Source organism: Pongo abelii, chromosome 9 (genome assembly GCF_028885655.2).
Source record: "Pongo abelii isolate AG06213 chromosome 9, NHGRI_mPonAbe1-v2.0_pri, whole genome shotgun sequence".
NCBI classification, from domain to species: domain Eukaryota; kingdom Metazoa; phylum Chordata; class Mammalia; order Primates; family Hominidae; genus Pongo; species Pongo abelii.
In genome coordinates this window covers 105582780-105837130 of record NC_071994.2, presented here as the reverse complement: position 1 = coordinate 105837130, position 254351 = coordinate 105582780, and the positions used below count along the sequence as shown (strand labels likewise).

Sequence of the window (254351 nt, the reverse complement as noted above, 5' to 3'; positions counted from 1 at the left end):
CTGAACAACATAGCAAGACCCTGTCTCTACAAAAATAATAATAATAACAATTATCTGGGTGTGGTGGCATATACCTGTAGTCCCCCAGTTGCTGTACGAGAGCTATAGTCCCAGCTACTTGAGAGGCTGATGTGGGAGGATCACTTGAGCCCAGGAGGTGGAAGCTACAATGAGCCATGGTTATGCCACTGCATTCCAGCCTGGGCAACAGAGCAAGACTCTGCCTTGAAAAGTATAATAATAAAAAAAAAAGAAAGAATTATGGCTGAGGCATAAGTAGTTAAGAGTAATTAAAAAGAACTGGGTAGCAGGCTTACAGAACATTTCATTTTGTGAAAACCAGAAAAATTCTGCAACAATGGAATATAGTTTGAATTCTGAATCATGGACTAAAAGCACTGCAGGCCACACACGTGTGTATGTCACAGACTCCAAACAAGCAAGTCATAGTCTGAGCACATGATCAAAATCTCACAGGACGCTTCCTCACATATTTCAAATCCATCTCAAATTCATATTCACAGACGTAAGAGCTGAGAAAGGATGGTTTTGACAGGGCTGAACTGAACTATGGTATGAGTGACACTCATCCCCAGAAAGGCTCTTGATTTGAATTTCCTTTAAAAGGAACTATAGCTGCAAAAATCTGTTTCACAAATGTGCTAACTATAAGCGTTTTACACAGTGTTTAATAAACTATGCAGATAAGAAAATATTATTGACAAACAAATTAATAAAATGCTCAAAATAATCTGATACTAAATGCTTGTAGCATGGCATGCAAATCACCAAAAATAAATGTGCTATGCTTCATATAAAATCTCCAGTAAGGCTGGGTGTGGTGGCTCACGCCTATAATCTCAACACTCTGGGAGGCCAAGGTGAGAGAACTACTTGAGACCAGGAATTTGAGACTAGCCTGGCCAACATAGTGAGACTTCATCTCTACAAACAATTTTAAAAATTGGTGGGACATGGTGGTGCACATCTGTAGTTCTAGCTACTTGGGAGTCTGAGGCAGGAGGATTGCTTAAGCCCAGGAGTTTGAGGTCCCTACACTCCAGCCTAAGCCACACAGGGAGACCTTGTCTCTAAATAAATAAATTAGTTAATTGAATGTCCAGTCACTTGACATATCCAAATTCTTCCCATGGTAATTTTAAAAACTTTAGTCTTACGAGGGTAAAAGTCATGGGCATAAGACTTCTTATAAACAACTCAGCCTAATGAGAACTAGACCCTTTATTTAAGTGTCATTTAAGTATCTATTTCTTCATTGATCTATTCATTCATTAACTCATGTAACAATCATTTGCAGACACCTACTATGTTGAGGTAGTATAAACTACAAATTCAACAAGTTTGATAAGGGAAATAAGAGAGATTGAGTGACAGCTTGAAGGGGAAGATTCTTTCAGGCCTGTGGGACCGGGTGGTGGCATGAAGACATTATTGTGGACTTGAGGGAGTTAATGTGACAGTCCTCGTGTCTCCAGACACTTTCTCTCTGTTAGGAAAGCAAGATTTCTATCCCCAGAGTATGTATGTGTCGTGTCTGCACTGCAGTGGCACAGAGCTGTGTTCAACGAGTGACTACCACTCTGCTGTGTGCCCTGGGACTTGGGGTTAATTGATCAATCATTTCTACCCAGAAGGTAACCATGAGGACTGATGGAACCAGTGTGTACCAAGTGTCTGTTAAGTGTCTGGTCAATGGTTTTCCATAAAGCTACTGCATGGCCATATGTAGGAAGAATATAGACGGTGGGGCAAATTTTTCCCACGTGTAACGCTTACAACAAAATAGCATTAAATACTTAATGTTTCTGGCTAAAGACTATTTCAAAACTTGCAGGACAAAAAAATAGAAAAAATATCTGACACTGAAATGGAGTTACAAAATTAAGGAGGCTGAATTCCCCAGCATAAAAAAATATGAAGCAAGATTGAAATTTCAAGACTAAGTTTAATATGGAAAAATACAAATATGTTTGAGGCCTTTCACAGAGCAGCCAGCATGAAGCAACCAAGAAAACCATGGAAATAATTTGCCTGCCTGGAAATAGTCTGGAGTCAGCTGACACAGCCACAGGAGAGCCCTCTTACGCTTGTCATAAGGGGTAGAGGAATAATTTCAGAAAATTACATTTAAAAGAGAATTATGGGGGAAGAAGATGCTCCCAGAGGAAACAAATAATATGGATGTGAAGAGCAAATACAAATTTAACATGTTTTGAGCTTCTTGGAAACTATGCTAAGTCTAGACATTGCTAGGATTTGGTACGATTTAATCCCCAGCTTTCTGTTCTAAATTTTTGTTTTCTTTTTCACTCTCCAATAAATCATATGCTAGCACCAGCTGCAAAGTTACATATGTTGTATTAGAAGATCTTCCATGAATACCTAACTGGAAATTCCAAGATTCAGGGCCATGTGAATCTAGGCTGGCTGCTTAACCAAAACTTAATTTAATTTTTTTTTGTTTATTTTAGGAAAAAAAAAATTAACGAAAAGCTGTTTCAAGCAACCAGTTTCCAATCCACGTCAGCAACTATGACATTTAATGAAGCACCGTGAGCATTTAGCATGAGAGCTCTGGACTCAGATGCAGGGAGCTTTGCTAGAGAAGGGAGGACAAAGCAGGCGTGTTGTGGCAGGTTGTGGGGGACTCCAAGGCTCTATTTCCAACTTCCATCAGAGAACTTCTGTTTTCACCTGGTTTTCAAATTTGCTTTCCAAAAGGGATTTTGTTTAAGTAAAGGATACAGAAGTTTATAAAAGTTTGAAAACCTCTACATTGCAGGATGTGCAGGCTCTTGCCAGATGGGACAGTGTATGAGACTCTTCCAGGGTGACATCTTAGGCAATTTCCTGTCCAATCACAGATGGTCACGATGCTGCTTTCCTGAGTTAACCTATTAACTGACCCTTGTTTCCCAGGCCTCAGTGGAGCTAGGGTTGTCACGTCTTCACACTGACTAGATTCCCTCACAATCGAGTATATCTGCCACTCCTTGGCTTTTAAAACATAGTCTATGTTCACCCTCTAATATGAAGAGCCCCTTTCACTATTTTCTTTGTCTGTGCTGGAGTCACTTCAGTGGCAAGTGCTCTTTGGTCTCTGCCCCACCCTCCCTCTCATGCCTCTGAGAAGAGGATTTCATTTTCGTGAGAACGTCTTCCCATTCTTCTTACCCTCTTGAACTCACATGTTACGCCACTTAGATGAGGAAGTTGTAGTTAAATAATTAGAGAGGATATGACTTATTTCAAATCAATCCAAGATATACTGAAGTATTGTTTATGAGTAAGATATCAGTCTTGGTGCAGAAAGGAAACAGGAATCCATAAGGTGAGGAAAGTCTTGAAAAGCAAACCTGATACAGTGGGAAAGGTGGGAGACACCATAAGGTGCTGAAGTGATAAAACAGGCCAGTGTTTCTCCACTGCATGTTTTCAATAAATGCTTCCAAGGAAGGAGAGTGGGGCATGAGTAGGGGAGCTACAGAGATAGACCAACTTTTCTTACCAGGAATGCTACAGATAGCACTGGTGACAGCAGTCACCAGTACCCAAGACAATTTAATGTGGAACATAAGTACAGGAATACACATCTTTCATTACAGAGCCATGTACTTATTTTAATGGGCAGGAGATGCTAAATAAGATCTTTTGAATGGAGGAATGCATAAATATATGAATGAATGCATTCATGAAAGAATAAATAAATGCTGCCTAGCACCAAGGAGCAAAGATAGACTCATATCAAGGGAAGCAAATATGATTAAAAATAAGACCCCAGAGTCACACTCAGTCTCTTTCCAGCCTTTTCATCGTCTGGTACATTCAGACAAGTTTCAGGGAAGGATCCTATTTGTCCCATGATAATGATGGGCAAGGCCTACAGAGGGTGGCGAGTTATCTCATACTCCACCTGTGGATGAGGGGTCTTCTCAGGTAAGGCTCTTAAATCCTAGGCCTGAGTAAATTTTTTCAAATTTTATTTTAGACACGGTCTCTCTCTGTTGCCTAGACTGGAGTACAGTGGCACGATCACAGCTCAATGCAGCCTCAGAGGGCCTCAACCTCCCAGGCCCAAGTGATCCTCCCACCTCAGCCTCTTCAGTGACTAGGACTACAGGTTCATGCCTCCATGCTTGGCTAACTTTAAAAAATGTTTGTTTGCTCGTTTGTTTTTTGTAGAGATGGGGATTCACCATGTTGCCCAGGCTGATCTTGAACTCCTGGGCTCAAGTGATTCCCTTGCCTCGTCCTCCCAAAATTCTGGGATTATAGGCTTGAGCCACCATGCCTGGCTCTGAGTAAAGATTAAGGGAAGCCATGGTGCTATCGCAATAGGGTACCAGGCAGCTTAACAAAGGCAGAAGGGAACCTCAGAGAACCCCGAAGAGCCACCATAAAGTGAGTGCTGGAGGAGCTGAACTTCAGTCAGTACAGGTGCTGAACAGCCAGCCATAAGGTGTGCAGTGTTAGTAATTCCACCCTCTGCCCTGGGAGCAAGGTGTGTGGAGAAACCTGTAGCACTTTATGACCATCAGAATCAAGACTTTTTCAAAAAGACCGTGGAGTACTCTTTGACCTGTGCATATAACAAGAGCCTTTCTCAAATAAGAAAGAAATGAATTGGAGAAAACCACTGTTTACATGGCAGAGTGTGTCTCCTTCACACACCTCTTGTTTGAAGTTAATCATGACATTGCAACACCAAGTGATTCCAAATAATCTGCTAGGAGTCATCATTTCTAATGATTGCCTAGTCTATTCATAGCTAATCAAGAGGATGTTATAAAACATGAGTCAGACAGCCTCCGGCTTTCTGGAAGGGCAAGGACTCTATATATACAGAGGGAGCTTCCTAGCTGGGATATTGGAGCAGCAGGAAGCTGGGAAGCCATCACTTACCTTGCACTGAGGAAGAAGACAAAGGCCAGTATGCACAGCTTTCCTCCACTGCTGCTGCTGCTGTTCTGGGGTGTGGTGTCTCACAGCTTCCCAGCGACTCTAGAAACACAAGAGCAAGATGTGGACTTAGTCCAGGTAAATGCTGCATTGCATGTGACAATAATGCAAATTTTTAGTTTGTATTTTTCCGTAGTAATGTAATAGAGTTTTTTAAGGATAGGTTTCCTACAAAGAGATTTTTTTTTTTTTGCTAGAAACAGCACCCTCCACCCAAAATGTATCTAGCCATGCATAGGCTCTCTTTTTCCAGTTGGAGGTGAGAATGAACTAAAGGAACAGCATCCAAATCTCTCTCCACAAATTGTAGACTTGTAACAGTATGCAAATCTTTCTCTACAAAAATTGCTCTACTATGAAGTTCTTACTTCACAATAACTAATAGTAGGGACATTTCTACTCTGAAATTTCATTTCTCACCAAAAATAAGGATAAAAGCAATTGCGAAATCTAAACACAAGCTTTAAAAGCAGTTCTCTGTTTTGGCTAAAACTTAATGCCATCAATTCTTAGAATAATGAGAAATATTTCCTATGCAGTGTTTCAATAATTTTCTTTTGTCAGAAATACCTGGAAAAATACTACAACCTGAAGAATGATGGGAGGCAAGTTGAAAAGCGGAGAAACAGTGGCCCAGTGGTTGAAAAATTGAAGCAAATGCAGGAATTCTTTGGGCTGAAAGTGACTGGGAAACCAGATGCCGAAACCCTGAAGGTGATGAAGCAGCCCAGATGTGGAGTACCTGATGTGGCTCAGTTTGTCCTCACTGAGGGGAACCCTCGCTGGGAGCAAACACATCTGACCTACAGGTAGTCAGACTGAGGGCCAGAGTGAGAGAGCTATTTCCCATGACAGTAGTAAGAAGTCAAGTCCAATATGTCTCTATTTTGTTTCATTCTAAGGATTGAAAATTACACGCCAGATTTGCCAAGAGCAGATGTGGACCATGCCATTGAGAAAGCCTTTCAACTCTGGAGTAATGTCACACCTCTGACATTCACCAAGGTCTCTGAGGGTCAAGCAGACATCATGATATCTTTTGTCAGGGGAGGTAAGTTCTTCTTATAGCACCTTAACCTCACCTTGCCCCTAAATCTCGTAGCTTTGCAACTGGAATTTCTTGTTTAAGAGGAATGTTGATTTTATGGGCTCAAAAAGGGAAACTGCATCACATTTGATGGATGTCTATTGGCCTCTTAACAAAGCTAATGCTTGCCCTTCTGGCTTAGCTTACATAAGAACCACAAGGAATCTTTGCTGAATTGTTTCTTTCAGATCATCGGGACAATTCTCCCTTTGATGGACCTGGAGGAAATCTTGCTCATGCTTTTCAACCAGGCCCAGGTATTGGAGGGGATGCTCATTTTGATGAAGATGAAAGGTGGACCAACAATTTCAGAGGTAAGCCAATCAAACTTGCCTCTCTCAATTCTTCCACTGCTTCATGTTTCATTGTAATATTGGTTGATTTAGTTGAAAGGATGCATTCGTAGAAGTATGTATTTTTCTATTACCACCCAGAAAATTAGTGATACACTTAGAAAAGTGAAAGAGAGGTCTTTTCTGCTAGCTAACAACATCTTAGCAGTGACAACTAGGCCACTCTAAAATTTTTATTAAGAAAATGTTGAAAACTTTGATGTTTTAATTGTGGGCATCAACATTGAAACTTTTTCATTAGAAGAAAACAGTGAAATTTAACAGTGGTCATAAACTTATGTGGAAATTAAAGAAAAGGAAGGCTTTTTGTGTTTTCCAAAATTTCCAGCAGTCAACATTTATCAGTTTTGTAAATAAGAAAAGTATTAAATATTAGGCTGGGCGCAGTGGCTCATGCCTGTAATCCCAGCACTTTGGGAGGCCGAGGCAGGCAGATCACAAGGTCAGGAGTTCGAGACCAGCCTGACCAATATGGTGAAACCCTGTCTCTTCTAAAAATACAAAAATTAGACAGGCATGGTGGCACACGTCTGTAATCTCAGCTACTCAGGAGGCTGAGGAAGGAGAATCGCTTGAACCCAGGAGGCGGAGGTTGCAGTGAGCCGAGATCATGCCACTGCACTCCAGCCTGGGTGACAGAGCAAGACTCTGTCTCAAGAAAGAAAAAAAGAAAAAGAAAAATATTAAATGTTAATAGAACATTTTGCTTCTCTGTGAAATAATACATGTCATTTAATCATTGATAATATTGATTAATCTGTGGTGTGCTTTCAGTCAGCTGAGTTTGTCTTTTAATTGTATCAGTGTAATCATAGAGTTTAGGTTTCAACATGTCTCTTCGTTATTAATAAATGCATGCCATCTGCCTTCGGAAAAAAGATATACATGCATATATTTCAAAAGTCACTGATAAAATAGTAACATTAGTCCTTGTAGTTGTGAATTATTTATTAGTTAAATGCCTCAAAACTGAATACCTTTCAAATAATTACAAATTGATTTATTGGCCTTTTTAGAGTACAATTTATATCGTGTTGCGGCTCATGAACTCGGCCATTCTCTTGGACTCTCCCATTCTACTGATATCGGGGCTTTGATGTACCCTAGCTACACCTTCAGTGGTGATGTTCAGCTAGCTCAGGATGACATTGATGGCATCCAAGCCATATATGGTGAGTATGGAGAAAAACATTACGGACAAGGGCCTGGTGGTCTTTATACGTATTTCAAATAAAACAGCCATTAGCGATATCCTTGAAGAAGCTGTCTTCATTGTTTATGTAGTTTTCTAATACTAGGAAAAACTAACTCCAGGTATTTTATTTTCCTTAGGACCTTCCCAAAATCCTGTCCAGCCCATCGGCCCACAAACCCCAAAAGTGTGTGACAGTAAGCTTACCTTTGATGCAATAACTACGATTCGGGGAGAAGTGATGTTCTTTAAAGACAGGTAAGATGTCAGTTCTTCTTTGTGATCTGCATTTGTAATAATAACAACATTTACCACTATGGTTAACTATTATGCTTCACATGTTACTTATTTCACGCTGATTTACATCTATAATCATATGGTAGCAACCGCATGCATTTATACAACATAATGTACTTGTAACAACTTTGTTTTTCTACATGTATTAGGTCATCTGATTCTCAGAAAATATAGTTGATTTAGAAAATCAGTATGTAGATCTTTTTTTACAGATTAGCAAAGCAAGTCAGAGAGAAGAAAAGAGATCTTTTGGGGGCATAGAGCTCATTGGTAGCAGAGCAGTTATTGGTCTTCTGTCCCCTACTTCAGGTCTCTTTTCATTATGCCACTCTTTATGGTGATAAGTATCATAGGACTTTCTTAGGAGAAAGTGGTCCTTTCCATAGCAACATCTCACTGATGAGGGTTGCATAGCCATCCTTTATTATCTCCCCTGCCATCCTGGAAAAATGGCCTTCCCAAAGCCTATTATCTTGAAGGGTCTCTGTTGCCCCCTGGAGGCCCAGAGAAGAAGAGAAGGGAGGGAGCCAATGCTGGGAAAGTCCCCAAGAACTGATGAAATCCCTCCTGGGACAGATAGGGGCAGCCACAACGTGGTGCTTCCCTCTTCAGAGAAGAATCCTAGAACTCCCTCTGCAGCATGTGGACTCAAAAAGTTGGGGTCATCTCACATGCAAGGAGGAGGCCTGCTCTCTGTACCATAGTGATTCCTAAAGGATCAGGCAAAATAATAGCACACTGTTTTGGTGTGTTATTGCACGCTGCATTTGGTGAATGACGCAGTCCACAGAAAGATCAACGCATAGAAATTCAGGGTGGTCTGAAAGGCTCGTTCTCTGCAGCCTCTCAAGTGCTGTGGCACTGTTTTACTACCCTGTAGTCGCATCTCTCCTAGAATTCAGGGCACTGGCTCGTAATTCTTTCTGCCTTCTCTTTACTTTTTAAGTGTAAAAGATAAGGCTGAAGGTAAACTATACAGGATGTGGTTCAATAATCACAATGCTGGGACAAGTTAAGAAAACACATGGTTTTAAAGGAAACCTCTCAGTACAGCAGGACACACCTATCAAACCAAATATTACTAGATGGAACAGGACCAATTTGAGGATTTGCCAGAATTGAAAGGACACAGAGATCATTTAAATGTCGCCACGTCAAGGAGACATGAAAGGCTAGAGATAGAGATAGTAACTGATTTGCCTAAGGCATCACAACCAGGCAGAGGCAGAACTGGACCTAGAAGTCAGGTTTCTGACAGCCAAGGCCATAGGCTTCCCTGTGGCCTGGAATCTGGAGCTCTTCTGTGTCAGCCCACATGACAGTCTAGGCTGTGCTGTTACCCTAGTCCCTATAAACTCTATAATCCACTTTGTGTAAGTACTACTAACCAAGGGACAACAAAGGGAGTGGCTGCCAGAGCTGAGTTTAAAAATCAACCTTAGCCTCTTACCAGCTGGATGGCCTTAAACACCTCCCTTAGTCTCCCTGACCTCAATTTCTCATCCACAAACACTCTCTTGTAGCGTCCTTGTGATAAGGTCTGATGTAAGGAATGGGCCTGGTGTGTTGTAAGTAATCGCTAAATAGGATATTAGAGTCATGGTCCAGCTGGTAATGTGCACAGCTGATCCCTAATGGCTCACCAAAGCTGACTGTTAAATTTTGAAGAATTTTGCAAGCTAGCTGTGAACCATAGCTATCATTAAAAATTAAATTATGGGCCAGGTGCAGTGGCTCACACTTGTAATCGCAGCACTTTGGGAGGCTGAGGCGGGGGAATCATTTGAGATCAGGAGTTCAAGACCAGCCTGGCCAACATGGTGAAACCCTGTCTCTACTAAAAGTACAAAAATTAGCTGGGCGTGTTGGCCTGCACCTGTAATCCCAGCTACTCAGGAGGCTGAGGCAGGAGAATCCTTGAACCTGGGAGGCAGAGGTTGCAGTGAGCCAAGATTGCACCACTACACTCCAGCCTGGGTGACAGAGTGAGACTCTGTCTCAAAAAAGTAAATAAATAAAAAATAAATAGATAAAACTTAAATTATATGAACAAAATTAAATTACATTAAAATAAAAGGTAATAAAAATAATCAAAATTCATCCATTTGTCATAATTTTTACTGCATTTTTCTACTTATTTATGCTTTTAAAGTTACTTATGCCTATTTTATTTGTATGCTATACAATGGTGCTCCACTGAGACTCTTGAAATTCATCATAATGAGAGTATTTCAAGCTAGTGAAATCAGCAAATGCTATAAACCAACCCTCCTTTGCAGAGCTGAATGTTATACATTTACCAGCACACCACTAGTGCCAGCAACAAGAAGGAGCTACAGCTGGATGTCTGCCAGAGATTACCAGAAATTAGATGGAAACTTTTCTTGCTTTTTTTATAATCAGATTCTACATGCGCACAAATCCCTTCTACCCGGAAGTTGAGCTCAATTTCATTTCTGTTTTCTGGCCACAACTGCCAAATGGGCTTGAAGCTGCTTACGAATTTGCCGACAGAGATGAAGTCCGGTTTTTCAAAGGTAATCCTTCTAATTATTTTTCACTGTTTTAATAAATCAATTTTTCATTCCCTTTGGGGCTGAGATACAAGGGTACTAGCTACATTCTCTCCAGGGACTTTTGAAAATCTCAGTCTCACCAATGAAATCAATGAAAGTCCATCAACTTAACTAAACAGTGCGTAGAGCATTTTGGAGTCATTTTAAACAAAGGCAAATAACTGGAGACAGAATGTTGTGGCCTTTTTAATGAATCTAGATTTACAAAAATGTTTTCTGCACAAACTATGTATTTAAAACCCCCTCCATATTCCTGGGAATACTCAAAGTAAAACTCGAGACTTGGGCCAATCCTACAGAGGATGGAACAGAAAGATTTTGTTTGTATAATTTCCTAGACTCTATTTCAATACAAACTACCCTCTTGAGAATGGGAAAGGCTCCAGTAGGCAGCTAAGACAGAGGATGCCACAGCCAGACAGGGGATGCCGCTGCCCTCCTGTAAGAGTGTGGTCCTCAGACCAGCAGCATTGGCATCATCTGACAGTCTGTTACAAATTCGGAATCTCAGGTCCTGCTTCAGATCTTCTTTGATAGAATCTGAATTTTAACAAGTTTCCTGGGCAATTCATATGCAGATCAAATTATGAGAAGTTCTGAATACTGTGAATTGAATGGGAGAAACTTCTTCAATTCTGTCAGAGTGAAACACAATCCAATGATCAGCTCCTGGACTTTGAAGGCACTATGCCACACACCAGTATTTTTGCAAACATGTGTTTAGCATGGTACAATGAGTAAGACATTTGACTCAGCCATACACCCAAGGCAAAGAATTAAATGCAGTTCAGATGGGCCAAATGCTTTGAAACAGGATTTCTAGCCTTTAAATTATGGAATTAAATGGAAGTTAGAGACAGAAAGTTTCAAATTCTTTTTTTATGAGGGGTAAATAGCACGTGTGTACAATAAGAGAAATCTTGGCTTTAGTATATGAGACCAGCTTTATGTGATGAGGGGCTTACTGAGTATAAACACAGAATCTGGACACAGCATTAATTCAAGTATTTGGAACTATCTTCTAGTCAAATGCAGTGATTTGAATCCAGGATTGCAAATCCTTACAGGTTGTGAGTCACTACATCACTTCACCCTTTATGATACAAATGGTTTGAACTTCCACAGTCCATGAGCAAACCTGGAGAACCGAAGTTTATATCACCAAGGTGACATAACTAACTCTTTAGTCATTTGAACATCTGACTTTGGAAAGAAGCCCCCAACCCCATAAGCGAGTCATTCTCAAAGCTTGCTGCAGATTAGAAACAACTAAGAAGCTTCCAAAGATAGACACATTTAATTGGTCTGGGATAGGGTCCTGGCATCAGTATTTTCAAAAATCTCCCTAGATGATTCTAATCTGCAGCCAGGGCACTGCACTAGCATGTGAAACTAAGAACTTAGCTGGGAATTCACTTACTGCCTATTGAAGTCTTAGGCAAGTGTTTTCATCACTCTTTCTTGATTGGCAGGGAATAAGTACTGGGCTGTTCAGGGACAGAATGTGCTACATGGATACCCCAAGGACATCTACAGCTCCTTTGGCTTCCCTAGAACTGTGAAGCATATCGATGCTGCTCTTTCTGAGGAAAACACTGGAAAAACCTACTTCTTTGTTGCTAACAAATACTGGAGGTAAGTTTAAGTGCAGAGAATGTTAGGGCCTCAGTTCTTTATACATAAAAAATTCTAGAACAGCCCATTTCAAAGTGAGTCTCAAACTGCCTTGGCCAGCATCCTTTTCTTCAGATGGATGGTGCCAATCTATCATCTATTTAGTCTGTTGACCAATAATCATCACATAATGCCTGCACTGGGAATCCAGAGAATGTAGGGGGATGAATTTTAAAAGGATGTAGAATTGAGGACATTCATCTTAACAGAGCTACTTCGGCCAAAAGTTACTTATCTTCCATAGTGTGTTACCTCAATAGGACATAGCGTAGAACCTACTGGAGAATTCAATGTTGGATTTCAGAGGGGCCTTAAAGTCCTTTTAGTTCACCCGACATTCCACCTTACCCCATCCACTCCCCATTTCACAAATGATATATAAAATGAAATATTCTGGTTAAATTCCTCATTGTGTATTTTCTGTAATGATTTTCAGAGTGCACATGTTTAGCAAAAGGTCTGACACCGTTAACTCTTTTCTGACCAGGTATGATGAATATAAACGATCTATGGATCCAGGTTATCCCAAAATGATAGCACATGACTTTCCTGGAATTGGCCACAAAGTTGATGCAGTTTTCACGAAAGATGGTAAGTGAATATACATGTATTTCCTCCATTTCATTGCCATAGCAATAACATCATTATTGTTAGTTGGAACAGCAAATGCCAAAAATATCTGTGCTCACAGGTGAATTGGTTTCTCAAGAATTCAAGTTCAACCTAGAAACTACTTGTATAATGTAATAAGTCTCTTTTGTTTTGTTTCTAGGATTTTTCTATTTCTTTCATGGAACAAGGCAATACAAATTTGATCCTGAAACAAAGAGAATTTTGACTCTCCAGAAAGCTAATAGCTGGTTCAACTGCAGGAAAAATTGAACATTACTAATTTGAATGGAAAACACATTGTGTGAGTCCAAAGAAGGTGTTTTCCTGAAGAACTGTCTATTTTCTCAGTCATTTTTAAGCCCTAGAATCACTGACACACAGAATGTAATCTTATTTATACCTAATTTTGCATATTTTTTTACTATTTAGAATGTAGCCCTTTTTGTACTGATATAACTTAGTCCCACAAATGGTGGGTACGAAACGTCAAGTTCGTGGCTTATGGATTCATATAGGCTAGAGTTGCAAAGATCTTTTCAGAGTATGCAACTCTGACATTGATCCCAGAAAGCAGCTTCAGTGACAAACATATCCTTTCAAGACAGAAAGAGACAGGAGACATGAGTCTTTGCCAGAGGAAAAGCAGCTCCAGAACACATGTGCAGTCACTGGTGTCACCCAGGATAGGCAAGGGGTAACTCTTCTAACACAAAATAAGTGTTTTATGTTTGGAATAAAGTCAACCTTGTTTCTACTGTTTTATACACTTTCTATGATATTTATTATTGTTACTTTCTGATGACAAAGCCACACTTACAGAGACTGCTTTTCAAATTTGAAATGGGAAGTAGACAATATAAAAAATATTCATGTGGGAAATGAGGATATACAAAAAACTCAAATATTCTCTATTCACATGGAATTTATACTATATAAACTGGGGTGGGGGAGGGGAATGCATTTCCCTTGCCCCATTTATGAATTCCAAAGGTGGTTTTAGGTAAAATCAGTGACATCATGGTAGAGCGTTCTAGGTGTATGTCATTTTCTCTCTTCTGAACATATGGGAGGGTTCCATTTTCCCACAGTCCAACTCCTTGCAGAGTTGGGTGGTGGACGGTGGGGCATCTGAATACTTCTAGCCAGAGGGTTGAGTGAAGTGACAAATATCATTTTCAGACTGGAACATTTAACTGCTGGTGGAAATTTCTCTAGTAGTCTACTCCTTCTGTCCTGTGGTAGAAGTACATCATGAGAGAGTTGCCACAAGACAGAACAAGCTGAATTGCTGGAGGTAACTGCTCCAAATAGTTACACAAACCTCAGTAGACTTTGCTTAAGCAGGAAATCAAATTTCAGGCTGGCCATGGTGGCTCACACCTATAATACTAGCATTTTGGGTGGCTGAGACAGGAGGATTGCTTGAGACTAGGAGTTCGAGACCAGCCTGGGCAACATAGTAAGGCTCCACCTCTACAAAAAAAAATTTTAAAAATAGCTGAGTATAGTGGTACACACCTGTAGTCCCAGCTACTCAGAGGGCTGAGATGGGAGGATCACTTGAGCCCAGGAGTTGGAGGATGCAGTGAGTCATAATCGCACCACTTTATTAGTCCGTTCTCACATTGCTATAAAGAATTACCTCAGACTGGATAATTTATAAAGAAAAAAGGTTTAATTGGCTCACGGTTTCACCAGCTGTACAGGGAGCATGGCTGGGAAGACCTCAGGAAACTTATAATCATGACAGAAGGTGAAAGAGAAGCCGGCATGTCCTACATGGCTGGAGCAAGAGGAAGACAGAGAGCAGGGGGAAGTGCTACACACTTTTAAACAACCAGATCTTGTGAGAACTCACTCACTATCACAAGAACAGCAAAGGGGAAATCCACTCACATGATTCACCTACCTCCCACCAGATCCCTCCTCCAACGCTGAGGAATTACAATTCCACACAAGATTTGTGTAGGGACACAGAGCCAAACCATATCACCACTGCACTCCAGCCTGGGCTACAGAATGAGATTCTTGTCTCTAAACATATATACAACTTTTATTTCCTAAGCCACTAAGATTTTCTATTTGGTTAATGCTGCATAATATAGTTTGTCAAGATAATCACTAGTTTATCATGACTAATTTGGGAGGAAAGTTTATGTAGGCAGGAGTCTTGCAAGTAGCTTTATACAGGCAGAAGCAAGCTCTACACAGGCAGAAGTAGTACCTCCCTCTTGCCAGAGGAGCACAAACTACGCTTGCATGGAGAATTGATAAAGACCTCATTTGAGACAAAAACCTCACAAGATAGTGTTTGCCCTCGCCCCAAATTGCCCTTCCCTCTGCTCATTATTTTCAGGCAAATGACTAAGATCAGGTCTCAGTATAGTTCAGATCCTAGCTATGGTAGGAAATAGGTTACTAACCAAAAGAATTATAGGACCTGGGCATTAAGTATCATCAGAAATCAAGGAAACACATATGGGAGTAAATCTGAAAGGCATCGGATTAAGTTGGGGGATGTAAGGTTGGAGAGGGAAGAATTTATTGACATCGATACACACATTCTTGACTTGGGAATCAATTTTCTAGAAAGGAAACCAGCAGCTTGTCTAATACTCTGCTGACATGGATTCTCAAATCTTGGACACAATGATGTCCTGTGGTATATGAGGTGGAGATGCCAGAATTTCTGTGGCATGATTTTGAGGAAGAAGTCAGAAGGCGCAGAGAGATTTGAACCTTAAAATGAATCTATTACATGAGATTGAAGAACCCACCATCATACTCTGTTGCCTGGGAAGGCCCAGAGGGCACTCTTTTCATTGGCTTTCATTGAAGCCATAAGGACCATACTGGTGAGGGTGCACACTGGTGTCTCAGAGATACCTGGTGGTAGTTGTTCTCTGTAAGGTGGGTTAAGAATATGAGGTGTTTCTGGGGAATTGGCCTCTCTAGTATCATTAAAGATGATGGGATAGCAGAATGGCAAAAGTGCATACATACAGATGTATATGTATATACATGTATATACATACACATCCATATACATATATACATATGTATGTACACATGCATACATATATCTCTCCATTTATATACACACATATACTATACTATATATACATATACATACGTATATACAAATCATACTTATCATATGTATGTACAAATAATACAAAACATGAATAATATGTATACGTTATAATATGTATACACAAATCATACAAAACATGCATATACGTATGTGTGTGTGTATATATATACATATGTATGTGTATATATGGAGACAGAAATCCTCCTTCAAGGGGACCCAGTCTCTCTCTCTCCCTCTCTCTCTGTCTCTCTCTCTCACACACACACACACACACACACACACACACACATCTTAGTAACTGTGATGCCACTATATACCAAGGATTACACATATGTCTTTTAAATTATCCTCATAAAGGTACCTATGGCCATCCGCCAGGTTAACTGTGCACTGGGGAAGAAGAGTACTCAGATTTTGCAAGGACAGTTGGATGCCAGATCTGAACTGACCTGGTATCAGAGGTCCCAAAATGGCATTATGGCCTTCCAGTTTAGAAAGGGGGTATATGAGGGAAAATGATAAATAGGGTTCTGACTCAAGGTCATCTCACCATGGGCCCCGTGGGCCCACAGACCATCTTGTGGTTGTTCCCTGACTTCTGGAATAAGATCTTTATGGTAGGAAGGGCCAACTAGTAGCCCCTGAAACTGCTCCTCCTAAACTCTGGTCAAAATAGTAAACCAAAAGCAGCAAAAAACCAATGTCACATCCTGGGAGGATTGCACAGACTGGTTACACTATCAGAGATTTAAAAGCAACAAGGAGGGTAATCCTCTCACAACCTCACTCAATTAATCCTTGGAGCCCTTGCATAAACCAAATACATCATGATGGTGGACTTACCTAGTGGGTAACTACCTAGCAGGTAACTTACCTAGTGGGTAATTACCATTACAGCTACTATTTCAGATATGATTTCTTTACTAGAGCAAATTAACACAGCCTCAGAAACATGATACAGGGTGATTCAAGAGGAGTGTTTAGAGATTTCCACTATTGTCTTTGAGCCCAGAAATGCACTAGAAAGTAGCAGTTTTGCTTGTTTGGGTTTTGTTTGGGTTTTAAATGAGGCTCTAGCCTTCCAGTTTGAATCCTTTTGGAGAATTTAACCCCAAACACCACTCTAAGGGGAAGTAGTAGCTTTTTTCCAGACCTATCCCATATGTCTTAAAGGGGCAGTGTTCTGGCCAATAAATTGCAGTGCAAAGCTGCAAGATCTGCTCTGCCATTCAACTCTTTGTGATCTTGACCATTCTGAGTCTTCGATTCCTTTCTGTGGTAAAGGGAAAATAACACTAACTTCCAGGATTGTCGTAAAGATAGAAGAGGTTAGATCACCTAGCACAGTGCCTGTCATGTTGAAAATATTCAACAAATGATAATTGCTCTTTTCTTTTGCATATTCCCCTAAAGCCAGAATTTTTCTTCAGTGCTTCTTTCCTCCCCAATGAGGGTCTTCCCACCAGAAAAGCCCACTGCACCAAGGAATCAACAGAGCAACTAACCTAACACATTGTTACTGTATTTCCTACACATTGGAAATACAGTAACTACATTCATAGACCATTATTTTATGTGTTTAGGTATTGTTAAAATAATAATGGCCTATAATGTCCTATAATGGACACAACATAAAATTATGCTTTCTAATATTCACAACACTGAAGTCATGATACTGAGGTCTGTCTAACCCCTACTTTGATACTTTGCCTCCTTCCATTGATAGTATTTTCTATAGCAAGCATAAGTGACCTGCAGTATTTGACTAAACTACCAGAATAGAGAAAAAAATGAATATAAATCTGACAATAAACTGTGTTCCCATTGTGAAGCAGTCAAATTGTAACTAAAAGCATGGGAAAGAGGTGAACTTTTCACTTGTTATGAGTCTGTGTAAAAACCAGTAATTTCCAACGAAAGAAGTTGCAAAATACTGAAGTCAGTGTCATGCCATGGTTGACGCAGGATTATATGTATACGTGTACAACCTTAAAATCAGAGGTCTTTGGGTATTGAAAATTAATAGCTAACCAGTTTTCCCAAGAATTGGATAAAATGGAAGTGAAAAACCGTTATGCATTTCTCTGTCTTAGTCACTGAAATTGCACTGGATTGTAGACCTGCCTTCTGTCTGGATCACATCAGTGCAGCACAGGCCAAGAGGAGCTGCAAGTGACAGAACAGATAAACATAGATCAAATGAAGTAACTGTGTTAGCAGGATGATCAGAGAGTTGGGAGAAAAGAACAGAAGCTAAGGAGATAAATTGAAGGCATGTTCAGGGGTGAGTTCAAGAATGAGAAATAGGCTGAGTGCGCTGGCTCACGCCTGTAATCCCACCACTTTGGGAGGCTGAGGTGGGCGGATCATGAGATCAGGAGACTGAGACCATCCTGGATAACACGGTGAAACCCCGTCTCTACTAAAAATACAAAAAATTAGCCGAGCGTGGTGGTGGGCACCTGTAGTCCCAGCTACTCGGGAGGCTGAGGCAGGAGAATGGTGTGAACCCAGGAGGCGGAGCTTGCAGTGAGCTGAAATCGCACCAGTGCACTCCAGCCTGGGTGACAGAGCGAGACTCAGTCTCAAAAAAAAAAAAGAATGAGAGATAAAGAACAGTGTCAAGACATAAAAGAAAAAAAGTTGGGGAAGAACCAAGGTCCAAGCCAAGAGGTTGTTTTAAAACTTTTGTCATTACTATTATTTTAAATATATTTGGGGGGTACAAGTGCAGGTTTGTTACATGGATATATTGCATAGTGTTGAAGTCCGAGCTTTTAGTGTAACTCTCACTGGAATAGAAGACATTGTGCCCCCATTAGATAATTTCTCATCCCTCTTTTCCCTCCCACCCTCCCACCCTCCCGAGTGTCCAGTGTCTATTATTCCACACAGTATATCCATGTGTACACATTATTCAGCTCCCACTTGTAAATCAGAACATGCAGTATTTGACTTTCTGTTTCTAAATTATTTCACATAACATAATGGCCTCCACTTCCATCCATGTTACTGCTAAAGACATTATGTCATTCTTTTTTATGGCTGCATAGTATTCCAAACAGTATGGAGATTTCTCAAAGACCAAAAAAATAGAACTACCATTCAACCCAGCAATCCCACTACTGGATATCTACCCAAAGGAAAAGAAATCATTATGTCAAAAAGATACCTGTACTCGTATGTTTATTGCAGCACTATTCACAATAGCAAAGATATGGATAATGAAGCCAAGAAGTTTTTGATAAACATCCAAGTTGTAGTCATGGAGGTTTCTTCTGGCAGTTCTGAATAATCTCTTCCCACTTGTTAGCTTTTGATCGTGAGCTTATTATTCAATTTTTCTAATCTCAACTTTGTTGGGTTGTTCTGAAGTTTAAAAATAACTCACATTTAAGAACTGGCTACAGTGGAAGCTCAATACCAGGGGTTTCACCTTTCTTTAAGTATGAGCTCTGTATGCTTCCTTGCCTGACCCTATACATACTTCAGTAGGTTTAACAAGTAATGAATTATTTAAAGACAAATATAAGACTCACCTGCTCCAGGTCATTAATTTCTTCCAGGTGTCATGGTTTAATGCAGGACAAGTTTAAACACTAACATCATTTCTGTGAGACATGTGCTATCCTACAGGTTCCCAATTATAGTCATAGCTATTACTACAATGTAAACTTTCATTGTATCATTACCACATAATAAAATCCATTAACAGGATGTGTCAACACTAATAAAGTTATGACTCAAGCAAAAATGGGCATCTCACAGCTTGTCAAATCAGGGCCTGGGGCATTGTCATAGATTTGTCAGGCCAACAAGCTTTGTCTGTTAAAGGTGTTGGAGTGAAATAAGAAGAGATTTGTTCCCCAGTATAAAGCATACAAAATAATCTTGTGAGTGTGGTTATATCCACCCCATTTTATAGATGACCAAATAATGGCCTGAATTAATTATACACAGTCATGTGTGACTTAACAATGGGGACACATTCTAAGAAACATGTCCTTAGGCAATTTCTCCATTGTGCAAATACCATGGATTAAACTTACAAAAACTTCTATGGTACAGCCTACTACATGCCTAGACTATGTGGTACAGCCTTTAAAAAATTTTCTGGGGAAAGTGATCCTCCCATCTCAGCCTTCCAAGTAACTGAGAGTAGAGGTGTCAGCCACCACGCCCAGCAAGCCTATTACTCCTAGGCTACAAACCTATACAGCATGAAGTTCTACTGACTACTGGAGGCAATTGTAACATAATAATAAGTATTACTGTATCTACACATATTTTAACATAAAAAATACTATAAAAAGATGGTATTAAAGATAAAAAATGGTACAACTATACAGGGCACTAACTGTGAATGAAGCTTGCCAGACTGGAAGTTACTCTGAGTCAGTGAGTGAGTGGTGAGTGAATCTGTACACTATGTAGACTTTATGAACATTGTATACCTAGACTACACTAAATTTATAAAAGCATTTTTCTTTCTTCAATATAAATTAACCTTAGCTTACTGTAGTAACTTTTTTACTTTATAAACTTTTTAATTTAAAAAATTTTTTGACTCTTTTGTAATAACACTTAGGTTAAACACAAACATTTCACAGAGGTACAAAAATATTTTTTTCTTGATATCCTTATCCTATAAGCTTTCTGCTATCTTTAATTTTTTTTTACTTTTTAAACTTTTTGTTGAGAATGAAGACACAAAACACAGATTAGCCCAGGCCTACACAGGATCAGGATCATCAATATCACTGTTTTCTACCTTCACATCGTGTTCCACTAGAAGGTCTTTCAGGGCAATAACACTGATGCAGCTGTCATTTCCTATGATAATAATGCCTGTATAGGGCAGTAACCATGGAATACCTTCTGAAGGACCTGCCTGAAGCAGTTTTACAGTTAACTTTAAAAAAAAAGTACACTCTAAAATAAATGATAAAATGTATGGTAACTGCATAAACAGCCATTTATTACTATTATCAAGAATTAGGTACTGTACACAATTGCATGTGCTAGACTTTTATATGGCAGCACAGTAGGTTTGTTTACACCAGCATCATCACAAACACATGGATAATGCATTGTACTATGACATTATGATGGCTACGATGACAACAGCTGATGGGTGCTTATCAGCTCTGTATTAGTTTGTTCTCGCATTGCTATCAAAAATACGTGAGACTGGGTAACTTATAAAGAAAAGAGATTTAATTGGCTCACGGTTCTGCAGGCTATATAGGAACCATGGTGGCACCTTCTTCTGGGGAGGCCTCAGGAAACTTGCAATCAGGGCAGTAGGCAAAAGAGGAGCCTGCACTTTACATGGCCAGAGCAGGAGGAAGAAAGAGGGGGGAGGTGCTACACACTTTTAAACATCCAGATCTCATGATAACTCATTCACTCACTGTGACAAGAACATCACCGATGGAATGGTGCTAAATGGGCATGAGAAATTCGCCCCTGTGATCCAATCACCTCCCACCACGCTTCACCTCCAACACTGGGAATGACAATTTGACATGAGATTTGGGCAGGGACACAGATCCAAACCATATCAAGCTCCATTATAATCATATGGGACCACCATCATATATGTCGTCCATCGTTGACTGAAACATTATACAGTGCCTGACTGTACTTGCTCAATGTCCAGCTGACTTTATTTGAGTCTAGTTGTCACCACACTGTAGAGCAAACTCTTTGGCAACAGTAAGTCACAAGCTGACTTGGCTGGCTCAGTGTATATCCCAGTTTCTCTCCAACTCTGGCTTGGAAGTCTCAGAGCCTCTTGGTTCCTGGAAGTCTCACCTCTCCAGGCTACCTAAGTAGGGTGGGAATGGTGGGTGATACTGAAAAGATCATTCCTACACACTTATTATTTTAATCTCTCATCACTTTGAAATTATATACTTCAGACATGGTAGAGTTAATTTATGTTTAGTGAGAGAAAAATATAGTTCTTTACTAAAAGAATTTCGGGGTTCTTTATATTAACAGGTTAATTTGACAAAACAGTTACTGCAGACTTACTGTGTTACTGTGTAAAAAGCACTTTATTTGGCTGAGAAAACAAGAAAGAAAATACTATTCATGGGCAGGGATGGATCGTTAGACATGTGAAAGAAAGGGAGGATTTGAAATCATTTCCCATTACAGATCTCAGTTCATCTCCTCCTTTGTACCTTAAGAGGAGAAAGAAAGGATGAAAAGAATTTTTAAAAGCAAAGAAGAGGAAGAGGGTAGGAGGACCATTTCAGTCTAACATGCAATTTAATTTTTTCTATTTAACAAGTTTTATGGAGCAGTTACTTTGAACATAATTATACACTGGGAAATGGAGAATGAGTGAACACCAAAGCTTCTCTCTTTGGATTCTTTTCTCTACATGCTCCATGTCCTTCTCACAATACCCCTACTCCATGGGCAGTAAATCCGTCTGAAAATCAGTAATAGCTGTTGTAAACAAGGACTCAAGAAGTGAAATATTTGTTTTAATATCTTTGTAGATAGCAACTCCCACATTTAGACCACAACTATATTTGGAATTTATTTCCATTGACCTACTTGATTCTTACCTGTTTATATTTAAGTTTAAAACATAGCCTTCTTAAAAGAAAATTGCACTGATTTTAAAATGTCTACACATTTGGCATTTTACCAAGCTTGTCAGCTCTCTTTAAGTAAATACAGAGACATGAATTATCTAGCCAATTCTTTTTCATCTTTACAAACACAGAAATCACTTCCTGGGGATTAATCATTCTTTCAAGTTTAGAAAGTTGAAGGAAAATACTGATGTAGGCTGTATCACCATTACATTAAATGTTTGTGAACATTCAGACTTAAAAAACACATGCATGAATCATACTGTTGGTGATCTCAGCATTGTCTCTGTATAAAAGAAAGGCCACTAGGGGGTAGAGCTAGAAGCCCAGTAGACAAAGAAGGTAAGGGCAGTGAGAATGATGCACCTTGCATTCCTTGTGCTGTTGTGTCTGCCAGTCTGCTCTGCCTATCCTCTGAGTGGGGCAGCAAAAGAGGAGGACTCCAACAGGGATCTTGCCCAGGTAATTAATGGTGGCATCTATTGCAGCTACTGGCCAGCTCAAGTGTGTCTACTTGGTCTTCCAACACAAAGCAGAATGATTAGACTAGAGATCACTTTGTCAGAAAACTGTAGCATCAGAGAATAATTAACAGGCTGGAGGTGGAAATTATTTTTATGTTAACAGAGAAGAAAAGAAAGATTCAGAAAGGGAATATAAATGCTCAAGGTTACAATAAAATAGTAGCAGTATATTTGTGGTTAAGTGAAAAGAACATATGGAGAATATATGAAACTCCTCTGGCTTTAGAATTTCTTTAGTTAAAATTATTGGGGAGGGGAGCATGCTAAGTTTGATCTTTAAATCGTATCAGGTAATAGTTTTTATATTTTTACTTGTCGTATTTGGACAAAAGAGTTTACCACACTTCAGTCTTAAACCAGGTCTATAATAACAATGTAAGTAAAAAAGGTTAGTATTCTAACTTTTCACAAAACTATGTTAAAAGAGGTTTCTTTGAAAACTAACAAAAATAACGCTAGACCTGAATTTTCAACCCCAAATTCCTTACTTGACTAGCAAACTAACACTGCAATAAAATTTAAAAATTTGTATGAAATGGGGAGTCTTAATGAAAAATCAAGTTAAATGTGATAACCTCTTTTGTTTTAAGAAACTAGAGGAAAATTACGATGGATTATAAAAGTTGGATAAATGATGGAAAATCAAAAAAATGACCTAAAAATTCTATTTTCCATTAGCAATACCTAGAAAAGTACTACAACCTTGAAAAGGATGTGAAACAGTTTAGAAGAAAGGACGGTAATCTCATTGTTAAAAAAATCCAAGGAATGCAGAAGTTCCTTGGGTTGGAGGTGACAGGGAAGCTAGACACTGACACTCTGGAGGTGATGCGCAAGCCAAGGTGTGGAGTTCCTGACGTTGGCCACTTCAGCACCTTTCCCAGCATGCCAAAGTGGAGGAAAACCTACCTTACATACAGGTAATGGTTCAGAGTAGTTTTCACATAATATTGAAACGTTATAAGTTACTCGTCATATTTGGATAAGTAACATAAAGTTTTCTTTAACAATTTTTCATAATGGCAGGAGAAAACAATATCCTCTTCAATTTTTCTCCTCCAGGATTGTGAATTATACACCAGATTTGCCAAGAGATGCTGTTGATTCTGCCATTGAGAAAGCTCTGAAAGTCTGGGAAGAGGTGACTCCACTCACATTCTCCAGGCTGTATGAAGGAGAGGCTGATATAATGATCTCTTTTGCAGTTAAAGGTAATCAAATAAAGCATCCATTTATCTGGTGTATCAGTCTGTTCAGACTGCTATAGCAAGATACCTCAGACTGGGTAATTTATAAAAAACAGAAATTTATTGCTCACAATTCTGGAGGCTGGGAAGTCCAAGATTAAGGTGCCAGCAGATTTAGTGTCTGATGAGAGCCTATTCCTCATAGATGGTACCTTCTGTGTCCTCACACGATAGAAAGGGCCAGGAGGTTCCCTCAAGCCTCTTTCATAAAAGCACTAATCTCATTCATGAGGGCAGAGCACTTATGACCTAATCACTTCCTAAAGACCTAACCTCTTAATACTATATCTCATTGGGTATTGAGTTTCAACATATGAATTTGCAGCAGACACCAACATTCAGACTATAGAATCTACTGTTGTTTTATTGGAACAGGGTAAAAAAGAAATTCTGAACACTTATATTTCCATTAATTTGTTCCCTATCAGAACATGGAGACTTTTACTCTTTTGATGGCCCAGGACACAGTTTGGCTCATGCCTATCCACCTGGACCTGGGCTTTATGGAGATATTCACTTTGATGATGATGAAAAATGGACAGAAGATGCATCAGGTGGGTCGTAAATCTCTCAGGAACATTTCAGGAATAATGTCTAATCCTACCCAAAAATAATTGGATTATCTAGAATGAGCAATAAATGGAATATACTAGCAACTGAATTTTTTTATTACCTGAGTTTTAAACAGAAGTACTGTTTGTTTCAATCATTATTGAAGAATTTTATTAAATGTCTGTATTTTCATGTTTGCCCCCACCAAGTACAATATTGTAAAAACCATTCAATCTTATCTCCACAACTCAGGATCTTGTGGGGGTTTGAGGATCAGCATAATTAATAATGTTTTTCATCACTTTAATGATAGATGATTAGGGTAGAATGAATTCCATTAAATCAGTTCCAATCCTAACATTTGCCCTCAGGTTTACTTTCTCTCTTTTTTCTCATTGGCCTCCTTTTTACTTAAAAGTAGGGATCAGGAGAAAATGCCAGGACCTGAAAAAAAATTGTTAGGTCATCTTTCTAAATAAACATCTCACTGTCTGTAGCTTAGATGGGTTTTTTTTTTTCACCCTAAATTGGCTTTGAAACACTTTACATCTAAACATAGTGACTAAAATTAACTGTATGCTATTTAATTTTTAAAATGGCTTCTGAAGTTTAGAAACACACTGTTGAAATAATCACTATTTCTGACAGTGCCTGGGGTTTTTAATGTAAATGCAAAGAACATCTTTCCTGAGTACAAGACTCAGGAGGCTGAGGCACGAGAATCACTTGAACCCAGGAGGTGGAGGCTGCAGTGAGCCGAGATTGCACCACTGTACTCCAGCCTGGGCAACAGAGTGAGACTCTGTCTCACAAGACTGAAGTTTGTGTTGCATGAAATGATTGCCTTTTATTTGAACAACTGTTCTTTTCTGCACAATTCTTGGAGCCTTGGTTAAAGAATATCTACTACTAAATTCAATAAAACTCTTTTTATAATATTTTTAAAAAGCTGAATCTAGCTGTGTTTGTGCTGCAGAAAACAGTTATTGGGCACGTTTCTGTTTTAAACTAAAGATTGTACACATCCAGTGGCACCTATTACTGGGAAGATTTTTGACAATCAAAAATTATTTTATTATGGCCAGGCAACGGTGGCTAATGCCTGTAATCCCAGCATTTTGGGAGGCCAAGGTGGGTGAATCACTTGAGGCCAGGAGTTTGAGACCAGCCTAGCCAACATGGTGAAACCCTATCTCAACAAAAATACAAAAATTAGTCAGGCATGGTGGCACGTGCCTGTAATCCCAGCTACTCAGGAGGCTGAGGCACGAGAATCGCTTGAACCCATACTCCAGCCTGGGCAACAGAGCGAGACTCTGTCTCAAAAAAAAAATTACTTGAGTATGATGAAGAGGAGGAAGAGAAATTCAGACTAAACCCCACAAGAAATAACCACAGTCTTCTGGCTTGAAAGTTTGAACGTAAATGTTATATGATTAATTTTAACTGAGGTTGCAACTGGCAAGTGTTCCTAAATTTGAACAATGACTTTTTATTTTTAGACAACGAAGAGTTATATTTATTGACATGCTATTAGTCTTGTCCTTTCAAAAAAAAATCTTTTGAAAATAATGCTTCTTATTTGTCAATATAGGAAAAGTGTCCTAGTTTTCCTGACCAAGGAGGGATCTAGGGAGGGATAAGGTGAAAAACTGTCTTATATATTGACTTAAAGTCAACCTTGAAAAACACATTAATTTCTATAAAGTATGGAATGTGCCAATCAATGAACCAATCCACAAATACTGAAAAGACATTGTGGTTTCAAGGATGGCCTGTACAGCTGGCATATGTTCTGTATGTGTATTTACGGAAGAAAGAGTTGGTGGATTCTGAATATTTATGATTTTCATACAGGCACCAATTTATTCCTCGTTGCTGCTCATGAACTTGGCCACTCCCTGGGGCTCTTTCACTCAGCCAACACTGAAGCTTTGATGTACCCACTCTACAACTCATTCACAGAGCTCTCCCGGTTCCGCCTTTCACAAGATGATGTGAATGGCATTCAGTCTCTCTATGGTGAGTGATGCTGGAAAAATTAGACATTGCAGATCTACAATGACAGTCCTCAAGAAAGCTTTCTAGTGCTACCTAAAGTATTTCTGATTTAGCTTGAAGCACTTTGAGAATGTTTGAAAGGCACACAAATTGACAGACGCATCACATTTTTTTTAATGTTTGCATCCCCAAATCTGTTTCCTTTAGGACCTCCCCCTGCCTCTACTGAGGAACCCCTGGTGCCCACAAAATCTGTTCCTTCAGGATCTGGGACGCCAGCCAAGTGTGATCCTGCTTTGTCCTTCGATGCCATCAGCACTCTGAGGGGAGAATATCTGTTCTTTAAAGACAGGTCAGACCAGAAAATTGTATTTTTCTATCTATTCTTTTGATGTACAGTGCTTAGAAAGAAAAACAGAAACTTGACAGAGCTTTTTTTTTTAACTTTTATTTTAGGTTCAGGGGTACATGTGCAGGTTTGTTATATAGATAAACTCGTGTCACAGGGGTTTGTTGTACAGTTAGTTTTGTCACCTCAGTACTAATCCTAGTACCCAGTAGTTACTTTTTCTGCTTGACAGAGGTTTTTTTAAACACAAAATTTCCTCTACATTTTAAAATCATTCAGATCTAGCTCTTGTTGGATTTTTTACATCTTCTTAGAATTGTCCAGGACATTTTTTACAGACTTATAAGGGATGATTCTTGGTCCCTAGACTGTAAGCTTGATTAAGGCAGGGAGTTATATCTGTTTTGTTCATTTTTTTAAAATATCATAAATCATGGAACTTCTTCAGAAAGCACTGGTGGATCCTTAGAAGCAGGGTGGTATCCTTCCATTTGCTAACAAATGCTACTATTCAAATTAATTACTTTTGGAAAAAAGTGATATGTGCTTGTGCACAATATTTAAACACTACCAAAAGATACAGGGTTAAAAAATCTCTCTCCAGTCTTTGGCCTACAGTCCTCCAGCTCCCTTCATATGTGCAACCACTGCTACCAATTTCCTTTGACTCTTTACAAAAATGTCCTATTCATATACAAGCATCAATATACACATAATATTTTTTAAAATATTAGGACATAATATGCACACTGTTTATGGACTTTTAGAATGGAACCAAGCTACATAATTTTACTGGAACCAGTCACAGGCCTGCCATCGATTTCATTACCCTGGAATCACATGCAGGAGGATGGTTTAATACAGACTTCTATGAATGGGTGAATTAGCATGGATTTAAAAAAAAAGAATATGTTTTTTTTTCACATATCTAAAGGAGAAAGACAATTGCAGGTAATTTTATGTATTACAGATATTTTTGGCGAAGATCCCACTGGAACCCTGAAGCTGAATTTCATTTGATTTCTGCATTTTGGCCCTCTCTCCCGTCATATCTGGATGCTGCATATGAAGTTAATAGCAGGGACACCGTTTTTATTTTTAAAGGTGAGTACTATATAAGAATTTTCAACTTGTTGGAATAAATCCTATTGCAAAAATTTTATCGACATGAGTTTTCTCCATTATATTAAAGTTTAGATTACTGCAAGACCTTGTACTAACACTTAAATAAAATTTGTACAAAGAACATTATAAACTTTATTTTAGAGACCTCTTAAGAAAATAGGTGGTATTCCATATTCATGGATAAAAAATGCAACATAGTACAAATGTCAATTTATCTATAGATACAAGACATTTTCATTTCAAATGCCAAATGCCAAAAGATTTTTCATGGAACTTGACAAATTAGTTTTCCAATTTATAAGGCAGAGGAAAGGCCAAGAATAGCCAGGAAGCTCCTGGTGAACCCATCTTATTAGATGAGGAGAAAAGCCCTGTGTTATAAAACTTTAATCGGTAAGATGTAGTATCACTGCAGGGAGAGATAAATTAACTAATGGAGATATTCAGGTATGGCGGCTTCTTTATCAGAATTTTAAACTACTGTTTCAATTTGTTTTATTGGTAATATGCTATTTGAGTTTCTATTACTTCTTGGGTCAGTTTTGTTAACATGTTTTTCTAAAAATTTGCCAATTTTGTCTGTTTTCACATCCATCAGTAAAAAGTTTTTGGAAAATTATTTTGTTGTAATTTGTATTATTGCTGAAGTTTTGTTCTCTTTTTCATTCCTAATACTGAATCCTTTTGCCTTTCTCTTTTTTCTTCAACTGTCATAACATATGTAATAATTTTACTGATCTTTTCAAAGGACTGACTTTTGGCTTTATTTACTCTCTATATTATATTTTGATTTCCCATTTAATTAGTTTCTGTTCATATCTTTATTGTTGCCTTAATTTTTGTTTACTTTGAATTGATCCTGTTATTATTGTTATAGCTTAAGTTTGATACTTAACTTATTAACTTGTAACTTTTTCTTTTCTAATACTAGCATTTATTCCTATAAATAACAATTTCTTCTGTTTCATCCAGCAAATTTTGATATGGAGTATTTTCATTTTGTTCAATTTTAATTCTTTAATTTCTCATTTTTATTTTTTCCCTAGACTCATAGGTGATAATGGAATACTTTTAAATGTCAAGCTTTATGGAGATTTTAAAAGTATTTATTTCTGGCCATCTCACTTTTGTGAATATCAAATGAATGTGAAATTGCAATAGAAATTGTAAAGGATTACATAACTCTAATGTATTGTTATCCAGTAATGTATCTCACATTTACATATCACTTGCACTGTGTCAGACACCATGCTCATTAGTGGAGGTCAGGACTGAAAAGGGCTCATATTCTAGAAGAAGCAGCAGAGATGAAGCCTTTGGCAGCCTACATATGACAAGTGCTGGGACTGAGAGAAGGAAGGGTGCCATGGGAGCACCTGACTCATACCCAGGGCTCAGCAAAGATCACTTAGAGGAGGTGATGTTAGGATGGGTCTTGAAGTTCTCTTTTGTTGTGCAGAGATGGGCTGGGTGTACAGAAAGTAGAAAGGTCTTTAAGAAAGAAGAAATTGTTTTTACCAAGTAAGAGCATATCTGGAACTGCTCAGACAGATACAAGTCATTCAGTTCAGACGAAGCCAGAGAGATAAACAACAGATGGACATTTTAGGTTAGTGAATCTGGCAGTAAGTGTGAAGAAGGAATTCAGGCTTGGGGTCTAGGAGAGTGATGTAACAAAATAAATGCAGAGAGATTGATGGGATTTTATTCTCCTAACTCACTAGAATTTGAATGAATTCTGACAGTGTTCAGAAGCAACACAGATTGGAATTGCTGACTGTGAAATATCTCGAAGGAAGTGTCCAATAAGCAACTGATCTATTGGTATGAAACTTAAGAGAGAGAGGTCTAGGTGAGAAATTCAGGGTAAAAAGTCACCAACAATTATAAGAAATAACTAAAACTGATCTATAAATAAACTATAACGTATAGATACAAATATATAAGCCAGAGAAAGGGCAGTGAATCCGAGTTATCTACTCATTTATTCATTCGTTCATTCACTCACTCATTCAGGGAGTATTTATTAAAGACTGGCTGTGAACTGGGCATTATTAGGTTGGAATTAAAACCAAGACTTCCTCTTTACCACAACAATGCACTATAATTATTTTTAAAATCAATGGCTTCATGTAAAATGTCTTGGATTTATTTTTTCAACAGGAAATGAGTTCTGGGCCATCAGAGGAAATGAGGTACAAGCGGGTTATCCAAGAGGCATCCATACCCTGGGTTTTCCTCCAACCATAAGGAAAATTGATGCAGCTGTTTCTGACAAGGAAAAGAAGAAAACATACTTCTTTGTAGAAGACAAATACTGGAGGTGAGATGCAAGAGAAATGACTTTCTATGAAGCCTGATTAAGAAAATTATTTTCTTTCTTTAAGGATATTTCCCTACCCTACACCCACCCTCTAACTTTCTCTAACTTCAAAATTTATGATTATGAGGAAGACAGCTTATTGTTCTACCTTCCGGATACAAAGGGCTCTCAGAACGGTGATCACTGGGCCATATACTCAGACACTAAAAGACATCAGCAGAGGCCAGCTGAGGTCCAAAGGCATTCACCTCTTATTCCATTTCCAGTCACCATGTGGCTGCCATAGAAAGCCCAGGTGTGGCAGGCTTTGGAGACAAGATCTACAGGGTCCCAGTGTGACTGAGAACCAGAGGTTTATTTTTAGCTAAGTGATTTAATTCATTTTGCATATTATGTCTACACAGTCTTTATGTATTTATAGTAGACACAGGGAAATTTGGTTTCTGTGTGTCCAGGCTTAGAAAATTTACCTCAGACATATGTATGGAACCTTTGTAAAATGGCATAATATTCCTGTTTCTGGGAAAATATTGTTTTATGTCTTAAACTTGTAAGCCCAGGAAAGTAACCTATTCTTGTAGCTCTAAAAATGTTTAACATTTTTTATACAACTTAAAAAGTTTGTCTAGGATTCCACGCTGGAAAATTAACATCACATTATACTATTGTGTGTAATGGAACTACTGCACATCATTGAACTGTATTTCTTTCATTTGGTTTAGATTTGATGAAAATAGCCAGTCCATGGAGCTAGGCTTCCCTAGACTAATAGCTGATGACTTTCCAGGAGTTGAGCCTAAGGTTGATGCTGTATTACAGGCATTTGGTAAGAAGACCCTTATTTCATTGTCAACGCAGGCATCTCCAGGCATTTTTATGATTTCAAAATAAAGTGCAGAGTCAAAACAGTTTTTAAATCATTCAGTCTGATATCTTTTTTACTCCAAATTCCTGAAAATCTTAACTTTCCAATTTATGCAAAGTGGGTTTAAATTTGTGTGTGTGTGTGTGTGTGTGTGTGTGTTTTCCTGAATAACTTCCAAGTCTCTGTTTCATACCTGCACATAAAATCAAAGGATACTTACACAGAAGCCATTATCTTTCAGGTCACTATGTTGGTATAAAAATACAATCTGTGTGAGCCAGGCTTACTAATGGCTGGTTGTCATTCTATTCTATCCCATCTTGTTGTCCCTTTTCTTCTATCCCACCCCAGGGGAGCCTTGTCTGGGCTTCTGTTGCAGTCTGAGATTGCCTGCATTAGTCATTTGTAAATAAAATAGTAGTCCTCCCATATGCTCAAAATAGGTAAAGTATGATTCCTGGTAATGGGCAAATAGGAAAGCAAAACTTGTTCTTGATTACTCTGAAGGAATTTTGGAGGGAGCTGCCAGTGCTTGACAATCCAATGCTCATGAGGCTGATGATCTTGTTACTAAAATGACTTAACCAGGATGGATTCAAAGCAGGAAATGGACCTCTGGCTCATTTATCATTTGTCTGATTCTCCTGGGTCTAGTTGTCTCCCAAACTGTAATTTAGGACCCAGCAGAAGAGGAGAGGTTGGAAAGAAAGGAAAACAAGGTTTTAAAATATTATAGAATTTTATCTGTTTAGAACCAGTATGACATAATGTTTTAGAGCACTTCCTTTGGAGTCAGATGAGATGGAGTCCTCCCTCCATCCTTCCTTACAGATGCTACCTTGTTAAAATTACAAAACCGTCCTAATTTTTAGTTTTGTTCTCATTAATAACACATCACAGTTTTTTGTAAGGGTAATCAAGATAAAGCATGTAAAGCACTTAGCTCAGTGCTTGGCATAGAGTAATCACTTAATAAATGCCCTCCATTATTAACTTGTACTCAATCTAAGTTATATGTGTTGCAAATGACATATTTGAAGATGTCTCATTTTCTTTATCTATATTTACAGGATTTTTCTACTTCTTCAGTGGATCATCACAGTTTGAGTTTGACCCCAATGCCAGGATGGTGACACACATATTAAAGAGTAACAGCTGGTTACATTGCTAAGCGAGATAGGGGGAAGACAGATATGGGTGTTTTTAATAAATCTAATAATTATTCATCTAATGTATTATGAGCCAAAATGATTAATTTTTCCTGCATGTTCTGTGGCTGAAGAAGATGAGCCTTGCAGACATCTGCATGTGTCATGAACAATGTTTCTGGAATGCTTCACTTGCTTTTGAAATGCACTGAATAGAATTAAGAAATACTCATGTGCAATAGGTGAGAGAATGTATTTTCGTAGATGTTTTATTACTTCCTCAATAAAAAGTTTTATTTTGGGCCTGTTCCTTACTTTCTAGAACAATTCATGTTCAATACCCTGATCATACTGGGGACTGATTATTTGACAGATAGTCTGCCAGTAGGTGTGGTAGGATCACACACTCTATAAATGAGTCATATGGCTGTCACATACCCTCTCCTAGTCTCTGCACCAACAGGATCTTTCTTTTCATCTCACAAATATTGTAAGTGTTCCTTACACACCTAACAAAGAGAGGTAAATCAGCAGTTGTCCTGTATCTAGGCAGGATCAAAGCAAAATGGAGAAATGGAACTCTAGAATGTTAGAGCCTGGGAACCCGCATATTATTTAATAGACTTTCCAATTTTACAGGTGGGGAAATAAAACTAGTTTGGAGTCCACTCACCTCTTGTTTTAACCCAAATCTTTCTTCAGTGGGATTCCTTTCCTGCTCTAGAGACTAAATTTCTCATCTCCCCCTCACCCTCACCCTCCTGTTAGAATACACTCTTGCTACCATTTTGTACATGGAAGCCCCTGGGTGATAAGAGTGCATGTGCACATGCCAATTTTGTGACAGATTTACCATCACGAAGTTACATGCTTATACCATAACGACAACACTATAGAAACTTGTTCCTTCTTTTATTGACTAATTTAAATGCCAGACATTTTCATAGTTGCGAAGTATGAAACAGTGAAGGAAATACATTTAACTCAATTTCATTGAGTTTTGTCTGGTGAGAGAAAGAAATCAAATGAAAGAACACAAATTAATGTATAACTACAAATTATAAAGCTGTTATTAGAGAAACGACAAAGCTGTAAAGAGTACTGTTGGAGGAAGGGTTATCTGCTAAAGTTTGGTTATTAGAGAAAGTCTCTCTGGGAAAATAATGTTAAAAACAAAGCATCTAAATCCAAATGGCCAGGTGGGTGAATGGGTAGGAGGATTTAAACTACTCTAAGGAAAGAAAATGCAAATTAGTGTTGAGGCCCAGTGGGTTAAAAAAAAAAAGTCCTTGGCAAGTTCAAGGAACTGAAAGATGAGTGCCTTATTGGCATGTTGGAGAGTAGGGGTGGAATAAGATATTAGACAGGTAGACACAATCAAATCATCCAATGTCTTTACAGTATACTAAAGAGTTGTATTTCACTTTTAGTGCATTGTAGATTCATCGAGTGAGTCTTAAACAGATACATTATGCCAGCCATTATATTTTTGAATGATTACTTTAGCTGGAGAGAGTTGGAAGAAGTGATGATAAAAGTTGGAACAGGTTAAAAATGACAAGGAAGGGTGGTAGGGACAGGGGACCTCTGGGTAGATTGAGAGACACGACTGGATTTTTTTTTTTTTTTTTTTTTGGCCCTGTCACCCAGGCTGGAGTGCAGTGGTGCAACCACAGCTCACTGAAGCCTTGACCTCCCAGGCTTAGGAAATCCTCCCACCTCAGCCTCCTGAGTATCTGGGACTGCAGGTGTGCGCCTCCACTCCCAACTGATTTTTGTATTTTTGGTAGAGACAGGCTTTTGCCATGTTGCCCAGGCTGGTTGGGAACTCCAGGGCTCAAGCAATCCACCTATCTCAACCTCCCAATGTGCTGGGACTACAGGTTGAGCCACCATACCCAGCCCTGATATATATTTCAACATCATTCAGATTTCATGATAAACTAGATAGAGTTCTGAGAAAAAGGAAGGTATTAAGAATAATTCCTAGATTACTGGCTTGAACAAATTCTTGGATCACAGCCGCTTCAACAGAGTCAGGGGAAGGCTGAAAGAGAAGCAGTTTTGTGGGAGAAAGTTAAGATTCAGTAGGAATCACCTCACCTTTAAATATAGAAATTCTTGTAAGTTAACCAACTAAAGGCATTAGTAGGCCATTAGATGGAGGAATCTGGAGCTCAAAACAAAGTAGATAAAACTGTGGGTGTTTGGCGGCATCAGTCAAGTTATGGGAATAGATAAGTTTATATGGGAAGATTGTAGAGATAAAAGAAGATGGTTCAGGACTGAACCTTGTAAAATGCAGTATCACTCAGACCAGGCCAGGATATGCCGTGGTAATGAGCACAGTGGCTTAGATTTTCAGTGGCTTAGAACTAAAAGTGCATCATAGTATTCCACTGGGGTCTCTACTCCAAGTTGTCCTCACTTCAAGACCCAGGCTGATGAAACAGGCACCACGTTGAACGCCAGCCTTCACTGTGGCGGAGGGAAAGAGTTATTGGTAGATTTCGCGCTGACTCCTAGAAGTCTGTGTGGATACAATAAACATCATTCTGCCCATATTTCATTGGCCAAAGAAAATTACATTGCCTCATCTGACACTAAAGATGGGAAAATACTATACTGTCACACGCCTGGGAGGAGAATCAGAAATATTTAGTAGAGGACACTAATCATAAACACAAAGGGCTTTCTCACAAAAACAAAAAAAAGTAACATGTGTACCCGGGCTGCCGCCGAGGCTCGCGCCTGCGCAGTGAGCATCCCGCCCTCCGGCTGCTGGGAGCCTCCCAGAGCCGAGGGGCGGCAGGGACCAGACGCTGGCTTTGGGGCTGCACACCAGCCCCGCGGCTAACGACACCCGCGACGGGGGACAGGTTGATTTGGTTACACAACTCCACTACCCGTTGATTTTCTCAAAGACATTTTGCGAAGACATCCAGGAGGACAAATTCTTAAGGCCTTCTTAATGGACATTTGGAACATGGAGAAGCAGACACTGCCTTCTAAATGCGGTTTTAAAGCAGTTATGGTGAATGATGGGGGCAGATCTCCGCGTGTACAACACGGTTTTCAGCCCGGACGACTGGCACGGCATTCAAAAATGGCAAGAAGTAAGACAAAGTATGAGCCTTTGAAGGTTGGAAGATTTGGAATTGAGTTTAAGTCTGGCTACCATAGAAATGTTCCTTGTACCTTTAGTGGTGACTGGATTGGGATGTTCGAGCCTCATCAAACACTTTTTGGCCCACATGAGTGAGGCCAGTGTTGGAATGTCAAAGATGACAGCATTTAAATTCTTGAACTTTTGGACCAATTTCTGTCATTTGTCAGCATTTTTGGAAGCACCAAGGAAACATTCATAAATGTCAATTTTCCAGAAACATTTTTTCCTTTTCCTTTTCGCCTGCATCCTCGACAGCTTAGTAGTAACCTCTACAGTAAGCAGAAGGTTCTCCAGCTGTTCGTCTTTTAGGGCAGATGTAGACACACTGCTGCTCTTTCTAAAAAGTGTGGAGGACGTCTCCTTATAATGTCCGAGAGGCTGGTGGAATGGAGAAACCGGTATTTAGAGTGACTTCAAGGGCACTCTATTTAGACGGCACTGAAACGTGAACGTCTGAATTCTATAAAGATCCTGGGAACTGCTCTAAGTAACAATTGTGAAAGGACTCCAAGCAATGGCATCAACTGTGTAACATACCATGCCAGTATTAGAGCCTCTCTTCAGCGAGTTGTCCCAGATTGCAGGGATTTATGCAGTTAGCCATGATTGGGTCAGTTTTAGAAGACAAGTGTACTGAGGATGTACAAAAGGCATCTTGGTTGGTGTGTAACAGTGTGGGTGGCCAAGGGTTTGCAGTAATCTTCAGTCTTTAGTGGATGAATTGAAATCTGTCCCAGTCATTGGAATAGCCATGTCTTTGTCAAGCAGAGATGGTGAAGCAAAAGGAGTAGTGTCAGATGTCTCAGGAATAGCATTTTGTTTTCTTTACTGCAGGGTGGGGAAAGCAGAACGGGCCTCCCAGTTCACATCAGTGGGTTCTTTGGCCTCACCGACAACATCAGGAACATAAAATGAAGAGATGTGGGCAAGTGGAGAGACCTGGCAGCTTTCTGGAGTGAATTTGTTTTCATGACTGTTGTCCCTAAAGTTCATGCTACTTTGATCTTAGATTCAACAAAACTTCTGGAGACAGAAAAAAAAGTAACATTCCTATATTTTCAGTATTTTACATTAGATTTTTGACAGAGAAATATGTACAAATGACCCAAAATCCAAAGGGAAGGAAATACCACTTTCATTAGTAAAAAGTTTTTCTCCCTCTCATCTCATCTCAGCCAACCAGAGTCTTTTCCAGAGGTAAACAATGCTACTAACTTCTTATGAATCCTTTAATCTACTTTATGTATTAATAAGCATGTCTATTAAGCCTTTACTTTCTAACCCAAAGGGTGGCATACTTTATATCCTATTCCACAATTCATTTTTTCTCACTTAATATATCTTAGAGACTGCTCTGTATCAGTGACAAAGAGCTGCATTATTCTAATTAATAGCTACATAGTAACCCAATATACGAATTCATCATTTATTTAACAATCCCTTATTAGGGAAAATTTGGGTTTGTTTTCGATATTTTGCTTTTTAAAAGAAATAATGTAATTAACCTTTTACATATGTTACTTCACAAAAAAATACCGTAATTAATAACCTTTTACATATGTTACTTCACAAATGTGAGTGAATCTGTTAAAAAACTATCTTGCTTAAGGGCTAGGTAGAGGAAGAACTTGAAAAGCAATTCATTGATTCCACACTGCTATTGTTGGGATCATCCATGACTGGCTTAAACTCCCGGAGGTGGGGGTGTGCTTAATCTCACCCTAATCATGTTGATCAGTGGGTGAAGAAAGAATTGGCAGCAATATTTTCCACCAAGAACTGTGAGATGAGAAAGTAGAAACAGTATGCCGAGGCAATCTAGGTAAAATGTTGGCAAAGAAAGTACTTATAGGAAATATTTTCTCTTGTGTTTACAGATTTGATTAATGGTTCCAGTGAATGCCTTTATTTGGGGGAGGGTAAGGAAAAAAAGGAACTTCAATTTATAGACACTGTAAAAGGTGCTAGATGTGTGCAATTCTTTTGGTCCTCATGTTAACCATGGCAAACAGTAATGTCTTTAGATTATAGACTTTTAGGCTTAGTAGGATGAATTTTCTGATGATGAGCATCTAGTAAGCAGCAGCACCGAAATTCCACTCCAGAACAGACTTAGAATCTGTATAGGAAACTCACTGTTTTCTTCTCTGAACTCAAAACACTTCTGACACCAGATATGTGGGGGTTTTTTCACTCCAACCAATTCTTTAACTTTCCCAACACTGGGTGTCGTGTAATTCAATTATCACACTAAATACCTGAAGTTAGTGCAGACCCCACAGATTAAGGACACAATCCCATAAGACCGCTCTGCTTACTTCCAACGCTAATCACATGTCTGGGCATCCTGAACGTCCCACAGACCAGCTATAAATGAGAGCTTTCTACAAACCACTCCTTATGGTCAATAATTTGCTAGAAAAGGTCGTAAAACTCAGGCAAACATTTACTTAAATTTATTGGGCTGAAAGCTCCAAGCTTCTAATCATGGCTTGGTCTTTCTGATGACCAGCCTCTGTCCAAGAGCCCACCAAGAGTCCTCTCATTAGAACAAAAGATGTTCTCATCACCCAGGAAATTCTAAAGGATGAGGGGCTCTGTGTCAAGAACCAGGGTCAAAGACCAAATATTGGAACAAAAGATATGCCTACCACCCCTATCTATAAGGGTATTAGGAGCTCTGTCTCAGAAACCAGGGCAGAGACCAAACATTAGAACAAAAGTTTCTCCTAGAACTCCTCTTACTCAGAAAATTCCAAAGGGTTAGGAGTTCTGTGTCAGGAACTAGAGCAGAAACCAACATATGTATTTCTTATTATTTCAAAGACCCCTACGTTCAGACAAGACCAGCACTAATGGCAAATTCATTAGGATTCCCAGAAAGAGATAAGGTGAATGTTTCAATGCTTCCTACTTCTGAACAGTTTTTGTTCAGAAAATTGGGAGTATACCTGCACCTTCAGGAAGGGAACAAGAGACTTCAGCTTTGCAGAGATTGAGAGGGATGCTGAGAACAGGCTGGGAGTTACCAATAAGTAGCCGCAGAATGGTGGTAACCAGGCAGAAAAGAAAGTGAGTGAATATAACCTGAATGAGCTTGGAAGCACATTTTTTCCCCAATCAATCCTCCAGATGATAATGCAACCTAGCCAATAACTCAAGAACCTATGAAGAGGACCCAGCTAAGCTATACCCAGACTCATGACCCACAGAAACTGAAATAATAAGTGTGTGTTGTTTTAAGCTGCCCAGACTCATGACCCACAGAAACTGAAATAATAAATGTGTGTTGTTTTAAAATTAGTGGTTATTTTCTACTCAGCAATAGATATCTAATATGTTGAGTGATTGCCTTATTTGGAGCCACAGCTACATAGCAATTATCCAGATGATTCAGGCCAAAATCCATTTCTGCTACAGAAAGTCTGGAGGCAGAAATATCCCACCCCCTTTTGGAGCTCATAATCGGCAATGATACCCCTGACATAGAGAGACAAATGACGGTGTCTAGGGTGGGCTTTAAGGCAAAATTTTAAAGTGGAAATAAATAGCCATTAATGCTCTCACTTTATTTGGGGTATCTTTCTCTTATCTTTCTGTATTTTACTCACATCTTTTTCCAGGCACCAAGCAGCACTAGAACACACAATTTGCAGTCATTAATAAAATAATGCATGACGACAAGTTTAGAGTGTGTGAGTTATAAATGTTCCTTTCTTTCTATTGACTAGCATTAGGACATATGGTAAATATGCATGTTTTAAGAGACAGAGAAGTAGTAGAGTTAGAGCAAAATACACACACAGAAAGACAGACAGGCAGACAAACAAAGAGAGACAGAGAGGAAGGAAAGGGTGACACGATGGTGATAAGGCAAGTGTAGGGAGGAATACATGAACTGTATTTGAATTGCAGGAAGATGATTCAGGTATGAGAATGCTGAGAAGCAAAAATCTGTGAATCAGTGGAGGGAGGAGGAGCAAAGGGAGTAAAGAAGGAAAGGGTTAAGGTGATATAATGTAGGACTGCATTAGGAAATTCCACTGGGACCAGCCACCTAAGGGGCAGTCTTGAGATCAGGGAGGGGAGAGTAACCTGGAGAGCAGTTTCATGCTAAGCCCTGGGGTGTAGCAAACAACCTTGCAGGTGGGCCTTCATGCCTCAAGGACCAGGAGCAGAGAGAGTTCAAGCTGGTCCACCTAACCGCTCTCTATCTAAGTGGGGAAGGGAGTGCTTGCATGAAGTGGGTTTTGGGAGGTTGAATTGCAGTTCTACCTCCTCCACTCCATCATTCATTGATTAATTCACTCATTTAACAGATACCCACTGAATGTCCACTGTATAGTGGGCAACATATGGGGCACAGAGTTTCACAAACGTGGCCACACTCTTACAGAGCATATATTCTCCAGAGGGAGATGGAGAAGTGAGCAGTCTATGTGATACACTACCAAGCGTGATGGCCATAATGGGGAAAGCACACAGAGCTGTGGGATCACCAAGGAGGGGCTCTGCCCCCAGTGCTGAGAGATTAGGGAGGCTTCCAAGAGGAGTAGGCATCTATATGGAGAGCCAAAGGGCAAGAACTTAAGAGGTAAGAAGAAGGGAGGTGGTCCAGGCAGAGAGAGAGAAGAGTACTGGAGAGTGTCGATTACTTCTCTGGCTCAAAGCATTGCTTCTCAAGCCATCCGTAGTGAAGGACCAGTTCCTTACATTTCCAGTTCATCGTGGGTAATTTTCTAAAATACAGGGAAAGGGAATTACTATGAAAATGAGATGACAAAGACATTTTTAAATGTTCAGTTTTTAAATTATTAGAATAGATCCAGTAGACATAAAATTACTTTATCAAATTGTTGTAAAAGTATGTTCGACTGCTGAGCTTATCACACACCAATTACAGTTCAGGAATCATCCCTGATTTACAGACCGCACTTTAAGGAGCGCTTGCCTATAGCATACAGGAAAAAGAGAAAAATTACAGTCTAGAGGATTCTGGATGAAACAGACAAGGAAAAGAAGACTCAGTGAGCTGTTACCAGAAGCTCTTTCTGGGTGTAGGTAGCATTCAGACTGCAGAAACCTGTGGCCAGAGAGTCATCATGCATCCGTCTGAACTGCAACCATTGAATTCTCACCACACCCAGTGTCTAACACTAGTTAATTAGGTGGAAAGTGGGACACAATCAGTGAAACAGAGGGTTTTAGAGGAAGCTGAAGAAGGAATTAGGGATAATCAACTTCCCCTTCCCACTCCAGCTTCAAAGCTTTTGTTGGTTTATAAGAATCCTCTGACTCTGTAAAATAAACACCCTTCAAATTCAATGGTTTCTGGTTAAAAGGGGGGCAGGGGGAGAAACAACAACAACAAAAAATAATAATAATAAAAAACAAGCAACCAAGCAAATAAACAACAACAAAAACTTCCACAACAGCAAAAGCTTTCCCACACATCCCTCTGCGTCTGCTTGCCTGGCTACTGCCTTGTTTCTCAGGACTGGCTGCAGAAGTTTTCTTTGCTGAGATGCATTCTCTGCCCCTCCTGAGCTGTGTTGCGTGTACCTCCTGTACATTCCCAAGATACACTCCAGTCACAGCACTTACCACTCTTTATTTAACTGTCCCCTCAAATTCATCCTACATTGGACTGCGACTTCCTTCCGTTATATTCCACTGTAATTCAGACATTGGTACATGGTAGCTACTCTGTAAATCACTGTTTGTTAAATGAAAGCATGCATAACTCCCTTGAACTAGGAAGAAAGTAATGTCAATTTTAGAATGTGAAGAACGAGTTGTAGTTGACAGGCATCTGGAGATGTCTGGAAAGGAAGGGCATTCCAAGGGAAGCAAGCTGCATGCACAATGGCATGGAGATATTAAAGGAAATGTTTGAGGAATCTCAAGGGAACATCTGAGAGAGTCAAAAAAAGGGAGTCGCATTAATTTATGTTTTAGAGAAAATATATGAAGCATCAGCTTTCTAACATGTTTTTGAGTATAAAATTAATGAAATATTTCAGTAAATGAAACAGTAGAGTAAAATTTCTTCCCAAAGCTTGTAAGTCATTGTTTTTCATTTAGTCACTCATTTAGCACATTTGCTCATTTAACAATCATTCCATTGCATCCATCAAATCTGTTTTTGAAGTAGGAAACATAAATAAGAAATAAATTGCCCACTCACTTAGCTAAGTAACACACGTTACCACTACATGTGTAGTATATTTTCTCAGCAGCAATAAAATAGGAAAGAAAAATTACTTCATCAATTAAACAAGCATGCACTAAAGAAATGCCCTGGTTTCCGTCTCTCACTGTCTCTTTTTTTTTTTTTTTTTTTTTGAGACTGAGTCTCACTCTGTAACCCAGGCTGGAATGCAGTGGCACGATCTCAGCTCACTGCAACCTCCGCCTCCCTGGTTCAAGCAATTCTCATGCCTCAGCTTTCCGAATAGCTGGCCCACCACCATGCCCAGCTAATATTTTTTAATTTTTTTTTTAGTAGAGACGGGGTTTCACCATGTTGGCCAGGCTGGTCTTGAACTCCTGGCCTCAAGCGATCCTCCCACCTAGGCCACCCAAAGTGCTGGGATTACAGGCGAGAGCCACTGCTCCCAGCCTGCTTGGTTTCTTAAGGATTAAATCAAAGGAGGTTGTTGAAGATATATACAATCTTCTTAATCCCTGCAAAGTCAGTAGGAAATCCAACCCTTTAACTTCTTCACTAGAACAAGGACATGGTGAATCATAGACCTACTATATTTAGAAGCAGATTTATAATTATACATACTAGTAAGACCTTCCCAATCAAATTAATGGAATTTCACTGCATCACCATTAGCTACAACTAAAAGGTGACAAAAGCATGATAAGTGAATTTAGAGCATAAGTTATCTAGCTTGGAAATTTGCCACCTCCACAGTTGTTCTTAAAATCATATTTGGCTCACAGATATGATGATGGTGATGATAACAACGATGATTATACAATGATGCAATACCTAGTAACACAGCTGCTTCTTGAGCAATGCTCCCAAATCTCTAAAGCAGATGATTCAACTTGGTTTATTGTGGAGATTCAGCAGATAGTATTTGTTTTTTCCTTGCTTTATTTAACTGCACAGCAACAATTTCCTCAAGAGTCATTCCCTGTGGTAAGTTTAAATCCCCTTAAAATGAACTAACCCTGTCCCTTGAATCATAGTCACATTGTTTTGCTTTCTAAGAAATAAAACAACTGAGAATTTCAAGATCTCAGTTTCCTCATTTGCAATGTGAGGGGGTTTAATTAGGTTTTGAGGTTTGTTTGTTTGTTTTACTGTTACAGAACAGTGGTCCGTATTTTGGGGGTATATGTGATATTTTGACACATGGATACAATGTGTAATGTTTATACCAGGGCAATTGGGATATTCATCACTCCAAACATTCACCCCTTCTTTATGTTGTGAACATTCTAATTCTTCTCTTCCAGCTACTTTGAACTATATTATTGTTAATCATAGTCATCCTACTGTACTATCAAAAACTAGATCTTATTCCTTCTATCTAACTGTATCTTTACAACAATTATAATTAGATTTTTTTTTTTTTTTTTTTTTTTTTTTTGAGACAGAGTCTCGCTCTGTCGCCCAGGCTGGAGTGCAGTGGCGCTATCTTGGCTTGCTGCAAGCTCCGCCTCCTGGTTCACACCGTTCTCCTACCTCAGCCTCCCGAGTAGCTGGGACTACAGGCGCCCGCCACCACGCCTGGCTAATTTTTTATTGTATTTTTTAGTAGAGACAGGGTTTCACCATATTAGCCAGGATGGTCTCAATCTCCTGACCTTGTGATCCACCCTCCTCGGCCTCCCAAACTGCTGGGATTACAGGCATGAGCCACCATGTCTGGCCATAATTAGAGATTTTTAAAGGTATCTTTTAACTCTAAGAAAAAAATAGCAATGATGAAATACTCTGTAACAAATACCAAAGTAGATATATGTTATATATATAATTTTGTTTAATTCTTCTGAAAACCATTTTGGGATTGGGGGGAATTTTATTACTATTATTATAATTTTCTAGTCAAGAGAACAGAACTAACTTGAGTCTTCATACCCAGTTAGAAGTAGGGTTGGATTTCCAGTCTCTGCCTGCTATATCTCTATCTACCTCATACCCAAAATCATACCTTCAAGTTCTGTCTCCCATTCAACATTCCATAAGCCCATGATTATACAGTTTTTCAGAATTTTCAGGGTAGCAATTTAGAATGCCAGCCATTTGGAGTTTGTATCACGCTGTCTTATATTTTTAAGAGCTTTCTTTATATTCCTTCTTTTAGAGCAAGAAGTCTCTGTTCTCCAACCAGTGACCCGAACATTATCTTGTGTACAATAGCGATGCGTGTGTAGACCTCCAACACATGATGGATAAGAACACATTCTCCCCTCTCACACACCAAGGACATGGGCTGCATTTCTCTGAGTATCTCTGTTTACCTTTTATTCCATATAATACCTGATCACAGTGTAAGTTTTTGATGTCAGGGAAATAATGATTACTGTTGTATTAGAGCAATTTATAAAACACATGTCTATAATAGTATATCTCTATCTTGTAAAAAAAAATTTCATACATAAAGGAAGACAAATAGTCAAGCATAAGGTGAAATATGAGAAGTTCTTTAAGAAAGCTACAAAATACCACAGAATTCCAATCAGTTAAACAATATGATGTTTGACAGAAAACAAAATCTAATCCATGTTAGATTCATTGACGTGAAATGAAATTCTTAGTGTAGTAGGCTTAGACTTGGAAATAGAAAGCAACAGCTCTAATTCTAGTGCTCTTCACTAGATGCATGATCTGGAACAAGTGATGGAAGGCCCATGTCTCTAAGTTTTCTCATTTGACAAGTGAGAGGTTTCTATTAGATTGGTGATTTTTAAACTTGCTCCATTCTTCCACAGTATTTGGGGGTTATGTTAGAGGGGACAAAGAGAGAGGTAGTAGGATGAAAGTGAGTCTCTAGAATTCAGTGCTTCTACTTTAAGCACTACTATTGTGCTTTGCTTTTTTATCTGTTTGCAAATTTGATCTGTTTGCTAGACATACACACAGATTGCTGGTTCAGTAAAGCATTCAGTATTATGACATAATTGTTGTCAAGCACTATACTGAATAACCACCAGATTTCTTATTGTATGAGTCTTCATGAAGATGACATCATGTGTAATTTCTTGCTCAATCCCAGGTATCATCACAATGGTGGTTTCCTCAGTTTTTCAGGAGTTCCCCTTTCCTGTTTCTGAGGCTACTGAGTGAACTAGAGGATTCCTGGCAGGAAGCACCAGGAGCACTGAGGTGATGGCTTCTCCACAGCTAGTGCATGCACCCTATGGTGGTCGGGGAGTTCCAGCCTCATTTTGGCTGGGAAAAGATGACCTATATTCCATTTGTCCTAGAAAATGCCTCCTTTTCTGATTTCCCTTGCCTCTGCAGGCATCAGAAGTCCTGCGGGAAAGAGAGAATTTGGGTTTTCCTGAGAAATTCATTCACTTCCCCTTTTCTGTTTGCATTCATGTGATACTCCATTTAGATGGGGAAGTTGTGGTTAAACATTAAATTGAGAGAGGAGAATGTGTTCTTATCCATCATGTGTTGGAAGTTCGTACACACATCTCTATTGTACATAAGGTCACTGTCTTCTGTGTAATTGCAGCACTTTGTATGAATCTCTTACATCACAAACTAAAGGTACCATGCATGAGTAATTTACTGGCCTGTTTTTCCTTTCTCCACCCTAAGTGACTGGAAATATTAAGAAAATATTTGTTGAATGGAGGAAGACATATGTGAATGGATAAATGCAGCCTAGCCCCCTGGATTAAATGTGTTCAAGCATTCATGGAGAAAGTATTACTAAATGTAGTAAAGAAAAAAATCTGGTTACTCTACTGAAGAGGAGGAAGCTCTGAGACTTCATAAAGAGAGAGAGAGAGGGAGACCCTGGCATCCCTGCTGATCCCAACCTTCCAATCTTCTCCACCAAAGCACCAGACCTGTGATGAAGCCAGAACATCTAGGGTGTTCTAGCCCCAGTCACGATCTGACTGCCACCAAAAAAGAGATTCCAAACAACCAAACTGTTCAGTTGAGATCCAGTCATAGAATCCTGACAAATAGTTAATTGTTACTGTTTTGAGACACTAAATCTGCAGTGGTTTGTTATAAGCTAAATATATACAGGAGAGGCAACCAAGTAAGCAAAGAACAAATAATATCCCACAAGGTAGAAGGCTAAGCAGGATCGATACCATGCCTAGAATCTACGTGGAAGACCTTTCCCACCGCTTCCGGGAAAATGAAATGAAGCTCATCCTTAACGGAAAGAACGGCAGAGAGCTTTGTTATGGCATTCACACACACACACAGAAAAAACATAATGGAAAAAAAACCAATTGGGTCACTTAGGGCAACAGAATTCATTTTTCCTGCAGATATATTAGTATCAGTTACCACTTGCAGATAGTCAAAAAGAGGGAAAATCCTGGCCAATGTGGTCAAACCCCATCTCTACTAAAAGTACAAAAATTAGCTGGGCATGGTGGTGCACGGCTGTAGTCCCAGCTACTCAGGAGGCTGAGGCAGGAGAATCGCTTGAACCCAGGAGGTGGAGGTTGCAATGAGCCAAGATCACACCACTGCACTCCAGCCTGACCACAGAGCGAGACTCTGCCTCAAAAAAAAAAAAAAAAAAAAAAAAAGGGAAAAGAAAACTTAGAGTAATATCAAAAGGAAGTCTCTTGGGGGCACCAGAACAAAGATTCATCTCCACACCTTCTTCTTTGAGATATCTGCTGCTAAATTACTGGATGCATATGTTTCATCTTCCACATAGATGATGTCATGATGACAGCAGAGGCCATGTTCTTGTGTGGGGCATAGTTGCTTTAATCACTCACAATGCCTAGTACAGTGTTCTGTAATTAGTAGGCCCTAAGTAATCAATAACTGATGAAATGTCTGGCTAACTGACCCATCTTTTAATCACGTAAATCATTAGGTCAACACTGTCCAATAGAAATATAATAAAAAGACTGAGTGCAATGGCTCACGCCTGTAATCCCAACTCTTTGGGAGGCCGAGGCTGGAGGATCACTTGAGCCCAGGGGTTCAAGACTAGCCTGGGCAACATAGTAAGACTCCATCTCCACCAAAAAAAAAGTTAGCTGGGCTTGGTGGTGTGCACCTATAGTCCTAACTACTTGGGAGACAGAGGCAGAAGGATCACTTGTGCTCAGGAGTTCAAGGCAGCAGTGAGCTGTGATCATGCCATTAATTCCAGGCTGGGTGGCAGAGGGAGACAGAAAGGAGAGGAGAGGGGAGGAGAGAAGAGGAGACGAGAGGAGGAAAGAGCCTCACGTAGAAGTTTAAATTTTCTAGTTGCCACATTTTTAAAAGTAAAAAGAAAACAAGACAGACTAATTTTAATAATATATTTTATGCAACCTAATATATTTAAAATATCATTTTAGCATGGGCTACCAATATTTAAAAATCACAAATGAGATATTTTTCATTTTTAAAAAATAGTTTTCAAAATTTGGTGCATATTTTACACTTGTGGCACACCTCATACAGATTAGCCACATTTCAAAGGGTTCAGTGGTCACAAAGATGAGTAGGTACTGACCCAGCTTCATAACAGAACAACTAATTGCTGTCAATGTCCTCTCAGAAATATGCTTCTCAGGTAGAACTTTCACAGTCATTAACTTTCACTGAAAAATGATTCAGCTAATAAGTTTGTTTCATTTTATTTAGCTTTATGATGCACACTAGCAAAAGCCAAGATTATCATGACAAAGAAAATGTGGTAGTATTGTAGTGTATTGTGTGTTTTAGCAGACCCAAACAGTGCAGTGCAGGAAATAACATCCTATATAGAGGAGACCCAGGTTCCTTTGACTAGCAATGGGCTTTGGGAAGCACATTTTACTTGTTCCCTTTTTCTCTCTCTTGTGTTGCCATAGGACCCTATCTAAGTGGCAGTCCTGGAAGGTAGTAGTCCTAACAAGAAGCAAGAGACCAGGGGACATCAGGACAATAACTCTCTATATCACTCCTAGCAAAAACTAGAATCCCTGCAATGCTCTACAAGCTCTCCCTCTCATCTGCCTCTGTCTTTGCAATCACTCACCTTGTCCGCTACTATGCTTCCCTTTGCCCACTCTGCTGCAGCCACATTGGTCTTGGTGTGCTATTTCTTGAATGTGTGCTCGTTTACTCCTCAACAGTTTGCACAAGTCGTTTCCTTGGACAGGAGCACTTTTCCCCCAGATATTTTTATGGCTGACTTAGCCATGCTTTACAGCTTTGCTTAACTGTGTAGGATGGGGTGTGTTTCATTGTTGATGGCATTATTGATGGTAATCATGAGTTTGCAAAAGCAACTGGTTGACTTCCATTATGTCACAATTTCTGATGAATATTGAGACTGCACATTGCAAATGAAGAGGATGTCACCCTAGGTGAATCACATAGCATTTTGTTGTTTTCTGGGAGTGCCAGGACCCTACATAAAGAGGGAGCCTGCGGGCTGAGACACTGGAACAGCAGTCAGGTAGGGAGCCATCACTTGCCTTGCACTGAGAAGGAAGACAAAGGCCAGCATGTCCAGGCTTTTTTTTTTTTTTTTTTTTTGCTGCTGGTGCTGCTCTGGGGTGTGGGGTTGCACAGCTTCCCAGCGGCTCCAGAAACACAAGAACAAGCAGCAGAGATAGTCCAGGTAAATGCTGCATTGCACCTGCCAGTAATGCAAGAGCAGTGCGTTCCCATTTTTCAAAGGTCAAGAGGTAGGAATTCAAGCAAATTTGGGATTCATTTAGGAAACAAGTAGTTTGTCAGGAACAGGTCCCCTCATTTAAAAAAAAAAAAACAAAAATATATCGCCGGGTGCAGCGGCTTATGCCAGTAATCACAGCACTTTGGAAGGCTGAAGTGGATCGCTTGAGTCCAGAGTTTGAGGTTGCAGTGAGCTATGATTGCACCAACTGCACACCAGCCTGGGCAACTGAGCAAGACACTATCAGAAAAAAAAAAAAAAAGCAAAAAAGAAGGTAAAACTAGAGGGAACCAAAGGAGCAAGCAACACATAGACCAGCTGTACTAACTGTGATTCTGACCTCAAGAGTAAATCTAGACTTAACAATGGCATGGGTTCTTCTACCACAGTAACATTGCTGCACCACTGCTAAACACAATAAGAGCTATGAGATCATTACAGAAGTAGACAGATTTTATTTCTCTTCTCATTCAATTATTAAGGAAAAGGGCTATATTGTTACAATAGTGAAATGTTGCAATTTTTCAGAAAACTGAGAAAGACTTTACTTCTACTATTTTAGTATTCTTTTCTTTAACAGAAATACCTAGAAAACTGCTACTACAACTTGAAGAGTGGAAACAATCAATTTGGAAGGCAGAGAGACAGTAGCCCAGTGCTTGAGAAGCTGAAGCAAATGCAGAATTTCTTCAGGCTGAAGGTAACTGGGAAGCCAGATCGAATTTGATGAAGCAGCCCAGATGTGGGGTGCCTGATGTGGCCTCCCTCATCCTCACTCAAGAGAGCCCTTGTTGGGAGCATACAAATCTGACCCACAGATAACAAGACTGCGCAGCAGAGTGAGACAGCTGTTTCCCACCACAGTGGGAAGAAATGAGGTTCCCTGTGTCTCTGTTCTCTCCTTTATCATTTTAAGGATCAAAACTACACGCCAAGCCTGCCTCAAGAGGATGTGGACCGTGCCACTGGGAAAGCCTTTGAACTCTGGAGTAATGCCTCGGCCCTGATCTTCACCAGGGACTTTGAGAGTGAAGGGGACATAATGTTATTCTTTGTGTGAGGAGGTAAGCTCTTCTCTCCCAAAACCATTCTGAACATTCCCTCCTGCTACCCTGTGATCTGCTCCATCAAAACTGCTGATGGAGGAAAGCCTCACAGATGAAGAGTATCTTTTGGCTCCTTGCTATAGCTCTTTTGTCTCGCCTGGGTAAGGCTGAATAAAACAAGGATATATCTTTGTTGAATTATTTTTCTTGCAGATCTCCATGACTATTCTCCCTTTTATGGACATGATGGTTATCTTGCTCATGCATTCCCACCTGGACCAGGTATCGGAGGAGATGTTCATTTTGATAATGATGAAACAAGGACCAAGGATTTCAGAAGTGAGTCAGCTAATTCCTTCACTGCCTCTTTAATTTTTCCTTCCCATAGCTTATAGAATTTTTTTTGTTTTATCTAAAAGAATGCTTTCAGTAAAATGAACCAATTTTACCTTTATTAGTATAAATACTTCAATAAATATAAACTGTTGATACTATAAATTACTTTTGTCTCATTTCATAAAAATGTAAGAGAATATTATTTCTTCAAGCTGTGTAATTTTACTGACAAAAATATATTACTCTAAAATTTTTACTAGGATGTTTAATATCATATCATTATGTACATTTGTCAAATATTCAGTTCTTTGAAAATATTCAGGTTTTTGGATTTTGTATGCATAAAATGTAAGGACACTTGACCCTATCACAATGCAAAATGAGTAATTTAAAGGAGTTTATTTGAGAGGCCGAGGTGGGTGGATCACTTTTAGGCCAGGAGTTCAAGACCAGCCTGGCCAACATGGTGAAACCCTGTCTCTACTAAAAATACAAAATTAGCTGGGCATGGTGGCATGTGCCTGTGGTCCCAGCTACTCAACTTGGGAGGCTGAGGCACGAAAATCACTTGAACCAGGAGGCAGAGGTTGCAGTGAGCCAGGATCGCACTACTGCACTCCAGCCCAGGGGACAGAGTGAGACTCTGTCTCAAGAAAATTTAAAAAAAAATTAAAAACCAGTTTAAATAAGCAAAGAATCTTGAAACATACTAGCATAAGGTATATATCTTGCCAATAAGGAGGATTTTTAAATATATGAAGTTTCAAACTGCTTTTCTATGAGGCGGTAACTTCTATTTGTGCAGAGACACTCTGGCTTCATGATGTAGGATGAATTGACATTCTGGAGTAACCAAATGAACAAATACGAAATCCTTTGTCTGCAGTCAGCCTGGTCAAAAGCTCAGATGCGTCTTCGTAGAAGGTGTCCATCCACCTCCCACCCCTGCAGTCCTGCCCGGTGCCCACCACACACACACACCTGTGCAGCTTGAGAAGTGACCCAATTATACTAAGAAGAAAGGTCTTCTCAAGTGCAACTTACATTGGAATAAAACTCTCCACCCACTTCTTGTGAAGTAAATGTCTGGAGGAAATTCTGTCTAATATCTACTAGACTCCAGGCAAATCTTTTCATGGCCGATTTTTTGTTGACAGGCAGTAAGTACCGGGTCATTCAGGAAGATCAACTGCCGAGTGGCTACCCCAGGAACATCTACAGCTCCTTTGTCTTCCCTGAAAGGGTGAAGAAAATTGATGCTGCCATTTATGAGGATGACACTGGAAAGACACAGTTCTTTGTTGCCAATGAGTATTGGAAGCAAAGACCTACCCTCAGAAATCTTGGGAAATCAGATCACTCTGGTGGAAGGAGGGTTGCCTTTTAAAATTTTTCTCAAATTTCACTGAAACTTTCCTTTTTTCTGGGAATGAATGCAGCCAGGCCCAGAGCCATTCAGTCCCCTACGTGTTATCACACTGTTGCCTAGCAAGGCAAGGAACTTGTTGGCTTGCATTTGAAAAGGAGATAAAGAGCAGAACACACAAAGGGAACTAGAGGCATCCAAAAAGGAGAAAATGAAGCATTTCTCCTTGATAGGACAGAACATGGAGCCCAAGGGAAAATTTGAATCAGATTTTTATGGTTGAGAATATCTTAGAGTTTGTCTAGTTTGCCCCATTCTCCCTTCCAGTTAAAATTTCTTAATAGTTTCATGCCAACAATGTACCCACCCATAATTTTTAAAAGCAGCCATTGGGGTTTTGCAAAATTGAGGCACAGATAGTACCTACCTCTCAGATTTGTTACGAGAATTAAATGAATCTTCATATAAAAAGCACTTAGGACAGTGATTAGTACATGGAAAGTTCTACATGAAAGTTAAGTGTTTTTTATTGTTTTTATATTAACCACAATGTGATATTTTTAGTTATTTTTTGTTACCAGATATGATGAAAATATGCAGTCCATGGATGCAGGTTATCCCAAAATCATTGATGACTTCCCCAGAATTAGTAAAAAAAATTGACCTGTTTTGAAAAATATAGGTAAAGACCATTCAATTTCCTCATTTCACTATCATAAAATTACATATTTAGTGTTACATAGATAAGACAGTAAACTGTGTACACAAAAATATGATATTTTGAAGAGTTCATGTGAAAAATCATTATCTAGTTTCTTTTATTTCTAGGTTTTTTCTATTTCTTTTGTAGAAGAAGGCAGTATGAATGTAATCCTAAAATGAAGCGAATTTTGACTCTCCTGAAAACTAACATCTGGTTCAAGTGCAGAAATAACTGATGGTTGACTGTCACCAAACAGAAAAGAAAAAGTATTTTTAATGAGCCCAAAATATGTTCTTTTCTAAGAAACCAGGTATTTCAGTATTTTATTTTAGTCTCTTGGTAATACAAGGCAGAGACATAGAAATACAATCTTATTTAACTTCAATCCGAACGTATTCTATGTTAGCTAGAATGTATTGCTTCATGAACTTATACAATTTAGCTTTAAGTAAGTACTAAGGGATGTCAATCAAGGTCATCCTTAGGTTTTTACAGAAAAAAGCTTTTTAGTAGAGTCCAAGACTCTGACTTTAACCTGAGCAGCTGCACATATGGGATGCATATCTCAATTTACCCAAGACAATAACAGCCCTCAGTTTCAACAACAAAAAAACAGCATAAAACAGTATCATCCTTACATGTACATGGCAACACTGTCACATATTAAAGAAAACAGATACTTAAACTTAGTATAAAAAATAAAGTGGCTGGGCACAGTGCCTCACACCTGTAATTCCAGCACTTTGGGAAGCTGAGGCAGGTAGATCACTTGAGGTCTGGAGTTCAAGACCAGCCTGGCCAACATGATGAAACCCCATCTCTACTAACAAAAAATACACAAATTAGCCAGGTGTGGAGGCAGGCACCTGTAATCCCAGCTACTTTGGAGGCTGAGTCACAAGAATCACTTGAACCCAGGAGGCGGAGGTTGTAGTGAACAAAGATCATGCCACTGCACTCCAGCCTGGGCAATAGAGTGAGATTTAGTATATATATTTTAAAAAGGTAACTTTTATCAACATATAATATGAATACAGAAAAGCCATATATCATAAGTATATAGCTGATGACTCTTCACAACACAACCAAGTAACCAGCACACAAAAGAAAATTGCCAGTATCCCCAAATCCCTTCTCCAGGTACTAACCTTTCTGAGGGTAACCACTATCCTAACTTCTAATACCATAGATTAGCTTTATCTCTTTCAGCACTTAAAATAAATGGAATTATACATTATATACCTTTGTATCTGACTTCTGTCACTTAACATTATATTTATGAGATTCATCAATATATTTTTATGTAATTTTTGATCATTTATTCTCTTTGCTGTAGAGTTTCCATTGAGTGAATAATTTCCCACAATTTATCTCTCCAGTCTATGTTGAAGGACATATAAGTAGTTTCCAATTTGGGGCTATTAAAAATAGTGCTTTCAGGGGAAGCAGAGCAAGATAGTTGAATAGAAGCTTCCAATAGTTGTCCTCCCACCCCCGCAAGAACACCAAATTGAACAACTATTCACACAAAAAAGCACCTCCATAAGAACCCAAAATCGGGTGAGCAATCACACTGCCTGGTTTTAACATCAAATTAAGGAAAGAGGCACTGAAAAGGGTAGGAAAGACAGTCTTGAATGACCTACACCAGCCCTCTCCTATCCCCCTGCAGCGACCATATGGCATGAAGAGAGAATCTGCACTAGGGGAAAGCGAGTGTGCAGAGATTCTGAGACTTTGCATTGGAAGTTACTGTTGCCCTGTCACAGTGGAAAGTAACACCAGGCAGAATTCAGTCAGCTGTCATGGAGGAAGACAGAGAGAGAGAGGGAGAGAGAGAGAGAGAGAGACTCAATTTGGTGGGTTGGGGGGTTGGGGGGAAGTAAGGAAAGAGAAGAAGAGTCTCCGCCTGGTAATCCAGGGAATTCTGGATCTTACCTAAGACTACAAAGCTGTACCTCTGTAAGTCTACAAGAGCTACAGCATTACTGGGCTTGAGGTGCCCCCTAAAGCACATATGGCAGCTGTGACCCAAGACTTAGATCACAACAACCAAGTTGCTTGGAATACCTGGAAGGCCTTCCCAAAAAGGACAGGTACAAACAAGTCCAGACTAAAAAGACTATAATAAATACCTAACTCTTCAATGCCCAGACACTGATGAACATCTGTAAGAATCAGGATCACCGAGGAAAATACTACTTCACAAAACAAACTAAATGAGGCACCACAAACCAATCCTGGAGAGACAGAGATATGTGACCTTTCAGACAAAGAATTTAGAATAGCTGTTTTGAGGAAGCTCATTAAAATCCAGGATAACATGGAGAAGGAATTCAGAATCCTATCAAATAAATTTAACAAAGAGATTGAAATAATTACGTGGAATCAAGCAAACATTCTGGAACTAAAAAATGCAACTGACATACTGAAGAATGCATCAGAGTCTCTTAACAGCACAATTGATCAAGCTGAAGAAATAGTGAGTTTGAAGACAAGCTATTTGAAAATACATAGTCAGAGGAGACAAAAGAGAAAAGCATACATACAAGACCTGGAAAAGAACCTCAAAAGGGTGAATGTAAGAGTTATTGACTGTAAAGAGAAGGTAGAGAGAGAGAGATTAGAGTAGAAAGTTTATTCAAAGGGATAGTAACAGAGAACTTCCCAAACCTAGAGAAAGATATCAAGTACAAGAAGGTTATAAAACACCAAGCAGATTTAACCCAAATAAGACCACCTCAAGGCATTTAGTAATCAATATCTGAAAGGACAAGGATAAAGACAGGATCCTAAAAGCAACAGGAAAAAAGAAACAATATACAAAGGAGCTCCAATGTGTCTGGCAGCACACTTCTCAGTGGAAATCTTAAAGACCAGGAGAGAGTGGCGTGACATATTTAAAGTGCTGAAGGAAAAAAAATTATCCTAGAAGAGTATATCTAGTGAAAATACCCTTCAAACATGGAGAAATAAAGACTTTCCCAGACAAACAAAAACTGTGGGATTACATAAGCACCAAACCTGTCCTATAATAAATGCTAAATGGATTTCTTCAATCTTAAAAAGAAGGATGTTAATGAGCAATAAGAAATAATCTGAAGGTACAAAATTCACGGGTAATAGTAAGTACACAAACAAAAACACAGAATATTATAATACTATAACTGTAGTGTGTAAACTCATATGTAAACTGTGGTATGTAAACTTTCTATGCAAGGCATAGAAAGACTAAAAGATGAACCTTTGAAAAATGATAAATACAACAACTTTTCAAGACAGTATAATAAGATATAAATAGAAACAACAAAAGGTTAAAAAGTGGAGGGATGAGGTTAAAATATACAGTTTTTATTAGTTTTATTTTTGCTGGTTTATGCAATTAGTGTTAAGTTGTCATCAGTTTAAAATACTGAATTATAAGATATTATTTGCAAGCCTCATGATAACCTCAAATCAAAAACCATACAACAGATATACAAAAAAATCAAAAGCAAAAATTTAAAACAAACAACTTGAGAAAATTATCTTTACTAAAAGGAAGACAGGAAAGAACAAAAGAAGGAAGAGGAGACCAGAAAACAAATGACAAAATGGCAAGAGTAAGTCCTTACTTATCAATAATAACACTAAATGTAAATGGGCTAAAGTCTCCAGTCCAAAGATTCAGAATGGATTAAAAAATAAGACCCAGTGATCTATTGCTTACAAGAAACACACTTCACCTCTAAAGACACACATAGAATGAAAATAAAGAGATGGAAAAAGATACTCTATACAAATGAAAGCCAAAAGAGAGTAAGAGTAGCTATACTTACATCAGACAAAATAAATATCAAGACAAAAAGTATAAAAAGAGACAAAGAAAGTCATTATATGGTAATAAAGTGGTCAATTCAGCAAGAGGGCATAACAATTGTAAATATATATGCACAAAACACTGGAGCACCCATATATCTAAAGCAAATATTATTAGAGCTAAAAAGATAGATAGACCCTAACACATTAATAGCTGGAGACTTCTATATGCTATTGGACAGATCTTCCAGACAGAAAATTAACAAAGAAACATTGGACTTAATGCAGTATAGGCCAAATGGATCTAATAGATATTTACAGAACATTTCATCCAACAGGTACAGAATTCACACTCTTCTCCTCAGCACATGGATCATTCCCAAGGATAGATCATATGTTACACCATAAAACAAGTCTATAAAATTCAAAAAAAATTGAAATAATATCAAGTGTCTTTTCTGATCACAATGGAATAAAACTAGAAATCAATAACAAGGAATTTTGGAAACTATACAAACACATGGAAATTAAACAATATCCTCCTGAATGACCAGTGAGTCAATAAAGAAATTAAGAAAGAAATGAAAACATTTCTTGTAACAAATCAAAGTGGAAACACAAAATAGCAAAACCTATGGGATACAGTGAAGTAGTACTAAGAGAAAAGATTATAGCAGTAAGTGCTTACATCAAAAAGGTATAAAAACTTCAAATAAATAACATAATAATGCCTCTTAAAAAACTAGAAAAGCAGGAGCAAATCAGACCCAAAATTAATAGAAGAAAAGAAATAATAAACATCAGAGCAGAAACAAATGAAATTAAAACAAAAAAATACAAAAGATCAACAAAACAAAAGTTGCCTTTTTGAAAACATACACAAAAGCAACAAATCTTTTGCCCAGTTAACTAAGAAAAAAAGGGAGGAGACCCAAGTAAGTAAAATTAGATATGAAAAAGGAGATACTAAAACCAATACTGCAGAAAAAGATCATTAAAGGCTACTATGAGCAACTAGATGCCAACACATTGGAAAACCTAGAAGAAATGGATAAATTTCTAGACACATACAACCTACCAAGATTGAACCATGAAGAAATCCAAAATCTGAATATACCAATAACAAGTAATGAGGTTGAAACTTAATAAATGTCCCCCAGCAAAGAAAAGCTCAGGACCCAATGCCTTCACTGCTGAATTCTACCAAACATTTAAAGAAGAACTAATACAAATTCTACTCGCACTATTCCAAAAATAAAGGAAGAGGGAATACTATCAAACTCATTCCATGAAGACAATATTACCTTGATACCACAACCAGACAAAGACACGTCAAAAAAAGAAAACTACAGGCCAGTATTCCTGATGAACATTGATGCAAAAATCCTCAACAAAATGCTAGCAAAGTGGATTCAACAACACAGTGAAAAGATAATTCATCCTGACCAAATGGGGTTTATCTTAGGTATGCAAGAATGGGTCAGCATACACAAATTGATCACTGTGATACATCATACCAACAGAATGAAGGATAAAAATCCTATGGTCTTTTCAATTAATGCTGAAAAAGCATTTGATAAAATTCAACATCACTTCATGTTAACAATTCTCAAACAACTGGGTACAGAATGAACATACCCAAACCCAATAAAAGTCCTGTATGACATACTCACAGCTAGTGGGTGACATTACTGAATGGGGAAAAACTGAAAGCCTTTCCACTAAGATCTGGAAAAAGACAAGGATGACCACTTTCATCACTGTTACTCAACATAGTACTGGAAGTCCTTAGAAACTATACAAACACATGGAAATTAAACAATATCCTCCTGAATGACCAGTGAGTCAATGAAGAAATTAAGAAGGAAGCTACAGCAGCAAGACAAGAGAAAGATATAAAAGGCATCCAAATTTGAAAGGAAAAAGTAAAATTATCCTTGTTTGCAGATTATAAAATTTTATATTTGGAAAAACCTAAAAACGCCACTAGAAAACTTATTAGAACTGATAAACAAATGCAGCAAAGTTGCAGGATAAAAAATCAACATACAAATATCAATAGCATTTCTATATGTGAACTGCAAATAATCTAAAAAAGAAATCAAGAAAGCAATCCCATTTACAACAGCTACAAATAAAATATCTAGAAATAAACTTAATCGAATAAGTGAAAAATCTCTACAATGAAAACTATGAAACATTTATGCAAGAAATTGAAAAGGACACCAAATAATGGAAAGATATTTCATGTTCATGGATTGAAAGAATCCATATCATTAAAATATCCTTACTATCCAAAGCAATCTACAGATTTAATGTAATTCCTGTCAAAATGACAATGACATTCTTCACAGAAATAGAAAAAAACAATATTAAATTTATACAAAACCATAAAATACCCAGAATAGCCAAAGCTATCCTGAGCAAAAAGAACAAAACTGGAAGAATCACATCACCTGACTTCAAATTATACTACAGAGCTATGGTAACCAAAACAGCATGGTACTGGCATAAAAATAGACACAGACTAATGGAACGAAATAAAGAATCCAGAAGTAAATCCGTAAATCTACAGTAAATTTGCTTTTGACAAAGGTGCCAAGAACATACATTGGGGAAAGATAGGGGTCTAGTTTCATTCCTCTGCATATGGATATTCAGTTTTTTCAGCAACATTTATTGAAGAGACTATCTTTTCCCCTATGTATGTTCTTAGCATATTTGTTGAAAATGGTTCATTGTAGATGTGTGGGTTTATTTCTATTTCTGGGCTGTCTATTTTATTCCACTGGTCTATGTGTCTGTTTTTATGCCAGTATCATGCTGTTTTGGTTACTATAGTTCTGTAGTATAATTTGAAGTCGGGTAATGTGATTCCTCCAGTTTTGTTCTTTTTGCTTAGGATACCTTTGGCTATTCTGGGTTTTGTGTGTGTGGTTCCAAATAAATTCTAGGATTTTTTTTTCTATTTCTGTGAAGAATGTCATTGGTGTGTTTATAGGGACTGTAGATTGCTTTAGGTAGTATGGACATTTTAACAATATTGACTATTCCCATCAATGAACATGGAATATCTTTCCATTTCTTGGTGTCTTCTTCAATTTCTTTCATCAGTGTTTTATAGTTTTCACTACAGAGATCTTTCACTTCTTTGGTTAATTCCTAGGTATTTAGTTTTGTGACTACTGTACATGGGACTGCTTTTTCGTTTCTTTTTCAGTTGTTCACTGTCATCCCACAGAAATGGTACTGAATTATGTATGTTGATTTTGCATCCTGCAACTTTACTGAATTTATTAGTTCTAATAGTTTTTTGGTGGAGTCCTTAGATTTTTCCAAATATAAGATTAGATCATCTGCAAACAAGGATAATTCAACTTCTTCCTTTGCAACTCAGATACTCTATATCTTTTTCTTGTCTGATTGCACTAGCTAAGAATTCTGGTACCATGTTGAATAACAGTGGTGAAAGTGGGTATCCTTGTCATGTTCCAGATCTTAGAGAAAAGGCTTTCAGTTTTGCCCCATTCAGTATGATACTAGCTGTGGGCCTGTCATTTTACTATTTATTGCCTGTCTTCCCCTGCTACAGTGGAAGCTCCATCAGGATGTGTGGCAGGGGAAGGGGTGGGGGATTGCTATGTATTATTGTTTTGTTTTGTTTGTTTGTTTTACTAATATAATGCAAGATCCAAGCAAGTACTTAATACAAGTTTTTAAATAAATTAATATGGAATTGATGCTGGATTCCAGAAAAGATGAAAAGTTAATAAAAAGGTATATAGTCAGTTTGGACAGCTCCTGAAAAATTTCTTGGCTTCGTCTTCCTTAGTGCAGAAGCTAGAATATTACAGACACTGCAGCACCCCCTAGAAATGCTCAGAGCCTAAGACCAAGTTTCTGATGGGTTCCTGGGGAGAAAATCCACCAATGAAGAAGAGAAATCAGAGTGGTTGTGTTTAGACTTTACCAATAAGCGCCCTGCTTTGAGGTACCTCAATTCTAGCCCAGACCCTAAGCTTATCAAGGGCACAAGCCAAGATCAACCCTTCACCTATTCAAAGATTCCAGGGCAACTGATAGTTCCATGGAAATATGAGATCAGGGGAAGTATGCATTTGTAATAACTATATCTGTCAAAAGACTTGTTTCATCCTGCTGAACTCATGACTGGAGTTGCCCCAAAAGTGGCAGCAAGGGAATTCCTGCAAGGAAGTGCCCCAGACTGTCTCCAGATGGGGCCAGTTGAGATTCCAAAGAAGGAAGCACTAAATGCCAGGGTGAGAAGGACAACACATTTATTAGGGGTATTTACTTACAGAGTTCTTCGGTGTATCCTCTCAAAGAACAATCAGGGTAGAGGGGTGTCCTACATAGATATGTCTTCATCGAGGGGGTAATATGTCTATATGAGGATTTAAAGAATTTGGCTCAGGGCCAGGGCCAGTTCCTTTCTCGTAAACCTAGATATCTTTTTCACTACCAGGGAATTTTCAAGTTCCTGGTTTGGTTTCAAGACTGCTGGGAAAATCTTACAGCTGGCAAGGTCACAGGGTGGTCAAGGCACTCTGATTTTTGGTCAGGACACAGAAAAAAAAAGTGAGGGGAACTGGGGAACCCTACAGGATTTTTATTCAGAATATATAAGAAATCTAACATATTAATAATAAAATGACACATTCAATTAAAAATGCATGGGAGTTTTAATCAGACTCTTCACAAAGAAAGACATATATATGGCCAATAAACACATTTGAAAAGTACTTAACATTATTAGTTATCAAGAAAATAAAATTCTTATAAGACACCACAAAAAAAAATCCACTAAAATCATTAATGTTAATAAGACTGACAACATCAAACATTGATGAGGAGCTAGACAATCTGGAAGGCTCATACAATATCAAATTGCTCACAGTTCAATATTTATCCACCCTATGACTTCTTCTACATATTTGCCCAAGATAAACGAAAACATAAATACCCCAAGAAAAGCTTGCTCAAGAATTCATAACAGCTTTATTCATGATAGTCCAAATCTGAAAATAGTGGAATATTCATACAATAGAATAGTACCACTAGTACTATATACAACAACATGGATTAACCTGAAAACAATTAAAATGTCTGTCTTATCCTAAGAGACGTCATTCCAGGCAAAAGAAGCCAGGCACAGAAGCTAATATATACTTTTGATTCCATTATATGAACTTTAAGATTATAAAAAGTAATATATAGGAAACGAAATCAGAACAGTGATTGACACTGAGGAGGGACTGCGTTTGACCGAGAAAGAACTCAGAGAACTCAGATGATGGAAATGTTCTCTTCCTTCATGAGGTATGGGATATATGGGCTTATATATTTGTCAAAACTCACCGAACAGTGTACTTAAGACTTGTGTACTTCACTATATGTCAATAGTATCTCAAAAATATATAAAGAAAAAAGAAACTAACAGCAAAAGGAAGTCTTCATCATTCTATAACTATAAAATAATGTTTAATGGTTTAAATATCTTCCCACAAAGAAAACATTAAGCCTAGATGGTTTTATTGGTTTGTTTTGCCAAAAGATCCATGTCAAGGAATAGATCATTCCAATCTTACACAAATTCTATCAGAGAAAACAGAGTACATATTCCACCACCACCATATAGCACATAGGGAGCAACTTTAGGTACTTTCTTATTAATACTGGGAATAAAAGAAGGATGCCTGCTATCACTGATATTCGTTTAATATAGACCTGGATGTCTTGTCAAAAACTGAGATGAGGCCATGAACAGTGAATCACGCCTGTAATCCCAGCCCTTTGGGAGACTGAGGCAGGAGGATTGCTTGAGCCCAGGATTACAAGACCAGCCTGGGCAACATCAGTAAGGCCTCATTACTACAAAAAAAATTAAGATGAGGAAAATATCAACAGGTATAAAGATCAAAAGGGAAGAGTCCAAATTATAATTATTTGTAGATAATTTGATAATTTACGTAGAAAACCCCAAAAGAATCAAAACTCTTAAGATGAGAAAAATTGCAATGTTTCCAAGTGCATCAACACATCAAAATCATTTACATGTCTATATATGCACAATAAACAAGTAGGTCAAACATAGAAAATAAAATACTAATAGCTACAGCAAAATCAATTACCTCTTTAGGAAATAACATAGCAAAAACAGAACAACCCCTTAAAAATGAGAATTTAAGACTCTATTACAGACATATAAGAAAAATAGAATATGATCTTCATGTATGGAATGACCTAATACTCTAAAGATGACAATTTTTCCAAAATTAATTTGTAAATGGGGTGCAATTTTAACTAAATTCCAATGGCAGTATTTGGGAAAGGAAAACTGATTTCAAGGCTTTTATTTATAAAAAAAAAAATACACACTAGGAGTTAAGAATTTTGACAAAGAACAAAGAAGAAGAGAGTCCCACCAAACATTAAGACATTTTACAAAACCTCTGTGACACCAGTGGTGCAAAACTTAAGCAGGAGCAGAGATATAAGCTAATGGAACTAAATACAAGTCCAGAAACATGCTTTTGGTATGATCAGGGTGGTACTACAAATTGGAAGAAAAAAAAGAATGAATCCTCAAATAATTGTTTGGAGGCACTACATGGAAAAAATAAAGATGAATTCTGTATCCCATCAAGTGCAAGTGACAGATACTCTTCACTGTGGAGTTCCAGCTACCGGGCACGTGGAAGGATTATACTCCTTAGCCTCCTTGCAGAGGGATAGGACCACATGACTAGTTCTGGACTATGACTTGTGCTTGGTTCTGGGCTGGAACATTTCATTGTTTGTGCAAAACCCTTTAGAAATCTTTTTTCAACCAACATGACAGAGAGAATTCAAGATCACAGCTTCTCTGGAGGTCTGTGAAACTGGGTCATTGCCATGCACAGAGGTCCTCTGTCAAACCATAATTGACATGTAGCACAAGCAAGCAATAAATTTGAGCTGTCTTATAAGACTAAAGGATGCAGGGCCTATTATCAAAGTGTAATTTTGCTTATTCTTTCTGATGCAGACCATGCACGAAAGTATACTTTGAATTGGTTAAAGACTTCAATACGAAAGGTAAAACCAATTGAACAAAATACATAGGAGAATATTTTGACCATCATAATGGGGGGAAGAATATCTCAAATAACACCAAAAAAGCATAAATCATAATGGGCAAAGTTGATAGGTTTGATTACATTGAAATTAAAGAATTATATTAAATGAGAAACAGAGAAAGTGTCTGTGACATATGAAACTAAGGAAAGATTAATAGGTGGTTCAGAGAAGAAACTCTTTTAAATCAACATGAAAAAGATAAGAAATCCGGTAGAAATGCAGGCATGGAAATAAGTTGGCTATTAATAGAAGAGGAAATCTGGGTAGCCGACAGCATATAAAGAGATATCCAATCTTACTAGTAATCAACGAAATACCAATGTAAAAAAGATACCTACTTATACCTACCAAAAATGGCAGAAATTAGAGGTTCTGGATATATTAAGTGCTGATAAAAACATGGGGAATATGAACCCTTACTTACAGCGGGCAGAACTGTTAATTGGTGCAACCATTGTGAAGCAAAAGCTGGCTGTATCATAAGAATACCTGTATTCTAACCCCAATAGTCCCACTTATAAGTATTCATTCTGACTGTGATCCCCAGGAGACTTGTAGGACAGCCATTACGGAACTATTTGTGAGAGCGGGAAGCTAGCCACCACCTGGATGGCCATTGTTGGTGAACTGACACTTAGAATGTGATAGCCCTATCAAGTAAGCTAAAACTGCCACCCACAACCTGGCATTAAGATCTCTTAATAGAGGACAAAATCACGTGCTTAGGAACATTGCGACCACTGTGGAGTTTCTCATTCTGTATTCTCACCTAAAGCAAATTATTCATTTTAATGAGCTTTGGCCAAGTCTCTAATGTCCAGTTCTCCCACTAACCTACCTAGTTCAAACCCTGGGCTCATCCTTACTAAATGAGATAAATGGGATCTATTTGTTTTACATTCTTGTTTCAAAGAAGACTGTTGATCTGACCAAAGGGTTCATCCTCCGAATACCCCAGTGGACTTTGGCGCCCTCTGCTGGTTTTATAGGGGCATGATGACCACTAGCATGGCTAAGAGTGACAGGTTTCAGCCATCCGTGACTTCATTGAAGGCCACTGGTTTGCGTCTGCTCTACACCAGCTTACTCTGGGAGCATTAAGCCATAGAAAAATATCTGGATGGAGACATTTCAAAATGTTAACATTGGTTACCTCTAGAAGAGGGGAGTGAATTAGGGGGAAAGGGAGTTAGAAAGCTTCACATTTACTTTCCGTACTTCTGATAGTTTGAAATTTTTTTTTTAATGAGCACGTATTTTTGTATTACTAGACTATTTAAAAATAAGTGATTTTTAAAATAAAATAAATCATTTGAACAACACTTTCTATATTGCTTTTCGTGCATTACCTCCTTAAAGCCCATGGCTTTGAAATAAGAACGTAAAACAATATAGCAATATAGAAAGTTCTCCTATCCTGTGAGGCTTTTTTTTTATATCTAATTGCCAGAGAACTGTAATTTTTATCTGTTATTTTGCACTCTGTGCCAGGCTGTGTGTTAAACATTTTCTATACATTCATATTTAATCTTCACAATATTCCTATGATGTCGGGGCTATTGTTACCACCATTTTACACACAAGGAATTGAAACTTAGGGATGTGAAGTGAATTGTGTCTAGGGTCCCACAGCAATAAGTGGCCAATTAGAGATGTGCAATTAAGACAGAGAGATGAAGGAAATTGTGCAAGGTCAAGCAAATGATAGAGTGGGGTCAAACCCAGGTCTTCGGATTTCCATTCCCCATGCTAAAGAGAATCTGTGAGTACTTCGGGCTTGTCACTTCAGGTTCCTCTGATGTTTGGTCCTCAGGTATGAGCCAACCACATCTGTAGAATTTGGAGGAAGAAAGAGTCAGAATGTTCCTATAATGACCTTAATGTGACATTTAAACTAAAGAAGCTACTCAGGCAGTAGGTCAACTCCAGTAGAAGACTTTGTGGAGATTGAACAGAAAGAGCCTTGGAATTAAACCAAACTTGGATTCCCAAATTCTGCCACACATTACACATCTGCTAGTGTGTGATCTCAGGAAATTCACTTAACCTTTCTGATCCTCAGTTTCTGTATTGCTTTTAAAAGACGTAATACCTAAGAAATTTACATAAAAGTGACTTTGCAAAAGCCTTTATGACAGTACCTCACTTATAATGAGTATTCAGTAAATACTCACATGATATATTCTTGGCATGGAAAGTCAAAATGGAGACCAGGGTGGGTGCAGGTTATCCTGGAGTTATAGCGCATGATCTCCTAAAGGGCTTTTCAAACCACATGCAGACCACAGATTCTGAAGTGCCCTTCCCCGTGCAGTCAGTCTACACATTTACTGACTACCCCCATCACTTCTCATTGAGAATTATTGCCTGTAATAGAAAGATTAATGGTCCCCAAAATGCCCACATCCTGAACTGTGAACATGTTAGCTTACATGGCAAAAGAGGTTTTACAGGTGTGATTTGGGTTAAGGACCTTGCAATGGGAGATTAGCATTATCTCAGTGGGTCCAATCAAATCACCTGAGTCCTTAAAAGTGGAGACCCTCCCCCAGCTGTGATCAGGGAGAGACAAGAAGATGGAAGAAGGGTTAGAGAGAAGTGATATTGCTGGTTTTGAAGATGGCAGAGGTGGAAATACAGGCCAAGGGATGCAATAGCCTCTAGAAGCTGGAAACAACACAGAAACTGATTCTCCTCTATAGCTCCCAGGAAGGAACACAGCACTGCTAACATATTGATTTTAGCCCAGTGAGACCCATACCAGACTTCTGACATGCAGAATTGTAAGGCAATGAATTTGTCTTGTTTTGAGCCATTGGACTTGTGGTAAGATGTTACAGTAGCTGCGGACAACTAATCCACTGCCCCTGACAAGCCAATGTCACCAAAGGGCATATGTGGTGTCTTTCTGATATTTTAGGTTAAAAAATAAAATCAGGTTGAGAACCATTGATCAAGAAGAGTGAGAACAGAATCTAGTGGGGACAATATAGATGTGAGACAGAGTTTATTCAGATGAATTCTCACAGACTCCAACGGGCCTATGTGGGTGACAGCTGGCTGAGCTCCAAGGGGGATGGGAGCCAGGTGTGTGGTGTGAGGAGCAGGTGTGTGGTGTGAGGAGTGGGTGTGTGGTGTGAGGAGTGGGTGTGTGGTATGAGGTGCAAGTGTGTGGTGTGAGGAGTGGGTGTGTGGTGTGAGGAGGAGTGGGTGTGTGGTGTGAAGAAGAGGTGTGTGGTGTGAGGAGTGAGTGGTGTGAGGAGTGGGTGTGTGGTGCAAGGAGTGGGTGTGTGGTTTGAAGAAGAGCAGGTATGTGGTGTGAGGAGCGGGTGTGTGGTGTCAGGAGTGGGTGTATGTTGTGAAGAAGAGCGGGTGTGTGGTGTGAAGAGTGAGTATGTGGTGTGAAGAGTGAGTATGTGGTGTGAGGAGTGGGTGTGTAGTGTGAGGAGGAGCAGGTGTGTGGTGTGAGGAGTGTAGTGTGAGGAGGAGCAGGTGTGTGGTGTGAGGAGTGGGTGTGTAGTGTGAGGAGGAGCAGGTGTGTGGTGTGAGGAGTGAGTGTGTGCTGTGAGAAGGAGCAGGTGTGTGGTGTGAGGATTGGGTGTGTAGTGTGAGGAGCAGATTTGTGGTACGAGGAGTGGGTGTGTGGTGTGAAGAGGAACAGTGTGTGGTGTGAGGATTGGGTGTGTAGTGTGAACAAGAGCAGGTGTGTGGTGTAAGTAGTAGGTGTGTGGTGTGAGGAGGAGCGGGTGTGTGGTGTGAGGACTGGGTGTGTAGTGTGAGCAGGAGCAGGTGTGTGGTGTGAGGAGGAGCAGGTGTGTGGTGTGAGGAGTGTAGTGTGAGGAGAAGCAGGTGTGTGGTGTGAGGAGTGGGTGTGTAGTGTGAGGAGAAGCAGGTGTGTGGTGTGAGGAGTGAGTGTGTGCTGTGAGAAGGAGCAGGTGTGTGGTGTGAGGATTGGGTGTGTAGTGTGAGGAGCAGGTTTGTGGTACGAGGAGTGGGTGTGTGGTGTGAAGAGGAACAGTGTGTGGTGTGAGGATTGGGTGTGTAGTGTGAAGAAGAGCAGGTGTGTGGTGTAAGTAGTAGGTGTGTGGTGTGAGGAGGAGCGGGTGTGTGGTGTGAGGACTGGGTGTGTAGTGTGAGCAGGAGCAGGTGTGTGGTGTGAGGAGTGGGTGTGTGGTGTGAGGAGCAGGTGTACGGTGTGAGGAGTGGGTGTGTGTTGTGAGGAGTGGGTGTGTGATGTGAGGAGGAGCAGCTGTGTTGTGTGAGGAGTGGGTGTGTGGTGTTAGGAGCAGGGTATGTGATGCGAGGAGTGGGTATGTGGTGTGAGTAGCTGGAGTGTGGTGTCAGGAGCAGGTTTGTGGTGTGAAGAGCAGGTGGGTGGTGTGAGGGGGAATGGTTGTGTGATGTGAGGAGGAGCGGGTGTGTGGTTTGAAGGAGTAGAGGCACTTGACTGGGCTTCCAAGAAGTTTGACAGTGAGGAAAAGGAAACAGGACGGTAACTCAAGTGGTTAGCAGGGTAGAAAGAAGTCTGTTGCTTGGTTTTATTTTGTTTTACTAGAGAAACCATGCAGGCAAACAGGAAGTAGCCAGTGAGGGAAAGGAAATAGCGGGGAATGTGTAAGGAGAATGGTTCTGGTGTGGAGATACAGACAGAGCCCCATGGACACACTAAGAAATTGAATATTTTGGTGGTAAAAATGAGAGAAAGTGAGGGCATTTACTTAAATGGGAAGTAATACCTTGCTATAGCTAGACGTTGTTAGAAAATCAAGAATGGAAAAGATTTAGAATAGACAGTACCTCAGGAAAAATGAAAAATGAGGCATTCCAGCCACACAACTGGATTGATTTAGTAGAAAAGAGAGTTTTGGCAAAATCCGCTTAGTAGTTTCCTGCCTCTAGATACACAGAGCGGCCTGGAATGGAAATGTTTACTTTTCTTCCATCTGTTCTCGTGGGTCTCTGTCAAACTGGTTTCTGAACAGTCGTTGACTCTCAATGGGTCATTTTCTCCATTCTCTCTTATCCTCAACACCCTCTAGTTGGGAGGACAATAGATATAGGGGCAGAAATGGAAATGTTTGGGGCTAATCAACACCATAAGGATAAGATCCTCCATACTCACTCTAGCTACTCTCTCACTCGTCTGGACCATCGCGGCTGCTCAGCAGGCCTTTTAATCAGCCTCATCTGTGGGTTGAATCCACTACCACGGCTTCTCTAAGTCTCCACTTCCTTCAGCTCCAGCCTTAGCCTTGATTCCATCTGTCGTCCTCAAGAGAACTCTGACTCTCAAGACAACTTTTTTTTTTTTTTTTTGAGACAGAGTTTCGCTCTTGTCGCCCAGGCTGGGGTGCAATGGCATGATCTCGGCTCACCACAACCTCCGCCTCCCAGGTTCCAGCAATTCTCCTGACTCAGCCTCCCAAGTAGCTGGGATTACAGGCATGTGCCACCACGCCCGGCTTATTTTGTATTTTTAGTAGAGACGAGGTTTCACCATGTTGGTCAGGCTGGGCTCGAACTCCCAGCCTAGGGTGATCCGCCTGCCTCAGCCTCCCAAAGTGCTGGGATTGCAGGCATGAGCCGCCACACCCGGCCTCAAGGCAACTTTTATTTTATCCGTGTGTATCTGTGATGTGAATTGCTGCTCCTTGGAGATGTGTGGTGTGATGACCCAGGTTCCCTCCTGTCTTCCTCAACCTCATTTCTTCACCATCCATCCCCACACCAAGAGTAAGACCCATGACCACCCGCTAGGGCCAGATCCTCATGATCTTTCACTTAAACTCCTTTTAATTAAAAGGTGTTTCACTTAAACACCTTTTAATTGCTCTTCTTATTTATAACCTCTCTTAAGTCCAGTCTGTCCTAGATACTGTGCCCCGGTTAGTTTTATTAAGTCAGCATAGATTGTTACATGGCTCAGAAACTAACAATGTCTGCTCATTGCTGGCCTTTTGATGTTTAATTCCTGCCCCTCCACTATCTGGTTCTAGCCTACCATTCCAATCTGCTTCTCTTTATATACTCTATGCTGATTCCCCCAGACCCTTGTTATTTTTCACTTACAATCCAAGATTTCTTATCACAGTACCTTTGCTTTTTACTTCTAATCCCACCCTCATTTAACTTAATTTCAATGCCAAAATTCAATCCACCTTTCAAAGTTTATCTCAGTGGCCACTTCCCCTATGAAGACTTTGTGGGTCTCCCCAATAGAATATGATTTTTCCTTTTTTAAAATCCTAAAACGTGACTCTTTACTTCTCTTATTGTATATTCTCCATCCTCTCTTACAATAGAGATTCTCAACTCCTCCTCCTTGTTACCTGGGATGCTTTCTAAACTTGTGTATGCCTGGGCCCTACCCCAGAGATTCTGATTGAGTAGCTGCAGTGGAGCTGTCTCAGTCCATTCTGGCTGCCAAATAAGATATCATAGACTGAGTGGCTTATAAACAACAGAAATATATTTGTTTCTCACAGTTCTGGAGGACGGAAGTCAGATCAACCTGCTAACATGGTTAGGTTCTGGTGAGGGCCCTCTTCTGGGCTGCAGACTGCCGATTTTTCCTTGGATCCTCACTTGGTGGAAAGACAGAAAGAGTTCTCTGGGGTCTCTTTTATAAGGGCACTAATCCCATTCATGAGGCCTCACCTCCTTAAGGCCCCACCTCCTAATACCGTCACACTGGGAGTTAGGATTTCAACATGTAAATTTGGGGCTGGGGGACACAACATTTAGTCCATAAAAGGAGACTACTTGTATTTTTAATTTTTAATATAGATTCTGATGTAGTGCCAAGACTGAGAATAATCACTTTTTAAAAATTTTTTCCTCATTGAGAGAACAAAGGAGATTCTAGGAAGAGTCAATGAAAAGGTAAATTTGAATCACATCTCTGAATCTGTTTTCTTCTTTAAAATGGGGATAATAACTCCCACTTCTCTGGGTTGTTATGAAGTTTAAGGAAGGTAATAGATGCTGAATATCTAAGACTTAGCACAGTGATTAATCCATAATGACTTGTGAGATCTGAGTGTATACATTTATACTCTGTGCAAAGGATGTGAGTCACACACCTATGTTCCCTGGGTGAACTTGAACACTGGCTACTAAAGGAAGCTCCATGGAAGTTACTTCACTTGGTGGCTTAACTTAGAAGCACTTCTCTTTCTGGAAAAGAAGAAATTTTCAGCATTGCTAACTCATTCACAGAACAGACACATGAACTAATGTGGCTATAATTTCACCACATTCATAATACAAACAGGGCACCACAGTGAAGGGTTTACACAGACTTTTTCCATGTATGATCTCATCTAATACCCTTGATGCCCTATGAGGGAGATGTTAATGCACTAGTTTTACAGGTGTGGAAATTGAACCTCAGAAGAACTTAGATTTGCCAAAAGTTGCATAAGTGGGAAGTGGCAGGACTGTAATTTGAACCCAGTAAGTTTAATTTCAACCCAAATGCTCTTTACCTTTCACCACAACTGGCCCCAACAATTATTCTCTTAACTTGATCAGGGTATATGGACATCCATTCTGATCATGAGAGTTCAGAAAGGCATGAAGCTGAGGACATTTTGCCTTGGCTTATGTGAATCAAATGAGCCACGGCTTCACTGGGTATACTTCTGTGCTTAGTGGATGCTGTTCCTTCTACTGGATCACATTCCCCATTGGCAACTCCTACACATCATTCAAGATTCAGGTACATATGCTCACCCCAGCTGGTTCAACTCATCCTTTATTTCATAACTAAAAAACAAATAGACTGTATCTATGCAATCAGTGTCATCTCTTTGGGCCTAGAAAGCAAAACTGAGCTATAAAAATACACCTGCTATGTTGCTGTAGAACACACATCTATATCCTTATCCTTATAAGAATATCCTTATCCTTACGAGAATAGGCTGCTGCTGAAGGGGCAGGAGGGAGACTAGTATTAGAGAGGCAGAAAGATCCTACACTGCCTTGTGTGTTTTCTGGGCAAACTAAATTTCTTTCATCTTCTTAACTTGCCCTGAAACTCATGTTATAATGAGCAATACCTTCATTTTTAAAAATTTGTTTGCTTGTTTGTTTGTTTTTTCTAGCCAGATATCTACTCAACAGGCAAATAACTCATGTTCACATTGAAGTGTAAATGACTGATTTGATTTTTAGCGGCGAGAGCCTGAGAGAACTCTCAGTCCCAGGGACCAGAAGCAGGTGAGGCACAGACACCATGGAGGTAGACAATGGTCAGGTGTGGAGAAAGGATTCAGAAGGCACAAGCTGGAGCCCTGAAAGCAAATGCAGTATAGCCTTCTCCACCACTGCACCAGGGCCGGGCCTGTTGGGGGGATCCAGACCCAACTGTTCAATTTTTTAACATAGCATTTACCCAAACACCAAAAACTAAGTTTACCAAAGTTTTAGATTCTCAACTGAATCACTTGCTGTTATGTTCAGAAGAAAGTACATTTATAAACCTTGTAAGCAAGCCATTGCATCAAAATAACTCAACATAGAGTTAGACCAACGTTAAGGCATTTTCGTGGAGGAAAAAGCGTTTTTTCACTAAAGACCTAATGCAAAGAAAGCCACATTAAGCCATGAACTCAAGGAGGATGAACATGACCGTGATCTTTGAACAATTTGACAGGAAGCTGTCACATTTATATTAATACAAAGAATTGGTTGCTACATCTCTGCACGTCTACATTCTACCTCTTCACGATCCGGTTGAAATTCCACCTCCCTCATGAAGCCTTCCTTGATTTCACTCCCTCCACACCACTGCTCTTTCCTCCAAACACCCACAGCATTTTATCCAAACCTCTATTAATTTATCTCCAATACTCTAGCACCCATCACAGCATGTGGCATGTAGTAGATGACAGGAAATGTTTACTGAATGAATGTAGGAATATACATCATTAACATGAATCTGCTGTCCAGATACGTTCTAACCCAAGACACCTTTCTTTGGATCATTTTCAAAGTTCCTAAGTGACCTCAGGAAAGATCTGAACTCCTTATCATAGCATCTCAAATACACTCTACATATTAATACATGCTATGTATCATACATGTAGACATACGCATTTATACACAAGAATACCTGCCTTTACCAAATATGTATGCATATATGTAAGTGAATATTCACAAGGACTGTGTATGATAACAAACTACATGCATGTGGACTCAGAATAAGTGGGACCAGGTTACGTGATTTGAAAAGCATGCCCAGGGGCCTCTGACCAACAGTCTCCTATGTAGCCATATTGTCTGGAAATCTCTCAGTGTCTTACCCCTTGAAGATGTACAACATCTAGTTCTCCCTCTCCCTTGTCTTCTCCCTGTGAATATAAGCCAAAGTATCCAGCTGTTGCAGGCCTAGAGCTGCTGCTCCACTATGGGCCAGCCAGAGACTCAAGTGGGAGACTACCACGCAGAGCCTATAGTAGCTCCCAGCTCTGTCTCTCTAAACATACCCTATGGGGTTGAATCCTGGCCCCTCCACAAACTAAACATGTGACTTAAACAGGTCATCTAAATGTCTCTGGATTTGATTTCATCTGTAAAATGGAGATAGTAATAGCATCTCCCTCCCAAGGCTATGTGAAGATGGATTGGGGTAATACATGGAACACAGTACAAATGTCTGGGCAATCATAATTTTTTAGCAAATGTTCATTATTATCATCATCAGTATTGTTCTCTTTATCTTTTCCATGGAAAGTCTAGCTTATAGACTAGGGATTTTCTAATACATTGATGCCAAACCACATCCTCCAGAAGCAGCTCTCTAGGCCCCATACGAAGCCTGCTTTGTAATAACAGTCACTCATTCTCTCCACATACAGTGAGGGAGGATAAATACAGAGATTCTCTAGCTGGGCTCCTTGGTCCCAAAATATCTACCACAAACCTCAAAATATTCCCCTGCATAAGTTAATTCAACCTCAACATCTCACATAGTCAGAAAATGTATCCACATAACTTCAGGATTATTCCCTTGTTCCTTTTCCTCGACCAATTTTGTAAAAGGAAATAACTAAAACATCCAAAAGCAAAGAGTAGAAAGTTGGAGTTTTGAAAGACTGTTGAAAGACTCCCCCATTTGGGGGTACTAAATCACATTATAAAATTGCAAAACTGTCAGGGTGTAATTAACCTATGTTGCTTCATATTCCTGATGCAGCAATTGTTTAAGGCATGGCTTTAAAGAGGACTACAAGAGAGCTGTGAGTGGCACATGATGCTGTGAACCTCAGGGTGCTCGCCAGGGAAGGGCCCTACCCAGAAGGACAGAAAGCAAGCCAGGAGGGGTAGAGTTTGAAGAGAAGATCATGTTCTCCCTGAAGACGCTTCCATTTCTGCTCTTACTCCATGTGCAGATTTCCAAGGCCTTTCCTGTATCTTCTAAAGAGAAAAATACAAAAATTGTTCAGGTAAATGAACTATCAGTTAAGTGATGGTTGATCTGCTGATTATTAGGAAATAGTGTGCATTGTTTTCTCTTGTTAATTAAAACAGCCTGAAAGAAATTATTTGGGTGATTAGTTTGAGGTTGAACACCTCCTTTTAGTGATTTGGAGGTTTCCCAGCTGGTAAGCACGAAGCCTTTTAAAAGCTGGACATGAAAACAAGCTGAATTCTTTAAAGGCTTGGAAAATACTGCTGTAGAGTTACCCCTGGTTGGGAAACTTTTGTAGAAGAAATGGTTTTATTTATAAAATGATATCATTTTCTTTCTCATTTACCTAAGGTTTTTCCTTGCAGGATATCTGCAGTCAAGTTACTATATGTCTGGTGCTTCCATACAGGCATTTTCTTTGCTGCCAAGTATTCTAGATATAGAAAATAATGTGAGGATGGTAGATTACAATGAACTAGAAATCAGTACATAGTAAAATCATATTTCCCAGCATCAGATTGTGGACTGTTTATAAACTCTTGGAAGCATTATAAAAGCAGAACCAATAGTTTTTTTCCATTGTTTCACAGTCTGAAAGTGAAGCCAAATTTTTAAGAAACACAAGGGAATTCTGTCACAAATCTCTCATGCACAGTTTTCTTAGCATTATAGTTTGGAGAAAGCATTGTTATTATTAAGAGGTCATCTCTTAATTGTAACCCCCGGGTTAATGTAAGGTCCATTGAGTGCTTATTCTATGCAAGGCAGCTGCTACACATTTCACAAATATCTCATTTAATCCTCACAAGAACCTTATTGGAGCATTATTGTTTTCATTTCAGAGACAAAAATATCTTAAATCAGATAAATAATGTGTCCAAGTGCTCACAGTTAATTCATGGCAGAGTTAAGATTTGAACCCAAGCCTGTCTGATTCCAAAGCGTGTGATCTGGTCAGTGTCACCTACTGCTGTGGTTAGAGTGTGTCCCTTGAATTTATGTGTTAAAGATTTAGTAGCCCATGTGACAGTGGGTCCTTTAAGAGGTACTTAGGTCATTAAGAAAGATTAATGACACTGTTGTGTGACTGGGTTAATTTTTGCTGGAGTGGGTTCTGGCTCTTGCAGAACTGGATGAGTAATGAATAGAATGGGTATTATAAAGAGGGGCTGCCCTTTGTGTTTTGCCCCTTTTCACACATGCTTGCTCCCCTTTCGTTTCTCTGCCATGTTATGACACAGCACAAGGCCATCTCAGAAGCCAACCAGATGCAGCCACCTGATCTTGGACTTCCCAGCCTCCAAAATTGTGAGAGAAAATAAGCCCCTTTTATGTATAAGTTACCCAGCTTCAGATATTCCGTTATAGCAACAGAAAATGGACTAAGACACTGACAAGGTGCCAGGTGTTCACAGGCAGCATGGGGTCTAGTTAGGTTACATTTCACTATGTATGAAGAAACTTTTAAGCCAAACTTAAAATAGGTAATTTTTAGGCTAAACTCTTTGGATTTTGACTAAACTTAATTTAACACTTCCAAAGAGTTACTTTGGTGAATAAAATGCTAATATCGATGATATTGCTGTTCCTCTAAAAGCTATTTGGAATTATTTTGAAATTATCAGTTCTCATTTGACAGGTAACATGGTGAGTTAAAATCTGAATCATCACTTGGAAAATTCCTTAATTCTCTGTGCTTCCATTTGTTCATGAGAATAATTAAGCCTTTTCTACAGTAGTGAAGAGGATAAAAAAGAGGAACTGCATTGATGCAACAAATACCTCAAGAGAAGTCAATTAATGTTAGTTCTAATTTTTTTATAAAAACAAGAAGACAGTCTCCTGACTGTAGAGTAGCACTTTGCCTGTGTGATGTGACCCTCATCCCTTATGAGACACCTTTTTTTATGCATAACCATTAACTTGAGCACTGAGTGGAGGAACTGTTCTTTCTAAAAAGCCTTGTTCTCTCAAAGCCAACCTACAAATTAATTTGTGTTATCGTTCCTGTGGCTCTCAAGTTATCAGACCTCTGTAGTAACTTAGAAAGGGTTGCAAAATGACCAGAGAACTGGAGGTCCTTTCACAGCAAGACCCCTATGTGCTTGTCTTTGTCCAGGACTACCTGGAAAAGTTCTACCAATTACCAAGCAACCAGTATCAGTCTACAAGGAAAAATGGCACTAATGTGATTGTTGAAAAGCTTAAAGAAATGCAGCGATTTTTTGGGTTGAATGTGACGGGGAAGCCAAATGAGGAAACTCTGGACATGATGAAAAAGCCTCGCTGTGGAGTGCCTGACAGTGGTGAATTTATGTTAACCCCAGGAAACCCCAAGTGGGAACGCACTAACTTGACCTACAGGTGATATCTCTAAGGTTTCAGGATACACTCATTCATCCAGTATGGACTGGGCTCTTATATGACAGACACTGTTCTTGGGACACACTAGGAACAAGTAGATAAATATCCCTGCTTTTGTAGAGTGTGAGTAGTGAATGAATATGAGAATGAAAATGTTGAGATACCTTGGGTTCTTTCCACTCCAAGGCTTCCCATTTTAGCCTTCCTTCTCCAACAATCTAAAGAGGACTACGGCAATGTTAGGCTGTCTCTCTAAGCACTTACTTTAGGACCCAACAAAGGCTTAATCATTGCTGGAGAGAGTCAAGTCCCTCCTTTCATACATCTTAATAATAATAATAATATCTAATATTTGTGGAATATTATTACTATTTGACAAGTAATGAACTAAATGCTTTATATGTATTTCATCCCCACAGCAACCCTATGAGAGGGATACTATATTAGTATCCTCATTTTACTAATAGGAAACTGAGGTTTAAAGACATGTATTAACTTGTTCAGAACCCATATCTGTCCTCCACCCTGAGACCTGCACTCCCTCCTTATCCTCTCCAGTGGTAGCACACCGTGATGCAACTCACTTCAAAACAGAAAATTCATCCGTTGATGGACTACAGTTCTAAATAATATTTAACTCTTCATACATCCTCTCATTTCGAAGGATTCGAAACTATACCCCACAGCTGTCAGAGGATGATGTAAAAACAGCTATTGAGAAAGCCTTTGAAGTCTGGAGTAAGGCATCACCTCTTACCTTCACCAGGATCTCACAGGGAGAGGCAGATATCAACATTGCTTTTTACCAAAGAGGTAGGTGCAAAGCAGTCATGCTCAGTTTTGCTTTCTTTGGCTAACCTGAAACTTGGCAAGGATCTAATACAAATGTTCTTATTTCAGATCACGGTGACAATTCTCCATTTGATGGACCCAATGGAATCCTTGCTCATGCCTTTCAGCCAGGCCAAGGTATTGGAGGAGATGTTCATTTTGATGCCGAAGAAACATGGACCAAAACCTCCGCAAGTAAGTTAATCAAGATTATGTCCACACACAGCTTCTGAATTAACTTTTTACAGATTAGAATACACACACACACATACACACACAGTAAAGGTAACATAATATTTCAAACTCACGAAAAGTGATCATTTGAAATTTTTGCTACCTCACAATACTAAGTCAATTTGGGTTTAAAAAAATAAAAAAAGAAAGAAAAAGACACGCTGAATCCAATTACTGACCTTACTTTTTAGATCAGAGATCAGAAAACTACAGACTGTGGGCAAATCCCGCCTGACCCCTGTCTGTATAAATAAAGTTTTATTGAAACAGGGCCACATTTATTTGTTTCTATATCATAAATGGCTGCTTTCAGTCTACAATGGCAAGCTGAGTAATTGCGACGTAGATCATTTGGCTCACAAAGCCTAAAATATTTACTATCTGGTTCTTTACAGATACTGCTTTAGGATATATTTTTATTTTAATATTCCCAAATTTAGTGATGTTTGAAAAGAGCCTATTTTTCCATTTTTTGGAAATTCATTTATAAATTAGTCTATTCAGAAAAGAGCAGCCACCTTCCCTCTCGTCTAGTTAGCTCATCTTCTTGGAGCTCTTTGTCAGTGGTATGCTTCTGTGCAGCAAGCCACTCCTTTCAGGAGAAGGCTCCTATTAAGAAGGACTGGGCTGCTTGAAGGGAAGAAATGAGGCTGAGGACAGATATACCTAGACCATGTGGTACTTCACAAAATATGGGGTAACAATATGCCAGAGAGCACTTTTAGAAAATAATCAGAAAGGCACCTTTTACCTTTGCTTGGCACCTGTTTCTCCTGCCATTTTCTCAACATGGGTATGTTACGAGGGTTTATTCTACCTAAGTCCATATGCTAGGAGCTGTGTGTAGCCAAAGATAGGTAATAACCCTCAGCTCCTCTCCATTCCCTATTGCCCTCCTCACCAGTTCAGATAATCATTACATCTTACCTGAACGAATGATCTAGATTCCTAACTGGACTCTCCATCTCCAGTCTGTGCTCCCTCTAATTTTTCCTACCATTGCAGCAGGGTTTGTTTTTGGAAGCCCATCTTGGATCACATCACTCTCATGCTTAAAAGTTTCAATGTTTACATATTCTGCACCAAATAAGGTCCAAATACCTCCACTTGGTATTGAAGGCTCTTGGTGCTTGTTCATCCTTGTCTTTCTTGGCTTGTCTTCCTATTTCACGTATACCATTCACATTGGGCTAACACCCACATTGTACATTCACTGTTTCTAGGTCACACCCTATGCTTTTCATCTTCCTCACATTTGCTTGAATTGCTTCCTCTCCCTGAAATACTCTTCCCATGCCCCAAGCACCACCTTTTAAAATCTCTCTCATCTTGCCATGCTATGTATGTCAAAGGCCACCTTCTGTCTTGCCTTGTGCTGGAAATGAGAACTTCCTCTGCAGAATTCTGACAGCTTTTGTGTCTCCTTCTCTGTCATCACTCACTGTGTGCTTTCAAGTTGTTTGCACACATCTCTCCTCTTCCAGACTATGTACTCCCTATAGAGCAGAGAACCACAACAAATTGCCCACAGTTCCTTTCACGGTATTCTAAGCATTCAAAGATATTTTTCTGAAATGCACTCATGAATGCATAATTAAAAGGATGTGATGATAAGAAACAATTTTTAGAGCATGGGTGGAATTTTAGCAGGCTAATTATCAACAGGAAGTTGAACATTGCAGTAAGAGCATGGATCTTGCCATTATACCTGGGTTTGACCCCAATCTGTCACGTACTAGTTGCAGGATCAAGTACCAGCTATTCAAAATCTATGGGCATCAGTCACTTTACTATAAAAATATTGTTAATAAAACTTCAGAAAAATCTTATGAGGATTACATAACATTAGATTGCCTAGTATGTTGTAGGTATTCTACAGTTATGGCTTTTTTTAAAAGTAGGCATGTACAAAAATGCATCAGTGTGTTTGTGAGGCAGCATGTAGACTGGCTGGACTGAAGGATTCACGTTAAAAGGCAAGCACTCAAATATCTGCTGGAGCCAAGTGGAGGAGGTCTTGAAGGCCAGGCAAAAGAGGTTGGGCTTTATTTGATAGGAAGTGAGATCCTGGGAAGGTTTTAAGTTTCCAGTTGTGAACGGCACTATGCTCATGGAAGTTAAAACACGGAGAAACAGAGCAATAAGGGTAGGATTTGTCTCTCTCCAGTAGAGAATTCCTAGAGCATCTTAGAAAGCTCAGAAACAGAGAAGAGCTGGTTCTAAGCTGTGGGTGATGAGGGAGCCAACATGAGCCAGCCCTCCATCTCAGGCTGCTCCACTGCTGGACTGGCTTCTTCTAATTACTTGTTCACAGGGACTCTACTCATGAGGCTGAGGGTCTGGGACACTGGAGATGGTGAATGTGGGAACGCAAGAGAAGAAGGGTTCCCAAAGTCATGATGGCTCTGCCATCACTTCTCCAAGTCTCAGATGCACATTTGTAAGATGTGAGAATTGGAATAAATGCAGCTTTTCTGGGTTCTAAGAGTTTATAAGAAGTTCATACTCACCTAGTCCCCATCTATGATTACTATCTTGATGCTTCTTAATGTCCATTTTCTCAGGTATCTGAAAGAAAGATGGAAAAGACAGCCATGGGAAGGGCTATTTCCCTGATCAGTTTTGACTTGGAGATTGCATTCCTTGAGATCATGTTTCTGCCACCCTAGGATCCACACTGAGCTGTTTACCACCCATGTTTGCATTTCAGATTACAACTTGTTTATTGTTGCTGCTCATGAATTTGGCCATTCTTTGGGGCTTGCTCACTCCTCTGACCCTGGTGCCTTGATGTATCCCAACTATGCTTTCACGGAAACCAGCAACTACTCACTCCCTCAAGATGACATCGATGGCATTCAGGCCATCTATGGTAAGGTCTTCTAAAGAGAGTCGTAGTACATGGTGGGACCTGGGAATAGGTGAACACTCCCAGGATCTGAATATCTCTTCCTTTGCACTTCTGCAGTTTCCATAAAACTGAACTCTGAATTTCCCCAGTAATATAGCATTAACAAAGAAGGTGTGAGGGGCTGAGCCTCTATTGCTGCCCTAAAAGAAAAAAAGTTTAAGAAGAAATGCACTACAGTGCTTCCCAGTTATTGTCTTTGGATGGTGGGGATTTTTTTCTTCTTTTTTTAGGCTTTCCAAATTTCCAATTTTAATTTTTGTTTTTTGAGATGGAGTCTCACTCTGTTGCCCAGGCTGGAGTGCAGTGACGTGATCTTGGCTCACTGCAACCTGTCTCCCAAGTTCAAGTGATTCTCCTGCCTCAGCCTCTCAAGTAGCTGGGATTACAGATGCCCACCACCACACTTGGCTAATTTTTGTATTTTCAGTAGAGAGGCGATTTCACCACAATGACCAGTCTGGTCTTGAACTCCTGACCTGGAGTGATCTGCCCACCTCAGCCTCCCAAAATGCTGGGATTACAGGTGTGAGCCATTGCACCTGGCCCCAATTTTACATATTCTAAAAAGACATGACTATTCTTTTTCCTACAGCAGTCCTGCTCCTAGATGTATCTATCAAAGAAATTCTCATATAGATCCATAAGGGGAATTGTACAAATCATGCCAAAGATGTTCACTGCAGTCTTGTTTGTGGTGGTGGAAGTTGGAAGGCTCCTGGGGGTCTATCAGGAGAAGACTATACAGATAAAATGTGGTAGCTGCACACCATGAAGTGATGTGCGGCAGTGAGAAGCATGGTACTAGATGCACATATGGCAACAATACAGATGGGTCTTTAAAACTTCGTACTTTGTGAAAAAGAAACAGAATGAGGTATATTGCACAATGAATTAATTAAATTACACAATATATAAGTCTATGTAAACTTAAAATGTATATAAACAAAGCAAGGCATTTTTCAAAAAGAAGAAGGGGAATGGTAGTGGAGTATGGAGAGAAAACAGAAACTTTTTTAAGGCATCACTGATACATTTCAAGGATAAGTATAGGGGCCTTTTGCCATATTGCCTGAATAAGACCATTACATCTCTCTTCATGCTTGCCCTTCTGTTCCCTAGTTGGCTGTGAATAAAAACAAGAAACCAACAAGGGATTTACTGCTCTCTAAAAAAGTGTGGAATGGAATGGAATGGAATGGAATGGAATAGTGGATTGGAGTGAAATATAATTGAATGGAGTGGAACAGAGTGGAGTGGAATTGGGGAAAGCCCTTTTCCATCTCTGGTGGGACAGCACTATAAAATCAAGCAAGCATGCCAGGGTGCCACAACCAGGGAACTTTTTTGTGATTGTAGATATTTCAGAAATGTTGAGCCTATCCTAACTGCCTCTATTCCCCAATTTCTTCCTCCTGCCCACCCCAACAACACCCCCTTATTTTGTTCACCAATGTTTTTATCTTAACTATTATTATAGCCTTTCATTCCGCAGTGAGAAAACACATGAAAATTCAAATACTTATAGAAAAAATATTGCTAAAATTTGACTTAGATGTATGCTATAGGGTAAAAGACTAATATCATTCTTTCCTGAAAGTGGATTTCGGTGAGGAGAGAGGCAATAGATACTGAATGACCAAAAAAAGCAGAAAGAGGAACTGAGAAGTCTGAGAAGAATTAGTTTAGAATTTAAAAGGTAAGGAAGGAGCATAGAATTCAAATTTCTTTACTTCACAGCTTGACCTGGAACTTACCCTGAAAACCATCATTACTCTTATTAAAGAAACAAAAACTTTAAAAGGATGAAACATACAGTTACTTTAATACTTTATGGTATAGTCTGGTAGCACTTACCTTCACATGAAGACCCTTCACCTTTCTCAGAAGTCTCTGACATACCCAAGAGTCACACTGGACTTATTCTCATAAAAAAGACTTTTTTTTCTTTTTTTTTTTCAGGACCTTCAAGCAACCCTGTCCAACCTACTGGACCAAGCACACCCAAACCCTGTGACCCCAGTTTGACATTTGATGCTATCACCACACTCCGTGGAGAAATACTTTTCTTTAAAGACAAGTATAAAATTGAAATATTTCTTCCATTGATTCCTCTTACTGACATGTCTTAAAACTGGATTCAAATTAGGTCACACGTTAGTCACCTTTTCCTTGAATTCTATACTTGTGCTTCTCATTGGAATTTTTTATAGGTTCTGGGGCACCACTAGGATTATCATAGCCCCCTGAGCTTAACTTTATCATCTTCATCTTTTAAAGACTATTTGTACCATTTTTATGTCTATACCGAATTTATGCAATCAAGTATTTTCTGAGTAACTCAAAACATGAAGGAAAAAAAAAAAACATGAAAACATTCACAAACATTCAGATGCCTTTGGTGATGTAAACAGACATGGGCTACAGCTGCTTGGGAACCCCATAGCTGAAACACCAAAGCACCATTCAGTTCCATCCAAAATCAGTCAAGTAAATGGAACCTGCGCTTAGCTAGCTGTGCAGCAAATCATCAAACTGAGCGTAATTTTTATTTGTCCATTGGCTATTTTGTGAGTGTGCAATCACAGGCTGAGGGTACGTGCTGTTGCTTTTATCAATATGTTCACAGCATTTAGTGGGAGCAATAATGAAAGATACTACAAAGTAAGATTTTTCAATGTCCAAGGCAGGACAATGCCAAATGTAATCAAATAAGATCACTCCCATAACCTCCTCTGAAAGCTGTGAAGTACTCGCCAGATGGACAATATCACTATAAAGCTTAGCCATATGTTGGTCACCATGCTAGGAACTTTGCATTCATTCAATTGTTATATTCTCCTAGCAATCCTACAAGGACCATCACTAGCCTAAAAGTCACAGGAACTGCCTACTTAGACTGTTATGTATAAGTGTGTGCGTGTGTGTTTCCTTATGTTCCGTTAGGTACTTCTGGAGAAGGCATCCTCAGCTACAAAGAATCGAAATGAATTTTATTTCTCTATTCTGGCCATCCCTTCCAACTGGTATGCAGGCTGCTTATGAAGATTTTGACAGAGACCTCATTTTCCTATTTAAAGGTAACTTCCTAAAGTTTTCATCTTATGTTAGTTCTGCCTGAAGGGAGGGGGCAGGACTTCTTTGTGGTCCCTTCCAGGTTCATGGTGAGCTAATGACAGCATTAAGCTGGCCAGGCTTTTGCCAGAAGACTAGGGTTGGCCCCATCAGGACCACTAACTACTGTGTGAACCTGAGTGGGTTATTTGCTCTTCAGCCCTCAGTTTTCTCACCAACAAAATGAGATCACACTAGACTGTCGTTAGCATTCTTTCATCCTCATTCCAGATACAATTCTCTAAGACTCCTCAAGGCTGTAACTTGGTTTCTGTATAAAAGTCACACAAACTAAGGCATCCGATTGTGGGGACTTGAATATCTTGCTCAGAAGTTTTAATTTTTTATAGGCTCTGGGGAACCATTAAGGCTCTCACAGCCCCCCTGAACTTAACTTTATCATCTTCATCTTTTAAAGACTATTTGTTCCATTTTCATATCTATGTGCAAGACCAAGAAGTGGTATATATATACATATTATTTTGTAAAAATAGAAAAGTCTTATTTAACATTTAACCTGAATCATTGACAGGCAACCAATACTGGGCTCTGAGTGGCTATGACATTCTGCAAGGTTATCCCAAGAATATATCAAACTATGGCTTCCCCAGCAGTGTCCAAGCAATTGACGCAGCTGTTTTCTACAGAAGTAAAACATACTTCTTTGTAAATGACCAATTCTGGAGGTAACGTAAACTATTTTTTCAATTATAGGTTGAAATCTGTGTTTCTCTACCCTGCTTACAAACCTTCAAGCATTTGAAAGTTTAAAACAATCTAGGTAGTCTCTAATAGGTTTTACTGAGAATATATTCTTTTTTACAGGATGATTGATGTTACCATGGCTTTTGAAATTTTTCATTTTTATAAAATTAAAATGTCTATGCAATAGTATTGAGGATTCTGCATCATGAAACAAAGAAAACCTTAACAAAGCCCTAGGGTGAGATACAAAGAAAGATTTAGGCTAATTCTCACTTATAAGTTCAATTCAGACATATGCAAGCAAATGTTATCCAGATAGCCTGCAGAATTTGGTTCCCAAGTGGAACCTAGTATGTACATTTATATATCTATATATACACACAAGGGAGTTATACTATATACCAATTAAGTAAAAGTCTTGAAAATATAAGCTTACTTTGGGTAATAACAGTGTGTCAGCCATCAAGCCTGTTTTAGAATTAATGATACCCATATGTTTTATAAATGTGTACCCTTGGGTAGAGAAATTAACCATTCTTAATCCTAGTAAACAGGGCATTGTGAGAACTGAATGAAAAAATACATGTGAGGAGACTTTGTAAATTATATACAATTAAAAAAATTATTTTTGTTATATTCTGTATTGGTGTTAAATCGGATGACATTTTGTTTTTACCAGATATGATAACCAAAGACAATTCATGGAACCAGGTTATCCCAAAAGCATATCAGATACCTTTCCAGGAATAGAGAGTAAAGTTGATGCAGTTTTCCAGCAAGAACGTAAGTAGGAAAAAAAAAAACTAATAAGTGTGTTGTTTGTTTGTTTATTATAGAGGAGACAGGGTCTTATTATGCTGACCAGGTTAGTGTCAAACTCCTGGCCTCAAGCAATCCTCCCACCTCAGCTTCCCAGAGTTCTGGGATTACAGGCATTAGCCACTGCACCTGGTGTTTAAATTTTTTAAATAGCATGTTTGCATTTGAATGTTATGTTGGAACAGGGGCAGGGTTTTCTAACTAAAGACATCTGAGATATTCTATAAGCTAATTCAATAAATTATCTCTCTTTTTTAATAGACTTCTTCCTTTTCTTCAGTGGACCAAGATATTACGCATTTGATCTTATTGCTCAGAGAGTTACCAGAGTTGCGAGAGGCAATAAATGGCTTAACTGTAGATAACGGCTGAACCAAAATCAAATGTGGCTGTATCCATTTTCAGAACGCAGAAGGGAAGTTCAGCATGCATTTTCATTACATTGTGTCCCGCTTATACTTTTCTCAATATTAAGTCATTGTTTCCCATCAATGTATCCATTCTGCCTGTCCTCAGTGAAAATATGTTTGGAATATTCCACTGTTTGCAGAGGCTTATTCAGTTCTTACACATTCCGTCTTAAATTAGTGATTCCATCAAAGAGAAGGAAAGTAAGCCTTTTTGTCACCTCAATATTTACCATTTCAATACTTACATATCTGACTTCTAGAATTTATTGTTATATTACTTGCTTATCTGACTTCATACATCCCTCCGTCTCTTAAAATGTCCTATGTATATCTTCTACATGCAATTTAGAACTAGATTTTGGTTAGAAGTAAGGGTTATAAACAACCTAGACAGTACCCTTTGCCTTTACAGAAAATATGGTGCTGTTTTCTACCCTTGGAAAGAAATGTGGATGATATATTTTGTGGGTTGAATTGTGTCCCCCATAAAAGATATGCTGAAGTTCTAACCCCAGATACCTATGAATGTGAGCTTACCAGGGTCTTTGCAGATGTAATTAGTTAAGTTAAGGTGAGATCACACTGAATTAGGGTGGGCCCTAAATCCATTACGACTGTCGTTCTTATAAGAAGAAGAGAGACATAGCTACCTAGGGGAGGAGGACATGTGAAGACAGAGGCAGAGATTGGAGTAACACATCTCCAAGCCAAGGAATTCCAAGGACTGTAAGCCACCAGTAGAAGCTTGGAAGAGGCAAGGAAGGATTCCCTCCAATAGCCTTCAAGTGTGACCCTGCTGACGACTGCAGAATTCGGACTTCTATCCTCCAAAACTGTGAGGGAATAAATTTCCTTTGTTGTAAGCCACCAAGTTCGCAGTACTTTGTTACAGCAACCCTAGACATGAGGTACTAAACACAGTACATCTACACATATGAAAATGAATCAACACAGACTGCAGAAGTGGAACCCTTGCTAAGGACTACTGGGCATCTTCCCAGGATAGCAGCCAAAAGAGAACCACCACTTCCTCTCCTGCCTCCTCCTTGCTCTCTCCTAGAGTCCAAACCCAAATGGGCCAGTTGGATGTGATGTTCCTCAGTTCTTTACTTCTATTTCCTGGGGTACTCAGGAGGGCACACATTATAGATAACTTGGGTTTGCTGCATAAAATTCAATGTCTCATTAAGTTGCATTAAACTGAGCTTAGATGCGTAAGTTTGCTAATGGATGGGTTTTTTTGTTAAGAACTATAGGATTTGTGGGACCATGTCTAGCGAGTCCAGATGTCAAAATCATTATAATGTTATATTTGCTGTTATTAGAATATAATATAGCTTATTATACAATAAATATGTAGACTGTAAAATATATTTCTCACTAGTACCTCCTATTTTCTTTCTCTGTTGAAGTTTTCAAATCCCACAGATAATTAATTTGGCACCTTTATTCTTGTTCAAAAATTAAAATAATCTATTAAATAAGTTCAAATTGAAGATTTTTATTTTAAATAACTGATTTGTGATTTGCTTTTAATTTCTTAAAATATTACCACATAATTCATCTAAAGTATAAAAAGGAATAGCAAATTTTAGATATATTTGCAGATATATAATTCCTGTGTCAGAATTATTATAATATTGATAATAAACTTTAGATATTGCTTCAGAGTGTGTGAAATATTTTATAAATATTTGAGGTCCTCAAAAATTTCCTCAAGTATGTTAACACATTATTCTCAACTTATTTTACAAAATAAGAAAACTGAAACTAGTATATACTCTCATTCCATTCATTGATTTATTCAGCAAGAATTAACTACCTACTATTAATTATGTTTCCGGGACTGTGCTAAGAAAAGTGAGAGAGATGTATAAACAATTCATCATATCAACATAAAAATATGAAAGTTTTAGGAAAATGCAGCCATGAAAATTAGTGTCTTATCTTCTCAGAACACCTGCTAGTTGTGCTGGCTATGATAGACTCTTGGCTCAAACCTCATCTATACATCTTTGAGATGAGAACTGATCTCATACTATTTTTTAACCACATTTGACAGAGTCATAGGCAGTGAACTGTAATATGAAGTGTAATAAAGAATTCAAAGAGTTATTCCTTTTAAAAAAATTATCTTGTTGACAACATGTAGTATTTTCCAGCTATTACATTGATATTTTGAATGGGCACAGGAGATATAAAGACCTAAGCTTAGAATGCATTCATTTATTTTTTGTTTATTTATTTATTTTTGAGACAGGGTCTTGCTCTGTCACCCAGGCTGGTGTACAGTGGTGCAATCACAACTCACTGCAGCCTCAAACCCCTGGCCTCAAGCAATGCCCCACCTTAGCCTTTCAAGTAGCTGGGACTACAGACACATACCACCACATTCAGTTATTTTCTTTTGTAAAGGTGGGGTCCCACCACGTTTCCCAGGCTTGTCTCAAACTCCTGGGCTCAAGTGATCCTCCTGCCTCGGCCTCGCAAAGTGCTGGGATTGCAGGCTTGAGCCACCATGCCACCCTGCCTAAGCTAGAATTTAAACAATGAGATTCCTATTTATCTTAGGTTGAGTTTCTTCAAAAGCAAAGCGTAAGTCAAAACATTGGTGCAATTATTTTTCCAGGACGCAGTCCCAGGAAGCAAGAGTGAGGTAGCAAGAAGAGTGAGCCAAAGAAGGAGGAAAAGCCAATACAATTATGTGTTATCAAGGTTTCTGCTATGGGCAATTGAAGCTCAATTCCACCAGGGGCCTCCGAGAAGCCTGCAGACCAGCTTCCAGTTGTTCACATCTCCAGTGAGCAGGAGGCTGGAACATTCATCCTTCAGTTTCCATTCCCCATTGGATGAGGATGTTCCCTGAGAGTGTTAACTTCTTTACACTTCCAGGCTGTACTCTCATGCTGACCTGGAAGGCTTGATGGCAACTCAATGCTCTGGGCAGAAAGCAAAAAGACACACAGCCTGTGCTTAAAGTTGTATTAGGTTGGTGCAAAAGTAACCACAATTACTTTTGCACTTTGTCAGAGCAAAGTGAGTTACACAAACCAGTCCACCCCTTCTGCAACTAAATTAATGCTGTGGATATGTGACAGAGGACATCAGAAGAATCTCCTACAGCTTTGTTCCTTGGAGATTTAAATGATGGGAAATTGGATGAGCTTTCTCTGGAGTAACTTACCAGCCTCAGAAAAAAAAAGAGATTACAGATACCAACACTGGAGAAATCTCAGTGTGGCAGGGCTGCTAATGACCTATCTTAACCTCCACTCTACACTTCTTCTGCAATGAGACTCCAATTTCATTTGAGGTAGCAATGCATTGTATTTTGTAGCCTTGCTTACAGCCAGGCTTACAGCTGGATATGGCCATGTGTTTATTTCTAGCCAAAATGTGTAAGCAGAATGTTGTGTGGGGCTTCTGGAAAGGGACTGGAAAATTACTTTTTCTCTGCCTTCCTCCTTTCTGCCTGTAATGCAGATATAATGGCTAGAGGTTGAGAAGGCACCTGACTCATGAGGCACTGTACTGAGAGAGTGGTGTAGCAAGGTAGATGTTGCCTACCCCTGATGATATGGAGCTGTCATACAAACCCGAGGCTTCCAAATCTGGATACCTTTTTTTAATGTGAGGCAAAAATAAATTTTTATTTAACTAAGCATCTGTTATTTTGAGTTTGTGTGTTACATTCAACCAAATCTCATCCTGACTAATACATCACATGAAGGGTGTGGGAAGTGCCCCACCTCCCTGCAGTGAAGGTCATCAATTCACCAGCCCTGCCTCTACACATGAGAGCTTCCAGTCTGCTTTCTTGCCTCTCATTCTTAAGCAGATTGCACAACACAAAGTCACTAAATATTTTTGAAAATATTGCAGTGTGAAAAGCAGAGACCAAAGGAGAGACTTTGAGGAACTAGAGACAATTGTAGGAGCAAAAGAAAGTGTCGAAATAAACTAAAGTATACTTAACATTAACATTCTTTAAAAATTTATGCAGCCAAAAAACACATGAAAAAATGCTCACCATCACTGGCCATCAGAGAAATGCAAATCAAAACCACAATGAGATACCATCTCACACCAGTTAGAATGGCAATCATTAAAAAGTCAGGAAACAACAGGTGCTGGAGAGGATGTGGAGAAATAGGAACACTTTTACACTGTTGGTGGGACTGTAAACTAATTCAACCCTTGTGGAAGTCAGTGTGGCGATTCCTCAGGGATCTAGAACTAGAAATTCCATTCGACCCAGCCATCCCATTACTGGGTATATACCCAAAGGACTATAAATCATGCTGCTATAAAGACACATGCACACGTATGTTTATTGCGGCATTATTCACAATAGCAAAGACTTGGAACCAACCCAAATGTCCAACAATGATAGACTGGATTAAGAAAATGTGGCACATATACACCATGGAATACTATGCAGCCATAAAAAATGATGAGTTCACATCCTTTGTAGGGACATGGATGAAATTGGAAATCATCATTCTCAGTAAACTATCGCAAGAACAAAAAACCAAACACCGCATATTCTCACTCATAGGTGGGAATTGAACAATGAGAACACATGGACACAGGAAGGGGAACATCACACTTTGGGGACTGTTGTGGGGTGGGGGGAGGGGGGAGGGATAGCATTGGGAGATATACCTAATGCTAGATGACGAGTTGGTGGGTGCAGCGCACCAGCATGGCACATGTATACATATGTAACTTACCTGCACATTGCGCACATGTACCATAAAACCTAAAGTTTAATAATAATAAATAATAATAAAAGAAGGAAAAAAAAAAAAAAAAAGAATTATGCTAAAAAAAAAAAATAAAAAAAATAAGAAGAGACTGGGTACAGTGGTTTGTGCCTGTAATCCCAACACTTTTGGAAGGCTGAGGCAGAAGGACTGCTTGAGGCTCAGCATTCAAGACCAGCCTGGGCAACATAGTGAGACCCTGTCCCTACAAAAAAATAAAAATAAAAATATTAGCTGGGCGTGGTGGCATGCAACTATAGTCCCAGCTATTCGGGAGGCTGTGGCAAGAGGATCACTCGAACCCAGGAGTTTGAGGCTGCAGTGCGTCATGACTGTGCCACCGCATTTGAGCTTGGGTGACAGAGTATGCCTTCTTTCATTTATTTAAACAAACAAATAAATAAATATAAGAATTAAATATAAGAATATAATTTTGGATGTAAAATATGTCTTATTTATTTAATAATGTCTTATTTAGTTAGTTGTGAATTATGTATTATTATTTAGTAATTTATTTAAATAAATAAATAAGACATATTTTACGTCCAAAAACACTAATGAAATGCAAAAAAAAAGCTTAAAAATGTAAAAGAATACTCAGAACTGGAAAGAGTTCTTGGAAATTAAATGTCATAGCTGAAATTAAACACTCAATCGGTGGGCTGGAAAGCTAAGTTGGTAGACAATAGGATGTATTAGAAGCATAAAGACTCAATCTAGGAGGTCCAACAGATATGGAAAGAAAGAAGAGAAAATAAATGAGTAGAAAAAGAGAAAATGAATGGGAAGAAATTATAACCAAAACTATATTGGAAAGTTACCTTAAATTGAAGTTTCTATGAAAAAAAGGCCCACTTACTGTCCAAAAATGTTAATACAAAAGAAAAAAGCTGCTGCTAGATTTTCTGTCATGTTCGGTTATTCTGAGAGAGTTTAAGAGTTCTATGGAAGAATTTGGTAAAGAATTAGCATGTAAAAATCAATTCAACTATCAACTGCAGAGAAAAAAAGGCTATACAAGAAAGGAGATATAAGGCCAGGCATGGTGGCTCATGCCTGTAATCCCAGCACTTTGGGAGGCTGAGGGGGGTGGATCACCTGAGGTCAGGAGTTCAAGACCAGCCTGGTCAACATGGTGAAACCCCATCTCTACTAAAAATACAAAAATTAGCCAGGCATGGTAGTGCATGCCTGTAGTCCCAGCTACATGGGAGGCTGAGGCAGAAGAATTGCTTGAACCCAGGAGGCAAAGGTCACAGTGAGCCGAGATTGTGCCATTGCACTCCAGCCTGGGTGACAGAGCGAGACTCCGTCTCAAAAAAAAAAGGAAAAAAAAAAAAGGATATGTAATCATAGTATACTACGTGATTCTCTTGTGACTAATATTTTCATGGTCATAATTGTATGAACGCTGATTACGGGCTTAAACATTCCTATAACCAAATTAGGAAAGCAGAAGGAGTGTTAAGTCCTTCTCTTCCATAGGAAGATGTTAATAATAACATTTAACTTTGAAAACTCGAGAAATAGTAGCATAAACACATTATTTACAAATGTGGAGTTAAACATAAAGATAAAAACCTATAAAAATAATTTAAAGAAGTTACCTTTGGGGAGCAGGACTTGAAGAAGTGAAAGGTTAGGGCAGAGAGATGCTTTTTCATTATAACAAGACAGCACCATTTGACTTCCCTTTTTTTGGTAACTCTATTTTTTTTTAATTTTGTTCTGAAATATTTTAGAGTTTAAAAAACACAAAAGAACAATATAATGAGCATACTTGTACTTAATACCATTATAACACAAATCTTGATCATGTCTGCTTTCTCCCCTTCATCCCATCTCTCCAGAGGCAAATTAAACTATTTAAACTATATACATATATTAAAACAGTAAATAATAATATTTCTGAAACAAGATTTATAACTGGGATGAGCTTTAAATGCAAAGGAAGTATGTATCTACTTAGATCATATAAGTTCTTCAGCTATGCCATGGAAATTTTGCTTAGGATATGGACAAGGAAGATTTAGAAAGGTCTATCAATTGAGGAGTTAACATTTGGGAAGAAAGGGAAGAAAATTTTAATAATTGGTAGAAGATAAGGAGAGGACAAGTGAGGGAGGACATTGCTGTAACTAAGAGTGTTCATTCATCTAAAAGTAGCCCAAGTGAAGAAGAATATATTGAAATTAATCCAAAAGACTCTCACTAACTATACTCTCACTTCTGATGTTAATTTTGGCCTTCATCATCCATGACCTCTATAACTCTTCATCTTCCCAATCAGCTTTCTTGTCCATGAGACCCTCCATCCCATCTTCCATAGCTGTCTACATACACATTTTGTTCCAGTCAGGCCAGATTTCCTACGGCTCGTTTCTGCTGTGTTACCTCCTTCCCATGGCCTCTTTGCACTCACACTTCTTCTTCCTTCCTCTGTAAATCCAAATTCTACACATTCTCCAAAACCCAGAGCAAGCCCTAGTGCAAGCCCCAGTGCAGGCTGTATTTAACTTGCGTAAAACCTCAAGGCCACACTCATAAACAGTGATCTGCCTTTGGCCCTTCTTAGTCTTTACAATCTGCACTGTGTATTTGCCCACTTGCCTCCTTTTTGTCCTACATTAATTTCTGTATGTGTCTGAATTCTCCAACAAGATTGCATTCACAGGCCCAGGCAAACAGTAGGAATTCAATAAACATTTGAAGTTTATCTTTGTTAATAAGGGTAATCTGACTCCTGATTCATTTGTCTTTTTATGATAACATCCTACCAAGATATTTTGAGATTGCCTTCAAAAGAAAACTTTGCAAGGAAAAAAATAACTCAGAGGCTCACTTCCCAGTATATTCAATTCAGTAATAAGCACTAACTGTGTTTACTAAACAATTGCAGACCAAGATTACAAAATCAGCTCAGTGAACAAAAAAAAAAAAGCAAATCATGACACACTTTATGGCAAGTGTCCTTTTCTGTTATTAATTAAATGATGATACAAGCCAATTCATGCCACGTCTCACTATTGTTTTCTAAATTTTGTGCTAACAGAACCGGCTTCAGCTGAAGAAAGAGAGGAATGAAGCGCTTTCTGCTTCTGTTTTTGTTCTTTATAACATCTTCTTCTGCATTTCCCTCAGTCCGGATGACAGAAAATGAAGAAAACGTGCAACTGGCTCAGGTACTGTCTTAATAAATGATATCGATGACTATTGATAAAAAAGCTTATTTTACTGATTCTCTTGGGACCTAAAAAGAAAACACATTCCTGCAAAAGAGTCCTGAACTTTTTTGTGAGAAGGAGCTGCTTTTCATTTGTCTAGCTCTGAGGATATCAGGAAATTGTGCTGGGGAGGAGGGCTGGGACAGGGAGGGGGAAAGGATGTGCTATAACTTTTAGCAATGGTCACAAATGAAGGGATGTTTAGTGAGAGGAGAAAGGAGAGAGCCCTGCAAGGCATGGAGATCACTATAAAAGCATTTCAAGACAACCAGGAGGACCCAATCTACAATTAGGAGCCCTAATCCCTATATGTATGAAAAAAAATACATTGCTTTACAGATTCCCTCTAAAAATCAGTTCAGTTAACTTTTTATTTTTGGTTAAATCAAATACATGTACAAAATGGATAATCACTTATTTCTCCTAGAATTTGTTTCAAAGAAACACCAAAATGAAAGTAACAGCAAAAATATGTAAGATAGGTCATCATTCAACAGATAGACAAAGCTTCATTCTCTTCTGTGGAGGTTTATGAGCTGCGTGCTTTGGCTAATTCTGGTCACTCATAAGTCAACCAAGTCTTGGAAATTGAAAGAGCAGGGTGACTCGTTATTTTCCTCTTTGTATCCTTCCTTTCTTCTTTCCTCCTTCACTCCTCACTTTCTCTCATTACTTCTTTTTTTTTCCCCCTTCCTATTGCCAGAAGGAATTTTAGGCAATTTTGCTTTTTCCTGAGATGGAGATTTGCTCTCCTGCAGCCTGTGCCTCTTTTTTTTTTTCTTATCTTTTTGGTCAGGCATATCTCAACCAGTTCTACTCTCTTGAAATAGAAGGGAATCATCTTGTTCAAAGCAAGAATAGGAGTCTGATAGATGACAAAATTCGGGAAATGCAAGCATTTTTTGGATTGACAGTGACTGGAAAACTGGACTCAAACACCCTTGAGATCATGAAGACACCCAGGTGTGGGGTACCTGATGTGGGCCAGTATGGCTACACCCTCCCTGGGTGGAGAAAATACAACCTCACCTACAGGTAATGCTTCTGCCAGCTTATTTCCGCCTAATCCAAAGGAACATAAAGATAATTTCCGAGGAACAGAATAATATTCATTCAATTGACTGAGCACTTCCTGTGTGCACAGCACATCATAGGCTCCATTTACGGTATCTGCCCAACAAACCTGTGCTATAGGCTCTGCTGCTACCGCCGCTTTAAATACAGAGAAACTGAAACAAAAGTTTATTTACCATGGCTGAGGTTATACAGCTCTTACTGGCTCCAGCAGACATTCTCTCATCTCTAGCCTCTGCCACCATCATATAAGCTCCGAACAAATACTGTCATCTGACTGTAGATACTTGACAGCATGAATGAAGGGTGCTCAAGAGAAAATGGGGAGACCCTGGAACACAATCAGTTTATGTCAGAGACATGTGTGTGTGAGAGAGAGAGTTGCCAAATCTCAGATGAGCCCCTCAGAGCAAAGTAAGGTGTTTCCCTCAGACATCTCAAGGAAAAGGGGACAGGCTGACTCATTGGCAGGAAGAGGATGAGGTATGCCCTTGATCTGAGACAGAGGCAGTCACCTTGACCATCACTCTACAGCCTTTCTGATAGTTCTTCTTTCATCTTATTGAGTGCTAGGACTTGAGATAAAAATGAGTTTAGCAAGATAGGGAATATAAACAAGAGAAAAATCTTTTCCTGAGCTATTCTTGTGGTTCTCATGTAAGATTCTTAATATATGTACTGGGTGCAGTGACTCATGCCTGTAATCCCAGCACTTTGGGAGGCTGAGGCAGACAGATCACCTGAGGTCAGGAGTTTGAGACCAGCCTGGCAAAAGTGGCAAAACCCCATCTCTACTAAAAAACACAAAAATTAGCTGGGCGTGGTGGCATGTGCCTGTAGTCCCAGCTATTCAGGAAGCTGAGGCATGAGAATCACTTGAACCTGGGAGGCAGAGGTTGCAGCGAGCCGAGGTCGCACCACTGCACTCCAGCCTGGGGGACAGAGCGAGACTCTGTCTCAAAAAAAAAAAGTTCTTAATATATGATACATGCACAAGACTGATTTCCACAAGCCATTCAAAAATATGATTCTCAGTTCTTTTTAAGAATGTCTTTATAATACTTTCATATACAAGCCAACACGTACGTGAGATTAATGCTGTCTCGGGATGTGATCTTACGGAAGTCATTTAACCTCTTTGAGCCTCCTTTGTTGAAGTGTTATAATACTACTGATTCATAGGGAAGAAAAAGGAATTTAATTGTACAGTATATGTAAGAGTATTTCATTTAAATAAAGTGCTAATGCAACTGTAAGATAATTGCACCACACCAAAGTTACTGCAGCACATTATTGATAAGCTAGAAATGTTTTTTTGTAGTTATGTGTGTATATTCATGCATGAATAAGCCAGAAATTGACATATTTTTGTTAATTTTTAAGAATAATAAACTATACTCCGGATATGGCACGAGCTGCTGTGGATGAGGCTATACAAGAAGGTTTAGAAGTGTGGAGCAAAGTCACTCCACTAAAATTCACCAAGATTTCAAAGGGGATTGCAGACATCATGATTGCCTTTAGGACTCGAGGTAAGGTTTTCAACAGAGAGCAAAGCTATTTTTATCTCAGGAGATTTGAGGAAGCTGATCTTTTTTCCTCGCATAAATTGTATCTCAGTCCATGGTCGGTGTCCTCGCTATTTTGATGGTCCCTTGGGAGTGCTTGGCCATGCCTTTCCTCCTGGTCCGGGTCTGGGTGGTGACACTCATTTTGATGAGGATGAAAACTGGACCAAGGATGGAGCAGGTGAGTCTAATTTTCTTTATGAACAAAATTTTATTATTCTAAGGAATCCCTGAAAAGAATGGCTTTGTAACTAGCTGCTTTTTAACTCTAAAGTTCCCAATGTCCCCAGAATTTTCCATATTCCAAGATGACATTGATGGAAGTGTTCAATACACCCTCATAAAGTTGCTAATTCTATTATGATCAGAGCAGTCTTCATTATTTATACATTCATTAATACACCCATAATGTCTGAGGGGCCACTGTGTGCTCGGAACTATACAAGGGGTTCTATGGACCCCAAAGTTGTACTAGAAAAGTGTAAGCCTTCAGAGGTTCATGATCCTGTGTGGTACACAAGGCCAGCCCACATACCTGCCATATAAGGCAGAAGATGTTTCGTGTTGTACCAGTGGTAGAAGTCATCTGTTGCTTGAGGATTGAAAGAAGACTCTAGGGAGGTGGTAATTTTGAGTTAGCAATTAAAGGACAGTGTATGGATTCATAGCCCATAGAGGCTCTATTTCAAAGCATGAGCTTCCTCTTCTAACTCTTGCCCAGCTGCAAAGGAATCAGACCTTAGTCCTTATATTTGACTTATTTCTTCAAACCAAGTAAGTTTATTTTATTTTTCTCAATGTGCCTGCCTGGCATTCAAGGTGTTTTACTACCGTTCCGACAAAAATATCAAACTGTACTATATTAACAGGTAGCAGTGTAGGCCTCAAAGAAAAGAGCAAGCTCAATAGATTTTTGGGTCCCCCACTCTTTTATTCTGTCACTTGCAATAGTTACCTTGGGTCTGGTGTCTAGCTTCCAGAGTCACAGGAAAGCACAGGTTGTAGTGGTCCTGATGGATAGTATACAAGGATACAGATCATTCCTGACCATGTATCTCCAGATAATCGGTCCAGATCAGCTTTGCACTTTCTGTGAAACTGAAAGTCTGTCACACAAAATGGTCCATGGCCACTCACTGCTCAGTCAGAACAGGTGATGCAACTGTTCTTCCAAGTGCCAGTGAAAAGGGCGAAAGTCAGTACTGGCTGAGGTGTAGGCAGCAGCAGGCAAAATCTGGGATTGGCCGCTGCCATTGCCACATGACGTAGCATCACAAGCAGACAAGAAATTGAAGGAGGTAAGATAACATTGTCACCCAAGCAAGAGAGGAAAGGAATGAACCATGTCTGTTGTGTATCTTCTGCTGAGACATGTTTCAATATTTCTTTGGTACTAGTCTGAAGACACTGTGGATATGTTTCATCAGTTATAGGAAATATCCTAGCACTTACCAAAATCAGAATGACTCCCCTTGCTCAGCCAGGCTTTACTTTCATATCTAAAGGCAGAGATCAAAGATTTTACTATCCTTTGGTCTCTTAAATCCAATACTAAGTAGCAGTTACTCTTACCCATACTGCTTTAAGCCCTCTGCCAAGGGGGACGTGTGGGATAAGTTATTTTTTTTTAAGTCCAATGAATCTGGGTTCCACATCAGTAAGTCTTGCTTGAGCAAGGCAAGAGGTAAGTACAGTCCTCAACCAAGTTCTGGGTGGGCAACCAGGCAGCAGTTCCAGAAAGGATTGTCTTCTAGGCAGCAGTTCCAAAAAGGATTGCCTTCTGACCACTTTACTACAGTCCCTTAGAGTAGAAATTGTGGGCCCTCTGTGATCCAATTATATAACTCTTAGTTCACTGACATTAAAGGGGAAAATATCTTCCTGTTCGCCAATGGAAACATAAAATATCAAGCAAACATAATCTCCAACAAAATTGCAATTTTTTTAAAATAGGCAATTCAGCAATAACCTATATGATCACCTCTTTCATTGCAATGTGGAGGCTCTGTTTTATGGAAGGGTGGCAAAAGTCTTGGTGTAACTTGCTTAAGAGCAACAGACACATCATCTGCCAATGGTACCATTAAGCTGCTTCCTCGGGGAAGAACGGGTCATCGCATGGGGATGTCAGAGGACTTTAAGCACATATAGAGATTTTCCTGAAGGTCTCTCAAAGCAAAGCCAGTGCCAAGCCTATTGTCAGTGTTTGTGTGGCACACACGTGTGCACCAAACAACTGAACAGGCCTTACAGACTGCTACAGATGCAGTGTTGGGAAGGAGAAAAAGCAATGGTTTATAGCTTGGCAGACACTAGTTCCTTTCAGGGCTTCCCATTTACCAGCTGAGGGACCCAGGGCAAGTCAAGTAATTTTCTTACTCTCTATTTCTTTGCCTGTAAAATAATAATAATGCTCTTCTTTTAGGAGGGTGAAATAAATTACCCTTACCCTAACTAAGTTAATAAAGGTGAAAACCCCTTTCAGAGCAATTGTCCATAGTGAACACTCAGAAAGTGCTTGACATCAAAGATTCTGTTGACAATTATTAGTATTGATGATGATAATGATAACTAGAGTGGAATTACATTCTAGACATAAGAAAAAATATTTACAAAGCTATGAATGTATAATGCACAAGTTTATCTATTTAGTCACATCTCCATGAGACAGAGACTTTGGTCATCTTTTACCTTCAGTGTCATATGGCCGATAACAGTGTTGGCACGTGAGAAATACTCTACAAATCATTGGTAAATAAAGTCACTCAATGATCATTTATTGAACATCCACTATGACTCAGGCTCTGTCATAGAAATGAAATATACCCTTGTATATAAGACACAGAAGCTGCCCTCCAGGGGTTTACAGTCTAAGGGACACACAGACAATTAAATGGCAACTAAAATCAGTAGGATCAGTACTGAGATAAAGGAAACTATGGCAATGTAATAGGTCCACACAGAAGAAAGTCCAACCCAGACCCACAGGTCAGCAGAGGAAGCTATGTCAAACCTGAGAACTGGAGGCTCAGTAGGAACTAAGAAGACAAAGTAGGGTAAAGAGGGTGAACAGGAGTGTTCTGAACAGAAGAGCTCAATCCAGCATAAGGAACAGAATTGTAGAAGACAAGGCTAAAATGCCAAATAGGATTCAGATTACAGAATAAAGGTTTGGACTTCATTTAGAAAACCTGATTTTGAATTATTTTTCCCAACAGTCATTTTTCCAGTTCCTTGTCCAAAAGCACACACAGTGATATAGCCAGCCAGGCAAGGGGCAGCAACAAAGGCAAGAGCAGAAAAGTGTCAAAGACCATGATATAATTCTTTGCCCTTTTATGTTTCCTTGGTGCAAACATCACTAGGCAAGTTTCCATCAGGGAAGCTGAGGTTTTCCTTAGGCTCCATGCACTTAGTTGCAAATCCAGGGAAGGACTTTTTTAATTTATTTATTTTATTTTTATTTTATTTTTTTTGAGACCGGGTCTCACTCTGTCACCCAGGCTGGAGTGCAGTGGTGCAATCTCGGCTCACTGCAACCTATGCCTGTTGGACTCAGGCAATTCTCCTACCTTAGCCTCCCAAATAGCTGGGACCACAGGCACAGGTCACCTTGCCTGGCTAATTTTTTTTTTTCTTTAGTAGAGACGGCGTTTCTCCATGTTAACCAGGCTGCTCTTGAACTCCTGAGCTCAAGATATCCACCCACCTTGGCCTCCCAAAGTGCTGGGATTACAGGAGTGAACCACCATGCCAGGCCCAAGAAGGTGGTCTTCTATACTCAGAGCCTTACAGACTAGTGGGAGAAGCAAAGACAAAGGCAATTCTAACATGCCTGGTAAGACTTCTGGAAAGGGCACTATGGTCATGTTTAGGAAACACATCTAACCATTTTTTCATTCAGACAACACTTGGATATCCACTAATCATTATTAAGCAGTCACAATCACTAGGAATAAAAGATAATTAAGACATGGTTCATGTACTCAGGGTGACAGAAATAAACAATGCAGTCCTTACGGGCTATGACAGAATCAAGTGCTGAGTCTGTGGAAGCCAGAGCCGTGCATTTAACTCAACCTGGATAAGAGCTGGAGGGATAAGGGAAGTTACATGAGGGAAATGACTTTAGAGGAGAGTCCTGGGGAATAAATAGGGTAGTTAAGCCAAGAGAAAGTGGAAGAGATATATTATTAGCAAAGAGATGAAGGTATGAAGACGTAGAGATTAGAAAGAACCTGACACAGATGAAAAATGCCAGCGATTTAATATAGTTAGCTTGCAGAATATGAAAACAAAATATAAGGCTGAAAATAGGCAGGGACTAGACCATGGAAGGTCATGTGAAGGTGTTTGGACTTTATCCTATAGCAATACAGAACCTCTGAAGAATAGAAGTAGGAGCAACATGATCACATATACTATAGTCTAGTAACAACCCCAAACTGGTGGCTTCTTTTTTTTTTTTTAATATTGTCCATTTCTGAGACACCGGTTTCAAGCCATTTGCTTACCCTAGGCTATATTTTTCCATGATGTGACTAGTACCGATTAAAGTCATGTGCCATTTAATCATATTTCAGTCAACTATGGACTATGTATATGACAGTGGTCCCATTCGATTATGATGGAGCTGAAAATTTCCTATCACCTAGTGATGTCATAGCACAACACGTTACTCACATGTTTGTGGTGATGTAGATATAAACAAACCTACCGTGCTGCCAGTCATATAAAAGTTCAGCACATACAATTGTGTGAAGTACATAATACTTGATAATAAACAACCATGTTACTGATTTATGTATTTAATGTACTATACCTCTTATGGTTATTTTAGAACGTACTCCTACTTGTACAAAAAAAAAAAAAAAGAAAGAAAGAAAGAATAGGTAACTGTAAAACAGCCTCAGGCAGGCCCTTCAGGAGGGGTTCCAGAAGAAGGCATTGTTATCATAGGAGATGACAGCTCCATGCATGTTATTGCCCCTGAAGACTTTCCAGTGGGACAAGATGTGGAGGTGGAAGACAGTAATACGGATGACCCTGATCAAAGGAAGGAAATATTTTTGTACAGCTGTACAACAAATTTGTGTTTTAAGCTAAGTCACAAAAAAGTCCAAAATTTTAAAAATTTTAAAGTTTAGGCCAGATGTGGTGGCTCACACCTGTAATCCCAGCACTTCGAAAGGCCAACTCAGAGGATTGCTTTAGTCCAGGAGTTCAAGATCAGCCTGGGCAACATAGCGAGACCCCCATCTCTACAAAAATAAATAAGAAAATTAGCTGGACATGGTGGCATGCACCTGTAGTCCCAGCTGCTCAGGAGGCTGAGGGAAGAGGATTGCCCAAGCCTAGGAGTTTGAAGCTGCAGTGAGCTGTGATCACACCACTCCAGCCTGGGCAACAGAGCAAGACCCTGCCTCAAAAAAAAAATTTATAAAGTAAAAAAGTTACAGTAAGCAAAGGTTAATTTATTATTGAAGAAAAAAAGTTTTTAACTTGGTGTAGCTTAAGTGTCCAGTGTTTATATGGTCTACATAACGTACTGTAAGTCCTAGGCCTTCACATTCACTCACCACTCACTCACTGACTCACCTAGAGCAACTTCCAGTCCTGCAAGCTCCATTCATGGTAAGTGTCCTACATAGCTGTACTATTTTTTATCTTTTATACCATATTTTTACTGTACCTTCTCCATGTTCAGATATGTTTAGATAGACAAATGCTTACCATTGCGCTAAATAATTGCTTACCAGTGTGCTACAATTGCCTATAATATTCAGTACAGTAACGTGCAATACAGGTTTGTAGCCTGGGAGCAAGAGGCTACACCATGTACCCTTGGTGTGTAGTGGGCTGTGCCATCTAGGTTTGTGTAAGTGCACCCTATAATGTTTGCTCAATGACACATTTCTCAGAACATATCCATATCATTAAGCAACACATGACTTTATTGGTATTGAAATACCTCCCAGATAAATGGTGATACATATGAGAATTATCTGCTGTATAGCAAGCCTTTATTTTATTCCCCTTAGTTACTTTCTAATCTCAGATGCAGCCATTCTCTTTTTGATTAAGTCATGTGCTCGTGTTTTCCCTGTTATTGTCAAGGATTCAACTTGTTTCTTGTGGCTGCTCATGAATTTGGTCATGCACTGGGGCTCTCTCACTCCAATGATCAAACAGCCTTGATGTTCCCAAATTATGTCTCCCTGGATCCCAGAAAATACCCACTTTCTCAGGATGATATCAGTGGAATCCAGTCCATCTATGGTGAGCAAAATTATAAATCTCAACATATGTGAACTAAATAGGAAGCTTTTCAGAAAGGAAGTTGAGAAAATTACTTCTTGAAATATTATCATGAAGCAAATATCCACTTAGGTAAGACCCTTGTGTAGGCATATTTCTTCATGCCCTCTTAATTCATTGTGGTATTTTTTTTTCTCATCAAAGGAGGTCTGCCTAAGGTACCTGCTAAGCCAAAGGAACCCACTATACCCCATGCCTGTGACCCCGACTTGACTTTTGATGCTATCACCACTTTCCGCAGAGAAGTAATGTTCTTTAAAGGCAGGTAAACTCATTTCCCTAAACACCTCAACTTCTATGAAGATTTTTCTTTTCAAGGGATTTGAGGATAAAGAGGTAGTCATGGGGCTAGTGAAAATGTGTGCCTTTTATCTTCATTTTATAACTGCCCACACTCTTTGAATGCTTTGCAATATGTGTGTATTTTATAGTTGTTTGACAAATTTTTAAATGTCTTTAAGGAATTTTAAAAATTGCCATTGCATAAGAAGGGGAAATAGAGTCTACCTTCAGTGACTTCTTGGCCAGAAGAGTCCACCAATCCCAGTGGCCTACTGAAGCCAACTTACACTCCATTACAGGAGCCTATTGTTAAATTTTCAGGAATTTTGCAAACCAGTTCACAACACATAGGCAGCTTGAAATTGGCCATGGTTGGAATATTTACATCTGAAAATCAGCAAATGATTAAAGCCATGTCTTCTTCCCACCTGGAGAGCCAGTTGTTAAACATGGGTCAGCACCTCACTGAACACTTCTTAAAGTTGCATCAATAAAGTGTTAGCTGTAGTGGGAAATCCCTTCTCTCACTAAAATTTATTGAGCTTAAGTTGCAGTATGGTGTGTCAGTTATGTAGACCATGACCATATTTTTATAGCAAAATATCAAGCTATATAATTAGATATAGGGGCAAAAAGAATATTTGAAATTGGACTCCTTTCACCCACGAATATATCACGTTATGATCACATGTTATCACCACCATTCTCTGACCAGCAGAGGCCAAGAGGCTACCCATCATGAATGTCAGAGAGGAGTGGCCTGTATGTGGAGGGAAATGGAATATAAGGACTTTTCATGTCTCATTCATAGACTCAGAATTTTGCAGCCAGAAGGGAAATTCTGAGGAAGTATTTTTGCATGTCAGTGATTACATTTCTTTATTCCAGCAAGCATCTGCTTCAAAAAGTTCCTCTTAGGAATGCTTGGTGTTGGCTTAGAATGTTGAGTGTTGCTGCTTTGGCAAAAACAAAACCATTGAGCACTCAGAACTCAGAATAAGATTTCCATGAAGAGTTTCCACTCTACGGATCCAAGAGAGTGGGCACAAAGGCAGTCCCAAACTGAACTGAACTCACAACCACCTAAATTTGCTGGGGAAATTATTGAGATAATTATGCCAATTATCTCAATTATTTGAGGAAGATACCAACCAATTAGCTAAAAGGCAAGCCTAAGATTACAAAATTCTCATTGACATGGAAATAGGCTGCATGTGTAAAGTGTTTTTTGTTTAACACAGGCACCTCTGGAGGATCTATTATGATATCACGGATGTTGAGTTTGAATTAATTGCTTCATTCTGGCCATCTCTGCCAGCTGATCTGCAAGCTGCATATGAGAACCCCAGAGATAAGATTCTGGTTTTTAAAGGTAACCTTGCCCATCCTGATTCCTCTTCTCCCTCTGGCTGCCTGAACTGACCAGTGGGTATTTTGGTGTAAGAAATAAAATCTTCACGCATGAGCCAATGCACAGGGCTTTTGCTCTCATCTTAGGTTCCTGTCGTAAAGAATATAAATAACCAGGATTCTCTGTGGCTGTGAAGATAAACACAATCCTAGTTGCACAGGGACTAAAATAAACCTGTGTGATAAAAACTAAAAAAGTCTCTTTTTCAGCCAAATAAAGGTAATTAATCTCTCTTTAATGATCACTTTTTACTAAGGTAGCCAGATTTGTCAAATAAAAATATAGGACACTATAAATTTCAGATAAACAACAAATAATTTTTGGTATATATATATATATATATATATATATCCTTTAAAATATTTTGTATTTATTTATACCAAAAGTTAGTCATTGTTTACTTGAAATCAAATTTAACTGACATTTTCTGTTTAATCTAGCAACCCCACTTTTTATATGATGTTATCAGATTACTAGCCTTTGAGAGCACTAGGGGGCTGAAACTTAGGAGAACATGTCCAAACATACTTCATTTTAAAAATTTGAATTGACACATAATAATTGTACATATTTACGGGGTACAATGTCAGGTTTTAATACACATATGCATTGCTTACTTGATTGTTTTGACAGAGTTAGCCAATTAAAAGCAATCAATACAATGAAACCAATTGACAAAGGTATGCACACTATTGACTTTCACAGATATATATTATTAGTGTAATATAAATAATATGAGCAGCTAAAGAAAGTGGTAAGAATGAATGTGGACATAAGATTATTAAATCTCTAAGCACTGAAGCTAAAAGGAACTAGCATCTAATTATTTTCAAATTTCTTAAGATACCTATTTCTCCCTCTAGAAAATAAATAATCACTCCTCTCTTCCTAGATGAAAACTTCTGGATGATCAGAGGATATGCTGTCTTGCCAGATTATCCCAAATCCATCCATACAATAGGCTTTCCAGGACGTGTGAAGAAAATAGATGCAGCCGTCTGTGATAAGACCACAAGAAAAACCTACTTCTTTGTGGGCATTTGGTGCTGGAGGCAAGTTTATAGACGATTGACCCTTTGTTTTATTACAGAGAAAAATATTCACAATAGCATCGCTTTGACACAGACAAAAATAAAATGAATCCATAATACTTTCTATTTTTTATTTTTTATTTTTTTGAGATGGAGTCTTGCTCTGTCTTCCAGGCTACAGTGCAGTGCTGCAATCTCTGCTCACTGCAGCCTCGACCTCCCGCATTCAAGCGATCCTCCAGCCTCGGCACCCCCTAAATAACTGGGACTACAGGCATGTGCCACCACGCCTGGCTAATTTTTTTACTTTTTGTAGAGATGGGGTTTCACCATGATTCTCAGTCTGGTCTCAAACTCCTGGGCTCAAGCAATCCACCCACCTCGGCCTCTCAAAGTGCTGGGATTACAGGCATGAGTTGCCACGCCCAGCCCATAGACTTCTTAAAGTGAATAATGAAGGCAGTGGATGACATTTATCAAGCCGAAAGAGATCTCAATGAGTCTAATGACTTTCCTTCAACTTAAAAAATAAAGATAAGATAAAATAAAAAGTTGATGATCCCAACCAAATTGCCAATGACACAAACATATCTAGTGAAAATTTTTGAAAGCTCCAAGCTCAGCCTTCAATGTGATGTAACGATTCTTCTGAATGGCATCAATCTAACAAGTGCTGTGGCCTTCTTCCCTGATCATTTCTTGTTTGGAAGATTCTATCAATGATTCAACCAAACATAATCTTTACTGTATTTTTATTATTGATCCATTTAGTTTTGCTCTACTAAGCCTATGTATTCCCCACATCCCTGCTTGACTCTAAGTTGCGCAGTAGGCAAATTAAGCTCCCCAAACCAAAGATCCGCTGGTATCCTTTCATATCCTTGTATGCAGATTTGATGAAATAACCCAAACCATGGACAAAGGGTTCCCGCAGAGAGTGGTAAAACACTTTCCTGGAATCAGTATCCGTGTTGATGCTGCTTTCCAGTACAAAGGTAAGCATGGATGCCTCACTTGTTGGGATACTTGAGAGACTGTGTTGACTGTGAAAAAAGACAGCACAAAAACTTAAATGCTTTTATTTTAATGCAATTTTGCTACTCTTAAGTATATACAATAATAAACATTAACCCCACAAGCATTATCACAAACTGAATCCATAAATCCTGAATTATACTCTCTGTTATACCATCTCAAATCTATGTAAAAAGTACCAAATCCATTTTACTCATCATTGATAAGTAAAGACACCCCCTAAAGTGTGCAGAGTAACTAAGCACATGAACAAAACAATGATTCTCAAACTTTAATGTATGTAGCTTAATGTACATAGCTTGGGGTTTGTGTGTGAAACAAAGTATTTGAGGCAGAATTGTGAGTGATACCTAAGAATCTGTAGTTTTAAAAGAACCTCAGGCAATATAACGAATACAATCCAGCAACTATATCATCAAAGACAATGACCTAGACCGTGGGATAATCTAGAAATATCTTTGAGTGACATGATCTATTATTACAATAAAATCTAACACAGAACCTCAAAACCTAAAACAGATCAAAGTAGAACAGCTCTAAGAAAATGAGAATATAGAGACCAAGGCCATATCCACAGGGCCCTTCTCCTCCCCCTCACTGAGACACTTTGTTGAAGCCTAGTTTGAAAACCTCTGGCATAGACCACAGTCTGGCTAGAAAGCTAAAAAGTCCCTTGAAACTCACCCTTTATGACATTGGTTTCCTCCTTAGGGAAATAAAAATAATAGGATTTCCCACATGACAGTAGAAAACTAAAATGTATGTATGTGATTCCACAAATTTCTTCACGCTCCATAATGTTCTTTTTTTCCATGTTTATAAAATTTAAAAGTATGGAAGTATTATATAGTTATGAAAGACAACTAATCCTGATTCTCTGTCTCTAGGATTCTTCTATTTCAGCCGTGGATCAAAGCAATTTGAATATGACATTAAGACAAAGAATATTACCCGAATCATGAGAACTAATACTTGGTTTCAATGCAAAGAACCAAAGAACTCATCATTTGGTTTTGATATCAACAAGGAAAAAGCACATTCAGGAGGCATAAAGATATTGTATCATAAGAGTTTAAGCTTGTTTATTTTTGGTATTGTTCATTTGCTGAAAAACACTTATATTTATCAATAAATTCATAGACCTAAAAAAAACCTCAACAGGTCTTTTAATATAAATTCTGCTTCAAAATAGAATAAAACCATTCTTTAACAACAAGTTGCTACTCCTGGTTCTAAATATCCAAATTCAATGGCCATTTTGAGCTGCCTGATTCTTTTAATAGGAAGTTATTATGTAGAAACAAAAATATCTGACTGTAGTTTAAGCCTATTTCATGCTTTGTGGACTTGGAGAAGACATGTCTTATAACTGAATACTGAAACATTTATTAAACCAATCTTTAGCATTCTATTTTGTCTGGACCTTTGGAGTTTAAGAGCCCCAATAAACTACAGTGCTCATCCCTATGCATGTTCTGAACCCATCAATCAAGTAAGTTACTCCACCTCCCAAAGAGAAAGGTGACAGCCTGGATAGATGCAGGGTGAGTTACGTTAGAGGTGATTCTCTGACAAGTAAGGTACTCGCAGAAGTAAGAGAGAAGTGTTCCCCCAGCCTCACAAACATTGACCAATGCAGTTAAACATTCCTTAGGGAATATAAAATTAAGTTTTCTGCACACTGATTTCATCCACAAGAAATGTGGGGATTTTCATCCTGTGTTTGTGGTATATGTGCATCATCTGAGCCTATGGGTAGAAAGTTTCTGTACTCTTTGTTCCATCATGGATTTGTTGACTTTCTAAATGCTTATGGCTTGGTTTTATCATTATACCCTCAAAGTTAAGTGCTTAGCAAAGCTCTTAATAAAATTTTTGACCCAGAAAATGGGAGATTGTCCGTTGAACTTGCTTCTGATGAGGTGATATATTGGGCATATGTCAACTGATAGAAAATAGGCATAGAAAATCACACAAATTCCTACAGTTAGTCCCCCCCACCACTTCCCTGGAGTTCAGTGTTCCCAGTTTCCTAAAAGAAGAGGTGCGTAAAAGAGTTATTGTATGTTTGAAACACAAAGTAAATTTTAAGAAGTACAGCTTAACACTCAGCAGGTAGTAGATAGTAGTCTTTGTGAAAAAAATATATAGTGCTGGAATAATCTAATATCCATATGCATGAAAAAAGAATGCTGACCCCTACCTCACACTATTCACAAAAATTAATAAAAATGTGCCATAGACCTCTAAATCTAAGAAATAAAATTATAAAACTTGCAAAAAATATTTTTTAAAAAAATTTTGGGACTTTGGACTAAGCAAAGATTTCTTAGGTAGAACATAAAAACTATTAACCATTAAAAAATCAATGAATTAAACTCTAACATTTAAAACCTTTGCTTTCAAAAAACAATATTAAAAGACTAAAAAGTTGGCTGGGCACAGTGGTTCATGCCTGTAATCCCAGCACTTTCAGAGGCCAAGACAGGAAGACTGTGTGAAGCCAGAAGTTCAAGACTAGCCCAGCCAACATAGAAAGACCCTATTTCTATATAAAATAAATAATTAAATAAAATTTTTTTTCCAGGAGTGGTGGCTCACACCTGTAATCCCAGCACTTTGGGAGGCTGAGGTGGGCGGATCATGAGGTCAGGAGATTGCGACCATCCTGGCTAACATGGTGAAACTCTGTCTCTACTAAAAATACGAAAATTAACTGGGCTTGGTGGCGCGCGCCTGCAGTCCCAGTACTCGGGAGGCTGAGGCAGCAGAATCACTTGAACCAGAGAGGTGGAGGTTGTAGTGAGCCAAGATTGCATCACTGCATTCCAGCCTCATGACAGAGTGAGACTCTATCTCAAAAACAAAACAAAACAAAACAAAACAAACAAAAAACTGCTGGACTGGGCGCAATGGTTCATGTCTGTAATCCTAGCACTTTGGGAAGCCGAGGCAGGTGGATCACAAGGTCAGGAGTTCAAGACCAGCCTGGCCAAGATGGTGAAACCCTATCTCTACTAAAAATGCAAAAAGTAATTAGCCAGGCTTGGTGGCAGGTGCCTGTAATCTCGGCTACTTGGGAGGCTGAGGCAGGAGAATCGCTTGAACCCAGGGGGCAGAGGTTGTAGTCAGCTGAGATCACGCCACTGCACTCCAGCCTGGGCAACAGAGTGAGACTCTGTCTCAAAAAGAAAAAAAAAATTTAAAAGGATGAAAAGTCAAGCTATACACTGGGGAAAAAATATTTTCAAAATATATATCTGATAAAGGACTTGTATCTTAAATATATAAAGAATTCTTATAACTCAAAAATAAGACAAACAGCTCTTTTTTTTTTTTTTTTTTTTTTTTTTTTTGAGACAGGGTCTCACTCTGTTGCCAAGGCTGGAATGCTGTGGTGCAGTCTCAGCTCACTGCAACATCTGCCTCCGGGTCTCAAGCAATGCTCCCACCTCAGCCTCCCAAGTAGCTGGGATTACAGGAACACACCACCATGCCAGGTAAGTTTTTGTATTTTTTACAGAGATGGCATTTCACCATGTTGCCCAGGCTGGGAACTCCTGGGCTCAAGTGATCCGCCCCTCAGCCTCCAAAGTGCTGGGGTTACAAGCATGAGCCACCACCCCTGCCATCCCCTCATTTTTTAAAAAAATTAATGAATGTTTATATTTTAAATTATTTATTTATTTATTTTTGAGAAAGAGTCTTATTCTGTTGCCCAGGCTGGAATGCAGTGGTGCGATCTTGGCTCACTGCAACCTTCGCCTCCCAAGTTCAAGTGATTCTGCCATCTCAGCCTCCCCAGTAGCTGGGATTATAGGTGCCCACCACCACGCCCAGCTAATTTTTGTATTTTTAGTAAAGACGGGGTTTCACCATGTTGGCCAGGCTGGTCTCAAACTCCTGATCTCAAATGATCTGTCTGCCTTGGCCTCCCAAAGTGCTGGAATTACAGGCATGAGCCACCGTGCCCGGCCTTATTTATTTATTTTGAGGCACAGTTTCACTCTGCCTCCCGGGCTGGAGTGCAGTGGTGCCATCTCTGCTCACTGCAACCTCCACCTCCCAGGTTCAAGTGATTCTTGTGCCTCAGCCTCTTGAGCAGCTGGAATTACAGGTGTACACCACCACACCTAATTTTTGTATTTTTAGTGGAGGCAGGGTTTTGCCATGTTGGCCAGGCTGGTCTCGAATTCCTGACCTCAAGTGATCCACTCATCTAGGCCTCCCAAAGTGCTGGGACTACAGGCATGAGCCACTACACACAACCTCAGTTTTTTTTAATGCCCAAAATATTCACCATATGAGTAGTAAATAAGTACATGAAAAGATTTTTCTTTTTTTTTGGAGATGGAGTCTCTCTCTGTTGCCCAGGCTGGAATGCAGTGGCGCAATCTCAGCTCACTGCAACCTCTGCCTCCCAGGTTCAAGCAATTCTCCTGTCTCAGCCTCCTGAGTAGCTGAGACTACAGGTGCGTGCCACCACACCCAGCTAATTTTTGTATTTTTAGTAGAGACGGGGTTTCACCATGTTGGTCAAGATGGTCTCAATCTCTTGATCTCGTGATCTGCCCACCTTGGCCTCCCAAAGTGCTGGGATTACAGGTGTGAACCACCGTACCCGGCAGGATTTCTCAATATCATTAGTCATTAGTAAGTGCTAAACCACAAGGAGATACTACTGAATACCCAGTAAAATGGTGAACATTCAATGGAGAAAGAAACATGCTCTGATAACATATTCTCAATGTTTGCTTTTAAAGGTGTGTTGCTGTCAAACTCTTCCATTCACTGAAATAAAGAGTTTATGATGCATTTTAAAATAAATAAATAAATGAATAAGATGTTTAATATTTAAAAGCTGGCCAGGTGTGGTTGCTCATGCCTGTAATCCCAGCACTTTGGGAGGCCGAGGTGGGTGGATTGCCTGAGGCCAAGAGTTGGAGACCAATCTGAGCAACATGGTGAAACCCTGTGTCTACTAAAAACACAAAAAATTAGCCAGACGTGATGGCATGCACCTGTAATCCCAGCTGCTTGGAAGGCTGGGGCAGAAGAATCTCTTGAACCCAGGAGGTGGATGTTGCAGTGAGCCGAGATCATGTCACTGGAATGTTAACAAGTGAAAGAAAGAAAGAAAGCTCTCTGCCACAGAAAGGGTTCCCAAAAAAGGGTTGCCATTTCCCAGTTGAATACAGAGACTTTTATAAGAAACCACTGAGGGTTGGGTGTCTCACTTGCATAAGGAGCAAATTTGTGGTCGCCCCACCCAGTCCTAGTGCGCATGCAGGCCCTTAGCTTGAGTTACTCCATATTGGCTTTGTTTCCCTTACTGCGCATGTGTCAGGGGATGGCATTTTCCATTGCAGATATGTCTGGGTAAGTCTCCTGTGTAGACTTTCTTATCTATGCGGCTGTGGGCATATCTTAGGCAAGCCTCCCTGTGCAAGTTCCCTTATCAGTGCTTGCATGCTGTTCTTTTGTTTGAAAGAAATCAACGGAGGATCCACCCTAACTGCCTGCCTGACTGGTTTCTTCCTTCCTCACTCAGTTTGGCAATTTATTATAAAATTAAACCCACACTTCTCCTGTGACCCAATGATCCTACTCTAAATGTTTACCCAAGAAGAATGAAAACCTGCCCAAATAAGTATTTGCACATAAATGTTCATGAAAGTTTTATTTATGATAGCTAAAATCTAGAAACAACCCAAATATCTATCAGATGATGAACAGACAAACTGGAATGTCCATACTCAACAACAAAAAGGAAGAAATGACTGACACATGAAACAATATGGATGAATCCCAAAAGCAATATGGGAAGTGAATGAAACAAGATACAAAAGACTTCATGATATATGATTCCATTTTTATGAAAAATTAGAGGAGACAAAACTATAGTAACAGAAAGCAGGTCACTGATTGCCAAAGGTAGGAAGTGGGAGGAGGGATTGACTACAAAGGATCATGAGTAAACTTTCTGGGGTGATAGAAATGTTCTATATCATGATTGTTGCAGTGGTGACACTAATGTATATATATTAAGGCTGTGCAAATAAAATTAGTGAGTTGTATATGTTTACTTCGATAAAGTGGACTTTAAAAAGTAGTATGACTTACTACTTAACATGTAGTAGATTCTCAAATGTTGGTCAAGTTTGTTTTCTTTCCTTGTACCTATTCTTGTTCTGTAGCACAAATACCTGTGATATTACAGTTAGGAGAGCACCAGAAATTGCACTCATTTTTGCTTATGGGCAGTTACTTTTTCCTGGATATATATTCTTAAAAATTGACCTGTAGGAGAGGACAAGATTCAACTTTAAAAATAATCCTATTTCAAATTCAGTGGAAAATCTAAAAACACAGTTTTCAAAGCATATATGTTGAATATTAGAATTATATTAAAGATTTATAACTCTAAAAGTGGGTGATATCACTCATCCTTTAAGATTTAAGTAAACTTGACTTCCAAAATCATATGGGGTTTCTAATGCTCCCCATCAAACAATTAGGGGGAAAAATCTTATTAATATCCTTTGGCAAACCCACCTCCAAAATCATCTCCCCGCAGTGACCTCCCCGCAGATCCCAACCTTCTGCTCTTCTGTCTGACCCCTCCCTTCTTTGACCTCTGGGAGGAACCCAAGTTCCTGTTTCTTTATCTTTCTTTTTAAAGGTAAACTAGTTACGTAAACCTGTTTATTGTCTCATTTAAACATGTCATTATGGCCTCCCATTCCTTGGAAAAACAGCTTATCAAGGTATGTTTTCTCCTAGAAAAGAGAACTAAAATAAGATATTTTGATTTCCATCTGCTAGCTTGGAGGCTGGGTAAGAGTATGAGCTTTCAACCCAGATTAGTTAGGCTCATTGAGCACTTCCTCTATTTATTCACCATGGAACCTGGGGCAAGTTCCTTCTCTGTGCCACGATTTCTCCATTTGTTAAATGAGGATGCTAACAGATCCAGGCTCATAGCCTGAACAATTGGCAACTGGTCACATGCGTCACTTACAATAAGTACTTGATGTAGTTAATGCATGGTAAATGTGAGCCATCATTATTATAATTAGATATGTTAAGCAATTTATTCTAAAGTAAAAACAATTGGAAAAACTAGAAATTAAGCTCAGAGTTACTCAAAATTGGAATAAAATATGGGCCAATTCTTTCTGTCCTATATCATACACTTACAGAAACAGACTAGCTGGAACAACAAACATAATTGACACTTGCCTTGTCCCTTCTGGTTTTCTTAAGGGCCTGCAATTGTGTCTCAAAAGAAAGAAACAGCTTTAAAAACAAGCATGAACAAGACAGTGCTGGCAATAGGTATTCATTTTGGAGATTTGAACAGCTGAGGTGGAAAAGAAATGAATTCACACAGAAAGAATGTATTTGAATTTCTTCTTGCCTGAGGACAAAGACAGAAACTCATTACAACCTTCCTATTGTTTATCATGGGTGGACTCTCCTAATGAAAAAGGAATTAAAATGTGGGATTTGGTGACCTAAAAATATGTCATGGGTTTTACCTGAAATGAATCATTTTTCCCAGAAAATAACAAGATTTTTGTTGTTGTTTTTGTTCTTGAAGGTATTTGAAACACATGACATATTTTCAGGTTGAAATTCAGTGCTTTGTTTGTGTTTGAGTATAAAGAATCTCAAAGAGGAAGCTCAGTAGCCAAAACATATCTTTAAAATACTCAAATTGGTCACCAAATCCTACATTTTAATTCCTTTTTCTTTTTAATTTAAAAAAGAGAGCTTTATTTCTCATAATGGATTGCAGTTTTCAGGGTGGCTGTTCTGACAGGCTGGGAAGTGTAGCCTCCAGCCAGAAGCTGGAAACAGGCACTTTCTTAAATTTTAAGTCTGTATTCACTCACCATCCAAAAATCTATCCAAAGTCATAAAGGAAATCAAAATCCAGATTTATCCATACAAATCAGTCCTAATTTGATCTCTAGGAGAGATCGAGAAAATGTGAACAAGGTAATCAACAATGAATTTAAGACTTTCTTAAAGTGAAAAGTTTCTGAAACAGAGAAAGAGAAATGTTTCTGTTTGACCACTATTTATAATTTTTATAGTATTTATCGCTTAATTGACCAATATGGTTTGGCTGTGTCCCCATCGAAATCTCATCTCGAATTGTAATCAGAATCATAATGCCCACATGTCAATGAAGGGACCTGATGGGAGGTGATTGGATCATGGGGGCAGTTTTCCCCATGCTATTCTCATGAGAATGAGTGAGTTCCCACGAGATCTTATGGTTTTATAAGTGGTGGTTTCCCCTGCTCTCCCTCTCTCCTGCCACCTTGTAAAGACGGTGCCTGCTTTCCATTCTGCCATGATTGTAAGTTTCCTGAGGCCTCCCCAGCCCTGCAGAATTGTGAGTCAATTAAACCTTCTTTGTTTATAAATTACCCAGTCTTGGGTAGTATCTTTATAGCAGTGTGAAAATGGACTAATACAATCATAAAGCCATATTTGGTTTTAATCTTGAGATTAATAAATTATTTTTGCCCAATTTTTCTGGATTATAGTGTTCAATTTTGTTAGTAATAAATAGTGAAAGCATTTATTTTCAAAGTTATTTGATTTTTTCATTTTTTTGGATGAATTGAGTTCATAATTTTGTATTTTCTGAACTATTTTTAGGAACTTAGAAACAAAAAGAATAAAGTAGGAAGTGTTCAGCTGCACAAATGTATAAAAATGAAGTAAAGAATAGCTGAGTCTAAAACCCCTCAGGAAATAAGATAGTAGGGTTTCAAAGAATTCACATGTAAAAATGCATCATAAAATATAAGTTTCTTCAAATAAATGTGTTCTCAGAAGTCTCGGTGGGTTAAAAAAAATCTCTCAAGATGGATTTCAGTTAAGATGTCAACCCTGTCATATTTCACATAAGAACTGCTTTTGTAGTAAATTGTCAGTCTCATTCATTCAATAGATATTTATTCAATGTCTGCTATAAGTCAGACTCAATGTTGAGGCATATTTGTTTATCCAAAGAATATCTATTGATTGCCTACAATGTTTTAGGCACTGTTATGGGAGCTATGGACATAGTGAACAAAACAGCAAAGCCCAAGCCTTTGTGGATCTTACATTCTAGTCAAGGTAGAGAAACCAACAATAAACAAAAAATTGTAAATATGTCAAGGAAGATAAATGCTCTGAGGGAAAATCGAGCAGACTGACAGTGCTGGCCCTATTTGCCTCAGTTTCATTCCTTGCCCTTCCAGGGTTGGGAACAGGGAGGTGGGTGCTTCTGCCTATGGTAGAGTGCAAGTCTCAGCGTCAGTTCTTTCATCTGAAGGGAGACAGGAGGACAAGAGGAGGGAGGCACCAGGGAAGGAGGAAGGGAGACATCAGACGTAGCTCTGTCTCCCTCTCTTGGCAGCATCTGCCTTGGGGCTGCGTCTCTTCAGTGCTACAGCTTCCACCACAACCACTGTGGCCAGGTGATATGGATGCCTTTGTCCTTCCCTCCTAGGGGATTGTAGGTGTGAGCCACTCTGCTCAGTTCTAGAAAAATTTAAGCAGAAACAACATTATTTGACTCGTATTTCAGAAAAATCACTCTGACTGCTCTGAGGACAGTAAACCATAGGAGCAAAAAAGTAGGAACTGGATATCTGTTAGGAGGCTACTGTAACAATCCAGACAGCAGATGACGGTGGTAGCAAGTAAGAAATAGTCTGAGGTTATATTTTGAAGGTAGAGATGACAAGATTTACTAACAGATTGGATGAGTGATGTGATATCAAGAGAAGAGTCAGATATAACCCAACTTTTTTTTCTGAACAAGTAGAAGAATGGAGCGGCTGTTCACTGCAGTGATAAAGCACAGGGAAGGAACAACTTTGAAGAGAAATTCAAAATATCCAGTAGGCAGTTGCATAGATAAGTCTAAAGTATAGGGAAGAGTCTAAACATAGCGTTATCAATTTGGGAGTTGTCATTGTGTAGAGATACAGGATTGGATTAGGTCATTTAGGTGGTGACTCAAATAGAGACAAGAGAAAATTGAGAACTGACCCCCAATCATTAATTGACAGATTAATGATCAATTTTGTTGTACATTTTCCTAATCCCCACAGCAATTCCATTTATGCATATGGGCACATTCTTCCTGTTGGGTGTCCATTCTCCATGCTGTGTGTCACTGAGCTCACTATTTCACTCCGCATGACTTACCAGGACTCTTAATCCTTCTAGCGGATTTTCCAAACCAGAGCATGGGCATATCTTGCAGGATGAGGGATGGAGGGGTGGGAAGGAACTAGCCCCTAACTTTTCATATTTTAAATAAGTAGAGGCCAGGCATAGCGGCTCATGCCTGTAATCCCAGCACTTTGGTGGGTCACATGAGCCCAGGAGTTTGAGACCAGCCTGGCCAACATGGTGAAACCCTGTCTCTACTGAAAATACAAAAAATAGCTGTAATCCCAGCTACTTGGGAGGCTGAGGCATGAGAATTGCTTGAACCCGGGAGGTGGAGGTTGCAGTGAGCCAAGATGGTGCCATTGCACTCCAGCCTGGGTGACAGAGTGAGACCCTGTCTCAACAAAAAAATTAAAAAATAAAGTAGAACATTCAAAAGTATATGAAATCATTCATGACCTTAATGTAGGCCATGGTTGTATTTAGTAAATATACAAAAACATCATACATTTTTTGTTAACGTAGAAATATTTACAAAATGAGAAAACTTTGATCCTACCATCCTGAGAAAGAGCTGTTGTCTACAATGTAGGAGAATGCCGCCTTACCTTCTGCTGAATGGTCTTTGAGCTGAGTTTCTTGGGGGCCTTGTGGGCTACTGAGACCTTATTTTAATGGGTATTATAAACATTACTGGCATTTTTTTCTTTTTCTATAAGAATAGAACTTGTTTTAAGAAACAACAAAAAGAATCAATTCAAAAATTTTATATTAGAGAAAATATTTCTTTCAAAAAGTCACTTGACCATTTTCCACTTCAGTCATTGCATTCAAATTAGGAAAACATCCGACTTTGCAGACTTCACTCCTGGTGACAAGAACAACACATTTCAGAGTGGCATGCCTCCTCAGTGACAGACACTCAAGTGAAAAATGAGTTCATTGTTAAGTCCTTATCTTTACTGTGAAAGACAGTTTATCTTCAAGCTAGTTCTGCAAATAATCATCATCATAATAACTATTTGCTAAACACAACATGCTATAGTTACTTTACGCTATCTTATTTATGCTACTGACAATTCTATAAGGGGTGGGCATTGTTGCCATTTAACAAATGGAGAAATGATGCTTACAGATTATTTTTGTTGCCCAAGGTCACATGATAAATGTTATAATTCAAATTCTGTCTTATATTTTTATATTTTCATCTTCTTATGGAATGTGAATGTTCTGATACTCTATCATGCCCCATACTCACCACCAGCACTCAAAATTAAACAAAACAGAAAGCCCTTCTACACATTTGTCTGCTTACCTATAAGAACCTGATTCTCCTGTTTACCCCCAAACTTGCAGCAGCACCCAGAAGGCTCAATTGCAATGTGTTTCCTGGTTCTTCTGCAACATGTTTTACCAAAGTTCTAATTTCATGGTTGCTGTGGTTTATTTGCTCAATAAAGAAAAAAGAAGGAACACAGTTTATTCCCCATTAGGCAATCCAACAACACACCAAATGACAACCGATGGTAACACAGGTTATGCTGGACCTCATGCTGCCTGCATCAGTTCGTGAAGACAGTCCTGCAGAATGCAGCTGTCAAAGAGACTCTGGGGAACTCTCCACCCTCTTGGCCCGGGATTCCCTTATTTCACAGTAATAAAAATGACTAAAAATGTTGGCTTGCAAGTTATTTTGCATAGAGTTACATAAGTAAAGAATGCCAAAAGTGACAATTTAAAGTTTCTATTTCACTGGCTGGGTGCAATGGCTCATGCCTGTAATCCCAGCACTTAGGGAGGCGAGGCAGGCAGATCACTTGAGGCCAGGAGTTCGAGACCAGCCTGGCCCACATAGCAAAACCCCATTTCTAATAAAAAATACAAAACTTAGCCTGTTACGGTGGCACATGCCAGTAGTCCCAGCTACTTGGGAGGCTGAGGCAGGAGAATCCCTTGAGCCCGGGAGGCAGAGGCTGCAGTGAGCCGAGATTATACCACTGTACTCCAGCCTGGGCGACTCCATCTCAAAATGGAGCAAGACTCCATCTCAAAAATGAAAATTTAAAAAAATTAAAAAGTTCCTATTTCACTAATTGTTTTCACATCTCTGAACTTATTTGGTTCTCAAGATAATCCTCCAAGATAAGAAAAAAAAATACTGGGGGTGATAAATTCATTTTATTCATTTATAGAGAAGAAAACTAAGATACACAATTAGCTGAGGAAAAAGATAGAATTCATATTTAGATACCCTGGCTACTGGTCCTATGTTCTTTTCTACATAACAGTCTTTGCCTTTTCAACTTACGTTTTTATTGTTGAAGATTACGTGTTTTAATCCTTATGACCCCCTTCTTAAAGGAAGGGAGCAAGCCTTTGGCATCTTGATATTCAGTAAAGTATCTAATACCAACAAGAACTAAAAGAATATATGTGAGATTGAGATAAAAAATCTCATGGTCATACTTGCATGATCCTGTTCAAGCTTTCGTGTCCCCTGCGTTTACTCCATGAAACCCAAGCCTAAAGCACCAGTGGTGGTTTGGAGAATATTAAAATCCAACTTATTGTCCTACACAAGCCAAAGAAGAGGAACATTGAGTAAATTTAAAATTTAACAAAGATGTAACAGCCAGTCACTCCAAAGAATATAAGACACTGGAAGCAGGTCTTAATGGGAGCAGATGTTAATACATTCACAGAGCTGCAGCTTCCTCAGGATATCATATATACACAGTCAGTTTGATTAGCCTGAATGCCCGAGACAGTTTCCTTTCAGTGTCCTATGGTGGCTGCAGCCCAGTACTGACTGTTACACAGCTGGCTGGGCCAGTTCTGAAGCTCGCCTAGAGGGATTGCCTTCCACTCCCCCAGGCTGGGCCTTTCTCCTACTGGCTAACCTGGTCCCCAACATTTAGGTAGAGCCCTTGATTGCAGGTGTTGACCCGGGGCTGGGTTGGACTTGAATTTGGACTGCTGGGCCCTCCTTTTCTTATTCCATATTTCAGTACTTCATGGCTTTCTCATCACACTGGTAGCAACTTCCTCTTAGCTCTTTCTTGCATTCCCCTGAGGGAATTGAAAGGAGCACTGACTGATGATATAGTTTGGATATTTGTCCCCACCCAAATATCATGCTGAATTGTAATCCCCAGTGCTTGAGGTGGGGCCTGGTGGGAGGTGTTTGGATCATGGGGGCGGATCCTTATAGTTTGGTGCTGTCTTCATGATAGTGAGTTAGTGCAAGATCTGGTTGTTTAAAAGTGTGTGTCACCTCACCCCGCCATGCTCCTCCTACTCTCTCTCTCGCTCCTTCTCTGGCCATGTGACTTCCCTGCTCCCCCTTCGCCTTCTGCTATGCTTGTAAGCTTCCTGAGGCCTCCCTAGAAACTGAGCAGATGCCAGCACTATGCTTCTTGTAAAGCCTGCAGAACCGTGAGCCAATTAAACCTCTTTTCTTTATAAAAAGTACCGTGTCTCACGTATCTTTATAGCAATGCAAGAACAGCCTAATATAACTGATGCTGATGTTGCACACCGGCTTGATTCCTCCCAGATTTCTTCTACTGCTGAAACTCTGAAACCTACCCCTCTTTGGAGGAAGATGTGATAACTGCACTATTCTAGTGGAACTCCAGTGAATCTACAAAGAAAAATCGTTCATATCTTTCACTGTCTCTGTGAAAGGGACCATTTTTCTCCTGGAAAACATAAAATGCATTTAACAATTTCTTCCTTAGAGCAGTAATTCTCTATTCTGGACGCAAAGTTAGAATCACACAGGAGGTTTTTTAAATGACCAATAACTGGGCTCCTCCACCCTAGACCAATGAAACCTGAATCTCAGAAGGGTGGGGCCCGAGATTCTGCATTTCTAACAAGTTCCCAGGGGGTGTTGCTTCACAGACTTTCTTTAAGTAGCATAAACTTTCTAAAATGCTGGTTCACATATGTTAGCATGCATATGTGATTACCTGGAGGTCTTGGGCCCCACCCCTAGATTTCCTGATTCAGTTGGTCTTCAGCAGGCCTGAGAATCTGCATTTCTAACAAGCTCCCAGGTTATATTGATGTTGCCCATTTTGAAAACCACTATAGTTCACACTACCCCTGCCCCATCCCTACCCTAGCATTTTCGTCCTTCTAACACCACTGTGGCTACAACAGTGAAGACCTGAGAGCATAGACAGCAAGACCAAGGAAGACTGGCAGAGAGCCCCTAATCCTTTGAGTGTTCTTGGGTCTGATTCCCTAAATTTCACTTCAGGATTTGGTGACGGCCACCAGCTATGACCCATGCAGTCTCCTCTGTCCAAAAGTCCCCATTGAGTGCCACGTGTTTATCAAACAGAAGCCAACCTCACATTCACTCAAGCTTCCTCAGAAGCAGTCACTCAGTTTCTAAAGAAAACAGTCACCTCCCTTGGCTGGGCCAAGGGTTTGGGACACTGGAATGAGAGGTCATAGCCAGTTGTGAAACATCTTTCCCAGAAAATATCAACATCCACCTGACATCTGAGGCTTTAGGAATCTGTTTGAAGCATATGGACTTTCATTAAATCAATCTGGCAAACTACTTGGAAAGAGAATTTGCTTACAAGAATCATCTAAGGACAGAAACAACATTTTTCTTTTCTTTTTTTTTTTTTTTTTGAGACCGAGTCTCACTCTGTCACCCAGGCTGGAGTCCAGTAGCGCGATCTCAGCTCACTGCAGCCTCCGCCTCCCGGGTTCAAGCAATTCTCCTGCCTCAACCTCCTGAGTAGCGGGGATTACAGGCACGCACCACCATGCCCTGCTAACTTTTGTATTTTTAGTAGAGACAGGGTTTCACCATGTAGGTCAGGCTGGTCTCAAATCATGATGCCTGACATGACTATGTAGCTGGTCAGGGGAATGGGAAGTACCGGTTTGTAAGATAATTCCTTATTTATTCTTCTTGCCCAAGGAAAGCTGCCATTAATTACTTCTGTTTTCATCCTTGGGCTCTGTGTGAAAGGAGGAGAGGAAAAAGTAAATATAATTCTACTGTTTATGAAAAGCCCAGAGAAGTAAGAGTAACAAGCCAACTGCCAATTCTATCTGGGCTTAGCTTGGAGTGGGCAGTTACAAAAGAGGATGATTCTATCAGGGAAGGTTTAAAAGAAAAAAAAAAGACATTTCTAGAGCTTGATAGCAACAAGTCAGTTTCCACAAATCTCCACAGGGTTATTAGACGAAAACATCAGGCTTAATCAGTGAGAAAATATTCAAACCAATGACCAGAAAGAAATGCAAACAGATCACAGAACCAGATATTCTGTGATTATGTCCTCTTAAACACAGACCTAGATTAGCTCTCTCTTAATCTCTCATAAAATTAATCCTTAGCTGAGTGGACCCAGAAAGCCAAGTATAGTCTTCATAATTTTATGAATTTAAATCTTCGAAACTTTAGCAAGATTTAAAATTCTCTGTGCGCCACATAGTGAAAACTTTCATGAGCTGAAACAGTGCTCTTTCATCCATCCTATGGGGTCTGACTACTGTTTAATGAAGGAAAAAACACAAACCTACACAACCCATTTTAATGTTTTGCTAGTTTTAATGTGCATATGAATCACTGGGGATCTCAGTAAAATGAAGATTCTGATTCAAAATAGCCTTGAGTAGGACCTAAGATTCTGCATTTCTAATAAGCTCCTGGGTGAGCCCATGCTGAGGTTCTCCAGTGAATCTACAAAGAAAAATCATTCATATCTTTTAATGTCTATGTGGAAGGGACCATCTTTTCAACAACACCTTGAGTGAAAAGGATCTGTTCCACCTAAACTGGTGTTTTAGATTACAACACTTAAAGTGGCAAGAGAAAACACAAGAGAATTTTTTGTAACATTTTTTTCTTTTTACATAAGTCACAAACCTAGGAGTAATAATGGAAAAATAGACAAATTTGACCAAATAAAAATTTAAATGTCTACATGTCAGAAAATACTATAGGAATTAAATGACAAGATGGCGGATAGAAGGCAGGACTAGCTCGCAGCTCCCACTTGGACAGACAGAGCAGCATGTGGAGACTCATATTGTGAACTTTTGTTCCAAGAACTACAGCAGGAACATACTAAGAAAGCCAAGAGAATCCACAGACCCTTTGAAGGGACTGGATCACCGCTGCAGGCTCCCTGAGATGCCAAAAAACTGTGAGTCGGCTTGCTTTTTCAGCAAGGAGGCTTGTGGTCTGGGGCAAGTTCTCAGCCCTGGTCACTGGCTGCCTGGAAATAGACTCAGTGCTGTTGCAGGGCATGGTGGGAGCGAGACTGGTCTTTAGGACTGCTGGCTGCATGGGAGTGGGGTGAGGCCTGTGACCGCCAGCTTTCCCCAACTTCCCAGATGACCTGTATGACTCAGCAGACGGAGCCATAATCTCCTCGGGAACATAACTCCATTGCCTAGGGACCACACCCCCATCCCCCACAGCAGCTGCAGCAAGCCCTGCCCAAGGAGAGTCTAAGCTGGGACACATCTAACCCTGCCCCCACCTGGTGGTCTTTCTCTACCTTCCCTGGTAGCTGAAGACAAAGGACATAATCTCTTGGGAGCTCTAGGGCCCTGCCCACCTCCTGAGAAACCTGAATACCTAACCAGGCATCCTTAGGGCAAGTTTGCATCCTCCCTATAGTACTGCAACTGATGCATTCTTAAAAGCACCACCTCCTGGCTGGAGGCCAGCCAACACAAAACCAGCACACTAAACAAAAAATGGAACCAAGGACCCTCACAGAGTTCACTTCACCCCCTGCTACCTCCACTGGAGCAGGTGCTAGTATCCAGGGCTGAAAGGCCTGAAGACAGTTCATATCACAGGACTCTTTGCAGACACTCCATAGCACCAGCCCAGAGCCCACCAGCTCTGCTGGGTCGCTAGACCCAGAAGACCACAAACAATCACTGCAGTTCAGCTCTCAAGAAGCCTCATTCCCAGGGGAAGGGGAAGAACACTATATCAAAGGCGCACTCTATGGGACAAAAGAATCTGAACAGTAACCCTTGAGTCCCAGATCTTTTATCTGACATAGTCTACCCAAATGAGAATGAACCAGAAAAACAATTCTGATAATATGACAAAACAAGGTTCTTTAACACCCCCAAATGATCACACCAGCTCAGCAGCAATGGATCCAAATCAAGATGAAATCTCTTAATTGCCAGAAAAAGAATTCAGAAGGTCAATTATTAAGCTATTCAAGGAGGCACCAGAGAAAAGTGAAGTTCAACTTAAAGAAATCAAAAACATTACACAGGATATGAAAGAAAAAATCTTCAGTGAAATAGATAGCATAAACAAAAAACAATCACAACTTCTGGAAATCAAGGACAAGCTTAAAGAAATGTAAGATGTATTGGAAAGTTTCAGTAATAGAATCTAACAAGCCAAAGAGAGAAATTCCAAGCTCAAAGACAAGGCCTTTGAATTAACCCAATGCTTCAAAGATGGATTAAAAATAATTTTAAAAAATGAACAAAGCCTCTGAGAAGTTTGGGACTATGTTAAATGCCCAAACCTAAGAATAATTGGTGTTCCCAAGGAAGAAGAGAAATCTAAAAGTTTGGAAAACATATTTGAGGGTATAATCAAGGAAAACTTCCCCAGCCTTGCTAGAGATCTAGACATCCAAATACAAGAAGCTCAAAGAACACCTGGGACATTTATCACAAAAAGATCATTGCCTAGGCATATAGTCATCAGGTTATTTGAAGTGAAGACAAAGAAAAGAATCTTAAGAGCTATGAGGCAAAAGTATCAGGTAACCTATAAAGGAAAACCTATCAGATTAACAGCAGATTTCTCAGCAGAAATCCTACAAGCTAGAAGGGATCGAGGTCCTATTGTTAGCCTCCTTAAACAAAATAATTATCGGCCAAGAATTTTGTATCCAGTGAAACTAAGTTTTATACATGTCCGGTCTTTTCCAGACAAACAAGTGCTGACAGAATTCGCCACTACCAACCCAGCACTACAAGAACTGCTAAAAGGAGCTCAAATCTTGAAACAGATCCTTGAAATATGCCAAAACAGAACCTCCTTAAAGCATAAATTTCACAGGATCTGTATATCAATAATACAATGAAAAAAACACAAGGTATTCAGGCAACAAATAGCATGATGAATAGAATAGTACCTCACATCTCAATACTAACATTGAATATAAATGACCTAAATTCTCTACTTAAAAGATACCAAATGGCAGAGTGGATAAGAATTCACCAGTCAAGTTTCTGCTGTCTTCAGGAGACTCAATTAACACATAAGGACTCACATAAATTTAAGGTAAAGGGGTAGAAAAAGATATTCCATGCAAATGGACACCAAAAGTGAGCAGAAGTAGCTATGCTTATATCAGACAAAACAAACTTTAAAGCAACAGCAGTTCCAAAAGACAAAGAGAGATATTATATAATGATAAAAGAACTAGTCTAACAGGAAACTATCACAATCCTAAACATATATAACACTGGAGCTCCCAAATTTATAAAACAATTACTACTAGACCTAAGAAGTGAGATAGATGACAGCACAATAAGAGTAGGGGACTTCAATACTCCACTGACAGCACGAGACAGGTCATCAAGACAGAAGATCAACAAAGAAACAATGGACTTAAACTACAGCCTGAGCTGTACTTTAGCCCCTTCTAGACATGCTTAGAGCCACTGGTATGCGGGGCACCAAGTCCCTAGGCTGCTTACAGGAGAGGAGCCCTGGGCCCTGCCCACAAAACCATTTCTTCCTCCTAGGTCTCCAGGCCTGTGATGAGAGGGGCTGCCACAAAGGTCTCTGGCATGCCCTGGAGACATTTTCCCCATTGTTTTGGTAATTAACATTTGGCCCCTCATTACTTATACAAGTTTCTGCAGCCAGCTTGAATTTCTCCTCTGAAAATGGGTTTTTCTTTTCTATTTCATTGTCAGGCTGCGAAATTTCTGAACTCTCATGCTCTGTTTCCCTTTCAAAACTGAATGCTTTTAACAGCACCCAAGTCACCTCTTGAACACTTTGCTGCTTAGAAATTTCTTCCACCAGATACCCTAAATCATCTCTCTCAGGTTCAAAGTTCCACAAATCTCTAGGTAAGGTGCAAAATGCTACCACTCTCTTTGCTAAAACACAGCAAGAGTCACATTTACTCTAGTTCCCAACAAGTTCCTCATCTCCATGTGAAACCACCTCAGCCTGGATTTCATTGGCTATACCATTATCAGCATTTTGGTCAAAGACATTCAACAAGTCTCTAAGAAGTTCCAAACTTTCCCACATTTTCCTGCCTTCTCCTGAGCCCTCCAAACTGTTCCAACTTCTGCTTGTTACACAGTTCCAAAGTCACTTCCACATTTTCAGGTATCTTTACAACAGCACTCTACTCTACCAGTACCAATATACTGTATTAGTCCACTTTCATGCTGCTGATAAAGACATACCCAAGACTGAGTATTTACAAAGAAAATGAGGTTTAATGGACTTACAGTTCCATGTGGCTTGGGAGGCCTCACAATCATGGTAGAAGGTGTGTCTTACATGGCAGCAGGCAAGAGAGAATGAGAGCCAAGAGAAAGTGGAAACCCCTCATAAAACCATCAGATCCTGTAAGACTTATTCACTACCATGAGAACAGTATGGGGGAAACTGCCCCCATAATTCAATTATCTCCTACTGGGTCCCTCCCACAACTTGTGGGAATTATGGGAGCTACAATTCAAGATGTGATTTGGATGGGGACACAGCCAAACCATATCAACAAGGATGCCCACCATCACCACTTCTATTCTACATAGTACTGGAAGTCCTAGCCAGAGCAATTAGACAAGAGAAAGAAATAATGGGCATCCAAATCAGTAAAGACTGGCTCCTCCTTCCCTTCCACCATAATTTTGAGGCTTCCCCAGCCACGTGGAACTGTAAGTCCAATTAAACCTCTTCCTTTTGTAAATTGCCCAGTCTTGGGTATATCTTTATCAGCAGCGTGAAAACAGACTAATACAGATGTGGAGAAAAGAGGACACTTATACACTGTGAGAATGTAAATTAATACAACATTTATGGAAAAAGAGTATAGAGGTTTCTCAAAGAACTAAAAATAGAACTGCCAGTCAATCCAGCAATCCTACTACTGGGTATATTACCCAAAGGGAAAGAAATCATCATATCAAAAAGATACCTGCATAGCTGCCACACTGCTGGGCATGTACCCTGTTGATGTGCACTCACCCATGGCTGCCCCACCACCCTGTTGTTGCTCACTCGCCTGCGACGCCCCCACTGCAGTGCACTCTTCCATTGCCCCCTGCCACCCTGCTAGAGTGCTTTTCTGGCAGCCCCCATTGGGGGGGGTCCCAATTTGCTGGAAGCAAATTGGGAACACCTTGGCGCCTCAAGCATAGCAGGTGCTTGACCTTGAGGGGCCAGGAAACAAAGCTGCAGACCTGGTCCCAGCACCCCATAGTTGGAGCATGAAGCTCAGGAGTGCTGAGCTGAGCCCTGGCCTCCTGAAAGCATCCAGAAATGAAGCCAGTCAACTACACCCAACTTATACCACAGTCAAACTTTTCAGGACATCAAAAAATATAAAAGCAAAAAGGCCCATTCAAACGATAACAATTTCAAAGATTAAAGGAACATCAGCCCACATAGATGAAAAAGAACCAGCACAAGAATTCTGGCAACTCTAAAAGTCAGGGTGTCTTCTTACCCTCAGACAACCACACTAGCTCCCCAGCAATAGTTCTTACCAGATTGAAGTGGCTAAAGTGGCAGACATAAAATTCAGAATCTGGATGACAAAGAAGCTCAAAAAGATATAGGAGAAGATTGAAACCCAATCAAGAAAACCAGTAAAACAATCCAAGAGTTGAAAGATGACATATCAATTTTAACAAAGCATCAAACTAAACCTCTAGAAATGAAAAATTCACTACAGGAATTTCATAATGAAATCAGAAACATTAATAACAGAATAGACAAAGCTGAGGAAAGAGTCTCAGAGCTCAAAGACTGCTCCTTCAAACCAACACAGGCAGAAAACAATTTTTTAAAAAATTTAAGCATGAACAAAACCTCTGAGAAATATGGGATTATGTAAAGAGACCAAACCTACAACTCATTGGCATTCCTGAAAGAGTTGGAGAGAGAGGAAGCAGCTTGGAAAACATATTTGAGGATGTTGTCCACAAAAATTTCCCCAACCTTGCTAGAGAGGTCAACATGCAAATTCAGAAAATTCATAGAACCCCTGCAAGATACACTAGATGGTGAACAACAATTCCCAAGACACATAGTCATCAGATTCTCCAAGGTCAACATGAAAGAAAAAAATCTTAAAGGCAGCTAGAAAGAAAGGGCATGTCAGATACAAAGGGAACCCTGTCACGCTAACAGGAGGCCTTTCAGCAGAGACTTTACAAGCCAAAATAGATTAGGGCCCTGTATTAAGCATCCTTAAGGAAAAAAAAATTCTAGGCTGGGTGTTGTAGTTTATGGCTGTAATCCTAGCACATTGGGAGGCCAAGGCAGGAGGATCACTTGAGCCCAGAAATTTTGGACTAGCTGAGCAACTAGGTGAGACACACATCTCTACAAAAAATAGAAAATTAGCCAGGTGTGGTGGCATGTACCTGTAGTCCCAGCTACTCAGGATGCTGATGTGCGAGGATCACTTGAGCCCAGGATGTTGAGGCTACAGTAAGCTGAGATCACACCACTGCACTTCAGCCTGAGCAACAGAGCAAGATTATGTCTTAAAAAAAGAAAAGAAAAGAAATTCCAACCAAGAATTTCCTATCCAGCCAAACGAAGCTTCATAAGTGAAGGAGAAATAAAGTCCTTTTCAGACTGACAAATGCCAAGGGAATTCATTATCACCAGACTTGTCTTACAAGAGATCCTGAAGAGGGTGCTACACATGGAAATGAAAGACTGAAGCCTGCCACCACAAAAACACACTTAGGTACATTGCCCACTCACACTATAAAGCAACTATTCAATCATGTCTACAGAACAACCAGCTAACAACACAGCGACAGGATTAAATCCTTACATATCAATATTGACCTTGAATGTAAAAGTCAATGAATGGTGTCAACATATTCACAATATTGATATGTGTGAATGTAAAGGTGTAAACATTTCACTTAAAAGGCATAGAGTGGCAAGTTGGATAAAGAAGCAAGACCCAAGTGTTTGCCATCAAGAGACCAATCTCATCTGCAGTGGTTCCCATAGGCTCAGAGTAAAAGGATGGAAAATGATCTATCAAGAAAATAGAAAACAAAAAAGAGCAAGGGTTGCTATACTTATTTCAGACAAAACAGATTTTAAACCAACAATGATCAGAAAGGACAAAGAAGGGCGTTATGAAATGATAAAGGGTTCAATTCAACAAGAAGACTTAGCTGTCCTAAATACATATGCACCCAACACTGGGGCAGCCAGATTCATACACATTCTTACAGACCTGTGAAAAGACTTAGATAACCACACAATAACAGCGGAAGACTTCAACACCCCACTGACAGTGTTAGACAGATCATCGAGGCAGAAAACTAACAAAGATATTTTGGACCTAAACCTGACACTTGACAAAATGGACCCTATCAGGCAGCTATAGAACACTCCAACTGACAATAGAACATAAATTCTTCTCATCTTCACATGACATGTAATCTAAGATACAGAACACTCCACCCAACAACAACAGAATATACATTATTCTCATCTGCACATGGCACGTACTCTAAGATTGACAACATGCTCAGCCATAAAGCAATTCTCAAACAAATTCAAAACAACCAAAATCATACTAACCATGTTCTCAGACCACAGTGCAATAAAAATAGAAATCAATACTAAGAAGATCACTCAAAACCATACAATCACAGGGAAATTAAACAACCTGCTCCTGAATGACTTTTGGGTAAACAATGAAACTAAGGCAGAAATCAATAAATTCTTTAAACTATTGAGAACAAAGATACAGCATACCAGACTCTCTAGGACACAGCCAAGAAGTGTTAAGAGGAACGTTTATAGCACCAAATGCCCATCAAGAAGTTAGAAAGCTATCAAATGAACAACCTAACATCACACCTAAAAAAACTAGAAGAAAAGAAAAGCAACCCCAAAGCTTGCAGAAGAAAAAGAAATAACCCAAATTGAGCTGAAGTGGATGAAATTGAGATATGAAAATCCCTACAAAAGATGAATGAAACCAAAAGTTGGTTTTTTGAAAGAATAAAAAGAATTGACAGACCAGTAGCTAGATTAATAAAAAGAGAGACAGAGAGAAGGCCCAAATAAACACAATGAGAAATGACAAAGGTGACATTACCACTGACCCCACAGAAATATAAAAAACCCTCACGAACTATTGTGAATATCACTATGCACACACACTAGAAAACCTAGAAGAAATGGATAAATTTCTAAAAACATACAACCTGCCAAGACTGAACCGGGAAAAAGCTGAAATCCTGAATAGACCAAAAAAAAAAAATTCCGAAATTGAATTAGTAATAAAAAACCTACAAACCAGAAAAAGCCCTAGAGCACATGAATTCATAGCTAAATTCTACCAGATGTACAAAGAAGAGCTGGTACCAATGCAACTAAAAATATTTCAAAAAATTGAGGAGAGGACTCCTCCCTAACTCATGCTATGAGGCCAATATCATTCTGATACCAAAACCTGGCAGAGACACAATGAAAAAGAAAACTTCAGATCAAAATCCCTGATGAACATAGATGCAAAAATCTTCAACAAAATACTAGTAAACTGAATCTAAAATACTAATAAACTGAAAGCTAATTCACCACAATCAAGTAGGCTTTATTCTTTTGATGGAAGATTGGTTCAACACACAAAACCAAAATTCGTCCTCTTTCATGTAAAAACCCTCAACAGACTAGGCATTGAAGGAACATACCTCAAAATAATAAGAGCAATCTATGACAAACCCACAGCCAACATCGTACTGAACACGTGCAAAAGTTGGAAGCATTCCCCTTGAGAACTAGAACAAGACAAAGATGTTCACTGTCACCACTCCTATACAACATAGCCGGAGCAATCAGGCAAGAGAAGGAAATAAAAGGTATCCAAATAGAAAGAGAGAAAATCAAACTATCTCTCTTCACAGACAATATGATATTATGCCTAGAAAACTCCATAGTCTCTACCTAAAGGCTCCTAGAACTAATAAACAACTTCAGCAAAGTTTCAGCATACAAATCAATGTACAAAAATCAACAGCATTTCTACACACCAATAACGTTCCAAGCTGACAACCAAATCAAGAATGCAATCCCATTCACGATATCCACAAAGAGAATAAAATAATTAAAAATGCAGCTGACCAGAGAGGTAAACAAACTATACAACAAGAATTACAAACACTGCTGACAAAAATCACAGGTGACACAAACAAATGGAAAAATATTCCATGCTCATGGATAGGAAGAATCAATATTGTTAAAACAGTCATACTATCCAAAGCAATTTACAGATTCAATGCTATTCCTATCAAACTACCAACACACCTAAAAAAAACAGAAATTGACAAGTAGGATCTAATTAAACTAAAGAGTTTCTGCACAGAAAAAGAAAGTATCAACAATAAACAGACAACCTACAGAATAGGAGAAAATACTCACAAAGTATGCATCTGACAACAGACTAATATCCAGAATCTACAATGAACTTAAATCAACAAGCAAAAAACAAACAACCCCACTAAAAAGTGGGCAAAGGATATCAACTGACACCTTTCAAGAGAAGACATAATCTTAACCAGCAAGCATATGAAACAATGCTCAACATCACTAAGCATTACAGAAATGCAAATCAAAACCACAATGGATACTAGCTCACACCAGTCAGAACGGCTGTTATTAAAAAGTAAAAAAATAACAGATGCTAGTGAGGTCGTCTAGAATAGGGAATGCTTATACACTGCTGATGGAATGTAAATTAGTTCAGCCCTGTGAAAAGCTATGGAAAGCATAAAGATTTCCAAAGAACTTAAAACAGAACTACCATTTTACCTAGCAATCCTATTACTGCATATATATCCAAAGGAATATAAATCATTCAACCAAAAAGACATGTATGTTCATTACAGTGATATCACAATAATAAAGATATGGAATCAACTAGATGCTCATCAATGATGGACTGCATAAATAAAATGTGGTACATATATATCATGGAATACTATGCAGCCATTAAAAAACCAAAATGATGTCCTCTGCGGAAACATGAATGCAGCTGGAGGTCATTATATTAAGTGAATAAATGGAGGAACAGAAAATCAAATACCACATGTTCTAACTTATAAGTGGGAGCTAAACACTGAGTACACACGGACACAAAAATAGGAACAACATGCATTGTGGCCTACTTGACGGGAGAGGTTAAGAGAAGAGTGAGTGTCACAAAACTACCTATTGAGTACTACGCTCAGTATCTAGAAGACAAAATTATCTGTACACCAAACTTCAGAGACATGCAATGTACCCATATAACAAAGCTGTACATGTACCCTCGAACCTAAAAGTTGAAAAAAAAAGATACTTGTGCGTGTATGTTTATCACAGCACTATTCACAATAGCAAAAATATGGAATCAACTGAAGTGTCCATCAACAGAGAATTGGATAAAGGAAATATGGATAAAGGAATAAAATCATGTCTTTTGCAAAAACATAGATGGAACCGGATGACATTATCCTAAGTAAAATAACTCAGAAACAGAAAATCAAATACTAGCATGTTCTCACTTATAAGTAGGAGCTAAACAATGGGTACACACAGACACGTGGATTGCAAGAATTGACATTGGAGACGACAAGAGGTAGGAGGGTGGAAGGGGGATGAGGGACGGAAAATTACCTTTTGGGTACAGTGTTCACTATTTGGATGATAGGTACATTAAAAGCCCAGACTTCACTACTACATGATACAGGCATGTAAGAAACCTGCACTTGTACCCCCCAAATATATTTTTTAATTAAAAAAATTTTTAAGTCACAGACTTATGATTCCATTTGTATATTCTCTACATGACAAAATTATAGATACAGAAAACAGATTAGCCGGTGCCAAGGTTTAAGGATAGTGGGAGGCCGGGGGACAGGTGTAACTATAAAAAAGCAGCACAAAGGAGATCTTCATGGTGGTGGACTAGTTGTGGCTATTGATTGCAACAGTGTTTCCATGAATCTACACATGTGATAGAATGACAGAGAATATACACATATTGTACCAATTGCCTAGTTTAGATATTGTACTATGATTATGTAAGATGTAATCACTGGGGAAAACTGGGTGAAGGATACATGAGTCACCTCTATATTATCTTTGCAACTTCATGTGAATCTATAATCATTTTTAAATCCAAAATTTTTAAAAAGCAGCCATACATTCATGCTAAATTTAACATTTGGTTTGCGTATTGAAAAAGAATTTCTAAGGCAAGCTAGGTTAAAAAAGAACGTAAGGTCATGAACAACACATATAATGTACTCCTATTTACTTTTTTCTTTCAGAAAGGCAATAATATATGCAAGTATATATGCATATATATATATATGCTTATGTAATTTCTTTATATATACAGAAATTTCCAAAGTAAAGGACAAGATACTAATAGCAAAGCCTGACCCTGGGGAACAACTGGGGGAACCCAAAGTAAAGGATATTTTTAACATGAAAGAGGACTGTATTAATAATTGCACAGAAACAGCAAGCATAACGGGCTCAAAACTCAGAAAATCAGAGTTTATGGTCACTGAGAGTAACATTACTTAATAAATGCCAGTAATTGTTGTTATCTTTTTTTCTTCTTTACATTTCTACCTATTTTGTGCAAAAAAAAAAAAAAGTTTATGATAATGGTAGACTAAGTTATTTGTATTAACACTCCTATCAAAAAAATTGATAGGATAGTTTTATAGTGTTGGTAACCCATCAAATATATGATAGGATATCCTCTTAAACACCTGTCAATCACTCAGTGGTCATCAACCTAAATGCCTACCAGACCAGGAAGGTAAAGTAAATATGTGAGGGCCAGGTGTATTATTTAGGAAAAGATTGAGATGGTGGCAAACAAGAAATAACACCCAGACAAAGCATTTAAATACAAATGTACACAAGATATGGCTTGGATGAAAAAAAACACATCTATGTTCTGCCAGTCCCCCACAGCAACCCATGCATGTCTGCTTGCTAAGGAATCCTGTTCCACTGTAGGCAGATCTAATTGCTAGAAAGCTCCTTGTGCTCAGCAGAACTTTACGTCGGTAATTTCCCTCTATAAATCCTAGATCTGAGCATTTTCTTCATAACAATATTTAGTCGACTTGGTTTTAGCGAACAACGCGTTCAAAGCTACCTACAGGTACGTAGATAATGTAACTCAAGTTTGTCCTCAGAAAGACTAGGGTTAAATCCCAAATCTGTCATCTAAAAGCTCTAGGACATTGGAAAAGTTATTTAAATCTTATATATATTCATATTCAAGATGTGGATAATAAAACTTCAGCTTGCAGAGTTGCTGTGGAGATTAAATGTGAAAATGTGTACAATGCGTAGTACATGTCAAAGAAATGACGTTCTCTGTTGGAAATGTAAGTAATTTGGGGCCAATTGTTCAACTTTCTTGAATTTTTGAGAAAGTAGAAAATTAGCAAATTTTCAAAGTCATTTCATAGCCAAAGATTGAAAGACGAGCTACAGGCTTGATATCCTAAAGAAACTTCTTTTCCTTCCCAAGCTACCAGGTGTGTTTTCTCTCCTTGCCACTAGATGGCAATTGCCTCCCAGGGTATTTGAGCTCAAAGACCATAAAATCCCAGAGGACCCCGCCAAGGCTAACTTTTAAATAACAAAGCAGTCCAGAACCATACCCTGGTCTCTCAAAGATAATTTGTTCACTTAGTAACTAAGAAATACAGGGACCACTTCCCGAAATTCAAGGGAGTGGGAGAAGGGGTGATTGTCTAGAAGAGCAACTTAAGACTTTCTCCACAAAGTAACTCATTCATCTGACGTAGTTTGTTCCTGCCGCAGTCTTTGCTCTCACTGCCCCATATTCCTGGACCCTCTCCCTCCAGACATTTGATGCAGCCTACTCCTTTATGTGCCCCATATTCCCAGACCCTCTCCCTCCAGACATTTGTGCAGCCCACTCCTTTATGTGCCCCATATTCCCGGACCCTCTCCCTCCAGACATTTGTGCAGCCCACTCCTTTATGTGTTTACCTACTAGCTGCCTGCCTCCGTAATGTAAGTCTCAGGAGAGTGGGGGCTGTTTTAGTTTCCTACAGCACACTCAACCTCAAGAATAATGCTTCCCACGTAGTAAGTGCTCAGTTAACATTGGCTGAATGAAAGTTAAATGAATACCCAGGACTCTCAAAAGTTGCTCATCCAGTAGCTGGAAAGACACCCTCCCTCTTCTCAAGAAAGCAAATCAAGATGCAAGTGAACCAGAGATGGTGAATGTCCTGCTGATGCAGGGCTGAAGCTTCAGGTGGCTTCCCACCTGTCACCTCTGGAAATTACATCTCATCTCCTACATTCTTGGGGCCTTCAGTGACAATAAACTAGCCTGAGATGATGGGTAAAAGTCAAGAGTGACCCCTTTCTTTCCTTATCAATAACATGCCTTTTAATAGAGTCCTTCTGGAGAGAAAGCTGTTCCCAAAACCTATCATCTCTTTCCTGTAGTCTTTCATCTACACCTTTAGGTCTCATAGGTGCTTCGGATGCAGTCTCTCTTTCTATAAACTGTCCCTGAGAGGGGCACCCCAATCCCTAGACTTCAGATCAGTACTCTCCTTGGGCCCCATATATAATCATCATCTCCTGATAATCTCACCTCAAGTCGGCCTCTGTGTTCCTCTTCCCCCTTCTCACTGCCGCCACCCGGAGTCAGGCACTCCTTTTCCTAAGTTGGTGGATGGGAAATAGGCTATTTAATGAAATGCATGTTTCTGGCCATGACATTCTGCTCAAAACCTTCCAAGGACCTTGTAAAACCAGCTTACATCGTCTCCTTATGAAGCCTTCCCTGCCAACTTCTCTCAGAGCAGAATTGACCCTCTCCCCCTTGTGTCTCTGCTGTGCTTCATATAGACTCATCTCATACCATCTGTTCCTCTTTACTGCAGTGAATTGTTAGCCAGCTGCTTCACCTCTAGACTAGCAGGCCTTGATCCTGTCACTTTTTATGTCCAGTACCTTAAAAAATACCTGACTTTCATCAGCGTATCAATACCTATACTTAGTTCTTATTAAGCATCAAAAACAATCCGAGCCTCTTGCTCTATCATTAACAGTAACCAGCATGTCCCTTCATTAGTCTCCCATATGTCCCATCCACTCCCAGCCAGGTTGAGTGTCCCTCGGTGCCCCTGTTAGCATGTGTCTGGGACCACCTAAAGGGTCCTGGAGAAAGGCCCCTAAATGGTAACGTTCAGTACATGATGGCAGATTGTACTTAAAATGGTAGATGTTAGAATATAGTTAACTGGAGGTTCTAGAGCCAGACCACCTGGTTCAATCTCCCTTCTACCACTTACTAACTTGTGACTTGGGAAATTATATCACCTTAACTTCCCCGTGCCTTAGTTTCTTCCCTCGCAAAAAAGGTAGCAATAATAGTACCTATCTCATAAAGGTTTTTTGGAGGATTAGAATGGTACAGATAAAGCTCTGGAACAACCTTGTCACATAGTAAGCATTTAGTTAATTCTGATTATTATTGAGTGTCTGCTGTATGTCAGTCACAATGCTGGAAACTTGACATATATTACTGAAACGGGAGAAGTTCCCTTGTCCCACTCACAGGGCGTGCAATGGAGGAGTGGCTTGCCTCTTCAGTGCCTCGCTGCTCAAGCCTCTAGGGGGAGCATGCAGACGGGCAGGCTGTGGGGCTTCAACCCCACGGCAGTGTCTAGGAGTGAATGTTTACAGCTGAAGCCCCAGTGGTCGTGTGTTACAGGGTGCTCTTTTAGTTTAGCCGTTTGTAGGCGGCTTGTGTTAGCTCAATTAGACCCCTGCCTTATCACAAGGACAGAGGGTTTTCTGTATCCCAGGGTTCTTGCCTTGGTGTACCAGAAGAACCAGATCACGCGTGGGCTTGGAGAATGAGTGCAAGGTTTTATTGAGTGGAAATAGCTCTCAGCACATGAGGGAGCCAGAAGAGAGATGGTTTTCCCGTGGAGTTGGGCCGCCGGGTGGCTTGGGCTTTTCTCCAACTGCCACCTTGTTCCACCTGTTGATGGCCTGCTGGCCTGCCAGCATCTGTCGTGTGCTCTTCCTCCAGCATGCTCCCCTCGATGTCCTCTCGATGTCCAGCCACTTGTGTCTTCTTCCACCGATGTGTTTCTCTTAACTTCCAGCCGCTTGTGTGTCTGCCTGCTAGGGCCTCAGGGTTTTTATAGGCACATGATGGGGGCATGGAAGGCCAGGTTGGTCTTGGGAAATGCAACATTTGGGCGGGAAGGCAGGAGTGTCTGTCCTCGCCTAGGTCATTGGGCACAGGCCAAGGGTGGAGCCCTCGCCAGGGACCACGCCCTCCCCTTCCCAGCACTTCCCTTCCCCCCTTCCATATCATTACTTCTCAGCCTTACAACAACACTGGAAGCGGGCAGTACTTTCTTCCTTCAACCAGTGAAAGGGCTGAAGCCCATACAGATTAAGTACCTGTCCCAAATTCACATGATCAGGACATTTCGAAGCAAGGATTTGAATCTACTTATGTGATTTTTGCCATACCTGTACTATTATTTACCAAATAGCCTTTAATTTTGGCTCCTTTTCCTTTAAATAAATATAATATATTAATAAATCTAAACTTCATTTTATTTTCACAAATAAGTTTGATGTGTTCACTAATTCTCCTCATTCACATAAGGTTTACAATTGTTAAATGTTTGTCCATATTTCACCTAAAAATATCAGATATTCCACAGTAATTAGTAAAAATATTATATATTCCACAGTACATGGTACTGAGCCACGTTGCTTAGCCTGTTTTTACTTATGTGCATTTCACAAGAATAAAGTAATCACTTAACTTATAAGTTAAAAGGACTTTAAAAGCAATCTAAGCCAGGAATAAGTAGCCTTCAATTTTTATGTCAATTTTGAGGAATTGACAATGGCTGCCCAGAATAAATACTGTGTTGGACACAACAAGAAATAACACCATGCTCTCTGTGCACACCGTAGGCCCAGGAGGCTGGAGTGAGGGGATTGGCCTCATATTTGCCATTCTTTGTCTAGTCCAATCCACTCAACTTTTCAGAGATGATGCCCCATTAACTCTTCTTCCTCCCACCGCCATTCCTTTACCAGATAACCAGGAGAGCCATATTTTACCAAGAGACACTAGTAAGTAAGCAAGGAAGGAGACTGGCAACTGTCTTGATTCTGCAGTGATGGCACCTTAGGAGACACACAGGGAACCTAGGGTCATCAAAAAGGCAATTAAAAGGGCTGACAGACAATGTGCTGGATAGGACATCCAGGCAAGGAGAGTAGAAAAACATCAAGGAGCTGTAACAGCCAGACACAATAGGATCCTGGCAAGTAAATATTGTTTAATGTGATGACTGTGTATTAAACCTGAAGTTAGCATTTAGCCCCTGTCAGTCAGCCAGCAGGATGCCTCTAAGTGCTTACTGGGGCTCTCGCATGTATATATTTTCTTGCTCCAACACATACTTAAGGCAGACACTGGGTTGTGGTAAGGGATCTCTTTTATGGCTATTTACTTGGACCAAGTTGTTATGCCTATGCAGACAAGCCTCTACTTATTTGGTGTCATTTGAAGGATTAAAAAAAAAAAATCTCCTACTGATTGTCCCTCTATAATTCTTCCTATTCCTTCTGTTGTTAAAAGGAAGGGAGGTTTGTTCAGTGCTTAGGATCTCTCCAAAATCTACAAAAGAAGAGTCAGAGGCCCTTCCTCTTCTGGCAAGACTAGATCCCCTTTTCAGAAAATGTCTGAAAGATCACAGTTCAGAAAAGAGTTAACATTGCAGACTTGAAAACTGCTGTCCTTAGAAAGCCCTGCTTACAAGGTTGGCCTTTAGGCTGACATCTGGAAACTTAGATTTCAGAAGATTCCTAGCATTCACTGGCAAGAATGGCTCACTGTACCTAAACTGTGCAAATATGGTTTACACTGAACACCTGCTTTCCTTCTGGGAGTCTGGAATTTGGGTACATGGCAGGCAGAGGCAGGTAGAGAGGGCATGCCCCCAGACCCCAATGAAAAACCTGGGCACTGAGTCTCTAACGGGCTTTCCTGATGGACAACATTTCACACTTGTTGTCACAACTCATTACTGAGAAATTTAAGAGTGTCCTCTGTGACTACATTAAGAAAGCACCCCTGGAAATTTGCACCTAACTTACCCTGGACATGCACCTGTTCCCTTTGCCAATTTTTATCTGAATCCTTTCACTGCAATAAATAATTGCTGTGAGTAGGACTATACATTCTATACATTGAGTCCTATGAGTCCCTCCAGGGGATCGTGGAACCGGTAGCAGGCCAGGGGAATCCACTGACACGAGCACTTTTGCTTTTCTGTGCTCTGGGAATATAAGTAGATGGGTCATGACCAGAAAACAAACAAACAAAAATTGAGCTAAAAATATGAAATTTAGCTATAAAGTGTGAACTCCATAATCATCAACTAGAGAGCTGATCTATGTCTTGGACAAGTGGGGAAACATGGTGAATTTCCTGCAGCAATTGGAGAAGGGGTATTTTGCCCTTGAAAAGCATCATTCAGTTTATGATCTGATCTTGTACAGAAGAAGAGAAAGTGCTATATAAATAAATGCTAGTTAACACAAACAACCTCTCTTGAAGTAGAACCACCTCCAAACTAGAAATCTAAGATTCCTCCCCACTTTTTTATAAAGGCCTGCCTTCCATAAAGGCCTTTAGAAAACCTTAGATCCGAAAGGGAGCTCAGAGCTCATCATTCCCTCTCTTCTCAGTACAGAAATCCTCTTTAGAACATTCCTATCAGGTTATCTCTTGAGCACTTCCCGTTCACCCAATGCTTCTCAAAAATTTCCTCCAAACTACTCTAAGAAAATAACTCTTATTGGCAGAGTAGTTACAGGTATAGTTCAAATCAGATTTGAAAAGATAAATATCTCTGAGCATACCTTGCTTTTCCTTAAAATTTATCTAATTTTTGTTATTTCCTCACATGTCTGTGTTTTGTGGAGATATTCATCACCATTTTAAAAAGCATGCCTCAGGCCAGGCACCGTGGCTCACGCCTGTCATCCCAGCGCTTTGGGAGGCCAAGGCAGGAGATTCGATTGAGCCCAGGAGTTGGGGACCAGCCAGGGCAACATATCAAGACCTTGTTTCTGCTAAAGATAATTTTTTTTTCAAAAACTTAGCCAGGTGTGGTAGCACATTCCTGTACTCCCAGCTACTAGGGAGGCTGAGGTGGGAGGATAGATTTAGCCTGGGAGATTAAGGCTGCAGTGAGGTTGGAACGCCATTGCACTCCAGCCTGAGAGACAGAAAAAGACCTTGTCAAAAGAGAAAGAAAAAAAATAAAGTGGCCGGGCGTGGTGGCTCACGCCTGTAATCCCAGCACTTTGGGAGGGTGAGGCGGGCGGATCATGAGGTCAGGAGATCGAAACCATCCTGGCTAACACGGTGAAACCCCGTCTCTACTAAAAACACAAAAAATTAGCTGGGCGCGGTGGTGGGCACCTGTAGTCCCAGCTACTCAGGAGGCTGAGGCGGGAGAATGGTGTGAACCTGGGAGGCGGAGCTTGCAGTGAGCTGACATCACGCCACTGCACTCCAGCCTGGAGGACAGAGCGAGACTCCGTCTCAAAAAAAATAAATAAACAAATAATAAAGTATGGCCTTAGAGAGATTACTGAAGTACATTTTTATATAACTTTTTTCTAGTTACAAAACACAAAAAAAGTACAGAGAGAAAAGAACAATACCTATGCATAATCCCTGCACTCCTACCCCAAGATAACTGCTTCCAATATTTATGTGCCTGTCTTAGAAATTTTTATTTTAAAGAAAAAACCAACTATAAGATAGTGTGATAGGTTCTACTTGCAGAAAAAAAATACGAAAGAAAAAAAGAATGGAGAATTACAATCTTGACAGAAGTGCCTGAAATCTACTTTGACTAGAAAACCTAGAGGTGAGAGAGACAGAAAATTAAACATAATAACCATGTTTTCATTTTAAAACACACCTTTCAAGTAAGGATCCAAATGCTTCAGATATACTAGGCAAAGATGGGGTCCAAGAAATTTAAGAAAGGCTGTCTGCACATGTATTCACCTTGATTCTTTGTTAATGTAAGGTTTGGTATCTATGTACCCTTTAGTTATACTCACTCAGCAGCTGTCAGCAGAATCATTACACAGGTTAAGAGACAGCAGTGTTGGGAATTTATTTTCCAATGACATATATATACAGGTCTTTCCAAGAGGTAGAAAGCTTAGGTCTCATAAGACAAATAATTGTGCTTCTGAGGCATTAGATTTTGTGGTTGGCCAGCTAAATAGGTCCATTTTAAGGGCCTAAAAGAAGTAGATGTTGCACACACACACACACACACACACACACAAACATACACGAAGACGGGTGAAACTCTTGCTGAACAACAATATTCCACCAGGCAACTGGCTAAAGGAGTGGAATTTACTTCAATGGTTGAAAACCTAAAGGCATCTACAGTGTTTGAAAGAAACTGAGAACTTGCTTTAGAAGTCCAAGTGTTAGTCCAAGTTCTGTCCTTTACCATCTGGTTGTCTTTGCAAGCCATTTCACTTCTCTGAGCCTGTTTTCCCATCAATAGAATGGGTATAACAACGTCCACCTTGAATGATTGGGGGATTATGTAATTTAGATGGCCTGGCATGTAATAAATACTGAATAAATGTAGCCCAGAGAATTGTTACACTGATAAAATAAAACAATACATGTGAAAGCACTTTGTAATCTGTATAGTTATCTGGGAGTGGGAGAAAGCCAAACCTTACCAGAATACTATTGTTTAGAACTAAGGATTACATTTAATAAGGGCCTCATACATCAAGGAAGGCAAACAGATCGAGACAACCCCATTTGATGAGGAGCTGCTGTCTCGAATGCCACATTGTAAAAAATATCCTGCAGCCATGGGTTCAGAAGGGACAAAGAAATACAGCATTAATGCCAGGTATTGTAGCATAATCGAAATGAGTTAGAGCTTGAGTCTAGTGGAAACTTACAGAAAGACGTTCTGCCTACACCCTGGCTCCCTGATCTGCAGCTGCACCACTGAATGTTGCAGAAAAAGGTTTCATGAACAGAAAATGGCAATCATAAGACTTGTAAGGTGTATACACTCTTTTCAAGTATATCTAAGTGCATGATCTCAAATTACTGGATATCAACAAAAAAGAACAGAGAATATTTCCAGTCACAATCCAAGGACAAAATGGAGTATCAGTTTCCACCAAACATGAGATTAATGATAGCCCTACTTGATAGAATTTCTATAAGGAACAAATTAGATGAAATACATAAAATACCTAGAACAGATCTAGCACGGGGCAAGCTTTCAATAATATATAACTATTATTATAAGGATAAAGATATATCATCTTTTGTTTCAATAATTCACAATATAATTTGGGATTAGGTTACAAAATTAATGAGTAATGTGATACTCAAGTCAGGTAAAATTATTAATTAATAATCTCTAAATTATCAAGACCTGCAGACTTGGAAGCTCCAAAGTAAATAATACATGACTTTAATCACTCTTTCTCTTTCAGTTGATATCTCCCTTTACCTAGGGCAAGGGAAGCTTCTGTTTTAATGGAAAGGAAAAGAAGGGGGATGGAGGGAATTGAAGCTGGAATAGGCTTGTGCAATGGGACAAATAAATATAGTTTTCTCTCTTTCTGACCAATACATACAGTTGGCTTCATTTTACAGTTGGCTTCAAGTTAACAGTGCATGTGATGCAAATCAATTTACAATTTTCCTTAATAATTAAATCAAATAGTAATAAAATACTTAAAGCTGTCTTTTACTATGCCTCAGTCTGACAACTGAGAGGCAACTACTGCAAACATATTGAATTATGTCTTCTTGTATTCAACTTCATTTCTCTTAATAATGTGCTTGTGCATTTATTTCTTGATTAATGTATCTTATACATTATCTAGTGACTTCTGTTAATATTTAGCTCTATTACATTCCCACCAACCCTCCACCTCCTTTCTTCCCTACACTCCCTCTTATATCACAGTGTTTACATTTTTATTATGTAAATATTGTTTATTTCCAAGTCAAATAGTTTATTATGATTACATTCCCATTTACATACAGTTTTCTGGTATTTCTTTTTCTTTTCTTTTTTTTTTTTTTTTTTTTGAGATGGAGTTTCACTCTTGTTGCCCAGGCTGGAGTGCAATGGCGTGATCTCAGCTCACCACAACCTCTGCCTCCCGGATTCAAGTGATTCTCCTACCTCAGCCTCATGAGTAGCAGAATCCCAGCTACTTACAGGCATAGTTAGTGATTGTTTTATTTATCATTGCTACTGATTACAAGCATAGTTAGTGATTGCTTTATTTATCACTGCTTGGTTTTCTGTGCCCATTCCAAGTTTTTTTCAAATGCTGCAGCTGTTTTGGTGTGTACCTATCAATAATTATTTAACTCAAATGCTAGCCAACCATTTAATTTAGTTACATCATTTTTCTCTTTGAGGATGAAACTGTCCATCCAGCTCTAATGAGAACTGGTAGCTTCCTTGCCCTGATGCTTAGCTGTTTATACTGAAACTTCCCCTCCACTTCTCTCCTGTATTGGATCCCCTGATTCCTTGAAATAATGTCTATTTTTCATTTTACCCTATCAATTGCTAAAACATGTTCTGCAATAACTTCCTGAGAAAGGATACATGAAAAATTAGTTTTTGGACTTCTCATGTATCTTGATTGATTGATTGATTGATTGATTGATGGGGTATGGAAACCTAAATTGAAGCCACATCCCCTTAGAATTTTGAAGGTATTTCTTTACTATCTTCTAGAATCCTATATTTTAGCCATTTGAATTGCTATCCTTTGATTGTAACCTGTTTTTTCATCTATAACTTGATGTAGGGTTTTTTGCATTTGTTGATCTGGGTAATTGGCTGACCCTTTCAGTCCAGAAACTTTCAGCCTTCAGTAAAGAGAAATTTTCCTATATTATTTATTTGATAATTTCTTCCTTTATGTTTTCACAGTTCTATCTTTCTGGATCACTTCCTTGGTTGGATGTTTGTTCTCCTTGTTTGATCTCCAATTTTCTCATCTTTTTTCCTTTGATTTTTAACCTCTAGTTCTATTTTCTGGACAATATCTTTCACTTTATTATTTACATTTTAATAAAATTAACCAATCAATTTGTATTAGTCAGGGTACTTAGGTGCAATGATTAGAAGGAAACTCTGGCTCATAAAGCAGAAAGGGAATGTACGTAAAACATTTTGGGTAGCTTATAGAATATTTGCAACATGAAAAAACAGACTTGGAGGCTACAACAGCCAAGAAACCAGAGCACCCTCAATACTTCTCAGAACTTAATCCATAAAAGCATTACTGTTGCCATCAATGGGCATAGCTTGCACTGCAATGCCACCAACACTGGGTGCTGTGTGGTGTCACTAGAATTTCTTCCAATCTACCATTGGAGGCTGGAAGTAGCTGCAATCACAACTTCCAGACTCACCAGAATGGATCTGTGTGATACCTGAGTCTTCCTGTCACTAAATGCTAATTCAAATTCTGGAGAAACTGACCATGCCCTAGTTACAAGCAAATGTTTGACATTTTTGGTTTTAATATTGGAAACTGGCTCTGCCTCAAAAGGTAGGGAATCCCCCAAATGTATGATAAGGATTCAGAGGCTGGGCAATCACAAAGGATAAAAATGTCCACTGAGGTCCACGCTTAATCCATCCTACACCAATGTTCACCCTTCTTCCACACTTCTAAAAAAATGCTTCTACATAGCATAATGCAATGAAAAATACCTTGTCCAACTAAAAAACATGCTTATCCTTTGCCCTAATATTTAAAAAGCAGTCAACTCAAAGTCTCACTGTTATTTATTGTTTCCATTCCAGGACCAGGATCTGTGAGTAATGTTCATGCTTCTCTGGTTCTATACTGATAACCTTCTATTCAATAGCTCATAATCTTGGATTAATTTGTGAATTTAACCATAATGAACAAACATAAGGTAGTGGGAGATGGGGGATAAAGGAAAGAAAAGAAGGCAGTTCAACTGTCTAGGATATTTATTATTTTCAATGGCAAAACCCGCAATTACATTTGCACCAACCTATAATACAAGAAAATATTGGGAGATGCTGCTGTCCTTATTTCTCCAAATCTGCATGAAACTTGTGGTGGGCTGAAAAATGATTCTTCAAAGATATGTCCACATCCTAATCCTTGGAACCTGTATATGTTACTGTATTTGAATAAAGAGTCTTTGTAGATGCAATTGAATTAAGGATCTTGAGATGAAGAGATAATCCTGGGTTACAAACATGGACATAAAATCCAATCATAGGGGTCCACATAAGAGAGAGGCAGAGAAATGTTTGACACATACAGAGGAGGAAAAGTCAATGTGTACACCAAGGCAGAGATTACAATGATGTGGCCACAAGCCAAGGAATGCCAGCAGCCACCAAAACGTAGAAGAGGCAAGAAATGATTATCCCCTAGAGCTTCTAGAGGGAGTATGTTTGTTCCTGCTGAAACCTCGATTTTAGCTCAGTGAAACTGATGTCAGATTTATGGTCTTCAGAATTGTAAGAGAATAAATTTCAGTTATTTTAACCAAGCAGGCTTGTGAGAGGTTGTTAACAGCAGCCACTGGAAAGGAATATGAAGCTACAGTAGAATTTAGGATTTTCCTTCTCTATTATCAGGCTCAGCAGCCTGTGTTTGTCAAATGCTTCTCATGAGATTCTAGACATTATTCAGATTTTTAAATTACTTCTTTGGTAGCAGCAGCATCTGCTAAATGAGTCACTTCTTCACCACCCCTGCTATTTCCTTCTACGGGGAGGAGTTCCTATACCTTTAATACTTCTGATCTGCCCATTTTCTCACTAATTGGTGAATTTGGAAGGAGAAGTTCCTTTCTTTTGGGAGCTTGCTCCCTGCGTAGAGGTTTTTGTAGCTGGGTAGTTGGCTTTTAACTGCTACAACCTGAACAAAAGACTTTTAAGTCTAGGCTACAGAGTATTGTGACTTTTGTGGATGATTATAGTTTAAGGAGGCCAAGTCCAGAGGCAGAACCTGACCGATGGGGAGGTTTCAGAGAAATGTCACTTGAAAGCCACTGGGCCTCAGCAAAGACACTGGAGCCCTCAGGTCTCAGCAAAATCTCCAGGAAGAATATTTAGTGGGGGCAAGAAAACTGCAACTGGAGGAAGTTCACCCAGAGGCTGGCAAGCAAACTGACTGCTCTGTCCTCAGCAAACTTACAGGCCCATAGTAGGCACAGGCAACTTCACAGTATAGGCAAAAGCAGTTCAAACTTTAACTACATGTAACATACCTGTGTGGGCAGCAGGACCTCTGCAGATGCCTTGGAATATGTTAGGACCTGGGTCAATAAGAACCCCTGAGGCAAGGGTCCAGTTGTAGGGAAACACAAGTGTTTCTTCCTATAAGCCTTTGAGACATTAGTTATAGCACAACATTTGTTTTTTTAAGCTGAAACGAAGGTAAACTCATGTGCACTACAGAGCACTAGGGAGAGTCATATATATCCATGCTAGCTTTATATCATTTATCATCATTTATATCACACTAGCTTCATATATCCATAATAGCTTTATATTATTCGTGTCCAGCCAACATAAGATGTACTAGATTGGCTGTTTCAACTTCCATTCTACATTCCCAAGGGGAAAACTGCAACAAGGTCTAAGGTTGAACTAGTAAGTCTTGTATATGTACTCAAGATCATCCTCATTCAGTGGTACCCCATTTGGTTAATTTCTTATGAGGAAGAAACCTTCCCCAGAATGCAATTTTCTTTAACCTAAACAACCTGACAGGTGCGTGACACATGACTGACACGTCTGTGATGCATGACTGACACGTCTGTGACACGTGTGTGGCACGTGACTGACAGGTGTATGATGCGTTATACATGAGTGACATGTGTGACACATGACTGACACATGAATGACAGGTGACTGGCACATGACTGACATGTGTGGCATGTGACTGACACATGTGGCACAGACTGACAGGTGTATGACACTTGTGTGACAGGTGAATGACGTGTGTGACAAGTGACTGACACATGTCTGACATGGGTGACACATGACTGGCACATGACTGGCATGTGTGGCATGTGACACTTAAAAGACATGTGTGTGACGTGTGACTGACACGTGTGACACGTGTGTGACACGTGACTGACATGTGGCTGACACGTGTGACATGTGGCTGACATGTGGCTGACACGTGTGTGACACGTGACTGACACGTGGCTGACACATTTCTGACACATGGCAAGTATGTGCTGACACAGCTGACGTGTGGGGGGATGTAACTGACACATGACCAACATGTGACTGACACGTGTGTGACCGGTGTGTGACCCATGACTGAATCATTACTGACCCGTGAATGACTCGTGTGTGACCCATGTGTGACCCCTGTCCAGCTTATTTTTGTTTTTTTTAGTAGAGACGAGGTTTCACCATGTTGGCCACGATGGTCTTGATCTCTTGACTTCATGATCCACCCTCTCGGCCTCCCAAAGTGCTAGCATTACACGTGTAAGCTACCGCACCTGGCCTTAAATGATATTCTGTTGGAAAGGAGAATGGATGTACAGGTGGATATTCCTTTAAGGTATGGTAGATATGCAAGGTCATATTAGTTTCTCCTGGAGATTTCTCCCTACTCAGCTTTGGCTCACAGCATGCATTGTTAAGAGGATTCTAGAAGCTTGACATTGACCTTCTTGTGTCTTAGAGACATTAAAACAAGACTTTCTTTTTCTACTTTTCACTCAGGAAACAGAGTATTTGCTAACATAAAATACCGGGTTCTAGGGAAATAACTGTCCCTGGGATAACTGCTCTAGAGCCTGAGAATTGATTTTTTTTTAATTTGGTGAATATGGCCAGTACTGACAAATGTGTGCAGCATATTAAGATGAAACACCAAAATTGTTGCTTCAGAACAATTCTGGAGTCCATGAAGGACCCATACTCCTCCCAGGGAGAGGAATCCCAAGCTATAGGTGCCACAAGAGCCCACCCCACCCTCTCAATGAGACTGAGCAGAAAAAGAAACTGAGGAGGGCACTTTCATGTCTTTAGATTTTTAACTCACAAGAGTAGGAGAATTTAAATTACTGAGGGGATTCGATTCCCTGAAGCTTTCATGTCTTTTAACTTTAGCTTGCAAGGGGATTTAATCTTCAGGCCTTAATTCCTCTCTGGGAATTTGATGATGGGAGGAGGCTTATACCCAAATGTGGAATATCTCTATCTTGCCAGGCCTTTTATTACTACAGGGTCTCCATGCACTTCATTTTGGAGCATTTTATGATATCACTTGATCTCACTGTAGAACTTCTGACAACAGTGACTAACTAAACAAAGAGCAAAGCAGTAAGAAGTGTCCTCTCCATAGTGAAGAGTGTTTTCAATCGTTGACATTATTCAGAATTGTTGGTGCACCGTAATAATAAGTCACACCAAGCCTAAACCAAGGGTGGAATATCCACTGGAGGGTTTCTTCTCTTGGGAAACCATTTTCAGATAAGCCACAATTGGGAGTATAGCGGATAATTTAGGATGGGAAATAGAATAAGTAATAGATTTTCTTAGATTTGGATGTAGAAGGTGCTTAAAATTGGTTTAATTAACATACATTTCTGACTTATTTCAGAACCTTGTAGAGGTGAAAATTCACACTGCCTCTCGATAGTCCCAGGATCAAAGCCAGAAGATCAGAGGTTGTGACTGAGGCAAGGGCCTTGTGAAAGCCTGCTGATCTCCTCCCATGAGGGGGATAGATAGCCCACTGTTGGTTAACCACAGGGTTAATGTCCCAATCACTGAATTGATTGACCAAAACTTGAGATCTAAAAGTCCTAGCCACAGCAATTAGGCAAGGGGAAGAAATAAAAGGCATCCAAATAGAAAGACGGGAAGTCAGACTGTCTCTCTTTACTAATGATATGATTCTTTACCTAGAGAATCCCCTAATCTCTGCCCAAGTCTCTTAGATCAGATAAATAACTTAGGCAAAGTTTCAGGATAAAAGACCAATATACTAAAATCAGTAGTATTTCTATGAACCAATAACATCCAAGCTGAGAGCCAAATCAAGAATGCAATCCCATTCACAATAGCCACAAAAAGAATAAAGAACCTAGGAATACAGCTAACCAGGGAGGTGAAAGATCTCTACAATAAGAATTTTAAAACACTGCTGAAAGAAAGCAGAGTTGACACAAACCAATGGAAAAACATTCCATGCTCATGGATAAGAAGAATCAATGTTGTTAAAATGGCCATACTACCTAAAGCAATTTACAGATTTAATGCTATTCCTACCAAACTACCAAAGACATTCTTCTTCACAGAATTAGAAAAAACTATTCTAAAAATAATTTTGAACCAAAAAAGATCCTGAATAGCTAGAGAATCCTAAGCAAAAAGAACAAAGCTAGAGACATCACACTACATGAATTTAAACTATGCTACAAGGCTACAGTAACTAAAATAGCATGGTACTTGTAAAAAAAAAAAAAAAAAAAAAAAAAAAAAAAAAAAGACACCTAGACCAATGGATCAGGTTAGAGAACCTAGAAATAAATCTGCACACCTACAACCATCTGATCTTTGACAAAGCCAAGAATAACAAGCAAAGGGGAAAGGACTCCCTATTCAATAAATGGTGCTGGGATAACTGGCTAGTCATATGCAGAAGATTGAAACTGGACCACTTCCTCTCACTATATACAAAAATCAACTCAAGATGGATCAAAGGCATAAATGTAAAATCTAAAACTATTAAAATCCTAAAAGAAACCTAGGAAATACCATTCTGGCCATTGGTCCCGGCAAAGATTTTATGATGAAGACTCCAAAAACAATTGCAACAAAAACAGAAATTGACAAGTGGGACCTAATTAAACTAAAGAGTTTCTGCATAGCAAAAGAGACTATCACAGAGTAAACAAGCAACCTACAAAATGGGAAAAAATATTCGCACACTACATATCTGACAAAGGTCTAACATCCAGAATCTATAAGGAACTAAAGGTCTAATATCCAGAATTAACAAGCAAAAAACAAATAAGTCCATTAAAAATGGGCAAAGGACACATCTCAAAATACATACATGCTGCCAACAAGTATAAGAAAAAATGCTTAACATCAGTAATCATTGGAGAAATGCAAATCAAAACCACAATGAGATACCACCTCACACCAGTCAGAATGGCTATTATTAAAAAGTCAAAACATAACAGATGCTGATCGGGCCATGGAGAAAAGGGAAAGCTTATACACTGCTGGTGGGAATGTAAATTAGTTCAGCCACAGGAAAGCAGTTTGGAGATTTCTCAAAGAACTTAAAACAGAGCTACCATTCGATCTTACAATCCCATTACTGGAATATCAGTTGTTTTACCATAAAGACACAGGCACATGTACGTCCATTGCAGCACTATTCACAATAGCAAAGACATGGAATCAACCTGGACTTAGAAAGTGTGGTACATATACACAATAGAATACTGCACAGCCATAAAAAAAGAATGAGATCGTGTCCTGTGCAGCACCATGGATGCAGCTGGAAGCCATTATCTTAAGTGAATTAAAGCAGGAACAGAAAAGCAAATACTGCATATTCTCACTTATAAGTGGAAGGTAAAAAACTACTTTAAAGTTCATATGGAGCCAAAAAAGAGCCCGCATTGCCAAGTCAATCCTAAGCCAAAAGAACAAAGCTGGAGGCATCATGCTACCTGACTTCAAACTATACTACAATGCTACACAGTAACGAAGACAGCATGGTACTGGTACCAAAACAGAGATATAGACCAATGGAACAGAACAGAGCCCTCAGAAATAATGCTGCATATCTACAACTATCGGATCTTTTACAAGCCTGACAAAAGCAAGCAATGGGGAAATGATTCCCTATTTAATAAATGGTGCTGGGAAAACTGGCTAGCCATATGTAGAAAGCTGAAACTGGATCCCTTCCTTACACCTTACACAAAAATTAATTCAAGATGGATTAAAGACTTACATATTAGACCTAAAACCATAAAAACCCTAGAAGAAAACCTAGGCAATACCATTTAGGACATAGGTATGGGCAACGACTTCATGTCTAAAACACCAAAAGCAATGGCAACAAAAGCCAAAATTGACAAATGGGATCTAATTAAACTAAAGAGCTTCTGCACAGCAAAAGAAACTACCATCAGAGTGAACAGGCAACCTACACAATGGGAGAAAATTTATGCAACCTACTCATCTGACAAAGGGCTAATATCCCAAATCTGCAGTGAACTCAAACAAATTTACAAGAAAATAACAAACAACCTCATCAAAAAGTGGGCAAAGGATATGAACAGACACTTCTCAAAAGAAGACATTTATGCAGCCAAAACACACATGAAAAAATGTGTGCTCATCATCACTGGCCATCAGAGAAATGCAAATCAAAACCACAATGAGATACCATCTCACACCAGTTAGAATGGCGATCATTAAAAAGTCAGGAAACAACAGGTACTGGAGAGGATGTGAAGAAATAGGAACACTTTTACACTGTTGGTGAGACTGTAAACTAGTTCAACCATTGTGGAAGTCAGTGTGGCGATTCCTCAGGGATCTAGAACTAGAAATACCACTTGGCCCAGCCATCCCATTACTGGCTATATACCCAAAGGATTATAAATCATGCTGCTATAAAGACACATGCATCCGTATGTTTATTGTGGCACTATTCACAATAGCAAAGACTTGGAACCAACCCAAATGTCCATCAATGATAGACTGGATTAAGAAAATGTGGCACATACACACCATGGAATACTATGCAGCCATAAAAAAGGATGAGTTCATGTCCTTTGTAGGGACATGGGTGAAACTAGAAACCATCATTCTCAGCAAACTATCGCAAGAACAAAAACCAAACACCGCATGCTCTCACTCATAGGTGGGAATTGAACAATGAGAACACATGGACACAGGAAGGGGAACATCACACACCGGGGACTGTTGTGGGGTGGGGGGAGTGGGGAGGGATAGCATTAGGAGATATGCCTAATGCTAAATGACGAGTTAATGGGTGCAGCACACCAACATGGCACATGTATACATATGTAACAAACCTGCATGTTGTGCACATGTACCCTAAAACTTAAAGTATAATAATAATAAAATAAAATAAAAATAAATAAATAAAATAAGTGGAAGGTACACATTCAGTACACATGGACACAAACAACAGAACAATTGACACCAGGGCCTTCTTGAGGGTAGAAGGTGACAGAAGGGTGAGGATTTAAAAACTACCTATTGGGTACTATGTTGATTACCTGGGTGAGAAAATTATTTGTACACCAAATCCCTGCAACATGCAATTTACCCATATAATAACCTGCACATGTAACCCCTGAACCTAAAATAAAAGTTGAAAACAATTGAAAAAATAATTTTAAAAAACAGAAAAAAAAAAGAAGCAAAGGACTGGTGGGGGAAATGATTGCTTCGTCATTCCTGGTGTTTCCTTTGTAGGGAGAAAGCTCCACAGCCATAACACATTGTTACCTACTCCCCTGATGGATGAGTTGGAAGGGGAAAGCGGCCATGCCAAATCTATGTTCTGACAGTTCTGGAGGCTGGAAAGTCCAAGATGAAGGCACCAGCAGATTTAGTGTCTGGTGAGAACTGCTCTCTATCTCCAAGATGGCACCTCTTATTGCATCCTCATATGGCAGAAAATGTGACCAGTTCCTTCACACCTCTTTTAAACATGCTAATCCCAAAGGCTCTCTGCCCTCATGATTTAGACCCCCACCTCTTAATACTATCACATTGGCAATTAAGTTTCAACACATGAATTTGGGGAGGGCACATTCAGACCATAGCATGGCTCCCTTAGCATGCTGCATGGTGCTTCTATCAACACGTTTTTCAAAAGTCTTTCTTAAGACAGCAGGACAAGAAGTCCATAACCAAATGATCAGCCTTCATATGATCAATATGCCTTGAATAGGCCAAAGTGAATCCATCAGGCAACTATTACATACACTATTTTAACCCTTAGAATTCTTTTAAAGAGTACCAAAAAAAAGAACAGCTCACTAGTAGAACAAAATAAGCAGAGTGGGAAACCTAGAAATCCGATGGAAAGTGAAAGATAATGAGGATGATGATGACAATAATAATGAAGATGATGGCAAAACATAGCTTGTGTTGCCAGTGGTAGTGTTTGGGAAACTCCAGGAACTGAGTCACCAGTACTTTCAACAACCTATAAATGCTACAATCTGGAACAGTCTGGTTTATTTTAGAACCATGTAATCAGCTGTGGGTCTAAAACTAGATGATGGGTGTTGACCTGAGCAGAGAACCAAAAAGAGAGGAAACAAAGTTGTATTTCTGGAAATTAAGCACTATGTTGAAAGAACAAAGGAAGGGAATCATTTATTTAGAAGTATATGTGAAAACGTAATGAGATGAAGAAAAATCTCATTCACCCAAATCCCTGTTAGGGAAAGCATCGTATTTGTCCTGGAATAGATGTCTTGATTAATAACTACTGGTCAAGGGTAAAACTCACCCCGTATCCTGCTGGTGCATGCTCAAGAAACAAGTGTTGTCTGTTAAATTGTTCTGCATAATAGAAAGGTGAGGAGTTTAAAGTTCTCTTTGAAAAGAGAAGAAGAAAAGCCAAAAGATTTATGCAAGCGGAAAAGAAACCGGATTGTTAATGTCCATACTACCCAAAGCAATACCCAGATTTAACGCAATCCCTATCAAAATTCCAATGGCTTTTTTCACAGAAATAGAAAAAACAATCCTAAAATTTGTACGGAACCACATACAAAAAAATCCAAATAGCCAAAGCAGTACTACGAAAGAAAAGCAAAGTTGGAGGTATCATACTTCCTGGTTTGAAATTATATAGCAAAGCAATAGTAAGCAAAAAAGTGCTGGGTGTGATAGGTCACACTTGTAATCTCAGTACTTTGAGAGGCTGAGGCGGGAGGATTACTTGAGCTCAGGAGTTTGAGACTGGCCTGGGCAACACAGCAAAACCTCGTCTCTACAAGAAATACAAAAATTAACCGGGCGTGGTGGCACGTGCCTGTGGTCCCAGCTACTCGGGAGGCTGAGGTGGGAGGATCACTTAAGCCTGGGAGGTAGAGGCTGCAGTGAGTCATGTTCGTGTCACTGCACTCCAGCCTGGGTGACAGAGTGAGACTCTGTCTCAACAACAACAACAACAACAACAAAAAAAAAAAAAAAAAGGAAGGGAAACAGTATAGTGCTGGCATAGAAGCAGAAACATAGGCCAGTGGAGCAGGATAGAGAGCCCAGAAATAAATCTAAATAGATACGGTCAACTAAGTTTTGATGAGGACACCAAGAAGACAAAATGAGGAACAGATAGTTTCTTCAATAGGAAAACTGGATTTACACATGTGAAAGAATAAAATTAGACCCTTAACTTACACCGTATACAAAAAGCAACTCCAAATGGATATGCGACCTAAAATGTAAGACCTGAAATTATAAAATTCCTAGAAGAGAACATAGAAGAAAACCTCCTTAACATTGGTCTTGTTGATGATTTTTTTGGATAACACACCAAAAGCTTTTACTACAAAAACAAAATAAATAAACATCAAACTAAAAAGTGTATACAAGCAAAGAAAACAAAATGAAAAGGCAACTATGAGCTGGGAAAAAATAATTGCAAACCAAATATCTGAGGAGGGCTTAATATCCAAAATTTATAAAGAACTCTTACAACTTAATAGCAGAAAAGCAAATAATCTGATTTTTAAAATGGGCAAAGGACCTGAACAGATACTTCTCCAAAAAAAAAAAAAGAGATAAAAACGGCCAACAGGTATATGAAAATGTTCTCAACACCACTAACTATCAGGGAAATGCAAATTAAAACCACAATGAGCTATCACCTCACACCTGTTTGGATAACTATTATCAAAAAGTCAAGAAATAACAAATGTTGACAAGGGTATGCAGTGAAGGGAACCATTGCACAAAGTTGTTAGAAATGTAGATTGGTACAGCCATTATGGAAAACAGTATGGAGATTCCAAAAATAATCAAAAATAGGGTACCATAAGACCCAGAAATTCCTCTTTTGGGTATATCCCCAAAGGAGACAAAAATCACAACTTCATAAAGATATCTGCACTCCCAGGTTCACTGATGCATTATTAACAATGGCTAAGATATGGAAACAACCTAAATGCCCATAGATGGATGAGTGGATAAAGAAAATGTGGTGGTGGTGGTGGTGTGTGTGTGTGTGTGTGTGTGTGTGTGTGTGTACAGTAGAATATTATTTAGGCTTTAAAACGGAGATCCTGCCACTTGCCACAACATGGACTGACCAGGAAGAAAGGAGGATGTTATGCTAAGTGAAATAAGCCAGACATAGAAAGAAAAATATTGCATGATCTCACTTATATGTGGAATTTAAAAAAAAAAAAAGCTCAAATACACAGAGATAGAGAATGAAACAGTAGTTCCCATGAGAGTAGCAAGGTAGGAAATCAGGAGATGTAGGTAAAAGGATAAAAAATAGTAAATATGTAGGATAAACAGTTCTAGAGATCTAAGGTACAATATGAGAACTACAGTTAATAAAATTGTGGCCAGGTGCAGTGGCTCACGCCTGTAATCCTAGCACTTTGGGAGACCGAGGCAGGTGGATCACCTGAGGTCAGGAGTTTGAGACCAGCCTGGTCAACATGCTAAAACCCCGTCTCTACTAAAAATACAAAAAACTAGCTGGGTGTGGTGGCGGGCACCTGTAATCCCAGCTACTCGAGAGGCTGAGGCAGGAGAATCTCTTGAACCCGGGAGGCGGAGGTTGCAGTGAGCCAAGATGGCGCCATTGCACTCCAGCCTGGGTGACAAGAGCAAGACTCCATTTCAAATATAATTATTATTATAATTATAAGAAATAAGAAATAAAATGAAATTGTATTGTATTGGGGATTTTGGTTAAATAAGTAGATTTCAGCTGTTCTTGTCACACAAAAAAGTAACTGTTAAATGATAGATGTGTTAATCTACTTTACTATAGTAAGTTTTTTTTTTTTTTTTTTTTGAGACAGAGTCTCGCTTTTTCGCCCAGGCCGGACTGCAGTGGTGCTATCTCGGCTCACTCTGCCTCCCGGGTTCAAGTGATTCTCCTGCCTCAGCCTCCCGAGTAGCTGGGACTACAGGCGCCCGCCACCACGCCCGGCTAATTTTTTTGTATTTTTTTTTTAGTAGAGACGAGGTTTCACCGTGTTAGCCAGGATGGTCTCGATCTCCTGACCTCATGATCCGCCTGCCTCTGCCTCCCAATGTGCTGGGATTACAGGCGTGAGCCACCGTGCCCGGCCGTAAGTATTGTACTCTCTATACGTAGCACGTAATACCATGTTGTAAACCTCAAATATACACAATAAAAATTTTTTCAGAAAAAAAGAAAGAGATCAGAGAAAAAAAATCTCCCATAATTGGCAAGAAAAGAAGGAACTGAAATAAAAAGGCATATCTGATGGTTAAACCATAAGTGAAAAAGGCATTAAAAAAAAGTATTTATTTAAAAATTGTTTGGACCTTGATGTGTCCTTTGTTTCTTGGATATTTTAAAAGAAAACTATAGGGTAAGCAAATGCTTACAGAAGTTTAAACTCATGTCTCTTTAGAGATAGAGACTAAGAGGTCTTTTGAGACCTTCTCCGTCTTGTGGTTCTATGACATTTCATGGAATCAAAAGCATGATTAAGCCTGAAGAACTATAATAAAAACAAGTCTTATATGTAATTATAGTATCCAAAAGTGCCTACTTGGTCTCTTTTGCTGCTGCTTCTTGTACTTTTTTTTTAACCTAAACAGCTTCAAACTGCAAATTAACATTTTCAAAAAGATCCTGCATTCTCAAGAAAGAAAAAGAAAGTATATACTTCTGCATTCAGAACATGATTCTGGTTCCAGGTCAATATATGTGTTACTGCTGTAATTCCATTGATACAACAAGTATTTGCTGAACTGCTCTCTGTAATTCATATTAGATCTTATGGGAATGGGAAATCAAAGGTGAGTGAAATATGCTTTCTGCCTTTAGAAAACTCATAATCTAGTTTGAAAGACAGACATATAATAAATAGCCCAAATAAAAGAGATAAATATTAAAATGGAGGTATGTGAAAACGCTACCTAATGAAAAATTATTATTGAAGACAAGGAAAAATACATCCATTGCAAATCTTAAGCATTGTCCTTTGTGGTACTATCATATCCTATTATCTTTCATATCAAAATATGACACTGTATCAAGCTAGCCTTAAGGAGCCAAAAATACTACAATATCTGATAACGCCAAATAAGAGAAAGAACAAGGCTCTGAGCCCAGAAGTTGGAGTGTAAACTCCATAAGGGCCACCAGCCTGACTGTCGGATTATTTTGCATTATAAACCAAAGCGTGGCCTCACCATTCAAGGGATCAAAAGGGTCAGAAGATACTAAACACCCTAGTAAAAGTCAGCCCTTAGGAGGTGTAGCTCACCACTGCCGCCGCCACTTCATTCAGATGAAATCTGGGTAAGATGAACACAAAGGAGAAAGAAAGAAATTGTAAAGAGACAACTTGCCACTTTTTCAGGATAGTCTGTAGAAGTACAGAATGACTTTGACTAGATTTGGTGATGATGGTCTTGGGGGTGCAACAAATGCAAATGCTTCAGATCATTTTAGCTCCACCGGCAATTATGTCATGCCCAGCACTGCCAGCTTGACCTTGGGATTTGGAAAACCCACAAGGCGACCATCCTTATTTGCCTATAGATGACCCTAACCTCTGCTCTTCCTACCAAAAGACTCTAAAGCCAACTGGTTATTTGCAGACAAAGAAGCTACATCCCATGATCATAAATCAATGATTAACATCTGAAGGGCTTTCTGGAGGGAAAAAATTAATATTGCTTAATAATCTGAAAGGACAGCTGAGTTTGCTTCCTAAGTAAAATCATATATTTTAACTAATATATGAAACCACATTAAATAGAAATCACTCAGGGTGCCCTTTCTTTCTCATTTTACTTTTTACTTATTCCTTTTTAATAAAATTTAGGGGTGACAGAGGGGGACACTGAATTTGAAATTACACATACAAGAATGCTTTTTAAAAAATTCAATGCTCAAAAAAAACCAGGAACACCTATTTTAAGAAATAAAAGAGGCTGGGGGCAGTGGCTCATGCCTGTAATCCCAGTACTTTGGGAGGCTGAGGTGGGTGGATCACCTGAGGTCAGGAGTTTGAGACCAGCCTGACTAACATGCTGAAATCCCATCTCTACTAAAATATAAAAATTAGCCAGGCGTGGTGGCAGGTGCCTGTAATCTCAACTACTCGGGAGGCTGAGGCAGGAGAATCACTTGAACCTAGGAGGTGGAGGTTGCAGTGAGCTAACATCATGCCATTGCACTCCAACCTAAGCAATAAGAGTGAAACTCCATCTCAAAAAATAAATAAATAAATAAATAAATAAATAAATAAATAATAAAAAAACTGAAAAAAAGTTACAGACAAAGACTATAATATATAGATATGTGACAGTCAGTTCTGAGGGAAAACAAAGCCAACAGCAATGACAAAATGAAAAACGAAAGCATTAGCTAGGATTAAATTTCCCTTAAATTCACTCTCCAAGAAGAAAGAAAGAAAAAAGAATTCATTGAGTAAATGAATATAACTTTAGCTAAAGTCCAAGTTGTCACTGTTATTGCAGTAGCTCTTGAAGATGCCAGTTTTATAATAAATATAATTGTTTATTACAATAAATAAGTGCCTTTGAATAATTGTTTTTCTCACTTTCTTTATTTATTTATTTTTGAGACAGAGTTTCTTGTTGCCCAGGCTTGAGTGCAATGGCACAATCTTGGTTCACTGCAACCTCCGCCTCCCAGGTTCAAGCAATTCTTCTGCCTCGGCCTCCCAAGTAGCTGGGATTACAGGCATGCGCCACCATGCCCGGCTAATTTTTTTATTTAGTAGAGATGGGGGTTTCATCATGTTGGTCAGGCTGGTCTCGAACTCCTGACCTCAGGTGATCCACCACCTCAGCCTCCCAAAGTGCTGGGATTACAGGCGTCAGCCACCACACCCGGCCTTCTCACTTTACTAATGGAATAATCATATTTAAGAGTCAGAAATTTTCTTTTAAAACAGCAATAAGGAATATGAAACATGAGAATAAAATCTAGAAACTTTTCACTTGAGTAGAGAAAAATAAAGTTCATGATAGATCATTTAAAAAGTGAAAATAAGCTCTGAACTGAAAAGAAACACACACGTCCGCAGGGAAAGCCCAGTAGCAAATACACCGATAGCTTCTTTCTGTTCCCTGTGGACTCCAATTTCTCAGGAATACACATTTTCAGGGAGAGCCAAGATTCTATTCTTGACACTGGAGGCGATAGAGGGAAGTCAATACAAACAGGAAAAAGTCAAGAAGTTAAAGTGAAAAATGGACGAAAGATCAAAACTGCTCAACGCTTATCTCTCACCTCTACAAGCTCAAGTCCGGACTCTCAGTGTGGCACAGGAGACTCCGTGACCTGGCCCGGCCAGCCTCCTCTGCCTTGTCTCACCTTCCCTTTAGGCTTCAGGAACACTGGTTTGTCATGTTATCGCACAAACCGGGCCACCTCATCTGACCTGCTTCCTGCCGTGCCACTTTTCCTTTGCCTGCTTCAGGGCTGCCCATCCTCTCATGCTCAGGAAGTCTTCTCTCACGTCCCAGTAATCCCATAACAATGACCCTTGACCCCTGTTTTGTAATTGTACTTTTGTATGACTGTCTCTCGGATCAGCTAGTGACCTGGACAGGGCTGGGTCAATGTTTACTACAACAGCGTTGGATCCAGTCATGTGGCCCTTCGTTAAGTGAATAAATAACTGGGATATTTGTAAACTTTCTTTCAGACATTTATTCAACTTTTGCTGGCAAAAACCTCCTAAGCAATGTTCCAGGAACTGTGAGGGTAACGGAGAAAAGAGAAAGGAAAGGAGGAAGGGAGGAAGGGGAGGGGAAGGGAGGGAATCCACAGTGAGCCCTGTGTCCTTAAAGACAATGCCTTTTAATTGTGGAGTGGGTGGTTGGGCAGGGGTAAAGGAGATAAATTTAGGATATGTTTAAAAGTTTGGGAAGGAGAAAAGTATGAAAGAGAAGAAAAACAGAGTACTCTTATAACCACTCATTAAGCTGTAGCCATTTGCTTCACAGTTCTAAGCACTTTTGAAGGAGTTCAAGTCAAAAGGGAATGATGTTGAAAAGTGCTTTGCAGATAAATTATATCTTATGATTATAATAATGACTACATAAGATATTAAAATATAATTGTGTTATATATGTATACATAATATATAATGCTGTATAATAATAATCATTTATTCAGTACTTTTCACTTTCCAGGCATTGTGCCAAGCATTTACACACACTTTCTCATTTAATTCACACAATTTGATATAGTAGGTATTAATATCCTCACTTCATAAATGAAGAAACTAAAGTTTAGAAAAGTTAAATAACTTACCCAAGATCACACAGCTATAGTGCCTACCTATCTTGCATATATATAAATAATCAAAAAGATAAATAAATTAGTTAACTAAAATTTCCCATCACTATACATAAACTGACTTATCCAAACAGTAGATGTTCTTGGAAAGAGTTTGCTGATACTATTGTCTTTTACAAAAACATCACCTGTGTCTCCAACACACCAATAATTCTTCCTCAAAATGGAATGCTACCTTTATTTAGATTCTGGTTAATTATAAATGAATCAAAACTAGTGAAATGTTTCCTTGAAATTTGTCCCAAAATTTTTAGGGAAAGGTTTATAAAACAAAATTGAGGTTTTAACCTCATAATTTAACCATTATGTGGGTCTTGAGACATTTATTGACATAAGTACTTCAGAATTACAAAACAGAGAGATCTAGGGCTCTGACTGTTAAAGATTAAAATTAAATTACTTAAGAAGCTTAATGAATGCAAAATCCCTTTTTATTTGCTGGGAACACTGAGCAGGAAGTTCTGTGGTTGTTTCATTGTGTGCTCATGAATTACTATGATTATGTGGTTTAAGACTATTTTTATTTATATATGCTTCTTTGAAATCACTGCTACTCGCATTGCCCTTTATTCATCATTTTTCTTATCTAAAAATGTAAATCTTTATGTTTAGTGACTTCTTAATTCAATTAAAATCCTTTGTCTCAAAATTTTGAAATGATTGCTTTTGAAGAATTCAGTATTTAAAGTCCTTTTATATTCTTTGAGCAGAAACATTAAAGGTAATAATGGGCACTAATGAGCAATAAAACTAAAAGGCTAGAATTAAATTGTTTCAAGTCGTTATCAAAATTTATTTTCAATTCAGTTCTCAATGGAAGATTCGTTGAGTTCTCCTCTGTCCTCCCTCACAGAAATTGTGGCTGATGGTTCTGGCATTGTATGACCCAGCTCTCTTCTGTCTTCCTTGCATTGTTCTTTCCCAGATAGAAAATGTTTGAGTTGACTAATAGCTTCCAGTATGCCTCCTTCATAGCGATCTCAATGAAAGAAACGCTCTGCCCACCTGACTCCAAATTGAAGGATTTTGTTGCTGTTTTACTGCCCTCGAGCTCAATGGAAAGGTTGGATTTGTGCCCCTGGCTGAAGTCTAGAGCGTTCTTAAGAAATGATGTACTCTCCCTAGTGACTACACTGAGTAATAATGGAGTCCAATCCACCTAGCCCATAGTATTTGTGGATGCAGTGGATGCTATGGTACGATGTCTAGATGTTCCCCACGCTGGACTAAAGAATTTATTTCCTCCTGTTTTGAATTGCCTCAACTTAAGAGAATTTACCTCTCCCCAGGCCGTGTCACCTACCCAGAGCAGACCACATCCAACAGTTGGTCCATGTAGGGGTAATAAGGCCGTTCAACAATGCTCCAACCCAGGAAAACTCTGAAGGGCTAATATGGTTTGGCTCTGTGTCCCCACCCAAATTTCATCTTGAATTGTAATCCCCACGTGTTGAGAGATGAAGGTGATTGGAACATGAAGGCAGCTTCCCCCATGCTGTTCTCATGATATTGAGGGAGTTCTCATGAGATCTGATGGTTTTATTTGGTGGTTTCCTGGCTCTTTACCCTTCTGCTGCCTCGTGAAGAAGGTGCCTCCTTCCTCTTCTGCCATGATTGTGAGTTTCCTGAGGCCTTCCTAGCCATGCAGAACTGTGAGTCAATTAAACCTCTTTCCGTTATAAATTATCTAGTCTCAGGGAAGTTCTTTACAGCAGTGTGAAAACAGACTAACACAAGGGCTATGTTAGCTCCCAATCCCTGGGACACTGAGACAATCCTGAGACTCCATTACAGCCCATCTTCTCCCTCTCCATATCATGCTTCCTTTCCCTTCCCATCTACATGTGGTGCTCCAAGAGCACTGCCCAATAACTTCCTACACTCTCATGTCCCTCTCAGAGTTGGCTTCCAGGGGAACTCAATCTATGACAACAGACAAATCCTCACTTTGACAAAGGTACCACAAAACTTAATTTGTTAAATATTTCAATTCCAAACAACATTACATTTAACCTTTTTCTGGAATCTAAAGAAACTACTATATGGTGTTATTGTTACATATTGAATCTTCATTCTATTTCCATTTTTTAATCAAGTCATTTCATTAATTCCTTCAACAAATACATTTTGTTCACTTTTAAAATTGTTTATAATTTATTCAACAAACATATTTACTTGACGCCAAATTTCCTTTCTTAAGGCGCTCAAAGCATAATAGAAAGAGAGACAATTTTCCCAATAGCATGAAAAGTATTAAGTGACGGATAAAGAAATGATATCTAAGCTGAGTCTCAAGGGACAGGTAGGCTAGGCAGGATGTGGAGGAGGGTGTCCCTGGTAGAGAGGGCAACATTGAAAAGGCAGGGCGGGATTAGAGTTTATTGCACAATACAGGGGTGACAAGGAGTTCATTACAGCCGTAGCAGAGGCTGCAAGCAGGGTAAGTGGGAAAAGAGGCTGGAGACTGCAAGGTGAGAACAATGTCACACAAAGGACGATGGGCATGTTCTTAAAGGCCAAGTACAGGGTGACATGATTATATTTTATTTTTTTAAATGTTACTTTGGTAACAGGATAAAGTTTGGATCAGAACAGTACAAGACTGATGCTGGGAGACTGTAAGGAGGCTATGTTAAGAATCCAAGTAAGAAATAATGAGAGCTTGAACAAAGGCAGTGAAGGAGGAAAGAAGGAAACAGACTCCAAAGACATTACAAAACTAGACTCTGCAGGACTTAGTAAACCACTTAGAAATTGAGTTGTTACTTCTTGTCATATATATAAAATATCATATATATTTAAAATCATATTAAAAATATTTTTAAATAACAGTTATTTTTAAATAACATGGTTATTATTAGGTGGTAATGTTATAGGCGATTTTTAATTTCCTTACTTTTTAAAATCTATTTTCTTATGAATTATTATCAGAGACCTTGTACAAATTTTGTAATAACAAAAAATAATTATTAAAAATAAGTAAAGACAGCACAGTACCATTTGGCACAGCCAGCCAGATTTTTATTTCTGGATAGTGTTCTCTAATAAGAGGAAACAGAGCTTCTTGGAGAAATGGCTGATTCCAGGGCTGGGCCAGGGTAAGTACAAGATGAGCCCTAAATATCTTGTGATGCCAGGACACAAGAAAGTGCCTGACAAAATGTTGGAGGCATGTTAAATGGAAACAGGGGCCTCCATCAGCCAAGTTTGAACAATTCATCGGCCAAGTTTGTCTGGCTATAGTTATCACATTAAGCATATTATAAATTAAAATTGAAAAATAATATTTAATAGTCCATTTTCAAATAATAATACACTATTTGTTAATGTAACATATTTTTATTAAAAAAACTACATTTTCAAAAAAATTGGTTGTGAAGAGTTGTTTTACACTTCATAAACAAAATAATCACACCAACAGATTATAATCTAGAGAATAAAATAAGAATCCTTGATTCTATAACTCTTGGAATGGATAAGTAAACAGGTGAGGGAGAAGAAAAAGCACTTCCTTACCACTGAATTCCAACGAAACAATGCAGAAGGAACAAAGGAAATAGAAAATCACCTCTGTAAAAATTGTTTCAGGCAAGAATCAACAGCAGTTGCTAAAATCAGTGGACAGGAGTATCATGAATGACATACAGAATAGCTCTGTAAGTCTCATGGTGTCTTCTCACAAGAGTAAAACAACAGGTGAAAAAATCTGACAGACTTCACGGGGACCAAGTTATAATTTAACATCACCAGTAATGAAAGAAATTGACATCATTTGTCTCCTGATGTGAGGTACCAAGGGGACACAGCACAGGTTCTGTGGTATTCTTACAAAAAATGTATGACCTGAATTTAACCACGAGGAGGCATAAAAAAATTCCAGATCAAGGGCCCTCCTTTAAAATAACTGGCCAATACTTTTTTATTTTTTTGAGATGTTGCCTTGCTCTGTCGCCCAGGCTGGAGTGCAATGGTGCGATCTTGGCTCACTGCAAACTCCGCCTCCTGGGTTCAAGAGATTCTCCTGCCTCAGCCTCCCGAGTAGCTGGGATTACAGGCGCATGCCACCACACCCAGCTAATTTTTGTATTTTTAGTAGAGACGGGGTTTTGTCATGTTGGCCAGGCTGGTCCTGGCCTCAGGTGATCCACACGCCTCGGCTTCCCAAAGTGCTGGGATTACAGGCGTGAGCCACCACACCTGGCCTGGCCAATACTTTTTAAAAGTATCAAGATATCAAGAGTAGATGTCAAGTATCAAGATAGATAAATAAAGAATGATAAAGAAAGAGGAAATGTTTCAAACTAAAGGAAAATAAAGGGGCATGATGACTAGATCCAATGTAAAATCCTGGATTGGATCCCAGATAAGAAAAAAAAAAATTAAAAAGACAATTGGGCCCATGAATTAGATCAGCAGTTCTCAACATTTTGGTCCTATGATCCCTTTACCTTTCTAAAATATATTAAGAACCCCAAAAGCTCTTGTTTGTGGCTGGCTATAGTTATCACATTAAGCATATTATAAATTAAAATTGACAATTAATATTTAATAGTTCATTTAAAAATAATAATATATTACTTCTTAATGTAACTTTTTTTGTAAAAAAATAACTATATTTTCCAAAAAGAACAATTGTTGTGAAGAGTGGCATTGTTTTACACTTCTGAAAACCCATTTAATGTGTGGCTTTCTGGAAGGAAATTTGTTTCTCCACCTGTGCACGCAGTCCATTCACATGTCATAAAGCCTCAGGAAAACGCAGAAGGAAATGAAAGCGAAGAAGGAAAATCATATGTAGCATTATTATGAGCAAAGTTTTGACCTGACAGTTTCCCTGAAACGGTTTTGAGAACCCCTAGGGGTTCCTGGACCACATTTTTCGAACCATTGCTTTAGATAATCGTACTGTGTCAAAGCTAGTTTCCTGATTTTGACAATGAGACTGAGATTACGTAAAATGTTAACATTTGAAGAATCTGGGTGAAGAGTATAGGTGAATTCTTTGTATTATTTTTGTAACTTTTTTTTTTCTTTTGAGACATAGCCTCGCTCTGTTGCCAGGCAGGCGTGCAGTGGCGTGATCTCGGCTCACTGCAACATCCGCCTCTCGGGTTCAAGCAGTTCTCCTGCCACAGCCTCCTGAGTAGTGGGACTACAGGCGTGCCACAATGCCCAGCTAATTTTTGTATTTTTAGTAGAGATGGGGTTTCACTATGTTGGCCAGGATGGTCTTAATCTCTTGACCTCATGATCTGCCCACCTCGGCCTCCCAAAGTGCTGGGATTACAGGCGTGAGCCACCGTGCCCGGCCAATTTTTGCGACTTTTTTGTAAGCCTGAAAACATTTCAAAAGGCAAAATTTAAAAATATAGTAGTAAACATTAAATAAGTAAAGCATTTCAAATTTCAAAAGCTGAGGAAAAATACATAGAGGTAGAGGGAAGCTGGAATCAAGAATAAATTCCTGGTTTCTGGATAGTCGTTGGCAGGGGTAATATTCAAAGGATTTTTCAACCAGCATGGCATTGGGACTAACACAGCAAAAGCCCATGAGCAACCATGACAGTTCTACCAGTACACATCAGCTAAGGCTAGTGGCATTGCTAAACTGGAGAATATAAGAGGAGAAATAAGCGGGGGAGGTGGTGAGGAAACGGGCAGAAAAGGCATGTTGCGAAAGATGGCAAGTTTTATTCTGAATTGACCTCAATTTGAAGGTGAAATGCAAGTGACAGGAATCCCACTAGAATTAGTTAAGATCAAGGGGAAATTTACTGGGAGGCTCACATAACTACAGAAAATGAATGCTTACTGAGCCTCGCTGAGGATGAAACGCTTTCAGTCTCACTTTCTCTTTCTTTCTCTCATCTCTGCTTCATTCTCTTCTACTGCCACCTGGCATTTCCACTGAGCAGGGAACATGACCACAAATGATTCATGAATCTTACTTCTCCATCCCCAGAAAGAGCCCAATCTCTAATCCCAAATTCAGTAATACTGGGAAACCAGTCTAATTAATCCAGTTGGGTCACTGATTGGCCCATTCTTGGACCAATGGAAGGTGGCCAGGAAAATGGGGAACTATGATTGGCCCAGCACAGGTCAGGGGCCTTTCTTACCTGGAGCACTTCCCTCTCTTCCAGAGAGACAGAGCCAATAAGAAATTTCATTCAAATTACATGTTTGAAAGGATAGCTTCCCATTGGACCAGTGTGGCTACTCTAAGCAGACAGTACAGTAGGTGGCCACTTCATAGTCCCTGTGGGGAGAGATTCAAGCGGAGATTGCAGGAAACCCTTGAATATATCTTAAAACAAAATCTGAGCTGACGATAAAAATTAAGGTTTCATCAGCACATGTGTGATCTTTATATTCTCATTAAAAGGCAACTCTCTATTCTCCCCCACCCCAACCCAACCCTTGGCAACCACCATTCTGCTCTGTTTCTACGAGTTTAACTATTTTATTTAATTTTTAGTTTTCATTTTTCTTTTTTCTTTTTTTTTTTTTTTTTTTTTGAGATGGAGTCTCGCTCTGTCGCTCAGGCTGGAGTGCAGTGACGCGATCTCGGCTCACTGCAACCTCTGCCTCCCAGCTTCCAGCAATTCTACTGCCTCAGCCGCCCAAGTAGCTGAAACTATAGGCGCACGCCACCATGCCCTGCTAATTTTTTTGCATTTTATTAGAGACAGGGTTTCATCATGTTGGCCAGGCCAGTCTCAAACTCCTGACCTCAAGTGATCCTCCTGCCTCGGCCTCCCACAGTGCTAGGATTACAGGTGTGAGCCACCATGCCTGGCTGAGTTTAACTATCTTAAGTATTTCATGTATTAATAAGTGGAATCATGCAGTATTTGTTCTGTGACTGCCTTATTTCACTTAGCATAATGTCCTCCAGAGCATATATCTCTGCCTCAGTGAGATTAACTTTTTTTAGCTCCGACTTATGGAGTGATAACAGATCATATTTGTCTTTCTGTGCCGTAACGACCTCCATCCAGTTCCATCCACGTTGTGGCAAATGACAGGATTTCATTCTTTTTTACACTTGAATAGTATTCCATTGTGTATATATGCCACATTTCTTTATCCATTCATCCATTGATGGACACGTTGGTTGATTCCGTATCTTGGCTATTGTGAATAGTCACAATACACGTGGACATGAAGACACCCCTTTAACATATGAATTTCCTTTCTTTTGGATATTTACCCAGCAGTGGGATTGCTGGGTCATATGGCAGATCTACTTTTAGTTTTTTGAGAAACATTCATACAGTTTTCCATAGTGACCATACCAAATTACATTTCCACCAACAGTGTATTAGCGTGTCTCTTTCTCTGCATCCTCACAAGCATCTGTTATTTTTTGTCTTTCTGATAACAGCCATTTTTACTGGGGTAAGATGATATCTCACTGTGGTTTTGGTTTGCACTTCCCTGCTGACCAAATGCATATTTTCTAAAGCCATCATTCTTTCTACATGTATTTATGTTACCTTTTTACCATAAGGAAGCGCTTTCTCTTCTCCCCATTATTGCTTGTTTATATCAGTACAGACTCATGAGTTTTTATCTCATTCAATGGACCACAATCCATTACTATCATTACGGATTTTGATGCTCAAAGTGTCTTAGATTAGGCCAGAGGGGGCTCCAACAAGCTGGATAGTGTCCTTTAAACATTCCTTCATCATTCTGCTACCTGGCACCAGAATATGCTCCAGGTTTGTCTTAGTTTATTTGGGTCGCTATAACAAAATACCATAAACTAGGTGGCCTATAAACAACAAAAATTTATTTCTCAAAGTTATGGAGCCTGGAACACCCAAGATCAAGGGAGCTTTTCCTGTTACATAGATGGTGCCTTTCTGCTGTGTCCTTACTTGCTGGAGGGGGCAAGGCAGCTCCCCGGAGCATCTTTAATAAGGACACTTACTCCAATCATGAGGGCTGCAACCTCATAGCCTAATCACACCCCAAAGGCCCCACCTACTAGTGCTATCACCTTGGGAGCGACAATTTCAACGTATGAATTTGGGCGGGAGGGCAACACAAACATTCAGACGATAGCACTGGGGATATTGTAGATCTTTCAAAACAGTTAAATTGATTTTACCTGTAGACAACACTCTAGGAAAAAATGGAGATGTTCAAAAGAAGCTGCCAGGCAAACTATCAGCTTCCAGAATTGCTGATTTGTATGCTGAAATAAGTCTATAATTTAGCAAATTGACTCTAAAATGACTGGGCAAGTGGAATGTGCTCTAATGGGACTTTTGACATCCCGCCCTCTACACAGGCAGCTGTAAACACATTTACTATCCAATCTCAAAAGCTCACATTGGTGATCATTGCAATACATACCAGAGATTTTACAAGAATAAACAAAATGCTCTTTAGATAAACATAACGGTAAGCCTTCTGACTGGACCTCCTATAACCCTCCCCTTGGTGCCCCCGACAGCCTCCATCCTCACTCCCCTCCGATCTATCCCGCATGCTCCTTTCAGAGCAATCTTCCTGTAAATGCAAACCTCATCATGTCATTGCTGGGGAAGAAACTCTCCAGTGGTTTCCCATCACAAACCATTAATGTCTAGATGCCTTAGCCTGGCACACAAGATGCCTGTGACGTTGCCCAGCACACTCCTCTCCAGGCCCTTTAAATAAAACCCCACAAGCCCTCCAAGCCTTTGCTGCACTGGGGCTGCTCCGGATTTGTTCCATGCCATTCTGCCCATCTTCTGCCTTCTCTGTTTTGCCAACCATATTCCAGCTCTGCACCCTGGAGCCTCATGTCAGTCCTGCCCTTTGGATCTGCAGCTTGTGCTGGAAATTGCTCTCTGGCTTTCCCTTTGACCAAGGTTCACCCGGCAAATGACTCCTGGCCTCTGCTTTTCTGTGTCAGTACCTGGAACTGTGGGTGAGAGGCGTCCTCCAACAGACCGGTCTCTGCCTTTCTTTTCTGCCCACCTCCTGTTGGCTGCCCCCAAACTGCCTTGTACATAGAAATATCTTCAGTTTCTTAGAACAAATGCTCTTCTTTAACATCTCCTTACCTCATCGCCTCATCTGCTTGGAATTTCCCCCTTCCCACTGCCTGTCACTCTCCATCCTTCTCACTGCACCCTTCTTGCAGGTGAGTTCTAATTCCATTAGCAATCAGCCCTCAACTAAAGCCCCATCCCCATGGAAAGTCCACCCTGGCCCCTACTTTCCTCCATTTTACTCTCATTCTCAGATGCCCAGGCAGAGATGGGCTTTCCCTCTTCTGCCCTCATTTGGACCTTTAAATACCTTTCTTTTTTTTACTAATTACACTGTAAGGTATTTTGAATGTGTATCTGAGTCTCTCCCTGGAGATTCTAAGACTCTGGTTAAGGACAGGTTTTATTTGCCTTTTGTACCTACAGGACTAAGTCTAGTACCAGCATGTAGAATAAATACAAGAGTTCTAGACTGAGTAAATAGAAAGAAGAATCACAACCGAACAAACGCATGAGTTAAATATGCCACCGAGTTCATCATGTATGTCTTCTGTTTACTCAAGTACAAATATAAAGGGTACGTTGATATAGTCTTTCACATTTTCACTTACTGTTTCGAAATGTAATGAATGGTAGCATTAAAGGAAATTTTATAAGTATTGGTAGGTGTAAGGCCCTACCCCCTCACACTAGTGTTTTCTTTACCCCAGGTTTCCCTTTTTTTTTTTTTTTGCCTATATACTTCTCTTTGGCAGATATAGAATCAAATGTTGTGTAATTTTTATCTGCTTTTTTGGTTAAAATTGTCCTTTTAATATTTTACACATTGCTAAATCAGTTATATTTTTTAGAAGTATTCTACCAATTTGCAATGTAAAGACACATTTTTTATCGCTAAGATTAAGTCGATCTTTATCTGATTTTACTCCAAGTTCAATTTTATTGCAGCAGTAAATTGTGAGCTCCTAGAGTGTTAAAACAGTGTCTCCTATCTCTGTATTCCTGGTGCCTAACAAATCACTGATACTTAATAAATATTTGTTGAAAATATGAAGGTATTTTACTTATTGTATATATAAAAATTATATCAATAAGTATTTATAAATTATATATATTTGTATGTGTATGTATATATATATGAATAAAATTTGGCAGAGCCATCTAATCTAAGTTATTTGCACATACCCCAAGCCTAAGCAGACAGGCAGAACCCCACTGAACCAAATCTTTTCTAAAAGCATGATGCTTTATCCTATACTCAAAGACTGCTGAAGGCAACCTCACAACCTTCTTTAATAGCTCATTTTAATGCTAATAATTGCCAAATCAGAAGGCTGTTTGCTTCTTCCTCTCTAACCAAAGTTACCTACAGTACAAAGTAAGTGTATTTTTTTTTCTTCCCTTCCCTTCCCTTTTCTCTTTCTTTTTCTGTTCTTGGTGAAAACAAACCAGTTGGCTTCTGGATATAAGCTTGCCAGGTCCTCTCTGAGCTTCTCATTCTCACAGATGAGGTAAGATCATTCACTCATTTTCTATATGAGATTCTGGGGGTAGTCTTTGGTTTTAAATACACTTTTTTCTTTCCTCTATTTTTATTCTATCTGATTCTAGAATATGTGTGCTCTAGAAATTCAGAATATGGTTCGTGTTATTCTGTATTCTAATCATAAATTTCTAAACTTAAAAAAATACCATTACAAAATAGAATATGATATGATTTACAAGTTATATAAATAAACTTTTTTAGAGTCGGCCATTCAAAGTGGTATATATTTACTGGAGTCATTTGAAAGAAGGGCCATGGTAAGTCTGGTTATAGAATAAAATGTAGCTGGTGACTGATCACTCAGAATCCTGCCTCAATGGGAAGCGTCCCTTACTCTGAAAAATTTACCAGGTTGTAACTGAACTCTTTGGAAATCTAGAAATTTAATCATTTATGAAAGTTAAATTCACTGAAGATTGAAAAACAGAAACCAGAGTAACAAAGGAGTCATTTGCAATAAGAAACATCATCACCAGCCAGGGAGCTTGCACAGTCTGGTTGGCCCAACTTCTGCTCAGGCCAGACACACAGGAGTGCCAGGGAGCTGCAGGGCAGCTAGAATAAGCCTAGGGATCTCCCTGCCAGCCAACTTGAAATACCATGTTCCCAAGTCACTGCTCCACGAAGGCACCAATGTACACTTCCTGTAATTGTTAAGAACACAGGCTTCAATGTCTAACAGAGCTGGGTGAAAATCCTGGAGCCATCGCCTTAATATCTATGTGAAATTAACAAATCATTTATCCTCCATGAGCCCATTTCTTCACTTGAAAAACAGCGTGTCATAAAGTTGTGTGAAAAATGTACATAAGGTACTTGGCTACATGTCTGGCATATAATGTGGGTTTAATAAAGGTTCTGGTTTCTTAGGGTGATGCTGCACACCTTCGTTTGATCCATTATATGGGTTGACTTAAAATTTATCCCTCTAAGGACAATCTTGTTTTTCTTCTTTCTATCTTTAATCATTAATTAATCATTCATTCATACATTCATTTATTCAACAACTGTTTATTTTGTGCTAGGAACTGTTCTATGCACTAGAGATGCTGCTGCAAACAGAATATATAGAGTCCTTACCTTTATGGGACTTACATTCTACTGGTGAAAGACAATAAGCACACAACAACATACAGTATGTCGACGTATACATTTAATGGTGTAATGATTTATTTTTCCCATAACTTATCTAATCAGTGGTATTTTCCCTTTCATATTTCTCTGATAGGATCTCATTTCATTTTCTTTTAGTCATTGACTTGCTTTTATATGATTTTTTAGATTTCAGTGATTTGGGTTTCAATTTAGAGTTGATACAAGAATGATAGAAAGAAAGCAGACCTTTGCTCCCCTGTGAAGAAAGAAAAATCAGGAAAAGGAAATCACAGTGAGGAATTACCAGGCATTTGCTCTATTATGCTCTCTCTAGAAAGGTCAAAGATGTTGCCTAGTGCTGACTCTGAGGTGAAATTTAGTCACACTAATATATAAATGACTTATAAGAACATAAATTGCTATTCCTCTTCAAAACTTTTGCACTTGATAATTAAAATGTTGCACTTAGGAACATTGGGATTGATTGCATTTATGTGTTAGAAAAGTGGATACTGGAACCTTCTAGAAGTATCTAGATCACACCCTATAGGCAGTTATTAACTTCCATGTGCTTCCAAAAACGGAACTTAGAATACTCTATTTAGAGTCCTAGAGGTGAGAATATTTTCTCTCTATTGGTCCCAAAATTTCCTACCGTCATTCCTTCCACTCCAGTGTTCACTTCCATGTCTGTCTTGGCTTTGGGGCCATCATAACGAATTGGAACAGTGTTTAAAGGAGAAAAAAAGGGAAGAGGATGACCAGTTGAAGGGAAGTTTCAAAGATTCTGTTTGTTCTTCAATTTTGGCAGCTATTGAAGATAGGGCTCTAGAAGACAGGAGACCATATAAACGCAAATTTTGAAAAATTATTGCAATATCCTATTCCTTTCCTGAAATCAAAAAGCGACGATTAGTATATGTTTGTACATTCATTCATTCTTTTTTTTTTTAACAAACTTGATTAAGTAACATTTTTTAGAACACAATCTTCAAAGAGCTTACAATTTAGTTGAATGAATCTAATCTGTGGTTTTCTTTTTTCTTCTTCTGAGACACACGTTTTGTGTATCTCACAGTACATGCCAGAAATTCTGTTTGCATGTGTGTATTAGTCCATTCTCACACTGCTATAAAGGAATACCCGAGACTGGGTAATTTATAAAGGAAAGAGGCTTAGTTGACTCACAGTTCCACATGGCTGGGGAGGCCTCAGGAAACTTAGAATCATGGTGGAAGGCAAAGGGGAAGCAGGCACCTTCTTGACAAGGCAGCAGGAGAGAGAAGAGCAAAGGAGGAACTTTCAAACACCTATAAAACCATCATATCTTGTGAGAACTCACTCATTGTCATGAGAACAGCATGAGGGAACCACCCGCATGATCCAATCACCTCCCTCCCTCGACACATGGGGATTACAATTCGAGATGAGATTTGGTTAGGGACACAGAGACAAACCATATCAATGTGTGACAAACTCTTGTTCAGTGCCTGGGGTTGTACACTAGATAACACACATTGGCTGTAACTCCACCACCTTCTCTTCCATGCAAAGAAAGCATATCAAAATGCAACAGAGTGAGAAAGACTATAGGAATTCACTGTATTCACCATAGGAATAACCTTGAATCTAGTCTAAAATAAAAATTAGGATTTGAATCCACATCTAATGGATGCCAAGTGGTGCTTGCAGATGTCATGCTATATGTATTACTCCATAACATTGAACAGTTTATACATAGTAGTAGTATTGTCAGTCTTTTGTAGATTAAAAAAAACCTGATATTCAGAGATTAAATGACATACCCAACATCACACAGCTAGGAAATATCTTTTTAAATATTTAATCTTGTTTTGTCTGACTCTAAGTGCTTTTCCCACCATATGACACCATTTCACCATATCATCTCTGGATCCAAATCCATCTTAATCAGACCCAGGAAAAACAATATGACTCCAATTAACCAGAGTGCACAGAGATTGGAGAGTTCTGGGTAATGTTTTGGTTAACAAAGACAGAACTCTTGCCTTAATTCATCCAAAAGCTTTCTAACAGTTATCAGTTCACTTTCCACCCTAAGTCAGCACAGTATGATGTAATCTTGCCTTGATGATTCAGGATCTTATGTGTCTCAGAGCCATCATTATGAACAGCAGTTGCTACTGAGAAATTTTGAAGTGAATGCAGGAGATACAGGCGATTGGGTTGAATGCATGGGGAGTTCGGGATTACTTGGAGGACAAATTCAATTATACTGTAATCATCTAACTTTTCTGTAATCAGAATGGAAAAAGGCCCCCAAATGAAGACTAATCAAATGTTTCAGTTGATTTGGGTTCAAATCAATCAAGTTTACTTCAATTTTTGTAACTAGCTGACAAACTTCATTAAAAGTGACCGTTTTTCTCCTTTTGCCATTTGGCAAATAACAAAAAAAATATGAAGCTTTCCCTGATTCCTGTGTACAGTTGTGTTACCCCATCATCAGGGAGAGAAATGAGCTGTATAATTACTGTTTGAGACATGAATCATCCTTGCTCGGAGGGTCCAGACCTGTTTGACTCTATAAAAGGAGCTCAAGGTCGAAGTGCAAACGTGCACTGTCTGCCATCCCCCAGGCTGATATAATTACCAAGCTACTGTGAGGGGATGAAGGTGCTCCCTGCATCTGGCCTTGCTGTCCTCCTCATCATGGCTTTGAAGTTTTCCACTGCAGCCCCCTCCCTAGTTGCAGCCTCCCCCAGGACCTGGAGGAACAACTACCGCCTCGCACAGGTTTGTGAATTTTTGCCCAATTCCTTCTTGCTCCTCTGCCCTAGAAAACCTAAAAGGGCATAGTAAGAAAATAAGAAAAAAATTCTATTGTTCTTTTAAAATCATTTTATATAAGTCCATTGAAGTCTAACTGATGCTATCTTCTGTCCGTCTAGATTGGTGTCTGGTGCATATTAGGTATACCATGTTACATGACTGAATAAATACATGAGTATATATCTACCTAGCTATCTTGCTCCATAAAGAATTCCAGGTGGCTTGTGAAAACCATGCAATATAAAAGGAGCAAACAAGTACTTCCCAGGAATGATGTAGGAGGAAAAATAGAAGCAGAAAAATAAAAACCGAGGCATAATCCGCACGCTAGAGGCAGGTTGTGAATTTAGTGCTAAGCTTTAGCAGTCACAACAAGGAGATTTCCTGTGTTTCCACTTTTTAAATGGCTCTTATATCCAAGGTAACCCTGATCAAAATTTAAAGTGGACTAAGTTCTTCCTGGGTGCCAACCCACTTCTCATTTGAGGGCCTTTTCTCCCTAAAGCATATTCCCCAACAAAGTAAAAGTTTATGTACAAAGTACATAACAAAGTTTACGTAGTAAGTACAAAGTACAACGTTTATGTACTTAAACTTTGTGTATTTTCCTCTTTTAAGATCTCTCCTCTATGACTGCTGGAAAGGGTCTGATAGAAATGATCCATATTTGAATTTTTTGCAAAGACTACTTGACTCAAAATGATTTCTACATGTATATATATGCTTCCAAGCGTTTTTTGTTTTTAAAAGAAGGGTGGCATCCTTAACCTAAAGAAATGGATGTCTACAGATGGAATTTCCAACATTAGTGAAAGATATGTAGAAGAAATGTTTTTGCACACAGGCCTCTCTTTCAAGAGTCTGCCAATATTACAGCACATCTGTGATCACCAGCTCCACCTCAGGGCTGCTTTCCTGACTGCCAGGCTGCACCTGTGTACCGCTTGGCTGTCTGCATTGTAGAGCTGATTTGCACCCATGTGCAATGGCATGTCCCTACCAATTGTTTCTGCCACTCATCCTTATTAACTGGTCAGTTCCCCGGCCATACCAGTCATTAAACACTTAAATATCAGCCCCGCAGATGAACAGCACAGCTGATGCCCAGCACAACCATGTTGAACTGAACTTCTTTTGACTTTAGCCCACTTTTAGATGAACTAAATTCAAAATAACTCAGGATACTGGGATCTTTATTCAATTGTATTTTGTCCATTCCACCTACCTTTAGGTGCCTTCTTCCCAAATGTAATTTTCCCTACCCTGCCTCATGCCACTGTGATTCTGAAACTAAAGGGGTTTTGTGACCTCCAGAAGGAGAGCCATGCTGAGACCAGAATAGATCTGAGGTGTTGGGAGACCCTCCTTCTAATCCACAGTCCAGGGAAACTACAGTTGGCCCTGCCCTTTAGTTTACTGATTGTCTATGATTGCTTTTGTGCCACAATGGCAGAGGTTAGCCTAGAAGCAAAGAATATTAATTATTGGTCCTTTGCAGAAAAAATTAGTCACCCCTGACCAGTCTATTAAGGAATAAGGCTAGACCAGCCAAGCACCAGTTTCATGGAAGACAGTTTTTATGGATGTGGGAAGTAGGGGGCTGGAGGGGTGATGGTTTGGGGATGAAACTGTTCCACCTCAGATCATCAGGCATAAGATTCTCAAAAGGAGCATGCAACCTAGATCCCTCACATGTGCAGTTCACAATAGGGTTCCTGGTCCTATGCGAATCCAAAGATTCTGCTGATCTGACAGGAGGCAGAGCTCAGGCAGTAATGCTGGCCTGCCACTCACCTCCTGCTGTGGGGCCGGGTTCCTAACAGGCCACAGACTGGTTTCTGGGTGCAGCCCAGGAGCAGGGGACCCCTGGGCTAGACACTCTTGGGTGGAGCCATTGTTACTCTTCTAGCTGGTCAGGAGTCAGCTAGGCATGTTTAGAAACAGTAGCATGGCCTGAGAATATTGGGGACCTTTAGTGATTCCTTACTTCTTCCTCTCCAAAATAAATCAAGCCTTCTCTGTCTCCCTTATGACATGCTCTCAGAAAGACCTTAGACCAAGGAGTCAGGGAAACTTGTCCACATCTCCTCACCTGACACACAGCACCTTCTGCCTGCAATGGCCCTGGTCCTCAGCTCTGGGCAGGGACACTCGTCACTCTTTAGGAGTCTGGAATGATCTGGCCGAACCTCTAATAAGGATCACAATGACAAGAAAGAATTATTTAATAACATCCCACCTTATAATTTATAGAAAATTTATATAACAACCTCATCAGCCTCATAAAATCACAAACAAAAGCAGTAAAATAGGCAGCATACGTTCATGTATTGAATGCTTACAGCGTGGCATATGCTGGAGAAATATGAGGGAATCAAACAAATCAAGCCCCTGTTCTTATGCTCCTTCCATGAGGATGAGGGAGCTGGTGGGAAGGTGCTGGGAGAAGGTAAACAAGTCAACCAATGAGTGCACAAGATTGTTTCAGAAAGTGATCAGTGAGACTGGAAAGAAGTTAATCAGGATGACAGAGAGTTACTGACTGGGGCAGTGGTCTGGTGAGGGAGTATTTTTAATGGAGTAGTCCAGGAAGGCCACTCAGAGGAAGTGACCTTTGAGATGAACCTGAACTGCATGAAAGAGCCAGTCACGTGAAGACCTGGAGATGGGGCAGTCCAGGAGGAGGAAACAGCAGCTGCTTGGAATGTAATCATCAGGCCCATGTGACTAGAGCTCAGAGGTCAGGGAAGAGGGTCCCAGAGGAGTCCCAAGGACAGGCGAGGCCAGCAGGTCCTCTGGTGCCTGGTGGCCTGAGTCACACTAAGCAGAGAGAGTGCTTAGGGATGCTCTCTTCCTGCTAAGTGATCTGTTATGTCACTCGCTAAGAAAGAACAAATGGCTCCTGGAAACACCAGAGAGGCCATGTTTCCAAACACCATACACCTCTCGCTCCCCTAAAAAATCTACACTTGAAAAGATAAACAGCTTCTTGATTTATTTAATGTCCACTTCTGTCCTTTAAATTCTGATTTGCTAATTTGCCTAAATGCTTTGAAAATGGTAAGATGACAAAATGCTTACCTATTCTCATAATCCAGGATTTTATTCTGGGTTTGTTTGTTTGTTAAACAAAATCAGTATCAATATGACATTTAAAACATACTTTTTAAATTATGTTTAAAAATAACAAAAATTTTAACTACCACATTATTATGAACTCATAACTAAAGAAAATGCAAATGCACACTGTTAATTCAGGTGTTTTTACTACCATTTTATTTTCTATGATAAAGACTTTTTAAAACTGTTATTGTCTTCAAAATGTGGTTTTTACTTTTCTAACTATTATGTCATAAGAAAATTTTGATTTTATACTATTTTCATAACATCACTTTAAACAGTCAGAAATATTCCAGAATATGAGTTATAATTTATTTGACCATTTCCTTTATTTAACAAATAGATTACTTCCGTATGAATAAGGCTTCTATGAGCATCTTTGTACATCAAGCTAATTTAAACAATTATTTTTTCAGGATAGGTTTCCAGACATGGACTTAATGAGTAAAACGGCATTTGAAAGTATTTTGTCACATTTAAAAGCATTCATAATGAGGACCTCATTGGATCCTCACGCTCATGTAGCCAGTAGGGCAGAAACCACTCTATAGATGAGAAAACTGAAACCACAAGAAATTAAAAGAATTGCCCAAGCGTGTTAGTGACACAGCCTGGACTAGAACCTAGGATTTTTCAGACAGCTTTAAAAGTTCTCACAAATCTATTTGTGTGACTGTAAGGAACATGGCTGTGCTGCAGCCAAGCGGGCATAGGCCGAGGTAAACATCCTGCGTGACTCAGCGAGTTTAGGGTGCAGGTGTACATCTCCACTTGTTATCACAGCTGTGTAGCCATAACATGGGAAGGCCATCACTTAGCTCTAAGCCACTATTGTCTGTAAAAGGTATAATTGCCCTGCTGACATTGTACAGGAGTCCTCTCACCCAGAGAAATAGAGAGAGAGCCAAAGGTATCCATCTTGCAGGCGGGTAGGGGTGAGCCAGGAACTGGCTTACGCCCAGAGAGAGAAAGAGTTAAGCTGCTGACCCTGAAGGGTGGGCCAGCCACACAGATGTGTGTGGGAGCAGCCGGCTCAAGCAGCCGAAACAGGGCGGACAGTGTGAGAAAGCTGCTGATGAGAGAGCTGCTGAATAAAACCATATTCATCTGCCTATGCCCCCACCCCCTCCCTGAGGATTCTTTCAGCTATCTGCCACCCACCCATTCCCCTCAGAGCTCAGCATGGACTGGAACCTGACACTGAGCATGACATTTAGCGTAGTCGTGGCCCCAAACCTGACCCTGGAACCTGACAGTGACTTTGCCAAAAAAGAAAAATGTTGAGGAAATGTACCTTAAGTTTCACCCTGTCCTGGAGCGTACTTAAACTGAGTTTTAAACTCTTAACTCTCAGGAAGGACACTAGGAAAATGCACTGAATGAGGGCTTGAGAGGAAGACCTAAGCTGCTAGCCTGCAGGAATTTAACCCCTGGACTCCTGTACTTGTATCTGTCAGATACCGGAAGAGAAGTGGAGAGAGGACCACCTGATAATTGACCCAAAAATTCTACAATTTTAACAATGAGGAAGTGGGGAAGATTGTAGGGAAATGGGACGACTCTGGTGAATTCTGAATTCTTTGTCCCAGTGCCAACATTAAGTGCTGAGCCAACAGTATGCAAGTGTTAGAGTATCACATGAAAGCAATTCTAAGTACACACCTAAGTGCCTGATAGAATACTGTGACTGTGAAAAGTATGCCAAAACCTTGTCAGTAACTTTAGCAAGAAAGTGCCCAGAGTTCTGAGCTCTCAGTACTTCAGGATATCTGATAATTCTTCAAGGAAACATACTTTCACATTTTGCCTAAAGAAAAAGAGCTCAAACATTAACTGAGCATCTACTCTGAGCCTAGAACTGAGTCAAACACAGGGTTTGTATCTGTGAAGGCAAAACGGTGCCTGACTGGAAGGAGGTTGCAAACAAGCAGGGGAGAGTGATAAGAAATTGGTGGGAAGTGATGGTTTGTGCTGCAATGAGACAAGTGTTTTACTAGTACAAGAATCACATCTTATGGAAGCACCAACTAGGGAGAGATTTTGTTTATATCACTGCAGTGATGAATTTTTGTTTTTAAGAGGAATAGTTTCTAATTTTATTTTCACTTCATTAAAAGATGCTATTTCAATCCTGCCTATATGACCAGCCAGAAACCTTTTGTGCTCTAAGACTAACATCTTGTGCATATTTTAAAGAAACAAACAGCTGGTTATAAAAATAATGCAGGTTCATAGTAAAAAAAAAAGTAAAAACCCTATCTTTAAAAATATATCATCTTAAATCCATTATTAAGGTTTAACCACTGTTAGTCCCTTAGACTATATCTTTCGTAATACTTTTCTATGATTCAGGGCCAGGATTAGTGTGAGACAACCAAAGCAGGAATGCATCCTGTATTTAAAATTTTGAAATTTTGTTTATCATGGATTTTTTGGCATTTATTTTGTTTTTTTTAATTCTGCATTAAATTATGATTTATCTTGATTACAGAGTTTTTGGTAACCCACCACTGGCCTCATCTCAGCCCTGGTGATATGACTGGCATGGTATGACTAGATATCACTTATGTTTATAAACATGGCTCATGTTGTAATAGCAGTGGTAAACATGGCAAACATGTTTTCCACTTAATTTATCCTGAGCATCTTCCCTTATATAACCTATTTTGTGAAACAAAAACTAGAATGTAGAGTGTAACACATAACCTAACAGGAGAACAAAATATTTGAAATCAATGATCTCAGAGACACAGAGGACCTGGTCTTATACATGGAACTTAACCCTGAGGAGTATAATTCAGACATTACCACAAGCATTGCATTATCACAGCATCAACTTGCACAGACAGAAACAATTCATCCCATCAACCTCATCTTGCGAAACAAAAGATCAGAAACATAAATACTTAAGGTGGTCTAACTAGAGACGGGATGGAACCAAATGGTCGCAGCTTTGTTTCAGAACACCTAGGCTAGGTTTCAGAGCCTGGGCACCCCATGTTCCCTCTCCGTTTTCCTCCTCTTGGCTTCTCATCTCACCTAAGGTTTTTACAAGGGACAACAATGGGGAAGTGATCTTCTCTCACAAGAAGGGCAGGGAGTGAAGGATCGGCTGATCCTGCCGTGAAAAAATAGTGTACCCTCTCCAAACATATGAGTGATACTTACTCCTTTTTATTTTTTCCCCAGCAGTAATGGTTCATGATCATTGTAAAAGATTTTGGAATATACGAAGGAATAAAGAATAAATTAAGTCATCCGTAATTTCATTACCCAGACATAATCAACGTTAATATTCAGGCAGACTTCCTTTTATTTTTGCGTGTGTGTGTGTGTGTGTATATGTGTATGGTTTATTCAGAAAATTATTATTATAACCTTATAAAGATTTCTCCTCTTCTTTTCTCAGTATATTGCCATTACATAAAGAGCATTCTTTCATACCATTAAATATTTATTTTTCAAAACTGATCTTAGTAGAGGCCTAGTATTGTCTCATATAAATACAGGATAATATATATAATAAATCCCCTGACATCAGACATTAAGGTTACTTCCAATTACTTATTATCTTTATATATATGTTAAAAATATGTGTGTATAATATGTAAGTAAACAATTTGCGTAGTTTATATGTGGTAATATATGGTTAATATATGGGTGAATAATATGTAATTTATATCTAATAAATAAACATGTCTATGCTATATAAATATAAAATTGTATATAATTAAATACAATCAGTGCTCTGTATCCATGGGATCTGTACACATGGAATCAACCAATTGTGGATTGAAAATATTCAGGAAAAAATCGAAGGTTGCATCTGTTTCATGGAAGACATGTTCAAAACAGACATTTTTTTGTAGCTTTTCCCTAAACAATACAGTATAACAACTATTTACATAGCATTTATATTATAGTACGTATTGTAAGTAATTTAGAGATGATTTAAAGCATACAGGAGGCTGTACTTAAGTTGTATGCAAATATTATGCCATTTTATATCAGAGACTTGAGCATCTGTGGATTTAGGTATCTGAGAGAGGTCCTGGGACCAATTCCCTCATGGACATGAAAGGATGACTGAACCCTTAGCTGCTCTTTGGTTATTTTCCTAAAATCAACTGAGTAGGTGAAATTCCTGAGCCAAAGGCAGGCCTCAGCCCTGTATTTGCATGCCCCTGCGTCACTCATTTTACCGTAATCCCAGCCCTGAGTCATAGAAAAGTGTTTTGAACAATATATACTGAGGGGCTTTATGTCTTTTTGTGCATATGAAAGCCTTATAATTTATGGCTTACTTTATTTGCTTCAAGAGACAAAGAGCCTTGCTTAGGAAAGTTGTCTCATGGAAACAAACTCCAGTCCACATGCTAAACACATCTGAACTCATTAAAATCCTCAGCTGAAAAACAGGTGGACCCTCTGCCTTTGTAAAGTATGAAAGGCTGGAATACAATGCCTCCAAGAGTTAAAAGCATACTGATCTCGCCTTATGTACAATGGAAAGATGATACAAATAACTGTTTACCAAAGAAACCAGATAGCCTTTGTTTTGCAAATTGGGTAAAGAACTTCAGTGACAAATAAGTGATCCATGGAAATAATGTTCACATCAGCTTCCTTCCCTGAATTTTTTTCTTTTAAAAAAATTAAAGCAAAAATACGTATTTGTTATATTCATTGTAGAAAAACTATAAAATGCAGGTGGACAAAAGGAAATAATTAAATAATCTATAATCCCCACTACCCAAAACCAATCATCGTTAATAATTTGGAGTATAGCTAAGCTTTATGTATACAAATACGTCTACTTTTTTCATAAATGGGAAAATACTCTACACACTGCTTTTAATACATCAGGAATGCTGTCCCCTGCCTTACCTGAGCATGAGTATTTCCCAGACTACGCTGTAGACGCGTCAGCCTGCCTCTCCATTTCAGGCGTATCTTGACAAATATTACACAAATAAAGAAGGACACCAGATTGGTGAGATGGTTGCAAGAGGAGGCAATTCCATGATAAGGAAGATTAAGGAGCTACAAGCGTTCTTTGGCCTCCAAGTCACCGGGAAGTTAGACAAGACCACAATGAACGTGATCAAGAAGCCTCGCTGTGGAGTTCCTGATGTGGCCAATTATCGCCTCTTCCCTGGCGAACCCAAATGGAAAAAAAATACTTTGACGTACAGGTAATGAGATCAAGTCTTTCCAAATTCAGAGAAAAACACCCCCTCTCTCTTTTTCCCTTTTCTTGAAAAAATATCTTCCTTCTCATCCGTATAAAAATCCTGACACCTCACAACCATAAGAAAGAATAAGAACTTTTTACGTCCATCTGTCAGGCAATGACAATGGGCAATTCACCAGAAAATACGGTCTTAGGATTATCATAATGACTGGCTATTTTAGGCATTCCAAACAATTTTACCAGCTAGAAACAACACAGTTATCTTTAATCTAGTCTAGGATTAATGACCTGGCAGTACAAACCAGTTTTCTTAAAACAACCTGCTTAATGAGAAAGAAAAAAATAACCTACTAATAAAGTAATTTATTTCATTGATTCCAAAAATCTTTTATTGATGATTCAAGAAATGCATTCCATTTGAGGGATATAAAGGTGAACAGGTCAACTTTCTTGACCTTAGGGAACTCACAGTCCTTTAAGGAGAGACAGACATGCAAACAGACAGCTGTAGCTCTGTGTGAAAAGTGCAAAAGCATAGCTCTAAGCAGTGAACTGTGGGACCACAGTTCACATGGAGAGAGCTACCAAGTGGCCCAGGGACCAGCAGTAAGATCTGAGCCTGATTCTAAGGCAAAGCAGAAGCAGTTCCACTCTTAGCCCCAAGCTCCCCTCACTCCCTCCCTGCCCTCTTTCTCCCCTCCCCTAATCCTCTGGCTTCATCCTGTGCAAACCAAGGGGACACACCCAACCAGAACTTCTGTCCCTCCCTGCTGTGCTCAGGGTACAGAGTCTGGAATTCCCTCTCCCAGAGCCAGACCTGATTCTGGGAGCCAGCGCAGACTTCCTCCCCAGGTTGGTCCAACCAAGGGCAAACTATGTATGGTACCTGCCCCTCAGCCTGACGTAGGGGTGGATGGTGCCTGCCTGCGTGGGCCTCATGCATGACAGATGGGTGCAGGTCAGAAAAGAAGAATGGCCTCCACTCTTTGTGGTCCTGCCCCAGGCCTTGCACATGTAAGGAGTTTTCTAAGAAGAAAACCAGACCAAGCATATAGCAGCAGAGAGTGGACAGACTGGCATGTTGATGGGCAGCATTCCCACCACCAGTGCCTAGTGCATGCGGCTGCAGCAGAGGGTGCAGGAAGGGCAATGGCAGGAAATGAGCTGGAGGGGCAGCCTGAAGGGCAACTAGAGCGTGATATCAAGGAGTTTGGACTTTATCCCCAGGGCAGTGGAGAGCCAGGCGAGGACCAGGATCAGATTTTGCTTTTAGGATGAGCACATCTAGATGATAACCGGAGATGGGGAAAGGCTGGACTCTTGCAATAGTCCAAGCAGTGGTGTGCTAGAGCTGCCTCCTAATAGCTCACAGAGGCCAATCCTTAAAATGTCAGGAATTTTGCAGCCACTTGTTAAGCTCCCAAGAATTTTGTGATCTGGCTGCTAAGACAGCCATTGTTAAATTATGTAAATTTACAATTCAATAAATCATATTAAATTATATTAAATAAATTAAATTGTGATATTAAATAATTATATTATTTCGTATTTATATTTATTTATTATTAAAATATATTATTTTGTAATAATAAATAAAATACTATTTAATATATTATTAAAACATATTTTATAATAATAAAACATATTTTATAATAATAAATATAATTTATATAAATATAAAATAATATTATTTATTATATGTTATATTATTTAATATGTATAATTATTTAATAAATTATATTAAGTTATATTAAATACATTATATTAAATAATTACATTAATATAATAAATTATATTAAATACATTAATATAATAAATTATATTAAATACATTATATTAAAACAAAGGTAATAAAAACATATTGCCTCCTATTTCACTACATTTTATTATTTTCTCTGTTCATGAGGCTATGTACATCTGTATAATCTGGGTGGTTCATTCATGCTCATCTCTTTACAACCTGGCATTCAGTGATGGTAAATTGGTAGCTTGAATTAGCCATAGTGAGAATATTTACAACACAGAAATCAGCAAGTCATACAAATCAAGTGGGTTTCTTTTTTCTCCTTGTAAAGCCACTTGTTAACCCGTTCCAGCACACCAGTGAGTCCATTTGATCAAAGGAGGGGCCAGAATCCGGGGAACAGTCATGAATCCCCTAGGCCACTTGTTACCTGCTATCAGCCAATAAATCCATAAGGTGGCAGGCTGAACAAAAAAATCAAAGCAATTGGGGGAGAAAAACCTCGTAAGAGTTGAACACAAAAGTGATTCTGAAATAGTAAGAATAAGACAAGAAAAACGTGTATGCATCGACAGAGTCTTTTCATAGTTTTCTTAAAGTAAACTGTGTTCTGGAATTTTAGTCCATGACTATGTACAACAAAGACAAGAAGCATGGGTCAAGATAATGTGATGCGTAGGGAAGTATAATATTCTTGCGATAAGCTGGGCAGTCTTAAAAACCCCTCAAAACACACATTGCCTATCCAGTCTTGCTCTCCAACAACTCCACCATCCCCTCCCCATGAAAAAGGACACTAGAGGCTATCACAGTACTCTGCCTGTGTAGCTACTGACTTTCAGAATAACTTCTTACAACATAACCCAGAGGATTACAAAAGGAAAAAAAATACAGCATAGTGCTTATATGCATAAGCTTTGGAGTCAGACAGAACTGGGCTCAAACCTGACTAATCATAACATGTAGATGATGATGATGATCTTCCTCTTAGGGGTCGTAGGGAGGATTAGATAAACGCCACATTAAAAAGTGCATGCAGCAACAGCACATAGTATGACTTCAAAGAATACTAGCTAGTATTACTATTGCTTTATCAAGCTCCAGACCCTGAGTCAGGGATTTTTCCATGTTCTCTTCTTCTCTGGTGCTATCCCTCTCTCCTTCCTTGTCTTCTCCAGGCCAACACACACAAGTCAGCTCAAAGATATGGCTGACTTACCAAAAATGTGAGGGCATGTCAAAGTACTAAGTCTACCTAGTTGTGATAAATTGCAGACTCATATTATGCAGTGGGCTTGGCATATTTTGAAAGCATTAAATAATCCCTTTAAAGGTCTTTCTGGTTTCCCCCTTCAGTTCTATAGCTCTCTTCTTTTGGCCCCAACTCCTGGGGTTAAAGAGCTCCTTGTTCCTTCCCTCTCAAGTCCTGAATTGAGCTATTTGCTGTCCTTTCTGTGGGCACAGTCCTTTCATTTGGGACCCTAGGATTACTGCTGTTGGTTTCTCATTGAAATTGCACCATCTGCATTATAATAACCTAAGATACCTTTCAAAACACAGATTTCTGGACCATACCTGTATTTTTAAAAGCTTCCTAAGTAATTATCACAGGTCCTAAACTTTGAGAGCCACTGAGTGGGCCCTAAAACAGCTAGCTTTAATTCTTTAATTCATTCATTTATTTATCAAGCTATTGCAAAGCATCTGCTATGTGCAAGGCACTAGACTAGGAGCTATACAGAGAGAGAGAAAGCAGGGCCAGTCCCTGCTTTTGGGTTTGGCTCTCACAGACACAGCTTATCACTTTGCATCATATTCCAGCCCAGCCCAAGGTCTCCGGTAGAAGTTGCCCTCCCTGCCTTTCCTTTGTGTGCTGCCAGAAATCCCCAGACCCTGGGCTTCAGAGCAGAAAGTTCTAACAATCACCAACTCTGACTCCACCCACAGTCCAAAAAGCACTACATTTTTCTGCCTTAAGGTGTCGTTGTCACACCAGTAATTGCTGAAAGTCTCACCCTTTTTTCAGTTCCATTGAGCCTCCGTTTTTAAAGCTAGCCCTTCCTCTTTAAGAATGTATTATTTTGGGCTGGGGGCAGTGCCTCATGCCTGTAATCCTAGCACTTTGGGAGGCTGAGGAGGGCGGATCTGAGATCAGCAGTTCAAGACCAGTCTGGCCAACATGGTGAAACCCTGTCTCTACCAAAAATATAAAAATTAGCCCGGCGTGGTGGCGGGCACCTATAATCCCAGCTACTCAGGAGGCCGAGGCAGGAGAGTCAATTGAACTGGGAGGCAGTGGTTGCAGTGAGCAGAGATCATGCCATTGCACTCCAGCCTGGGCGACAAGAGCAAAACTCCATCTCAAAATAAAAAAGAAAGAAAGAAAATAAAACGAAAAAAGAAAAGAATGCATTATTCTGAGGAAAAAAAAAAAAAGCCTTCCTCAATAGCCCTGGGGAAATCCTGAGGAGCTTTGAATAAGAATTAGCAAAACTTCAAAACTCCACATTTCTATTTTTTATAATTGAAAACATCCAGTCCCTTTGGGGAAAAAGAGGTCCTCTCTCAATGAAAACGACTTTAAGAAAAATTAACTACTTATTACCTGTAACATTTCACAAGTTTTATTTATCTTATTTACTTATTTAATTATTTTTGAGTGAAGTCTCACTCTGTTACCCAGGCTGGAGTGCAGTCGGCCGATCTTGGCTCACTGCAACCTCCACTTCCCAGGTTCAGATAATTCTTCTGCCTCAGCCTCCCAAGTAACTGGGACTACAGGTTTGCACTACCACGCCCCGCTAATTTTTGTATTTTTAGTAGAGATGGGGTTTCACCATCTTGGCTAGGCTGATCTCGAACTCTTGACCTCAAGTGATCCTCCCACCTCAGCCTTCCAAAGCGCTGGGATTACAGGCGTGAGCCACTGCGCCCGGCCACAAATTTTATTCTTTTAGGTCGGTGGTAGTATAATAACACTGAAAGCTAAATGGTTTCAGTACTGGATTATCCCAACTGTCTCTCATCTCTCCCTTTCATTTGTCTTGTTGTTTCATATGCAGAAATTTAACATATAATAAAGCAAAATAAGATTATTATTTCAGAGAAAAATCTAAATTGTAGATTTATAGTTAACTTTTTTTAATACAACATGTAATTCTTGCCTTCTTCGGAGCAGTTACTGAAAAGAAAACATGTTCCTTCCATTTTCACAGAATATCTAAATACACACCTTCCATGAGTTCTGTCGAGGTGGACAAAGCAGTGGAGATGGCCTTGCAGGCCTGGAGTAGCGCCGTCCCTCTGAGCTTTGTCAGAATAAACTCAGGAGAAGCGGATATTATGATATCTTTTGAAAATGGAGGTATTGTGGTACTTGGATTCCATCTACTAATTCAAAGGAGAGTTGTCCCAATACTGTTCCTTCCACACCTTTAATTCGAGTGATCACACACTCCCCCTTCACACAGTGCTGTGATGGGCCGAGGCCAAGACCGTGGCAAAGCCAGGATCTTCATCTGGCCAGAAAATAGAACCAAAGGAGTTCTTAGCATATCTTGTCATCATCAGACACAGCTGTAGAGTAGATTCACTGTAACAAACTTTCATTATGACTTTGTCCCACTAGGGGACAAATTCTTGCAGATTTTGCTTTCCCATTAGCCACATGACCTCATCCCTTCCCCTCATAGTGTTTATCACTTATATAACCCCTTCTATATTAGCCAAGGATATCCCACCGTGAATCCTCACTGAAGGAAATACCTTCCACAGTGACCTTGAAGCAGCTTTCCCCCTGCAGCAATGGTTAGGAAAGTGTCATTTCTGTCCTGCCCACACTTGCAGACCACCTTTTGGGAGATATGCAAGAGGTCTGCCTCCAACTTTCCCACTTCTTCTCCATTCCATTGCTCACCCTGGTAAGGAGTAGAGGCATAAGGTTGAGCAGGGATTGCTGAGAGCTCTGAGCCCTTTTCAGGGAAGCAAGTCTAGGAAATAGATAAAGGGAGGGCCAAAGAGCTCATAAAATTTCTTTCCCTTCTCAGCTTCCTAATAGGGTGAAAGCTACTACCTATTCCCCTCCTCAGATAACATTTCTAAGTGTCCTTGTCATTTCAAGTCCAGATCTTAATTTTAATCTGATGTCACTGGGGGGAAAACATGCTTAGGAGCTGGGAGAGAGAAGATCAAGCAAGTCCTGAGAATACAGACTTTAGAAATGGCCCTGGGTGTGACCTGGCCCAGGGCAGGTCCTATTCCTCCCAGAAGACAAAGGCCATCCCTAGTGAAGTGGCAGGGAGAGCATTGTGACTCGGGGTAGCTTTGAAAGCCAAGGAATGAATGTCTGGCTCTCTCTTGATCTTTCAAGCTTGCAGTCTGTCCCCTAATACACAAGCCAACCAGGGACTGTGCTGCCATTGCATGAAGTCCTCGGTGCGTGCACCTGAGTAAACTGCATTTCACTGAAACCTGAGAAATGGCATACCAGAACTTTGTTCTGTTGGCTTTAAAAAAAAAAAAAAAAAAAAAAAAAAAAAGAATCTAAAACTGGGTATCCTTACTAAGATTTTTTTAAGTGATAAACTATATCCCTCATTTTGTTCTTCCTCCTCCTCTTCTATTAAATTTGTAATGAATTGTTAGTTAAAATAGATAATTTAAAAAAAACTTAAAAAAGCTTTAAAAGTTAGGATTTTATAAACACCTTTATGACTTTCATATGTTTTCCACATGAAAGTATGTTAAAATTACAGAGAGATTTTTGACACTTCCTTAAACTGTATTGTGCTATAGAAACAGAAAGCACACACTTGTTCAATTCACTATCACTGTCTCAGCTGAATCAAATTTGAAAGGTCATTCTGCTAACAGGTTCACATTCCAATCAGTGGAGTAGGTTTTGCTATTGAATGCCTCCCCCGTTTGTTCTCCTTTTGTAATCTATGGCACATGCAAAGTCCACAGTATCCTACGTGTCAGTTAACAGATGTCGTGATAGCAACAATAACCCAAAACAGGTGTTTTTTTATTGTTAATGCTTACTATCTTTGCAGTATGAATTAGCCTTTTTTATTTTTCAATGGGCAGTTACTCATTGACAAATGAACTTCCCATTATAACAAATAAATACTGAAAAGTAAATTTAAGTGTCAATGCTATTCAAAATGTCCCTTTTCTGTAATATGATGTGCCCCTCAAAATTGCTAGAAGGACTCAATCCTGTTGGCCTTTCTCCCCACTTGTTTAGATCACGGGGATTCCTATCCATTTGATGGGCCTCGGGGGACTCTAGCCCATGCATTTGCTCCTGGAGAAGGCCTGGGAGGAGATACACATTTCGACAATGCTGAGAAGTGGACTATGGGAACGAATGGTATATATGCACAATTCACCATAACCTGGAAAATATTGTACCTTCTTCTGGGCTCCATCATGAAACCTTGAGGTTCAACGTCCCAAGCCACCCTTTAACTAGGGGGGCTGGCTAGGAAAAACAAGTAAGCCAAAAATCCAAAAGGGATCACATAAGGGAAAAAAATCCACCCCAAATCGTGTTGTAGACTTGTCTGATCTGTTTCACAGCATATCATCTGAAGAACCGGTCATCCCCTTCTCAATGCACTGCTCTTGTTTCCTTCAACAACCTAGTATTTATGACTTCTTACTTGTTCTTGGAAATAGGCTACATTCAGAAATGACCCAAGAGAATCAGTACTGTCCTGAGAAGTGTGTTGGGGATGGGAATAAAGTTTCCAGAATCTCATACAGGTCATCTGGAAATCTTCAGTGTGAAACGTGTGGATCAAAAGGTGTAGGCTGTAATAGCAGGGAACTATTAAGGCATTTGTGGTCTAAATTTATGAATTATTGCCAAATATCATTGCCACTATTTGCTCCAAGGCTCTCCTTTATCAGTCTACCAAACATCACTGATGATGAACAAAATGGATTGATGTGCATTTCCATCCTCCCCCACCTCCAACCCCCTTCTAGCCAAGGGGGGAAGAATTAAAGTCACCAAAGCTAAGTGCCAGAATAACCTACCAAGCTTTGAATAATCCAGTTAGGAAAAGCAGATGGGTTTACTGTAATGTGGGCATAAATTATCCTATAAAGATAGAAGACGGAGAAAACAAAAACCTGTGTTGATACTGTTTTTTTCTCTCTCATATTGTCTAGGTTTTAATTTGTTTACTGTTGCTGCTCATGAATTTGGCCATGCCCTGGGCCTGGCCCATTCCACAGACCCATCAGCACTGATGTACCCAACTTATAAGTACCAGAATCCCTATGGATTCCACCTCCCCAAAGATGATGTGAAAGGGATCCAAGCATTATACGGTAAGATTATTACCTTCCTTGACCACTATCTCTGAAATTGGCAAGCATTCAGTCTCCAAATTAAAGAAAGTGCATTTTATCTGCATTGGTAAAGATCAATCTAGAAACCACAGCCCCAACTATGCCTTCTTGTGAAGAGCTCATTTGCTTGTTATAAATGTGTGTGTGATGTGTGATTAAATTTTACATCTCTCCTTTAGAGCATATTAGTCCTGGATAGCCTTAGAAAATATAGTCATTTGTCTGTTTGTTTGTGTTTTTCCTGTGAGTGCCGGTTAGAATTTACACATTGGGAGAGGAAGGATGTAGTTTATAGTTCATATATGTGGTGCTTACCCATTTGCAGATAAGTGACCTTATCTCCCTAAAAATAGCAATCATGATTAAAATAACTCCACGCCCAGCCACGTAGCTGATCTGCAGTTTACAAAACAGGTTCATGTGTGTAGTCTTACACCAGCCTCACAACCAACCTGTGGGGTGTGAAGTGTTTTCCTCATTTGATAGCTGAGAAAGCTGAGGTTCAAAGACAGTAAGTATCCTAAGATATCCTAAGATAAGTTACCTCAAGTATTAACATTCTTCCAAAAGCTAGTAAGGGATTATTAGAAACTCTGTATCCAATTTTCCTTAAGGGAAAAACAAACCAATTAATCCATCAGAAGGAATCTTGAAACATCCTTAGACCTTGACAATTTTTCTTTAATGGATAAAAGGCAAAAAGATCTAGGAAATTGCTTTTCCCTTGAGCCCTGGAGACCTGGATATTAGGCTTCTGATTATCAGAGCCCCTCCCCATCTTCTCAGTGCCTAGAGACCCAGATCCCCCCAGCGGCTTCCTGGGGTGCTAGGAATCTGGCCCCAGGGGATCTGGACGGTGGGAAGCCCAGAAATGGGCACACCATTCAAAATTGGTCAGATTTCACCTGAGACACAAAAGACAAATTTCATCCCAAGAAGCCTTCAGCCAGCTCTATCCATTTCCAGGAGGCAGAAAGCACCAGATCTGCCTGACCCTTGAGGGACAGGAAAAACGCCGTGAATGTCTCCATGTCACAAACTCAGCTCCAGAGCCTTGGTGGCAGTGTTCCAATGGGAAGCGATTCCTGTGGGCCACCAAGAAGGGCTGAGCTCAAACACTTGCCTTTAGAGGTCCTTGTGCCCTGGAAAGTCACTGCCTTTGGATGGCCACTGTCACTCGGCCAGGAGGCAAAGCACATATTTTGGCACAGTTATTATGACACAGTTGAATGAAATGTGAAAACATGGGTTTATGTTACAAGGGAGCATTCATATCACCCACCCGTTCACTTGCCGCTGCTGACCCTCTCCAATTTCCAGCTTCGATATTATCCCAAAGCCTCACCCTGCCTCTGATCGTCGCCTTGATGCTAACCCTACTCCATCCCTGATCTCAAACCTCATCTGACCCTTATCAGAGGCCTGAACCTTTCCCTTCCCTGTGCCTCGTTCCTTCCCTCACTCTCACCTGTGGTTATGACGAGGCTTCATCAAAGAGCAGGAACCCGCCAGAGGCGACAGTCCAAGCTGTGCAGGCTCATTCTTCTGGAGCTGGGACACAGTCCTGAGAGATGCAGAGCAGAAGAGGAGACTCACTGATAGCTCTCACAAGATTTGGGTCCATGTTTTCCAAGACGATCCACCAGAAGATATCTTTAAATAGCAAACACCTTCAGTGTACTTCAGTTTCACAAGAATTCGCTCAGTTTTTCCTGGATGCCTAGCACAGGGTAGGATGCCAAGGACAAAAGCACAGGGTAGGATGCCAAGGAGTCTATGAAAATAATAGGAAAACACACAAGAAAGTTTTATTATTGAGAAAAAAAGAACTTAATTACAAAGAAACAATCCATGCCAATTTTTAAATTACATTTCTAATTTGGAGCACTTGTAGATATCAAAGAAGTTCTATAATAAAATAATAATCTTTAGAAGACTTACTGTGTGCCAAGCACTCTGCTACCTGCTTTACAGGAATTATTTAATTCTCATAAAAGCCTTCTGAGATGAGTACTATTATTATCCCTCCCTTTTAACAAGTGAGGAAGCTGAGGCTTACAAAGTTGAATAATGCACCTCAAATCACACAGCTCAGCAACCAGGAGAGCCAGGACTCAAACCCAGGTCTACCTGCCCTCAACAGCCATGGCCATGATCCACATGTCCAGCATGAAGGTGTACAATCTCCCCTGGGGCTCTAGAACAGAAGTGTGTGAACTCCAAATTCCTGTGACCATTTTGACCAACTCATTTTGAATCCTAGGACCTCGGAAAGCATTCCTGGGGAAGCCCACTCTGCCCCGTGCCCCCCATCACAAGCCATCCACCCCCGATCTCTGTGACTCCAGCTCATCCTTTGACGCTGTGACAATGCTGGGGAAGGAGCTCCTGCTCTTCAAGGACCGGTAAGCCTCAGACACGCCACCAACTCTCATTGGGCCTCATCTACGCTCCCAGACAAACGTCATCCCACAGGTCCCTGTTGCTGCCGTGTATGAAGATCAGGCAGAAATGCTGTCCTATGCAGCAGAAGGGTGGGAGGCAGGGGTCTTTGGGGGAGATAGAGAACTGCCAAAACTACTGTTCGTGGCGCACCTACTGTGGTCTTGCTACTGTGCTAAGTTATTTCCATATATGGACAATATTTACTGTAACCCTTTTCACTGTAGAGATTAGAATCCCTAATGTGCAGACAAAGAAAGCAGCTCAAAGAGAGCAAGTAAGTTTCCCAAGGTGACAGTTAAATGGCTGAGCTAGGACACCAGCCTGAATTGATCTGATGTCCATTTTGTTTAACACTTTATCCCTAGTGAGTGTGCATAGCAAATGCTCAATAAATATTTGGTGAATGAGGGTTGGCTAGCTGGACAGATGGACAGATAGGAGATTGGATAAAAGGATGGATGGATGGATGGATGATCAGATGGATAGATAGGTGGGTAGATAATTCCAAGGCCAGCATTCCGAAACTCCTCCTTTTCAATGCCTCCGGGCCTTTCACAGAGAAGGCAGATCCCTCTTCTCCCCCAACTCTGGTTTCTTGGGGAGTATGGCTGCTGTCTCCATGATGCTGGTTACTCTAATTATTTATTTCCATGGAGGCAAAGAGAAACATAGCAACATTCACCCCATTCCTCCCTTTGCTGGAGACAGAATTCAATCACACCAGAATAGGCAGAGGCATCTCAGGAGCATTCATGTGTGGCATTATTTTTTCTTCTTCACTATTGCAAAAGTGTTTATGGAGCCCGTTGTGGTTTTCAAGCAGTGTAGTCTCGTGTATGAGAAGGTGTATGAGTAGGGGACTCCGAAAGCCCTGCAAGATAGTGAGACGTGAGCTCTAAAAGTTAGGCCCATGAACCAAAACAAGAAGCAAGTACCTGGGAAGATCTAGAGAGAGTTCCCTGAGGAGGAGACGTTTGAGAAATGTGATATTCCTTATCTTGTACGCTTTTGGGGATATATTGTTGAGCTACTATTATAAGAATACTTTTTGCTCCTTCAGCACAGAGAAAAAGTAACAAAGTATTTTTTAAAAAGCAAAATTTACCCAGAATCCCACCACCTGGAGTGTATCAGTCTGCAGGAGCTGCTATAACCAAGTACCATAGACCAGGTGGCTTAGACAACAGAAATTTATTCCTCACAGTTCTGGAGGGTAAGAAGTTCAAGATCAAGGTATCTGCAAGGTAAGTTTCACCTCGAGGCCTCTTTTCCTGCCTTGTAGGCAGCCGCCATCTTGCTGTGAGCTCGCATGACCCCTTCGTGTACAGAGAGAGAGAGGGAGTGAACTTTCCAGTTTCTCTTCTTATAAGTGCACTAGTCCCATCATGGGGCCCCCACCCTCATGACCTCATGAGTCAGGAATGTCCTCTTCCAGCACTAACACTAATTACCTCTTGAAGGTAATACCATCCCATTGAGGGTTAAGGCTTCAGCATAGGAATTTGGAGGGCACACAACACAGAGCATTCCCATTGTTAAGCATATTGTTGTATGTCCCTCCTGACATTTTCTCTGGATAGAGAGCTAGATATTGTACATATGGGAGTAGGGTGCAATGATTTCCAAAAAAATAGGATTTTACTAGTGGTGTTGATTTATAAACTTTTTCACTCACAAAATTTTATTTTTTCCTGTCAATGAATTTTAATTCTCATCCTTTATATATTATATGTTATTCCAATGAATAGATATATCATTACTTAATCAATCCAATACTGGATTATTTCTAATTTTTAAAAATTAGAAACAGCTTGAACTAAATCTTTGACAATGGACAGACATTCACTTTTCAAAGGCAAATTAGAGCCGAGCCCAGGAACCCAGGCTTTCACAGCAGAGTCAGTGGGTGGCCCTACTGCTTACTGATGAGGTGATCCCCAGCAAGTAATGTGCCAGACACATAGTGTTAATAAATGGCTGTTACTATTCTTAAGAGTGGGAATCAAAAAATATTTACAATAGCAGGGAGGCTTATAAACAACTTCAGGCATTTAGAGAATCCAATTGATTCTTTTGTGTTATTAATTTTCTGATGATTTTTTATTTTTAAGACACGGACCATTGATATTTTTCTTGAATATTACCAAAAAGTACACCAAATGGAATTGGTAAGCAATGACGCAGGAGTGGTAGACCAGGCAGGGCAGGAAGAGCTTGGAGCACAGATCTAAGTAACCTTGGCTTCACCTAAGGGATATCATTGTCAGCCTCCACACTCCCAGACACTGAAATAGCATGTAGCACTCATTCAGTGATAAAGCAGTGAGGTGCCAGCCATCATGCAGGGTGTAGCTTATTCTTGTGGTAAATATCAGAGGTTGCAGTGGGGGCAAAGGAGGCAGTGAAGTCAAAGATATGATACCATTTCATTCAATGATCATTGTTTTCTTTAAAAAAAGCAAAAAAAAAACCCTCTTTATCAAACTGTGAGCATTTAGCAATTACTAATGACTACTTAAAGTCAATACATCTTTTGACATAGTCTTGATTATAAATACTGAGGGTGATAACAGACTAGTAAGTGAGACATTTGTGCAAGAGACGTCTAGAAATGAAAAATCAGCAGGATTGCAGAAGGAGAGATGGCCTGCTACCATGTATGTATCTGCTTAGTCACCACCTTCTCATCTTCTTCCATTTCAGATTCAATGAGCTATTGGGGTAGGGCAGATGATTCCAAAGAACTAGAACAAGCTATAAGCAGGGTGGGGAGTCAGGAGTGGTCCCAGCACTGGACTTGCCACTAACTCACCGTGGCACCTGGAGCTTCTCTTCCTTTTCTATAAAGTGAGGGAGTAGTCTGTAATAATAGTGACTTGAAAGTGTTCAGTACTTACTATACAAACACTATATTATCACATCCTTACAATTCCCCTGTGAGGCCTGAAGTATTGTTCCTTTTACAAATCATAGAAAGGATAAGCAACTTGTTCAAGAGTACATAGCTAGTGAGGGGTGGAGCTGGAATTCAAACCCAAACTAGCAAACTTCAGAGCCCGTGCTCCTAACTACCCTGCCTCCTAAGGTGCTGTCCAGAGCTGGAATCCCATGACTCTATAGCTCTGATCCCCTACCAGCTGCCGCTAAAAGTCCCAGAGTGCTTGCTAAGCCTGGACAAAGAACAAAGAATTCTTTCAAGCCACAGTTATAATGGCAACCAGGGAGCCACTGATTATGAAAGAGCTCCTAGTCTCTTCTCTCCCACTCAACAGCCTGGAATTCCCCATCACCAACAATGATCTGTTGATGGGACATTTCAAGCTGTGGGCATAATAACCACATGGTTTGTTTCCAAAGCAAGATGGAATGCAGTACCTTTTAAAGTCACCGTGAGATTGTCAGATATTCTCCATAGTGTATAAATGTACATTCAAATGTTCTGTGTGAAGAGAAATAAGTGTTAGCTATAATAAGTTGAGAGGCATATATATAGCTAGATATACTTAATGAACATACACTTACTTTTTATAATAGATGACAAAATTATTAAGGCCATATCAGATTTCCTCAGCCACTTAGGGAAAATAAGAGAGAAATGACTGGAATTGTAGCCATACCGAAATTATATTTGCATGTGTCATATTATGTTGGGTTTTGCCCAATATAATTTTAAAGGCAAAATCAAGAATATCACACACAATCACCTATAAATCTTAGAAGTACAATAGATTTTACAAATAGAGTAAGCATAAAGGTTGATCCTATCCAAATCCTTCAGTGCAGAGATAAGGAAAATAGGCACAGGTCTTTTAGCCTCAGCAGACCCTCCCATGAGACCCAGATCTTTGGACTCCAGTCCAGAATCTATCCTAGCACTAATACAGAAAGCTTTCTGCCTATGAAATGGAACTACCAAGAAAAGCACTGAAATTTAACCTGAATGAACATATGCCCATTGACTGTTATGCATTTGAGTTAGTAGGAACAGCACTTCTGAGCTGTTCCTTTGCTTCCACGCCCTCTGCTTGCAGGTGGGGTAACCAGCCACAAAGAGGAGGATGTTCATAGACTATCTAAGTTTCCCAAGGATGTTTAATATGTGTCTTCACATTTGTTTTTTTTTCAAAATAGGATTCTATATATTTTTTTAATCTGTCACTAATTGTCACATTTTAAAAGATGTTATGTATCTTAAATTAGAAGGCAAAGAAAAGCATTTTTAAGGATTATGCAAGTAGGAATTGGAGAGAAGAATGGATGTATTAATAAAAGGCATTCTGAGGACTCACCAGCGGGATTAGGACACTAATTTGGTGAGAAGAACAATGGAAAAGGAAGAGTTAAAGCAGGTAGAAGCCTCATGGCCGAGAGTATACTATACAGCATTGTTCACTTAGAAAAATTCAGAGGATTTGTTGGGAACACGATGTAAAACAGGGTTAGATGAATCCGATTTAAAGCAATGATAATTTTCACAGAGTTTCATAGAAATAAGCTAGTGCTCAGAGAAGAGGTCACAATTGGAGGCTTCGTGGGTTTTGAATCTCCCACATAAAGGAGACAGTTAAAGATGTGGAGATGAAAAACAACTCTGTAGAGAGAATGAGGAGAAAGAAAAAAAGTCTAAAGAATGAGCCTAGGAAAAGGGAGAAAAGGATTCAATAACAACCAGAGAGATTCAGCACTCCGAAAATAATAACAATAAGAATAGCCGACACTTCGTGGTCATTTGCAATGTGCTATGTGTTGTGCTAAGCATTTTACAGATATTCACTCATTTAATCCACACTGTCATTGTCCTCAGCTGGAATTATAACTTAGTTCTGTTTGACATCAGAGACAAAACCTCTGTGGTGGAATCCCAAATAAATCTGGGGAAAAAGGGTGTATTTTTTTTAAGTTATCAACAGTGGAAATTGTTGCCAAGGTCACCAGACTGAGGACTGAAGAAAAGGGACTGAGTGGCCAGGATAGTTTGGAATATAGTCATAGCAGAGCAGTAAGGAAGAAAGCCAGATCATGGAAAGGGGTTAAAGAGCAAATGGGGCCAGGTGCAGTGGCTCACACCTGTAATCCCAGCACTTTGGGAGGCGAGGCAAGTGGATCACTGGAGATCAGGAGTTAAAGACCATCCTGGGAAACATGGTGAAACCCTGTCTCTACTAAAAATACAAAAAAAAATTAGCCAGGTGTGGTGGCAGTGCCTTGTAATCCCAGCTTCTCAGGAGGCTGAGGTGGGAGAATAACTTGAACCCTGGAGGCAGATGTTGCAGTGAGCCGAGATTGCACCATTGCACTCCAGCCTGGGTGACAGAGCGAGACCCTGTCTTAAAATAAATAAATAAATAAATAAATAAATAAATAATAAAAAGCAAATGGGGGGAAACAAAAGAGTTGAGATAGATCATTCATTTGAGAAGCTTGTTAATAACAAAAGAAGTTAAGATAATAGTTGGCAGTGGCAGCAGGGCCAAGACAGGATTTCAAAGAGGGAACTGTTCAAGTTTGAAGACAGTGGAGAAAAAGAAATACAAGGATGCTACAGGAAGGAAAACAATAACAGTAACCACTATTTCTGGAGAGTAGATTTGAAGTTGGGAATTCCCAGGATGCCATGGGCTTGAGGTAAGCCCACCATGGAACAGGAGGAAGTCTTCCTCCTTCGCATTCTCCCTGGGGATGTGTCTTTTCTGGCTGTAAGATTGCTTCCCTGAAAGCCAACAAATGGCATTGTGTTTACTTAGAGCGGTTCTCTGTGATCTATTAAGAATTCAGATAAAGAAGCAGAGGTGAAGTAAAATCCCTGACTCATTGTCATTTCTTCTGAACCACCTGATTCTGAGAGAGGAGGGGCCCTTTACATGTTCACAGGTTATGGCTTATGAATATGGATTTTCATGGGCTCTTCAGATGGGTACAAACACTCTTAATTTAAGGGCACTTTGCACAGCTTTGACTATCATTAATCCATACCACTGGCTACACATGGGTTTTTAGTTGTATGAGCTATATTTTTCTTGGGTTCAGCAAGGTGGATGATGCATGGTTGATTTCTTGGCTTCTGACTCATCCTGAACTAAGCAGCCCTGGTTAATGAGTCCCATAGAATGAATGGCTTCTCAGCCAATGACATGACAGTTTGTACTTCAAAGTTTCCAGTGAAACAAACTAAGAAGGAAACTTGGCTATATTGATAAACTCTAAGTTTATATTCTGCATATCATCTACTAATAAATTTGTAGAGTAAAAACATGTCTTTTTAAAGTGTCTACAAATAACAGTAGTCCTGAGTTTATAGAACACTTTCATATGCATTATCTCAATTGATCCTTTTAAGTGTTTGTGCAGATATTATTCTCACTGTTATCTGACAGTAGGAAATTGAGTCTCAGAAAAATTGAATGACTCACACGAGGTCACACAGCCAGTTATAAAACAAGGCTTCAAGCATTCCTTGTTTTGTTCACTGCACCAAATCACCTGATCTCAGAGGAGTGCGCAGTAATTAAACAGAGAATCAAAAAGATAGAGGCCGGCATGGTGGCTCATGCCTGTAATCCCAGCACTTTGGGAGGCCAAGGCAGGCAGATCACTTGAGGTCAGGAACTCAAGACCAGCCTGGCCAACATGGTCAAACCCCGTCTCTACTGAAAAAAATACAAAAATTCGCTGGGCAGGTGTGGTGACACGTGCTTGTAGTCCCTGCTACTCGGGAGGCTGAGGCAGGAGAATCATTTGAACCCAGGAGGCAGAGGTTGCAGTGAGCCGAGATTGTGCCACTGCACTCCAGCCTAGGCACCAAAGCAAGACTCCATCTCAAAAAAAAAAAAAAAGAAGAAGATAGAAGAAAGAAAACCCTTCCCACAAATAGGAAAGAAGATGACAGAGATCAGAATCTAAGAGAGTGTGAGACTAAAGAGGATGAAAAGTGGGCCACTCATTCAGCTTGTGCTGAGTTGCCTTGATTGTCCAGCAAATAAAGGGTGAAGGCATCTCCTGAAAATGAAAGTCTGATGGGTTCAGCTTAGGTAGGTGGAGAATGATGGCTGGGTATAACAAAAAAAGACCTTTAAGGCTGGACAACATGCATCAAGTCCCTGGATGCACCAGGCAGCATGCTAAGCCCAAGGATACAAAGATGAATAATACATGATGCTGGAGGAGGAGTTCAAGGAACTAGCAAAGAGCTGCAAGAGGCCAGGTGAAAGTTACAGAGATCGAATCCCAAATTTGATGAGTTAGTTACTGTTCTTCGGTAAAAGTGAATGAAAATTTTAAAGAATATGAAACTTGTTGATCAAGTAATTTCCAATCATCTCTCTAGCACCCGTTCATTTAGCCAACAAATATGTATTGAACCCTGACTATGTGCCAGCACAGCATTAGACAGTGAGTACATGAAGATAAATAGTGCAGCTAAATATCTAATCAGCAGATCTAAAATATCAATAAACTCCATTGTTTTGCCTTCCTTATCAAAGATCAAATTATAGGCTAGTGATGTAATCTGTTTATTTTCATTCCAATACATCCTGCAGCTGTTCTTTTCCAAGAGACTTATAGATTTTTTTGTTTATATTTTAAATCCATTCACAGATGTATAAGGAAGTTACTTGCTATAATTGTTTTTGTGAGTTTTACTTCACTTATTACTACAATCTATAGCTCTAAGGATGCAAATTGTCTGAGTATGTTACTGTTTTATTGCCACAAGACATCATTTTTTTCACTAGTTTACTGAAATTTTTCATGACTACAGATTCTTTTTGAAAGTTGTGATAATTTGGCCAGGCATGGTGGCTCATGCCTGTAATCCCAGCACGTTGGGAGGCGGAGGCAGGCGGATCACCTGAGGTCGGGAGTTCAAGATCAGCCTGACCAACGTGGAGAAACCCCACCTCTACTAAAAGTACAAAATTAGCCGGGAGTGGTGTCACATGCCTGTAATCCCAGCTACTCGGGAGGCTGAGGCAGGAGAATTGCTTGAACCGGAGAGGCGAAGGTTGCCGTGAGCTTAGATCACGCCATTGCACTCCAGCCTGAGCAACAAGAGTGAAACTCCATCTCAAAAAACAGAAAAGAAAAGAAATTTGTCATAATTTATATAAGTGATGGATAGCATCTATTTGTATCCTATGTGCACACTATATACATTATACTACATCATAGTGGTATTTAAAGCAGGGTTTCTTAACATTGACACTACTGGTATTTCAAGCCAGATAAGTCTTAGTTGTGTTGAGCTGTCCTTTGCATTAGGATGTTTAGAGGCATCCCCGGCTGTACTCATTAGACTCCAATAGCACTGCTCACCCCCAGCTGTGACAACCAAAATTGTCACCAGATATTGCCTAACATCCCCCAGGGTGCAAAATCACACTTGATTTAGAATGACTACTTCAATTTAGTCCTCACAATATCCTACATCAAAGTTTCTTTAGTAAAGAATGTAAGAGTCTACCACTTGTGAAAAGTTTCAAGAGTACAGTTTTCATTTGCCTGAGCTCGTAACTACTACCCTTTACTACCTCTCATGTTGAGTCATTCAAAATATCACTGTCCCATAACTTCAAATAAAAAGTAGGACTTAGCTTTGCCTAGAGTTGCTTGTTGATTTTTAAGTGAGAAATGCAAGAAAATGCATCTGGCTTTAGAGTGATCAAAGAGAAAGCAGCTGGAAGTCAACTACACCTCATCAGAGACATCACTCAGACAGAGCCTAGTTTTGGGAAGACATATCTGCTCCTCTACCTCCCCACTTTCCCCGCATGGCCTCATCATTATAATATTCTGAAATGCACACTTTGTCTTAGCACAGCAACTTATAAGAGACAACATTTCAGAGCTATGTATTGAATTGCATTAATTGGAACACACTTGCTATTCAGGTTTCATCCCAGGTTCCCAATTAATCCAAGAAGTAGTTGCGGGATTCTGGATACCCAAAACTGTATTCATTACGAGGTGGTGGAGAGAAAAGAGAAAAGGGAAGCAGTCCCTCTGACCTTCAGAAAAGCCCAGGTCTGATTGGACAAAGGGTCAAAGTACAAACAAAGAAAAAACCAGAGATCACAAGACTGAGCATGAGAAAGTAGGTGAGATCAGACATGTGACTAACATCAAGGCAGCTAGAGCCTGAGCTGGGCCCTCTCTGCCCCTCACCACCAGTGACCTTTGGGCCAGCAGCCTTTCTGGATCTCAGTTTTTCATCAGTTAAAACAGACACTTCAGATAAGGCTGTGACGTTTGGGGCTTGTGTATTGTCTATGGTGGGTGCCCAATTAGCAGGTAATTAAGGCCTAGGCAAATAATACCTTTTCAAACTAACAGTATCTATCCATATGGCACCTTACAGTTTATAATACACTTTCATATTCATTATCTCATTTTATCCTTATAATGATCTCATGATATTGGCCAGGAAATTATTTTTCCCATGTAAGATGATTAAACTGAGGCTTGGAGAGGCTGGTCAGCAGTGGAGTTAAAACTCTAGCCCACATCTTCTCAAACATGATGTACTTTTCCTTCCGCACCATGATGCCTCTTATGAAACATGAGGAAATATTTATCTTTTCTCAATATATTCCTTTTTTGGATTTTATCATCAGCTTAAGTTGCCTCATTGGGGATACCTTTATTAAGCCTCTAAATGCAATGGGATCTACTTCTTGTGTGTTCTCAGAGTATCCTGAACTTAACTCTTCGTAGCACCAATCACTCTGATCGTTACTAATCAGTCTCTACTACTAGATTGTAAACATATTGAGGGCAGGGCTGACATTTTCTTCAATGTTTCATCCTTGATGTCCACCACAGTGCCTGATGATAGGTGCTCCATAAATATTTGTTAGATTAACTGAATAGGAAAACTCTACATAAGATTTGGAGAATTCCTGAATTAGCCACTAGGAAAGTTCAATGTCAAAATTTTATTACAGTTTCCCAGTCCCCAAATAATCCTGTGCAGTAATTCTGGGCTCCTAAGAAGCCAAGTAAATTATTCATGTTTTATAAAAATGATTTTCATCTTCAAACCATAAAATAGAGCACATTACATTGTCAGTTTCAATCCAGTACCCTCATGGGTATACTGCCACAATTTTATGACTATAATATTGGGTAAATGGATAGATGAATTGCTAAACCTTAAATTAATATGTGTGTACTAGATTTTCTGTTAACTAGCCATCAGGCTCAAAGATATAAATGCTTCCAGCACACAATTATGTAGGCAACACCATAACTTATGATTATTAATGTTTTCGCTATTTTTGCAGGGTCTAATCAGCATGACTCGACTACAGACTTCATTTATATACTATTCACAATGTCCACCTTCTGGATCATAGTTACCTTTGTAAGATTTTAACTTTTAAAAGATCAGAAAAGGAAAAAGAAATTTGTATCAAGTGATATTTGGAATGGGGGGGTGCATAGCTTAAATGTGCAAATAATTGATACTATTACTTTGCTATATTCTTTCATTATTTTGAGCATCCTTAAATAAACAAAGGAGAGGGGATCACAGAAATGCTAAGACAATGAAAAGGGAGTAGAAACTGTTTACCAAGATCCAAAAAGTTGTGTTTTTCCTTAAAAACAAGGCAAGAGTGGGATGGACACCTTCGTTCATGTCTGTAATCCCAGCACTTTGGGAGGCCAAGGCAGGTAGGTCACTTGAGGTCAGGAGTTCGAGACCAGCCTGGCCAACGAGGCGAAGTGAAACCCTGTCTCTACTAAAAGTACAAAAATTAGCGAGGCATGGTGGCACACAGCTGTAGCTCCAGCTATTTGGGAAGCTGAGGCAGGAGAATCTCTTGAACTGGAGAGGTGGAGGTTGCAGTAAGCTGAGGTTGCAATGAGCCGAGATCTTGCCACTGCACTCCAGCCTGGGCCAAACAGTGAGACTCCATCTCAAAAAAAAAAAAAAAAAAGAAAAGAGGAAGAAAAAAAACAAGGCAAGGCAAGAGCAAAGGGCATTTAGCGAGTGGCCTCTGAGTACATTTCAGTCAAAGTGCAATTTTATATGTAAATCAATCATTGATTTTGATTTTTTTTTTTTTTTTGGAACATCCCATAGGATTTTCTGGAGACGGCAGGTTCACTTGCGGACAGGAATTCAGCCCAGCACTATTACCAGCTCCTTCCCCCAGCTCATGTCCAATGTGGATGCAGCTTACGAAGTGGCTGAGAGGGGCACTGCTTACTTCTTCAAAGGTACCCTACAGATCCCTCAATGAAAGAAATGGCAGGGCTGCAGTGCCCCATTCATTTGGCATATCTAGCCCTGCCAGCATTTTTCCAGTCATCATGGAGCACATTTCAGTTGCTCTTTGTCCTCAGGTTGGGTATGAAATGCCACCCTACATTTGTTATACCCGACATTGTGTAACAATGGAAATGATGGCAGTGGCCCTCAGAACCAAGCCTGTTAGGCTAGTAAGGCACTGTGTTAGGTGATAGTGCCTAGGGAGCTAGAAACCTGGTCCCTGCCACACAGGACCTCTGCTCAGAGTGACAGTGTATACTCTACTGAGACCCTTTAATAAATAAAAGCCAGTGTGGAACTCAGTGGGAGGTAAACAATACCCTTACTTCTATGCTGTGGTCAGAAGCAGCCAGGAGAGGAGGACACCTTTGACTTCAGGAGGTGGACACATATACCAATCTCTGGCTCTAGCCCTTTACTATTTGAGTGGCTTTGGAAAGTTATCTAATGGCTCTGAGCTCCATTTCTTCCTCTGCAAAGTGATTATAGCAATATAAACCTTGAAGATGTGTTGTGACAATGACGAGCCAATGGAAGTTATCCAGTAGGTGATAACTACCAGTTTTAGCTTATATGTTCTTGATACTGTGGGATAAGGTTAGAAAGCAATTGCCAATTTAAGTAAAAATCATGACATTTGCATGTCACTTGCCCATTCTCTCTTATAGATCTATGAAGGTGAAATGAGATTATAAATGAAGGATATCTTGAAAGACATAATATGTTAAACGTAAAACACAATTTTATCAATGTTATTGCTTTCTTAAGGCATAACTAGGGACTTTTGCCTCCAGGGAAGTTTGAAGTCTTTTACTGAACTGAATAGTTAGAAGCTTATATCTCCTGTTGGGTTATAGCCATGGCAAGTATCCCATAAACTAACCCCATTTAAGAGCCTTCACAGAAATCTTTACGAGAGAAGTGCATCACCAAGTGATGCAGAGTTTTCGTAAACTTTAATTTCTGTTTTCAGGTCCCCACTACTGGATAACAAGAGGATTCCAAATGCAAGGTCCTCCTCGGACTATTTATGACTTTGGATTTCCAAGGCACGTGCAGCGAATAGATGCTGCTGTCTACCTCAGGGAGCCACAGAAGACCCTTTTCTTTGTGGGAGATGAATACTACAGGTATGGCTTTTTTCCTTTTTACTGTCTACCTTTATTTAATGAGAATGATTTAAAAAAGAAAAAAACCCTTCCATGAAAGAATGCAAGGCAAGTTTGCAATAGGCCCGTTGACTTCTCAGCCACTGGGGTGCGATTTACAGATGGTTGACTGTCTTCAAGATATGGAACCATCCAAATAATGAGTGAAACCTTCATTCAGTAATCCCATTGTTTGGTCTGTAGGACTTGACACATCCTGATCTTTCAACGCACTCATTAACTGGACGCCTAGTGGCCTAAAAGAGTAGATGCAGCATCACCAAATCCCTAACTACCCACTGAGAATGCCTGACTTTGCTGTTATGTGAGCATCAAATGCATCCCACAATACTCCATGATTTGGGGCAAAATGGAGATGGTCCTGACCGTGGGTCTCTTTGAAGGATAGTTCTGCTGGAAGGAAAAGGCCTTATTGCTTAGTCCTTTTAACCAGCCTAGAATATGAAGATCCTTCTTATCCAAAGGAAACCATATAATTTTAATTCCTGTCCTCAGGGGCTTCGTATGAGCAAATCTGAATCAGGTGTCATCTGTCATCCAATCACTGCACATAGGGTCACATCTTATCTTAGCTACTGAGTTTCTATCCTTAGTTGACTCATGTTGAGGAATGAGTGGAGCTCCTTCAAAGATCACCTCTGCCTCTGCACACCTTTCCTCTGTTCCCAGTTTTCTCTTTTTTGCCTATTTACCTAAACATCCGAAGAGAAAAGCAAAAGCAGATTCTAAGCAGGTGACAATGCTAGACACCTTAGGCTCATGAAAGGGTCTTGAAGAAAACAGGAGAGCACCCAACTTTGTTCCAAGAGCTTTCATTTTATTTCCTATCACGTACATTAAATAACCATTTTCGTGGTATAAAAGAAATTTAAAAACAAGTATTTGTCATCTTATTCTATCTGATTCATATTTTCTTCCCCAATGTGGAGTTGAGAAAGTAATATAAGTGAGGCACATAAATATATTTCATAAGAAAGCAAATTTCTTTTATAAAGAAAGAATTGCAAACAAATATGGACTCTGCTGACTCTTCTGGGCCACTGAGAGCCCTGGAAGCATTGCTCAGTGTCATGTGGTGTCATGAGCTGTCACTTCCAGACCAGTGTTTAAACCACTAGGACAGCTATTTTTCTCTCAGACCTTCCTTTTTAAAATATGATGACAGGAATTCACTTATTAAGGCCCTAATATCTGCAAGACAGAGTATGATTATCTAAAGTCTTTCTTTAAGATAAGGTGGCTGTAGTCACAGAGCAGATACACAGGAAGATAGGTATTGAGAAATCCAATTCCCCTGGTGAATTTTCAGAGAATAAAATCAAGAGACGCATGTGTAAGCATGTGTGTTGGAGTACGAGGGCGTTTATGTTAGAATTATTCAGTTAATGTTTTAAAGGGTATGCACAGTGTGATTCTCAATGGGAGAATTATCCACTCTCCCATTGTCTCTCTTGCCCATTTGTCACCTGATCTTTGGTCTAATCTACCACCCACCAGCACCTGCAGTAAAGCATATACCTTCAGCCAGGCTGGATTGAAGCTTAACAGCTAAGTTAAGAGATGTGGGCAGAGGTTCAAAATTCTCTGTAAGTTTTAGGATGGGGAGGTCAAGGCTCTCTGATTTTAGTGATGCTCTTTGCCCCCAGAGAAAATAGTACTGTACCTTTCCAACTGGGCCTCTGTGAGTGTCTACTAAGGAGAAGTCTTTCATAATCTAGATAAATAGATTCACCAAAAAGTTGGTCTAGGGCATTAACTAAAATGTTAACAAGCTCATTTTTCTGGTTAAGGAAGCAAACCATGGTAGGCACTTCTAACCTTCTCAGGTTACAGAGGGTATTAAGTGATGTAATGCATGCAGACACAGACACCTAGCAGTGTCTGCAAAGAGTAGGTGCTCAAAAAGAGTTATTCTTCAGCAACAGAACTTATGTGGTAACTAACAAATAATTTCTTAACAAGTTGTGATGTTTAACAAATTGCTTAAACCTCAATATTTCTCTGAGTGGCGATTCAGTCAAAAATCTGGTCAAAGGGAATTTCCTTTTTAAATACTGAAGGCCCCAAACATTGGACTGAAATTGCTGCTTTTGGGAAAACACAGACAATCCCTGTAGCAATGGCAGTCTTCCACTTTACACACTCCAACACACACACTGGTGTATGCAACAAGGAATAAGACAACCCTGATCTATAGCTCAAATTTTAGAGAAAGCTATTGTACTGGCCCTATTAATAAACACCCCTGAATTCTGCACAGTGTGCTTTACAGGGACTCGTATGTGTGACATCTTATTGTCATATGAAGCCTTCTATTGGTTTGAAATTTAATTTAGCCACTAATATCAGAGGCCCCAAAATAAATGTGACTTAAACACATGAGGGTTTTTTTCTCATATATGTAAAAAGTCTGACAGTTTAGAGCCAGTGTGGCAGGCTGGTGATCACCAGGGACCCAAGTTCCCTTAAACATTTTGCTCTGCTCTTCTTAACACATACTTCCATTCTCGTGGTTGCCTCATGACTCGAGGTGGCCAGGGGAGCTGTAGTCATTATGTCCCTACTGTAGAAGTATAGAACTGAGAAGAAAGGACAAAGGAGATAAATGATGTTTTGTAGGTAAGCACGTGGCCACACTCAAAAATATGGAAGGTCCCAAGCCTCAAGTTATGGAATAAGAATTTCACTACATTGACATCCACTGAAAGTGGGTTAGGTCTTATTTGTCTTAGACATTTCTCAGGTTCTGCCTTGCTTCTAATGCTAGTTCAGTCTGTGACATAAGTAATGTGCCAAGGGAAGAAAAGTCTCTGGAAATTCTCCAAGAACTCCCAGAGTTTGGACCCAGTTTTAGTTAATGAAATGCCATGAGGAAATGACCAAGGAACTTCCTCCACAGAGGACTGAAGGTTGGCTTGGGGCAAGGTTGGATTAGGTTCTAAAAGGGAGAACCCATGTCACTGTGTGGTAGTTACTTATAGGGGAGCAGCACACAGACGACCACAACGTCAAATCCAAATAGGAGGCTCTACTATGTTGATGCCGTTACATGCTACGTCAGCAAATGACATATTGGTTAAATTTTGCCAACTAGAACCACTTCCCCTTACTTTTATTCCTTCCTTTTCTCTTTCCAGAAGGCCCTAATGGTTCTATCAGTTTTTCATTTTTTACATTATTTCCACTACCTATGGCTAATTTCTCCTTTTAGATGTTCTCCCTCTCCTACCAGTAGCAAAGCAGTGGCTACATCAAGGGATTTCTGGGAGCAGGGGGCATCACCACCTCCATAATTCTTCAAGACAGTCAATGATTTCTGAATTTTATGTAAAGTGACTTGCAAATCTGCAGGTCCTACCCCTTTTCAATCATATTGCCCCTCTACCCTGAATCACTCTTTCTATACGGTCAGACTCAGGGCATCATTGCTGCAAAGTAGAATACGTCTTCCACATTCTCTCCCTTCTGAATGCCTCAGAAATACTAGAAATAGATGTTTTTATTTGAGGATCTTATAGTCACCATAAATAAATAAATAATAAGTAATAAAAACAAGATGAAATAGCGTTCAAAAGTCTTGTTTTTTCATGTTTTAAATTTTAAAAATTTATGACTAAACTACCACATTCAACCTACATTTATTAGATATATTATGTGTCAGCCTGTGTACTAGTGACATTCAAGAGAAGGTGTAGAGTTTGCTGGTTAAGAATGGGCAGAAGTAAAAGAGTCCTAGTGTTAATCTTAACTCTACCAACAATTATCTGGCAATTTGGATAACTTTTCTGTCTCAGTTTCATCATCTGCAAAATGGGGGTAGAAATAGTACACACTTCCTAGAATTATGGCGTTGAAAGAGAAAAATGTGAAATGCCTGTCACATAATAAGCATTCAGCTCATGTTGGATGTTATTAATGACCTCAACAGGTCTTACAGTTGAGGGTAAATATATAGATAAATAACAGAAATCCAAGTGCCAAAAGTGCTCTGATACAAGACTTCATGGAGATCAGTGGGTCAAAACAAAGAGGAAATGGCCAACTTGGCAAAATTATCAGGAAATAATTCTTAGAGGAAGTGATGGCTGAGCTCCATTTTGAGAGTTGTGTAGGAGTTTCCCAGACAGAGGGTGAGGTGTGGGTGGGTGGCTTCCAGGCAGAGAAAGCAGTTGAAGCAAAGTCACTGATGCACAAAATAGCATGTGAGCATGCGGAAAACCTCAAGCAGTTCAGTATGACTAGAATATAGACTAAAATCAGAACGGTGGCCCAAGGAAACCAGGTTACAGATCATGTAGGGTCAATGCCTTTCTAGGGAGATCAATGTTTATTCTGCAGAGAAGAGGAACATGTTAAATATCTTTGATAAGGGAGAAACTCAATAAGATTAATGTTATAAAAATAACACTCCCCCAGCAATGTGACTGAATTAGAGGGAAAAGAGACTTGAAGCCATATAAACTAGTTAGGCCAAAAGGCAATGGAAAGCATACTCAAAGTTCTCAAAGAAAAAACTCAACCAAGAATCTTATATCCACCAGAGTTATCTTTCAAAAATGAAGGAGAAATAAAGACATTCCCAGAGAAACAAAAACTGAGAGAATTTGTTACTTGCAGATTGCCTGAGCAGAGATACTAAAGAAAGTTCTTTAGGCTGAAAGTAAGTGAGCCTAGATAGCAATTCAAGTCCCCACAAAAATCCAGAGAGCATCAGTATGTGTAATTATGTAAAAGACAGTATAAATGCATATTTCTTCTTTTTATTCTCTTAATTTAAAAATGGAAAATCAATTATATTAAACAATGTGCATATAATTGTATAATTGTATTGTTAAGGCTATAACATGTAGAAATATATTTGTCAATAACAATATGAAGGAAGTAGGTGGGAGCAAAACTGTATTTGGCTAAAAAAAATGACACTAGATGGTAAGTAAAATTCACAGGAACAAAAGAACAGAACCAGAAATGGCAACTAAGAAAATTAATGTAACAAAATCTGCAAATATATACATCTTCTCATTTATCTTCTCAGCTTCTTTAGAAGACATTAAATTATATAAAATAATAATTATAACAATTAATTTGGGGCTTCAGATGTATATAGATACAATATGTATAACAATAATAACACAGAAGGAAGGGGAGAGAAATAGAGTTATATAGGAGTAATGTTTCTGTATCTCACTGGACTTAATTTAGTATAAGTCTTAAGCAGATTTTTGTAAGTTAAGATGTATATGGCAAGCCCTACATCAACCAGTAAGGAAATCACTTAGGAAAATATAGTTAAACAATTATAAAAGAAATTAAAATGTTACATTAGAAAATTTTTACTAATACAAAAGAAAACAATGAGGATGAATAGAGAAACCAAAAACACATGAGTTATGTAGAAAACAAAAAGTAAAATGGCAAGCATAAATTCAACTTTATCAATAACATTAAATGTGAATAGATTAAACACTCTAATCAAATGGCAAACACTGCCAGATTGAATTGTAAAAAACAAGACCCAACTATATGCTGTCTACAGGAGATACATTTTAGGTTCAAAGATACAAATAGATTGAAAGTAAAAGAATGGAAAAAATATATCATACAAATAGCAACCATAAGAAAGCTTGAATGGCTATACTATTATCAGGCAAAACAGACTTTGAAATAAAAAATGCTACTAGCAATAAAGAAGGACATTTTATAATGACAAAAAGTCAATATACCATGAAGACGTAATTATAAACATATATGAATCTAACACAGGACCCCAAAAATGTATGAAGCAGTAATTGACAGAAATGAAGGGATAAGTCAATAATGAAACAATAATAGTTAAAGATTTCAGTACCCCACTTTCAATAATGGATAGGACAACCAGAGAGATCAACAAAGAATAAAAGACTTGAACAATACTATAAACCAACTAGACCTAACATATATCTATAGAATGCTATACCCAAAAAAAGCAGAATACACATTCTTTTCAAGTGAACATGGAACATTCCCCAGAATAGACTATATGTTAGGCCACCACACAAGTCTCAACAAATTTAAAACAACTTAAGTCATACAAGTATCTCTTCTGATCACAATAGAATAAAGCCAGAAATCAATACCAGAACAAAAACTAGAAAACTTACAAATATGTGGAAATTAAACAACATACTATTAAACAACCAATGGGTCAAAGAAGAAATTACAAGGGAAATTAGAAAGTACTTAGAAATAAATTAAAATTAAAATACAACATACCAGAACTTATGGGATGCAGTGAAAGCAGTACTCAGAGAAAAATTTATAGCTATAAATGCCTATATTTAAAAAGGAGAAAAATCTCAAATCAATAACTTCACCTTCCACTTTGAGAAAATGGAAAATCAAGAACGTATTAAACCTAAAGCAAGAAGAAAGAAGGAAATATAATCATTATAATGGAAATAAATAAAATAGATGATAAACAATTTGAGAAAACCAACAAAACTAAAGGTTGATTCTTTGAGAAAATAAACAAAAGTGACAAACTTTCTACTAGATTGATCAAATAAAAAAGAAAAAAAATTTTTTTTTTTTGAGGCAGAGTCTTGCTCTATACCCCAGGCTGGAGTGCAGTGGCATGATCTCAGCTCACTGCAAGCTCCACCTCCCGGGTTCACACCATTCTCCTGCCTCAGCCTCCTGAGTAGCTGGGACTACAGGCACCCATCACCATGCCCGGCTAATTTTTTTTTTTGTATTTTTTAGTAGAGACAGGGTTTCACTGCGTTAGCCAGGATGGTCCCGATCTCCTGACCTCATGATCTGCCTGCCTCAGCCTCCCAAAGTGCTGGGATTACAGGAGTGAGCCACCACGCCCAGCCAAGAGAAAAAATTTAAATTACTAAAATCACAAATAAAAGAGGAGACATTACTACCCACCTTACAGAAATAAAAAAGGTCATAAAGGAATACTATGAACAATTGTATACCAATAAATTAGATAACTTTAATGAAATGGACAAATTCCTAAGAAGACACAATCTAGTAAAACTGAGTCAAGAAGAAATTCACAGTCTGAATATACCTATAATAAGAAAAGAGATTAAAGTAGTAATCAAAAACTATCCACAGAGAAAAGCCCAGGCCCAGAAGGGTTCACTGGTAAATTCTACCAATACATTGAAAGAAGAATTAATGTCAATTTTTTACAAACTCCTCCAAACCTTAAAAGAGAACAGAATTAATACCAGTTTTTCACAGACTTTTCCAAAACATAGAAGAGAAGAAAGCACTACCTAACTCACTGAAGTCAGCATTATCCTTATACCAAAACCACACAGAAACATCACAAGAAAATAAAGCTTCAGACCAATACCTGTTGTGAATATGGCTACAAAAATCCTCCAAAAACACTAACAAACTAAATCCAGCAACGTATAAAAAGAATTATACACAAAGACCAAGTGGGATTTGTCCCAGGAATTCAAGGTTGGTTTAACAACCAAAAATCAATTACTGTAATGCCCCATATCAGTAGAATAAAAACAAAAATCATATGATCATCTCAGTAGATGCAGTAAAAGCATTTGGCAAAATTCAACATTATTTCATAATAAAAAAAATTCAACAACCTAGGAATAAAAAACAAACCCTTCTCAAATCAATAAAGAGCATCTATGAAAACCCACAGCTGATGGCATAGTCAGTGGTGAAAGACTGGATGCATTCCTCCTAACATCAAAAACAAGACAAAAATTTCTGCTCTTATCTCTCCATTCACATTGTACTGGAGATCCTAACCAAGAGAATTAAGCAAGAATAAATGAAATAAAAATTATCCAGATAGGAAAGAAAGTAAAACTATTTATTTTTGCATACGGTATTATCTTTTACATAGAAAAACCCTAGAGAACACTCTAAAAAAACTTTTAGAACTAATAAATGAGTTCAGAAAGGTTGCAAGGAATGAATTCAATGTGTTAATCAATTGTGTTTTTATACACCTCAACAAACAATTTGAAAATGAAATTAAAGCAATTCTGCCTGGAATAGCATCAAAAAGAGTCAAATACTTAAAAATAAATTTAACAAAAAAAATGGAAAATTTTGTTTTGTAGTCTGAAAACTACAAAATTGTTGAAAGAAATTAAGCAAGATCTAAATGGAGAGATATCTCATGTTCATGGATGAGGATATTTTTAAGATGATAGTAGTCCCCAAACTGATCTGTAGATTCAACACAATCTCTATCAGAATACCACTGTTTTCTTTGTAGAAATTGACAAGTTTTTCTTGAAACTCGAAACTCATGGGCCTAGAATAGCCAAAATATCTTTAAAAAGAACAAAGTTGGAGGATTTGTACTTCCCAATTTCAAAAGTTACTACAAAGAAACAGTAACTAAGACTGTGATATTTGCATAAGGATAACCATATATGTTAATAGAATAAAATTTAGAGTAAGGAAATAAAGCCATGTATCTATGGGCAACTGATTTTTGACAAGGATATAAAGTCATTCAATGGAGAAAAATGGTATCTTCAACAAATGATGCCGGAAGGAGTGGATAGCCACATGCAAAAGAATGGACTTAGACCCTTACCTCACAACATATACAAAAATTAACTCAAAATTGATGAAATTCCTTAAATACAAGAGCTAATCTGACAAAACTCTTAAAGGAAAATATAAAGATAAATCTTCATGATCTTGGATTTAGCAATGAATGCTCAGATACAACATCAAAAGCATAAGCCAAAAAGAAAAAATGGACAAGTTGGACTTAATCAAAATTAAAAACTTTTCTGCTTCACAGTACATTATCAACAGAGTAAAAAGACAACCCAGGGAATGGGAAGAAATGTTTGTAAGTCATATATCTGATAAAGAACTTGTGTCTAGAACATATAAAGGACTATTCAATTAATAACAAGAAAAATAACTCAGTTAAAATATGGGCAAAGGATCTGAATAGACATTTCTCCAGCAAAGATATACAAATGGCCAATAAGCACATGAAAAGATGCTCAACATCAATAGTCATGAGGACAATGCAAATGAAACCCACAGTGAAATACTTCTTCACATCTACTAGAATGCCATAGTCAAAAAGTCAGATAATAATAAGTGTTGGTGAGAATATGGAGAAATCAGAACCCTCATATAATGGTAGGAGAAATGCAAATTAGTATAGCCACTTTGGAAAGCAGTCTCCTGCTCCTCAAAAAATTGAACATAGAATTATCATTTGACCTAGAATTCCACTTTCTCTTGAGGATACACCCAAGAGAAGTAAAAACATAAGTCCACATAATAGCTGTAAACAAATATTCATAGCAACATTATTCATAATAGATGAATGCTGGAAACACCCCAAATCTCCATCAAGTGTTGAATGGATATATAAAATGTGATAAATTCATACAATGGAATATTATTTGGCCACAAAAATGAATGAAGTGCTGGTACATGGTACAACATGGATGAATCTTGACAGCATTATGCTAAATGAAAGATGTCAGTCATGAAAATCTGCATATTATATAACATGTCCATAATAGGCAAGTTAAAACAGACAGAAAGTAGATAGTGATTGTCTAGGTCTGGTTGAGATGGAGGGATGAAGATGTGGAATATGGGGACTTACAGTGAAAAGGCATAAGGTTTTTGTGGGGGCGGGTGATGTCAACATTCTAAAATTGATTGTGTTGATGGTAGCACAATTCTGTGACTATAGTCATGCATCGCTTGCTTAACAATGGGGCTGTGTTCTGAGGAATGTGTCATTAGGTGATTTGGTCAATCAGTGAACATCATAGAGTGTACTTACACAAACCTAGATGGTATTGCTTACTACCCACTTAGGCTATATGGTATACCCTATTGCTCCTATAGCTCCTACAGACCTATACAACATGATACTGTACTGAATACTGTAGGCAATTGTAATACAATTGTAAGTATTTGTGTATCTAAACTTAGAAATGGTACAGTACAAATACAGTGTTATAATCTTATGGGACCACTATCATGTACATGGTCTGTCATTTCCTGAAATGTCAATATATGGCAAATGACTGTGCACTAAAAAACCACTGAATTTTTTAAATAAGAGAGAGAACTATTGCAAGAATTCTGCCAGAGATGATGAGTTTGGGAGTTGGGGTAGATTTGATTGTTCTTCAAACAGTAGAAAACATAGGTCTGGGTGACTGACTAGTTGCGGGTCATTTGCTTAATAAATGGGTTTTCAATTTTGGCATTTATTAAGACAGTAAACTTAAGAAATGAAGCAGATTTAGGGGAACAAGAAGCAGTTTCAATTTGTACATATGAAGTTTGACATGCTGGTGAGAACTGAGAAGAAAAATATCAAGAAGAGATTTGGACATACAGGTCTTGAACTCAAGAGCAGTCAGGCCGGAAAGATAAGTTTGGAATTCATCATGTAATCAGATGGTGATTGAGGCCACGTTAGGATACAATACTGCCCAGGAAGATGGGGTCCAAGGACAGCACGTGATGTTTGTTATAGAAAACACAGAATATATGAAAGGGAAAGAAATTCTTCAATGGCCAACACTTGCAACATCTTTTGATACTCATTTAATATTTTTCTTCTATTTTTTTCCTGGCAGTTTTCCCCATTTTTAAGTAATTATGTATGCAATTTTGTGTCCTGACACTCTTCTACTTAATACTATAGGACACTTATTTTTCTATGTTGTTACAAATTATTTGTCCCAGAATCTCCTCATAATCATTTTCCTCATGGGGTCCTGTTTCCTGACCCTCATCTGGGATTGTACATGGCAGCTTCCTCCTCTCCTGCCTTCTCTTCATTCCTGATCACTCTCCTACCTGCCCTTCTCTAGTATAGATCACAAAGGCCACTTCATTCATGAAAGTCATGTGATTTCTGGCTGAAATCATTAACTCCAAAATGGAATTTCAGATTTCTATTTCATTGTCCCTCCTGACCCACACTGGAAAGGTCACCTTGAGAAAACTTCCTGAAACCATCTTAGAAACCTTATCAGTAAATTCCCCTTTTTGCCACCCTTTCTTGAATTCTCTTTAAGCATCCTTTAGCAGACTCAGTTCCCCATTTAGTGCTTCTAAGAGGGTAGAACGGAGTCAGTTATGCCCTTGACATATGACTGAAATCAGCACAATCAAAACACCAAAAATACCTAACAAATCTAAGTTCTAAGCATGTAGATTAGGTTGAACAAAAATGCAGGCACTTTATCAAAACAGTCCCTGAGTCCTCAGAATACAAATGTGGAGAGTAAGATAACATCTGAAAAACTACATCAGATATCTGTTGCCGGCAATGATTTATTTCATATATATTAAATGTAAATACCTTGAATCAATATTAAATGATGTAACAAATGCCCACAAAGGAAATAAACATAATTCAGATCACTATTTCTAGTTTGGTATTTAGGTTTCACAAACAAGACCTCAGTGATGAGAGGATATATGCAATGATTTTAGCAGATACTCAAGATATAATTGATTCTCAATAAAAATTGTATTTATTTCCTTACTATTGAAATTCAGTTACTATTTTTTGGTGGCTGGCTCACTGTGTGCCAGGAATCATGCTGAGCGTTTTCTCATATTCTCTCATTTTCCCATCTACCTTTTCAACAATCTTGAGAAGTAGGTATTTCTTTTATTTTCATTGAACATTGTGTCTCTGAGAGGTTACATGATTCACTCAAGATCACACAGCTACAGTGGTCCATCTGAAGCTGTATTTCATGTCCTCTGAATTCAAATTCAGTGGGCCTTCCCAACAATCACATATTTTCATTCTTCAATTCTCTTCATCATTTATTTATTATTGGTAAAAAATCCCCGTGATCTTCATCGTATCATATAATCTCGTTTTCTGTTACTCTCTCAGCAAAATCCTCACCACACCAGCAGACCTACTTCATCTTAATCCCCTCTCTGACTTTGTTCTCTGGACTGCCTCCAACATTTTTTAGCCCTCCTTTTTCACCCCTTCTCAACCTTGCCTACCACCACAAATATTATCTTGTAAAGTAAGTTTAAAGATTAAACTCCTTAATGACTTAGAATCCCAGATCAAACCATGAAGTTCACTCAACCTTATACTGACAAGTCAGAGTTAATTGTTCTTGGGGCCAAAATAAAGACTGCTGGCTTGGGCCCTCTCTTGGTGCTACATGTGCCAGGTGTGTGTGTGTGTGTCTGTGTGTGGTGTGTGTGCGTGTGTGTGTGTGTAAATTGTCTCTTACCCTCATGACCAATGTTTTCCAGATGAGAAAAACCAGGGCTCAGAGCTCAAAGTACGTTCTCCTGATCACGGAGTCAGCAGGTAACAGAGTCAGAAATTCAAACCCAGTACCATCAGACTGTATCTGTTGAGCTCTTTGGACTACAACAGAAATCCTTAAGTATCTGTCCACAAACAAAGGGCTAGATCATCACAAAGTTCTCACCAGTTCACAGCTAAATAAGAACAGCACAATATTATAAATCAGGGAGCTGCAGTCTGTGTCAGCATAAAAACAGATTATTGGCGAGAACCATCTTTTATTCTGAGTTTATGTCCTTTCTGCCTTTTTGGTGTTAACGTTTCTTTGTCTCTGTGAAATGACTATGAAAACAGGTGGTAGTAGTTCTTTTGATGGTTAAATGGTAATGTTCTTACTTAGTAAAATGAAAAGTAGGTAACCTTGTGTTTGTTATGCAGGCCCCTGCATAATGTCTACACATAAGGTCCACATGAAATATTAATGGTTATAGTTAATACGGATACTATGCTGGGACAGTTAGCTTCCACCCCTAACTCCAAACATTCTGTAAAGCAGCTCAGACTTGCACTTAATTTCAGCCTGAGTACATCTTTTTCAATGTTTGCCTCTGGCTCAACATATCACTAGAGAGTTGTCCCTGGCCTGTGTAATCATAGCCACACAAGAGGCACATTTCAAGAGATGGTGGGTGGGATCTGCTGCCACAGGAAATTTTTCAGCAGCCCAGGCACTGGGAGAAATTGTCTGACCTTTTGGTGGGAAAGGAGTGGGGTGTCCACCTGGGAGTGTCCCCATTTGGAACTCTGTGCTAACGAAGAAGGGACTTTCTCAAACTTTAAATGAAGTCTGATTCTCATACAAGTCATGCTGACTCACACGGTCACAGTCTTTTTTAACAATGAGTAATTTAGATCACAAAGAGATATATTAATCAATCTTCAGAGTTATCATTGAATGCTGGTTGCTGATCCAGAAAAAGAAATCAGGTCTACTATTCAGTCAGTCATATAAGCTTTCCAGGAAACAAAAGCAATGGAATTCAAGTAAATTGGTTTAAAAGGCAGAAGTTCAATTATTGCATATTTACTTGCTTCTTATTTACTTATTGTTCACACATTTCTTTATTCGTTCAATGTGCATTATTTGTTCAACCCTTTCTCCATGGATACATAGCACTAAGTTCATGAATAAAAGCCCCTATGAAAGGCTTTCAATGGTTTGATGAACCAAGGAATTGATAGAGAGAGAAATAATTACAACAATAGATAAGGCAATAAAAAATATACAGAGTTCCTTTCAAATGGCAAGCTTTTTTTTGAGTTAACAGAACATGTTGCTATAATATATAGAATGAATAATTCTAAACAATGTATGTGGAAATTTTTTGGAGACTGCTTTAAGCAAGTGACTTCCAAGCTTCTGGTACCAGAATCTCAGGAACGTGGGACACAGTGATAAAGGTCTATAATCTCTTTTAGGTATTTCAAGAGCCTGATTTAAACAACAACAAGGGCCAGGCCCAGTGGCTTATTCCTGTAATCCCAGCACTTTGGGAGGCTGAGGTGGGAGGATTGCTTGAGACCAGGAGTTTGAGACCAGCCTGGGCAACATGGCAAGACCCTGTCTTAATAAAAAATAAAAATTAGCCAGGATGTGGTGGTACATGCCTGTAGTACCAGCTACTCAGGAGGCTGAGACAGGAGGATCACTTGAGCCTGGAAGGTCAAGGCAGTGGTGAGCCATGATGGCACCACTGCACTTCAGCCTGGGCAACAGTGAGACCCCATCACAAAAGAAAACAAAAACACAACAAAGAATAAACAAACAACAACGTAAATTCATGTGTATGTGTATATGACAGAGAGAGAGAGAAACACCTAAATAAGTTATGTGTCCGTATGCCTGACTAGTATAGTGTCATCTACAACCAGTAAAAACCTCTTAGTAATACTATTTATGAAATAATACTTTTTCTAGCTACGATGAAAGGAAAAGGAAAATGGAAAAAGACTATCCAAAGAATATTGAAGAAGAATTTTCAGGAGTAAATGGCCAAATCGATGCTGCTGTAGAATTAAATGGTGAGTGTTTCCACTGAAAACTTTCTTCATAAAAACTATCATAAGAAATCTGGGCTCTGCTTTAACATAACAGAAAGTGGATTTCCAAGTGGGAGTCATTGGTTCTTATATTTGGTCTTAGGTCCTTTCATAAGTTTATCTAAACAGATTATCCACTAGAAAGAGTAACTATAAAAGTTCTGGTATTGTAGTTCTCTCTTTCCTAATGGAAAGTTTTTGTTTGTTTGTTTGTTTTTGTTTTTGTGTATTTTTGTTGTTGTTGCTTTGTTGTTTTTTTTTGAGACGGAGTCTCGCTCTGTGGCCCGGCTGGAGTGCACTGGCGCAGTCTCTGCTCACTGCAACCTCCGCCTCCCAGGTTCAAGCACGTCTCCTGCCTCAGCCTCCCAAGTAGCTGGGACTACAGGCACCCACCACCAGGCCCAGCTAACTTTTGTATTTTTAGTAGAGATGGAGTTTCAGCATGTTGGCCACCTAATGGAAAGTTTTTAAAGTATAGCTTCAGTCGATTAGTCAGCTAGATCATAAAGTCTACGTGGGTCAAGATTACCTTTTCTATCTTTAAAATACACATAGTCTTGGTCAGGCACAGTGGCACACACCTGTAATCCCAGCACTTTGGGAGGGTGAGGTGGTAGGATCACTTCAGCCCAGGAATTCAAGACCAGCCTGGGCAATATGGCAAAACTCTGTCTCTACAAAAAAGTTAGCTGAGAATGATGGTACACACCTGTAGTCCCAGCTACTTAGGATGCTGAGATGGGAGGATTACTTGAGCTCAGGAGGTCGAGGCTGCAGTGAACTGTGATTGCACCACTGCACTCTAGCCTGGGCAACAGAGTGATACCCTGTCTCAAAAAAAAAAAACAGTCTCAAGCTTCTCAGTGCTTTTTCCCACTCCATCATCCAACTCCTGCAATTTAACACATAGCTAGGAAAGTTGAATAGACCTTTGTTGAATAAATTTAATTGAATCTTCTGAAGTAGTCAGTTAGCACACTCTTCTTGAAAAAATAGCACAGGGCTGGACACTGTTCAGAAGTGCAAAGACCATTCCAGATGTGGCCTCTGCTCTCACAGAATGGTTCACCCAACACAGATGAAATGACTGGAAAACAGATAACCTATAATTTAGCATTGAGTCGTGCGGTAGACTTCACAATAATTGCAAGAGCTGATCTGAGAATTAAAATGTCAGAATTGGCAGCAGTCATTGGAAATTTTATGGTGGGACTTCAGATGGGTTTTGAAGATTGGCCAAAGGCTTAACTAGAGAAAGAAAAGGGGAGGGGCTTCCTAGAGGAGAACAGCCTGAGCAGAAGCACAGCACATAACTGAGCATGGCACATTGGATGACCCCAACAAGAAGGCCTTACCCTGGCTGGAATAAGGAGAAAGCTCAGAAATGACTGAGAAGTTGAGGAGTCGGGTTCTAGGGCATGAAGACAGAAGACAAGCTAACTGCCGCCTGACAAATTCACAATTCCCCTTTGGTGGCACCTTAAGAAAGTGACAATGACAAAACCTTCCATTTATATATGTGCTGCTCATCTTCAGTAACCCAATTTCAACTTTGTCTCTTTTAGGCTACATTTACTTCTTTTCAGGACCAAAAACATACAAGTATGACACAGAGAAGGAAGATGTGGTTAGTGTGGTGAAATCTAGTTCCTGGATTGGTTGCTAAATAGAAAAGCCTAGTCTTCCCAAGCAATGAGGATGACTGCAAGCAGCTTCTAACTGGATCTTAAGGACTAAAGCAGAATGTAGGAGAGGGATTCTTCTCAAGGCCTTCAAATCAAATTAGAATTCACTGAGAATAATAATACTTCCAATTTTTTTCATAGTTGTATAATCAGAATTTTAATCCACATTAGAAAATTTTTATATGGGCAACTTTATACAAAATCTGAATTAACACAATGCACTCTGCAGTTAGACACCATTTTTTTTTCTTACCTAATATACTGAAGCAAATTGATCAGTTTGATTTTTATTTCCAGGAGGAAGACTAGTGGTGGATTCCATGACATATATTGTAATTCTTTTCATAGGAAATGTCATTACTGTATGAATTATAATTATTTGCAAGCAATGGCTTTTGTGGCCATCATTTGTCCATCATTTGTTATAATAAATATAAATTTCCCAATTTTTGCTTAAAAGACATCACAACAAAATACCGCATAAGAGTTGTTTCTTGTGTGTTTAACTTTGTGTCTACTCACTGTTGTCTGATGTAGGCTTAGGTGGATAAACCTATTCAAACAAATTTTCATAGTAGGCAAGAGATGGGCGCTTTGCAACAGAAAAATTTTTTAACAATAGCTAATAAAATGTTTTAATAGAACAGTTCCTCATTTCGTTTTTCTGTTAATATTTACTAGCTTCTATAATACTTTAATTGGCTACCCACACATCCTGTGTACCTATAGAAAAATTAAACCATAAGATAGCATCATAAGTACACAGACCCAGAAAAAAATAACAATAACTCATTCTACTTTCTGCTTCCTGAAAACAGTCTCAGTGAAACTATCTTTCACCCAGCTAAGTGAGTGTCTTTTGAATAGTTTCCATTCAGGGGAGTTCATCTTTTTGTTTTAGTTTTTCTTACGTCAAGCTAAACCTTCTTCCTCTACCTAGTCATCAGTATAGATAAAACTATGGCTCTATCATTCTTATAATTTTGCTTTAATCTTACTCTCTAGAATGCAAAGATTCTAAAATATTTTAGTGGTTCTAAAATTGAATGATAAAATATTTGTAATACTTCATAGACCTCCTGATACATCTACAGTGTTTAACAGATGCTACTATTGTTACCATCATTTATTAGTTTCATATAGTCACTTAAAAGACCTAAAATTAAGAAAAGATGGGGTAGTTACTCAAGATTATTCTACGCTTTCCATTTGGTTTCTGTTACCGAAAGTGGCCACTTATAGTCCACCAGATGTTGAATATTTGTTGAAGACAAGGTCTGGCATCCTTGTCTTCTAACGTCAAGGTGCTTCTATAGAGGAGAAAAGTCACTTTTGCAAAAACTGCTAAGAAGGACTTCTTACTATCAATAAGCAAGGAGAAAAACAGGCTGGCAATTTCTTAAAATATTTAACATAGACTTAACCTATGACACAGCAATTTCACTCCTAAGTATATACCTGTGAGAAATTAAAACATGTCTACACAAAAAACTTGCACATAAATGTTCATAGCATCGTTATTTATAATAGCCAAAGAGTGGAAAAATGTCTATTGAGTAATGAATGAATACATAAAATGTGGCAAATTCAGACAACAGAATGTTATTTGACAATAAGCAGAAATGAAGTCCTAACACACTCTATAACATGGATGAAGCTCGAAAACATCATGCTAAATGAAAGAAGTCAGACAGAAAAGGTCACATATTGTATGATTCTATTTATATGAAATGTTCATAATAAAAAACCTATGGAGACATAAAGCAGACCAGTGCTTGTCAGTAGTTGGGGGAGGGGGTTATAAGGAGTGACTACTAATGGGTATGAGGTTCTTTTTTTTGGGGATAATGAAAATATTCTAAAACTGATGATGGTGATAGTTGTACAACTCTGTGAATATATTAAAAGCCATTAAATTGTACACTTTACATGAGTGAATTATATGTTATGTTAACTATATCTCAATAAAGCTGTTACATTAAAAAAAAATGAGATCAAAGTAGTGTGATGATCTACGGAGGTCATGCATTCTGGCAACTGTGTCAGGGACCACATGACAATGAAGCACCAGCCTGAGGACATCCAGTGCTGCACGCGACCAGCCAGATGTCCTCCTTATGTCCAGCACTAGCCCAGAATTGTGCATATAGAAGACACTTCGCTAGTCAGTGAATTCACTGAAAGCAGTAAAGCATATGCTCTCAGGTCTGACTAATGGATTCAAATTCCAGATCTTCTATTTTTAACTGTGTGATGTTGACCAAATTCCCTCATCCTCAATCTCTGTCTCAGTGTCTTCCTTTATAAAATTGGAATAATGGCAGTTTTTATCTCCTAAGGATATTTAGAGCCTTAAATATATGAGTCAAAATATGCAAAGTAGTCCCTGGCACTCCACAGGGGCTCTATAATTGTTGTTTTTGAAGCCATTAGAGTTCATTTTGTTTTGTGATATTTTGGAGAATTTGTATATATCCCTTGAGACAGCTAAACATCTGATGAGCTATAATATCACAAGAATTGATAATCAATGACCTGAAATTTTTCTCTTCCAAATGTCAAATTAAATCAAATAATTAAAAAATACTATGTTTATCCCCCATCTCCAAAAAATAATTCTTATAAACCACCATTTTTTGTTGAGTTAAAGAATTCTTGGCTTTTAGGCCAGGCATAGTGGTTCACACCTGTAGTCCTAACACTTTGGGAGACCAAGGTGGATGGACCACTTGAACTCAGGAGTTTGAGACGAGCCGGGGCAAGATGGTGAGACCCTGTCTCTACTAAAAATACAAAAAATTAGCTAGGCATGGTGGCGCATGCCTGTGGTCCCAGCTACTTGGGAGGCTGAGGTGGGAGGACCACTTGAGCCCAGGGGTCAGAGGTTGCAGTGAGCTGAGATTGTGCCACTGCACCAGCCTGAGTGACAGAGCGAGACCCTGTCTCAAAAAGAAAGCTGTTGGCTCTCAGATATAAAATTATTATGTATTTTGGAAAGATACAGTCTCTCTAAAGCACAAGAAGGGGTGATTGTGTCATAACACAGAGCACTTATCCTCATATGATACAAGAACGTTGTGCAGAAATAATTTATAACATATACTACTCATTTGACTTCAGAGTAACTGAGTGCAAACATGACTCATTAAATAACAGTTTTGGACAAAGTGTGGTTGAAGTACTCCCTTGAGGATCACGAGGTAGCAAAACAGAGTTCACTTCCTGATGAATTCTGTGCATTATCCTATTAATCTCAGTGATGACTCTTTGTGTCTCAGTGATGACTCTTTGTGGGCAGAACCTTTGAAAGCACTACACAGGCTACTAAGGATTAATGGATTCACCTCGGTGGGGAGCTTTCCTAACAGCTCCATATTAAATTTTCTCTGTTATAAACCAAGCCCTCTTCCATTTAGCCTAGTCCTAAATGAAAGACCTAAGTTTGTCTTTTGGGTCTTCTGTTTCTTTTCAAATGTTTATTGGGAAACACCTTAGATGTCCATTTCACAAAGCAAATGGAAAACAAACTGCAGTTTTTCATTCAGAATTCTGTGTGTAATATTTTTAAATGGTCACAGGGTCTTCAGGGTGCTTTTATTTATATATTATCCAGATGTTTTTCTTTATTCCTGTTAGTTATTTTTCTTCTACAGACAATGATATTGAAGGTTCTTTGTGAATATTCATAGCTAAAATTACCCAATGAAGTGCCATTTGAAAGGAAATGCATACTGCTGGCCAAAAGGTTGGTGTTTTAGACTACCATAACGGAGCTTAGAAGAGTCCAGTCCAAAAGACTGTCGGCATTTCTCCCCAGTAGGTCTGGGGAGAAAAAAAAAAGTAGAAACAGCATCTTCTGATCATCTGTCATCTGCCAAGCCTCCTGTCTTTGGTCTCATTCCAATCCCTAAGTGGCTTGTCAACACGATCAGTTTAAAAGGTATCGTGTTATACTCAAAATGTCATAATTTCGGGTTTGCTCCCAACACCTAGACCCTTGGAATTGAACTAGAAGCAGAATTGGGAAGCTTGCTGTAAATAAATTACAATGGGAAATTAGTGAATGCCTTCGGGATCCAAAATAGGACTCTTTCTTTTTTTAATGAAACATCTCTTCATTTTAATGTCTTCTCCATTAGTCTTAACATTCTTTCCTTTAATCTAATGTATCATTTAACATGTTTGGAGATGAAAGTAAACTTCTGTTGCACAATGCAGCATGTTGTTCTGACAAGAGTTTGAGGAGAGATGAGAAGAGAAAAGCATGGGAGGGAGTTAATGAGAAAACAATTGCAAAACATCAGTTAAGAAATGTAACACTTAAGTCCATCTCAGATCATTGCAGTGAATGTCTGTAAAAAAAAGAATGTCTGTATAAATAGTTAGCAATTTGTTTATTCTTGGAAAGTCCCAGGCCTGTAATGCAGTGATAAACGATGTGAGTTTTTGAGTTGGATATTAAATGTGTTTACAGCTGCCTCTATAGAGAATGGATGTCAAAAGTCCCATTACAGCACATTCCACTTGAACTGCAGACTGCTCAATGATTGTAGCATGTCACTTTGCCAGATTTTAAATGTATTTCCATATATGAATCAGCAATTTCTGTGAGTAATTTTATCAGTGGTTTCTTTGGAAATGCTTAATTTCTAAAATTAGTTCATCTTTACAAACAACCAATTCAGCCTTTTTGAAGGATCTAGCTACCCCACCATCTCTACCCTTAATATTCACTCTCAATTCACTAGAAAATACTTATTAAGTGCCTACTTTGTGCTGGCACCAACCTATGCTCAGCTGCTTTCTTGCATAAACTTCTGCCCTCAAGGAGCTTACATTCTATTAAAGAGACACACAACATTCAAATGAATAGAGATCTATAATGATAGATAGTGAAAGTGCTATGAAAAAATAAATAAAGCAGGGCAAGTAATAAAGAATGTTGGCGTGCCATTTTATAAAAATATGTTTAGGAAAAGGACATACTGGGTCCAAGGTATTCATGCAGAATAACTAAAGGTGGGAGGAAGCCGTGGAAGTCTCTAGAGGTTTCAGGTAGAAGAAGCAATAAGTGCAAGACCTTGAGGTAGGTAGGAAGGATTTGCACCTGTTTTAGGCACACCAGGAAGGCCAGTGTGGCTGGAGGCAGTGAGGGAGAAGGAAAGTAGAAACAGAACAGATCAGAGAAGCAGCTAACCAAGCTATGGAAAGCCTTGTGGGTCCCTGTGATAAGAAGGGTTTTCAGCAGGTTCATAACATCATCTGACTGCTGAGTAGCAAACAGATTATAAAAGCACGTGATGGATTCAGGGACACTAGACAGTGCCATTTTCCAGGGTAGAAATGATGGTGGCACTGACCAAAGAAGTGGCAGTGAAAATGCTAAGATTGTCAGATTGAGGAATATTTTCCAGGTAAAGCCAACAGTATTTGTATCTAAAGTGCATGCAGAATTTAATAAAAAGAGAAGGATCCACAATGACTCCAACGTTTTTGGCCTAAACAAGTGAAAGAGTAGTGGTGAAATGGAAAGACCAAAGGCAGAGCAGGTTTATGGAGGCTGGAGATCAAGAGTGCAATTTTGAATTCATTGAGTTTGAGATGCCTATTAGACATCCAAGGGGAAATGTCCATATATAAAAAGCTTAAGTAGGTAGATAGATATAAAAAGCTTGGGTTCAAGGAAGAGTTTGAGACCCAAGATAGAAATTTAGGAGTTAAGCCTTAAATTGTTATCTACATTCCTTTTGATTTCCTCCACATTCTATGTGGAATTTAGGGCAACATAAATTATTAAAATATAAGAAGGCAGATGAAAAATGATCCCAAGTTTTTTTTTAATTGTTGACCAGTGTTAGTAAGCACATTCTTTCCCACCTCAAGAACATAGTTTAGTTTTCAACAAAAGTCGCACACTTTTTTTGAAGTTTTTGTTTTTTGGTCTTCATTTTTCTATTTCTTGTTTCCAAAATCAAAGAAGAAATCAGAAAAGAAAATATAAAATCTTAAAGATTGTTCTGAATTAAAGTTGTTGAAAATCTTAAGGATTGTTCTTCAGGAACTAACAAGATCCTATGCTAATAAGTATTACTTATTAATACAGTAATAAGTAGCCTAGGAACTTATTAATACTTTAATAAGTAGCCTAGGAACTTACTAAGAAGGATAAAAGAATTTTTGAGATTTAAAAACATCTGTTTTATTCTTACAGTAAAAACAGTTCTGTTTGTAATCTCACCACGTCTTATAGAGAAAGTGAGTAGCAAGTTCCCTTAATAAAGTTTTCAAATAAGGCAATTTTTTCAATTAATTTTTTAATTAACTTCTAATTTAATTGCATTGTAGTTTGAGAATGTGGTCTGAATGATACAAGCTTTTTTAAATTTGTTGAGACTTACCTAAATTTGTCTTTTGACTTACTATATGATCAAATTTTTGTAAATGCTGTGTGTTCAGATATAGGTTTTCAGTAAGTGAACTTTCTTTTGCACATCTTGTTCTCCTCGGATGTATCACTAATTTCCCCTGTGAGCTCACATTTTCATGGGATCATCAGTGTCCCCAGCTAGGAGAAGTGTGAAGGCCTGTATCTTTTTTGTTCCCTGCTTGATGAGCACAGAGGCTGGGATGGGATTGAAGCACCTCTGGGCAGCATTCTTGGTAATGAGGTCTGGACTCAACCCCTGTCATTCTCATTCACTCTTATCAGTGAATCCTTCTCTCAGGGACCCCACAGAAATTCAGTCTTAGGCTTTGAGTATTTCTGGGGGCTGCTACTTTGTCTATAATGGCCTCCCCAGCCATGAGGAACTGTGAGTCAATTAAACTTCTTTCCTTTATAAGTTACCCAGTCTCTGGTATTTCTTTATAGCAGTGTAGAAAAGGACTAATACAGCAAATTGTTAATGGTAGAGTGGGGTACTGCTATAAAGATACCCAAAAATTTGCAAGTGACTTTGGAACTGGATAACAAGCAGAGGATGGAACAGTTTGGAGGGCTCAGAGGAAGAAAGGGAGATGTGGGAAAGTTTGGAACTTCCTAGAGACTTGCTGAATGGTTTTGACCAAAATGCTGACAGTGATATGGACAATGAAGTCCAGGCTGAGGTGGTCTCAGATGGAGATGAGGAACTTATCGGGAACTGGAGTAAAGGTTACTCTTGCGATGCTTTAGCAAAAAGACTGGTAGCATTTTGTCCCTGCCCTAGAGATCAGTGAACTTTGAACTTGAGAGAGATTATCTGAAACTAGAACTTATATTTAAAGGGGGAGCAGAGGATAAAAGTTTGGAAAATTTGCAGCCTGATCATGCAGTAGAAAAGAAAAACCCATTCAAGCTGGCTGCAGAAATTTGCATAAGTAGGCCTCCTGGAGGCCTAGGAGGGGAAAATGGTTTCATAAGCCAGGCCCAGGGTCCCCACTGCTGCTCTGTGCAGCCTCAGAACTTGGCGCCCTGCATCCCAGCCACTTCAGCTCCAGCTGTGGATGGAGGGGCCAAGGTACAGTTCAGGTTGTTGCTTCAGAGGGTGCAAGCCCCAAGCCTAGGTGGCTTCCATGTGGTGTTGGGCCTGCAGGTGCACAGAGGTCAAGAATTGAGGTTTGGGAACCTCCACCTAGATTTCAGAGGATGTATGGAAATGTCTGGTTGTCCAGGAAGAAGTTTGCTGCAGGGGTGGAGCCCTCATGAAGAACCTTTGTTAGGGCAATATGGGAGGAAAATGTGAGGTTGGAGCCCCAACACAGAGTCCTCAATGGGGTACTGCCTAGTGGAGGTGTGAGAATAGGGCCACTGTCCTCCAGACCCCAGAAAGGCAGATCCAACAGCTTGCACCGTGCACCTGGAGAAGCTGCAGGCACTCAATGCCAGCCCATGAAAGCAGCTTCAGAGGCTGTTCCCTGCAAAGCCACAGGGGCAGAGCTATCCAAGGCCTTGGGAGCCCAGCCTTTGCATCAGCATGCCCTGGATATGAGACACAGAGTCAAAGGAGATCACTTTGGAGCTTTAAGATTTAATGGCTACTCTGCTGGATTTTGGACTTGCATGTGGCCTGTAGCCCCTTTGTTTTGGCTAATTTCTCCCATTTGGAATGGGAGCATGCTATCTGATACCTGTATCTTGGAAGTAAATAACTTGCTTTTGACTTTACAGGCTCATAGATAGAAGGGACTTGCCTTGTCTCAGATGAGACTTTAGACTTGGACTTTTGAGTTAATGCTGGAATGAATTAAGACTTTGGGGGACTGTCCGGAAGGCATGATTAGTTTTGAAATGTGAAAAGACATGAGATTTGGGAGGGTCCAGGGGCAGAATGATATGGTTAGGCTTTGTGTCCCCATCCAAATCTCATCTTGAATTATGTTCCCCAGGTGGGAGGAGCCTGGTGGGAGGTGATTGAATCATGGGGGTGACTTCCTCCATGCTGTTCTCATGATAATGAGTGAGTTATCAGGAGATCTGACGGTTTTATAAGTGTTTGGCACTTCCTCCATCTTTTGCTCTTTCTCATTTTTTCCTGCCGTCTTGTGAAGAGTTGCCTGAATCCCCTTGACCTTCTGCCATGATTGTAAGTTTCCTGAGGCCTCCCCAACCATGAGGAACTGTGAGTCAATTAAACCTCTTTCCTTATAAATTACCCAGTCTCAGTTATTTCTTTATAGCAGTGTGAAAATGGACTAATGCATACATTTTACCTAATATTGATAAATCAAATAAAAGCTTCAGCTATTAAAAAAATTACTAAATCAGTCAGATCTGCCAAAGATTTCACATTACTATGTAAACTTAAAGTCTTATCATTTTTTTGAGCTAATAGTCTTTGTAAAAAGAATTTTTTAAAAAATCAAGTACATTTAACATATTAAAAATTCAATTTTCTTATTTTCTGTGAATTGGGGAAATATTAGAATTATATAAGGGCTTATTTATCTCTATAAAAATAAGATGAGAGCTTCTTTAAGAGACAATATAATCTAATTTGTAAATACTTTCTAGTATTAATACTTTCTGAAAGCTGAAAAACTTTTCCAACTCTTACAATTAAAAGGCAGTATCTTTCCTAATGACAAATACTAATACATATAGACACATTGATATGTAGAGAGCTTGTGGCTTCAGTCTTTGAATTCTGCCATGAGTCAAGAATAAACACAGAAATACAAACACTAACTAGGCTCGATATAAAAAATCTAGTCTTCTTCCCAGCGGGCACAACATTCTGAATTGATTTGAGTTCACAAATAGATGAACATACAGAAAAACAAACAAAAACTTACCAGATTCTCTGTTGTTTTTTACCCAACAAAAAAATCTTCTCCATCATGTAGAGCGATCACCAAACGGTTACATCATAAAAACCAAATTCCCAATCATTGCAACAACTAATTGAGAATAAGTTGTTGACTATGGGCAAACCAGAAACAAGAACTAAACACAAAATTACTAGAGAGAGAGGGATAAAACTAGATAAACAGAGAGTGAGTTAGCAAAGCCAAAGTTCTACTATTACTTGGAATTTACTCTGGCAATCAAGAAAAGATGTGTCCAGGTTAAGCAACCATTGGTAAACTTCTCCAGCAACACAGTGTAAGGTGAGAAAACCATCTTCTCTGTACCCATCCTAGGTTCACAGCTGAGACCCCTTAACAAAAGACAGATTCTCAAGACAAAAATATACAATTTATTTAATATAAGTTTCACATGACACAGAAGCTTTCATTAAAAAAATGAAGACCACAAAAAAAATGGTAAAATCTGCATATTTTTATATTAGGTTTGATGAGAGGTGAACTGTCATGGAGAAATATGATTGGACAAAATGTATGATCTAATAGTAATAAAATGGGGAAAACAGCAAATCTTTGTAATCTCCTGATGAGTTCTTCCTGCCTGCTGCACAGACAAAACTGATTCATATAGACCATGGCACTGCAGTTAAGAAAGAGTTTAATTGACACGAGGCTGGCCCTGCCATGCAGGAAACAAAATTATAATATCATTCAAATCAATAGCCCCAGAGGCTCAGAGTTTAGGGTTTCTATGGAGTTTGGTGGGCAGAGGGCTAGCGAAAGGGTGCTGTTGATTGGTGGGGGATGAAATCACAAGGGTGTGGAAAACAGTCCTCAAGCACTGAGTCCACATCTGAGTGGGGCCACAGGTTCAGTTGAGTCATGAGTCCATGTTGGCTCTGTGAGAAAGTGTCTCAAAAAAAAATAATCTTAGGTTTTACAATCGTGACGTTATCTATAGGAGCAACTAAGGAAGTCACAAATCTTGTGACCTCTGGTCACATGACTCCTGGGCAGTAAAGGATTATAGAAAGATGCCTACATCTTAGCAGAGTTCAGCCCACCACCCCACATAATCCTATTCTTGTGGCCTTTCATTAGTCTTACAAAGATGATTTTTGGTCCCTAAACAAGGAGGGGATTTGTTTACTGAGGGATTATTCTCATCCTTGCTTGCAAGTTACATTATAAACAGGTCCGGTGCAGTGGCTCATGCCTGTAATCCCAGCACTTTGGGAAGGCAAGGCAGGCAGATTACCTGAGGTCAGGAGTTCAAGATCAGCCTGGCCAACAAGGTGAAACCCCGTCTTTACTAAAAATACAAAAATTAGCCAGGTGAGGTGGCGGGCGCCTATAGTCCCAGCTACTTGGGAGGCTGAGGCAGGAGAATGGTAGGCAGAACCCGGAAGGCAGAGCTTGCAGTGAGCCGAGATCGCACCACTGCACTCCAGCCTGGGTGACAGAGTGAGACTCCATCTCGAAAAAAAAAAAAAAAAATAGCCTGACATGGTGGCAGGCACCTGTAATCCCAGCTACCCAGGAGGCTGAGGCAGGAGAATTGCTTGAACATGGGACACGGACGTTGCAGTGAACCAAGACCGCCATTGCACTCCAGCCTGGGTGACAAGAGTGAAACTCCATCACAAAAAAAAAAATAAAAATAAAAATAAATAAACTTCTCCCAAAGTTAAGTTGGCCTATGCCCAGGAATGATCAAGGACATCTTGGAGGTCAGAAACAAGACGGAGTCAACTATATCAGATTTCTCTCATTGTCATAATTTTGCAAAGGCAGTTTCATCTTGTTTGTACAAATTATTCTCAGTGTCATTTTATCTTCAAAGATAAGGACATTCCTTTCCTCCAGGTATTGGGAGGGCATCCAGCCTTTTTCTTCAGGGAAAGATCAGAAAATCCTTCCTAGGTTTCATGGTCTGCTTCAGGGGAGAAAAACTTGGGGGGAAAGTGGAGTGAACTTCCTGCTTCTCAAATGTCTTCAGCTTAAAATATTTAATATGCCAAGGTACTATATTTTGGAGTAGTGTGTCCTAAACCCCATCAGAAGTTTACTTTGTCAGGAAAGCCCACTTGGGCTTTTCAGTGGAACCTTCAAAATTGCTAAACTATAATTTTTAACAAAGTAAAATCATGACTCTCAAACAAATGTAAAATGAACCTGTGTCAAATAATTTGTTGATTTAATTAATTAATGAGGAAACAGAATTTGGAGAATGAGGAGAATTTGGAGAATGTATACATGCAGTTAGGAATGCTAAAATGTTTTGCTAATAAATGCAAAACTGATTGATATCCCATAGGTCAGTAAACATTTTCATGTTTTATCTCTATAATGTTTTATAAGACATAATAAAGTTTTATCTCTAAATGCAATATGTCTTTGCATTTCTGTGAACAAGAATCATTTGCAGCCGGGCACGGTGGCTCACACCTGTAATCCCAGCACTTTGGGAGGCCGAGGCGGGCGGATCACAAGATCAGGAGATCAAGACTATCCTGGCTAACACTGTGAAACCCCGTCTCTACTAAAAGTACAAAAAAAATAGCCTGGCATGGTGGCAGGCGCCTGTAGTCCCAGCTACTCGGGAGGCTGTGGCAGGAGAATGGCATGAACCCAGGAGGTGGAGCTTGCAGTGAGCTGAGATCACGCCACTGCACTCCAGCCTGGGCAACAGAGTGAGACTCCATCTCAAAAAATAATAATAATAATAAAAATAAGAATAAAAAAAGAATGATTTGCATTACTGTGGACAGGAAAAACCTGCATTGTTATCAGTTTTCTACAACTTACTTTCTATTTCTAGAAAGCTATAAAATAGCCTAGTCATCAGAGAAAGTCATAGGCGAGTCATCAGAGGAAGTCATAGAATCAGATACTCTCTGGAAGATACATACTTTCAGGCATGTGTCAGGGCGATGAAAAACCAACACAGGTACCTTGTAAGCATTCCACTAGAGTTAGCCATTATTTGAAAGTAAGCTCTCATATTAGTTCCTAATATGCTGGGACTTGGGGTTTCAATTCTTTAATTTCCTTTTGAAGTAATTTCTACAATTAAAAACTATATATTGAAAGTTAAAATTAAACAGAAGAGAGTCCTCTAAGTCAAAGCACTGCTTTCTCTTCCCATTTTGAAAATCACTATACTTCATAAAACTGGTTACTGGGTGAACCTACTGAGAGAGGGGACATCTGAGAGAAGGGACACTTCTTGGGTCAGGGCTTTTGAGGACAGGTGATATGGCTCAGAAGTTCATCTGAGCACCTAAAGGCAGTGCTTGGCATCTGGTAGCTGCTGCTCCTTCAGGTCTGGGAAAGTGCGGGTGGGTCCAGAGCCTCCAGGCAAGAACTAGAAGATATTCCCCTGTCTGTATTCACCCCGGAACAACCCTTCAAACCCACACCTGATAGGTAATTGGAGATGAGTACTGAGGCAGTACGATGCCAAAATAATGTGCTAAATAAAAAATTTTCATCAAGTACTTTTGGGTACAACCACAATTTTATCAAAAACATAAGAAACTCTTGGCATTTGAGGTTTTGACAGTTGAGGTTTCAGCTTTTTGCAAGCGCAAGATGTCCAAGGACATGAGTTTGCCATTTTGCTAAAGCGCAAATTTGGTGCACTTGCATCATGAGGATGGTATAAATGGGAGAAGTACATGAGCAGTAAATACCCCTGACCGGTGGGCATCCACATTATAGCATGGCTTACCCATATCCCTCACCAGTGTCAAGGTTCTGCTGTATTTTTAACTATCTTTCATATGCTCTACACTCTAGGGAACAGAAAAATACAAATACCTTATAATTGGACAGGAGGTTGTTATTTAAAAAAAAAAAAAAAAGAAAAAGAATGCAAAGAAAGCAAGGGAAAAAAAACAAATTCCTTACCATCAAAGAACATTCATTTTCACTGGGAAGGCAAGATGAAATTAATAAAATAGTCAACACCAGAGATAACATAACCAAGAGCTGAAGTAGCTCTATAAGAAAATTCCAGAAAAGTCAAGGGGCCCATGAGTGATTTTGGAGGAGTGAGGTTTTGAATCTCATCCTGAAGGAAGTACACAATTCGGGCAGATGGAAAAGGAAGAGTGGGCATTGCAGAAATAAAAAGGGGAGTTGGAACAGGAAGATAGTACCAGGAAATGGAACTAGTTTAGAATGTGCATGGTGTAGAACAGGAAAAGGATAGCCTTTGGTGTCAGAATTAAAGTAAATAGAAAGTAAAATTTTTTCATAGGCAACAAGAAGAAAATAGCATTGAATAAATTCTACATTGTGCCATGTTCTTTCACCTTATTATTTAATATAATCTTTTTAAAAAAATCCTTTATGAAGGAAAGATCAGCATCATACCCACTTTACAGATGAGTACACAAAGGAGACCCAAGGAGTTAGGGGTAGTGACCAGCTAAGATTTATATCCCGGTCCCCAATCCCTGTGACTCTCAACTCTTCAGACAACTCTTAGTGCTTTTTTTTTTTGAGACGGAGGCTCACTCTCTCCCAGGCTGGAGTGCAGTGGCGTGATCTCAGCTCACTGCAACCTCTGTCTCCCGGGTTCAAGCAATTCTCCTGCTCAGCCTCCTGAGTAGCTGGGACTACAGGCATGTGCCACCACGCCCAGCTAATTTTTTTGTGTTTTTAACAGAGACGGGGCTTCGCCATGTTGGTCAGGCTTGTCTCGAACTCCTGACTTCAAATGATCTGCCCACCTCAGCCTCCCAAAGTGCTGGGATTACAGGCGTGAGCCACTGCGCCTGGCCGTGCTTTTTCTAATTATACCTCATGGAGACACCCCCAAAGGAGAGGTAAGTATTTGACTACGATCTAGATGTTAAACTCCTGAGTGGCAGGAACTCATTGCCCAGCATTTAATTGATGCTAAATACTCATTAGACGGGTGAACCAAATGATAAGTCAGCGGAGAATCCATTCTTGGAAGATAAATGGTATAAATACACAATAAAGGGGAAATCATCATAATTTTTAAGGGAATTATGAAAAGTTAGGACTGTTATATTGGGCTTACATTGGAAAGATCCTGAAAATCAAGCTGAAAAACTGGAATTTATTCCATTAAAAAAATGTAGGTTACAAAATGCAGTTTTTCACTGGAGCTATAAGATAAAAGTGGTGTTTAAAATAATATTTTAAATTAATAAGTTCTCATCAAGGTAACTGAAAGGAACAATTACTTACATACCTTATGTGAATATAGTGGACTTTCATATCTAGAGGAGGAGGAAGACAAGGGATAAGAATCAGAAGGAGCAGGAAGAGGGAGAAAGGAAGACAAAAAGAAGAAGAAGAAGACAAAGAATTAAATCAGGAAAGAGAAGATGAGCAGCAGGGGCAGTAACAATAACAGCAGAAAGAGAAAGAGGAGTGGAAGAAAGTAAGAAGGAGGAGAAGAAACAGTAAGTGACAAACCACATCCTTCTCTTAGGAAAACATTATAGGTTTATTCAACAGACATAAAATTACTCTGAGAAATTGCTTACAAAAGTTTACAAATACTTTCAAGTTCTGTAGAAATCTCATTACAGACAGGTAGTAAACAGTTTGCAGGCAGGCGTAGGCCCATGGACCACATTTTCGGTAACCCTGGGCCATAGGACGCAGCCATTCAAAATAATGTGCCTTCATTTCAAACTTGTCATCATATGAACAATATTATTCAGCAAGTTTCTAAACTGAGGATGCTGTGACTAAAAGTTATCATCTGTAAAGTGTGTTCATATTCTATACACTAGTTTTGTGAAATATTTTGAAATACCACAGAGAAGGAAAAGAAGGAAAGAGGAAAAAATAAAATTGGCTATCAATTTCGTAACTGCACCAAAAATTATTTCAATAAGGGCTTTTTCATAAAATATCACAACCAAGTGTCAAAATTCCACTCAGGAGAGAATAAAAGAACACTAGGTTAAATTTACCAGGTGAGAATTTAATGAGATACAGCAGTCTCCCTTTATTCATAAGGGTTGCATTTCAAGACCCCCAGTAGGTGCTTGCAGTGGGGGGATAGTACCAAATCCTATATATACTGTTTTTTTCCAATATATACATACGTAGGATAAAGTTTAATTTATAAATTAGGCACAGTAAGTGATTAACAATAATTAATATTAAAATAGAACAATTGTAGCAATTTACTGTAATAAAAGTTATTTGAATGTGGTCTCTCTCTCTCTCTGTCTCTCTCTTTCAAAATATCTTATGTTCATAAAAATAACCTACTGCGGTTGACCGTGAGTAACTGAAACTGCAGCAAGTGAAGCCACAAATATGAGGGAGCTACTTTATAAATAAGAATGTTCTTTACAATGAAAACTGTCAAGTACTTCAGTGTAATAGCTGTCATGCCAAGAAACGCTGCCTAGTAGCCTAGCATCATGAGACTTAACCTTGCCTGTTAGGAAGTCAGCCAATTTCTGCCTAAGATTTAATTATTCTTCTAACAGAACCCAAACTTCTAACACAACCCAAACTCCAAAACATGACCACGTGGCTAATCTGCCTGTGGTGTGCCAAGAACTTCAAGGCAGTAAAGCTTAGGAATTTAAGTACCAGAGAACACGAAACCACAGACTATTAATAAAATATAGTACAGACAGTCCCCAAGTTAAAATCGGGTGTGTTTCAAAACTTTCTTCATTGGCTCTTCAGAACTCAGAATACTTTTCCCATAATGATGATATTATAAACTAACAAAAGGCTAATACATGCATAGGTAAGAGAAGTACTATGTACTAGGAATGAAAAAGTATAGAAAATTGCCAAAGTATAAATTTTTTAATGTTCAAAAATATATTTATGAGAATACATAGTGAGCACATTTCAAATATTTAAACTTAATGAGGGAACCATTAGGATGGTAAAGGTTGTTTAAAGAAGTATATGCAAGACTGGTGTACAGAATTAGTAAAAGAAAAGATGCTAAAATAAGATTGCTAAATTAGATACTGGGTAGATTAACAGCTCACCAAAGTGGTATAAAAATTATTTTAAACTGAGAACATCTTAATCTACAATCACCAAAAAATAAAAATAAAACATTATCTACACTTATGCAGGTACTCCCAAAAATATACCTGCCATTGACACTACCCGCACCCCCTCACCCAGGGAGTTTCCTGTTTCAGAAAATACTGACCCTCAGCACCAGGAAGTATGAATTTAGCTGCCTATTAGCATCAAAAAGCCAAATAGAGCCTTTCACACTTTCCTATTGATGCCCTAAACCTCCCCTCCATTTTTGCTAAATTGCAATACAAACTTTTATCTCTGGCTACTAAACAAGTTACTCATTACTGAGTACTTCTGTAGGCACAAAAACTTTTGTTCTGTTAATCTATTCTTAGTTAATCCAAAGGCCTAGACCATTCAAACCTAAGAGGGTTAGGGGAAAGTTTTCCTCCCAACAGAGAAAAACTGGCTAATGTCGTAAAGAGCTATAAAATCATAACCTCTGGATTATCTTTTCTACTGAAGGGGTTCAAAACATGCTACCCTCAAAATATGCCACTTGGCATGTTGCTTATTTCAAGCTAAATTAAGAACCAGCCAATGCAGAAAAAGCTCTTCACTTCCCCCTTACCTGTTTAAAATAATGTATAAACTTTCCCTTCTGTAAGGAAAATTTACATTTACAAAGAAAATTTCTATTAGTAAAGGTATCTATACCAGGAAGAGAACAACTCCAAGACAATTTTTACTGCCTGAGAGACTTTTATCCACATAAGAAGGTAAACTATATTCGCCCTACATTTCCTCCTCTCACCTTCCCATCATTTGCCTCCACCACTCCCCAGAAGTTCCAAAGCCCTATTTTTTCCTATACCTTACGCTGACATATGTCTCAGTTATCTGGGTACTTCCCTAAGTCTCATTTTTAGTGGGATTCCCATGCGTATGTCCATAAATTAAAGTTATTTTTCTCCTGCTAATGTGTTTTATGTCCATTTAATTTTTAGACCAGCCACAGAACATAGAAGGTTAGAAGGAAGCATTTTTTCCTCCCCTACACAATCACACAGAAATCAATTTCATCTCTACCAAATGAAAATTATTTTCAACTCTGTAATGATAGATGTTAATTCCTAGAATCTAGTCCTAATCAATAGTAAATAGTAATTTTAACAAAATAGATGACAGGATTTTTAGGTGCTGCTTTCCAGTTAGAAATTTCTGCAGCCGGCAGAACTCCTGCCCCAGCTTCACTCCACTCAGGGCTCGCTGCTGGACTTGCCCCACATACTTGGCCCAGCAGGCTGTGTGCTGTGCTCATGCTGCTGACCTGGATCTTATACCCACCAAGGGCAAGCCAGGAGCACCAGCTGCTACAGCAGTGGGGGGCAACTCCAGGGGCCAGCTCTGTACAAATCTACAGCTGGACCAGGAATACCGCAAGTGGCCTCTTACTTGGGCACCAGCATCTGGATGAGAGGAACATGGTGGTGCCTGAAAAACTCAGAGACATCAGCAACCATGGAACCCAAAGGGGTGTTACAGCTCCAGCTTGGGGAGTCCTGAGGTCTGGGCTCCAGAAGGATTGCAGCTCTTCTCTCCCATGGTCCAGAGAATGGGAGAGTGTCAATGCCCACAGCTCAGTGAGCCAGCCAGAAACATGTTACAGCCTTTTTTGCACCCATCATTCAGCAGGTCCCAGGTTCTTGTCCTACGTTCAAGAAGAATGAGTTATGCAGCCAACCAGAGGGTGACCAAGGCAGAGAAGTGTTTTATCGAATGGCAGAACAGCTCTCCGCAGAGAGGGGACCCAAAGTGAGTAGCCCCTACCCAAAGTTGGGTAGTCCCTCCATGTGGCTGAGTCTGGGGTTTTTATAGGCTCAGAATGGGGGAGATGTGGGCTGTAGGTACCCTTGGAAAAGGCAACATTTGATTGATTAAAAGGAAGTTTTCAGAAATAACCAATCAGAAAAGAGCGGGCACACAGAAATCGTTCTCACTTTGGTTGCGGACTCTATCCGGAACCCGCAGCCAGGTTTTCAGGCTTCAGGCTGTTTTTGGCTTGAGGGTCAGGTTTCACTGCAGACTCACCCCTGTCTGCCTAGGAATATGTCTGCCTCCTGCTGTTATCAGTAACATCATTCTAAAGCATCAGATGTCCCTCAGGTCAGCTTGTTAGACAATGCTTTTATATGAGTTTGAAAGAACACAACTATCTCTACCTTTTCTAAGTTTGGAATAGTTTTCCTTAATGATAAATTTCTAAACAGTAAAATTCATTGAAAAATTTTAAAATTTATCCTAAATTAGCATCTTTTAAAATGTAGATTATTTAAATAAGACAGTTGGGGCATCATTATTTTTATTGTTTTCCTAAGTTGGGCTTATTGAGGTACATATGGTAAAATTCACCCATTTTAAGTGTACAGTTATGAGTTTTGTTCAGGTAACCAACACCACTATCAAAATGTAGAATGTTTCCATCACCCAGAAAAGTTCCTTTGTGCCCCTTTGTAGTCAATTCCCTCAGCTGTCTCTAGTCCGTGGTAACTACTGATCTGTTTTCTGTTCGTATATTTTCTCTTTTCCAGAATGTCATGTAAGTAGAATCAGTTCTCATCAATGCCAATTTTTGCATTTGTGCTTTAGCTTTGATTAGTCTATTCATTCTGCAAACATAAACATATCAGAAATATGTATACGCATTATTACAAATAGGCAGAAAACTAGAAGCAGCATTTTGGTTGTTGGGTTTTTGTTCTTGTTTTTGTTTTTGCTTGAGACAAGTCTCATTCTGTTGCTCAGGCTGCAGTGCAGTGGTGCGATCATAGCTCGCTGCAACCTCTGCCTCCTTGGCTCAAGTGATGCTCCCACCTTAGTCTCCTGAGTAGCTATTACCACAGGTGCATGCCCCCACACACCTGGCTAATTTTTAAATTTTTTTTGTAGAAACAAAAGTCTCACATGTTTCCCAGGCTGGTCTCTTACTCCTGTGCTCAAGTGATCCTCCTGTGTCAGCCTCCCAAAGTGCTAGGCTTATAGGCATAAGCCACCATGCCCAGACTAGAGGTAGCATTTTGAACTAACTAGTCAGAATGCAAATACAACTCTGTGAAATAGCTGACGTATTGTCACTAAATTTTTATCAATAAAATATAAAGAGGATCATCCCTAAGAAAAATTCTAATTTAATAGTTGCATATAGCAGGGAATACAATTCAAGTAATACCTGCAATGTTAACTTAGTAAACTAAATCTTGTTAGGAAGATTCCCCTCCATGACACTATTATGGTCACTGTCCTCTGTACATACTGCCACAGCCACAGACATCGTGTAAACTTGCCTGATACCCTTACCATCTTAGGCAGCAACCATACAGCCTTCAGGGTTGAGCTCCAGGAAGAGGGCTTCCAACATGGAATTTCCCACCCTTGCTTTATTACATGGCTACTGCAGAGCCCAATATGAGAGAAATCAATCAAGTGGTACCTGAAGACAGAAAGTACACTACATTTTCTGAACTCTCTTGTCATGAATTCTTCATTGCCTAGGTCTAAGCTAGTCCCTGTACTGGAAAATAGGCTGCCTGGGAGACTTCCCAGAGCACTGACTATGCCCAGAGCACTGACATAATGACATAAAAGAGTGCATTTGTATTGACTGCCTTCCTACAGCAGGCAAAATGGTTGTCGCAAAGTCACATCTTTCCTTTTTCTCAGAGTTGGCAATCTCTGAAAAGTAGTTTGTGAAGCTCGCTCCACCTAGAAGCAGGGTGATATATGGGAAGAATATAAAGTTGATGGTCACTCCTCTATGTTCAAATCCTGTCCGACTTTATAAACTTGCTCAAATTACTCCTTGAGCTTGTTTTCCTGAATGAAAAATGGGGATGCTAAACACGGTAAACTGTTCGCAGAAATGGCCACAGTAATTCTTACCAGCCCTGTACATATGCCCACTTAAATGTGAATTTGCCACTCCTTCTATATTGAAGTGGAATTTATTTTTTATTCCTTAAATCTAAACTTCAATTTGGGCTTGAATAGGGCATTATCAAATGTAATGCAAGCAGAGGATTGAAAAATATGTACACATTGGAGCTTGAGTTGTCTTGCTGTTAGAAACCCTGAGACCACCATGTGAAGAATTATCAGCTAGTCTTCTAGAGAATGGGAGGTTACACAAAGAGAAGCCAGCCATTTAAGCCATTTTAGCTGCCTCAAAAGTCCCAGCCATCCCAAACATCCTAGCCAACCATAGATACCCAAAAGCTAGATAAAATGTTTATTTTAAGCCACTGTGTTTGGAGTGATTTATTACATAACAAAAGCTGATACAATAAAATAATGATTGCTAATGTGCATAAAACCTGTTACATGGTAGTAGTTCAATAAATGACTACACAAATAAATATTAAGTGACTTAGTACAATTTAAGCTTGTTGTAGAAAAGGAAAAATTATCTCTACCACTGAAAATATTTCCTATCACATAATAGCCTCCTAATAATTTTTTGAATACATTGACAGAGACTAGTTGTCGTTCTTTCTCACAGCACAGAACTGCTTTAATGTAATGAAGAATATATTTCAAGATCTCTCAAGGGCCTGTAGGGTAAAGAAGGAAAGCTTCACCTTTGCCCTCTGAAGGTCTGCTGAAAATGAACTGATAAAAGGCAGATTAATAGGAGAAAAAGTCATAAAAATGTATTTAATGTGCATAAGCATGGGAGAATCACAGGAAAATGATTGCCCAATAATCCAATAAGGTCCAGATGCTTATATAGCCTTCTTCATACAGCACGGAGTAAATAACAAAGTTCCTTTGAGCTCAGAGGGAGGTGGTGAGAAGGCAAGGGGCAGAACTTCACAGTGAACAAAGGTAGTCTTATTATCCAGTTAAAGCTTCCCAGTTAATCTCCTGGAGCTGCCCTCAGAAGAATAGATGGAAAATCTGTCTAGGTGTGGTGATGACTCCAGTATCTCCTCTTCTCTGGTGGTTAATCTTTTCTGGTTATTTCATGTGATTCTTAGGAAGAGTGTTTTAAGACAATTGCAATTCTTCTTGTAAGAAGCTTTCTTAGTCAGAAAAGAAAATTCCACAGAGTCCCTTCTTTCTTCAAGAAGAAAAAGGATCAGAGAGACAGGGAGGAAGGGGAAGGTCAGAGAAAGACCTTGGTTCTGAGGCTTATTTCTAAGCTCCTTCCATTTTCTTTAATTCCAAGCACTCAACATGCCAAAGCACCATATTTTGGGGTATCACTTTCTGTACCCCAAAAGGCCTCACAACTAAATTTTCAATATATCTAATATTTTTTACTTAGATTTTCTGTTCTTTAAAGGTACACTGTGGTCTAGATCAATGTGAGTTACTAAATCCATATTGTTGGCAATGTCTGCTATTGCTATTTTCTAATAGGATAGAGAAAGATTATAAAGTATCACCAAAGTTCTGAAAAGGAAGTCTTAATGGAAAGGACTGCTTCTTTACCCAGAAAGAGGGTAACTTTTGAAGAGTGTCTCTGTCTCTCAGAAATAACATCCAAGAGGAAAAAGAAGTTCGGTAAGGTTTCCAGTAACTTCCAGCTATAACACAAAATGGAGGGAGTCAGGATGTTAAATAAGGCAACTGCTTTGTAAGATTTTACTTTGTTAGATTGGGAACATTAGTAGTTTTCCCAAGCTCATTATCTATGCTATACTTATTTCTGAATAAGAATAAAACCCTTGAAATGAAACAAGCATGTACAGTATACATTCCTTTTTGTTTGATTCCTTTTGCTCATCATTATGGCTGAAAGTCTTATTCATATTGCTGCATGTAGGTATAATTTGTTCATTCTCACTGTTGTTTAGAATTTAATTGTATGAATATATTACAATTGATTTGTCTATTCTATTGCTAATGGACATCGGGTTTTTTCCCTGCTTTAACTGTTGCAAACAGTGCAACTATGAATATTCTTGTGAGTATCTATTAGTGAAACTCCATGTGGTAGAGAGCTTCTAAAATAGTTCTTAATGGTTCCTGCCTCCGGCTATTCTTGTCCTATGTAATCCCCACCCTTGTGTGTGAAGTGGATGTAGTGATTCATAACAAACAGAATATGGCAAACATGATGGAGCGTTGCTCTCCAAGATTAGGTTATTAAAGGCCGTGACCTTGGGCTTGCTGGGGATCTCTCTCTCGTTCATTCTCACTTTCACTCTTCTTGCTTGCTTTCTCTGATGAAGCCACTGCCTTGTTTTCAGCTGCCCTATGGAGAGGCTCAGTGGCGAGGAACTGAGGACAGACTTCTGAGCAGACCTGAGGTCATCATTCCAACAACTCATGAAGAGCTGAATCCTGCCAGCAACTTCATTGGTAAGCTTGGAAGTGGATTTTTCCCCAAGCAGGCCTTGAGGTGACCACAGCCCTGGCTGACTGCAGCCTTGTGAAATACCCTGAGACAGAAGACCCAGCTCAGCCACACCTGAACTCCTGACCCACAGAACCTACGATAATAAGTGCTGTTTTGGCTACTTCGTTTTGGAGTGATTTATTATTTGATAACTAATATGCATGCATTTGGGAAAGTAAAGGCCTAAGAGTATATGGAAGTGGAATTGTTTGGCCATAATCTATGCATACATTCACCTTTAATATATACCACTAAATTGTTTTCAAAAGCAGTCGTTCTCATGTACACTCCCAGCAGCAGTGTGTGAGAGTTTTTATTGAGTTCCACTAATGATCTTTTTTATTGAGCTTTTATCATATGCCAGCCACTAAGTGCCTTACATGTGTTGTTTCATTTAATCTTCACAACAGTTCAGTGAGGTGGGTATTACTGTTTTCTCCATTTTCAGATTAAGTGAACCGGCCCCTGTCATTTACTAAAAAGAGGCAAGCCAGGATTTGAACCCATGTCCAATGCTCTTAGCCATTATGCCTCCCCTGAGACAGATTTCAATGCAATTATAGCCACAGAGAAAACACATATGAAAAATAACCATCCTAGCACACTAAAGGAACAGAAGCATTTCATCTTGTGCATAAGTTAACCATCAGCACTGCACAGGGCTGATGAGGAGAAGAGGCTTCCAGATGGAGTTAGCAAGGGAAGAAAGATAGGCAATTTGGAAGGAGGGAAAGGATGGCCTAGACAGGCTGGGAGGTAAAGAATATGCAAGCAAGGTCAAGAGCTCTATGCATTTGGCTCACTCTGCCCTCTGCATTTCCAGCCTCATGCAGAGATGTCATCCTTAGCAGTGAGTTGTCTAATTTTTCCGGAGCTCTCCCCAGAATAATACAGACCCCAGGGTCTTAAATGAAAGAGTGATTTTTCCAGATATTTCACCTTTCCCAGCGGAGAACACTACTCAGTTGTCTCTCCTTGGAACTCCTTCTTTTGCTGTTTATTGTTTCTGAGTGGGATTTTTTCCTTTCTTCTTCATTCCACTGGTGCTTGTCACCACTCTCATGGGAATTCCTTTTAAAATGCCGGCAGTCTCTTTGATAAGCCTCGCCTTGCAGGCCTAAGGTAAACTCCTGGAAGGATGCCCTGAACCTCTGGCTGTCTAACCACCTTCCACAACCCACAAGTGGAGTGTTTCTGTGCACAGATCATCAGTTTTCCCCTCTTAAAACACTTGGACCTCCCTTGAGGGAAGAAAACCCTGGGAAACTCAATCTCCCTGTTTGAGACCCAAGACAGGGCCTGGCCTTACTTTCTGGTAGACACTTATCTGAGCCAGCTTAAAGCATTACATTTTAGCTCAAGTGTCTCCAAATTTCCACCTTTGAGGTCACACATTTCTCTAACATCCAAATACAGTGATGAAATCCCCCATCCTGACTGGTTCTCTAGTTATCCCCTTCCTGCCAAAACAACACCAGCACCCAAATCCTTCTAAGAATCCTTCTGTTAGAGGGATGCCTGCATTCTCTAAATTGTGTACATCATCTCCTCTCCAAGCTCCACCCCTGAGCATTGTCATGATTGTCTGTGCTTGTCACCCTTCCTGAGTCTGGAGTTCTTCAATGTGGACACAGCTCCTCCTCAACTCCATCTCACCTCTTCACAATGTTGATGAGGGCAGCAGGTTTAAGAGGGAGATCAGAGCAGAGGAGAGGAAACAATTTACAAATGAGTATCAGACCTCGCTCTTGTAACCTTGCCTGGCCATTCTCATCTCAATATTGTTTGCTCCTGTTTCTCTTCATGGGCCCTAGTCCCTCACAGTTGCTGTGGCCTCTTTTCTCTCCTCTTGTGTCTCTTCTCCCTTTTCCTAATTCTCCACATTGAGTGACCCTATAATACTCCTTGGGACCACTATGAAGAAGAGAAAAGGCCTATTGCTTTATTACATCAATCAATTTTACTTCCTTTGCCTCCATTTCCTATTTCCTGCATCATGACTGTCATAATCCCAAAATGCCATAAATTATATTCTCAAGAGAAAACTGTTCACTCTAGTCTTCCAACTTCAGTGGTAGCCTGGGTCTCTGAAATTATTATTTTTTTAACAGCTTCAAAGTTTCCTGTTCTAGTTTCTTAGCTTCTTGGTAAAAGTTCCTATGCTTTCCCCTCCCAGAAGTTCATAGATAGAAGGAGAACAGTTAACACTCTAGTCTCCCCGTCTCCTGGGAGGCAAACACAGGGGTTAAGGCTCTTGTTTTATCCTCTTTCATGGGTAATACTGTGAAGGAAGGGCAGGATTTCCAGCCCAACTGTTATAGCAATGAGTGAGAAGAATATCAATTGAGAAGTGAGAAGAAAGCGTCAATGTACAGGGGATGTAGACTGCTAAGCAATGCATTGTGGCCAAACACCACATGCCTGAGACAAAGCAGCTTCAAACTCTCCTTGGCTATCTGTGAAAACTCCAGACACAAGCAGGATTTTGCAGCTTGAGAGAGCTGCCTACATGTTCTCTGGACTCCATTGGAGCTGCTATGGTCAACGTGCTATTATAAGGGATTCATGCTTCACTCCCAGAAGGGCCCTTGATGACATCTGTCCCACTTTCTTGCATCATTCATCAGGCAGTGAAAGTTAAATAACATGTCTGTGATCCCACAGCTTCTCAAATAGAGTCTAAAACTCAGACCCAGCGTATGTTCCCAGAATCCAAAAGTAAAGAGGCAAATTGATAGATGGGTGGAGACTGGGGGAAGGTGGCAGTGGCTACAGCAGGAGCACACAACGTTAGGCAGTTAGTTATGTGGTTCTGTTATTCGTCCTCCTTTACCTTTCCAATGACACACACCTTATTAATATGTCACTGGCTATGGGGTCTGTAATCAGGCAAGTAAGAGCTATGTGATTTGGAACAAATTATTTACTTCTCTAAGCCTGTTTTCCCGACTGCAAAATGGGAATAATAATTATAGAATTAATGTTATGAGAATTGAGATAATCTAAATAAAGATCTTAGCACAATGTCTAGTTCATCAAAAGCAATCATTTAATAATTGGTATAATATTAGAATAATTTGTATTTTTATGTTGCTTCTAAATCCCTAAGGACCTGCCCCATATGGTGGTGCTATCCATCTTGTTACTTGGTGCCAGGTAATAAGAAATCTGGATTCTAGTCCAGGTCTCCTGCTGATGAGCTCTGTGTTCTTGGATGACTTGCTGCATCTTTTCACACTAACTAAAACTCAGTCTGCATTTTGTAATCACCATGTGCCAGAAATTCTAAACAATATCATTGACAAAATCTTCCTTCCCCATTAATCTCCTATAGGTCTATGTTCTAAACAAACGCTGAAGTGACTGTTGAATTTTGCTAATATATATGTATACTTCAAACTAGCACGTATTTATCACTTAATAGATATTGTGTCCCACATGGAAGTTAGTCTGGAGGACTTCTAGCTATTCAGTTAGCCTCGGACAAATGAGGACTGAGCTGCACACACATCCTTTGAATGTGTGTCCATATGGCTTCTGCTCACTCTGGCACAATTTGTTCTGCCAATTCCTGTGCACTACACATGCCTGCATTTAAACAGTTGATTCAAAATTAACAATAGAAGCATGGGATTATAAAGATGGGAAAACAGGTCTTGAATTTCACCAATTTTGCCATTGTCTGTGACACATAGAGCTTTTATTTGTATTTAAAATTTTTCAATTGTAGAGAATATGAAAATTGCATGATAGCATTGTGATTTCTGGAATTGAGGCACAGTGGGATTTATTATGACTTTGACAAATTTAATCTTATGTTTAAGACTGTTCTTATTTATTTGTATATTACTTATTCCATGTGAAGAAACTTCTCAAAATTAAAATTAATAAAAAGTGTGTTCTTCAATTAACCATGAGTCTAAATAGATTGACACATTGTTTAACAGAAATATGTAAAGATCAGTTGTGATGAAGTTCAGCATCAAAACTAAAAACTGTAACATTATTTATTACTATGATGATTGCTAGGGGGCATACATTTTTTCCTTTTTTCAGCGTTAATATAATTTTCCCTTTTGTACTTGAATATGTATTTTATTTTCTATTTGTTTTCCTAGCATGCTTATCTATAAAATGTTCAGTAACTGAAAATTTTGCTTCCTGCATTCTTTTTCAGTTTATATATATTTTTTGAGACAGGGTCTTGCTGTGTCTAATTTTTGTATTTTTAATAGAGACGGGGTCTCCCTACATTGCCCAGGCTGCTGTCGAAGTTCTGGGCTCAAGCAATCCTCCCACCTCAGCCTCCCAAAGTGCTGCAATTAGATGTTGGGCCATCCCACCAAGCCAATAACTTCCTGATTATTATAGGAAATAACTTTGTTGTATAGAGAATGGGCTGTCAAAAGATGGTCCAGTCCAAGGGCCGTATATGCTAGGTTTGCTGCTGCCTCTGCCAACCAGCAGTAAAGGGATTGGACTGGTTCCGGGGTTGAAAAGGAGTGGTCCCTGAGTGAAAGTTAATCTAAATGTATGTGTGTGTGTGTGTGTGTGTGTGTATATATATATATATATATATACACACATATATAGGCGTGGTGTTTGACCACACAGTAGTGTTCTTTTAAAAATGTAGTTGTTTTAATTAGTTGATACTTACAAATCAGGGTTCTCATGCAGTGTTAACATTTTCTGACATCTCTTGAAAAATCAGACAATTCCATCACAATCAATTAGAGCTGAGTAGCAATTGTCCCACTCAGCATGGCCGTGGTTCTCCAGCTGAATGCAGTCACCACTTCTCCCTTATCACCACCCTGACCCGGAGGCTGACACTTGGACACTTGGTTGCCAATTAGCACTTGGTTTGCGATGAACTACTGTACAAGTTGAAGGTGTCCCCAACTTGTTCTGTTTTCACTTGAGGCTCAGGGAGGCCATATAATTTCCCCCAGATTACTCAACCAGCAAAGCTGAAACCATCACCTCAGATCTTCTGAGGTAGAATTCCCAGGTTCTTTCCAATGCACTACCTGCCTATTGCATGCGTGCACATGTGTGTGTGTGTGTGTGTGTGTGTGTGTCAAAGAGATAGTACCACCTCGTAGCCCATGTCAGTGCAACAGCAAGAGGTATACATAGAAGACTTGGTCTCAGCATATTGAGATTTTATTTTTCAGAGGAATCTTTGCTGGATCAAGTTATGAGCCATATTTTTCTGAATCCTCTATCCCTTGCTCCCTCCATTTCTCCTCCCCTCCGCTTCTCCTTCCATTTCTCCTCCCCTCCCCTTCTCCTTCTTTCGACAAGCACATGTCCCTAGCTGCTTTATTGGGCACCTATGATGCATCAGGCACTGCCTAATCACTATAAAATTCACTTTCCCCACATCCCTGCACTTACATCTGCTCAATTCTATACACAGTTCTCAAACTGCATGTTGAGACAACCTGAGCTGCAAATGTGAACTCACAGAATACTTCAAATTTTCAAGGGAAATACAGTGACACTCGATGTTTGCTGGACACTTCACAAACTGCTCGAAGTAGTTCACAATTTCAATAATAGATCATGCTATATTCCATTAGATATCACTGAATTTTGCAAAGCTGGGTTTTCTGCTGTTGCTGTAATAAAAAGCAAACACTGTGAGGCCGGGCACGGCGGCTCACGCCTATAATCCCAGCTCTTTGGGAGGCCAAGGTGGGCAGATCACGAGGTCAGAAGTTCGAGACCAGCCTGGCCAACATAGTGAAACCCCGCCTCTACTAAAAATTAGCTGGGCATGGTGGCAGACACCTGTAATCCCATCTACTGAGGAGGTTGAGGCAGGAAAATCGCTTGAACTCGGAAGGCAGAGGTTGCAGTGAGCCGAGATCGCGCCACTGCACTCCAACCCAGGTGACAGTGAGAGATTCCATCTGAAAAAAAAAAAAAAAAGCAAACACTGAATGAAAATCAATTGACCTTATTCCAAAAATCAAGAAATTGTATGGTATCCAAAAGGCACACAAATTCCATCCATAAGGAATCGTGACTATTTAAGAATAAAATTAAAATTTATTTTTTCTTTCAATTTATGGGTATTCTTTTTTGAAATAGCTACCAAGTTGTTGGGACATACTTAATAAGTTGATTTAGACCTAACTAAATAAACAGGACTGTTAATAAACAGGATTGTTGGTCATTTTTCTGGCCTAAGGGCACTATGAAAAAAATCACTAAGACCCGGGAGGCCAGAAACAAGAAAGTTTTAGATCTTCTATATTAACATGTTTGAGGTAAGAAATTAGGCCCCGGGAAGTTAATACCCTACCCACACCTGAATTTTGAGATTTCAATCCAGCAGTTCCTTATTTCAAAGTCCATATTGTTTCTGCCACCCTACATTGCCTCCTGCGTGACAGACAACAAACCAGTTCTGTGAACACAAACCAGGGTCATGATCAGTCACCGCCTCAAGGGACTCATAAATGTGGTCAAGTGCATCGTGGGTGCTGTACCAACACTTCCAGCATTATGCTACCCACCCACATTATTTATAACCAACCAGGAACTTCAATTCTGCTTCCCCAATTCTCTGTCTGGCTCCAAACCTGTCTTTGAGCATACTCCAAACACAGGTCCCTAAGGAAAAAGAATGTCCCTTATACAAAATAACTGCTAATAATGTATGGCAATGTGACATCATTTTAGGCAATCTGTGATGAGGCTACACATGCAGGTTGGGGAAGTTCAGTCAATGAAGCAGGCCCTGAAAAAGAAGAACTGGTGGAGTTTTGTATTTACCAAGCAGAACACTTCTAATGGTACAAACACCTTAGGAAATTCTCAGACTGAAATGGCTAGTACGTAACATGGTGTCAGACTTCCTTCCCAGGAATATATAAAACATTAGAGAATTCTTTCCTTCACCACAAATGAATACAACATCTTCAAAACAAGAAAGTAGGCAAAAGAAAATCCTGATGGCAAAAGTATTGAATTGATTATTAAATGCCACCAAAAAAAATGTAGTAGCATGCTATATAATTTAATCATGATTTACATTGAGAGGAAAAAGACCAAAAATAATCAAACGCAAATTATAAAAAAAAAAAAAAACAGCTATTGAGTTTAAGGAAAGGTAGGAGACTCTTCACATGACCAAGTAGCCAAAACTCTCATGTCACCTATGTCTTTTGCACCAATACCTCTTCCCCAGCCCATATTTTCAGCCCTGTGGGAGTTCCCTATGACTAATGTAGTGTAGAAAAAATATTATTCCCTCTACCCTCCTAGGTTCTCTGGCTGAGGCCCTAAAAATTAGACCAACAAAGACAAATTCACAGGAAAAAGACAAACAAACGTTGATTAACACGTGTTTACACAAAGGAACATTCAGTGATGAGTAGCTCAAAGCAGTAGTAAGAACTTGGATTTAGATAGCATCTTAACAGAAGAATAACAAATTTTTAGAGAAGTGACAAAACAAAGGAAAAGGGCTTTGAGTTTCTACAGCTGCAAAGTATGTGAAGGGAAATGCACAAGGGAACTAACTAATGGAAGATAACAGCTAGTTTACAAATTTATGTCACACTTTTAGGCAAATAGGGGAAAGGCAGAGGGCTTTTCTTGTATCTGCTTCTTCTCAATTGCCTTCAGCTCAATATGATCCTTATGCCAAAGTGGCATGTTTCGGGGGTGGCATATTATGCTGCCCCTCATTCACTAACTTCACTAAGTAGGAAGAAAAAGTTCATGCCTGGCTGACTGAAAATAGACTACTGCTGCACTTTCGCCTCACCCAGCGGGACTGTGAAAGGTGACGGGGAAGAGTACTGCTTCCAGTAAGTGGAGCACTGAGTACATTTGGTGTTGATGATGATGATGATAAGCAGTCACCAACCTGGCATGGTGGGGGAAGTGAAGTGATCACAGGTAAGAGTGCACGTAGATTACTGGGTAATCACAAGTTGCTGAGCTGGTTTGTCACATTCTGGATGAAACAAGATACCAAGATTATAAAATCAGAGACAAAGATGTTTGGGAAAGTAGCGCCTGAATGAATTTACGGAATTTGAAGCATAAAATGTGTGGATCTTTTTGTCTCAGATCAACGTCCAAAACAGAACATCTCCTGAGGAGGAAGCACTGAACACCTGTGTGGATAGGATGAGGCATCCAGTGGGGGTCAGCTGGCCTGTGTCCTCAGCTACCCAAGGAACAACACTGGGCCCACAAACTGTATGGCCATGGTAATAGGCATGGAGGCGACTCATGAGCCCTGCTGCAGTTGACGTAGCCTCTGCTGCTGCTGCTGGAGGTCTGACTTGGCAGCATTAAGGATTGAATCTAAACCCTCAATACGGTACCATCCTTCAATGGCACCAACCAGTCACTCGGTTACGAGTTAATTAAGTCAAAGCCCTTCTACCTTGTAGAGGACAGCAAATCATGCTTATTAGGACTGACAAGGATTACGGGCATGGGTCTGCCTTCATTGCTCTCAGTGCGTCTGTCAGAGACCCTGCTAAATGTTTAAATCCTCTCTATATTTCTTTACCTCAGCAAATACTTTTACCATTGTGCAGACCACATTGCCTTCCAGTTTTGTATGTCTGTAAAATCCAGGTCTTATTCTTTATGAGTTCCCCATTCCTACCACAGGCCAGACCACATAGCATAAGCTTTATGAGTATTTGGTAAGTAAACGAAAGAATAAAAAGTGCATGCAGCTGGGCACAATGGCCCATGCCTTTAATCCCAGTGCTTTGGGAGGCCAAGGTGGGAGAGTCATTTGAGGCCAAGAGTTCAAGACAAGTCTGGGCAACATAGCAAGACTGTTTCTACAAAATAAAATAAAAAAATAGCTGATTTGGTGGCATGTGCCTGTACTCCCAGCTACTCGGGAGGATCCCTTGAGCCCAGGAGTTTGAGGCTGTAGTAAGCCACGATCACAGCACTGCACTCCATCCTGGTGACAGAGTAAGATGCTGTCTTTTAAAGAAGAAAGGAAGGAAGGAAGGAAGGAAGGAAGGAAGGAAGGAAGGAAGGGAAAGAGAAAGAGAGAAAGAGAAAGAAAGAGAAAAACAAAGAAAGAGAAAGAGAGAAAACTCATGCAAATACCCAAATGAAGGATACTAAGAGCTGTAAGTAGGGCAGTAGCAGTGGGTTTGGAGAATCCTATGTCCTTTGACTCTGAGGGCATGCCCCCTCACAGTTACCACACCAAGAGTGGGGGAGCCTTTCATAACTATAATGGGCTCAGGATACAGGGAGAATCAGAACAGGTGGCAATTTGGTTGGCGAAACCATTATATTGTATATTCATTATTAATAGCCATGATTATCACAATGACACAAAAACCTAGTGTTAGAAATCTCGGCAGGGCCCAATGGCTCATGCCTGTAAACCCAGCACTTTGGGAAGCTGAGGCAGGTGGATCACCTGAGGTCAGGAGATCAAGACCAGCTTGGCCAACATGGTGAAACCCCATCTCTACTAATAATACAAAAATTAGCTGGGCATGGTGGCATGTGCCTGTAATCTCAGCTACTCAGGAGGCTGAGGCAGGAGAATCACTTGGACCCAGGAGGTGGAGGTTTCAGTGAGCCAAGATCATGCCACTGCACTCCAGCCCAGGCAACAGGAGCGAAACTGCATCTCAAAAAAAAAAAAAAAAAAAAAAAATCTGTCATTCTATCATGTGTCTCTATAGTCCTAGCACCTGGCATGAAGACATATACTAATTATATGTTTGTAGAATGAATGAAAAATGTCTGAATTACTGAATGACGAGTAACATGGAATATTGAAAGGAATATGAGCTTAACGGAGGAGCAGCCTTGGATTCATACCCAAGCTCTACATGTGTTAACTACGTAACTTTTGGGATGAAATAGATATAATCATAACCTCCTGCATTACACAGAACTTGTTTGGTTGAAAGTGTCAGAAAACCAGCCCAAACTATCAATAAAAAACTAAAACTGTGGGAAATTTTGTTGACTTGCATAATTGGGAAATCCACTTCCATTAGGTCTGATTGAAAAAAGGAATTCAAATTCTACTATTGGAAATCTAATGACCTCTGCTTGGTTTTATTTGCATATAGATTTTCTCCAGGTGCTAACAAGATGGCCACGATGTGTTTCAAGTTTGTATAGTCCTTATA

The 254351-nt window shown here is 39.3% G+C and overlaps 5 protein-coding genes, 2 long non-coding RNA genes and 1 pseudogene across 11 annotated transcripts; 6 read left to right on the top strand and 2 right to left on the bottom strand.

Moving 5' to 3' along the window:
* Positions 1–4759: 4759 nt before the first annotated feature.
* Positions 4760–13533, top strand: MMP1 (matrix metallopeptidase 1). The gene is made up of 10 exons (XM_002822400.4): positions 4760–5058; positions 5545–5789; positions 5883–6031; positions 6256–6381; positions 7437–7592; positions 7753–7870; positions 10313–10446; positions 11958–12120; positions 12647–12750; positions 12932–13533. Exons 1-10 carry the CDS (start codon positions 4954–4956, stop codon positions 13039–13041), a joined length of 1410 nt encoding a protein of 469 aa, XP_002822446.2. The 5' UTR covers positions 4760–4953; the 3' UTR covers positions 13042–13533.
* LOC129048753 (uncharacterized) lies at positions 7756–19786 on the bottom strand. Its single transcript, XR_008511342.1, has 2 exons — positions 19405–19786; positions 7756–7896 (listed from the first exon to the last, which is right to left on the bottom strand). It is a non-coding gene; the product is annotated as an uncharacterized LOC129048753 (long non-coding RNA).
* Positions 19787–22799: 3013 nt separating this feature from the next.
* Positions 22800–32927, top strand: MMP10 (matrix metallopeptidase 10). The gene is made up of 10 exons (XM_009246995.2): positions 22800–22941; positions 23682–23923; positions 24066–24214; positions 24679–24804; positions 26660–26824; positions 27011–27155; positions 28123–28256; positions 30441–30600; positions 31323–31426; positions 32536–32927. Exons 1-10 carry the CDS (start codon positions 22837–22839, stop codon positions 32634–32636), a joined length of 1431 nt encoding a protein of 476 aa, XP_009245270.2. The 5' UTR covers positions 22800–22836; the 3' UTR covers positions 32637–32927.
* Positions 32928–35654: 2727 nt separating this feature from the next.
* LOC103891897 (sacsin-like) lies at positions 35655–51384 on the top strand (annotated as a pseudogene).
* A 21868-nt stretch (positions 51385–73252) lies between these two features.
* MMP8 (matrix metallopeptidase 8) lies at positions 73253–86281 on the top strand. Of its 2 annotated transcripts, none has more exons than XM_024255466.2 (10): positions 73253–73452; positions 75538–75782; positions 76447–76595; positions 76683–76808; positions 79558–79719; positions 81718–81835; positions 82702–82835; positions 83402–83555; positions 84254–84357; positions 84655–86281. In XM_024255466.2, the coding sequence occupies exons 1-10, from the start codon at positions 73351–73353 to the stop codon at positions 84756–84758; spliced, it is 1398 nt and encodes a 465-aa protein (XP_024111234.2). In that variant the 5' UTR covers positions 73253–73350; the 3' UTR covers positions 84759–86281. The 2 variants fall into 2 exon arrangements, with proteins under 2 accessions (XP_024111234.2, XP_054380953.1); XM_054524978.2 differs by lacking the exon at positions 73253–73452 and adding an exon at positions 75188–75220 and having other exon boundaries at positions 84655–85877.
* A 6313-nt stretch (positions 86282–92594) lies between these two features.
* On the top strand, positions 92595–106728 carry MMP27 (matrix metallopeptidase 27). Of its 4 annotated transcripts, XM_024255544.3 has the most exons (10): positions 92595–92751; positions 93590–93828; positions 95251–95399; positions 95488–95616; positions 101553–101714; positions 101898–102018; positions 103277–103407; positions 104339–104498; positions 105369–105472; positions 106400–106728. In XM_024255544.3, the coding sequence occupies exons 1-10, from the start codon at positions 92650–92652 to the stop codon at positions 106642–106644; spliced, it is 1542 nt and encodes a 513-aa protein (XP_024111312.1). In that variant the 5' UTR covers positions 92595–92649; the 3' UTR covers positions 106645–106728. The 4 variants fall into 4 exon arrangements, with proteins under 4 accessions (XP_024111312.1, XP_063567417.1, XP_063567418.1 ...); XM_063711347.1 differs by lacking the exon at positions 95488–95616 and having other exon boundaries at positions 92616–92751; XM_063711348.1 differs by lacking the exon at positions 101553–101714 and having other exon boundaries at positions 92616–92751.
* A 4447-nt stretch (positions 106729–111175) lies between these two features.
* LOC129048752 (uncharacterized) lies at positions 111176–158846 on the bottom strand. The gene is made up of 5 exons (XR_008511341.1): positions 158635–158846; positions 120608–120688; positions 117016–117150; positions 116502–116568; positions 111176–115061 (listed from the first exon to the last, which is right to left on the bottom strand). It is a non-coding gene; the product is annotated as an uncharacterized LOC129048752 (long non-coding RNA).
* A 15129-nt stretch (positions 158847–173975) lies between these two features.
* MMP20 (matrix metallopeptidase 20) lies at positions 173976–221987 on the top strand. The gene is made up of 10 exons (XM_002822398.4): positions 173976–174114; positions 182218–182465; positions 187424–187572; positions 189457–189582; positions 190389–190550; positions 192835–192976; positions 204100–204236; positions 205262–205418; positions 219707–219810; positions 221394–221987. Exons 1-10 carry the CDS (start codon positions 173989–173991, stop codon positions 221492–221494), a joined length of 1452 nt encoding a protein of 483 aa, XP_002822444.3. The 5' UTR covers positions 173976–173988; the 3' UTR covers positions 221495–221987.
* Positions 221988–254351: the final 32364 nt, after the last annotated feature.

Coding starts and splice junctions, on each gene's coding strand:
- MMP1 (XM_002822400.4), top strand. CDS start 4,954: ATGCACAGCTTTCCTCCACTGCTGCTGCTGCTGTTCTGGGGTGTGGTG. Junction 5,059..5,544: donor AAGATGTGGACTTAGTCCAG/GTAAATGCTGCA, acceptor TTCTTTTGTCAG/AAATACCTGGAAAAATACTA. Junction 12,121..12,646: donor GTTGCTAACAAATACTGGAG/GTAAGTTTAAGT, acceptor TTTTCTGACCAG/GTATGATGAATATAAACGAT.
- MMP10 (XM_009246995.2), top strand. CDS start 22,837: ATGATGCACCTTGCATTCCTTGTGCTGTTGTGTCTGCCAGTCTGCTCT. Junction 24,805..26,659: donor ATGGACAGAAGATGCATCAG/GTGGGTCGTAAA, acceptor ATTTTCATACAG/GCACCAATTTATTCCTCGTT. Junction 30,601..31,322: donor GTAGAAGACAAATACTGGAG/GTGAGATGCAAG, acceptor CATTTGGTTTAG/ATTTGATGAAAATAGCCAGT.
- MMP8 (XM_024255466.2), top strand. CDS start 73,351: ATGTTCTCCCTGAAGACGCTTCCATTTCTGCTCTTACTCCATGTGCAG. Junction 73,453..75,537: donor AAAATACAAAAATTGTTCAG/GTAAATGAACTA, acceptor GTCTTTGTCCAG/GACTACCTGGAAAAGTTCTA. Junction 81,836..82,701: donor ATACTTTTCTTTAAAGACAA/GTATAAAATTGA, acceptor ATGTTCCGTTAG/GTACTTCTGGAGAAGGCATC.
- MMP27 (XM_024255544.3), top strand. CDS start 92,650: ATGAAGCGCTTTCTGCTTCTGTTTTTGTTCTTTATAACATCTTCTTCT. Junction 92,752..93,589: donor AAAACGTGCAACTGGCTCAG/GTACTGTCTTAA, acceptor CTTTTTGGTCAG/GCATATCTCAACCAGTTCTA. Junction 101,715..101,897: donor TGGAATCCAGTCCATCTATG/GTGAGCAAAATT, acceptor TTCTCATCAAAG/GAGGTCTGCCTAAGGTACCT.
- MMP20 (XM_002822398.4), top strand. CDS start 173,989: ATGAAGGTGCTCCCTGCATCTGGCCTTGCTGTCCTCCTCATCATGGCT. Junction 189,583..190,388: donor GTGGACTATGGGAACGAATG/GTATATATGCAC, acceptor CATATTGTCTAG/GTTTTAATTTGTTTACTGTT. Junction 192,977..204,099: donor CTCCTGCTCTTCAAGGACCG/GTAAGCCTCAGA, acceptor AACATCCCATAG/GATTTTCTGGAGACGGCAGG.